The 288,358-nt window shown below is 39.6% G+C and overlaps 7 protein-coding genes and 1 non-coding gene across 12 annotated transcripts in view; 4 read left to right on the top strand and 4 right to left on the bottom strand.

Annotated features, from left to right (window-relative positions):
• LOC134213558 (cGMP-dependent protein kinase, isozyme 1) overlaps positions 1 to 105,013 on the top strand; it is a 123,661-nt gene extending 18,648 nt beyond the window's left edge. Inside the window, exons 2-12 of the mRNA XM_062692710.1 lie at positions 65,628 to 67,345; positions 84,798 to 85,040; positions 85,714 to 86,087; positions 86,205 to 86,485; positions 86,566 to 86,735; positions 97,113 to 97,215; positions 97,353 to 97,622; positions 97,701 to 98,152; positions 98,220 to 98,383; positions 104,339 to 104,524; positions 104,589 to 105,013. Coding sequence (XP_062548694.1) covers positions 65,939 to 67,345; positions 84,798 to 85,040; positions 85,714 to 86,087; positions 86,205 to 86,485; positions 86,566 to 86,735; positions 97,113 to 97,215; positions 97,353 to 97,622; positions 97,701 to 98,152; positions 98,220 to 98,383; positions 104,339 to 104,524; positions 104,589 to 104,751 — 3,813 coding nt within the window. The 5' untranslated portion in view covers positions 65,628 to 65,938 and the 3' untranslated portion in view covers positions 104,752 to 105,013. The remainder of the gene's footprint in view (positions 1 to 65,627; positions 67,346 to 84,797; positions 85,041 to 85,713; positions 86,088 to 86,204; positions 86,486 to 86,565; positions 86,736 to 97,112; positions 97,216 to 97,352; positions 97,623 to 97,700; positions 98,153 to 98,219; positions 98,384 to 104,338; positions 104,525 to 104,588) is intronic.
• LOC134210358 (uncharacterized) lies at positions 11,202 to 14,271 on the top strand. The gene is made up of 2 exons (XM_062686411.1): positions 11,202 to 12,012; positions 12,086 to 14,271. Exons 1-2 carry the CDS (start codon positions 11,202 to 11,204, stop codon positions 14,269 to 14,271), a joined length of 2,997 nt encoding a protein of 998 aa, XP_062542395.1.
• On the top strand, positions 14,304 to 16,632 carry LOC134210357 (uncharacterized). Its single transcript, XM_062686410.1, has 3 exons — positions 14,304 to 14,587; positions 14,635 to 15,365; positions 15,431 to 16,632. The coding sequence occupies exons 1-3, from the start codon at positions 14,304 to 14,306 to the stop codon at positions 16,630 to 16,632; spliced, it is 2,217 nt and encodes a 738-aa protein (XP_062542394.1).
• Positions 104,965 to 121,727, bottom strand: LOC134213559 (lysosomal alpha-mannosidase-like). Its single transcript, XM_062692711.1, has 3 exons — positions 121,363 to 121,727; positions 105,463 to 107,964; positions 104,965 to 105,406 (listed from the first exon to the last, which is right to left on the bottom strand). The coding sequence occupies exons 1-3, from the start codon at positions 121,519 to 121,521 to the stop codon at positions 105,035 to 105,037; spliced, it is 3,033 nt and encodes a 1,010-aa protein (XP_062548695.1). The 5' UTR covers positions 121,522 to 121,727; the 3' UTR covers positions 104,965 to 105,034.
• A 15,348-nt stretch (positions 121,728 to 137,075) lies between these two features.
• LOC134213555 (lysosomal alpha-mannosidase-like) lies at positions 137,076 to 187,729 on the bottom strand. Of its 4 annotated transcripts, none has more exons than XM_062692706.1 (6): positions 187,243 to 187,729; positions 140,706 to 140,808; positions 140,041 to 140,648; positions 139,454 to 139,587; positions 137,643 to 139,398; positions 137,076 to 137,585 (listed from the first exon to the last, which is right to left on the bottom strand). In XM_062692706.1, the coding sequence occupies exons 1-6, from the start codon at positions 187,429 to 187,431 to the stop codon at positions 137,145 to 137,147; spliced, it is 3,231 nt and encodes a 1,076-aa protein (XP_062548690.1). In that variant the 5' UTR covers positions 187,432 to 187,729; the 3' UTR covers positions 137,076 to 137,144. The 4 variants fall into 4 exon arrangements, with proteins under 4 accessions (XP_062548690.1, XP_062548689.1, XP_062548692.1 ...); XM_062692705.1 differs by lacking the exon at positions 139,454 to 139,587 and adding an exon at positions 139,846 to 139,979 and having other exon boundaries at positions 187,243 to 187,728; XM_062692708.1 differs by lacking the exon at positions 187,243 to 187,729 and adding an exon at positions 162,132 to 162,529.
• LOC134213557 (uncharacterized) lies at positions 149,700 to 154,787 on the bottom strand. 2 transcript variants are annotated; one of them, XR_009979481.1, is made up of 2 exons: positions 150,092 to 150,883; positions 149,700 to 150,025 (listed from the first exon to the last, which is right to left on the bottom strand). XR_009979481.1 is itself a non-coding variant. In XM_062692709.1 (2 exons), the coding sequence occupies exons 1-2, from the start codon at positions 153,993 to 153,995 to the stop codon at positions 149,841 to 149,843; spliced, it is 1,326 nt and encodes a 441-aa protein (XP_062548693.1). In that variant the 5' UTR covers positions 153,996 to 154,787; the 3' UTR covers positions 149,700 to 149,840. The 2 variants fall into 2 exon arrangements, 1 of the variants encoding a protein (XP_062548693.1); XM_062692709.1 differs by lacking the exon at positions 150,092 to 150,883 and adding an exon at positions 152,855 to 154,787.
• A 16,532-nt stretch (positions 187,730 to 204,261) lies between the features above and the next one.
• Positions 204,262 to 204,333, top strand: Trnap-agg (transfer RNA proline (anticodon AGG)). The gene has a single exon. It is a non-coding gene; the product is annotated as a tRNA-Pro (tRNA).
• Positions 204,334 to 211,165: 6,832 nt separating this feature from the next.
• On the bottom strand, positions 211,166 to 286,581 carry LOC134217937 (lachesin-like). Its single transcript, XM_062696784.1, has 8 exons — positions 285,868 to 286,581; positions 214,348 to 214,445; positions 214,052 to 214,259; positions 212,531 to 212,692; positions 212,255 to 212,383; positions 211,882 to 212,022; positions 211,658 to 211,816; positions 211,166 to 211,590 (listed from the first exon to the last, which is right to left on the bottom strand). Exons 1-8 carry the CDS (start codon positions 285,944 to 285,946, stop codon positions 211,391 to 211,393), a joined length of 1,176 nt encoding a protein of 391 aa, XP_062552768.1. The 5' UTR covers positions 285,947 to 286,581; the 3' UTR covers positions 211,166 to 211,390.
• Positions 286,582 to 288,358: the final 1,777 nt, after the last annotated feature.

Here is a 288,358-nt window from a genome sequence, read left to right as displayed (position 1 = left end):
TCATGCGGAATTTGTTGGAATTTCTGGGTTAGGTTGGAGAGGCAGAGGTCCGTCTTGGTTAACGAGCTGCCAATAGATAGGAGAAGGTAACTGATGGAATTTCTAATTGGATGAAGGAAACGAGCTCTATAGTTCATTTCCAATTCTAGCAGATTACTGTTAGAATACTCAAGTTGAAGGTATGGGAATAGTAATGGAAACGGTATGGAAGTCCATTTCCAGTTCTAGCGATTGCTAGAACATGAGAAATAAAGAGAAAGATACAAAGTAGGAGAATGGAACGGACCTGGGATTGATCCCACGACCTCCTGCGTATGAGGCAGAAGCAGTAGCCATATGACTACCAAGCTCGCAAAAGTTGGAATGTAAACCATTGAAGAAGAAAAAGTAAGCGTTAATAGAAAAATTGGTATAACATAAGGTATTGAAAAAGTTTTATGATTCAGTTCAGCGGCGCAGACAAAATTTTTGATAATACAAAGTATGGTTTACTTTAAAATTTGTTTCGAAATTCCGCGGAATTCCGTTAAATTTCGTGACAAGCTAGTTTTTTCTAGCGAATTTTTTGTGATTTTACGAAACGAAATCAAGAAATCAGATTTCGCCATGTTCAAATTCCACGAAATTCCGCGGAATTTCGTTTCGAACCACCTGAAACGAATTTTTTTGAAATACCGCATATGCTTAGCGAGTAAATATCAAGATGAGACAACAAAAGGGGGATTTGTTTTCAAATTTCTAGAGCAAAGCCTACTATTTTATCAGTTTTTCTTAAACAGGAGACAATCTTAAGCTAATTTCTGAAAGAAAATCAAAATCGTCCAAACTTACATGGGACTCTTATGTGAATACTGGCAGTATTATAGTCACCTTTACAACCTTGTGCTTCTTGAGTCTCACTGAGTACATACATTTTGTTATTAATACGGCAAAATTAGCCTATGTCTGTTCAAATATACAAAATATTTATAAGAAAGTTAGTTAAGGTTGCTTATTTTTTATGCATAATCTTTGGCCTGAACTAGCCAACACCGCAAACGTAATCAAAACAATTTCAAAGGGTGATTTTTTTACAGCACTTCGAATTTCAACTTTGAAAAAACCATTTCAACTTGCCCCAACTGTTTTTCACGCCAATAAATTGACCAATAAAAGTTTTTTTGTTTGCAGTGCGTTTGCATCTGCCGAGCCAGAACCTATTCACCAAGCATCTACAATACCTTTAACAAATTAGGCTTTTACTTCTGCAATGGCTTAGAATTTCCTGGAAACTGTAACTAGGTCTGCTTTTCAACTAGTGTTCTATTAGCATTTCCACAGTTATAACTAAAAGCTTAGCCTTAGCCAACAGTTAGCCTTGCAAGTAGAGGCATAGGATTGCCAATCCGGAGATAACGAGTTCCATTCTCGTTGTGGTCTAAAAAGTTTCCGGATGGGAAACATTCTCGACACCCTGTGCATAGTGTTTCCAGTTGTACCTGTTACATAAGATAGTGTTACTGAGCCTGGACTTCATCTCATAGATTCGATATTCATGTCACGAAAAACCAAACAATACAAATGAATTGGATTTGTTTATAATTTTTGTAATTTTTGGTTCCGTATTTATTTGTTTAGCAATGAGATGAATATATTTTCAGTGAGATGGAAAACGGGTGAGATGAAAGGGGAGAACAGTGCATAATGCACCCCGGGGCAAAATGGCCTAACTCATATAATCTTTTGTAGGACATTTATAAACGGATATTAACATTACAATTCAATATTAGTTATTCATTATTGCGCTGCAATGGGAAAAGTGAGCAAAATCTTTTCATTTTCATTTAAATTTAACGACCAGCGAATCTTTCACATCACCCGTAAGATTGTCGTTCAATCCATTAAGACAAAACAAACAACCATGCGTTCATCATTATTTTACATTCGGGCGTTTTGCACCAGGCCTAGTTTAAAACTTATTTTAAACGCGTTAGAAAGTCATAAAAAACTATGTTGTTTTGAATAAAATGGTTCAATTTTCTTGTTTATATACGTGGAAACATCGAAAAAGCTTAAGGTGTGCATTTTGAATTGATCTTCCCTACTCATGTAATGGCGAGCATATTTTTTGCTCTCGCTTTCGTACTTGTTCTGGGACCTATTGGGGTTCCTCAAGTGGCGCGACCCGATGAACCTACCACCGTGTGCACGCGGAACTTTGTTGTCTTCTGGTCTGGCGGTCAATTGCTCCGGCCGCTTTTGTTACATTCGGGAGATATCGACTGCCCGGCTTTGCTAGCTCAGCTCAATTTGTACGCTTCTCAGAAGCCAGAGGTACCTGAACCCACGAGGCACAGAATACCTACTACGTTTCGTCAAGGGATGCACAATCTTTTTCGCACCGCTGATCGTTTCCAGTTAGGTTTAGTTTTATTTATTGAGACATCATTTGTCAGTTAGATTATAAATGTTATATATAATTAAATAAATGAATGTTTTTTTATTGGGGATTATTGCCGACCGGATGTTTCAGATATTTATAAAATAGGGCTAGGTGGTACAATCCCCAATCAATGGGAGATTTGTACCTCGAAAACCGTATAATTGCCTATTCCATAATATCATTTCTGAAGAGTAATTTTCTATATGGAAACAGCACTTATGTGTTGGAAAAAAATTTAGATTCATGCTTGTAACGAGTTCAAATCCTTTATTTCAGATCTTCATGGTCGTAAATCAATCAATTGACACAATGACATAATGACAAGCTGATTCTTATTTTTAGAGGCACACTTTTTGTAAACAATTCAAAAGTGAGTATTAAAGTTTTTGTTTACCTTCTGTTTAGCTTTTGGTTAGCTGGTTTGCAACACAAAGGTCGGACCAGTCCTCTTCAGTCGAGACACATGTGGAATGGACACCGAATTAGTGTGGATGGCTGCCACTCACAACGCCGTTTTCCTTCACTTGGTTCAAAGAATTTTAGTGGCCACTACAGGCTGGCTTCGACACTGTAGAGCTGTGGACCCAAAAGCTACGTAGGAAACTTGTCATAATATGAGCTCGTACTATTCCATTTAATTTCACCACTTGGTTGTACCTTGGACGGATACGTACCTCAACAGTAAGGCCGTCTTCAGTGTCTCGTACTTGACTCGACTCAACAGTTCAGGAATTTCACTCCAAAAAGAAGGGGACACACTCACGCCTATTAGAATGAACGAAGCATTCCTGGTCTTTAAACCTGGGTGCTTTCCACTCATTATTCTTTATTTTTAGCCGAGTTTTCACAAGCGAATCACAAAATTGAAGTGTCCAAAAATGTAACATTTTTATAGATTTTTATTTCATGAAAAAGCGTTATAATATTGTAAAAAGTCTCTCCTTAAATTATGTTATGCCCAGTGTTTTAGATTGGCTGGGAAAAAACACAGAAGTGATCAAAGTCCCTACTTTCTTCAGCCAAAACGTTCATCAAGATGTCGACATCACAGGAAAAATATCGGAGGTCAAGTTTGACTATACACTGAAGACCAAAACCTCGACCAGCCCAGACCCACAATTCTTATACTGTAATAAGCCTGTTGTAAAATTTTCAGCTAATTCGGATATCGAAATGTTATCCGAATTAGCTGAAAATTTGACAACAGGCTTAACAACAATTTGACAACTTAACAGGAGGCTCAAGTCGATTCAGTGTTTTTAAATTATTTTCAATTTTGACAACAAATCTAACAAGAGATAAACGCCAAAAATCATCGCAACAACTTCTATACGGAAGCTTTTGGTGTGCTCTCATGTAATTAGGAGACAGAATCACTGTCTTGGACCAGAGGTCGCACAGACTGAAAACTAGCATGAGACAACGGACAGGACATTTATACAACACCCAGTAGAGCAGTGGAGAATTTTTCGCTTTACGAAAAGTTTTCTCCTTACCGGGCGGGAATCGAACCCACAATCCATATATTCAGTTTCTGATTTTTTAAGAATTTAACAGTAAATCGCACATTGGAAATTATATTACTCAAATGTCCAGAAAAAAAACAATATAATAGAACAAACAGTATAATAGAATAGCTTGACTTGCAATAAATTTTAGGGGATTTTAGGGGAAACTGTGTTTTTATGCACTTAAAAGTTCGAGATTCACTTTAACCTAAGCAGAACGTGAACGGAACAAATCGCAATGTTCACAAGACTTGTAGAGCAAAAGCTTCCGTGTAGAAGTTGTTGCCATGACTTTTAGACGTTTATATCTCTTGTTAGACTTTTTGAAAATTGAAAATAGCTGGAAAACACTAAATCGACATGAGTCACCTCAAAACATTATCAGAATTACCTGAATAATTTGACAGAAGGCTTATTTTACCATGAGAGTTTTGATTCTGGCTTGACCGGTTGAATTTTTTTTATCCTTTTTGAAAACATGTGGAGGCCTAGTGTATGATAGGCATAAAATTTCGAAGGATTGGTAGAAGCTTGACCCCAGAACTGGAGCAATGTGCCTTTCAGGATCAAATCGATTGCTGCTAAATTTTGGACCGAAGTAATTCTCCCGGCTTGTCTTTAGATTCGCCGCTATTTATTTTACTCCAGAACTTCACAGTGATATGACATGATATGGTAAAACTGCAAACAGAAAAAAATCAAGTTTGAAGATCTCATTTTATTTGATTGTTTTACTTTTGTCAACAGCTAAAGAACAAATACCCTAGTAGCATGAGTTGCGTGCCAAAGTTGTCTAAACCGTGCTGAAGCCAAAACTGTATTTTATGGCATACAAATTGATGTAGTTAATTTTAAATGTCTCAAAATGAGTATATAGGAAAGAATTGCAGTGAACCACATAACATATAGGCATCTTTGCCGTGGAATGTGGTCCTTCGATGATTTTGGAACGCTAGCGAACTTAGCGGTGGAAGTCAAGCTTTATTGAACAACGCACATAAGACAGAGCAGCATCGCATGCTTTGCTTTCTCTTTCTGTTGCCCTGGATATACGGGAGTGTCGTTCGTCGATTGTTGATACACAAAGAGCCTACTTTGAAATTTGCAGTTTGTTCTATGATGTCTATCTGTTTTGTGAGTGAACTCTCCGCAATTCGGCAATGAAGAGACACCGTATTAGAAAGGTAAATTTCAGAGGTTATAATTATTTAAAAAAAAAACGATCTGTGTAGCATGGTTTCATATCGAATTAGAGGACAAGCCTCCCGGATTCCAAATTAAAATTTACTCGCGTTTTCAAGGGCACACCACTTAATACGGATGCAACGCATAACTTCAGCTTTACAACACCGCGTTCAGCTCGGTCTCCCGGTGATTTTTTGACACCACGTGGTGCACAGTGCTGCAGCTGCATGAACCGTACACGGAAGAAAAAAAGTACCCAAAATTGAGTATTTTTAAACTTACTTTTGAGTTATTTTTTCTCTTCTCTTTCATCCACTCTTTCTTTTGTTGTCAAAAACAAAAGAGCCAAACAATCCAACGACGCCAGTTTAATACGGGAAGCCAATTTTGAGTTTTATTACCTGAGGTCGAAATTGAGTGAATTAAACTTACATTTGGGTAAATAAATTTTCCGTTGGGTACTTTTTTAACATGAGAGTAAAGGCAAACTACTTCGACCCTACTTACCTCCTACGACCCTCAACCCTCAATTTTGGCTTCCCGTACGGATGTTCGAGGTTGGGTGAATTAAACTCACTGTTGGGTAGTTTATTTCTTCCGTGTACACAGAAATCACCGGACAGAATGACATCCCTGCACCTGGCAACGGCTTACCAACATTTTGGTATGAACGTGGGTCCGTTTGGAGGCACGTGGTATATTTTAGTTAAGCGCCGGCAAAACGTTTGTCACCAATTGATTGGAACAACGATCTATAAGATTTTTAAAACATTTCCAATTGGTATATTTATTCAAAGTTAAGGATCGCCTTCTTTTATGTTTTTAATTCGTTTTTTGATAAAATAAAAGTAAAATTACCGGATAAACCATCGAAAAAAGTTTTTGGATTCTCTGACGATTCAAGAAGGCAAAGTCAGGGCTGTCAAACTGAGGACTCGATTTTTCCTAACTTCATTTCTATTATTCTGACACTTTTAGTTCTATAGGTCTAGTTTTATTATGTCCTTGGCAACTTTAAAAGATGACGGAATACCCAAAAGATGTTTTGCCTTGGGGGTCTTGTTCCCCAACCAACACTACTTTTTTATCACCTTTCATCAAACTGAGGTAACTGAGTCAATCGTTGATTGCATGTGATTGCGAGATTCGTACAATGGTTTTGAGTCACTTTATCAATGGGGTGCTATAGATAATACCAGTAAACAAATGAATTTCACAAACACAAACATTCCAAAATTAAAGCAACTAACATGCACCAAAGCTCGTTTTTTGGTAAACTCATAGCCTTTTTGTACAACCTTGTTGTTCAGAAAAGGCAATTGCAATGTGATATTTATCACCATTCGTTAGCACTCCATGACAGTATCAAACTGAAATACGACAATGTTCGAAGTCACGTGACATAATGAATGATGGAAAACCGTATCTGAACAGGCCCTACAATGAAATTAACATTGCGATAATTTCGCGTCATATTCGATCCGGTTAGCCACGCGCATTCAAACATATGTTCGCACATAGTTCGACGTTTTTTTGCGTTCTCGTATTGTTTACCTTCCCATTATCAATGACAACCGTGGATGGGAAATGCATCATGCATGCCAGTGGATCTCGGCTTCGCCAATATGCGAACCACATTTGATGAATGCATTTTATTCTTGCACAATTTGGCTCAAATTCTCTACTGCTTAATACTAAGGTTAGACTGCACAAATGCATTGAGATTGATTTTATGTATAGTGGAATAAATTGAAATTATTTTATTAGGAAACTGTTCATCGACTAATACGATACCAACAGAAAAATCTCTTTTATCCGAGCTGTTGGGCCACTGTTGATGCGCACTGATAGACGGAAAAGCCGGCTTGCAGTACATTCACTGACACATCAAACCATCACAATCATTCGGAAAATAAATTGGTCAAACAATATCTTTATCGTCTATATATTCATGTGAGTAAGGTCGCTACTTCACGTTCTTCTTCGAAGAGAGAAATGTGAAGAAACGATGAGCCTCGCTTATCGACTTCCAGGTTAAGATTAGCGTATCGAGGGTGATATGAGCGTTTTATGAGCTGCTGTTTATGCTGATAAATTGGTGGAAGTATCACCACGTGTGCGGAATTGAGAGTTAAAAAAATTGAAACTAGGTTAAAAATTTAGTCAGAATCGTCTGTGTGTAAACATTACTAATATCAAGAGCGAATTGATAACTTTAAGTCAATTACATATTCGTATATGAATAAACTAGATTTGCACAGTAGTATTTGAAGTATTAGTATTTGAACAGCTTACATTTGAATGATCAATTGTTTCTCGAATGGTGTTATTACTTTGATGGATTTCAATTTTGATCGCTGCTCCACTAACTGGTCAAACGAACACAGTCAACTCCGAGGATAAACAGCTCATACCCATAGATATGTACATTACTCAGCTGTTAAGTAGAAGCATATTCAGCCCTTGTTTAGAGCAGTGGCCTGGTGTTTGCACCGTGTTGTTGTTGAATCAGCTTTCCATACAATTCGTCACGTTATCACCGTGGAAGGAAAACACAGAATGAACGCAAACATTCGCGGATGATGCCGCTAATAAATATCCCTATCTAAAAGTGAGTAGCTTCTGGAAAATAGATGAAGGTAGAATATAATTTCGCTTTCATTAATATGCCGGCTCGAAAGTAACGATCTCGAGAGGGGAAGCAAGACAATATGTGTAGCGCCTGGCTTACGGAGATCAAAGTTCTCGAATAATAAACTTTCGGATTCTCGGGTGAAATACGCTAACGATCGCAGGTGTCTGCAACAGCTTCGGGAGCAGTGTGATGAGGAATAGAGTTTAGCACCAACATACCTATTCAATTAATGAAATTTTGTTTTGCTTTACATATTTTTGTTTTGTTTTGCGTTAAGTGCTTAATGATTCACCGCCTTCTTAACCTATTCAACAACGAATTAATAATAAAACATAAAGTGTAAAACCAAAAATATGCTGATTCAGTAAAACCATCATCAAGTTTTTCATTTTCTTTTATAGTACATACGTAGGGTTACTGTTCCGGTTATTCATCCCGTAGCTCCCTCATTCATTTTAACAAGAGTAGAGGATTGAAAAGCCATTTGATTCTTATTTTCGTATATTTTTTAAGAAGTGAGCAAGCATGTTAGCAAAAAGAATAAAAAACGGTGCTTTATTTCTTTGTTGTGAGATGATTTGAATTTGTTACTGCGAGTCGGATAATGGAACAGTAACCCTTCATCAATTCTGTTAGCAATAATTATACCACCCATGTTGCTATTTTTACAATCCCTTCTAAACAAATGTTAAATATAGGTAGACTAATAATGTGCCACCGCGCTTGACGAGTTCACTTCGTCTGGTAGAGTGTAGCGTGTTTGGTTTGGAAATATTTTTGACTTTCTCGAATAATTATCCGATCGCTCTGTCCGTCGTCTGTCGGACGCGTGTCGCGAAAATTGGACGTCAACCTGGTAAGCCGCAGATGGGCGGACATACGAATGACAACTCTAGGAAACGCACTATGGGCAAACTGTTGATCATAAAATTTCGATACCATGTAACATTTTTAAGCTTCATTTTCTTACTATTTTTTAGGTACAATTTGTTTTCATACCCCGACCACTGCTAATAAATCGATGTGTAAACTTTGTCAAGCCGATGCATTAGGAAGATTAATTTGATTTTAATTCGCGAATCGGACCAAAGCCTCAGTGTTTAGGAGAGAACAGAGAAAAACGCACCATTGCACCATTGGGGCAAAATGACCTATGACATAAAATAAATAGTGAAATCGTTTATACTACATTCATTAACACATATTACCATTACAATTCAATATTTGTTAAACTATCGAGCTGCAATGAAGCCCTTGAATATGCGAGTACACACTTTTAAATTTGGATTCCATAAGGATTGCTTTTTCGATGTATTCACCAATATCAACCAGAATACTGAACCAAATCAACGTAACGTTACTTAACAAAAACCCTTAATGCGTTGCGTTTCACAATGATCTCCTGGGCAAAACAACTTTTACATTTTGGAAATTACAATTCAATATTTTTGTTGAATTATCGAGCTGCAATGAAGAATTTGAGGAAACTCCTTTTATTTACACAGAAATTAAACAACTTGCGATTCTTTCACCTACCCCGTAAGATTTGCGTTCAATTCGCTAAGACAAACAAACAACCATGCGTTCACCATTAATTTCTCAAGCAATGTTGTTTTGCTCAGGAGATTCAGTATTCTGGTTGATATTGGTGAATACATCGAAAAAGCAATCCTTACGGAATCCAAATTTAAAAGTGTGTACTCGCATATTCAAGGGCATACCACTCAATACGGATGCAACGCACAACTGTCGTTTTGAATATTTCAGCTTTGCAGCGTCACAGCATGCGTGAAAAATAAAAAAGACAGTTGCGAGTACTTTTAATTTAGTATTCCGTAAGGATTGTTCGGGATGCATATTGGGCTTTTCTCCCCTGCATTTATATTTGATATTACTCAGAGAAACCGACTGCTAAGACCTCTTTGAACAGATCACGTTTAATGTTCCGCACCGAAGTTCCTGCAAAGAACGAAATACGGTAGAAAAACGGCACTGGGCCGGCTTCATCTCTTTCACACTGCACAGAAATAAGAAAACAACAAGGCCACCAACTTTCAAAATTGACAGTCACTGGGCTTCAAATTTTCTAACTTTCAGAAGAATGAAAGAGAAAGAGATTCGTTCGTGTAGTGCCCTGTAGCCCACTTTAATAAATCATCGAAGATATTTTTGGACGAGGATACAGACTATACAAAAATCTCATCATGGTCTCAAATGTCACATATGCAGTTTCCTAAGCAAACGGTTTATTTACTTTTTGCCAGTTTTGAGCTACAAAAACAATAAGCTTGATGGATTTTCTAGTGATTCTGACAAATTTTCCAGCCCAAATCGTGGAGGGACAGTAAAAAATCATAAGGGTTGTGTACAAGACACGACCGCCCGACGTAAACTACGTAAAACAGTTTGGTGAAATGAAGAATCTAGTGCCAGTGCAAGAATACATATTTGCAGCAGCTCTCTACAATACGCGCTCGTTATTCTGCTACGAACGGCAACGTAATTCTGCTACGACGTCGTACTTTGAACAAATTCGTCTCGCCTCAATCTTCCTATGTTTAAAATGGTGTCCATGAGAAGAATCGATTAATTCCCAATGTTATGAACCTAGAAACATGAAATGAATTTATACAAATTAAAATTGAATTATATTATATATATTACCTACCTTCTTACTTACCTTGAAACTTGTAATTAAACACACACATACAGACACTAAACTCCACTCGAATAATCCCAAAACCCACAAGGTACAAACAACAAGAAACAAAAACCCACATATCAGTTCAATAGAAGCTATCATCCACTAAAGTGCGCGTTCTCTAATCGAGTTTATACCTCAATCCGAAAAACCAGATTTTGTGGTCTTCCAGCAAGTCGGTCCGTCGTATTCAAGATCGTTTCTCGGTACCGCGACAGTGTCCGTGCGAGTGGATCCAGTGTCCGCAAATTCGTCGTCGAAAATCTCCCGTAACATTGGTGCCGAAACCCGGGAGTAAAGTTGCAGTGCAGTTAACCTCATCACCACGTGCTTCGGAAGGTTGCTGCATCGATTTGTCATCTCGTCGCGGTCAAGTGTTCGCAGTTCGGATCGGATTCTTCATTAGTAACCGTCCATACAGCAGCATCATCATCTCGTTCGTTCAGCAGCAGCATCATCTCGCCGTCGTCGTCATCGTCGCAGCCAAGCGGCAGAGAAAGTACCTACAGTGGATGTGAAGAATAGTGTCGTCGTGAGTAGCAACCCGGCGGCGAACAGTGCACAGCGGTACAGAAGGCGTAAAAATCGTACCCAAAATTCAAGCACTTTATCGGCAGGAGCGGTAGCAGATTTATTTCGTCGTCGTCGTCAACCCTTAGCGATCAACACCGTAAAGGGAGGTGAGAGTAAGGTTGTGGCAGGTAGCGGAAATATCAGGTACGTGATTAGGCTAATTGGTGAAGGTCCAGCATGACACCCAAGAAGAAGACGAGTAGTAAATTGACAAAATTAAAAATTTTGTATCGTCGACGAACGAATATTTTGGGCTCCGCCAACCTAATTAAATCGTTTAACGACACGTTCGACCCTGCTAATAGTGGTCAAGTGCCCATTCGCATTCAACGTCTTGATGCGCTATGGCGTGAATTCGAGGAAACTCAAGAAGAAATTGAGATCTTGGAGGAAGCAGAACAGGATTTTCTCCAAGAAAGAGAAGAGTTCCAAACCCTTTATTACGAGCTCAAAGCGTCGTTACAGGGTAAACTTCCTGTACAACCACCCGTACCTCCGCCACTTCCTTCTGCCCAACCATTGAATTCCTCCGTTCCTATTTCGTCAAGCGTTCGTTTGCCCGAAATTAAATTAAAAGAGTTCACGGGTAATCTCGAAGATTGGATTCCGTTTCGCGATCTGTTCGTCTCGCTTATACACTCGAGCGTGCAGCTAACTGCGGTGCAGAAAATGCATTATTTACGAGCTGTACTCCATGGCGATGCAGCTCGTATAATTTCTTCGCTAGAGATTTCTGCCAATAACTATCTCATTGCGTGGAATTTGTTGAAGGAACGATACGAAAACCCGAAATTGTTGGTAAAACGGCACCTGTCTGCCATACTCACAATTCCTGCGTTAAAAAAGGAGTCTGCACAGGGCCTTGCAGAACTTGCCGACGAGTTCGATCGCCATGTGCAACTGTTGGATAAGCTCGACGGCGCTGAGAACCACTGGAATTCATTCCTGGTCGAACGGTTGAGCCAATGCCTTGATCACATTACACTTCGTGAGTGGGAAACACACGTTTCTGAAGACGACGATTATCCGAAGTATCAAGAACTCCTCGAATTTATCCACAGAAGATCGCGAATCGCACAAACTCTTAAGCTCTCCCAATCGGCAAACGTCCAATCCGAGAATAAACACCCCAAATCACGGGCAATCACTTCTCACATCGCCTCTGGACAATGGGCCCAGGTGTATCAGCTGTAAGCAAGCACACTTCCTGTTCCAGTGTGAACAATTTCGAACGCTCTCTCCCCAACAACGGTTTGAAGTCGTGAAGAAGCATGGACTGTGCATCAATTGTTTGAAAGGAACACACCAAGCGAAGAACTGTTCCAGCGGGTCCTGTAAAAGCTGTGCGAAGAAACATCATTCGTTATTACATCTGCCTCCCCTCTCATCGGCCACTGGTTCACAACCAGTAACAACAACAAAGCCACCGGTGCTGAACAAACCCGTTGAAGCAAATAGTTCGCAATCGTGTCAAATGTCGCACTTCATTCCGAATCGTGTCGAAGGCTCGCCGTCGGAAGAGCCCGCGGTAGCCTTACCACCTGTCACACCATCGGTTCTCTCGCAGTCGTCGCGCGGTAGTTCTCTCCCAAATCATTCAGTGTCGTCGGTTGATTTCGTTGTAAACCCTCCATCCACTGCCTGTCAAAGTGCAGAAGTGATCACCCAAGCTCGGCAGTCAACAGTTATTCTGTCAACCGCAGTGATTAAAGTGAAAGACGTTGATAACAAATACATTCTCGCCAGAGCTCTGTTAGACAGCGGCTCACAGCCAAGCTTTATCTCTGAAGCTTTGTGCCAAAAGCTAAGACTGAAGCGGACAAGGTTAAACTCACCAGTTAGTGGAATCGGACAATCCGTAGTCAACGTTCGCTACTCTGTATCGTTAGCCATTTCTTCTCGTTTCGAAACATTCACTGCTCAATTGGACTGCCTGGTACTACCGAAGCTTACCGTTTCACTGCCTAGTCACCACATAGACGTCTCTCGCTGGAGAATCCCCCGGAATCTCCCTCTCGCTGATCCACAGTTCAACATCAGTCAAAGTGTGGACATTATCATCGGAGCATCACTGTTCTTTGAACTGCTCGAGCACGACAAAATCTCGCTCGCTGCTGGATACCCAACGCTGCAGAAAACAGTGCTGGGATACATCGTCTGTGGGACACTAGAGCAGCAAACGCCTGAAACCAGTGGACATCAAACCTGTCACATTTGTGTTGACGAAACACTCGATTCCCAACTCCAGCGGTTCTGGGAAATTGAAAACTTTGACGAAGGTAAAGCACTCACTCCAAATGAACAACATTGCGAAGAGCATTTCCAAGCCACCGTCGCCCGTGATGATACGGGCCGCTATATTGTCCGTCTGCCGCTCAAGGAAGAAAAGCTATCAATGCTTGGAGATTCGCATACTGCTGCCCTGCGGAGATTCCAACAAATGGAAAAAAGGTTTGCTAGCGATCAAGATCTTCGTCATAGCTACATGCAGTTCATGAGTGAATACGAGAGCTTGGGTCACATGGAAGAGGTATCCGTCGCGTCGCGTAGCCCACAGTTTTTTCTTCCCCACCATGCCATCCAGCGCCCAGAGAGTACGACTACCAAAACACGTGTGGTGTTCGACGGATCCTGCCGAGGGCCTGCCTCGATATCGTTGAACGATGCACTGTATATCGGACCCACAGTGCAACCAGCCCTCTTTTCTACCGTCGTAAACTTCCGTCTACCACGTTTCGCCATCACCGCTGATGCGGAGAAAATGTTCCGGCAAATATGGATCCACCCAGATGACCGGAAATACCAGCAGATCCTCTGGCGGGACAATCCATCCGATAATATTCGATCGTATCAACTGAAAACCGTTACGTACGGTTTGGCAAGCTCACCGTTCCACGCTGCTCGCGTGCTGAATCAACTAGCCATCGACGAAGGTCATCGTTTCCCACTAGCTGTTCCAGTCATTCTGAAAGGCACCTACGTGGACGACGTCATCTCAGGACACGACAATCACGACACTATGGTCGAAACATGTGAGCAGCTGATGGAGATCATGAAGTCTGCAGGGTTTGTTCTACGAAAGTGGGCCGCAAATTATAAAACGGTTCTCAGTAAAGTTCCCCAAGAGTTGTGGGAAACATCTTCAGAATTAGAGCTCGATCGTTCGCAAGCAATCAAAACACTGGGTCTGCTGTGGTTCCCCAACCGGATGTGTTCAAGTTCAAGGTCCCAGCACTTCCTGAACTAAATGTCGTAACCAAACGGATAGTAGTGTCCGAGATGTCTCAACTCTTTGATCCACTGGGACTCCTCGGACCAGTGATCGTAAACGCAAAAATGTTTATACAACACCTCTGGGCAGCTAACTTGTCGTGGGATTCTGAGATTGCGGACGAGTCAGCAACCTGGTGGAAGAAATACCGAACTGACATAAGGCAACTCCAAGCTCTGCAAGTTCCCAGAAGGGTTCTTTGGAACACTGAACGAAAATGCACGATCCATTGTTTCTGCGATGCCTCGCAAAAGGGATACGGTTGCTGCATCTACATGGTGTCACCAGATGAGTTAGGTCAACTACATTCCCATCTACTCACGTCAAAATCTCGAGTAGCACCTCTTCGAGGGTTATCTATTCCACGCTTGGAGCTTTGCGCAGCTCTCCTCGGAGTCAACTGGTCCACAGCCTCACAAGCAACCTCAACTTTGCAGTGCCAGTGATGTTTTGGACCGACTCAACTGTCGCACTACACTGGATCAAATCCAGATCGAATACATGGAAAGTATTTGTCTCAAACCGCATCGCAGAGGTTCAGCGCCTATCGAAAGGATCGCAATGGATGCACGTGCCGACCGACCTGAACCCTGCCGACCGCATCTCCCGAGGAATACTTGCCAGTCAGATCCTGCACGACAAGTTGTGGTGGCATGGTCCAGCGTACCTCACCTCCCCCGTCGAATTGTGGCCAAAGTGTGCGGTTTCGATGCCGACCAAGTCGGAATTACAAGAAGAGAAGCGCCCTTTGGTGTCCCTAAATTCGGTCGAAGAGAACGCAACTGTTTTCAATGAATTCTCAGAATTAGCAAAGCTAACAAGATTCGTCGCTTACTGTTTCCGATTTAGGAACAACTGCAAATTACCGAGAAATCAGCGTGTACTCACTGCCCTGGCGCCTAAGGAAGTGGAATGCGCGTTAAAATCACTGGTTCGCCTGGCTCAGCAACAAGAATTTCCAATGGAGGTTCAACAGTACACCCGTAATGCCACGGAAACTACTGGCAGAATTGCATCGAAATCGCCACTCAAGAATCTCAACATTTTCATGGACGAATTCGGACTTCTTCGTATTGACGGGCGACTAAAAACTTGAATGCACCATTCGATACCCGTCATCCAATGCTACTTCCAGCAAATCACAAGTTGAGCTGGCTGATTGTCCGGTCCATTCATCTCCAGACTCTCCATGGTGGACCTTCTCTGTTACTCGCCACAGTTCGACAACGATTTTGGCCACTCCGGCGTAGAGACTTGGCTCGTAAGGTTATACGCAAATGTGTCACGTGCTTTCGGTGCAATCCTACTCCAGCAAATCAGCTCATGGCACCTCTACCGTCGGTTCGCCTCAAGCCAGCTCGAGCCTTTACGTATGCAGGGATGGATTATTGTGGGCCGTTTTTCGTTCGTCCACTGATTGGGAGAGGTTCGTCGGTTAAAGTGTACGTCGCGTTATTCGTCTGCTTGGTGGTAAAGGCCGTGCACCTCGAGATTGTCGCTGATCTGTCGACCGCCGCGTGTATCAACGCCGTCAAACGCTTTATCGCCTGTCGCGGTCGGGTTCTCGAGATACATTGCGATAACGCAACCGCATTCGTCGGGGCGGATCGCGAGTTACGGAAGCTGCGGAAGGAATTCCAGCAGCAGTTCAAGTCCGCGGAATGGGGCGAGTACTGTGCAGGAAATGGCATCACGTTCCGATTCATCCCGGCACGTTCGCCACATTTTGGTGGCATCTGGGAGGCCGGAGTGAAATCTTTTAAGTACCACTTCCGCCGTATCATGGGACAAAAGGCTTTCTCAATGGATCAACTTCTCACGGTCGTAGCCCAGATCGAATCTGTCCTGAACTCTCGCCCTCTCGTCCCTCTTTCCGATTCTCCAGATGACCTAACAGCTCTGACACCAGGGCACTTTTTGATTGGGGAGCCTCTAGTCTCAATCCCCGAGCCAGACCTGCTTCATCTGTCCCCTAATCGCCTCACCCGTTTGCAGGACATGCAACGCTCAGTTCAAGATCTGTGGCGCTGCTGGTCTCGGGACTATGTAAGCCAGCTACATCAGCGTTGCAAGTGGAGACGCCCATCTGCGGACGTTCGAAAGGGTCAACTGGTGCTTTTGAAACTCGACAACTACCCCTCACTACAATGGCCTCTTGGACGCATCGTAGAAACCATAGCCGGGTCAGACGGCCGAGTCCGCGTTGTGGTGGTTAAAACGGGTGCTGGGGAATACAAGCGGGCAGTCACGGAGATTGCGGTGCTCCCAATCGATTCCGACAACGAAGAGAAGGATGGATCAGCATTATCGCCACCTGGCGACCCAGTAGTCGGTTGAAACGGACGGTTTCAACGGTGGCCGGCATGTTATGAACCTAGAAACATGAAATGAATTTATACAAATTAAAATTGAATTATATTATATATATTACCTACCTTCTTACTTACCTTGAAACTTGTAATTAAACACACACATACAGACACTAAACTCCACTCGAATAATCCCAAAACCCACAAGGTACAAACAACAAGAAACAAAAACCCACATATCAGTTCAATAGAAGCTATCATCCACTAAAGTGCGCGTTCTCTAATCGAGTTTATACCTCAATCCGAAAAACCAGATTTTGTGGTCTTCCAGCAAGTCGGTCCGTCGTATTCAAGATCGTTTCTCGGTACCGCGACAGTGTCCGTGCGAGTGGATCCAGTGTCCGCAAATTCGTCGTCGAAAATCTCCCGTAACAAATACATACTTCGAATCACTAACGACCACACGACCCACGCCATAGGCTGGAATAACAAAACTGAAGCCATCCATGCGAATACATATTTGTAGCATCTCCCTCCGACGCGCGCTCGTGATTCTGCTACGGACGCCAGGCAACTTTATGGCGTCTCCAAGCGGTTAATTAGAGATGTCGTAAAATCTCGATTAATTGATTAGTAACTTATCGATTACTCTCGATTCTTGACGATTATTGAATCGATTCATCGTTGAGTAGTAATCGAATCAAAATTAATCGATTATCTAACGATGAATCGAATAATTGAAGTAATCGACATCTAATAGTTGTCGTAAAATCCCGATTAATCGATTACTCTCGATTCTTGTCGATTATTGAATCGATTAATCGTTGGACAGTAATCGATTAAAAATTAATCGATTATCACAACAAATAATTGATTAATCGAAGTAATCGATTAATTTGCGACATCTCTACCGATGCTGGGACCGCTCTCCGCGATATTTCAAATGAAATGCCACGCGCGCGGAGGAAAGCAGTTTTCTTATAATCAATAAAGATGGCCCATTAGTCCCGCCTCTTTGTTGTCCGGTATGACTGCAAATATTGTGTACCCGTCACACACTCACTAAAGGGGCGTGGCTACAGGTTTAACTTTATTAATTACAAGAAAGCAGCTCTTCCGCGCGCGCGAGCCATTTTGTTCGAGATGTCGCGAAAAGCAGATCGTAGTCCCACCATCGGCTTCGGCGGAGCTGCTACCGGAAATTTCATTCTCATCGATGGTATGGTTCATGCGGTCGTTCGCGCTCAGATTAAATTTTCTTGTCTGAAGTACTAACGATTGGCTACCATCAGAGGAAGTCACAACTTGAGGCGAGATGAATTTTGTTCAAAGTAAAACTTAATTGCTTGGTGATGGCAGATTGTTTTCCATCGGTAGCAGAATCACAAGCGCGCGTTATAAAAAGACGCTGCCGAAAATTATTCGCGTGGATAACAGTAACAGTCAAGTGAAATTTCCCCTCTTTATTTCCATCCATGCGAATACATATTTACAGCTTCTCCTTCTGACGCGCGCTCGGACCGGCACTAATGCTATGATTCCGCTACCGATACCAAACAGTTATGCTTTGTTCTATGAAAAAAGTTCGTCTTATATCAACTTTCTTAATCACTTATCAATCACTGAATCATTGTTCAAAATTAAATCCACAGCAAGAAGAGTAGTTAAGTGCTAGACTATCATCATATAATTGAGCTCAGAATCACGTTAGAATATTTCACTGACAAGTTTTCTAGTTCCTGGCGGTTGCACTATAGACAAATTATTTCAACTTAACCTTCCTCCCAAACATAATGGTGGTTCTGAAAAGAACCGATTCATTCCCACTTATGTGCCTCACCAACAACAACTACTGGACTGCGCAACAGCCATCTGATGATTCAGCTCTACGCACGCCGTTAATTGCCAGATCCAAAAATGCTGCTTGTAACACGGATGTAAAGATGTACTGCTGCTGCCACGACCGCCACCAAATGACGCGCGCACGCGAAACACGGGGATTTCCATACACAGGAAAAACGAATCAGTGGATCAAAAGGCCCGTACCTTACTGCAATCTGATGTCCGTGTTGGGGATTTATGAACGGGATTGATTATTTCTGAATTTTTCACCCGATTTGGAAAGAAATAACATTTTCAATAGTTTGTTGTTGATAATGAAAAGTTTTAATACAATTAGCAAATTGGTGGAAAGTTTCCGAATCTATTAATAACAACATCTCGAAAATCCGACGAAAGATACAGTCGCCATTACTGTTTGAAATCTTACATGATTTCGTGACGGTCCCTAATTTGGAAATTTTCATTTTGCACCCTGTATCCGAGGCTTCCCCTTAGACGTAGTTAACGTCAAAATGCGCGAACAAAAAACACGTCCGTACGTGCTGCTGTCTCGAACTGGAATGGGCCACGCGCGCGGGAGAGAGCAGTTTTCTTAAAATCAATAAAGATGGCTCATTAGTCCCTCCTTTTTGTTGTCCGGTATGACTGCAAATATTGTGTAACCGTCAAACACTCACCAAAGGGGCGTGGCTACAGGTTCAACTTTATTGATTACAAGAAAGCAGCTCTTCCGCGCGCGCGAGCCATTTCGTTCGAGATGTCGCGGAGACCAGACCATGGTACCACCTTCGGCATCGGCGGAGCTCCTACCGGAAATTTTATTCCCGGCGATGAAATTTTCTTGCGTGTCTACGATGGTGTTTATTTCTGCAACGGTTGCGTCTGAAGTGTCATCAGTGAAGGCAGCACTCAAGACATAATTTGAGGCGAGACGAATTTTGATCAAAGTTCATATTAATCGCTTCGTGATGGCTGATAGTTTCCATCGGTGGCGTCAGGGACGCTACAAAAATTTATTCGCATGGATAGTATCAATACCAGTGAAATTTTCCCTCAAGATTATTATTTTAGTAGATAGACTGCTACTTGTTTCAGGTTTAATTTCCATCCATGCGAATACATTTTTACAGCTTCTCATTCTGACGCACGCTCTTCGTTCCCACCGATGGCGTAGGTAGCGCTCGTAACAGGATCGTTGCGACAGAGAATCCAACGATGGCAATCTGTTGCAGTGTAGCGGTAAAACCGTAGAGCCAGCATCTGCATTTGAGTGAAATACTCTTGTGATATTCTGACTATCGAATGGTTGCTGTTGTGTTGGTGATTAGGAATCCGCATGATTCGAAATCTGTCCTTTTCAGGGCATTAAATTTTTCATTGGAGGAATTTGGTTTGACTAAAAATTTAAATAAAATTCATAAGATTCAATCCATCATTCGACTTCTGCAGAGTAAGTGATTAAAAATCCATCGAAAGATAAAGACGCTATTAGCGTTTGAAATCTATCCTAATTTCGCGACGGTCTCGAATTTGGAAATTTCCGTTTTACATCCTGTATCTGAGTCTTCCCCTTACGTCAAAAAATTATTTCAACTTAACCTCCCTCCCAAACATAATGGTGGTCCTGAAAAGAACCGATTCATTTCCATTTATGTGCCTCATCAACAGCACGACGTTGATTGCCAGATTCAACGATGCTGTTGGGAACACGGATGTAAAGATGTATTGCTGTTTCCACGACCGCCACCACCACCTGACGAAAAATTTCATCCGCATCATCACTCATAAATCTCAATCAACGAGCCCTCCCGTGCGAACGAAATCGTCCGTTCTCCGTGACATGCAAAATGAAAATGACGCGCGCACGCGAAACGCGGGGCTTTTTATACACAGGGAAAACGAAGCAGTGGATCAAAAGGCCCGTACGTTACTGCAATCTGATGTCCGTGTTGGGGATTTATGAACGGAATTGAATTTTTCACCCGGTTTGGAAAGAAATGACTTTTTCAATAGTTTAACGTTGATAATCAATAGTATCAATAGAATTGGCAAATTGCTGGAGAGTTTCCGAATCGATTGATAAGCAAATGTCGAAAATCCATCGAAAGATAAAGACGCTATTACCGTTTGAAATCTTACATGATTTCGTGACGGTCCCCAATTTGGAAATTTTCATTTTGCACCCTGTATCCGAGGCTTCCCCTTAGACGTAGTTTACGTCAAAATTAACAATAGATGAAGCTCTCATAAAGAATTTCTTGAAATTGTTCCCTGGATAATTCTTCTAGAATCGTTGATCGACAGAAAACTACAATAAACGTTAAAAAAATATAAGATCTATAATTATTGAGGAACATAGAATAAGGGAGAATTATTGATTTACAATGTTGTGAAAACTCATATGTGAATATGTACATTGTGTGGAAAATATTGATTCGAAAAATGTATTGGAGGTAACCACTTTCCCTTCGATGGGACTCGAACCCATGAACCTAAAGTACGCTAGACTGGTGCTTTAACCAACTAAGCTACGAAGGACCTCCGTCGGCCTTCGCAACCTAGCGGCTACTGAACGAGCTCGAGATCTCCAAATTGGATGCATAGTCAAATCACTCGCAATCCATTTCTCAAGCCAACACTTCCATATGTGTGTAGTACACTTTTACATTAGAGGAGCGTGACTGCGTGATCAGTACAGTTGCTGATGAAGAATCTGTGTAGCCGCCAGACAATCTAAATACTCACGCTTCTATAATGTGAAAGTGTACTACACACATGTTGATTATGGAAGTGTTGGCTTGAGAAATGGATTGCGAGTGATTTGACTATGCGTCCAATTTGGGAATCTCGAGCACGTTCAGTAGTCGCTAGGTTGCGAAGGCCGACGGAGGTCCTTCGTTGCTTAGTTGGTTAAAGCACCAGTCTAGCGTACTGTAGGGTCATGGGCTCGAGTCCCGTCGAAGGGAAAGTGGTTACGTCCAATACATTTTCCGCTAGGTCGGGTGGTTTAATCTCCGGAAATAGGCAATTAACTTTGATTGAACTGAGAATTGTGGGTTGAATATTTTTGAGTTTTTACTAGAAAACACAGGAAAATCATGAATAAAATCCAAGAGTTTTATGTAGAGGAGGAGTTTCTCGAAACATTTGCGTAGAAAAGTATTATTGATTTTTAAAGTTGGCTTTTTAGTTTAGTTCTTTTATCTATTTTATTCTAGTGCGGTTCTTCCTTCGAAGAACATCATCGCTACTTAATGGTAGAGAATTAGCATTTGGGTTTTTAAAAGCGGCATAATTAAATTGAAGAAGTCTGATATATTTTTCAAATTTTTCCCTCGGGCCGCTTGAATCTGCCGGCATGGGCGGCGTCTTTCCAGAAATCATCGACATAGAAAGAGGAGTAGATGCTTATTCCACCCATGGTAAAATGAAAGCAATCCCTAAGGCGAGAATGGTACTGCGACATATTCTACAAAGTGGTGTATTGTTCGAGTGATTTTCATTCCGGAAGCAAGAAAGAAAGACAAAACATTAGTCAATTTTATTTTGACTAGCGCATTGCGAAAAACAGCAGTGGAGTGTAGGAAGCAAAAAACCGGGAACGTCAGAACAAATTACGATTTGTTTCGTGCGCTACGTAATAAATAATTGTACTGTAGTTTTATAGGATCCGAGTTCGATGAATTAAATTAAATTCACCTGCACTGGTGCTATGATTTATCCAATTGTGTTGGTAATTCCTCTGGAAGCATAGAAAATGCTAGACATAAATTTTATTGAAATGAGAGGAGACACGTAATTATATAACTAAAATAAATACTCCCCCTAAACAATTAGAAAATTCCCATAAGAAAATAGAAAATTGCCAATAAAGAAATCAGGGTATGAGCAATAAATAAATATAAAATTTCCACAAATAAAACAAAATTTCCATAAACAATTAAAAAATTTCCACAAAACAAAAATAAATAAGCACTTTTAAAAGCAAAAATTGCAATTATAAAAGAAGAATTTTCCATAAAAAAAATTAAATGTTCCACGAAAAAAAAATACAAAATTTCCATAAATAAATCAATATTAGCAATAAAAAATAACAAAATTTTCCACAAAATAAATATATTTTTTCCATAACAAAATAAATTTTTTTCACTAAATGATCATTAAAAAGCAATAAAAAATAAGAAAATTTCCATAAAGAAATATAAAAAAGCAATCAAACTGTGCTTTTTTTCCATAGATGACCCCTTCTTTAAAAGCGTTTAAAATTCATGTAAAATTTCATCAGCTTTATTGCTTTCTTGTATTTTTTAATGGAAATTTTCTTATTTTTTCATTGCTCTTTATTGATTATTTTGAGGAAAATTTTTATTTTTTTATGGAAAAAATATATTTATTTTGTGGAAAATTTTGTAATTGTTTATTGCTAATATTGATTTATTTATGGAAATTTTGTATTTTTTTCGAGGAACATTTTCATTTCTTTATGGAAAATTCTTCTTTTATAATTGCTATTTTTGCTTTTAAAAGTGCTTATTTATTTTTGTTTCGTGGAAAATTCTTAATAGTTTATGGAAATTTTGTTTTATTTGTGGAAATTTTATAATTATTTATTGCTCATACCCTGATTTTTTATTGGCAATTTCCTAATTGTTTATGGAAAATTTCTAATTTTAAATGGAAATTTTATTTAGCTGCCTAATTATATAGATAGCAATTTGTTATTGACAAAACCTATATTCCAACATATGTAGAATAGAGTGAATATTTTCGAAAATGGCATTTAAAACTCGAGTGCATGGCACTATTGACGTGCGATAGTGCAAAATTTTATAATATCTAACTTATGATGATAATGTAGGTGTTAGCCTATTTGGCCATATGTCGTGAGAAGTAAAAAGTGAGGAGTTAGTAGGGTAAACTGAGAAGTGAGAAGTGGTAAATCAAGTGAACAGTTAGAAATAAAAAATGAAATGTGAAAACTTCGCACAGTCCTCTTTTGATTTTCCGATTGAGAAGGAATACACACTTAAAGGCTAAATTTGATTTCGGTAATAGAAAATGACGAACTTGGTCGGTAAATTACTATATTACTGATATATCGTTAAAGTTTGCCATTTTATATTGTTTTTCTAAACTCTCGTTGCCGAAATTCGGCTAAGAACATTGATCACCGAAAGTCGGTAATCTATTTTGCGATCAGAATCGGCGAATTAATATATTTTCCAAGATTCGGAAAAGTGTGAAATGTCAAAATCGAAGTTGTCTTGAGAACGCAAAAAAAAAAGAAAAAGTAAATTCAACAACGTGTTTGCTTGCCGACAAATTGCATTCTGTGTAAGTTTTTGAATATTATCTATGCGATTGATGCATAGAATAATTTAATTTCTTTTGTAGTGAAATCGACATAATATATTTTAGCGGCTTTTTGCGATAATGAGTGTTATTCATCAAAGCAAAAGTAAAAGTATTGTGCATTGAAGTCTCTGGTTGTATGTGAGGTTACGAGCTCGGTGCTCTAGTGGCTACCGCTTCTGCTTTATAAGCAGGAGGTCGCGGGTTCAATTCCAGGCTCGTCCCTTTCCTACTTTGTATTTCTATCTTAGTTCTTTCTGTGTTTCACGTTCTACCAAAACGATTCCTACCGTTATAGGGGAAGGAGGGGCAATATGCCCTAGCTAAGCATAGACTGCTTTTATGCCTTAGCTATAACGATTTCCATGGGTGTTTCTACCTCACGCAACAGTTAAACAATATAGCTAGCTGATGCCATATTAAAATTTGAAAAATCTCAATCATATTGATAATATTCACATTTCAAAAAAATGGTGATATTTCGTTGCCGGAAAACTCATGCTTCTTATCTACTTACTTTTTTTTATCAAATATACGCAAATAACGTAGCAACCCACATTGTTTATCAATTAGTTGACCTGTCGTTAAGTGAAAGAGTTGAAAACTGTTTTGGATTTACTAAAAAATCGGTAAAATATCACTGAAATACTGAAATTTATTCTCTGCCTTGTACCAATAGTTGCGGTAGTGTTCCCATAGTTGCGAGTCCCGTATGAAAACAATGGGATTCGCAACTATAGGAACACGAATTAGAAAATATCGCAACTATTGGAACATTGCACCAATAATTGGAGGATTCATTTTAGGTAATAATGACAGGAGCTGCTGCCATCGGAATACTTTCTACTAAAAATGTAAAACAGGAGCTTTCGAATGCACAATTTAGGTAAGCGAAATAAATTATAGCTTCTGTGCATGCGAACAAACAGTGGTGGAACGTGCTTAGTTCCTCCACTATTGGGTCATTTACCCTACTTACTTGACACTCCGTGTTGCTCACTTCAAACACTTAATAGGAGAACAAATTTCAACTATTCGACCAAACGGCGTTCGGCCAAATTACTCTTTCGACCAAATGATCATAGGCGTAACTAGAGTCTCGGTCTAGGGGGGGGGCATGGCACCAGCTGGTGGGATGTAATTTTCAAAGGCGATTTAAAGCACTGTGCGCATGGATTGCAATAGAAATTGTTTGACTTAGTTTATCGCTCATTCGTCCTAGAACTAACATAAAAAAATCGCGAATAATACAATTGATTTCCAATGATGCTGTGATTGCTCCAAAACGCTGTGTCTGTGTCAACTTGACTTCTCCATGTTACTAAATGTGGATAAGTGTGTAATCTAAGATTCAAGAATCTTCTTCGAATTATCTATAAATGAAATTCGATATTAGTATATTTCTGAAAGTTTTCAAGCATTTCCATAATTACTTAATGCATAAAGATCTCGATTTTTTTGAAACTTGAAATTTTTGAAACTCTTTAGATGTGGAATAAATTCCACGAAATATTGTCATAATCAATAATGAATCCTAAAGTGTTTTTTATGAGTCATAAATTCCATGAGACTTCAGAAGCAACCAAATCGATCTGAATTGTGCTGCAAAAGAAATGTTTTCTGATACGAACTGGTTTCTAAATCTATTTTTTTTATCCTAAAAAATAAATTCTAACTAAAGCAGGCACAAAAGAGTTTTCCGATGATCCTTATGAAATCGCCAAAAAAATAAATGGAACAAGATCTTTTGAGGATTATAAAAATATTTCTTTAATGCTGTCTCTGTTGTGAGTGCAAAGGTTGCCTAAGTTTTATCCTAATACTTTCAATGGAATGCGTAGTTGATTTTTCTGTCATTCTAATAAAGATTCTTAAGTTTTATAATTTTATATCTTTCTGTGCCAGAATTATATAGCGAGAGCAAAAAGCTCCATAGGAATTTGACTACTATTTTGCGGCATACCTTGCGATTAACTCGAAGATTTTCGAAAGAATGGTCGTTCGAAATTTCATTGACCGGATTTGTGTACATGTGCTCATTTTGATGTAGTTGCTTCAGTCTTTTTTGAAGCGGATGGTAGTTTAATAGAACAGAAATATTTATATCTTAATACAATTATGTTTTTATGTTTCTGCGACCAGGATACTAGTCAAACAAATGCAGAACAAATTTATTATTTTAAGCTAGCAACTGAATTAGAAGCGGCATTTATTTTAGCTTAAAAATCGATAAAATGTTCCCGGGGGTCCAACTTAAATATGTCGATGCTTTGCTGAACAAATGGTCATAGATGTGATAACGCAACAAAAAATATGTTTATAGAATTCATAATCAAAATTAAGAAATATGTAGGAAATATGTAAATGAAATATAAACTGACTAAGTTGGAATTACTTTTCAAAATTTTCTGGGGGGGGCCACAAGTAGGTCTGGAGGGGGACAGCCCCCCCCCCGGCCCCCCCTTATTTACGCCAATGCAAATGATATTCAGCCAAATGACCCTAAACCGTGATGATGATGATCATGGTTCCAGCACATACCCTACTATGCAATGGTAATGAATCTTAGGTTTTCAAATTTTACAATTGATATCCCTATGAAAATGCTTTCAATAACTATATCATTTCGTTGAAGGACATTTCGTCAAATAACATTTTGTTGTGTGACATTACGTCGGATGAATATCTGGTCGAATGGACATTTAGTCGAAAATGTTTTTTTTGTTCATTAGAGACGTAGTACATTTGGTCGAATGACTTTTGGTCGAAAAGACACTACATCGAATGGAAATTTGATCGAATGGACATTAAAGCCAAAGCAGATTTTAGAATGAACCAACTTCGTACATTCAGTTGAATGACTTCTGATCGAAAGGACATTTGGTTGAATATTCATTTGGTTAAATAAGCATTTAGTCCAAAGCGGATTTTCGAATGAATGTTCTTAGCTTATTTGGTCAAATGACGTTCCTTCGAATGGATATTTGAAAAACAAAATTTGGTTCATGAAAATTAAAAACTAAATTATTTATTGCGGTACCACCTGGTCAAAATACATTTGGTCGAATTATGTTTCATCAAATGACAGTTGGTCGGAAAGACATTACGTCGAATCAACATTAGGTCATATGTGTGTGTGTGTGTGTGTGTGTGTGTGTGTGTGTGTGTGTGTGTGTGTGTGTGTGTGTGTGTGTGTGTGTGTGTGTGTGTGTGTGTGTGTGTGTGTGTGTTGTTGTTACGGTTGTTGATTGGCGTAATTTGATTCTCGCTTATTGATTTTGTTTGATCGCTGCTTAAATTTAGACGTTAAATGTCCAAATTTGTTCTCAGAAGACTCCAATAGTAACAGTGAATTGATATTTGATATCGTGTGCATCAATTGAATAAAGTAAAAATGAACTGCAAAATTTGCCGTCTCGACATAGCAATAGAACAGCCATAAGTTGTGTTGGACTGGACAAATACAAGATTGATGCAGTATTTCCACCAGCTAGAAATAGTTCCAGGTTGTGTGATGAGTTTTTTAAGAAATTTATTAAGTGGAGGGATACGCGCAAGCAAAAACCGTTATGCCCAAACCCCCCCCCCCCGTGGCTACGCCACTGGACTAAATAAAGGATTGTGAAACATCGAATTTTAATCAAAGCAAAAATCTACAATTTTCACATGCTCTTACTTTTTTGCATACCTGGGGAAAGAAGTCGTTCAATAATTACATATGGGGGGAGGGGATTCCCGTCTTTTTTTACTCTTCATATAAACAAAAAAAAATGCATAGTAAAAATCTTATAAGGGTTGAGGGGGGTCAGGATTATGAGATTCGGAGTTATGGTCAAAATACATTTTCTTACATTAAAAATTCTCACTCTTTTTTGGCACTTATCCTAGGCATTTGACACAGAATCCTGTCCCATTGTTTCCTATTGAAAATTGGCCAGATCGGACTATGGGCTCGGAAGTTATGACCAAAATACCATTTTTGATTTGCACGACATATCACTGCTAGGTGGATTAATCAGGGTTTTTTATTTTAGACTTGCTGCGTCGCATTAGGCCATGAGACTGCTAAATGCGTATGGGTAAGAACCTCTTAAGAGTAAAGCAGAGATGAAGAAATTGGCCCTTGGAGAAATGTATGTGATGCAATCGATACATGCATATTGATATTCGGTAGAGTTTTTGGCGAATCTCGGTTCAAACATATCCAAAACCTTTTTTTTTTTTACCAACGAATAAATCTGCTGCAGAGCGCAGCTTGGTTCTCCTAACAAACTATCAAAAATGACATTAAACCTCTTGTTGTTTGCGCCTCACCTGGAGGCGCTTGCTGTGATGCGGAATAAAGCGTATCCTTGTGCGATTGGTTTTTTGAGCGTCAAATACTAGAGTGGTTGACTGCTAGCGCCTCTTTATAAGGGAATCGCGCAAAATATTCATGCACGATGAATTGAATTGAAGTGTACCGTCTGTTTATCTGTGCTGATCGTTACTTAATTATTGAAAGTAGTGCCCTTGAAAACACGATTTAGAATAAAATTTGATCCCGAAAAGTTCGTCCTTAACGAAATGTTATTTGACCAAATGTCATTTGACTAAATGTCCCAAAGTCTAAAGACACTATATACAAAGACGCGAAATCTGATCCCTGAGCAAATAATTCGACAGGCAACCCTGAATGCGCAACACTGCTCATGTTGAATAAAGTTTTCAAATTGGTGTAAGTGATTTTCCTAATTTCAAAAAAATGATTAGTAACGCTTTTACCCACGCAAATCAGGTAGCAAATACAATATGAACAAGTTGAGAGTCATTTTCTACCATTTTTAGGGGTTCATTAGGCTACATTGATCCAACAATATTACAACAATAATTTAAACATGTTTATTTGCGGAAGTTAAATTAGCCCTTACCAAATGTTCTGCGTGATTTTTTGGAATGACAGGTCTTCTGCTCGATTGGAATAGCACTGACAGTGAATTTGGAATTCCAATTGGAACATTTCCCGTCTTTGTTTATATGTAGTGTCTTTACCAAAGTCGACTACGATAAAGCATTGGCAAAATAACATTGGCATCACTGGTTTTTGAGCTTGTGCCAAAAAATAGAATACAGAGCAATTCACCATCGGTACCAAATATGTTGTTATTTTTGGAGGTGTTTAATTTCTTTATTTATTTACGCTCTTTCAGTGGAATGTCTTCACCTGATATAAAACGAGTTCGATTCCATTTAATTCCACCACGTTCTCTAATCTTAAACGATGAACCGCTGAAAAGAGTTTCGGTCCCATATGATCAACACATCATCAGCCACGCCCTCGAGTATTTATTCTATAGCAGGAGCAACCAACTCAAGGCTTTATTGGGTTCAACGAAGGATAAAGAAGAAATATTGAATAAGGCAGGCGTTTCTAAAATAATTGAATAACAAATGTGGAAGCGTTGGTTTGGGAAATGGATTGTGAGCGCTTTGGGAATCCCAGGTCCATACAGCAGCCACTAACTTGCAAAGGCCGACGGAGGTCCTTCGTAGCTTAGTTGGTTAAAAGCACTAGTCTAGCGTATTGAGAGTCATGAGTCCCATCGAAGGAAAGTGGTTACATCCAATACATTTTTTAAATAAAAATCTCTCACATAATGTTAATGATAAATGAAGCAAATTTCATTGCTAACAAAAGAAATGAGAATATGATTTTGACTTTCTCGTATACTGAGTATACGCAAAGGATTTTTAATATATTAATATTGATATTATGTACTAAGTTTGTGGTAATATCTCTAATATACTCTAATTGCTCTAATAATAACACTAATAATCAAGAAAGAGCATAGGTACAAATGTATACCAGTTGAGCTTTGTTCATGTTTTAGGGTGAATATTCTTCATGTTTATTTTTCACTGTGGCGGAAAGATTGGATTGTCAGCAATTTCCAAACATAGATAGCGCATCACCAACACTGACTTGTATTTGAATGTACACAGGTTTTAAACACGCGAAAAAATGAATTGTTTTTAAAATTGATTATTTTTTGGCCACTCGGCTTGCCATTGTGGTCGCAGCTACGTTAGTTAAAATGTGCGCAAATACAGAATTCGCTGCGCGGAAGCTACGAAAGAAAGTAAAATGAGATCAGTTTTGTTGAATTCATTCATCCGAGCAAATGACCGTGGCGGCGCGGCGGCGTGCCGTGGAGGAGGAACTATAAATTACACCCTGACCGTTTCGTTTTGTTGAACTAAACAGACAAACATTAGTTTGTGGCAACAGTGATAGGAGTAGGTATACAGAGTAGGTAATTGGCCGTGGGGCTCGTTTCTTCTCTAAATGGGCACTAGTTTAGAATGATAATGCAACCCTGAGTGAGGTGGGTGGGAGCGATGATGCACCGCCAGTAGATTGGAGACTCGAGGAATTTACGTTGGTACGCCCGCTGAGAGCCAATTGAAGCAGACAAGTGTTTCCTTTCAACTTGGAGTGGACTTTGTGAGAGATTTTTGCATTGAAAATTATGTACGTGACCCTTCGTTAGTTATGGAGATACGTATGTTGAAAATAAGTAACCCCAGATAACATCCCTTGTGCGAATCTGAAAACAACTGATGAACAAGTGTTTTGAATAATATCAGCTTGACATGGCATTCTTCAACCCTTCTACATTTGAAAGTATAATTACCGTTGAATTTCCCTTTTCGATCGGTTACATCCTTTTATCAAACATTAATATTATTATAAATGTATTTTATGCCATCTCGAATTAGCAGCTTTTCAAACAAATACCACAAATCAAAAGTTGGCAATCTAATTATTCGTTTTTTTAAAGACATCTTTTCATGTCAGCATAAAAAATAAATAAATTAAATAAATAGTGATTTCGTGCAGTTGAACCGTATAGCTGACTTTATAGCATCGTATTCTCATTCACAAGGTTTCATTACAATCTGAATGAGTCTATAATCGTCATATTTGATTTACCGAAACGCTTCTATCAAAGTCAGGACTGATTTATGTATATTTATCTTCTAGGTAGCACTCCACGGCTATCGCACAAATGGACTTACCGAATACAGATTTGGTTGTCTACCGTTTTCGTATTTCGCAGAGGTGACATAATGAGATACGCATAATCGCTCACCCTGATATCACGCACTATCTGATTTGCATTGGCCATTGATAAGCACTGATCAGATGCTTTTGGCGTGACCAGGAAGCAGGCACCCAAACATTTCTAATCCACCAGAAAGTGTCAGATACTTGTTCAGTGTTGACTGTATTTTTTGTCTTGTACTCTAATGTTGTTGGATTCTATTGTGAATTAGTTATTATAAGCCGTTTTATCGGTTTTACTTAGAATCAGTGAAATATCTGTTTAACAACTGAAATTAAAAATACCAAACGAAAAAAAAATACTGCCCTATTGTTTACCGAGTTTGCCAGGCGCGTCAGTCTCTCAGACTGGATCCACTATCTTCGGCTAATTAATTCACTGAGTTGTTTTGCAAATTGGCCGGTTAGAGGCTATTTTTAGGTCTCCATTCAGACAAAGCTGAGAGTAATAACGCGAGATAAAAATTGTTTCTGTTTTTAAATCCAACATGTACCATCTTGATTGTGAGATTTATTTTTACACTTGTTTCGTAGGGGTTAACACACAGCGAACATTTTTTTTATATCACTTGACAATTAATTCCAAGAGTCAAAATACGTGGTGTTATAAATTGCGACAACGATGGTGATGGTTTTGAAATATGGAAATACGGTTATTCAAATAAAGAATTACCAATTGATCTACAGATGTGCTTGAATAAGCTTACATAACTCACAAACATAAAAGAAACTTGTTTGGTAATCACCAATCAAAGCACAAGGAAAAAATATTTCCCTTGAACTGAATAGCGAGGTGAAGGACGACTATCAGGTCACCGGCCGTCCATGCATCGCGCATCGGCCTCAAGGTTGATAAAATACCGCCGGTTTATGCGCGGGGCCAATGACAAACCATGTCACCACGTTCCTCCAAACAAACGAACGCGATATCAGCAGTTAGAGTTAATCCACCTGGATTGAAGCGCTGATGCGACCGGGGAGGCTTTATCTCTTCAAACCACCAACAACACGGAAGAAAACGCTAAGTTGGGGGCGCCACGCCGTGCTGCGGTCGCAAACGGACGGAACCAAATCGTTAATCAGTCATCATCGTCGTCGTCGTGCATCGGAAATTCAGCATTTTTGTTCCGATGCGATGAGAAACGGAAAAGAAATGGGAGGCTAAATTTGGCCCCATTGCATATTGATGTCGTTGTTCGCCGTTGCGCTCGGATCGCGCTACAATGGGCTGCGTGCCCACAAATTAGTTATAATTTTCAAGGCCACAATATTCATTTCAATGTTCTACTGAATGAAACCATAGAATAACAATTCTAGGATTTTTTGAAATGGACGTAATTTTAAATTTGAAACAAGTAATACTCTCTCGTCTCTCCATTCAGCATATTTTATTCAACTGACATGACTACCAGATACCTAGAATGGAATCTGTATTTTTTCTGTTGGGCACATTAACCAAAACATTAATAATAAAGGGTACAATCGGCGTTCCAAAAATTACAAATAAAATAAATTCGCTAATTTGAAAAATGTTCTTATAAATGTTTTGCTAAAGGACATATCTAAAATAAGCTTTAATTAAAATATGAGAGGTGAAAACCTAACTTAAACACTGATAAAATTTAAAGACTTCAACTAATTTCAAAGCAATAAATAAAGTAAAAAGATTCCACTGAAGTGTTGCAATTTGGAAAAGTACAAATGACAAAAAAAAAGATAACTGTTAATCTATAAGCTTTAGTTTATCGCTAATCATCCTTCAGTGAAGACATTTATTTAATCTTCGGATGACTGGCCCATTGTAATTGTATCTCCATGTTGAAGCTATGTAGAAAAGCTCTTCGTTTGGGCCGTGGTGATGGTGGCGGAATGTAGTCCCTCTTTTCCCTCCTTGTACCGCTCGTTTATTTGCGTTGTTATTTTTCGGTGGAAAATAAATTTTATTATACGAAAGTAACACACCGGCGAGTTCCGGAAGTGGCATGGATCAAACTGGGTTTTCTTCGGACGGAGCGTCCCAGTACTATCCGAACGTCGTAAATGGTTGGATCCGTGGCGAGGAGCCTTCCGCCATGGAAAAGGTGAACTACAAATAAGGCGATTTATTTATAGAATGTGTATGCGACTTGACATTTGAAGCTGTTCCAACTTTAACCGTATTTATTTTTCCGGCTGCTTCAGCAGTGTGGTCATGGGGAAGCTTTTATTACGTTTTGGTAACATGTACGTTCCTCCACTCAAATTTATATCTTCCGATTCACCAATGAGTTTTTTCAGCAAAGAAATGTCTTTTTTAAAAGCCGCATGATTTCAGAGGGCTGTAAGGCAAACGAACAAACAGGCAATTATATTTACCGAGTACTGAATGAGTTCTATACCATTTCTTATTTTGAAACTGAGGACATTTTGCGACTGAACAAACACAAACTTTGATCCAAGATATAATGAAACTTACAAACACAATGTAACATATTTTGTTTGCAATGCTGATTTTCGGTTCATAGAAAAATTTTTGATTTCTGTCGTCTAACTTCTGTCTTTATTTCTATTCGAGTACGAATAAATTTGTACATAATAAGGTACTAGTCGACCCGTTGTCCTACATCAGCGGTTCTCAACCTTTTTGTTGAGAGATACCCCTTCCAGCTTTTACATTCATTGGCTTCCGAGCCTCTTGAAAGGAGGCTTCCGAGCCTCTTGAAAGGAGGCTTTCGAGCCTCTTGAAAGGAGGCTTTCGAGCCTCTTGAAAGGAGGCTTTCGAGCCTCTTGAAAGGAGGCTTCCGAGCCTCTTGAAAGGAGGCTTCCGAGCCTCTTGAAAGGAGGCTTCCGAGCCTCCTGAAAGGAGGCTTCCGAACCTTTTGAAAGGAGGCTTCCGAGCCTCTTGAAAGGAGGCTTCCGAGCCTCTTGAAAGGGGGCTTCCGAACCTCTTGAAAGGAGGCTTCCGAGCCTCTTGAAAGGAGGCTTCCGAGCCTCTTGAAAGGAGGCTTCCGAGCCTCTTGAAAGGAGGCTTCCGAGCCTCTTGAAAGCCTCTTGAAAGGAGGCTTCCGAGCCTCTTGAAAGGAGGCTTCCGAGCCTCTTGAAAGGAGGCTTCCGAGCCTCTTGAAAGGAGGCTTTCGGGCCTCTTGAAGGAGGCTTGCGACCCTCTTGGAAGGAGGCTTCAGGCCTCTTGAAAGGAGGCTTCCGAGCCTCTTGAAAGGAGGCTTCCAGGCCTCCTAAATGGAGACTTCCAGGCCTCTTGAAAGGAGGCTTCCGAGCCTCTTGAAAGGAGGCTTCCGAGCCTCTTGAAAGGAGGCTTCTGGAGCCTCTTGAAAGGAGGCTTCTGAGCCTCTTGAAAGGAGGCTTCCGGGCCTCTTGAAAGGAGGCTTCCAGGCCTCTTGAAAGGAGGCTTCCTGAGCCTCTTGAAAGGAGGCTTCCAGGCCTCTTGAAAGGAGGCTTCCGAGCCTCTTGAAAGGAGGCTTCCGAGCCTCTTGAAAGGAGGCTTCCGAGCCTGGTAGAAGGCGGCTTCCGAGCCTCTTGAAAGGAGGCTTCCGAGCCTCTTGAAAGGAGGCTGCAGAGCCTCTTGAAAGGAGGCTTCTGTTCCTCCTGAAAGGAGGCTACCGGGCCTCTTGGATGAACGCTTCTGAGCCTCTTGAAAGGAGGCTTCCGAGCCTCTTGAAAGGAGGCTTCCGAGCCTCTTGAAAGGAGGCTTCCAGGCCTCTTGAAAGGAGGCTTCTGAGCCTCTTGAAAGGAGGCTTCCAGGCCTCTTGAAAGGAGGCTTCCTGAGCCTCTTGAAAGGAGGCTTCCGAGCCTCTTGAAGGAGGCTCTGAGCCTCTTGAAAGGAGGCTTCCTGGCCTCTTGAAAGGAGGCTTCCAGGCCTCTTGAAAGGAGGCTTCCAGGCCTCTTGAAGGAGGCTTCCTGAGCCTCTTGAAAGGAGGCTTCCGAGCCTCTTGAAAGGAGGCTTCCAGGCCTCTTGAAAGGAGGCTTGAGCCTCTTGAAAGGAGGCTTGAGCCTCTTGAAAGGAGGCCTGAGCCTCTTGAAAGGAGGCTTCTGAGCCTCTTGAAAGGAGGCTTCCGAGCCTCTTGAAAGGAGGCTTCCAGGCCTCTTGAAAGGAGGCTCTGAGCCTCTTGACCGGAGGGTTCCGGGCCCCTTGACAGGAGGCCTCTGAGCCTCTTGAAAGGAGGCTTCCGAGCCTCTTGAAAGGAGGCTTCCGAGCCTCTTGAAAGGAGGCTTCCGAGCCTCTTGAAAGGAGGCTTCCGAGCCTCTTGAAAGGAGGCTTCCAGGCCTCTTGAAAGGAGGCTTGAGCCTCTTGAAAGGAGGCTTCCGAGCCTCTTGAAAGGAGGCTTCCGAGCCTCTTGAAAGGAGGCTTGAGGCCTCTTGAAAGGAGGCTTCCGAGCCTCTTGAAAGGAGGCTTCCGAGCCTCTTGAAAGGAGGCTTCCGAGCCTCTTGAAAGGAGGCTTCCGAGCCTCTTGAAAGGAGGCTTCCGAGCCTCTTGAAAGGAGGCTTCCGAGCCTCTTGAAAAGAGGTTTCCGAGCCTCTTGAAAGGAGGCTTCCGGAGGCTTGAAAGGAGCCTCTTGAAAGGGGGCTTCCGAGCCTCTTGAAAGGAGGCTTCCGAGCCTCTTGAAAGGAGGCTTCCGAGCCTCTTGAAAGGAGGCTTCCGAGCCTCTTGAAAGGAGGCTGCTTCAGGCCTCTTGAAAGGAGGCTTCTGAGCCTCTTGAAAGGAGGCTTCCAGCCTCTTGAAAGGAGGCTTCCGGGCCTCTTGAAAGGAGGCTTCTGAGCCTCTTGAAAGGAGGCTTGAGCCTCTTGAAAGGAGGCTTCTGAGCCTCTTGAAAGGAGGCTTCTGAGGCCTCTTGAAAGGAGGCTTCTGAGCCTCTTGAAAGGAGGCTTCGAGCCTCTTGAAAGGAGGCTTCCAGGCCTCTTGAAAGGAGGCTTCCGAGCCTCTTGAAAGGAGGCTTCCGAGCCTCTTGAAAGGAGGCTCTGAGCCTCTTGAAAGGAGGCTTCCAGGCCTCTTGAAAGGAGGCTTCCGAGCCTCTTGAAAGGAGGCTCTGAGCCTCTTGAAAGGAGGCTTCTGAGCCTCTTGAAAGGAGGCTTCCAGGCCTCTTGAAAGGAGGCTTGAGCCTCTTGAAAGGAGGCCTGAGCCTCTTGAAAGGAGGCTTCCTGAGCCTCTTGAAAGGAGGCTTCCTGAGCCTCTTGAAAGGAGGCTTCCAGGCCTCTTGAAAGGAGGCCTGAGCCTCTTGAAAGGAGGCTCTGAGCCTCTTGAAGGAGGCTTCTGAGCCTCTTGAAAGGAGGCTTCTGAGCCTCTTGAAAGGAGGCTCTGAGCCTCTTGAAAGGAGGCTTCCGAGCCTCTTGAAAGGAGGCTTCCAGGCCTCTTGAAAGGAGGCTCTGAGCCTCTTGAAAGGAGGCTTCCGAGCCTCTTGAAAGGAGGCTTCTGAGCCTCTTGAAAGGAGGCTTCAGGCCTCTTGAAGGAGGCTTCTGAGCCTCTTGAAAGGAGGCTTGAGCCTCTTGAAAGGAGGCTTCAGGCCTCTTGAAAGGAGGCTTCCAGCCTCTTGAAAGGAGGCTTCCAGGCCTCTTGAAAGGAGGCTTCTGAGCCTTTTGAAAGGAGTCTACCAACCCTCTTTTGTGGAGGCTTCCGAGCCTCTTGAAAGGAGGCTTCCGGGCCTCTTGAAAGGAGGCTTCCGGATCTCTTGAAAGGAGGCTTCCGAGCCTCTTGAAAGGAGGCTTCCGAGCCTCTTGAAAGGAGGCTTCCGAGCCTCTTGAAAGGAGGCTTCCGAGCCTCTTGAAAGGAGGCTTCCGAGCCTCTTGAAAGGAGGCTTCCGAGCCTCTTGAAAGGAGGCTTCCGAGCCTCTTGAAAGGAGGCTTCCGAGCCTCTTGAAAGGAGGCTTCCGAGCCTCTTGAAAGGAGGCTTCCGAGCCTCTTGAAAGGAGGCTCCGAGCCTCTTGAAAGGAGGCTTCCGAGCCTCTTGAAAGGAGGCTTCCGAGCCTCTTGAAAGGAGGCTTCCGAGCCTCTTGAAAGGAGGCTTCCGAGCCTCTTGAAAGGAGGCTTCCGAGCCTCTTGAAAGGAGGCTTCCGAGCCTCTTGAAAGGAGGCTTCCGAGCCTCTTGAAAGGAGGCTTCCGAGCCTCTTGAAAGGAGGCTTCCAGGCCTCTTGAAAGGAGGCTTCGGAGCCTCTTGAAAGGAGGCTTCCTGAGCCTCTTGAAAGGAGGCTTGAGCCTCTTGAAAGGAGGCTTCCGAGGCCTCTTGAAGGAGGCTTCCGAGCCTCTTGAAAGGAGGCTTCTGAGCCTCTTGAAAGGAGGCTTGAGCCTCTTGAAAGGAGGCTTCCGAGCCTCTTGAAAGGAGGCTTCCGAGGCCTCTTGAAAGGAGGCTTCTGGGCCTCTTGAAAGGAGGCTTCCGAGCCTCTTGAAAGGAGGCTTCCGAGCCTCTTGAAAGGAGGCTTCTGAGCATGTTGAAGGGAGGCTTCCGGGTGTCTTGAAAGGAGGCTTCCGAGCCTCTTGAAAGGAGGCTTCCGAGCCTCTTGAAAGGAGGCTTCCGAGCCTCTTGAAAGGAGGCTTCCGAGCCTCTTGAAAGGAGGCTTCCGAGCCTCTTGAAAGGAGGCTTCCGAGCCTCTTGAAAGGAGGCTTCCGAGCCTCTTGAAAGGAGGCTGAGGCCTCTTGAAAGGAGGCTTCCTGAGCCTCTTGAAGGAGGCCCGAGCCTCTTGAAAGGAGGCTTCCGAGCCTCTTGAAAGGAGGCTTCCAAACCTCTTGAAAGGAGGCTTCCGAGCCTCTTGAAAGGAGGCTCCCGAGCCTCTTGAAAGGAGGCTTCCGAGCCTCTTGAAAGGAGGCTCCCGAGCCTCTTGAAGAGGATTCCAGGCCTCTTGAAAGGAGGCTTCTGAGCCTCTTGAAAGGAGGCTTGAGCCTCTTGAAAGGAGGCTTCCGAGCCTCTTGAAAGGAGGCTTCCGAGCCTCTTGAAAGGAGGCTTCCGAGCCTCTTGAAAGGAGGCTTCCGAGCCTCTTGAAAGGAGGCTTCCGAGCCTCTTGAAAGGAGGCTTCCTTGCCTCTTGAAAGGAGGCTTCCGAGCCTCTTGAAAGGAGGCTTCCGAGCCTCTTGAAAGGAGGCTTCCGAGCCTCTTGAAAGGAGGCTTCCGAGCCTCTTGAAAGGAGGCTTCCGAGCCTCTTGAAAGGAGGCTTCCGAGCCTCTTGAAAGGAGGCTTCCGAGCCTCTTGAAAGGAGGCTTCCGAGCCTCTTGAAAGGAGGCTTCCGAGCCTCTCGAAAGGAGGCTTCTGAGCCTCTTGAAAGGAGGATAATGCATTCTTTAAAAGAATGCGTCTGCCCGGTATAAGGCGAATGGAGGGTTAACGCTTTCTTTAAATGGATGCATCTGCCCGGTATAAGGCGAAAGGAGTTGATAATGCCTTCTTTAAGAGAACACGTCTGCCCGGTATAAAGCGAAGGGAGGGGTAATGCCTTCTTTAAATGGATGCATCTGCCCGGTATAAGGGGCAATGGAAATTTTGAAACCTACTTCTAAATATTCTGGGATGCCATCAAATGACCGCAAATAGACATAAATTGAAGAAAAAAGTAAAATCAATTCCCCTAAAGTGCAAATTCGACTTCTCTTATATGTTTTTCTCATTTTTATAATGCGCGAGAAAGGCATCACCAACGCTAGGTGGATTAATTTGGGTATTTTTCTTCTAACTTGTATTTTTTCAACCTTCTTTTGCGACTATCACCAGTCTAATGACAAGTCGTTCTCGTGACATTTGACCCAGGATCATTTTCCTTTTCCAATAATTAAAATGAATACAACAACGCGAAAAATCTCATTAAATTTGGGCGACACACTGACACCTGTTATAATGTTCTAACGAAAAGACGACCTATTTCGGTGACCTTCTTTACGGAAGTTATCAAGTGATCCGGAGAGTATTTAGATCAAAGTTTGAATGGACCAAAGCTTGGATTTTAAAATGTTGGACAATTTCCATTCTAATGGAAAAAGCTAATTTTGAGCTTCACCCTCCTAGCCTTTATAATTTTTGTCATACGTCCAAAGCAACGTGTTTTAATCAAAGGCAGCCCAGTACATTGGTACTGCCTGCGAGTAGCATTTCGCAGATTTCCAGATCGAATCACCGGCTGGGAGAATCCGAAACGGGATCGTTGCTTCAGATGATGTTTTGGTTGTCCCAAATGTTGCTCCAAGCTTGGCTTGGCGTTAGGCATTTATATCGCTCTATGCTGATCCTGCTTATGAGTTAGCTTGATAATGTCCCTACGAAGGACGGTTTGTGTTCCCACATCGGTATTGATTAGGCAAAAAGCTACAATAGGGGAGATGTTTGCCGACAGACTTGGTTATGTCAACACCGATGGCCTCAATGTCTTTCAGCTCGAATTTCGGGTCTTTTGAGTTTTTCCCAACATTGCTGCTAAGTGGATCGCATATCTGGGTCGCATTTCCAAGCGGGAATCTCTTACCTAGGAATTGGATCTTTTAGGGTATGTAATGTTTGTTGGGCATAGAACCTCTGCGTCCACTTTTGTGATACATAACTGTTCACTAGAGTGATTCAAATTTTGACTTTTTTGCTCCCCGATGCTTAAACGATTGCATTTGCTATTTAAATATACCTCCTAATTTTTTAGCTAATTTGGATGTAATTAGATTGTGCACTAGGGTGTCCCAAAATTGGACAAAGTCTGGGATTTTGGGGGCTCAACCTTCAAATGAAAGCTTAGGGTAAAACAAAAGAAAAATTGTTCTACGACAACTCTGGGAAATGACGTTTAGAGGTGGCCCCGACGCGTTTTATGAAAAAAGTGCCTTTTTTATAGGTAACATCGAAAATACCGGTATATCGGAAAGAAATTCGATGAAACCCATCCATTTTATATTTTTTACATTTAACTTAGGGTCTATACTTTATGGTAAAACTTTGATACCGCATGTTTTAGCTCTATATATTTTTCACTGATGCTTTAAATGCCCAAAAATGATGAATTTTTCTTAATATTTTTTTATTAATGCATCCAAAACGGGTATCCATCATAATGCTTTCGAAACTAGATATACATAGAAAGATAGGGAATTTTATAACGAATATTTTGCTAAAAATAGCAACCTCCTATCTCTATCCGTTTAAAAGTTATTCACGATTTACTGTAGCTTGGAAAAAGACTTTTTGAAATTTCGGATCATAATACCTGGATCATGTTTAAGTAAAGAAACGCCTACTTTTCCATACCAACCAAATGAGTGCTTTAATAACCAATATAGAATTCATATGAGTTGCATAAAATTGATTTTAATAGTTATTTGAGTGTTATAATGGAGATGGACCAGCAGTAACATGACTGACTACAAATTGTTCAGTTAGTCTGGGTGAGTACTCAAATAGATTGATGAATATGGTTTCAAAACTACCCATAGGTACCTAGGTTCAGTTTTCGTGTCATGGTTTGTCGAGCTGTGCAATGTTTCTCGATAACATGGAAATTAGCTGTTTTGTGACCATCTTGATTTTTTGCAAGAACGATCATGTGAAGCAAATCCAACTAGATCATTTTGATATCGATTTGTCATATTTTACGCCATATTGAAGCTCATTTTACGCCATTGCAAAAAATAGTGTGTGCAACTAATTGCAAAACTCGATTTTATCAGCACTCGTAGTATTTATCTCATTCGGCAAGCCTCGTTGGATAAACGTACAACCATGCTGATTAAATCATCTTTTTGCAACTAGTTACACAAATTACTATTATCATTATTATTTTATAATGCATATTGAAATATTTGGCATCTACCATCTACGGAATCTCTGGAAATAAGAACAATCTACACTAATTACGAACTATTTTGCCTACCAATACTGAATACAATGATAAATTGATTGCATCGATAAATCAGGACCAAAATGATCCAGCCGGATTAACTTCACATGATCGTGCTGGTTAAAAACTCAAGTTGGTCAGAAAACAATTAATTTCCATGTTATCGTGAAACATTGCACAGCTCACCAAACCATGAAACGATAGCTGAATCTACCTATGGGTAGTTTTGAAACCATATTCATCAATCTATTTGAGTACTCACCCAGACTAACTGAACAATTTGTAGTCAGTCATGTTACTGCTGGTCCATCGTTGGGTTTCCATTATAACACTCAAATAAGTATTAAAATCAATTTTATGCAACTCATATGAATGCTATATTGGTTATTAAAGCACTCATTTGGTTGGTATGGAAAAGTAGGCGTTTCTTTACTTAAACATGATCCAGGTATTATGATCCGAAATTTCAAAAAGTCTTTTTCCAAGCTACAGTAAATCGTGAATAACTTTTAAACGGATAGAGATAGGAGGTTGCTATTTTTAGCAAAATATTTGTTATGGAATTCCCATCTTTCTATGTATATCTGGTTTCGAAAGCATTATGATGGATACCCGTTTTGGATGCATTAATAAAAAATATTAAGAAAAATTCATCATTTTGGGCATTTAAAGCATCAGTGAAAATATATAGAGCTAAAACATGCGGTATCAAAGTTTTACCATAAAGTATAGACCCTAAGTTAAATGTAAAAAATATAAAATGGATGGGTGTCATCGAATTTCTTTCCGATATACCGGTATTTTCGATGTTACCTATAAAAAATGCACTTTTTTCATAAAACGCGTCGGGGCCACCCCTAAACGTTATTTCTCAGAGTTGTCGTAGAACAATTTTTCTTTTGTTATACCTTAAGCTTTCATTTGAAGGTTGAGCCCCCAAAATCCCAGACTTGGTCCAATTTTGGGACACCCTAGTGCACACGTCATTTGAAGTTTGTATGAAAATTACTATGGAAATCGCTATTGATGTAAAACATTCCGTGAGGTGGCTCATCCCAAGTAACAATTTTCATGCTTGTTAGATTTATTTAATTCTTATAGCGGATTTATGACAGCAGTCACCATGGCTAGTTGCTCAGATTTATTAGCGATCTTATTGCTATCAATAAACCTCTAATAAATCTATTCGAAAAGCTTCAAACGTCAAATGCCGACTGGTCTTGTTAGCAGCTCTACGGTTGTAACGAAGAGCATAATAAGTCTAATTTTCAAAGCTCGATCAAAGCCATAATTTTGGGTCGTAATGTGGTCAAATGAATAACCCCATAATAAGAATATTTACATTGCAAAGGGTTTATAACGGTGTTTAATAAGAGCAACATTTTTCTGATCGAAATCTATGATGGCCATATTGGAAATGGAGAACCATCCTCAAGTCAGTGAAATTTATCACTGGAATTTTTGATTAGACGGTGTTTTCGCCGCAAAAAGACACGTTTTTGGTAAAGGATATAAAAAACAAACATATCTGGGTGTAATATAAATTAGTTTAGCGAAGATTTACGTTATTGATATTATAATAATTTTAAATTCATTGCCCAAAACTATATTATTTTGCGGGCGCGTAGTGCTTAATCTCATTTTTGCACTAGCTTTCACCATGAAATCGAGCGCGCACCTCGTTTCCATGAAAGTACATTGGAGAAAAAACTTAAAAAAGTATTATTTTGTAGTCATCCTCATCATGATTTTCATCAACACTTTAGTTTGTTATTATTTGTTTGCAAGATTTTGTTTCTCTTTTTTCAAAGCAAATTTTTGACAGCTGCCGCAGCCAAATTCCCTTTTTTGCGGGCGGCTTGAAACGGATTTTTATATACTCTTATAAGAGGTTTATAGTGGTAATCTAGAGAGGGCCACTTGGACATATCTTACTCTTATAGTGGTCATCAGAAGGTAATCCTGTAGTAATGGGTTTTATTGTCAGTTCTTGTAATTCGATCTTGAAAACCATTTCTAGAGCAGAATAAAACTTGAAATGTTACTTGGGATGAACTATTTGAATATAATAAACGCGTCGACTTCATAGAACACTTCCTAAGCTGAAATACAGTTGTTGTTGCGAAGCGATCTGACGTTTGTAAGTAAAGTTATATAGAAAACAAAAATGCTCATTATTGATATTGATGTTATTCTTTTACGTGTTAAATTGAATTTCCCAGGATTCAGTGTTTCCTTAAAAACTTTTCTTGTAAGCATCAAATCGTTTCGCAACAAAGATGAGCTACTTCCTTGCTAAATTTTCTACGTAGCCGATGTATTCATACCTTTTTGAAGCTTAATGGGAAGCGTTGTGGAACGGTTTGCCCAAAAGTTACTGTTTTCATATCGAATTCCATACAAACTTCATATTGCGCGTGCTCACTCAAATTACAACCAAATTAGCTAAAAATTTAGGAAGATTGTTAAAATATGAAATGTAATCGTTTAAGCACAGGGGAGCGAAAAAGTCAAAATTTGAATCAGTCTACTGTTCACTATACGCATCTATCTAGCTTTAATATTTCATAGCAAAAGCCCTCCGCATTATTCCAATGTAACTTGAAATCTTCTCCAAAACAGCAAACTTTTGCCGGATTGATTTCCAGACACTTTTGTAACTCAAAAATTGTAATAATAATTGCGTTGGGAAAAAGATAACATTTATGCAATTGCTTCATGATTAGTTGCCGAATATTTCAATTTTACCTGCGTCATTGCTAATTATATTTTCAAAAACCCAATTATTAATATTTAAAATGCGGTTCAATCCTGCTGTTGATAGTCGCTGACTGTTAAGAGATAGCGGTAGTCAATTTCAGTCAATACACCCTTTGTCCAGTGCTGGGCTGTTATTATCATGCAAATAAGACATCTGATAAGCAATGAAGAGGAAGAAAGAAACCCTATTGAATACAATAATGCATCACAGATCACGAGTATATGCATCTTTGTTATTATTGCTAGCGCTTTGCACCCTCTTCGTCACTGCTTCTGCCTAGTTGGCAAGATAAGAAGTTCGTTTCAATTTATTCAAATTCATAGAGTGACAACAAAAGCATCTGGCAAGGTTACATTTTGCTTGACATATCTCACATCTCACCACTTGAAATAATTGTGCACACCCCATCTGAGACTCACCTTTGACTCGCAAATCTGCCGTAGAGTTGTACGTCCCACCGTTGTAGTTATCATGAGGCGAGTATCCACTTACAAACCCTTTACTACGACGTCATTTTCACTACCGCCACACAGTCACACAAAGTGGTCACTCCTAATACATATGATTGCTTTGTCACCCTACTAGACTAGGGATGTTCCATTGTTAGTCGAACTTTGCTCCTGAAGGTAGACTCAACCTCAGTACATTTGAAGATAAATTCTGAAAAGATAACAACTCTCGCCATTGGACAAAAATTCATTTTTTTTTCTCCTGCGCTAAGGCAGTAGAAGAGAATGCCTCGTCGCCGTAAAGTGAACGTCAAGAGACAGCCAAGAGCTAAATAGGGCCCGGTGCTAATCGAATTATTAAGCCGCAAATTGCCAATCAAAACATTCGACTGCGATATGTGCGATTTGTGCATTTATCGTCGTCATCAGCTTTCGGACTATAAATCCATTGTGCGAGATCGGCGAAACGCCCGCGGGCTCGGTTCGATAGCCGTCCGTCGCTCATCAACACGCTTTGTGGCCCATTCTGGAGTTTGTGGATCGGACCAATTTGAGGGCAGTTTCGAAGCGTATCGTCGACGACGGCGTTGCGTTTTCATAGCGATACATATTTGACTTGACGACTGCATGGTAAACGTTTGCTCTCGAATAAGTTGTGGTTCATTGCGGGGGAGATATTTGAGGTGATCGTGTTTTAGGTGAAATTTTGCGATTCTGTGTATTTGACACTTAGATCGTTGACAATGATGGCAAACTTCCAGTAAATGGTTCGAGGGTATAAATAATTTGACCAATGAAATGATTTTGTCAATAGAAGATCGTCATAAAATTTGTCAAAGTGGATGCATTATAGTGCTTTCCATTTAACATGGAATGCATATACTATTAAATAATTTTATTCTACAAAATGTTTGAGAATGGCCAACATCTCTTTTTAATGGCATTATATTTCAGCACATTTTTTTGCTTTTTTCAATTCAGCTAATAGATATAATTAAAAGCTTTCATCCAAGTATTAATTCATTTTAATTGTATGAGAAACAAATTGGAAAAAAAAACGCCAAAAGTTCTGAGCATCACTGTCCTAGTGTATTCAATCATGGTTTGAAATATTGAAATATTGTTTCACGGTAAACATTGATTTCTTTTGAAATATTGACAATACTACTGTGTCATGAAATTCGTGCTTTACGAGCTTTTTGAAATTGTATCACTGGGTGGGGAAATTTACGCAAATTCTGGACGTTTTAAATTCGCTCAATTTGCCTACTTAAATAGTATGAGCGAATGTTAAAATGAACTCTATCACGTCCATTATACCTGAATATGCCATTGCTACTGTTTTAGCTTCATTCACTGCCAATGTGATGGTTATTTTGACTGATTTCAACAAGTTCAAACCATGATTGGATACCCTAATTGGTATACAACATATGCAAAGCAAAACATTGAATCGGAACTTCTATAGTTAAAACCTAAACAAATGTCGAATTGGTGATGAGTACATTAGAAACATGTAACATAATAATTCTTGGAGGTCACAATTATCACTCATTTCGATTCCATGTGACTGTCGGATGGGACCGTTGTCAATAACATAATACCTCAAGAACAGCCGGGTACAAGCAAAACGACCTTCAGTGCTAATCCAAGAAATGCTGTCATATAATTCCATATACAGCCGTCCCTTGACCGTCTCTTTTATAGATGTGTGAATTTTCATCACCGGACTAAATTGTGGGTCTATTATTGTAAGTGCGATATTCAGAAGCACCGCAGTTGTAACGACTTCACAGCCTGGTGAACTTTAACATGTCTCCAAAATGTAGGAAAGCTGTAGGATGCGATCAAGTTGGGCTTTGTTTGGTACAAGCTTGCGATCACGGCAAATGAGGTGACATAGCTAGACCAACATTTTAGAAGGGCGTTACAGCCCAAATTTATACCTTCTGATTCTTCGTCTACATATATAGCTATATATGTGTAGACGAGGAATCAGACGGAATAAATATTGGGTGTTACCTACGTTAAGGCTGCCTTAAAGGCTACCTTACACCTCGGGAAAATTATCCGCTGGAATTTGGTCCCCGTGTATTTTAAAGGGGGCCGGGATTTTGATTTTCCGTGCCCAAATTCCGAAAACATCGCATATGCAAAAATACATGGAGAAAAAATCCGCGAACCAAATTCCCGAGGTGTGAGGCTACCTTTAACAGTTTTATCATTTTATCATTACTTCATACATAAATGATAAGTAGGCCGACAACAAATATATTTCGGTGTTACCGCCCGGGGTTATGATAATGGCAAATTGGCATTTAATCGCAGATTTATAAGATTGAACTACAGGTAAAAATGAAGTTGTCATACACTGCTCCGTAATAAGAATGCTTTTATTTTCCACAACAAGTTGGATTATCGAGAAATTGAACTGAAATTTGGTGGATTATTACCTTCAGAAACTATGTTGACTATCAACAGGGAATTCTGATCAAAATATCATTCGAAATCCTTTCAGTATCGCAACACCTTCAATCGGTTTCTGTTAAAAATCTCAAACATCCCAAACGGACTCTATTATAAATTTCAATCATATTCTAAAAAAAAATTCTGCCGCAAATCTCGACCAGAATTCTGTCCAGAATCGCAAATGGAATGTCTTGAAAATACCAAACGGATTCTGTTTAAAATTCTGATTGGGTTTTGTTCAGATTACCAAAAGAATTCTTAAGAATCTCAAACGTATTCTTTTTAGAATTCCAAACGGATTCTGTAAGAATTCCAGATGGGTTCTGTTTGGAATTTCGAACGAATTTTTCTCAGAATCTCGGATGCTGCTCATAATCCCAAAAGTGTTTTTTAAATGACTCCTCCGTTATTTGCTACGAAAAGTTTTAGTGAACTATAAACCTCGAGCATGAAAAACATAAGATCGAAATTAAAGAATCGGTTCCCTCATGATCATTTGGGAAAACAGCATAGAATATTTTATGCCAACTGAGCCGAAAAAATGCTATGGCAAAAAAAAAAATATATGACTAGGCTGCTATTGCAAAAACGGTACTATAGACTAAAAGCTAGCTACGGCGTTAAAATCTGTGGAATGAAATGTCTTTACAAGTGCATATTTTATTTGAAAAAAGAAAAAATAGAGCAATAAAACACAGGAATAAAACATTTGGTTCAAATATTCAATATTATGAAACAAACTGAAAAACAAATCTTGTAAAAATACTACGGCCCGCTTCAACAGCTCAAAACCTGTGCGGCCCTTGATAGTAGGCATGCTGGGGATCACTGGTCTAGATAGTTCTCAATTTAATGATCATTTAAAAAAAATACGATCTTTTGCACCATGGATCTCCAAGACTTTAATCTAAGTTTGAGTCAAACCGGTTAATACGTATACGTAATTATGTATAATTCTAAAGTGGATGAAAATTTTTAATAAAGAGGATGATCATCAGAACGCTGATTAAACACTTCGAATAACCTATGATATGAGACTGCTGTTGTTCTTTTTTATGCATGAGTTGGCAATGCAAAAACATGCAAAATGATAGAAAACCCCAGATTAATCCACCTAGCGGTAATGGCGCCTTTCTCGCGCAAAAAGGTAATAAATGTAGCCTTTACGCTTACACCTCGATGATGTACAAGAAAGGCAAAACTGTTACACCGTCTAATGTTATGATAGAAAATTTACACTAGTAGACGACAGATGGCGCTGCCAAAAGTTTCTCGAATTTCCTATGTTCGAATTTTGACTTTCGGACAATTTCATAGTACTATGAAACTGAACGAAGAGCATACTTACGCCTAAATGCGTGCAACACGAGCATCTGTATAGTACGATGAAACTCTTAATGGGAGCAAGCCACGGATAAACTTCAAAAATATTCGTAGATGCAAGGCATTTTTCATAACACATTATTGTTCTATGTGACTATGTCTCATCACTATTATAATATTATCTTTTTTATGCGATTCGCAATTGTTATGAAATTCAATAGTGATCAACAGCGTTTTAGTCTCTGTCGGATGCAACTTGTTGCAAGAAAATCGGTTAAGAGTTATTATGTGAAAAATTGGCTAATGTTTTTTATAGCATTTTGTGCACACACATACACACACACATACACACACACATACACACACACATACACACACACGGACAGACAGACATTTGTTCAGCTCGTCGAGCTGAATCGATTGGTATATAATACTATAGGTCTCCGGAACTCTTATCAAAAGTTTGTTTTCGGAGTGAAATGATAGCCTTTCGGTACAACTTTGTTGTACGAGAAAGGCAAAAATTGATCAATTTCCCTGAAGAGCTTTTTTGATTTTTTAAATATTTTATAATATACCAGAAAGGCATTATCACTGTTAGGTGGATTAATATGTTTTTTTTTCAAGAGGTACCATTCAGCTTTCTACGCCAGCCATAATGGCGGATGCTATATTTTTTTGGACAAGATCTGCTTCTCAACACTGAACTGAAACTTCCGTCTAAGTAAGCATCTATAATTATGTACCAATGACAGCAAAAGAATTGTTGTTTTTATGTCAACAAAAAAATCTGGATTCAAAAGTGTATGTAGTTTTCATTTATACTGTACCTTAATTTCACTTTTATAATAATTGTTGGATATGAGCCCATTAGACATACTTTAGAAATGGTTTCTGTTTTATCGCACTTAGCAAACATGGAAAAAGTTTTCAAATTCAAGTCATGAAATGCTATGAAATGTGAGCAGTCTCAGTGGGACGTAAATAAAATAAATTGGAAGCACCTTTTTGAATACTAAATTAAACTAACCATCCATCTTCTTCTTCTTATCGGCATTACATCCCAATACTGGGACAGAGTCGCCTCGCAGCTTAGTGTTCATTAAGCACTTCCACAGTTATTAACTGCGAGTTTTCTAAGCCAAGTTACCATTTTTGCAGTCATTTATCATGAGGCTAAACACGATATTACTTTTATGCCCAGGGAAGTCGAGATATTTTCCAATCCGAAAATTGCCTAGACCGTCATCGAGAATCGAACCCAGTCACCCTCAGCATGGCCTTGCTTTGTAGCCGCACGGCTAAGGAGGAGGGCCCCTAACTAACCATCCATGAGAACTTTAATTGAACTGTAACCAGTATTTGCTTTCTATTGAAGAAAGTGTGCTTAATGCAATGTTCTTGAGTTCATAATTGAGTTCCACATATGGGAAAAGCCAATTGCAATTGTTAAATTCACCCGATGACTATGAATAAGGTGTCCTCCCTCAAAAGATGGCAAAAATGTGCTCAGGAACCAAATTTACTTCATAATTTTTGATGCACTCATAACGCTTGAGTAGCGCTATATTTTTGTCCAAAGGTACATAGCTTCAAATATAACAGCTGAGGCTAGAGAATGAATTCTCTGCAAAATGTCACGTGTCATTCGACATAATGTAATTTGAATGACATTTCGCCTCACACAACTTAGATTACATATTTACAGCAATGTTTTGATAGACAAAATTGTAGGCACATTTAAGGGCTATAAGTTCGTCATACCTCATGAATTGATATCTAGCTTCCAGAAAAAAGTTCTGGGTAAATTATACAAATTAATGCCAATGACATTTTACAACACTGCCCCTATGAATGGGAATTCAAGCAAAGATGGGACTGATATGCGATCATAGGCAATACATTAGGTGGTGCTAGACATCAAAACTTGCAAGTAGACCTGTGCGCCGCTGCGCCACGCCGCCGCCGCCGACACTTATTAACGTACGCCGACGCCGGTCAAGGTGTCGGCGGCGCGCCATACGCCGGTTGGCTCCACGCCGCCGAATTTCATATTTCACGCCGATGTTTGACCAACACAAAAATCACATTATGCAGTGCGTTCGCATCTGCCAAACCAAGGCAACCTATCAAGCATTAATTAAATAGCTATTTTACCTTTAGCAGATTTGTTTACTTTTATCCCTGTCACTTTTACCCGCTTTGGCGTGTTAAATGTTAGGTCATCCAAAAACTTCTTGGCTACAGATCTATAAATCAATGAGCGTGGCGATGAACTTCTAATCTCATATGTAACTTCATGTGGAATAACCTCATTCTGGTCGCATTGGGTGGTTCATCATCTTTTTAAATGTTTGAATGTTACATATCCTAAGAGGGGGTCATATGCAAAGGGGTGTAAGTGAGAAAAACTTAGTTTTGAGAAAAATGGGTGCGAAGATTTTCAATATTTTTTCGTTTCATACTAATTGTATGGATGTTCAAGAAATTACCAATTTTCTGTGAATTTTCACATTTATTACGAACATCGTACAAACTATATTATATTGCCGCAAAGCTCTAGAACCAAGAAATTTTTTGCTATAGTCAGTTCAATTTTGACAAAAATGTCACTTTCAACACCCCTTTGCTTCTAACCCCCTCAATTGGTCCACTGCTTACAAACGCGGTTACAAATCAACACCATAATGAATGTTGGATTTGGATTCCCATTCTCATAGGATTTTTTTTACCTTCCCTGGGCATGGAGTATTATTGTGCTAGCCTCATAATATGTGAATGCAAAACTGATCTTTTGGCTTCTGGAGCTGGAGCACGATGGGGCACGTGACCCACCAAATTGAACATTTCCTTCACTCTTCCTTGTAATTGCTGAATTGTTCTGAAAAAAAAATATGTTTCGATTTATTTCGATAAACAATTTCCAAAGAAATTTCTTGGTTTTCAATGTAATCAAACAGACTAATAAATAGATTCGCAATCCTTTTTAAGCTTTCCGAAGAATGGCATCTTTGAGGGGCACGTTGAATCCATTACAACTGTGGGGAATTGTACCCATCTACATGAGTAGAAATTATTAAAAGTTTTCCAAAGGGGGAAGGAATTCTTGATGGAATGGTCAGAAAGAATCTTATAAGAATTTTTGAAGGAATTTCCAGAAGAATTCCTTAAGAAATTTCATAAGGTCCTAAGAAGTTCCGAAGCAATTCCTGAGGGGAATTTCTAACAAAAGCCTGGTTTCATTTGTGGAGATCTTTTTAAAGGACTTCCTGAAGAAATTCTGGATCGGATTCCTGACGGATTTTTCAAGGTATTTTAGAATGAGTTTCTTTGTGACTTACCAAATTAATTCCTGAATATTGTTCCTAGGGAATTATTTAAAGTATTTATGAAAAAAAAAAAAATCTGTAGAAATTTTCCAAGGAACTCGTGCAGTAAATTCCCAAAGAATTCTTGAGAATATCCGAATATCTCGATATTTTGGGAGTTTTTCTGGCTATGTAGTCTTATTCTAGAGCCAAAACTAAGTTTGTTTTACTACTTTCCGGACTTTCGAAGAAATTCCTGGAGAAATATAGGAATTTCGATGTAAATAAGAATAATAGCGGGGCCCTCCTTAGCCGTGCGGTAAGACGCGCAGCTACAAAGCAAGACCATGCTGAGGGTGGCTGGGTTCGATTCCCGGTGCCGGTCTAGGCAATTTTCGGATTGGAAATTGTCTCGACTTCCCTGGGCATAGAAGTATCATCGTGTTAGCCTCATGATATACGAATGCAAAAATGGTAACCTGGCTTAGAAACCTCGCAGTTAATAACTGTGGAAGTGCTTGATGAATACTAAGCTGTGAGGCGGCTCTGTCCCAGTGTGGTGATGTAATGCCAATAAGAAGAAGAAGAAGAAGAATAATAGCGGAAAATTCATTAAACATTTCTTCGTAAATTACTTTCAGAATTCTTTCGGATATTCCTTCAGAAATATATTTAATTTTCTTTATTCTTTATTATAGAGTTGTTGTGATACTTTCGACTGTTGTGCTCAATTTTGTTTGACTATTATCGGCTCTTTCAGTCATATAAAGCAGCTAAAACGTTGTTGCGTCTATTTTCCGACGTTTCGGTGTATATTTCGCCTTCTTCAGGGACTTAGAGGCTACTGTTTGTTGTATGTGTCTGTCCTGTATGACATAACGATAGATACGAAATCACTAGTGCGCGGGCGATAAATTCAGAGAAGCTTTTATCGAAAGTGTAGGTGGGATATAACTTTACCAACATCAAAAAACATTTCAGAAGCCACAGTGAAGTGCAAAAAAAAGAGACTTGTGAACTCTAGTTGAACGCCATTGTTAATTGACGACGTTATGTCATACAAATAGAGGTAGTAAACTATAGAGGACGGTTGTCGCTAAGGTTTCCTTTCTCGTTCCCAAACATGTTGGGTACATATCTGTCAAAACTTACTGATTTTTTCTTTGTTTAGCACCCTACTCACCCTATCCTCGCCAGCAAAAGATGTTTCGCCAGTGACGACAGCGACAGTCTTCCTGTTTATTAGCTCTACAGTGATCGTTCGCTAATTAGGGCACGACATCATCCTAACTAGCGAATGCCGTTCGCTAATCGGGGCGTTTTGACAAGCGTCAATGTTGTTTACTTTTTGCAATGAACAAAGAAAAATTCTTCGCGCCAGAAAATATCGATCCCGGGGGCACGGAAACAAGACGTCAACGCGTTTTTGACATCACATTCTGACGTTCAGCTGCGTTTTAATTGGGTTTCGCCCCAATTAGCGAACCCCCAACTAAAAAGCGCCCCAACTAGAAAAAAAAAACCAATTAGCGAACGTTCACTGTATTGTCATACAGGACACAAATATACACAATAAAACCTCTAAATCGCTGAAGAAAGTGGAATATACACAAAAATGTCGAAAAATAGACGTAACAACGTTTTAGCTGCTTTATAAGACAGAAAGAGCCGATAATATTCAAACAAAAATTATTATAGAGGTTTTCAGCCCTTGACTGGTTCACCTCTTTGAAATTCATTTGAAAATTCTGTTAGAAAATCTTTTCAAGTTCTCATTCGATAATTCCTTCAGGAATTGAATCGAAAATTCCCCCAGGAGGTATTTTTTTCCAAAAATTCTTAAAGGAATTATAAAAGAAATTTTCGAAGTTCTACCGGAATTTCTGGAAGAGTTGCTAAAGGAATTTCCGGAGGAATGCCCGAAGGAATTCCTATAGGAAATTCAGAAAGAATTCCTAGAGAAAGTTCTAAATAAATTCCAGAGGGAAATTTCGAAAGAATACCAAACATATTTTCTTAGAGTTTCCGAAGAAATTCTTTAAGGAATTACTGGAAGAATTTCAATTAGAAATTCCTAAAAGAAATTCTTGAAGGAATTGAAGAAAAACTAAATCAAATTCCGAAGGATTTCTCTAAAGGGATTTCCGGGTGTATTCCTAAAACAGTGTCCGTAAATATTCCGATGGAAATTCATGAAGGATTTCCTATGGGTATTTTCTAAAGAATTCTTGAAGGAACTCCCAAAGAAATTCCTAAAAAAGTTTTCGAATGAATTTCCGAAGAAATTCTTAAAAGACTCCGTAAAAGAATTTCCGAAGCAATCCCTAAAGTAATTTCCACGGAAATTCCTGAAGGAACTTTTGGAGAAATTTTGGAAAGAATTTCCAAAGCAATACCCAAATAAATGTTCAAGGGAAATCTTCAAGGGTTTCCCGAATTTCTTTTTCGAATTTTCTGAGAAATATTTTGAGGAATTTCCAAACGAATTTCTGGATTTATATCTGAAGTACTTTCCAGTGAACTTATGTAAACTTTTGCTGTGGAGATACAAGCTATAGATATTGTGTCGCCAGCACTAAATTGTATTCCGACTTCCAACGTTTTACTTCCGAACTTACTTCCGACATCATGAACGTTAGAACAAAATTTGAATTTGCTACCAAAACATTGTCGGAAGAGCGTTCGGAAGTGTGGAAATCGACTTCCGAACCTCAATTTGGTGCCAGCGACGTTGTCAGCGACAAAACAAGCTCGATTTTGTGACAGATAACACCGTGCAGTGCTGCATATTTATTTTATTTTTCCGTGTGAATCTCGTCGGAAGTGGGCCTTGCTGCCAGTTCAGCGTCATATAAACAGTTTTGGTCTAAATGCACAATATTAGCATGTTCAGTTGTTCACCCTATCAGTCTGTCTGTAGCTAGCAATTGTACAAAAACCCTAAACTTCAATAAAAGCATGATAGGCCTTGCTGCGTGATTTTTTTTTCAGCTTAAAATTTTTCACGCCGATTCACGCCGCCGCCGCCGAACATTGCTTACGGCGTGACGCCGCCGCCGCCGCCGGTTTAAAAATGGCCTTACGCCGCCGCCGTTCACAAATACTTCGGCGCACAGGTCTACCTGCAAGCACCGTGGCTTTCATTGCCTGAAATAATAAAACAATGATTTCTAGAAAACTATAACTAACTAAGGGTCAAAAACAGTTGGTACCTATAAGTATTTGTAAACCCATCATACTATGTGAATGTGGAAGTATTTTTGTATTACACAATGAAAATAATAGCAAAATACAAAAAGTAACAGTTTTGATGTAACTTTTCATGTTTGTTTGCTCAACATTCTGGAGCGACTCTGGCATACTGTCCGCAAAACTTGCATTGGAACACTCAGTTGGGCAACAAAATTACTTTTCTCAGTGGTTAATATGATATAAAATTGCTTCCATCTTCAAAAATGTAAAGATTTTCGAAAACATGTTTCACTGGCCAAAACGCCCCAGTGTATGCAGGACGATATGTCCTTACCAACTGGACACAAGCGCAGCGAGCTTGCAGCAGTTGCTTCCAAATTGTATGGAAAATATTGAAATGTAATTCACACCTGCCTATGTTGGTTTTTTAATGTCAAGCGCATAAGAATTTGTAGCCTTTTTATTATGGGAATGATAAAATACTAATGAAGGACAATTAAACGTCTTTGGTTGAGGTAAGGCGTATTGCCCAGGCACTTTTTAAAATTCATTTTTTCACGACTTTTCAAAAAAGCTTTATTACGTGTTAACTGAAATATTTTTATATGACTACCCACGGGCAATGCATTTGCGACTTCCTGGACTACCAAATAACACAAAGTTTGCATAAATTGCGTTGAAAAGTAAAAAGTTATCAAGGAGTTGCCTTAGGGGGGGCATATTATACCGTCTTACCCTATTTGAATAAATTTAGATGGTAATATCTGATTGATCTACATTTTTTTTCAATTTCTTGGTTTTAATCGGCTAATCGGTCCAGTTTTCAATAATAAACAATGAGACTAAATTCCCCATCAAATAGAACTTATTGCGCGAAAGTCGGCAACGCGTCATTCCAAAAAATTGCATTCAAATCCAAATAAACTTTATGTGTGGTCTCGAATTAGCAATTATTCGATTTATGTGTGGTTCTATATCGATTTTATTAGGGTGGAGCTATTGCAAAAATGTATAACGGCGACACATATATCTTATATAGATATTTTTGGCAGTGTATACGTATATATTTAGACGTGCCTAAAAAAAATTTTTCCAATCAATCTATCAATCTATATACATGAAAATGACTTTCTGTCTGTCTGAACCTTATAGACTCCGAAACTACTGAGCCGATCGGTGTGAAAATTTGTATGCTGAGGTTTTTGGGGCCGGGGAAGGTTCTTAAGATGGTTCCAGATCCCTCTCTCTCTGGAAAGGGGGGATCCTATTCGAGTGAAACATAAATTTCTGCATAAATTCGAGAAATAATCAGAAAATAAATCAATTTTAGGCAAAACGAAGTTCGTCGGGTCTGCTAGTCATGCATAAATATTAAAAAAAAAAACACATTAATCCACCTAGTAGTGATTGTGCCTCTCTCGTGCTTTATTAAACAACCAACACCACCAACAGGTAGTTCAAGCCTTCACCTGCTTATTGATTGTGTGCAATCAGATTCGTCAAATCGACGTTTGAATCTTTGTTTACGAAAGCAAATAAGTCGTTTTGAAAATTTGGTATTGACTTATACGCTTTGCATGGTCGATGTTCTGTAGCTTGATATTTTCTCGCACTAGATGAAATTCAATGTCCCTTGAATCTAGTATGCGGCATTATCTCCATAAGTGGATACCTTCCTTAATCGGTATTCTGTAAGTTGAAGAAACATTCCAATGCAACCGGCTTTTCCAGATGAATTTAATGAAATGGCCTGTCAACACTGAGAGCTATATTCTATGGACTACTCCGCCTGATCCGTGTTGAATTCAAAGACTGTACACACACATCGTTGGATTATTTAACCCGTTCAATCTATTTTTTTTTTCAAGCGCTATTACATAGTATATTTGATGTATTTCGTTTGTTCTCGTGGAGATATGACCAAAAACGAGTTGATGAATAATTTTTGAGGTGTTCTACGTCATCCAAACGGCTCATAAGTCCAACACTTGCACCAAAGCACTCGCTTTCCCGTTACTCATAGTTTTTATAAGTATTCAACGAAATCCATTAAATTACCAGAACGATCAGTATATAGTTTATACCCACTATATGGTGAACCGATCATAAGTTTGGGTTCACTCTCCGTATATGCAATTTAATTCAATTTTAGCCGAATATTGTCTGAAGTACAGCTATTGACGTTTTGTTTGGAAAATCAGTTTCTTCAATGTGTATTTTGCCTGAATTTAAACTGGAAAAAAGGGTGAACCCAAACTTTTGGCCGATGCAAACCATACACTAGAGTAAACATTTTGATTTTTTAAAATAAAACAAAACAAATTCTTCAATGCATATCAAAGATGATTAAAAATGGGTTCCGCTCCGCTTTTTATTTTGAAATTTTGTGGGCTCAATTTCGATAAAAATCAACATATAGGGTAATTCGCCGAATGTTGAACGACTTATTTATTCGCCTATTGTTGAACGCACGTGCATTTCATATGGGAGTTCAACAATAGGCGACAAAATAAGCCGAGACCCATAGTGTTATATACCAATCGACTTAGCTCGACGAATTGAGGTGATGTCTGTTTGTGTGTATGTATGTATGTGTGTGTGTGTATGTGTGTATGTGTACAAATTTTGTAGACACACTTTTTGGAACTTAGCATTAACCGATTTACTCGCAACAAGTCGCATTCGACGGGGAATGCGGTCCCATTGTTTGCTATTGAAAATTGGCCTGATCGGACATTGCATTTCGGAATTATTGAAAAATCATTGTTTTTTCCCAAGGGTCCCCTATGGTGGGAATGCATAGTAATTAATGCAAAAACATGCAAAATGATAGAAAATATGCGATCTATCCCCCTAAAGTGCTTTTTTGACCTTTCCTATGTGATTTTTTCAGTACATTTTACGATGCACGAGAAAGGCATCATCGCCGCTAGGTGGATTAATCTGGGTTTTTAATGTAATATTTTAGTACATACAAAGTTTAAAATTGTTAGTTTGAAATACCCACGATGCAAGATCTACTCATATTCTTTTAATTGAGCTAACAATACCCGAAATCGGATGTAAGACGGCAAAAATACGGCCAAAAACTTTTGCCTATATTTTTCGAGGGTGAACCCTAACCAGTCCAGGAATGTATATTAGCTTTGCCATCCAAACTGATGTTGACCTAAAATGTTATAATATAGCCTTCTCAGCACAGTTTTCGTTACTCAAAGTTTAGATTTGTATTCAAATATATCCATTACATCGCCTGGAAGATCAACAGTACGGTGGCTCAAATTAGTATGGGAAAAACTTTGTTCATTTTTTTTATGGGCCGCCCTCTTATTCGGTTCTATTTGATGCCCTGATGCTTTGGACAAAATTTCAGCCAAATCGGTCAACGTTTGGGCGGTGCTAAACTCGTTGGAAGTTTATATGGAAAAATGTATGCAGAAACATCCAAAAACAGTAAATTGAAGCTGGACTATACAACTTACGTTGAATAACTATGATACTTATTCAGATCTTGGAGAATTCAATACAGTATGTTATGCAGAAAACCGCGAGAAGATTAGAGCTTCCCCGGCTAAGTTATTAGCATTTCTCTGAAGTGGGGTTTGAGCAAAGTTCGTTTCTTTTACCTTTGAAAAGAAATAAATTCACCCCTACAACACTCCAGTAAAATGCTAATATCTTTGCGTAATAAACTCTAATCTTCTCGCGGTTTTCAGCATAACATTCTGTATTTTATTTTACAAGAACTGAATGGGTATCATGGTTCTTGATCGTAAATTGTGCCGTCCAACTGCAAATCACTGTTTTTGGATGTTTCTGCATACATTTTTCCATATAAACTTCCAACGAGTTTAGCACCGCCCAAACGTTGACCTATTTGGCTGAAATTTTGTCCAAAGCATCAGGGCATCAAATAGAACCGAATAAGAGGGCGGCCCATCAAAAAATTTTAAAAAGTGTTTTTTGAGCCTCCCTAATCAACAGACTATACTTTGTTCTATGCATTTAGAGGAACATTTTGAGACATCGAATTACAATCTGTGTTAATGTTTGCACATTGTTCATACATTTTTAATGGAGTTATGACTATACACGTAAAATATTTCTTCACCCTGTAGGACTGAATCCCTCGAATAATAAGTAACGGGATTTTATAACGCAAATCATATAAATTATAGTAAAACCAGTAGTCATTCCATTTCATTGCAAATTTTCGAACATTTTTCTAGTTTTAATCTTGGGTAAAATAGAACAAGGTTCCTGTTTTCACCACCAGTGTTCTATTCGAGTTCGGCGGATTTACAATTAAATGAAATATTTATGTTGCTGCTAAGGAAAGCGTCGTAATTGCATATTACATAGGTATTAATCCGTAGATAAAATAACGCATTCATACACAAAAACAATTGGCAGATATTTGAACTCGTGATTCATTCATGGTTAAAATATGCAGAAAATGGAGCTGAGCTGTATACCAAGTATATGTAGAACAGTTGCTTGGAAAATTAATATATCAGATGTATATTCAAAATGGCAGAATCAAACAATTCGACTCATTGCTGATTTTGCTCTAAGAGCATTTATAGATACTTTTTAAAAACACAGAGCTAAACATGTTTCAATATGGCTTGAAAAGCATTCACAATACTAAAAAAGTTGATAAGAAAATTATTTTGAACTTTTTAGTGGAATGTCTTCACTTGTCATAAGACGAGTTTATACAATCCCATTGAATTCCAATAGAGCGTTCCGTTAGAACACTGCAAGTACCAACCCCTGCAAAAAGCGTGGAATGGAAACGTTGCCCCGGTATATCTCAATTGTTTTTAGTCCAATTATCATGATTCTTTTATGTTACAATCTGTAGGATATCAGGATTTCGTTAGTGACTACAGATTGTAAATCTGTACATTGGCTGCTAAGAACCAGCCGGAATATCCCGTTCCACGTTTTTTGCAACACTTACAAGTCGCAATATGTTGCTTGCAAGTCGCAGCGCGCTGCTTGTATGAAAGCCGTTCGAACTGAACCATCAAATAGTTGATGCCAAATGAAAATTAACATTAGGTATGTTTCATCAATAGTTGGTTTTATCTGTGTTTCTGGATTTGAGCAGTTTGTGAAAGATGAGCAAGAAAAATGAATAATTTTCTTATACCGAGAAAATGGGATTAGAATTTGGATGATGTGTGCAGTTAAAAAATTATGGTTACTGGGGGAAACGAAGTTGGATCGCGGCGCAAGTGCGCTGGCCAGGCTGAAAACAGCAATGTGAACTGGTAAAGTAATGACGATATATCAATTTGGAATGGCATTCAGGAATTAAAAAAAAAATTTCTGCTACCTCTATAATAAAGGTATATATAAAAAAAAAAGAATTTAAAATTTTGGATTTATTTAGGGATTTATACTGAATTATCATCATTATGTGAAAATCAACAGATTGAAAGCCATTCGCTAGGGTATGAACAAGTATGAAGCGACAGAATGCGAATGGGTGGCATAGATACCATCTATTGGATAGCACACATAGGCTGTCGGCGGCGACGAATTTAGGAACTAGAGAACTTAGAAATTTAAGAAATTAGGAATCTAAAAACTTGTAAATTCACGATTTTAGAAATTTGGGAATTTTGCAATTTATGATATTAGGGATTCAGGAATTCATGAATATAGGAATTCATGAATCTGGGAATTAAGAAATTTGAGAGTTAAGGAATTCAGGAGTCCTCGTTTAATACCTTCTAGAGCTCTTCCAGAAACCCATAGTGGAGATCCTCCAGGATTACATTGAGGAGAATCCCATAGAAATTACTCCTGCAGTTCGTATATGAATTCTTCATGGAGTTCGACCAGGAATTCCTCTTGGATTTCCTGAAGGAGCTATACAAAGAGATTTTAGAGAGTTTCTACATAAATTCCTTTTGCAGTTCCTTCACTAATATCTCTTGAAATTCTTCCAAAAAGAATCCAAGAATTCCTTCTCGATCTCCACCAGAAATTCTTTCTGGAGTTTCTACGATAACTCCACTCAGATATTTTTGACACAAAATCATCCTCCAACTTGTCCAGTGATTCCTTCTTTGGTTCCATTAGAAATTTCTCGTCGAGACCCTTCAGGAATGTGCAGCTCTTCTAGATTCGGAGACGAGCCAGCCTAGGGCTGAAAGTCTCCTTAATAAAGACAAAAAAAACTTTTCTAGGAATTCATCCTGAAGTTCCACAAGCATATCCTTTTTGATTTACTCCTGAAATTGCTCTGAGGATTTTCCAAATTTAAAATATCACTGCCGAGTTATTCCAAGAATTCCTCTAAGAAGAATTTCTGGAGGAATTCCTGGTAGAATTCCTGAAGCAACTTCAAGAAAAAATCCTGAAAGAACTTAACAAGGAAACTCTGGAAAAGCTCCTGAAAAATCAAAGAAGAAATAATTGGAAGAATTACAGAAGGATCTACAGGGGTAATTTCTGGAGGAGCTCCAAGAAGAATTCATACATTTATTCTAAATATCCCCAGGAATTCATTCTGAACTCCCCCAGGAATTCATTCCGAATTATCACAGGAATTAATTCTGAATTCTCCCAAGAATTCATTCTGAATTCTCCCAGGAATTTATTTTGAATTCTCCCAGGAATTCATTCTGAATTCTCCCAGGAATTCATTCTGAATTCTCCCAGGAATTCATTCGAATTTTCTCAAGGAATTCATTCTAATTTCCTCCAGGAATTCATTCTGAACTTCCCCAGGAATTCATTTTGAATTCTCCCAGGAATTCATTTTGAATTCTCCCAGGAATTCATTCTGAATTCTCCCAAGAATTCATTCTCAATTCTCCCAAGAATTCATTCTGAATTCTCCCAGGAATTCATTCTGAATTATCCCAGGAATTCATTCTGAATTCTCCCAGGAATTCATTTTAAATTCCTCCAAGAATTCATTCAGAATTCCCTCAAAAATTCATGCTGGATTCCCCAAGGAATTTATTCTGAATTCCTCCAGGAATTCATTCTGAATACATCCAGAAATTCGATTCCTTCAGGAGTTCATCCTTCATCCTGCATTCTTCTTCAAAGAATTCATCCCGATTTCTTCAAGAAATTCATCTTCCAGGAATTCTTCTTAATTCCTCCAGGAATTTATTATGAACTCCTGCTGGAACTCATTCGGATTTCCCCCAGGAATTCATTCTCAATTTCAACAGGAATTAATTTTGCTTCCCGCCCGGAGTGCATTCTGAATTTTCCCAGGAGTTTATTCTGATTTGGATTTCCCCCAGGAACTCATTCTGATTTCTCCCGGGATTCTTTCCGAATTCCCCCGGGAATTCAATCAAAATTTCCCTAGGAACTCAGTCAGCATTCCCCCCAGAATTCAGAATTCCACCAGGATTTCATTCTGAATTCTTTCATTTCTCCTTGAGTTGCTTCAAGAATGCCTTGTTGACGTTTTTTCGGGAAATCGCACAGGAATTTCTCCAAAAAAAATTCTCGAAGCTCCACCAGAAATTTCTACTGGGATTCCTCCAGGATTCTCTCTTGAGCACACCAAGTAATTCCTCATGTGATCATCCAGGTGCTCTTCCAAAAATTACTTCTGGAATTTCTCCGGGATTTTTTTTAGGGATTCCTCCAAGCGTCCCCACGGAAATTCTTCCTCGTTTTCCTTCAGCAATTATTCTTGAAGTTCTTCCAGAAATTCTACCTGGTGTTTATCCAGGATATCTGTTTGGAGTTCTTACGGGAATTGTTCAAAAAATTCTTTTGAGCTCCTCCAGAAATTACTTCTTGAGTTTCTCCAGAAATTACTCATTGACGTCCCCCATGATTTTCCTCTGGATTTTTTTTCCAAATATTTCTTTTTTAATTTTCAGGAGCTGCTTAAGTTCCTTCAGGAATTCTTCTTAAAGTTTCTTTTCGGAGTTCCTCCAACAACTCATACCGGATTTGATCCAGTAATTCCTCGTGGAGCTCCTCATGGAGTTTCTTCAAAAGTGTATCTTTGAGTCTCGATAGAAACTTTTCTTGGATTTACTCCAGAAATTCTTCGAATAACTCACGCCTCTTGGAATTCAGAATTAATTCCTGGAGGAATTCAGGAAGATTTTTTTTTGGGAATTCAACACATATTTCTGGGGAGATGATTAAGTGGGGAAATTCAAAGTGAATTCCTGGAGGAACTCAGAATGAATTTCTGGAGAATTTCTGAATTTCTGGACGAACTCAGGACGAATTCCTGGATGAGATCTCCAGAAGTAATTTCTGAAGAAGCACAAAGTATAACTTTAGGAAATTCATCCTGAACTTCTTCCTGAAAATCCTCCAGTTGTTCTTCTTCAAATTTCTCTGAGAATTCCTCCTGGAACTGCTCTAGGAATTATTCTTAAACTTTCTTCAAATATTCTTACTGGAATTCCTGAAGAAACTTCTCATGGAAATTCTCCTGGATCTACTTTTGGAATTGCTGTAGGAATTTATATATTTTTCCAGGAATTCCTTCATGTGTTTATCTACGAGTTCCTGCGGTAATTACTTCAGAAATATCTCTCCTTTCAGAATTCTACTAGGTTTCAGGAGCATCACTGAAAAACCCTCCAGCATCTTCAATGGGAATCCTTCCAAAAATTCAACTGAAAACTCTCTAGGATCTTCATTGGAAGCCCTTCCTGTCTCAATAGAATAAATTCTCTATAATTTCAAAATGAACACCTCCAGATCATCAGAACTAATAATAAATTCCCAAGAATTCTAGAAGGAACCCCTCGGCCTTTAGCGGCTCCCAAAGTAAAGCCTTTAGCGTCTATCCACCAAGAGGTGCGGTTCATAAAGCGCCTGCCTGTTATTCAGTGGCTGATTCACACTCCACGTATCGAGCTAAGATTTGTAACGTAAAGTACCAAGCTCGCAAAAAACGTGGAACGGAAACTTTGAGCACCCAAATCTCAGCCGTTTTTTAACCAAATCTTTTGATTTTTTCCACAGAACAATCTGTGAGTTGTTAAAAATCGACTACTGAAGACAGAATACATTTTCAAGTAACGGGAAATGAAAACAAGCCGGATAGTTCCATTCCACGTTTTTTGCAGTCTGTTTGTGGTCATCCATGTTGCATGCGAGTCGTACCAAAGTAAGATCATGCTGGGGGTGGCTGGGTCGATTCCCGGTCCTATCTTGGAAGTTTTCTCGACTTCCCTGGGCATAAAAGTATCATCGAGTTAGCCTCATGATATATGAATGCAAAAATGATAACTTGGCTTAGAAAGATGGCAGTTAATAACTGTGGAAGTGCTGTTCGAACATCCAACAAGCAATCCAACATATCCAAACACGTTCTTAGAGCCTCTGAAGAAAATTTTAGAAAAGTAGGTAAATGCAAAAATGTATAATCTTCTTCTTTTCTATTTTCTTCTTTTCGTTTTCTATATAAAAAATAAGTTTACACTTCCTTTGAGGCAATATGTAACTCATGAATGGATGAACCGATTAGTTTGATTTATGCACGGTTCAATACGTTCTAGAATGGGCTGTGTTGTGTTTATATATAGAAAAAACATGAATTTTTATTTTTATTTTGAGTTGTGAAGAAATCCAAGACGATTATACATAAGTCGATTCTGAATTCGTTGCTGCAATATTTGACATTTACAAAGTAAAAGTGTCGATCCCGGGCAACGAAGGGTCTGATCTGCTAGTAAAGTATAAAGATGAAAAGTATAAATAGCTTGCAAATAGACCACATCACCTCACATTTTCCCTCAGGAGTTGCCACAATATATTATCCAATGGTTTTTTTCTGGAGGCATCATTTTACGAGCAGAACCAATCTTTATAATCAATGTCGTCGTTATCTTACGTTTAGTAACATCACAATACTATAGCTCTCGATTTCGAACAGCAAACTGCTATTACGCACATAATTTGTTGAAAGCTACCATATACCACAATTTGCACATAAATAATCAGTCTAATCAGAATTATCACAGTTTCTGAAGTAATTTTAGAAAATCCTCCACTAATATCAACATCTTACATGTAACTCTGAGTAAAGCCGCACCTCTTGAACCGCACCTCTTGGTGGACAGACGCTCGAGACGGATCTCCTCTCTCCATCTGATGTCAGAAAGATAACAGTGCTCAGGCTGCACTACCAGCTAGATACGCAACCCTTAGCTGGCGGTCTTGTCTCGGTTGACCCGTGAAAGATAGGAACTTGGGGACTAGGACTATATTGGACACTCTTTCCTTGATGCTAACCAACCATTTTGCAGTCAAATTTTTCATTCATTCGAATAATTTTCCCAAATTCAATAAATTCACTTCGAATTTCCTCTTCATTTGCTTTTAATTTTCCATGAAATATTCAATCGGAATTCTACCAGAAACTCCTTTGAAGTTTTCAGCTATGACACTCCGGGATTTATTCACAAAATTTTAATGGGAAATTATTCAGAAGTTTCGTGTATTTTTTTCGAATTTTTCCAAAACTTTTTGTTGTTGTAATTATTACTGAAATTCATAGAACCATCTCTGGAAACTATATGAAAGGATATTGTTTTGCAACGTTTCAGTTGTTCCATACTGTTAGTTCAATAATTTTTGACTATATCTAAGCGTTCTTGATTAGTACCAATGCGCAGAAAGCACCGTCAATGTCAAGATAAGTAAAACTCTCGCTGCCATTACCTAGGGCAAAATAGGTAGGACTAGATTAGCATTTTACGTGATGGAATATGATTTTGACATTAAAGTTAAACATGACGAGACAAGCCAAGTGTAATGCAGAAAAATATGTTATTCGACGAGAAGCACGTTCGTTTGATCGCTTATGGAATGACACAGTTTGGCATTCAACACTACTCTCGTAAAGGGTGTAGCTGCTTAAACTTGGACAAATACACTGATAAGTTGTCAAATAGGTTAGTTCAATTTATTTCTTTTTAAAGAATGCTGTTTTTCAAATGCTATGAAAACTCCAAGTACGAGACGCCTGCTAAATGATAACGCTTTGATAACGAGGTTTTGTTAAATCCTCGACACAGCCTAATTGTGGTTTGAAAATTAATGAAGTGTTTTCAAAAAAAATATCCATGCCCCATCAAATAAGTATTATTGAACATAAAATTCATTAAATTAAAAAATAGAAGTATTTAGTAGTTGGAGAAACCAACTCAATTTAATTACAAATTTTGAAATAATTCAATCGCAAACATGTGGGGTGTTAAGATTCAAGATTCAGACGCGACAAATCTAAATATAAATCCAAATGAAAACTCACAAAAGAAAATAATTATTCCATTTTAATGAAATGTAATACGATCATCTCTGCCAGTGATGAACATGCACTTGAAAGCGCTTACCATCCTACCATGTAATAAAATCTAAATTTCTTTATCAACAACGTTAACCCCTTTTATCCATTTTTCGTTCCTCTTTTATAGTAACCTATCCCATTCCAGTGGAGCTCCATGCCGAGACCTGCATCGCCATCTGGACTCAACAACACCGGTAAGGACAATCTAGATCAAAACATAATCGTCATCGTAGGATGGAAACAAGGACATAAAATCTCCACCCCCCCCCGAAAACGAAATAACAAAAGCAGGTCAGCGAGCTCCAGCCAAAGCTCAGCCAGAAGTTGATTCTAGCACGTACCCAAGTGCCAAGTGGGGAAACTCCTCAAAGGGCATTAGAAGTGGCGGCGGTCTGATTTACCCCACGACGACAGCACACAACACACGCCTGCCTCAGAATGGCGACGACGATTAAGAATGAAAATATACAAATAAGTGATAATGGTGGACCAAAGACGACGGTGGCCGCCGCCGCCGCAGCAGCAGCACTAATACATCCACTGGCACCGATGGCGACGGCAATGACGATGGCCACCGCTCCTCTCGAGGTGCGAGACGAGACGTCCCAAAACGAGAAATCAGTTCACACTCAGCCATCGCAGCCGTCGAAACGACAACCGGGATTACGCGCGTGGTTCCGCAAATCGAACACTTGTGGCAGTTTGTACGTGAAGTGTAGCTGCAATAACGGGCTCCCATCTGGGGAATCGCCGCACGCCGGTTCGGAAGGGGACGGAACGGCCAAGGGCATAGCAGAGGGCAGCCAACGGCACCACAGTCATCACCACAGTACTAGGCCCATTTCAACCTCGGAGAAGGACTTTAGGAAGATCAAGGTTTTGCACGCATTCGCGCATCCGGACACAACGACTGTGTTCACCGACAAAAATAAGTACGCCAGCAATTTAGGGGAATCGCCGACACGGGCCTTGATCACGTCTGCTTTATCCGGCGAATTTGAAATAGTTCACTCGACACATTCCAAGAGATTGTCTGCTCCAAATTTTAAAGCAGATTACGCATTTCATCCTGAATTTGTGCTCAATAAACTTACACCCAAACCGAACGGACTGATTCAGGTGGAGAAAACTCCCTCCATTAGCATTCCATCGCCGAGGAAGTCATTTCTCAAAAAGAGCTCCAAAAGCTATCCGGGATTGTCCCCATCTGACAGTAGCGTAGATTCGATCGGACGATCGTTGGCACACAACTATTCCGCATCTTCTAGTGTAGACGAAGTAACTGAAGAGGAAGAGCAAGGAGTGCACCAAAGTAGTGAAGAGTTTCCAAGTTCGCAGGACTCGTACATATCGTTCAGTGCAAAGCCAGAACCTCCAGGGAATTCATTCAGTAACAGCAATATCCAGGAGCTTTCGCTCAAATATGCAGCAATCAAGGCTGTCGAAGAACAGGATGTCCATGAGCAATCTTTGACGAAGCAAGCGGAAGAAATCGCGAGTGATAGTAACGGTCAGTTGAAAGATAGCATCAGCAGAAAGGATTCCGCCATCCAATGCTGCAGTGATAGTGCTTGTGATAGTGATAACTCTAGCAATAATACTTGCAACAGCTCCAGCAGCAGCCCGAAAAGTCCCCCCTCTCTGCTGCAGCAGTTCAGTCGGGCGTTTGTTTCCTCCGCCCCAGGATCCCCAATCGCATCGACACCGACACCGCCGCTAGACCGTTCCGCACAGGAGTTTTTCATCCAGTCCGGCATCCTCGGACCAATGGGCAATGGATCGTCGGTGCTCATGCGGAAGACCTCCAAGATCGTTCCGAACGTGGACGGTCCGGTTAAGGAGAGGGTAAGTTGGATTTTGCGGGGGTAAATCGAATGAATGAACGGGGCAGGAGGGACGATGACTACGGGCAAAATTTCCTTCGCGGAATCGGAAATATGTCAACCCAGTGCTAATTGACTTGTTCAATACTGATACAACGAATATCACTTCAAACCATTGTGCGTGTTATCGATTGTGGGGGTACGGCTTGATGTGGTTCTCAATTTATTATTCTGTATGTTTTATGTTTCAATGATTTCGTTCAATGGTAAGAACATGTAATTCGGGGTCAAGTTGGTTAGTGAGGTGTAGTTACTTACTTTAGAACCAATGGGACTCACGTCTGCAATAATATTTCCATTTCGATTGAATATGTTGGCAATGAATAATATGCTAACGATTCCCATTTCATTATTAACCAAATTAATCGAATTGGTCATGTACCCTGATACTGTTCCTATGCTTTGATACACAGTACAGTATTTATGTTTTGTTTGCTAATGAAATATGTCGGCTATCTGTGATCAAAAACAGAAAGGCCTCGTGAGAAGATTTTAAGCAATCCACTATTGACAAAGTAGTAGTAAAACGTCGTGTTGATATTCTGATGTTTATTCGCCAAAGAAAGTGTTATGTAAAACGTCCAGCATTTATCTTGTATCAGTGCCGAACCGTTCCCCTAGTAGTGGCACGGCATTACCAAGACTAGCGGGTTCCATTCCCGATCCGGAGGAGCAAACCAATCTGGTTGGACATTTTCTCGACTTCTCTGGCAATTAAGTGGCATTGTGCTTGCCACACGATTTCACATCTCATATAGGGTTACTGATCCTAGACGTCTTTCCATAGCTACGATATTCATCCCTCGAAAAACAAAGCAATGAAAAGGTAGGTTTTTTTTTGTTTCTTATTTTTGTGATTTTTTTTTTCACTAGTGAGCACGCGTGATTGGTGCAATATTTCTTTGTTTCTTTCGTGATGAGATGATGTTCAGTGATATGGAAAACGGAGCAGTTTCCAAATCAATTATCACTTATCACTTCTTTCTACTTATTCACTTTTTATAATTCATAACTAAATATATGTAATTTAAATCTCATTTGTCCCTTCTCTCATTCTAATCACTAACGTCTCATGTATCATTAATTTCTCAATTTTCTTCTTCCAGGCTTATAGCCGACTCTCAACTTTCATTGTTATTATTAGAAAGCTTTCAATACCAACCAAAAGTAACTTGTATTCAATTTAAAAAAAATGACAGAAGGCTTAGAAGATTTATTTGCCAAAAAAATTGATCATACGCCGAATCTGAGCTCAACGGGACATGTAGAGGGCTCATGATATAGGAATGCACAAAGGGTAACCTGGCTTAGACACCACGCACTTAATAACTCAAGACAAAATTTTCAAAACGACTTATCTGCTTTTGTAAACAAAGATTCAAACGACGATTCGACGAATCTGATAGCTCACCCACGCAAACCAACACCATCAATAGGTAGGGGAAGGATTCCGCTACCTGTTGATGGTGTTGGTTTGCGTGGGAGAGGTATCAGATTCGTCAAATTGTCGTTTGAATCTTTGCTTACAAAAGCAGATAAGTCGTTTTGAAAATTTTGTCTTGAACTGTGGATGTGCTTAATAAACTCTACACGGACAGATAAATCAACCCAAATTTTGAGTTCAATATACGCACTCATGAGAATATCACAGAGAAAATTTACCCAAATTTGGGTAGTTTTCCCTTTCTTCCCCATGATTGCTATCAAAATTAGAGCAAGATGCAAACACCTCACCGAGGTTGCTCAGCCCAATAACCCAAATTTGAGTAAATTCAATATTCTCTATTTTAGGTTGATTAGGGTCCGCTTTGGATAAATTCAACTCAGCTTTGGGTAAATTGTTTACATGGGATTAAAGGCAAACTATCTAGTGCCAGAAAAGTCATTTTACTCAAATTTGGGTTATTGGCCCAAACCACGGTTTTGAGCGCAAACAACCCATTTTTGGGTAGTTTCGGTTTTTAGTGTACACGGAAGAAAAAAAATACCCAAAATTGAGTATTTTTAAACTTACTTTTGAGTATTTTTTTCTCTTTTCTTTCATCCACTCTTTCTTTTGTTGTCAAAAACAAAAGAGCCAAACAATCCAACGACGCCAGTTCAATACGGGAAGCCAATGTTGAGTTTTATTACCTGAGGTCGAAATTGAGTGAATTAAACTTACATTTGGGTAAATAAATTTTCCGTTGGGTACTTTTTTAACATGTAAGTAAAGGCAAACTACTTCGACCCTACTTACTCAATTTTGGCTTCCCGTACGGATGTTCGAGGTCGGGTGAATTAAACTCACTATTGGGTAGTTTATTTCTTCCGTGTAGGCTACGAGGCCGCATTATCCCAGTTGGGGATGTAAGTTCAACAAGATGAAGAATAAGAAGAGGAAGAAAAGGGACATGCTTTAGGGATGCCTGTAACCGCTCAATGTTTCTAAACTCTAAAGTTTTTTTTGGATCTATTAATCTCTATAGAACACTTTCGGGATTTTTTTCATTGAATGTCAAAAAGTTAATTTCTTTCAACGTTTCATAAGTTCGAAATATGACCTTATAGTAAAGCTGAGTTTAATTAGACATGAATTAGCATCTCAGCGATAAATATTTTTAGAAATTTTTGCTAGTGAAATTTTCCTAAACATACTACATAGGAGAAATCGAAATCGATTTTTTCGTAGATAAATTTTCAGATAGGGTAACGGTACCAATAGTGGAGGTATTAGTAGATCCACAAAAGAAAATATTTTTTAAAAATTGATAATTATGGGGAATTTACTGCTTTATTATCTTAGTCAATAGATAAACTAATAAATTTGCTAAAAAAAATGAGATAGATGTCATTCAACATCAACAATTACCAAATATTGCTGGCACCACTATGGGTACACTGTTCCTTTAGTGGCAGTAAAAATTAATTTTGGTTCCTATAGTGGTGCTATCTATTGGTTTCTTATGAGACTCACCAGTATTGGTACAGTTGCACCACTATAGGTGCAAGGGAGTCAATTTTGTTAAGGAAAATCATTGTTTTCAATAGTTTTTCAAGCGAAATCTTAAGGTAAGTTGCATTTAACAGGATATTTAAAGCACGTCGCATCAACTGAAACCATCGTAAAGTCTATAAATATGATAAATCTCATTAAAACCCCACTACCTCCACTATTGGTGCTACCTCCACTAAGGGTACGGTTACCCTAATGGCCAAAATTTGATTAATTACTGAAAGCCAATAATATTTTAGGAATATTTTGTTATAAGTCAACCTTTGCGTTATGTAGGTTTTGAATATTGATTGACATTTTTACCATCTTCTGAAAATTTTATTAACTTTTCCGACAGGTACGGAGTTTGTTTTTAAGTGATTTCAAATATTAAAACTGTTGTAAAAACTACATTAGCCGATTCCTTAGCAATATTTGCATTTCATCGCTATGGATGCTTATTTTCGAATTATACTGATTTCTAGAACGCTGAATAGCTCCACAATTATTCAAGATTCCGTTGGAGTCTATTGCTCCCGGAAAAAGTAAAAAAAATAGCTTGTGTAACACCTTGAACTTCATGAACTCACAAAGCAAATATAGTTAAAATATTTTTAAGAATCGTGGGCCAGCTAGATTCAATCCGGTTACATCGGCCAAATTTCAGAGAACAAAGTGAAAGAGTCATGTACGAGACACTGAAGACGGCTTTACAGTTGAGATCGAAAAACGTATCTGCAAATATTAAAATGTGGTGGAATTAAATGGAATGGTATTAAACTTGTCTTGCCGGATAAAGACATCACACTTAAAAACTCAATTATTTCCTTAAATCTATGGATTGAAACTCAACAATGCTTTCTGCTACGGAGAAGGGCTGTTTAGCCGAAAGCCAAAGAATATACAATACATAATATACTATTTGGCCGAACAAACCATTAGTCCGAAAGTAATTTGGCCTAACAAATCATTAGGCCGAACGGGTCATACGGTCGAATTGGTCATTTGGCCGAATATGTTATTTGGCGAATATGCCATCTGACCAAAATAGAGCATGCAACATTTTTTGACTCAGAAGAAAAATTATAAACAATAGCAAGTAGATATAAATAGCGTATTTGTAAATAAAAAGTCAAGTAGTAACGGGTGACAACTAAAAAAATGGAATAACTTTAATACTTTTATTTCTGAACAATGTTTTCACAGGAATATGACTTTATGTGAATGAATCCTTAGAATTGTCACACACTCACTTGTTTCACTCCAACATTGCTCTCGACATGCCGTAGAAACAAGAAATACTGCGGCGTGCATTGTAAATTTTTCAAGCGAACAAAGATCATGGGAAAAGTACACGGTCGAACATTATAAGCGTGAAAATGTTTCGAAAACTGTCATAGCATTATTTGGTCTACTCAGCTCCATTGTATACAAAGGTGATTGTAGGCCAAAGCCACGAAGCAACTCATAAGCAGGATCAGAAACAGCATTCCGAAAATCGATGTGGTAGAACTAGGATGGTCTAACCGGTAGTACCGAAACCGGTATTACCGGTTAATTTTCAGTATCGAAAATACCGGTATTAGAGACGAAAAGTACCGGTATTTTCGGTATTTCGAATTTTTCTGTCAATATATAAAATTTTGAAACGTTTTCACCTACATAAATCAACTGCTAAACTGCCTGTAATCGCATATCTGTCCCATATAGATAGGAAATCCAACAAATATGGGATAAATATGCGATTACAGTAAGCTTCATTCTGTTAACCATCTGTCAAATTGCCAATGAAATTTTTCTTGTTTCCGTCGTTTTCCCGCAATATATGAAACTGTGAAAAAGGTATGTGCCGTAATAGTTTTCTTCTGGAGATAACCTGTGAAAAATAATTTGCTGCTAAAATATGTCCGTTCTGAATTCGGAAAACAAATTGTATTGGTGACTGACACCCAGACACGCTGGAATGGCATGTTATTCATGCTCAAATGGTTCTATTAGTTGAAGGGATCCGTTTAAAAAACTTCAGTGATGATGATTGTTTGACGGTAGGTGAAATAATTCAAGCCTTCGAACCTGTTCAATCTATTGACGAACTACACTGCCGTGAGTTCCGCACTCATATGAAGTCAACGTGGCGCTCCAAGTTATGGTGAATCAATTATCAAATCAAGCCGCCAACATCTTCGATGCTCTCAAAGAATGAATCCAAGGAAGACGATCAGAATACGCTGATCTTTTTCTTTTTTAAATAATCCGTAAAGCAATGAATGACCAGAAATGATATTGGCATTTTCTTCAAGACATCCTGAGATACTTTGATCTTGAAGCGTCTAATCATTACTGAATCCTGATGCGATCGTTGAAGCTGAGACAACGACCACACCTGACGATCGGTACGAAGAAGATACCTCTATGCTTAGCTTAGCTTAGCTTAGCTTAGATTGACTGTACATATCAATGGTTGCTACTCCGTGATTGATCAGAACTGGTGCAAATTGCACTACGATCCAAGTGAACAGTGGTTGGGATTTACCATCTATTCTCGAAGTGCACGTTTCAGCAGCTCGCAAATGTTGATCAATAACGGCGCCGGCCAAGTCCTTACAGTCAGTTGGGGAAGGGAGGGAATGTTAGTGTGTGGTTATTGTTGCTACTAGAGACCGAGAATACCTCTGCATCTCCACAATTACCACGGGAAGGAATTAGTGTTAGTTGGGTGGGGTTATCAGTAACATAGATCGGGATTCACCATGGAAAGTGATGTGATCCATGCAACTTCTACACAACAGTATAAGCATTTCCTAAATTTGTTCAATCATTCATTCTTCGCGAGAATAAACAATCAGTCGCTCAAAGTGAGCGATTGTTCATTTGGAATTCCGAATTAGGCGCCCGCGTCATCATTTCTTTAACGTAAGAAAAGTAAGAAAAAAACGGGATTGAAATTGAAAATAAAGTAATATTCACGGCTGTTCAACCACATTGATAGTAATCGGAAAGCCAATGTCATTCAGCAACACTTATTTTATCTCTATCTGAGGCTAAATAAGAATGTTAATTTACGTTTATTTTACATGTCGTTTATTTTGCATTACTTCCGCGCGCGTGTGTGTGTGCCGTGACCAGTATACCGTAATCAGGATCTCACTGGTATTAATCCTGATGTGCCGGTTGGCACTCGTGTTGGGCTTGTGCGCTTTGAGCGGCACACGTTCGCTTCCCAGTCAACATAAAATCGTACATGATGCAATACAAGATGCTAAATTGGAGACGATATACATACATATTGTATGGAGGAGTACCTCAATCGCCTCCACTTCAGCATCCTCCACGACACCATATACGTTCATATGTGGACTGGGTTTGATAGGGCCTGCTTATAGACACATGCAGCTTTTTGTAGAGGTTCAACAGAGCCCACTGTCAAACCCCACCACATCCTAGGCAGGCCCCCTAACTCGCAGTGGCCATGGGGAGGGGTCGTCAAGCCCTTGGACATAGTCCCTGCTGCCCCTGGTACGAAGAAGATACCTCTATGGATGATTTTCCTAGTTTATCGGATAAAGAACAACTTGAAGAGACTGCAACGGAGCAAAACACTTGCGTTGCAGGTGGCAACTACGTTGACGCCAGGATCCTTGCAAACAATCCATAAAGAATTCTCCTAATATGAATCTGAAGGAATTAAGGGCAAGACTTACTGGAAACTGATTTTTGACACTCTTAGAATCATTTGTCCAACTTCGATTGGACTAGAAAGGGCATTTTCAGCAGTTGGCAATATTGCCAAAAAAATCAGATGCGGATTAGGAAATGAATCGCTCATTACGTTATGTCTACTAGTTTCACTTTGATCAACTCAACAAGCAATGGTTTTAGCACAGAAAAACAGACATAACACTTGTGAAATTTTCATCGTTTACTGATTTACTGGTCAATTTAAATAATCATTAGTTGGCCAATCGAACACTCGTGGTGCGCTAATCGGATTTGCTCGAGTTTGAGGTTTGCTCAAAATCCCTTAAATTTCCAAGTTTTTCCAACAAAATATGTATAGCGCTATGTATGGATCTTCAATGAAGAGGAAAACAGAATTTCAGTGTAATTTTTTAAAGATAAAAGTACCAAAATATGAAAAGATTTGAAGTATGGAACATTGGGGCGAAACCAGCTCAATAACTGCATACTGAAGTGTCTCATGTCTATAAAACATCACTCACTGAATTTCTTGGAAATTTCACTTTGGAATAAGCCCTTAACCTTATCTGTGAGTCGCTCGTGAGAAAAGTTATCCTATTTTGTATAAAAAGTTACATTAAATGTATGACCCCTAAATCCCCTATAATTCAATATTTTTAATGAATTATATGATTATTTGTTATTTTCATTATATCATTGGAACATCAATTAAATTAACATTACTACATCATTTCCTTGCTCAGAATCATTGAGCTATATTATTTCATAGGGGAATTTGGGCAAAAAGGTAAGAAAAAAGAGTATCTCCCATCACCTCCTATCTATGGTCACATCAAGACTCATAACATATGACTATTCTTGTCTAGTTGTGCTATCGGGTATGGTTTGGAAATGTTTGGCATCGGTGCTATTCAAAAGTTTTTAAAAATCGTTTTTTACTCAATAAATAACCAAATAAAACATTTGTGAAACGATTTATTTCATTAATTTTTGTTCGGCAAACATTTGTCAATATCTGTTCAACACTTTGAGACCATAATATTAACACTTATCTGTAAATATTACTATTTTTTACAGAATACATGAAAATTGCACATAAAATGCATTTTGATGCTTATTTGACCCCAAGATTCCTTAAATTTCCAACTTTTACCAACAAAATATATTTAGTGCCCTTCTGTGGATCCACAGTGAAGAGATAAACACAATTTTAGAACAATGTCTTAAAGATAAAACGACAAATAGTTTGGAAACTCGCGATATATGGAGCATTAGGGCAAAACGAGCTCAATAACTTCATACAGAAGCGTTCTACGTCCATGAAACAGCACTCACTGAATTCTTTGCAAAATTCCCTTTCGAATAAGCTCTTGATCTCTTCTGTAAGTTGTTCGTGAAGAAAGTTATCATTTTTTTCCACCTTTGAAATCGGATTTCCCCATTGTGCAATGGTGCCTATTCATATTTCATGAACCGCCATCTTAGATATTTCAAAATGGCATCGGATATTGATTTTTCGGCTATCTTCGTAATTCCAGGGTTCCGTACGAAATGAAAATACTGTGTGATTTTTATTTTTAAACCCTTTATAAGCAAAATACCATAAGGCTACCAAAAAGCCGCTTGGTTTGGTTTAGTAGAACTCCGACCACATGATTTTCTTTAATGGGTAGTTTCATGATCATTTTACTTGTTTCTTGTCAAGCAAATTTTTGATCTCGGAAACTGATTTCGGAAGCTCAGTAAACTTATTTTACATATGATCTCAGCATAAGTAAATTTACGGCTGTAACCCTGCATATTCTGGTGCAAATCAGTCGATAAACGTTATTTTCAAAAAGAAAGGGGTAAACAAGTTTTTTCATGACATTCTCTTCGCGTTTAGTGATTATATTCATATGTATGACTTTCTTAGAGCTAAGTACTTACGTCGAAAGCTCTACGTCCGCTAACTGGAAGTCAGCTTTATCTAGATATGTAGTAGGTCAAGCAAAGATGAGTACTGCTAGGTTTACCATCAGCCTTTTCTCCTTATGATTAAATATTGATGTTTTCCAGTACCTTTCCTGCATTTACCATATTTTAACTGATAAATCATATTGAGTCAACACTTTTCCCAGATGCTTCCCAATATCAACCGGATCAATTTGGTTTCTTTGAACAGTTCGAAGTTGTTCAAAACAATCAGTTATCTTTTAATTAACTTTTATTTTTATTGAATTTCAATTAGTCTCATATACGAATGGCTTTCATTCATTGACCCATTTTTCTTCCAAACAAGCATTCTCAATTTGAGAGCCACTGCCCCCCGCCGCATCACTCACGGGATGTGCGAAGTACGCAGCACATGTCACTTGGACGGTGCGCGTCCGCCATCGTTGAAGCTGCGCCAGCGTGACACGTTCGTCGAGAGAGTCGTCGTGTGAAGGATTCGGTTGTTTTCCCGCACAAATTGACTCGAATTGAAACAAATTAGGACTGCCTCCAACAGCCTGGACCGATGAAGATATGGGATAGCTGTTGATGTTCGATGCTGCGAGTCGAAAGATCACGTCAACAATTACCCCGATGCTAAGTTGGATGCGTCACCGCGCTTGATTGTATTGCGTGAACGATATGCTGGGCTTTGTTATGGCTTTGCGACAAATGAAGTGATAAACATTCAGATCGTTTAATGTTTGGTGCTGAAGTAAACCGAATAACAAAATCGCTTCTGTTGTGTCCCATCCTCATAAAATGAAAGTCATTCAGCGGGAGGGGTGTGAAAACTAGTATTCTCTTGATCACGGCGGAAATCGTGGGAATCGTGATTCAGAAGATGTTTATTCTTATTAGCTTCATTAACGAGCAATACAGGACGGGGCTGGTTCGCTTTAAATTCAATAGAGGAACACCTCCATTTTCCATCCTTTGCTCCCCATGGTAATCATATTTCAAAACAAAAGTGTGAAGCATTAGATTTTTCGATTTTCTTTCACAAACATGCGTTGGAAAACAACAAAACATAATGGAAATTAAGTTTCAATTGGTTTAGGGCACACAGTTCTAAGATTCCATTAAATAGTTCAAAATGTCGTGAAAGTCCCTTTACATAGCTGTGCAATGTTCGATTTCTTTAACTTGAACTCTGTACAAAAAATTCAAGAATAGGTTATTATTCTACTGTCTTAAACGGTTATCTACTCTCTTAAACGAGTGTGGTACTACTTCATTTAATTCCACCACGTTGTAATCATTACAGATACGCATTTATGAACTGTGAGGCCGTCTTTAGTGTATCTGTTATCTTTTAATTATTTGTTGGCAGTCACGAAAAGTATTTTGTTGTTTTACATTCAGAAAGTTTCTAAAACATTTTTGAAAAATGTCATTTCTTGTCATTAGATTAATTTGTTGATAACTTTATCCAAGTAATTTTCAATTCTGAATTTTGAAGTCCTGTAACTTTTGGAGAATCGTATGTCTTTTTTCTAACATTGCTTTCATTGTTTCATTCATTTTGACCCAAGCACACCCAAGACAACGCTATAACTCTGTTAGGCAACGGGGTAAAAATCTGAAAAATTATTACCTTCGATAATTTTGAGGAAATAAGATTATCTGGGAAAATCAATTTCCATCGACCTCTAGGAGAGGCGCCACTCAACTCAATTTCCGTCAAAAGCGGGACTACTCAAAACTATGAAAAAAATCGAAAACATCCTACATAATCCACTTCATGGTTCAGGAAACCATTTCCTCTAGTACATTTTGGGTTCCGTTCAGTAAGGTTATATATTTGTTTAATTCATGATTTAATTACTTAAATTTAAGATGATTCCACCGAAGCATTTGTAGTACAATTATGGCCTAGCTAATAGAAGTGTTTCCTAATCCAATTTTCACAAAATGTGCCACATCATTCAGTGGCATAAAGTGAACTGTCCATGAGTCGATGTTCTATGACCCGATATCAATTTATGGAAGCAAATTATGCCATATTAGAAAAATATGTCCCTTCATACAGTTTTCCAAGCATTTTCTATTCTACATTCAAAACAGTTTAGCGAGCACAGGACCGTTTCTGTAGCACTTGGGAAAGACTTTCATTATTGTTTGTACACACAATTTCCCGGTAGTTACGAAAAAATGTGAAGCTCTAGGGAGAGGTTTTGGAATATTAACATAATTATTATATAATTCTCGCTTAACTTTTCAAAAGGACCTAACTAACATTTTTTTCATGAATTAATTTGAATAGCGCAATCAACAGAACAACATGAAAGCTTTTGATTGCAGTACTCTAATTAATTCATAAAAAAATGTTACTTTGGTCCTTTTGAAAAGTTTAGCGAGAATTATTGACCACTTATACGGTTGTTCCGGAACGCCCAGAGGCTTTCTGATGATCGCTCAATAGATGACAGACTAAACTTAAAACTCCCCCATAAAATTAGAAGTTTTCCTTATTATATAAATTGGGAAATTGTCAATAAAAAATCAGGGTATGAGCAATAAATAAATATAAAATTTAAACAAACAATGAAAACTTTCCTTTTACAATTGAGGGGCCAAACGCAAAGGGTGTTAGTGAGAGTTTTGAAAGAAACGAATATTTTTTCGCTTCGTACAAATTGTATGAAAGTTCAAAAAATTACTAACTTTCTGTGAATTTTACATTTTTCTAAACTACGTACAAACTACATCAAAATAAGTGATGAATTCTTCAAATGTTGAAAAATCACTTCAATGAAGATAAAAAAACTACATTAATATATTGCCGCAAAGCTGTTGCTGTTGTCAATTAAATATTGGCCAGAATGTCACTTGCACCCCTCTGCTTCTAACCTCTCAATTAAGAATTTTACACAGAATAAAAATAAATTATCACTTATAAAAGCAAAAATTGCAAAAGAAGAATTTCCCATAAAGCAATCAAAATGACTTACAGAAATAAATACAAAATTTCCATAATTAAATAATTTTTTCCAACAATTTTTCCAACAAAAAATTAAAAACTTTGCCCGAAAAAAATAATAAAGACCATAAAAGAAATATGAAAATTTCCATAAATAAATATGAAAAATCAATCAATCTGAGCAATTGTCCATAGATGACCCCTTCATGAAACCGTATAAAGTGACTGTGACTGTGGATATACAACAGTAGAGCACATGTGACGATTGGGCAAATCAGGCATCCAAATGATATTCAATTTGCAAAAAAGAGCTAACAGCGGGGGATGTTGGTACTCGGATTCTGATGACTTGCAAACGTGACATTTAAGTGGTCTTGTTGTGTAGGGGTTATCATGCCTATCTAGATAATAGAAGGTTGGGGGTTCGAGTCCCTCCAAAACACGTGGTTGTTTTTTTTCGCAAATTTCATTGTTTATGGTGTTAATGGAAAATTTATATTTTATATTTATGGCTCATACCCTGATTTCTTATTGGCAAATTCCTATTTTTTATGCAAATAGAACTGGATTCATCTGAGCATATACTCGTAAGCAATTTTATGTTTCATAGAACGAAACTCCAAATTTAGGTGCCTAATTGAGAAGCTCAAACAGTATCTCGTTAGTACTAGAGATGGGCGTTCAGATCCGGAACCGTTCAAATAATCCGGATCTTCAATGTGAGTGAATGATTCGTAGATCACTTTTTAAAAGACCCGGTTCACCAGATCAGTAAAATTCGTGAGATTTAAATAGGAATGACAAATTGAAAAGAAAATTGTAAGTACTTTTTACATGTTATATATCAGCGGTTCTCAACCTGGAGTACATGTACCCCTGGGGGTACCTTCGCTCGGACAAAAACTCGTAATGGCGGACGTATTACAATTCCAATCGAAACTCATTGATACAGTTTTGATAATTGTGTATTTTTATTTAAAAAAATTATATTGTACATAATATGCAATGCGATCAATAAATTCCAATTTAATTCTGCCTTCCACAACCAGTACAATGTATGAAAGGCTGCGGAGCAAAAGCTCGAACGTGCAAAACGTCGAATGAACAAAATGTTTTTTTTTTTTCACTAATGTACTAATGCACTAATGCTAATGGTTGCTTTGTTGCAAGAGGATTAGAAGCATCCTTCTACGCTTCTCGGAAGCCTTCTTCCAAGCAGCTTGGAGGCCTCCTTTCAAGAAGCTCGGAAGTCGCCTCCTTTCAAGAGGATCGTAAGCCTCCTTTTAAAAGGCTCGGAAGCCTCCTTTTCAGAGACTCGGAAGCCTCCTTTCAAGAGGTTCGGAAGCCATTTTTCAAGAGGCTCAGAAACATCCTTTCAAGTGGCTGAAAAGCCTCTTTCAAAGAAGCTCGGAAGCCTCCTCTCAAGAGGCTTGGAAGCCTATATTCAAGATGCTCGGAAGACTCCTTTCAAGAGGCTCAAAAGCCTTCTTTTCTAAAAGCTTAAAAGCCTCCTTTTATAGAGGCTCAAAAGCCTCCTTTCAAAATGCTCGGAGGCCTCCTTTCAAGAGGCTCGGAAGCCTCCTTTCAAGAGGCTCAAAAGCCTCCTTTCATGAGGCTCAAAAGCCTTTCAAAGGGTTCAAAAACCTCCTTCTAGGCTCGGAAGCCTTCTTTCAAGATCCTTTCATGAGGCTCGGAGACCTTCTTTCAAGAGGCTCGGAAGCCCCCTTTCAAGAAGCTCAGAAGCCTTCTTTCAAGAGGCTCGGAAGGCTCCTTTAGTGAGGCTCGGAAGCCTCTTTCCAAGAGGTTTGGAAGCCTCATTTCAAGAGGCTCGGAATTCTTAATTCAAGAGGCTTGGAAGCGTCCTTTTAAGATGCAAAGGAAGACTCTTTTTAAGTGGCTCGAAAACCGCCTTCAAGAGGCTCGGAAGCCTCTCTACAAGAGGCTCAAAAGCCTCTAATCAAGAGGCGCGGAAGCCTACTTTAAAGGGATTCAAAAGCTGAAAAGAGCTTCCTCCTTTCAAAGGGCTCGGAATTATTCTTTCAAGAGGATTGGAAGCCTAATTTCGAGAGGGGGTACCTCAATTAATGCAAAAGTTCGAAGGGGTACCTCCCAAGAAAAAGGTTGAGAACCGCTGTTATATAAGATTGTTAGCGAAAGAGGGAGGAAATATTGTATGATTGTGTCAAAAGAGTGAGCCTGAATAACAGCCGCTACGTCATTTCGCATTTTTCTCATGTTTAGTTCAAAAAAAAAAAAAGGATCCTTAAAGTGAATGACCCAGATCTGATCCGTTCAGCGAAGTTATCCGTATTGCCCACCTCTAGTTGGTACAGGTTCCACAAGGGCTAGACAGGTCAATTTGGATAAATCACCACATTTCGTTTGGTACCAAGAAATCGAAAATCGGTTGAAATTTCAGTTATTGGCATCGTGACCAATCTTGGGTCAAAATGGACTCCAATGCACAATGTGTAGCTTTTTTAATGAATAAGGAAGGTTAAAAAAATACTGTAACAGAATGACAAATTCTGTTACTATCTACTGGTTGGACTGTCACGCTTCCTTATTAAAAAAATAACATAAAACATTCAAATTAAAAAATAACATAAATAAAATAACAAAATAACATTAAACTGCCGTTTTGTCTTAAGGACACTCCTCACGGAATCCAAATTTAAAAGTGCTCGCGTTTTCAAGGGCAACTCGATACGGAAGTAACGCATAACTGTCATTTTTATTATTTCAGCTTTGCTGCGGCGCACTTCCATATTGAGTGGTGTGCCCTTGAAAACGTGAGTACTATTAATTTTGGATTTCGTGAGGAGTGTCCTTGAACTTCGAAAATGACTCATATGTGTAGAAGAGAATTTTAGAAATATGAACCAGGTTCGAGATCTGAGTCAAAAAGGTATAGACATAGTTTATTAAATTTTAAAAATCACTTAAGTCTTACCACCAGGGTTAGTAGAAATCACCTCATTCATTAGATAACGAACAACGATAAAAGAAAGGCAAAAACTGCTCCGAATCATAACAAGCCATGATAACAAATTTATCAAACTTGTATACAAGTGCGAAAAAACAGAATCGGATAGGCAGCCCCCACAGAGAAGCTTTATTCTCGCTCATTTGGTGTTGGTGACCGCACAGCAGTGTAGAACAAGTTGAAATGCATCATCAGAGCCAGTGCTCCCCGCATTTAGAGCTTTCTAAAAGAAATTTATCATGCAGTATAGCCTCCCAAATCAGTTCTTTAACAACATGACAACATGCGAAAAAAAAGTCTCTCACGATATGCTACATATCGTATAAATATTTGTGCAGAGATGATAAGTGAGATACTATTTCATTCTCTTTTGGATTCAACCCCTGTTTACCACCTTTATTCCACGCTTAGTCTTACCACCATCAATCTCGTGAACGGCCGCATGTATAGCAGGACCACGATCAAACTCGCAGTAATTCAATTATTTAAAAAAATAAATTTCAACAAATTGCAATTAAACTAGGGACACGGCAGGTATTTCCGCCCTTCGTCGTAGGGGCTAAAACCAACGAAAGCAACGTACATTTCCTAGAACTCCACTATAGCAGAAAGTTTCTCCTGAGCTTACGATTTGGTACGTATGAGCTTTACAAAAAAGCGTCTTTTTAATTGGTTTTCGAGACTATGACGAACAGACGAAAATACCTGCCGTGTCCCTACATAACAAAAAAGAACAAAACATGCCGAATCTCGTTACTATGACAGCGTGCAAAGCCCAACCACGATCCAATGCCCATGGTTTTGCCTAGATGGGAATGATTAATTTCCGAAATTTGTTAGTACTTATTTATACTTATTTTGATTTCTATAGGTACTTTTATTTATTTTTATACTTATTTAAGTATTTATACTTTTTTGATTTGCAAACGTTCCTTCCTTCTGCGCAATTCAAATGCTCATTGTACTTACAATTAAATATTAATTTGACTGGTATGACATTTGTAATATGTGATACTATTTTGTAATAATATCCTCATGCTAATCTATGATATATTTTGACCGGGATTACATGCGCTTCAATGTCAAGCTTCAAGCTAGTTGGCTTAGAAGATAACTCTTTGAAAAAGTTTTTTACAGAATTACACAGATTTTTTTCAAGATGATTAATAGGTAAGGTACAGTGGGGTAAGTGAAAAAAACGCAAGTATTTCACTGATGAAGCACAGAATTATTCAATTTCACTTCACAATCATATAAGGCCATTCAAATCAATGCGTTGAATAAGTGAAACATGAAATAATGAACCATTTCAACATGCGAGAGTAAAAGTTTATTAACCTTTCAAGTTTATCTTTTGCACAAGTTGTTTTGCGTGTCAATAAATACAAATATTTTTTTATGTTGATTTCCATAACACATTCAATTAGTGCATTGATAAGTTGGTTTTCTTTGTAGTTTTGAATTCCAGCCACAAAAATATTGATTTGAACACCAAAAATTTTGAAAAAAATATTTTATTGCTTTGCCTGTTTTTTACCATGGGTGGGGCAAGTGAAAATTTTCCGACACTGAATGCATTTCTCTATTTTTCTAAACACAAATAATTTCTATTAGGCGTATATAAACAAATGTTACCAATTCGAACTCATTCGAAGGCTTTTGGTCATTACAGTGATACGTACACCCAACCTGGGATGTTAGATTTTCTAACAATTCTGTATAAGAATCTACCAACACCTGTATAAGAATTGGGCATATGCGAAATTGTTAGATTCTTATACAAGTATTGTATAAGAATCTAACAATTTTGTAAGCTTTTCTAACAATTTTTGTTTGAGAGCTTACATTTTTTGCATAAGAATCTAACAATTTCGCATATGCCCAGTTCTTATACATATTTTGGTAGATTCTTATACAGTATTGTTAGAAAATCTAACAACCGCCGGTTAGGTGTAGTAATACTAAATCAGGAACCCAAAATGCAAAGCGTGTCAGTGTTTTAAATAATCCATGTTTGATAAATAATTCGTGAAAAAATGTTATTTATATAGCTTAAATACAAGAATCACTACTATTGCAAATATATCAACAATTATGATTTATTTAGTTGAAATTCATAAAATATATTATACTTTTACTTTTACTGAAATCATAAGTGGATTGTTAATGAAACACAATATGATTCCAGGTTTGATGAATATTTCAAAGATAATTTCTCTGCATTATCGCCAAGGTTCATTATCTTACTATAAACCTGAAATAGAAAGTAGTGTTAGACACAAATGGAGATGAGATATTAGATCTCAAAAAATTCAGGTAAAGAAAACATAAAAATATAAAAATCATTTAATGGAGGCACTCTAGTGCCCTTTGACTTTCATGAAGTGTCAAAAAGCACCACAACAGATCACAGTTATGCTCTATTCAGTATAATTATCATTTGCATGAAACATATGATCAGAAAATGTGATCTTATATTGAAAAATCCTCTTTTAAAATCATTTTTTCACTTACCCCACATGTGGGGCAAGTGAAAAATTGAAACCGATTTTTTTGTTTTCCAAATATTTTGTATCCTAAAAGTTTTTTTTAAAGATCTTGTTCGCAGGCATATAAAGATTGGATAGATGATTCGTTATGTCATAAATATGATCAAATTCAATATTATCTTCAACTTTTATGACTTCATGAACATGAAATATACGATTTCCTTTACCCACTTGCCCCACTGTACCTTATTGAGATTGGGAATGAAAATCAGAAACTTATTTAGCAAACATAAAGCTCATTACACCAAAAAATTCATTATTTTTTCCGCCCATGTCTGATATAATTCTTTATTTTAACATCGCTTACAGATTCGCAAAAACTCCAAACTGATGTTCGGTAAACGTACCAACCTACTGAGCAACGGCAATCGGCGCAAGTCCATTCCACCGGAAAACAACTGTGATAGCTTCCAGTCGTACGGAAGCACCCCCACGCTGGGCAATGATATCAAAAGCAAACCGCTCGAGGACGAAATCCTATACCTGCGGCAGCAGCTGAAAGTTCGCGACGAGGAGATCAGTAAACTCAAACGGGAGATCGATAAACTGAAGGTGAGAGACCCTTGCGGGTAGAAGTGAAGTAAGTCATATCAAATATGGTCAAATAGATTTTCAATTCTGACCTGCTAATTTAGTTCAAACTAATTTAGACATATTCGACATATGTAAGTGCCGTCGGGTTCGCATTTATCTCTCGAATCGGATCGGAGCTACTTTGGGCATTTGAAAACAAAAAAATATACCCTAAATATCAGTCAAACTACAATTATCATCATTAGATAGCTGGATGGCAACTTTCTGTTTCATTTTGTTATCGTCTTCGTTCAAACTTTTCAGCAAATCAAAAATCCATACTAGCCCCTGAAATCAAAAGAAGCCCCACCTGACGGTAACCGGAATTAACTAAAAGTTTCAGCCAGTTATTTCTTCCGGCTCGGAAAGCGAAGCTAATGTATGGCTATAGCTTCACATTTCTATCGATTACGACTTGATATTGATCAATTGCCACTTGTTTGAATTCATAACTGTTTACAATGTCGAACGTGGTATGGGGCATGCTCGCGGCTCATCAAGGCCCATCACCGGCATAACGGAGTGACGACGACATTCGTTGCGTGCCGGGAATGACAAATTTCAAGTCGGACGTTTTTGAGGTTTATGACAATTTTGCTCACATTGCTTTTGTTTCTCGATTTCTTCCTTCTTGGCGGCTGCGGCTCGACAGAGTGTACTCCAGCAGACGACCACGAGCAGCTTGGATCGATCACAGAATGTAGGAAACGACGGGGGAGAAGCAGATGGGGCTCCAACATCCAGCCCGAAGGTACAAACGGTTGAGGGTGACCTGCTGTCCAGTATACAGACAAACTACGTAATGGCCGGTCAGCAGTTGCCCATGTCCGAATTGTATGGCATCACCGGCAAAGGCTTCAAGCTGGCCCACTCAAATCAAGCCCCCGGATCCGTCGAAGGGTCCTTCCGACAGAATAAAGGCGCTACACTCATGGCAATGAAAAAGCAAGGCGTTTCAGGCGAAAGTTGTGAACTTATGAGCAGTCATTCGGATATCAAGATTCCCAAATACGAAAAAGATTATAGGTAAGTGCTTCGCTATAAGTAAGCAGCAATGCTGCTTCTTCCAACGATTATTTCCGCATTAATTGAAACCCATTCCACCCCACCAACGCGACGCGATAAATCATAAAATCGAAACAGTGCGAAGCAGCTCATCAAGGATGCCATTCTGGAGAACGACTTCTTCAAGAACATCGACTCGCTGCAGATTCGCGAAATCGTCGACTCGATGTACAGTCGTGAGTATCGCTCCGGGGAGTACGTGATTCACGAGGGACAGGCCGGATCGCATCTGTACGTGTCGGCCGCCGGGGAGTTCGAAGTGCTGAAGGACGGCAAGTTCCTCGGGTTGATGGGCCCTGGGAAGGCCTTCGGCGAGTTGGCCATTCTTTACAACTGCACCCGCACGGCATCGATTCGAGGTAAGGGCGTTTCGCTGCAGTTATGAAATGAAGTTGTCTATGATTTATGATGGATTTTTTTTTCTTTCATCCGTATGTAGTGTTAAGTGACTCGCGAGTGTGGGTGTTGGACCGACGTGTCTTTCAGCAGATAATGATGCGAACCGGGTTGCAAAGGATAGAGGAAAACGTGAACTTTTTGCGATCGGTGCCACTGCTGAAGAATTTGAGTAACGACGTACTTACAAAGATTGCCGATGTGTTGGAAGTGGTAAGTAGTGCCAAAGTGCTTATTAATGTTAATTGTTGTAGCGTACGACTGTTTTAGTAGAAAACTAAAATAATTTAGTATGTAACACGTGCATTTCGAAAATATGTGACCTTTCTGGATTTTTATGATCTCAGATTGATTCTCAGAATCTCAATAAATTTCTGTGACTACGCATAGTGAGTATTCTAAACAAATCTTGAAATATTCCAACTAGACAACTAACAGTAAGGTAAATAGGAACTTATCTGTTTCGATACAGGCCCAATTAAATTGAATAGCGATAACTAGTGCTTTATACTTGTGAGGACATTCCACTAAAAAACTTTAAACGAATTTGATCAACTACTTTGCGGCATACCAACGCTTCGGCATTAGTATTTGAATTTTCATAGATCGGATTTACGTGCAAATGCTCCTTGAGCTAATCATACATAGAGACAATTATTGCCCACTATTTCCATTTAATTTGTTGTAGAAAATACTATTCCAGCATATTTCAAATCCGATCGTAGCTGGGTGCTCAATCGTAAACAATCTAATTTTGAGTCTCGCGTTGAATCACGCGTTGCAGAAGAAATGCACAAATGAAGGACAAAATGCACAGAACAAGTTCGATACTTTGTCGAACAAATGGTTATAGAAGTCATATTCGGTCGTTTGGTCGCAATCCATCTGGCCGAAAGTCATTTGACCGAACGGGTCATCCGGCCGAATAGGTCATTTGGTCGAATAGGTCAATAGGAGATTTAGCCGAATATGTCATTTAGCTGAATAGGTCATTAGGCCGAATAGGACATTTGCTCGAATAGAACATATGGCCGAATAAGACATTTGACCGAGCAGGTTATTTGAAAAGTGAGACGTCTCACTAGTCTCACTACTTCTTACTGTAAAAAGTAAAAAGCGCGAAGGGAGGAGTGAGACGCATCACTTCGCACTTCTCATTTTTACCAGTGAGATGTGAGAAATGAGGAGTGAGAAGTGAATAGTGAGACGTCTCACTACTCACTTCTCACTCCTTATCTCTCACTTTTCTCAAGTCTCATTACCCACTTCGCGCTTTTCCCTTTTTACAGTGAAAAGTGAGAAGTAAGTAGTGAGTTGTCTCTCTTCGCACTACTCACTTTTCACAGTGAGAAGTATGAGATGAGGAGTGAGAAGTGAGACGTCTCACTTCTTACTTCTCACCTCTCATTTCTCACTTATCACTTCTCATTGCGTAAAGTGAGAAGAGCAAAATAAGAAGGAAGGTGCCTCTATTTTCACTCATCATTTCTTACTACTTATTTCTCACTGTTCACAATGAGAAAAAAGATGTGAGACGTCAAATGACACATTCGACCGAATGACCTTTTCAGCCAAATGACCTTTTCGGCCAAATCTCGCTTAACAATTGATTAGGGCCTACAATGAAAAGTAAACAAATTCAATTTTAACACCCTTCTATAGAATCCTCTAATAGCTACTAATGGTATAAAAGTGTTCCGCATCTTCAATTAAATTACTTAGAAAAAAATAAATTTACACAACTTGTTATTTACAAAATATGTGTTGGTTTACCCTAAAAAACGGCTAAGCTACTCTTTTTTTCTGTCTGGGATAAGCCTTCTCCAACTTCGGGCCGATAACCGGAATTTTTCTGAACCGTCATCGGCCCGAGTTCGGAAAGAGAGAAAATTTCCCATCCCGAAAAGCCTTATCCCGTGTTTACTTTCGAAAAATGCCATTCCGGAAAAAATGAAAATAGACTTAAAATTTTATTTTAACGATTTCGACACATTTTTGCATGTTTTAGATACAATTAAGGTTATGGATGGATAGATAGTGTTGATTATGTGCTTTTAGGAGTTTTTGCTGCTTAAAATATCATAAACCTGGGAAATAGGAACAGAAATTGTGCTGCATTTTTTTCGAACGGCATTTTCTCAATGTTTACGTTTTGGCTGTAGACCCTTCTCGAATGTTACGCGAATGTTGACCTTTTCGGCCAAATGGTCTGTTCGACCAAATGGCCTATTCGGCCAAACTACTTCCGGCCAAGTGGCCTTCGACCAAATAGCATTCGACCGAACGGTTTCCGCCAAACGTTCAGATTGGGATCGGTGTAAATCAGGAATGCTGTATCTGAACCTAATTCTTCTTATTGGCATTACGTCCCCTCACTGGGACAGAGCCGCCTCGCAGCTTAGTGTTCATTAAGCACTTCCACAGTTATTAACTGCGAGTTTTCAGGGACGGCGGCAATCGAACTATTAGCCTGCTTGACATTTCAAAAAGATATCACCAAGGATGTTATCGATCATTTAGTTATCTGCGTTCGATCATTTAGTAGTTTCTCAATAAACTCATTCCAGAGGTCGAATTTTAAAATGTGTTGTTTGGTAGACTTTTAGTGCGAAGGTTTTTCTACAACTCTCCTTAACAGGTCGATGTTCGATTTCCACTATTAAAGGAGTTACGGTGCTAGTTGCTATACTTATACTAAATGATAACAAAATACGCAATCATTTAGTTTAAGTTACTGCTACTAGCGCTATAGCTCCGTTATTAGTGAAATTCAAACAACGAACTGTTAGGCAGAGTTATAGATAAACCTTTGCACTAGAAGTCCACCATACAACACATTTTCAAATTTAGCATCTGGAATGAGTTATTGACAAACTACTAAATGATCGAAGGCAGATTACTAAATGATCGATAACATCCTTGGATATCACACTTTTTAACTTTGTGTACTGCACAGGCCAGTTTTAGTTATTTATTATCAGACTAAGGCCGGAGTGGCCTGTGCTGCACATAAAAGTCTTCTCCATTCAGCTCGATCCATGGCTGCACTTCGCCAACCACGCAGTCTGCGGAGGGTCCGCCAATCGTCCTCCACCTGATCGATCCACCTTGCCCGCTGTGCACCTCGCCTTCTTGTTCCCGTCGGATCGTTGTCGAGAACCATTTTCACCGGATTACTGTCCGACATTCTGGCTACGTGCCCGGCCCACCGCAGTCTTCCGATTTTCACGATGTCAACGATGGATGGTTCTCCCAACAGCTGATGCAACTCGTGGTTCATTCGCCTCCTCCACGTACCGTCCGCCATCTGCACCCCACCATAGATGGTACGCAACACTTTCCTTTCAAAAACTCCCAGTGCGCGTTGGACCTCCACGAGCATCGTCTAAGTCTCGTGTCCGTAGAGAACTACCGGTCTTATAAGCGTTTTGTAGATAGTCAGTTTGATACGGCGGCGAACTCTATTCGATCGGAGCGTCTTACGGAGTCCAAAGTAAGTACGATTTCTAGCCAATATGCGCCTCCGAATTTCTCTGCTGGTATCGTTATCGGCGGTCACCAGTGAGCCCAAGTACACGAATTCTTCAACCACCTCGATTTCGTCATCACCAATACAAACTCGCGGTGGGTGGCTTACATTGACCTCTCTTGAGCCTCTTCCTATCATGTACTTCGTCTTCGACGTGTTGATGACTAGTTCAATCCGTTTAGCTTCGCTTTTCAGTCTGATGTAGGCTTCCTCCATCCTCTGAAAGTTACGTGCCATGATATCAATGTCTGAGCATGAGCATGAGCATGATTGACCGCCCACGGTTGCTACTCCGTTATTGCCAGGCCAGCTGTAATTACACAGAGAACCAACAGATGATGTTTGGGACTAACATCATCTTCAATGTGTAAGAACTGAAGACCCAAAAATAAGCAATACCAGCGCCGGCCGTGTCCGAATGCAGGTCAATTGAGGAATAGGTAGGAAATTGTTGACGTGATACTCGCTTTGATAGAAGCCGACGAGTCATCTGCACTTCCACGAGAAATCACTGGGATGTTGGATATATGGGGTAGGAAGTGTGGCAAGGTTCGTTTTGGTAAATGTTCTGCCGTGTGTAGCGTGTACACGGTGCTCCCCTGACCGTTATTAACAAAAAAATTCTCCATCAAAACTAATACCCGGAGCTGAATTCTGGGGCTATACTGCATCTCTGGAAGAAATTTGAAAAAAATCGTAGGGCCCGTTTTGGAGTTAGGCTCTTTTTAAGACGTAACTGATATATATCGAATAAATTTACAGGATTCTGTTTCAACACGATCTAAATTTTCTAAGTTGTATCCCCATCTAAAATGATTATCGTATTTCGTTATTCTCTGGATTATTAGTGGTTTTAGGAACATGTGTTTTGCTCATAAATTAAAGCCACACGATCAAAAATTCGACCGAAACAAAATCGAAACAAAAGCAGAATTCTGTGTATAACATCTCATCAAATACATATTTCTCAACTTCCAAGGCATCATCAGCGATAAAAAAAAAGAATTCTATACAAAATTGTTGACTATGACGATAAGTAATATGAGATTTGTCTAAGAACATTTAAAAATAAGATTAGCTTCATCTTAACTAGCCAACTACATATGATTAACCCTTTTCATTTATGTTTGAATTAAATGGACAATATCAAATGCACACATATCTTTTTTTCGCAATAAATTTCAGCTCGCAAGAGATGGGTTTTATACAACTTCGGCGTATATATCGATATATACTCTTGTGCCATCCCTGCCCATGGCCGAATGTATTAAAAATCCTTTTATATGATACTTTGGGAAATGATATTTGGAGGTCTTCGGAAGATCCTAACTTTCCCAAGAGACAACGAACTTATCAATTGCGACATAGAATCCAGGTGAAGGTTCATATGAGGAGTTGCAAACATTTTGAAAATGCTTCAAAACCTTTAAACAAAAACCACAGATGTCATTCACATAGGGTAATTGTACCACTATTAATAACATTCTCCGATAACGCCGATAAGAAATGACATATTAGAAAAAAGTTTTAAGGCCCATTAAGGGCTACTTGTTTATATAAAAACACAATTGTACATAACATGTGACAAAAGTTATTCTATATAAAAGTTATTGATTTCAACTTGATACGTGTCATTTCCAATGCTCTCGTGCATGCTTACTGCTGAAAAAATTGCATTGCTGATTTGCACTTCAATTCTATGTTTTTGATTGATATTGGTATGGGTACATGCATTCAAGGAGCAGTAACCCATCTGTTCTTTACTAAAGCTTCATCCATACATACGTCAACAAACTTTCTCAAATCCGCATTATTTTACTAAATGTGCGCAGCATCGAGAAGATAGTGGTAAGCTCAGTGAAGCCGTTTTTATGCTTAAGATACCTTTGAGGTATCAGACATAACCCTACACCTTAAACCCATAAATCTGCCCAGTTCGTTTTAACACTGCTTTTATGTATCGTTAACGAACAAAGAGTGCTCACGTGGATTGAAAGAGGAGGACACTTCATCAATATCGAATCACTGTCCTTGGCGGGAATTACATGTATTTTTCGCAGCATGCCCGACTTTTTCAATTTTTATTAGTAGCTGAATATTTACAATAGTCCTGGAAACAATAGTTCGCTCTCAAGTTGTTCTCGGCTTCGCAATTAGTCATTATTCCTATTATCAGGTTTATAATCTTAAGGCCACCTATAATAATGTACTCGAATTGGTTCAATTTGACAAACTGTTCCATATAAATACGGTTCGAATTTTCCAGGTATAAAGTGTGGATACAAAGACAGTACTTGTAGCCGATTGTCGCCAGGTTTTGAAATTTTTTTCTTAATCTGGAATTATTGAAATCGATACCATTTTCAATAAACACATTTTCGTCAAGGATATGTCTACTGTTTTTAATACATTGAATCAAAGCTTGTATATCATAACTGGTATATCAGCAAACTACACCCGATTCTGTTTTTACACGACCGTGTAAAAAAATCCCATATAAAATTTTTGCAAAGTTGCTCCATTTTGCATGATTTGTCGAGAAATCATAAAACTTTTTTTACATGTAATTATGTTGTTATAAAATTATCGTTTTGACCGAGTTCTTGGACTGCAAAGCCGAATATAACAACATAATTACAGAATATTACAGTCGAACACTCATCTCCATATTTTTTTACATGGATTTTCAAATTTTTAACTGAAAACTTTTTTTACGCGGAACGCATCCTCCGTGTAAAAAAAGAATCGGGTGTACTTTTATTGCTGACGACTCAATGGAAGTTGACAAAAATGCAAAAAAATAACAAGGAAACGAAAAAAATCCAAAATGGGAATAATTGCATGAAAAATTTTGATTTTTAATGGATGATAGGAAAGAATGTTTAGAGAAAGCAAAGAATATGAATGTTTGTAATTTATTTATCCAGTAATGAACTTAACACAAACTTTATAAATAAAATACCTAATGTTTCATTCATTTAGTTGTTCAAATGATAGCTTTATTCGTATTAGGAACAGATGTTACACTATAAAAACAAACTGCCAACCTAATGTCATGAAGGGTGTTTTAAAATGTGTTTTCTATCTACTTATGTAATAAGATAAAAAGATTAAGATGTAATAATTAGATTTAAATCTCACAAAAATTAATCACGGTTCCACTTATCGTTTCGGCGCAACACCCTACTTAGGGAAGAGATCCATTAATTACGTAACGGAAAAATTGGCTATTTTTATCCTCCCTATGCCACACTTTTTATATGAAACATCTGAAACATTTGTATGGATCGTTACATTTCGCTCAACCCACCTCCCCCCTCGGAGCGTTACGTAATTTGTGAACGCTATCTTAGTTAGTTTTTTGCCACCTCGCAAATGTCAAATCTAAATTTGAAATACTATTTCTTAGTTAAAGAACATAAGATAAAATTAAATAAAGTTATACTCACCTTTCCTTTTTTCCAAGAAGTACTTACCACCCACAACATTGATTGACTGTCCAAATCCATACAATTACTGGCAAGTAAGTACCAAATGGTTGCGCGATAGGTTGACCCAACATGTTTCGAGAATCGGCTTCGAGAAAAGAAATAACTCTGTTGTGACCGGCTCCACGACCACCGCCGCTTCTCTTCCGCCGTCTTCATTTCCGCTGCATTCGTTATACTGCGGCCAGTACAGGTGCTGCTGTTGTTCTGCTTACTCACTTGTATCGAGGCTGCGTTCTTCCAAACTTTCATGATACTGTCTTCAAAGCCGTTCCTAGTATCCTTTAGGAGCGAAGAATCAACGGGTATTGAAAAACGATTCTTTACGTTAAACTGAATTAGAGTTTTTTTTTAAATCAGAAAAAATGACACAGGAAGGAATTTTTGAGTCAGATTTCTCTCGTGTGCTACTTCGATCCTCGTTACGTGCCATGATATCAATGTCGTCGGCGAAGCCAAATAACTGGACGGACTTCGTGAAAATCGTACCACTCGTGTCAATCCCTGCCCTTCGTATTACTCCCTCCAAAGCGATGTTGAATAGCAGACATGAAAGACTATCACCTTGCCGTAACCCTCTACGTTTTTCGAAGAGACTCGCGAATGCCACTGAAACTCGAACTACGCACATCACCCGATCCATCGTCGCCAAGATCAACCGTGTCAGTTTATCCGGAAATCCGTTTTCGTGCATTAGCTGCCATAACTGGTCCCGATCGATTGTATCATATGCGGCTTTGAAGTCGATAAATAGATGATGTGTGGGCACGTTGTATTCGCGGCATTTCTGTAATACCTGACGTATAGCGAACACCTGGTCTGTGGTAGAGCGTTCACCCATAAATCCCGCCTGGTACTGCCCCACGAACTCTCTTGCAATTGATGCTAATCGGCGGCATAAAATTTGGGAGGGTACCTTGTAGGCGGCGTTCAGCAATGTGATTGCGCGGTAGTTGCTACAATCCAGCTTATCGCCCCTTTTGTAGATGGGACACACGACACCTTCCATCCACTCCTGCGGCAGAACCTCATCCTCCCAAACCTTGGTAATCTCCCAGTGCAGCGCTCTAGCCGTGTTTAAACAGCTCTCCTGGTAGTTGGTCAACTCCAGGGGCTTTGTTGTTCTTCAGCTGGCCGATCTCCTCCTGGATTTCCTGGAGATTCGGAGCCGGAAGTCGCATGTCCTGCGCGCGTGCTCCTAGGTTCATTACCATACCGACACCGTTGTCTGTCATATCGCCATTCAGGTGCTCTTCGTAGTGCTGCCGCCACCTTTGGATCACCTCACGCTCGTTTGTAAGAAGGTTCCCATTTGTGTCCTTACACATATCGAGCTGTGGCACGTGGCCCTTACGTGATCGGTTCAACTTCTCATAGAACTTCCTCCGTCTCTTTACGGTCTCGATTTTCCTGCTGGCGCTTTTTCCTCCGGAAAATCGAGTTTTGTCTGTTCCGCGCCCGTTTGTATCGTGCCTCATTCGCCCTCGTGCGGTGTTGCAGCAATCTCGCCCATGCTGCATTCTTCTCCTCAACTAACTGCTCACATTCGCCGTCACACCAGTCGTTCCTCTGATCCGGAGCCACCGTGCCTAGTGCAGCGGTTGCGGTGCTTCCAATGGCGGATCGAATATCTCTCCAGTCATCTTCAAGATATGCTGCTCTTCCGTTGGGAGTGCCACTTCCAGCTGCTGCGCGTATTCTTGGGCTAGTCCACCGTCTTGTAGCCGCCCAATGTTTAGCCGCGGCGGACACCTCCGACGCGTGTTGATCCGTTACTTGATTAGGTGATTTCCATGTGGCCTTGTGGATATTCTTGCGGGGAAAGAAAGTGCTGCGGACTACCTTTCCGCGGGAGGCTGCAAAGTTTATGCATCGTTGGCCGTTGTCGTTCGATACGGTATGCAGACTATCCGGTCCGATGACCGGTCTATACATTTCCTCCCTTCCTACCTGAGCGTTCATGTCACCGATGACGATTTTGACGTCCCGCAGTGGGCATCCATCGTATGTCTGCTCCAGATACGCATAGAACGCTTCTTTCTCGTCGTCGGATCTCCCTTCGTGTGGGCAGTGCACGTTGATGATGCTATAGTTGAAGAAACGGCCTTTTATCCTCAGCTTGCACATCCTTGCGTTGATTGGCTGCCACCCAATCACGCGTTGGCGCAATTTTCCCGGTACTATGAAGCCGGTTCCCAGCTCGTTGGTGGTGCCACAGATTTGGTAGAAGGTAGCCGCTTGATGCCCGCTTTTCCACACTTTCTTTTTTATAGAGGTTTAACAGGGCCCACTGTCAAACCCCACCACATCCTAGGAAAGCCCTGGGGAGGGATCGTCAAGCCCTTGGACATAGTCCCTGCTGCCCCCAAGTTTTCAACATGGGCATCTGATAATCCATGCAGGAAAGGGACTTTTCAATAGCTTTCTTTTGTACTCCATAAGATGATGGAGGGAACTCTGCAAGTGTCGTTTTTAAAAGTGTCCGGTATTGGGAGGTGTCCGGCGCTGGGGGATCTTCCTTCTATACAATTTTTTCTATTAAATTGTTTCTTTATACCTGGCAAACATCTGCCGTAAAAACTTTGCGATTATATTTCTGAAATACAATCTGAATTACATATCTTCGTGAATTTTAGAAAGGTGCAGAGTATTCTTCTAGTGAACAAATGACTCTGTTACAAATTAGCCTTTCATTAATATAGATTCTATATTCATCGTTTTGGAAAAACATCAAAATTCATGTATTCATGTTCATATATGGATGAATCCAGATGGTTCCAAAACCGGCCCCTCCTCAAAGGCCCCTAGAATCTGCTATAAGGGTGTCAGTGGACACCATCATCCTGAAAATGTTTCTGTGATTATCGTCTCGCAAACCCATGAAGTTAGATACCTATATTCACATTATTCCGATCTGTTATCATTTCATCATGTTTCCGGAACCGTGAAATGGACATATTTCTGCGTATTTTTTTATGGATTCTCAATCTACAGCCAGCATTGGTCGGCATATTTGTATATGGAGAAAGCATGATGAGAGTAAACTTCACATAAAATGACAAGAAGCAGAAAAAATGCATTTTGAACATACCCTTGGGAACCCGGATGCCCAATGACCGATCTGCAATTTTGAATCGGAACAGAATACTAGAAGACTGTCCGCTTCTGATGGTCTCGGTTTTATTAAAACGGATTAGTTTACGCAAAGTAATGCTGATTTGGATTTCAACAAAGTTTTGCCTATCTCAACTTTTTTGTCTAACCCCTGTATAATATGTTAGAACATGTTAGTACTTATATGACGATTTGACCATCCTCCAGTAGTAGTTAAATATCTAATCTATACAAATGTATGTATATGTAAATTAGAACTTATGAATCAGGATGACAATAAGAAACTCTATCATGCCAAGCCAATTATCTTGGCGATCCAACCATTTTCAAACTGCTCCCCTTAAAACGTCGTTATCATCTATTGCGAAATGCACATTCTTTGTTACTGGATTAAAATACATGTACACATTAGATACCTATACCCATTCGTTAGAAAACTAATATTAATCTCAACCTCAGGAATTCTACCCAGCGGGAGCATACATAATCCGCCAGGGAGCTGCCGGTGATTCGTTCTTCCTCATCAGTCAGGGCACGGTAAAGGTGACTCAACGTCTGCCGGGTAATTATCCAACCAGTCAGCATCCATTCTTTCATCCCACTTTTCATTCCTCCATTACCCATTCGCCCACTCAGCACCCAAAGCGCTCAGTGTCATCGCCAATTAACCGCACCATCTGACTGTTGGTTGTTCCGCAGGAGGCTCCGTCGAGGAGGAGATACGCATCCTGGGCCGCGGGGAGTACTTCGGCGAGAAGGCCCTCATCAAGGAGGACAAACGGACGGCCAACATCATCGCGATGGCCCCGGGCGTCGAGTGCCTCACGCTGGACCGAGAGTCCTTCACCAAACACATCGGAGACCTGTGCGAGCTGCACGAGAAGGACTACGGCGACGAGCAGCGGGTGCTGGCATTCCGCAATCTGGAAAACAATAACCGACCGTCGTCCCTGGATACCGTCAAACCAGGTGGGGATGGAATGGATACAGATTTAGAACTTTTCAGCGTCAACTAACGGGGCACCACTAATGAGTTGCAATTTTCAGAACTGATGGATGTCGAATTGAGAGATCTGAACGTGGTTGGCACGCTCGGAGTGGGCGGATTCGGACGCGTGGAACTAGTCAAACTGGAGCGAAGCGGTGTGGTGCAGGTGTTCGCCCTTAAGTGCATGAAGAAAAAACACATCGTCGACACCAAACAGCAGGAGCACGTGTTTAGCGAGAGGAAAATTATGCTGGCTTGCCACAGTCCGTTCATTACGCGACTGTACCGGACCTACCGGGACGATAAATTCGTGTACATGCTGCTGGAGGCTTGTTTGGGGGGCGAGGTTTGGACGATCCTGCGGGACAGGTTGTACTTTGAGGACGCGACCGCCAAATTTATTGTGGGGTGTGTGCTGAAGGCGTTCGAGTTTTTGCACGCTCGGGGGATCGTGTATCGGGATCTGAAGCCGGAGAATTTGCTGCTGGATTCCAAAGGATATGTGAAGCTGGTAATTGCCGATGGTGGAATTAAATGGAACTGCTGGAAAGTTATATGGTTTTGATTTTTCGTTTCAGGTGGATTTCGGATTTGCCAAGTTTATTGGCTATAGTAGTAAGACATGGACGTTTTGTGGAACGCCAGAATACGTAGCACCGGAGATAGTGCTAAACAAAGGTCACGATCGCTCGGTGGACTATTGGGCGCTTGGAGTGCTCATACACGAACTGCTGACGGGAATGTAAGTAAATTATGTCGTTCGAATAGTGGCTTGCCAAGAAGTAACTGAGCTGAAGATACTGATTCAAAATCAATGGCACTTACATTGAATTTATAGTTCTTTACTAAACATTGGGCCTTAGTCCTGTGTTTATAATTTCTAAAAAGACTTTGTGTCACCCCTATACCTTTGCACGTAGGAATGTAACTTCATGATTTTTCAAAAAAAGCATTATGAATCACATTTCGAAGGCTTTTGATCGAACTGGCCATCTTTCTGGTGTTTCGAAAATGCCGTTTGGCATTTTGCCGAACGGGTTATACGGTGGACATTCGCCATATTCCCCCTACCCTCCTAAAAAGAAGTTATTCGGCCGAATGTCGTATTCCCAAAACGGTCGTTAGGCAGAAAGGATCAACTGGTCGAAAATGTCGTTTGGCCGAACCGGTGATTGGGTCGAAAAAATCGATTGGGAAATAGGTTATTTAGCTGAAATGCCGTGTGGCCGAAATTGACATTTGTCGAAATGTCGTTTTGCCGAACAGTAGTGAATGCGGAAAGGATGAAGTAGTTAATGATGCAAACCCCATTTGATTTTGGCAACAAGTTTGTCAAAATTAATTAGCATAGCATAACAAGAACCCTTGCACAAATCGAAAATGGAGTTGCAGAGATAAAAATATCCACGGTCATTGTTATAATTTTGCCATAATCTATAATTAGGAAGGTTCGATTTTCTCTAAACAACTGGCCACGTCCTTACAAGTGTTTATATTTATGTTGCCAGTCATGATTAGTCATAATACTTCACATGTAAGCGTTGTTTTCTGGATTTTATCTAGTTTTTTACGTGGATTATGAGATTTATGCGGCTTATAATCAATTTCAAAAATAAAACAAAAATTATATTGCCAAAATCAAATGGTTTTGTGGCCAAAAATGGAAGTTAACAAAATCAAATGACTTTGTTGCCGAATGTTGCCAAAATTTAATGTTACTAAAATCGATTGGGGTCTGTAGCAGAGAAGTGAGACAAATATGAAGCTAAAAATGAACCGTCACTGTGAATTGTGAGAAGTGCGAAGAAAGAAGTAAGAAAATAGAAGTGAGAAATGATAAATGAAGAATAAGAAGGTCGAAGTCTAATTTCTCACCCCATTTTCTCATTCCTTACTTTACACTTCTCACGTATCAATGTGAAAAGTGTGAAGTGCGAAGTGAAAACATTCGGTGATGGTGAAATACCGTTCGGCCGAGTGCCATTTTACCGAAGGAAGCGAAAGTTGTTTTGTCAAATATACTGCCTATGATCGCATATCAGTCCCATATTAATGTTCGTCGTTCGTCGTCGAGTTAGCACCTGTAACGATCATTTTCATCATAGTATTATCGAATGCAAATGATCCATAGGAATGTTTGTTCAGGAAAAGTCGAAAAAATTATCAAGCCAGTTTGTCCCAGCTGAAAAATGCATATGAGTGCCTTTTTCGTTGATAATGGGACTCATATGCGGTCATTTTCAAGATGGGACAAGTAGGCTCGATGTTTGTTCCTCATTTTCTCCATTTGAAGTTTTTTCATATGGAACTAATATGCGATCAGGCAGTATACCATTTGGCCGAACAGACCATTAGGCCGAGAGTCATTTGGCCGAAAGGGTCATATAGCCGAATAAAACATTTGGCCAAAAAGGTCATTTGGCCGCCCAAGTAGCACGAGCAACATCTTCTAAAAAGCATTTTGTTTCCATTCAGTTTCATTAAAGGCATTGACAAAACATCAAATCACAAGAAAGTTGCATGAAGATGTCAAACATAGTCGAATTCGGATCAATGCTTCCTTAAGGTCACTCCTGACGGAATCCAATTTTCAAAGTAGTCACGTTTTCAAGGGCACACCATTCGATTCGGAAGCAACGCACAACTGTCATTTTTAGTTTTTCAGCTTTGCTGCGTCGTAGCATGCGTGAAAAAATAAAAATGACAGTTGAGCGTTGCTTCGGTATTGAAAACGCGACTACTTTGAAAATTGGATTCCGTCAGGAGTGACCTTAACATTGCAATGCAACACGTGTTTGGTAGTTGGTATCAAACAAACAATGCTGCACTGCATGTTGCTGCATGGAACAAAAATGTCAAGTTGCATATTATGTACCACGTAACATTGATGCATTTCTCCAAATAAAATAATTAGTTTGAAAAGGAGTTCCAGAAAAGTTGAGAGAAGCTTCATGTTTGGTTGAGAATCGCTCAACGTTTGACAACCAGTGATGGGAAATGTCAAAAAATGTCATGGCATTGCTATTACTCTTTTCCTAATTACTTTTTTGAAAAGTAATTTAGAGTTAAGATTTTTTGATTAAAGGGTCCTAGACAGGGTTTCGACTTTTCGTTTCAATGAGACCAAAGCAAGCGTTTTTCGGGCCAAGGGAGAATCTTTTTTCTTTGTTTATGTTGAGGATCATCTTTCACCCATCAATCTTTCTCCAGAATTAGCCTGGGAAGATAAACGAAAATCTTGCCTATTAGATGAAAATCCTTTTTCGTTTCATCACTTTTACCTCTCACTCACTTTTCGCGAGAATTATCGCAGAACAATTATAAAATTGTATGGCCGCGCCGGGATTCGAACCCAAAATAGTAACAATAATAGCTGTGGGGATGCGCTTACTCTAGCCACACCACCACGGCATCTGTATGAAAGCGTTAAGTTATTTGGTCCACATAAGCTACTACCATTTGCATTTATGGTGCCACGAAAAGACTCGAATATGAATGAAAAAGAACAAACCAACGTTCGGCGGCAATCGAAGTGAGCGAAAAATGGTTATCACTCTCCAGGCTGTTTTTCTTTCCCGAAAAGCGATTTCTCCCCGAAAATTTGGCTGAGGGAGCATCCTGTGCTCCTGAGATTGAGTGAGCATTACGAACCCTGGTCCTAGAACTTTGTCGAACAGATCATTGTTCTAAATACAAAGTGTGAGTCGTGAGAGCGAAATTTGAAAATGTCACGGAATGTCATGACATTAATGTCATTTGACACTAATTCGGTTCTCACGCCGCCAATATGATATTTAGAGAATTAACCTGTTAGAAAAAGTTTTCGGGTCCTTTAAGGGCTACATGTTTATATGGAAAACATAATTTCAAATGACGTTCCATGACATCGAAATGACATTTCTCTTCACTGTTGACAACTCACAATTCATTCCGATGATGATGCAATCAAGTAACAGAAAACCCGAGTACCAAACTTTTGAATCGTATGGGTTTTATGCTTAGTAAACATGCAGTCCCTTCGAAGTGTTGAATGGTACTGTGGTAGAGTGAAGGACTGTCAATTACAAGATCCATAAATTGAATCCAGTTTTGTATTTTTTTAAATTTTTTATGCGGTAGTATTTTGCAACATTATTGCAATTTTATTGCATTCGAAGGATGTTTTCATTGGCTCCAACTCTTGCGCTTTTAAGATTGCAAGAGAGTTATATTTGATGGAACATAAGTAACGATTGCTTTTTCAGTTGCAGCACAGTGAATTGTTCCGTATTGAAACAAGTTACGCTGCTAGAGAGGCGTCTCTCATCTCACTTTCATCTTTTTACTTTACGAAGTGAGAAGTTATAAGTGCGAAATGAGTGGTGAGAAGTGCCTTGTCTCACTTCTCTCTGTGAAAAGTGAGTAGTGAGACGTCCAACTTCTCACTTCGCACTATTCACTTTCACAGTGAAAAGTGAGAGATGAGGAGTAAGAACTCAATAGTGAGACGTCTCATTATTCACTTCTCACTACTTATTTCTCACATCTCACTGTGAAAAGTGAGAAGTGAGAAATTAGGATTGGAAGTGAGACGTTTCACTGTGAAAAGTGAGTAATGAGACGTCTCACTTTTCACTACTTATTCCCCACTTCTCATTATGAAAAGTGAGTTGTGCGAAGTGAGAAGTGAGACATCTCACTATTCACTTCTTAGTTTTCACTTCTCACTGTAAAAAGTAAGAAATAAGAAGTGAAAAGTGAGACAACTCACTTCGCATTACTCATTCTTTATTATGAGAAGTGAGGAATAAATAGTGAAAAGTAAGACGTCTCACTTCTCACTTCCTACTGTGACAAGTGAGGAGTGCGAAGTAAGAAATAAGATGCCTCACTACTCAATTCTCATTTCTCACTTTTTGCAGTGAGAAGTGAAAAATGAGAAGTGAGTAGTGAGACGTCTTACTCGTCACTTCCCACCGTTTACTCTTCATAATGAGAAGTGGGAAATAAGTAGTGAAAAGTGAGACGTCTTACTTCTCACTACTTAATACCCACTTTTTATTGTGGAAAGTGAGTAGTGAATCGTATCACTTCTCACTCCGCTCTATTTACTTTAAGCAGTGAGAAGTGAGAAATGAGGAGTAAGAAGTAAGACGTCTTATTCTCACTCCTGATTTCTCACTTTTCATTGTGAATAGTGAGTTATCAGCAGTGAGGAAAGGGACATCTCATTACTCACTTCTCATTTTTCACTTTTTACAGTGATAACACGTCTCACTACTCACTCCGCGCTTCTCACTTTTTACAGTGAGAAGTGAGAATTGAGATGTCTCACTTCTCACTTCTCACTGTGATAAATGAGGAGTGAGTAGTAAGAAGTCTGTCCTATTCGGCCAAATGTCCTATTTGACGAAGTGTTCTATTCGGCTAAATATTCTATTCGGCCAAATGACTTTCAGCTAGATGGGTTTAAGCCTAATGGTTTGTTCGGCCTAGTTGCATTCGGCCAAATGGCTTTCGGCCGAATGGGTTTCGCCCAAATGACACTTCCCATTTCAAATGACCTGTTCGACCAAATGACCTATTCGGCCAAGTAACCAGTTCGGCCAAATGACCTGTTCGGCCAAATGACCTATTCAGCAAATGATCTGTTCGGCCAAATCTCCTATCCGACCAAATGACCTATTCGGCCAAATTATATATTCGACCTAATGATCTATTCGGGTGGATGACCCGTTCGGCCTAATGGTGTGTTCATTCTAGTGGCATTCGGCCGAATGGGTTCAGCCAATCGACCCTTCTCCTTTGACCCATTCGGTCAAATGGTACTTTCTGTCAAATGACCATTTTGGCATTTTCGGCTAAATCACCTATTCAACCAAACGACTTGTTTTGGCTGAACGATCGGTTTCGCCAATCGTGGGAAATGAGAAGTGAGACATCTCACTTCTCACTTCTTACTCTACAACTTGCACTACACACTGCTTCCTTTTCACAGCGAGAATTGAGAGGTGAGAGATGAGAAGTTGAAAATAAGACGTTCTGCCAAACGTCCATTGTGGTCAAACGACATTGTCGGCTTTTGGCCAAACGACCAAAACCATTTCAGGTAACGACATATTCAGTTTAATGACGTTTTCGACTAAACGACTTTTTCGGCCAAATGACCAGGTCGGCCGTATATCGTTTTCGTGCAAATGGCATTTTCGGCAAGTACGTTTTCGGCCTATTTACCGTTGCGGCCAAACGTCCAAATCGATCAAAAGGAATTTGGATTTTGATAAGAAAATTATTTTGAGCTTTTTAGTGGAATGTTTTCACCTGTCATAAGACGAGTTTAAACAATCCCAATCCCATCAAGTCGAGTCAAGTACAAGACACTGAAGACGGCCTTACTGTTGAGGTCGAAATACGTATCTGTCAGGATACAATTAAGTGGTGGAATTCAATGGGATTGTTTAAACTCGTCTTATGACAGGTGAATTTGGATTGATAACTCTCGGCCTAACATGTTACACGGCTAAGTGGTATTCGGCCAAATGGCTTCCGGTCAAACCGGATCTGGGACCAAACTCACCTCATCAGGCTTGATAATTATGCCCTCACCGATAAGGCACTCAACCAAATTTCAGACAGTACATAAACACACAAATTACAAACTCTGAAGGTTCTCTCGTCTTTTCCAAACTATTTTCATGCTATTCTACTTCCATTCCAGACCGCCCTTCGCTGCAGCCGACCCAATGAAAACGTACAACATCATCCTGAAGGGCATCGACATGGTGAACTTCCCGAAGCACATGTCCCGTGGGGCAGTCAGCCTGATCAAACGACTCTGCCGGGATATCCCCACGGAACGGTTGGGCTACCAGCGAGGTGGCATCCAGGATATTAAGAAGCACAAGTACGAATTGCCCATTCATCGCGAAAACACTTGGAAACGATAATTCTTGAACTTTATTTTCCAGATGGTTCCAAGGCTTCGACTGGGAAGGCCTCACCAATCAAACGCTCAAATCTCCACTGCAACCGAAACTCAAAGGTCCGCTGGACATGTCCAACTTCGACGTGTTTCCAGCGGACACCAGCGTGCCTCCGGACGAGGTATCCGGTTGGGACGAGGAGTTCTAATTGTATATATGATGAGCAATATAGGTGCAGTATAATGATGCTAATCAGATGCGTCAGAGTATCTTCAAATGATGAGCTTTACCCAAAAAACAAATCTAGATGATATGTTAGAAATTAGAGTCACCAGGTTGACTTGTAGGAACCTCAAGGCCTTAGATTATGTTAGGAGCTATGTATATTAAATTTCTCAAATTGTTTGTAGAGTCGCGCACGATTTATGTGTCCCTCTTAATAAAGTACTTGACTATTTTGATGAGCTTTATCTTACTGTGTTCATTTTATTTCACTTCTTATTCATTTGAATTACGAATGTACGAATTTCCATGGGTGTCAACTCAACCTCCATACTGTTCATTTTGTTTATTGTGTTCTTCCGGGTGACTTCTTCAGGAACCGGAACAGGATCCGCATAGAACTTCAGACGAGAACTGTCCTCTTTCCATTGATTTGCAGCCAGCGTCGTTTCTCGAACATCGACGATCTCGAATTCGGAAAACACAACTTCTAGATCCAATGTGACGGGAGCCGAATACAACGAGTCTTCGTTCTTTTCGAACAAGTGCTCGAAACGAACAAGGTAAGTCGCTGGTTGTTTCCAAGCCTCAAACGTTAGTAGGTTGACGTTTGCCGGAAGTGAGGCTATCATTGTCGAGTACTAAAAATAAAAATAAATGTAACTTCAATATTTCCTAACCAGTTTCGACAACTTACCATATTGACAAAGTTGGACTGCCATTGATCGAAAGACACATCAGTTGCATCGCTAACGAACAACCAAGGAGACAGCATAACGCGATTCTGCAGGACACGTTCCCGGACCTGGATAGGCGTAATCTGTGGAGCCTTTGATCCAATTAGCAAGTAGTGTTTGCCTCGTGCAATCAACCCGACTCCGTATGCCGTTTCGTTCAAGGCCTCTCCAACACCAAACGCATCATCTCGCAGTAGTCGACGGTGCACCATCAATTCAATGACTCCGTCCTCCATGCTGGTACCACCTTGAGCGCGATCATTCAATACGGCCATTCGCAGACTGTCATCCTCCAGAGCTATCTTCGTGGTCACTGGGTAGTAGTTGCCGGCAACAGGTTCCATTAGTTCCAAGTCCCACGTCTCGCGTTGGTTCCTCACCCTCCTCATCATCTCACGTCCATTGGAATCCGTCCAGAACACACCCTCCGACTGTATATCCGAATAGTATCGGGTGATGATTTCCTTGCCCTTGCCATCGTCGATCGGAATCGGACCCACCATCCATTCGAACTCTACCTGCATCTCGTTGTCGTACACACGGATCACCTGACTGATATACTCGTTGAACCGCTGGTGGACTTCCTGCACCTGATCGCCCTCGATGACGGTCAGTTCAACCGATTGGGCAGCATGCAGTCCAGTGCTGTTCGGTCGGAAAATGTATGCTCCGGATGATCGGTTCTCGAAAACTTCGTTGTTTCCGTAAGCACCCTCATAGTACAGGAAGTCCTGCTGTAACCGATGGGTGTCATCGCCGATCTTGATCGTACTGAGGAAACCGTTTTCGTCGAAATTGAGCGTGAGAAGGTTGTTTCCGATGCTTACTGTGTCCTTCTTAGTTTTTCTTTCCTGCGGTGGAACTGCGTCATATGTTTCTGTTACGTAATAGGATCGATAGCCCATCGGGGGAACATCATTAGCGAGGAAGACCAGCTCCTGCGTAGATAGTCCAGTTCGATAGAAAAGATCTGCGACTGGCGGTGGCATAGGAACCATTTGAGTTGGAATTTCAAAACCCTGGTGGTCTTTCACTACGTAGCTATTTCCTGTAACTGGCAGCCGCACGTACTTGTAGTTGGCCTGAGCAAGCGGATTGTACAATGTGACTACGAAGTTTTCTTTAGTTTCGGAAACCTCGCACTGACTGATGTTGAGCAAATTGCACGACTCGAACTTCAACTCGCTTTTGGACAGTGCCTGAAGAGCATCATTTGTGTTGATTTCACAGGCTTCGAAGGCTACATGGAGCATACGCGAGTAGTCATCGGTGACGTGTTGCTTCTCTGTTCCGGTAATAGCGTCGTGGTGCTGCATGACACCGATAGCTTCCCTGAGGGCAGTCAAATGTTTTTCCCCTTCGGCAGTGGGGTTGAGGGCTGTCAGTTGCTTACAAACTTGCAACAAGTGGTTTCCCTGGCGTTCCATACGCTTTGAAGTTGGACGAGATGTGAAATAACCCGTCCAGTACGAATGCGGATCGGAAGCGTACGGGAAGAAGTCGTCCGTCTTGGTTGGCCAAGTTAAGTTTTCATCGTGAACGGCTTTGAGGTAGCAAGTAGGAGTCGAGTATAGCAGGTTTACGTTCGAACCAGTTGATTGACGTTCGTTAGTGTACTTAATGAGTTTATCCATGTTTACGAAGTTCATATTGGCATCCATGTAATTAAAGTCGTCGCCCATAGTGATGATCAAGTTGTTTGATCGATATCTCGTGGCCATAGTGTTAATGAAGGTTAGGAAGTCATCAACCTTCTGCCTGACATTGTTTTCGGCACTGTATTTTCCATCTACAAATGGATCATCCCTACACAACACGTCGAAACAGAATCCTGGTGGAGCGCTGTAATGATTGTACAACACCGAAGTGAACACGTCACTATCCTCCAAATTGGCACTCGATTTCCACAGCATTTCCGCAGTTTGATCTTCCAATCGTTTGCTTTTATCCCGCCAATCCAGCCGAGCAAAGAACATTCCATCGAATCCCATCTGCGCGAAAATTGAAGCTTGTTCCCTGGAATGCCCGAATGGATCGATCTGCCACCCAGCCCTGGGTCTTCCGCATTCCCCGAAAGTGTCGTTCAACAGCCGCAACCCCCACGTGAACTGATCAATCAAACTCTGATAGTGGGAGGCAGCCTCATCGTTCATACTCCATGCCCCTCCGACGAATTCCAGTCGACCTTCCTGCACCAGTTGCTGGACCGCTTCCTGAATATCCGGCGTCTGTTCGTCCCACCACTTGAAGAAGAACGCCGACTCGACGTAGATGAACCTCCGTTCGGGATTCTTGCGCAAGGCTTCTACCACGGAGTCCAGAATGTACTGCACTCCGGCCAGCTGGTGGTTGGTGCTGCTACCGTAGTAGTACTGATCGACCGTTTTGAGCCAACCGACATCGTCGTGGCTGTGCGGCACCAGATGGACGTTGAGCATACCGTCGACCGGGGCTGGGCATGACTGTGGGGATTAGAAGACAATAAAATTAGAAAATTGTTGATTGATAAGATGACTAGCGGAAAATTGCTTAGATGAGTGTCATTTTTTTGAAGTGTGCCAATTCAGCTTTATCAGGTGGGTATATCAATTGAAGATGGTCACTGTCCTCACAATTGGAGTGCTTTTCAATTATGTTATATAATACTTGTTTGTAAGATAGTCCTGCTCTTCAAAGTGACAATAATATTATGACTCTTATCACTTCGGCTGAAATGCATCAAAAACAAAAATAACTGCTCGACTTTGGGTAAGGTCATTTGGAGGAATCGAGAGAAAGGGTTTTGGTATTCAATATTTGTGACATTATGCTCAATAGCGTCAAACCGAACTTTTTACCGCATTTATTAACTTCGAGGTTTGTATGTCATTGGGGCAGCAGGGACTATGTCCAAGGGCTTTACGATCCTTCCCCAGGCCATGTGCAAGTTATGGTGCCTGCCTAGGATGTGGTGGGGTTTGACAGCGGGCTCTGTTAAACTTCTATAAAAAGCTGTGTGTATTCGCCAAAGCTAGCGTGTGCCGCTCAAAGCGCACTAGCCCAAGACCCAAATCAGCTGAAGCCTTCACCTATGTGTTGATGGTGTTGGTTTGCGTGGGAGTGCTATCAGATTCGTCAAATCGACGTTTGAATCTTTGTTTATGAAAGCAGATAAGTCGTTTTGAAAATTTGGTATTGAAGTCATGGTGTTAGGTCGGACGCTAAACCAACCTGACACGACGGCCCTCCGACGAGACAGAAGGTTTGCGCAGGCGCAATACGCCGCCTTTGAAAAGAATTATTACGAACGACATAGAAGATAATACCACTCGATACAATCGGCAAAGACCTAGGCGACGAATAAAGGATCACGATTGGAAACTTGGAACATGGAACTGCAAGTCGCTAGGTTTCACAAGTTGGTACAGGATATTCTACGATGAGTTATATCTCCGCAACTTCATCGTCGTAGCGCTGCAAGAAATCTGCTGGACAGGACAGAAAGTGTGGAAAAGCGGGCATCGAGCGGCTACCTTCTACCAAAGCTGTGGCACCACCAACGATCTGGGAACCGACTTCATTACCGCGCTAATGACACACGAAAGTTCTGAGATAAGTTGAACCGTTCACGTAAGGGCCACGTGCCACAGCCTGATATGTGTAAGGACATAAACGGGAACCTTCTTACGAACGAGTGTGAGGTGATCCAAAGGTGGCGGCAGCACTACGAAGATCAATGTGGCAGACAACAATGGCGGTATGATACTGAACCTGGGAGCACACGCGGAGGACACACATATTCCAACTACCAGGAGAGCTGTATAAACACGGTGGTGAGGCACTGATTAGAGTGCTGTACTGGGTAACCAAGGTTTTGGAAGACCAGGTTTTGCCGCAGGAGTGGATGGAAGGTGTCGTGTCTCCAATCTACCAAACTGCACCGAAAGCCTTTTGTTCGACTTGTGGTACTCTGGAAGGGATAGGGTCATTTAGCCGAACAGACCATTAGGCCGAAAGTCATTTAGCCGAAAGGGTCATTTGACCGAAATGGCCATTTGGTCAAACGGGTCATTTGGCCGAGAGGGTCGCTTGGTCGAAAGAGTCGTTTGGCCGAAAGAGTCATTTGGTCGAAAGGGTCGCTTGGCCGAAAGGGTCGTTTGGGCGAAAGAGTCATCAGACGTCATCACTTCATTCTCATTCCTCATTTTTCACTTCTCACTGTAGAAGTGAGTAGTGTGAAGTGGATAGTGAGACGTCTCACTACTCATTTCGTGCTTCTCACTTTTCACAGCGAGAAGTGCGAAATGAGGAATTAGAATTGAGACGTCTCTCTTCTCACTCCTAATTTTTCACTTTTCAAATGACCAATTCGGTCAAATGTCCATTTGGCCAAATGTCTTATTCAACCAAATGTCCTATTTGGCCAAATGACTCTTTCGACCAAATGACCGTTTCGGCCAAACGAACCTTTCAGCCAAATGACTTTCGGCCTAATGGTATATTCGGTCAAGCAACTTTCGGCCTAGTGGCATTCGGCCGAACGGTATTCGACCAAACGACCCTTCCCCCTCGTTTTTATATAAAGATTTTACCGAATTATTTCATTGCTATTTCCGAATGATCTGTGTTTATCTCTCGACATGATGTCTTAGAAGTAAACAGATCTTGTTCCGTAGGACTGTATTAAATACTCGTCTAATTCATGCAATTTGATGCTGTTGCAAATTATCAACACATTGTGTGGAATTTAAAGCAATATGCACAGCTACGATAATTTCAATCAGATAAATATGGTTATCAAAACTTTTATCTATTCGGTTTTGGGTTGTAGGACAAATGGTCGAAGGTCAAAAGATCGAAGGTCCAAAGGTCGATTGGACAAAACGTTGAAAAGACAAAAGGTAGAAACAAAAAATCTGAGTCGAAAGTTTGAAGGGTTAAAAGGTCGAAAGGACAAAAGTTCGAAGGGACAAAAGGTCGAGAGGATAAAAGGTAGAAGGGTCAAAAGGACAAAGGGACAAAAGTTCGAAACAAAAAATCTTAGCCAAAGGGTCGAAGGACAAAAGGTCGAAAGGACAAAAGGTTGAAGGACAAAAGGTCGAAGATCAAAAGGTCGAAAGACAAAACGTCGAAGGGACAAAAGGTCGAAACAAAAAATCTGAGCCAAAAGGTAGAAGGTCGAAAGGACAAAATGTCGAAAGGTCAAAAGGTCGAAGATCAAAAGGTCGAAAGACAAAACGTCGACGAGACACAAGGTCGAAACAAAACATCTGAGTCAAAAGGTTGAAGGGTCAAAAGGTCGAAAAGACAAAAGTTCGAAAGGACAAAAGGTCGGATGGACAAAAGTTCGAAAGGACAAAAGGTTGAAAGTACAAAAGGTAGAAGGGTCAAAAGGACGAAGGGACAAAAGGTCGAAACAAAAATTCTGAGCCAAAAGGTCGAAGGGTAAAAGGTCGAAAGGATAAAATGTCGAAAGGTCAAAAGGTCGAAGGGTCAAAAGGTCGAAACAAAAAATCTGAGTCAGAAGGTCGAAGGGTCAAAAGGTCGAAAGGACAGGTCGAAGGGTCAAAAGGTTGAAACAAAAAATCTGAGCCAAAAGGTCGAAGGACAAAAGGTCGGAGGTCGAAAGGACAAAGGGTCGAAAGGTCAAAAGGTCGAAACAAAAAATTTGAGCCGAAAGGTCGAAGGACAAAAGGTCGAAGATCAAAAGGTCGAAAGGACAAAACGTCGAAAGGTCAAAAGGTCGAAGGGTTAAACGGTCGAAACAAAAAATCTGAGTCAAAAGGTCGAAGGACAAAAGGTCGGAGGACAAAAGACGGAAAGTAAAAACATCTAAGGACAAAACTGCCGCTAACCGCATGTCGAGCACATATTGATATGGACGCCATATACTGTTAGCGCCAGAAAAGGTCGAAAGTAAAAAGGTCAAAGGACAAAACGTCGAAAGTAAAAAGTTCGAAAGACAAAAGGTCGAAAGAACAAAACATAGAAATTGCGGTTGTTGGGCAAAAGGTCGAAGGTCGAAAAAATTAGGCAAAACGTCGAGTGTTAATCAACTATTCTTTTGCACATTTATGTTTTACCTGATAATATTTCATTGTTGTTTCCTTCTTTTGGTCATGAGCCGTTCTTTCGAGATTCGCATATTTATATTTATTTGTGATTCACCTGATTATATTCTATTGTTAAATTTTTCCATATTTTAATCAAAGGCTTATCTTTCGAGTTTCGCACATTAATATTTATTTGTTTTTAACCTTATTTGCATTGTTGATTCTTTTCTTTCTTCTATTTATATTGTTGCCTTTCTCGTACAACAAAGTTGTACCGAAAGGCTTTCATTTAACTCCGAAAACGAACTTTTGATAAGAGCTCCGGAGACCCACAGTGTTATATACCAATCGATTCAGCTCGACGAGCTGAACAAATGTCTGTCTGTCCGTGTGTGCGTATGTGTGTGTGTATGTGTGTGTGTGTGTGTGCACAAAATGCCATAAAAAACATTAGCCAATTTTTCTCATAGAAACTCTTAACCGATTTTCTTGCAACAAGTTGCATCCGACAGAGACTAAAACGCTGTTGATCACTTTTGAATTTCATAATAATTGCGATTTGCTAAAAATAGATAATATAAGAATAGTGATGAGACATAGTCACATAGAACAATAATGTGTTATAAAAATTGCCTTGCATCTATGAATATTTTTAAAGTTTATCCGTGGCTTGCTCTCATTAAGAGTTTCATCGTACTATCGTATGTGTTGCACGCATTTAGGCGTAAGTATGCTCTTCGTTCAGTTTCATAGTACTATGAAACTGTCCGAAAGTCAAAATTCGAACATAGGGAATTCGAGAAACTTTTGGTAGCGCCATCTGTCGTCTACTAGTGTAAATTTTCTATCATAACATTAGACGGTGTAACTGTTTTGCCTTTCTTGTACATCATCGAGGTGTGAGCGTAATGGCTACATTAATGAATTATTGGCAGTGGCTGATTTTCTACTCGCCGCTATCACATCCCGGCGCTATAGTATATGCGCAAAATAGCCAGCATGAGTTAACCTCCAGAAACTTGTATGGCGAAAGACATCTAACGCGGGTTTTCTCAAGATTAGGAACTTTTCATGAAAAACTATTTGGTACCGGTTATGAAGGATGGTATCCGCTACTACGCCTACCAAATATTTTTTCGATTAAGGTGCTTAATTTCGAGTAATCGAACCGTAGATGCCTTTCGCCATACTGATTTCAGAAAGTTAACTCCTTCTGTGCCGCTGTAAGCACGCTCAAAGCAGGCGATTCATTACCTTTTTGCGCGAGAAAGGCACCATCACCGCTAGGTGGATTAATCTGTTTTTTTTTTTTGAGTTTCGCATTTATTCGCATTATACTCATATGAAATACCAAAAACACTTGAAAACATTTCATTCTAGAATTTTCCTTATGATAAAACATAGGTATTCTTCAGAGGTGTATTGTCATATCAATATTTTTATCAAAGTATTTCTAGGCTTTATTAACTTTAATTGTAAATCCTGAAAATAGTTCTTCCCTCATATTTGTCAAAATGATAATTCAAAATATATCATTTTAGCTTAACATACCATTTTCTAATGACAGTAATTTTATTTTTATGTGCTCAAAAGATAATACGTTTTTGTTCACAAAATTTGTTTTTAGGTAACTATAAACGAATATACAGCCAATGAAACAATAAGTTAACCCCACGAAAAAAATCACAAAAAATCAAAGAAAATTCAGGTGGTATTTAAAAATCTGTGAAAGTAAGGGTTAACCGAGAAATTAATGAATTCCAACTGCGTAAAAAAAACTTGTTGTAATACATTTATTTTTATTATTAGAAACCGTTACGTTACGCTGTAAAGTTAGGAGGGGTATGGAATTGCCAAAATTTGCGTTAGGGAAGATCCCATAATTACTTAAAGCAAAAATTGGGCATTTAAAACCCACCCTCTTCCTATGTCTCACTTTTTGTAAGAAACATCTAAAAACTTTGTATTGATCGTCACACTTCGCCCAACCCCTCTCTCCTCTAAGCGTTACGTAATTTATGGATGCTACCTTACTTGATTTGTAATCGTTTGTGTTTCGTTTTGAAGTCAATTAGAAACCCTTTAACGCCCAACCATTTTAAAATGTTTAATTGTTCAGAGTTCAAAATTGATTTTTTGACCTGTTTTTCATTCAACCTTCTGTTATTTTTTCGACCCTCTTTTCCTTCGACTTTTTGTCATTTCGGCCTAGTCCTTTCAATTTTTTGATTTTCGACATTTTGACCTTCGACATTTGGTCCTTCCGACATTTATCCTTTCGACCTTTTGTTTTCGACCGTTTATCATTTCGACCTTTTGTCCTTTCGACCTTTTGTCGTTCAGCCTTTTGTCCTCTCGACATTTTGTCCTTTCGACCTTTTGTCCTTTCGACCTTTTGTCCTTCAACCTTTTGACCTTCGACCTTTTGATCTTCGACTTTTTGACACAGATTCCGCTTTTGAATAGAAACAATTCATCCATATATTCAAATATTCACATTTATGTATTTCAAAGGCTAAAACAATTATTTTGAGCTTTTTAGTGGAATGTCTTTACTTGTCATAAGACGAGCTTGTACAATCCCATTTATTTCCACCACTTAAAAGGCCTTCAAAGTCAATCAAATATGAATTGAATACGCTAGGCCTGACCTACTCAAAATTGCGCCTGATTCATTTACTTCAAAAATAGGACATCCTAAAAATTGAGTAAAATGTACTATTCAAACAAAACGATGATGTCATAAAAGTTAAGAATGATCTTTAATATTTTTTTCATATTACTTGTGAGAGGCAAGTTTACGTATCTATCTAATTTTTTTTTACAGCAGACCGATCTCTAGTTTTAGTACAATAATCATTTGAAGGAAGCATTTTATACTAGCCGTTCGATAACTTCAACATGTTTACGATTCAGCTTTACGTTTACGATTCAGCTTGCAAGGCTCTAAGTCACACTTTGACACCATTTTGAAATTCAGCAAAAACTGCAAAACTGTTGCAATTATCGAATTAAAGTATTGCAGTTTAATGACTTGCAGAACGAACGCACAGTGTTCAGTGTGCACAGTGCAGTGTTGGACAGCTTCTAGGGATTAGAAAACCATTCTCAATGTATATGCTTTGTAGTTTCATTAGCTTAAGACCATCAACGATGCCGGGCACGTCTTCTTGAATAAGGAGAGGAAAATCGGTCGACACTTATTACTATGATATACCGAGGAATCCTCTGAATCTCCGTTAACGCCACGGGAAAGTTGGTTATCCTTCCTAACTTGTTCGGGTTAATATGACCCGAATCACTCTTTTAAATTGTGATAACAACAATGTGAAGGTCTGAAACTTTTTAAATTTTCGTATGTCGTTGAAAACTATTTTCCTGAAAGTTGGCCTCCTTTGTACGACGCTCCTGAAGGGCTAAAAAATAGAACTTACATATTAACTTGGATTGGACTTAGGAATTTTTCGGCCAAATTCACATTTTTATATTCCCAAAATAATCGTCAGCTCATGAATTCTCGAAAAAGTTCAGTTAAATAAAATTCAAAAAAGTGACGAAAACTTTTTTATTTTGAAAGATAGTGGTTTGCTATCTCCAGATTTTTTTGTTTGTTTTTGTTGTCTCAACATATTAAACTGGAGAAGATCATGAAAATGTAGAAATTCATCTCAAAAGTTATGTTTAAGAACTGTTTTAAATGTGTCCTCCGTAAACGAATAATATCCAAAATCAACGGTTTAAAATGTATTCGATTTTGATCGTAAATTTGACTAAATCGATTATGGCACGTAACTTTGAGAAGATGGAGGAAGCCTACATCGGATTGAAGAGCGAAGCTAACCGGTTTGGACTAATCATCAACACGACGAAGACGAAGTGCATAATATGAAGAGGTTCAAGAGGAGATAAGCGTGAGCCACCCACCACGAGTTTATATCGGTGGTGGTCGATGAATTCGTGTACTTGCGCTCAGTGGTGACTGCCGAAAATGAAACCAGCAAAGAAATTCGGAGACCCATCATGGCTGGAAGCCGTACATACATTTGACTTCGCAAGACGCTAGTGATCGAATAATGTTCTCCGCCGTATCAAACTGACAATCTACAAAACGCTCATTAGACCGGTAGTCCTCTACGGACACGAAACCTGGACGATGCTCCTGGAGGACCAACACGCACTGGGAGTTTTCGAAAAGAAAGTGCAGATGGTGGACGGTACGTGGAGGAGGCGAATGAACCATGAGTTGCATCAATTGTTGGTAGAACCATCCATCATTTACAAAGCGATAGCCGGCAGACTGCGGTGGGCCGGACACATGGCCGGAATGTCGGATTGTAATCCGGTGAAAATGGTTCTCAACAACGATCCGACGGGCACAAGAAGGCGAGGTGCGCAGCGAGAAAGGTGGATTTGGGAGCCCTCCGTAGACTGCGTGGTTGGCGATGTGCAGCCATGGACCGAGCCGAATGGAAAAGACTCCGGCCTAAGTCTATACCCGGCCTGGCTCGGAGTTTCCAGTTTGATTCGCAGTTTTTTTACAATAGGAAAATGATAAAACTAATTGGTCAACAGGGTAATTGTATTTTGTTGTTGATACTTCATCATTTGACTTGACAAACAGACTTCATTGATTTTTAAAGAAGGGATTAAACCTAACATTGCCTTATTCCGGGCAAACGACTCTTTTTAAAGAAGGAACCACATCCACCATTGCCTTATTCCGGGAAAACGCCTATTCTCAAAGAAGGGATCAATCCCACCATCATCGCCTTACTTCGGGAAATGGCTATGGCAATTGCTTTATGCCAATGGCCCGCTCCCTTCAGAGGTGTATCATTTTGAAGGAAACGTCATATTCAGGGCAGTGTCATTTTTGAGGAATGTTACTTTTGGAAAAATATTATTGGCAAGTATGTTATGTCTTCGAGAAATTCGTGCTAAGCTGCCCAAGCAACACATGCAACATCATTTAATTAGAAAAATATTCAAAATGGTTTTAAATGAGTTTTATATCAGTTTGATTGTAACTACGAGTTACAAATTAGTAATAAAGATGTTCCCAATGTTTCACTTTTCAGTCTTATATTCAATGGTTTCAAAATACCTCATTAAAACACTTGGTTTCAGTCATACACAATTCCTACCGATTAATAACTCAAATAAAACCATAACAAAGTGTTTTGTTATTACTCAGTAATGTTGAAACCAATTTGCAACAGACGAATAAAACAAAACGTCAGAATGGTTGAAGGTTTAAATTCATGTTTTATGTACTTTTTTATGCACACTATTGATTTTAATTTAAACGCCACGATCCGAAGCACTACTGCTTCATCCAATTATTCACATGAGCAGTTCCGAAATTCTACAGCACATCACTATACGAAATTAGCAAACCCATATTTCCAGATGATATACGTCTTGATTATAGTGCTAGTTAAATGAAATTCGGAATGCTTTGTCCGTGTTCTCTGATTATCATCTCGTCAACAAGTACATTACATATATTCGCTTACCTTTTTTAAATTGTTTATTCGAAAACAATTATTCAAGTTGTACTGGATCAACAGTTTCCACCATCAATAAACAGAAATTATATTACAGCGCAAAATTTTCTAACTTTGATTTGATATTGTTACCGAAAAACTTATTTAATACCATGTAATCACAGCGAGCTATAATTCAGTTTTCTAAATCTGATACTTAATAGACTTATATAACACAAGAATTTAAAAACTGCAGACATGGATAGGGCTGCCATATTTCAATCAATCAAGAAATGTAAATAAATGAGAAAATACAGAAGTTTGAAACTGTAGTCACCCAATTCCTCATATCCCCAGTGTTCATCGGCTTTATCGGGCGATAAAAAATCAGTCATTAAAATCAAGGTCATAAAATTTAATTTTTAAAAAAGTTTTAATTTATTTAAGTTTGAAATGAACATGAATATGAACATTTTTCTAAATATAACCCAATTTGCAACAGATTCGGAGTGCTTTGCGAAAAAGACATTCGTTCAGAATGTATAGTAAGATCCCAACCCAAATTTCACGGGAATGGCGTATTCTTGATGGATTCTTGAGCTGCAACCAGCATTGTTCGGCTAATAAGTTATAGTAGCTGGGGAAAACATGAAACATGATGAAAGTAAACGCCACTTAAAATAACAAGCAGAATAAAAATGCGTTTTTAACATACTCTCGGAAAACCAGGAACATTTCCGGTGCCCGTAGACCGATCAAAGATTTAGAATGAGGACAGATGAAGAAGTATTTGCGTCCAATAGTTCCGGTTTTACCATAATCGGATAACTTTGCATATTTATGCTTATTTTAAATTCGACAATGTTTCACATAGTTAACCTTTTCGACTAACCCATGTATGTGAATTTACAATGTTATGAAAACTCATATGTGAATATGTACGTTATGTGGAAGATATTGATTTGGAAAATGTATTGGAGGTAACCACTTTCCCTTCGATGGGACTCGGACCCATGACCCTACAGTACGCTAGACTGGTGCTTTAACCAACTAAGCTACGAAGGACCTCCGTCGGCCTTCGCAACCTAGCGGCTACTGAACGAGTTCGAGATTCCCAAATTGGACGCATAGTCAAATCACTCGCAATCCATTTCTCAAGCCAATACTTCCACATGTGTATTGTACACGTCCACATTAGAGGAGCGTGAGTATTTAGAATGTCTGGCGGCTATACACATTCTTCATCAGCAACGGTACTGATCAAGTGAGGTTGTGTAAGCTATTTGCCAGTCGGTCGTCAAGCTCAGACCCGACCGCATTGCGTAGGAAAGAGCACGCAACTCAAGTTCAGTTCAATCAAAGGTAATTGCCTATTTCCCTATGCGCCTATGCGTCCAATTTGGGAATCTCGAACTCGTTCAGTAGCCGCTAGGTTGCGAAGGCCGACGGAGGTCCTTCGTAGCTTAGTTGGTTAAAGCACCAGTCTAGCGTACTGTAGGGTCATGGGTTCGAGTCCCGTCGAAGGGAAAGTGGTTACCTCCAATACATTTTCCAAATCAATATCTTCCACATAACGTACATATTCACATATGAGTTTTCATAACATTGTAAATTAACGTCCAAGCCGGGTGGTTTAATCCCCGGAAATAGGCAATTACCTTTGATTGAACCCATGTATGTGTTTTAATTATATTATTGAATTGTAGATTTATATCGTGCGACATAAATTATAATATCCTGCAATTCTCATACTGGATTGATTTTCCGAAAGCTTCTTCTGTAGAAATGTAGTCCCAACTCGTTGGAATGTTCTTTTGCATTTGGTAACCCTATACCTAAGATTGGTAAACCAATATGGCCATATATTGAACAACATTTTTTTCAATTTTCTAAGAATTATATTGCAGTTTATAGGAGGCGCTTGGAAAATAGAGATCTAAAATCTTCATGTTCACAATAAATTAAAGAGCGCACGACAAAATTTACAGATATGCTTACATATGACCGATATGATGATTGTAAACATTCATTAGCTTTTCTTCTTATCATAAACTAAGGCAGACATTACAAATGCACCTTTTATGCATCCTTATCTAACATATGATCTGTAAGGTTTCAAAGTTGTAACAGTCATGGCATCTACAGAAATGTATTTCATTTTTACAATCGTTTTAAATAAGTTATAAAAATGTCCCTGAAATATATCAAATGCAACTTGAAAGAGTTTTATATTGACTCCACCTCTTGCGCTTTTTTCGTTTTACATGAGTTATAAAGAAGTGATATTATCAAATACCAGGCATCCAAATTTGTCATAAATATATTTGGTAGACTTATTTATGATTAACCGTGTTGCTTGGGTGGTTAGAAGTTTACATGCAAAAATGTGTGCAGCAACATCCACAAACAATGCATAATACCGCGAAAAGATTAGTGTTTGCCCGGCGGTGTTAATGGCATTTCTCTTAAGGGGGGTTTGAGCAACTTTCGTTTCTTTTACTTTTGAAAAGAAATAAATTCACCCATTTAACACTCCAGTAAAATGCTAATATCTTTGCCTAATAAACTCTAATCTTCTCGCGGTTTTCAGCATACTATTCTGTTTTTAATTCTACAAGAATTGAATGAGTATCATAGTTCTTCATCGTAAATTGTGCCGTCTAACTACAAATAACTGTTTTTTTATGTTTCTGCATACATTTTCCCATATATACTTTCAACGAGTTAAGCACCGCCTAAACGTTAATTTGGCTGAAATTTTGTCCAGAGCATCAGGGCATCAAACAGAACTGAATAAGAGGGCGGCCAATCAAAAAAATGTTTTTTGAGCCACCTTACCAGACATCTTCCCCTTTTTCTCAATGACCGTACCACCCCGTCTATAATCATCTGCTTAAGTTAAAGAATATGAGTCCCAATGTTTGTGGAAATCGGTTGAGGGGTTCAGAAGTTTTACTAAATCGTTTGTATTCCCAATAACCCCAATAACCTCCCGCATTGCAAATGGGCCTCCTAAACTCTCTATAATTGTCTCCTTTTGGGTAGAGAATACACGATCCAAATTTGGTTAAAATCGTCGTCTCCTTTAGATAAAAAAAAAATTCGCCAAATTTGGTTGAATTCGGCCAAGGGGTTGATCTATAACTAACCAATACCCCAATAACAATAAGATAAATAATATATAAAATGTGTGCTTCAAATTTGGTTGAAATCGGTCAATGGTCAAACATACATACAAATATACATACAAACGTTTTATATAGATAAATTATCATTTCCACAGCAAAGCATTGGAAACTTTTCTATACCTGTCATTGCATGAAAATGTATTTTATGTAGCATCTACATGGATACTTTTTGCACAGGGATTTAAGAATGTTATCCATCCAAAAACATCCTTTATCGGACAGAGAATTGAATTCGCAATCTCAAGATTGGTAATCCTACTTTTTCGCTCACAAGCCTTACTGGAAACTTTGGTCTACCCGTAATGATATAGCCATGCAACACCTGCTTTTGACCACAGCTTCTAAGTGAGCAAAGAATGCATTGATTGATCAATCACTTCAGAGTCAACAGTCTATCAGGATATAAACATTATGGACATCATGCACTTCAAGCAACATGTTTTGATACCTAAGTTGATATCAGAGCACGGCTATAAAATTTATGTTTTTGGCTATAAAATCAGGGGCGCTCCTTAGCCGTGCGGTAAGACGCGCGGCTACAAAGCAAGACCATGCTGAGGGTGGCTGGGTTCGATTCCCGGTGCCGGTCTAGGCAATTTTCGGATTGGAAATTGTCTCGACATCCCTGGGCATAAAAGTATCATCGTGCTAGCCTCATGATATACGAATGCAAAAATGGTAACCTGGCTTAGAAACCTCGCAGTTAATAACTGGGAAGTGCTTAATGAACACTAAGCTGTGAGGCGGCTATATCCCAGTGTGGGGATGTAATGCCAATAAGAAGAAGCTATAAAATCAATTTCTTCTGGCTAACGATAAATTCGAGTCCAGAGAATAGCTATATGAAGATAAAAGCAAAGCAAGTTCTCCCAGTGGAATACTTGGACATAAAGAAGATGAACATGTTGCCGTCGAAAGACTGGTTTGTTATCTAAATAAAGCTATGATCAGGAATTATTCTTACAGGATATCTTCAAATGTCCATGCACCGAATGTGAAAAAAAACAATTTTTTCGAATTTACAAATTGATCTTCGAATCACATTGTTTGTATGAATTCTAGTTGTATGATCACAAAACTTCCGTTGACCACGACCATCATTTCTAATACTTCTGTCGAATTTGAAAAACAAATTAATAGCATCTAATTCTTACCTCATATCCACATTTAGCATCACGTTTAATTTCGTTGTACTTCCACTGATGGTGAGCATCCAGCACCAATCTACCGCCACGATGTCGTCGGCCTGGTCGGGCCGCTGCTCCCAATAATAAAAACGCTGCGGCAAACAGCGCCAAACGTAAACACCTCATCCCCTCCAAAGCCCTGGCTATCAGAACAACCGCTGGAACTTAGCCGTTCTAAAGTTCAAAGATCAGCAAAAAAATATGCGCCTTCAAGCGTGCAGAATCTTTCACTTTCTGAACCGTCAGCTTTTCCCAAGCTTTAATCGATAACACCTCTCTAGCGAACGGGGGGAATCCACTCGTGACGAGCCTTCGAACGAGACTGAACAATTTTACTACTGGCTCTTTGGGTGTTATACCTCCTCAGTACGGGACAATCGGCGGGCGCTCGTGGGTCGCAATATGGGAACGGGTGGACTTAAACGATGATGCATCCCGCCTTTCTCGAGAACGATACGATTGTTCCCTCAATTTCAGTCAATTGTTGTGATTCTCATAGATAACTGGCTTCGTTTGAAGCATATACCTACCAGCATCTAAGATCGCATCTGTTTACATTGATAAATGCAGTTCATCATTATGGATGTTTTCTCATTGTTATCTTATTTTTGAAAAAAAAAGCTTATTCATGTAACATTGATGTTTACTTTATTACCCTAAATATGATTGATTTTTCATAGGCTTTTGAAGAATACCTTAATTTGTCGAGCTGCTTCGACCCTCCGTGCCCTTATCAAGCAATCGGTTTAGGATTGAGCATGTAGCCTTTCGGTACACCTTGGCTGCGAGAGAAAGTCAAAACATATGATTACATTCAGACCAAAATGTACAAACAATGAAGCTGATCAAATTGCTGATACGAATGCTTTGCATGTGGTGCACCTAATTAAATTATAGACTGATATCGGAGACTGATTTCAGATTATGTAAGCGTAAAAAACAAATTGACAACCAGAATTGAATGGATTCTTTTCTTCGTCTTCACTCCTGGTCTAGGTCATTGAGCTTGATCGATCGCCCGTGGTACAACGCCAGGTCAGCTGTGATTGAATAGTGTGATGATTCCATTTTCCATTTCAAGTTTCACAAATTGATTTAATTTTAAACGAAAGTAAACAAATATTAATTTAGTCAATTCTGCCAGTTGTGTCCCAGCATGCTGACTATTGGAACATAAGAAATAAGCTCATTCGCTATATTTTTGATGGAATGGAAGATTTACAGCAGAGATTAACTCGTATTCTGCATACTTCTGACGGAAATGACAATATAAAACTTAAAATTTGCATATTTATTTCGTTCTTCTTAGATAATTCCTCAATCAAAAGAATCGGACAATTATGAAGATACTGCCCAGGTAACCAGTAAGCATTATGTAAAGCATTTAAGTGGCATTATATGCGCATTTGCTGCAAAACATTAAATGCTAATAAGCCCTATACTGCCGTGAATCGCATATCTATCCCATCTTTGCTGGGTTTCCTATGTATATGAGACAAATATGCGATACACGGCAGTATAGTCGCCTTTAATGCTATTTTAATGCATGTTTTGGCCCAATATATGGCTTCTTAAGTGCTCAATCCTACTTTATTGTTAAAGTAGAAATTTTGCTGAGTAGCATTTATTCAGCATCCGAAATGCTGAATAAATGCTTATTCTTAAAAACAAGAAAAAAAAATTTGAATGGCATTTTAATTTTTTTTTAACATAGAATTTTGTTTTTGTTGTTTCGTCATTGTATTTTCATATTTAAAATGCAACACATTTTTTTTACTTTCTTCGAATGGGATTCGAACTCATGCTCTTGCCATCCGACGTTGTAGTTGTCATCGCCCTTCAGCTAGCCAACAAGAGAGAGATGGCAATGGGATTAATTTAGCCCAACCTAAACATTACGCCCCTTCAGGAGCATTGAAACTTAATCTTATTCTCAGAATGCAACCATCACAAACGTCATACTCAGGTGCAATGAAACAGCCACAGTAGTGCTGCTTTAATGCATCCATCTAAAATAGTGCAATGGAACAATAAAATGTAGCTAAACTATGTAGTTAGTGACAGGGTTAGGCTAACGACAAGTACTCCTGTCAATGGTCGGAATGGACAAGAATGCTTCTCATGATTGCTTTGAAAATGCTAATTTAGAACAGCCAGGTTTTCGAAATGCTTATATACAGCATGGAGCATATGCAATGCAAATATAATGCTAATATAGTTCTAACTTTAATGCTTATTGGTTACCTGGGCGGAATTGTCGAGGAAGGTTTTTTTTTCTGAAGATCATTCCTGGTTCAACTGAAATTTAGGTCCGTGTTAACGACACGATCGCCTTTTTCTACCAAATTGTCTCACAGATTGAATAATTAAAACACTTTGCATTAGACAACAGACGAGACTTCTAAACAAACACACAGTTGACAAGATGAAAAATCTCCGCGTTACGCACACTTTTCTCATTGATAGGGCGGGTATTGTACCCACAATGTTTGTCACGCAAATGCGCATAAAAGACTGAATCCGCCATGTTGCTCCTGATACTTTGATTGATAAACTTAGGATATATTTCGCCCATGTTTGCACAGGTTAGAATTCCTTTTGCTTTCCCCTGCAAGCTAGCCCTTAAAAGCAAGCAACGAACAATCAGCAAAACAATCGATGAGGATCACAGCGGCGAGTAGGGACTAGCCGGCTCGGCTCGTGAAACTGCAAATCTCTCAACTTTCTCGGCGGCACACGCATAGTCGTCGATGTGCACAAAGACCGTGGATTAGGCATCGCAGCGCTGATACTACACATACGAGCTGGGCATAATTTTCGAACACTATAGTGATGGGAGAATGTGCAGGTTGAAGATCAGAGGCCGGTTCTTCAACTTTAGCAACTTTAGCCCATAGCCTAAACTCCGGATGTTTCGGACGTATTCTACGCGCAGCTGGAACGTAAGTACGATAGCTGCCCGAGAAACGACGTCAAAATCATTATAGGAGATTTGAACGCTCAGGTTGGCCAAGATGAGAAGTTTAGACCTTACAGTGGTGCAAAGGACCGACTCGAAAGATCTTCACCCTGAGGGATGTCCAGCTGTCGCTTTAATCTGCCTGGTTAGATTTCGGTTGACTTCTTTTATTTTTATATGGTCGGGGTTCAATTAAACCGCACCAAGCGTCTTTTTGACTGACTTGCGATTTGTTAAAAAATTATTTTGAGCTTTTTAGTGGAATGTCTTTACTCTTCATAAGACGAGTTTGTACAATCCCATTGAATTCCACCACTTAATTGTATCTTGACAGATACGTATTTCGACCTCAACAGTAAGGCGGTCTTCAGTGTCTCGTATTTGACTCGGAATTGAAACTTGAAACAGGAATTGTCCTCGCTAATAAGCGTTTACATTGTGCTAATATCGCGCAAGTATTGTCGAATAGTGCATTGTCCGCTAGAACTAGCGAAAATGTAAACGGTCATAAACGGTTATTAGCGATGATAGTTCTTGTTTACATTATGCTAATGTCACGATAGTATTGTCGGATAGTGCATTCTCGGGCAACGTTTGAGAGCAAATCGATAATTTGTTTTGTTGCTGTGAAATCACCTATATTGTGATAATCCCGGTTGAACGTTTTAACGGTTAAAATATTAAAATCGATACTTTGTAACCGGCCAAATGTGGCTACATTTGAATATTCACTCATATTTCTTTACTGTACATAATTTAGCTAGATTATTTGAATTTGAAACTAGAAAGGTATACATCGAAAACCCTATTATCCTTCCCAATCCCATTCAATCTCATGCTGAACATCGCTTGTGATTCTTCTTCTTCTTCTTCTTTTTCTTATTGGCATTACCCATTACATCTCCCACTGGGACATTACCACCTCGCAGCTTAGTGTTCATTCAGCACTTCCACAGTTATTAACTGCGAGGTTTCTAAGCCATGGTACCATTTTTGCATTGGTATATCATGAGGCTAACACGATGATACTTTTATGCCCAGGGAAATCGAGATGATTTCCAATCCGAAAATTGCATAGACCGGCATCGGGAATCGAACCCAGCCACCCTCAGCATGGTCCTGCTTTGTAGCTGTGTGTCTTACCGCTAGGCTAAGGGGGGCCTGCTTATAAACGGCCCCTAAAAAGACACAGTTGTTTACAACTGCCAGTGACGCCACGTCAGCCTTCGAAGGCGCGAAAACCCGTGTACAAAGCAAAGGACAGAAAGAAACGGAGGATAAAATACAGTTGTCGGTCCGACGACAGCTCTCTTGGAGGCGAACCAGCAAACCTATCACCTCGTGGGCACGTTTCCTAAAGTTTCACTATTTTTATTGTCTCACAGGGACAAACGAAGTTCGTTTTGGTGGCCGCAGTAAAAACCGCGTGTGTCTAAGTGTGCTCCGTGAAACGGGAGATCGGAGGTGTCACCAGATGCGTGCAGCAGAAGAAGTTATTGGAAAAAAAGGAAATTCGCCGGAGGGCAAGACCATTACTTAGCCCGGCCGAAAGTTGTTGGTGAGCGTGCTTGCCCGTGCCGAAAGTAGTCACCCATCGGAAAACGCGCGGCTTGTGATTGAGTGAACTGTTTTAACTCTGTTGCCGACGCCGGAAAAAGCCAGTTGCAGTGTCATCGGAGAGAGTTAGCTGCGATTCGACCCAAATCTCTCGCATCTCGAGTGCTATGAACCACGAATCATCGGATTCCAAGAAAACCCACAAACCAAAGCGCTGGGGTGTTCGAAGATTCGGCTGACCAACCAACCCATGATCCCATGAGGGAAGGTCTAAGCACTCTAACACGGCATCGTTACTGAGAAGTGGTCAACGGTATATGATCGATTCCAAAATTTCCCTTTCCTATGAAACGATATGATTCAATTCAGTAGGGTATCTAATCATGGTTTGAACCAAATGGCAGGTATCAGATGAGCCGTCAGAACAAAGTTCATTTATTTCATTATAGAGCCATGTTACAACTGCAAACTCTAGTTTATATTGAAGCTTAGTTCATTATCTTTCTAAAAACACATATTTATGCTTAGTTTCACTGAAAAAACTTAACATTTACATAACTTATATTCGTACTATGGTTTGAACTACACTGTTCATGGTTTGAACCTGGGAGCTGCGGACTTGATCGATTCTAATATTCAAGATATTTTGCTTGAGACCCGAAAATTTCCTCTCAGTGTTCAATGTACACGCTACGATTTTCTCACATCGAGTTATTATTATGTTTATCATTTAAAAAATAATTTCAAAGATTTCGTCGATTTTCTACATTGCATAAATTATTGTGTCGATCGTAAAATTAAATCATGCTGTTCACTTACTAAAACCTATCGATTTGAAATGGCACCAAATAATTGAGTTTTGTTAGGAATGAATTATAATTAGTATGAGCTGATTTACACGTGCACTCTCTCGGCTGCGCTCAGAATTCTCACAAACTCTCTCGATGCGATGGATACTTTATGACAGCTTGCTTTGGAGATTTTTTTACAATCGTTCCGACTCTATCCGCAGCTCCCAGGTTTGAACTAAATTCGTACCATGGTTTGAACTACTGGAAGCAGCTTCTAAATATAATACTAATTACATGCCTGGAACGCCTAGGAAACCTATAGAAAAGCAAATTTGTTTTAGTATTCATCTTCTCGCATGAGATTAGTAACTCGAAACATGTGAAAATCATCTAAATTATCGACACAAAAATTACGATTTTTTCACTTTGGAAATGTGAACAAAATGCTCCAGCTTGGCGCATGCAGCGCTCCTAGCGGACAGCAGTAGAACATGACTGCATTTACAAGTTCAAACCACGATACATTTTAGTAGTTTTATCAAACCATGATCAGATTTTACCTTGCATTAATGTTGCTAATTCAACTATTTAATACTGTTCCTCAATTGTACGGTGATGTCAATCGATTACAGATAAAAATGGCTTTCTTTTGATATATTGACATCACTCCTGTTTCATGAAATGCGTCCTTTAATTAGCTTTTTAAAGTTGTACCACTGGTGGGGGATTTTAGCGCAAATTCAGGACGTTTTTAAATCGCTCAATTTTTCTACTTAAACAATATCCACGAAAGTTTAAATTAACTCCATCACTTCCAGTATACCTAAATATGCCATTCATATTGTTTTAGGTTTGTTTCCTGCAAATAAGATGGTAATGTTGACTGTTTTCAAAATGGTTCAAACCATGATACGCTTTTCACTAGTTCAAACGACAAATGAATACCCTAATATTATTTAACTAGCGAAAGAAACCCAACTTTGCCCGGGTGTTGCAGATGTTACAATGAACTATTATTTGCAACACCGCACTTTAGATCAATTTTTTGCTTTTGTTTTGTTTTTCTCAACAGCTGACCCAAAATTGTGTTTCAATGATTTTTTATATTTCTCCGTTGAATTCATCAACTTTTGTATATACAAATCGTGCGAATCTTAAGACGAATCGATTAGGGAAAAATCTTACAAATCGGTCAACCCGTTCGCGAGTTAAATCGTCAGGAAGGAAATCTCAACTCATTATTATTAAATAGACTAGCGAAAGAAACCCAGCTTTGCCCGGATGTTGCAAATGTCACAGTGAACTATTTGCAGCACCGCATTCTAGATCAATTTTCGTGCGTTTATTTTGCTTTCCTCAACAGATGATCAAAAATTGTAATCTAATGATTTTTCACATTTTCCATTTAAATTGACCAACTTTTTATATAAGGTACACTGAGGGAAGTGGAAAGGGGGTAAGTGAAAAAATCGACTCGAAAAATTGGAATTGTACATACTTTACAGTTTTTACCACATCATAACATTATGCAAGAATATACTTTGATGCTCACACTAATACTATGTTGAAATTTGTATAATACATACACTAACACGATTAACGCTTGAACTGTAATTTTAGATTTCGCGAAAAGTTGGTTTTTGCATTCATAAAAGGTTCTCGGTTACTAAAAGTCACTAAAAGGGTCACATTCTCGCTTCCTCAGAGCTATTCGTTTGCACTTCCTCAGTGTTCTACCTCGTACCAGGACCACCTTCAGAAGGCTTCGAGTATTTAGTCTTTCAGTAGCGCCTCCGCTACTAGTTCGTGGCTCGGAAGTCCAACTTAAGGCACGGCGCCGGTTTCAATGCCATGGTCAGCCCATTCGGCTATGAATACCACACCGAGTTTCAATCCCTGACTCGGAAATCCGACACTGAGCAGTGCCTGTACGAACCCTTCGTGGTCTCAGAACCCGACTTTGAAAAATACACAATCGATCAATCCTTGAACGGGAACAGCTGCATCAACTTCATTTCCTTACGCCAACCAATCTCTCACTCCCTACAGTGCAAGGCATAATGGATGTTAGGCATAAAATGACCCAAAGAACAGCCTATGATATAAAAACGACAGAATTATGCCAAACGTCCGTTATGCCTAAAGTATATTATGCCTAACATCCGTTATGCATAACGTCCTTTGTGCCTAACGTCGCGGACCCGTTCGGAACAATGAGTGTTCCCATTCCGGAACTTGGAAAGGACCTGATTCTGAAGCAGAATGTGCGGATCGATTATAAGAAACAGCTGAATTTCCTTCTTATAGCTGACCTCCAGATACTGGAGTCCGCCGGTCAGAAGATAGACGCTGTCAACTTCTCCGTGTACAATAAGGTTTCTGGACCGGAGAAGTCGGTGAACGCGGTAGAAAATTCTGAGACTACCAAACCGAAAAAGGAGAAACAAGCGAGTAAGCAACGCTCGTCCCAGCTGGCGTCTCAATCCGGCCACTCCTTCTCGCATTCGAACCAGCATCAAAAAGTTCCCTATTTGGAGCTGCTGGTCCTCGTGGCCAACTCGGTCACACGCGACACTCGATCCCAAGTAACAATTGAGGTTGTATCAGAGCTTTATAGCGTTCTTCAAAACCTAATCTCAAAACCTTCCATGCAGTCCTCTCAGTTTCCACAACCTCCTGTAGATTTCTATAAAACCATGTTACAGACAGTTGGCCCAGTTTTATTGCAATCATTAAAACCTAATATGCGTTCAAGTTCAGAACCAACGGATTTATAATATACTTCAAGTCTCACATAAAACATGCAACATAAAACCTCCTCTAGACTTGGTGGTTTTGAGAACCACTATATAACCATGATACAACCACTTCATGACTATGATACAACAACAAATAAGCCGATAATGAAACAGTTGTCAACTCTCAGGTTGATTATTTGTTTATTGTTTGTACACTCAGGTTTTTTTTACACGGTTTGGTTTTGGTCGTTTAAGACCTTCAGGGTCAATGAAGCAATGAGTTAACCCCACCAAAAAATTCACAAAAAATCAAAGAAAATTCAGGGGGTATTTGAAAAGCTGTAAAAGTTCAGGTTAACCGAGAAATTAATGAATTCCAACCGCGTAAAAAAAACCTGGGTGTACTCGAAAAAAAATGCTTTTCTTCCTGCAACACATGGATTACATGTCAACAACAAAAATAAAAGAATTATTATCAGCCAGTTCAATAAAAGTTCATATCTGGCTTTGAGTGTTCTATGGATTTTTGAAGGCATGCCAGGGATTTTTCATGGTGAAACCATGATAAATAATCAATATTTTAACAATGCGCTTCGTTAATTTGTTATTATTTAGAATTTTTCAAGTTTAATTAATTGCCTTAGTTAATTACTTTAGAAATAATTTCAATGAATAACCACTTTGTTTGATCAAATAATCAAAGCATTGTTCCTAAAACTTATTAGGATGACCAATTTTACCGTTTAAAAGGTGAAACAGAAATTTGCATGATATTTCGATTATGAAACTCATTTTTTTTTTCATATCGGCGACATGTTTTCGAATAAAACTTTGATGCCTCTATATAACCATTACTCTTGACCTGGCCCTATCTGGGCATTTCAAACAATTAGAGGTCTTATCTTGGCCTTTCTCAAGACCATGTTACGACTAGCAAGTTTTATCTTGGTCAAACCTATAGCTTGGTAGTTTTATATATAATGACAACATGACAATGTAGACAGACATAAAAAAATCATAAACAAACTTTTTCAGCCCTCGGTATCGAATGCAAGTACTTTTAAAAGTAAGTATTTCAATTAAAAAGCATATAGTGGCAATTGTTAAGTGGTATATTTTGTACCATGAAAGTGTTTTACTCGTGTTGAATTGGCAAAACATGTATGGATAAAAAACATATTTTCATACCCCTCATGGGCAAATGCTGTTTGAACAGTTTTTTCAACGACTAAAATATATAAGGGAACTGCTCCTGAATTTCAACTCATGGCTCCGATGTTCATCCCATTGAAAGCAGAGCAATGGAAAGGTATTTGATTTGTGATTTTTTTTAGCAGGAGTTTGCATGTTGACAAAAGGAAGCGAAGAAATTGGTGCCGTATTTCTTTGCTTCCCGATAAGATGAATGTATTTTCAATTAGTGAGATGGAGATCGAAACAGTTCGCCTACATAATTCACGACATAGAAAAAAAAGCCAATGTTTTTTTTTTTCATTTTCGACTGAAACAGAAATGAAAAAAACTTCCGTGGGTTAAATTTGTGCTGAAAATTTAGTTTCTTTCCATAGTAGTAGTTTCAAGCTTCGTATTCCTATGCAGGTCTTCTTCAGGAGTAAAGATTATATGTGGGTTTTATGCAAGACTCTACGAAGCTTGGCAGCTTTTATAAGTCTTGATCAAAACCAACATATAACTTAACTGCTCTGCCTATGATCGCATATTTGTAACAATCGACAAAAGTAGGCATGGGAGAAATGGAACGATGAAGTTTGTGATATGCATAAGTATGCAAATCTCAATGATTTTCTAAAAAAACCCAAAAACTTCGCGAACACTTTATCCAGTTGGAATCCTTGGTAAAAACATTTCCATTACTTGGTATTTGAATGCAAATTAATTGCGAAAGTTGTTGTATACAGCACATGGCGTACCGACAATAAAGTTTTTCAGTGTTACGGATATGCGGTCACTTTGCTTAATGTTACAAAACAACTTGGTAGTTTTTTCGAGTTTTTTGGAACAAACTTTCTTGTTTTAGCTGGTCAGTTGGAAGAATTAGCAATTTGGAGATGATTCATAAGTTTATCTCAAAATCGACAAAAATGCAAATGTTACAAATATGCGATCATGGGCAGTGCTGGCTTTATGTCAGTTCCATTTTTTAGCTCTGAGGAGGAACACAGGAGCATTATAAAACCTAAAGAGTTGTGGTTTTATATTGGAATTCAAAACGTAGTTCTCAAGTACTCTTGCGGATCTAATTAAATGACAACTGAATAAAACCAAAATAAAACTTTAAACATTTCTATATGCCGTAATAAAACCTCTATAAAACTAGCATAAATCTTCGAAGCATTGAGATTGTTACTTGGGATGACATGATCGAGTCTCATCAGCATCTCTCCAGTCACCACTGCATTGCGGCAAGTTTGGGCATCGGATGGACCAATGCCGACTTCCGAAAGGAGTACTGTGCGAGGACTGTGGATTCCGAGGTTATCCGTCCAACAATTGTCCATTTGCGTAAAAAACGCCATCGTAGCGAGCCAAAACCGCCGGCCGCTGAACCAAAACTTCTAGGAGTGAAACCTCCCGCTTGTTTCGAGCCGACTTCGGATGAGCTGTACCAGGTATCTCCGGCTTCGTTCACCATTTCGTTTCCATTTCCCGATAATCGTCCGTATACTTCCGTACAAGTTTACGGTGTAAACTTTCGCGCTCTTCATGACAGCGGTAGTAATCTTACTCTGATCAATGACAGCGGTAATTTCCACTTCGGGATCCCGTCCGTCTACGCACAGCGAGCGAAGGAAGCGCTCAATGTCCGCGGACGAATTTATCCACCTTTTTCATGGAACGGTACGGTCAAGGTTGCTCCAACTCTGGTAGTTCTCAACCTGGCCATCAGCTGCATATGTGGCACGTATTTCTGGAATACCTTCAGTATCGAGCCAACAATCACTGATTGCGCCATGCTCAGAGGAGGAAATGAGCCACGAGCCACCACCGTCTCCGACTGTTCTGACTGCCACCGAGAAGCGAACCATAGAGCAGATCAATACGCTGTTTATAGCAGCCCGCCCCGGACGATTATCCATTACTCCGTTGGCGGAACACAAAATCGAACTTAGTGAAGAGTGGTGGAGAAAACCACCTGTTCGACGTCATGTGCCCTAAGACACAAGGTCTGGTGGGATGCTTACCCCTTGCCGCACCCTTGTCGAATCCTAGGCCAACTTCCGCGGGCGAAACACCTATCCACCGTGGACTTGTCGGAGGCCTTCCTACAAGTTCCGCTGGAGAAGTCTTCGATGAAGTATACGGCTTTCAGTGTGCAGGGCAAGGGGTTGTTCCAGTACACCCGGATGCCCTTTGATCTTGTCAACAGTCCTACTACGCTGGCAAAACCGATGGACCGAATTTTGTTCCACGGTGTACTGGAACCCTATGTCTTCGTCTACCTTGACGATATCGTCGTTGTAATAGAGACATTTGAGCATCACGTTCAGTTGCTGCGTGAAATTACGCATCGACTGATCAGAGCCAACCTTATGATAAACCTGGAGAAGTCTCAGTTCGGGGTGCCGGAGATTTCCTTCCTAGGATATCTCTTGAGCTCGGAAGGTTTGCGTGGAAATCCGGATAAGATCCGTCCGATCGTCGAGTACGAGAGACCGACCATGATCACCAAGCTCAGGAGATTCCTAGGAATGGCAAATTACTACCACCGGTTCATCCCGAACTTCAGCGAGACTTGCGGACCCCTGTAGGACCTCCTCAAGTTCAAATCCAAAGTCGCTGGTCTGATTCTGGAAAGCCGTCATCCAGACGGATGCCAGCGATGTCGCTGTTACGGGAGTGCTTACTCAGCTTACTGTTTACTGTAATTTCCTATTTATCCAGGAAGCTCACCACTCCTCAAAAGAATTACCAAGCTGCTGAGAAGGAAGGTCTAGCCGCCTTGCTCTCCATCGAAGCGCTTCGGGGGTACATCGAAGGTTACGACTTTACCTTAGTGACGGATGACGTTGACCCACATCTTAAAAACGAAGTGGTTGGGTCCCGGTGTAACCGGCGGAGCTTGGACTTTCAGCAGTTCGACATGACCGTAGTGCAACGGAAGGGCAAGCAAAATGTCGTTCCTGATGCATTATCGAGATGCATAGCATTAGTCCAAGATTCATCGACTTCTCTGTGGTACGCATCCTTAATGAATGAGGTCAGTAGCCGCCTTGACGACTTCGTCTTCTTCAAGGTTGAAGACGGCAGGCTTTACAAGTTCGTCACTTCCAGCAATGTACCTTTCGCCTCGCGATTCGAATGTTCTACCTGCAATGAGGTTAAGCCGTATTACGTCCAAACAACCCCGGAAATGGGGAAAATGCGCTGTGCGGTCCCGGCCGTGACAAATCATTTCGATGGATTTTGTTGGTCCATTGCCACGCAGTAGGAAGGAAAATCAGCACATTTTAGTGATTCACCCGATGAAAAAGCTGGATAGCTCAGCCATGTGTGTGATTTTGAAGAATCAGTGGTTCTACCGGAATTCTGTCCCTGAAACCATCATCACCGACAATGGCAGTACTTTCACTTCAAAGGACTTCAAAGAATTATTAGTCCATTTCAAAATACACAAATACACATACACTGGCTGAACTCCCGCTACCATTCGTAATCGAGTCCGGTCGAGCGCGTCCACCGGACAATAAACGCGGCCATACGCACTTATGTCTAGGAAGACCAGCTTGTATGGGATACGAAAGTGCCCGAAATTGAGCTTATGTTTAACACCAGTATCCACGCCTCGACCGGGTTCATTCCGTATTTTATTACCCACGGATAGAGATGTCGTAAAATCCCGATTAATCGATTAGTAACTAATCGATCACTTTCGATTCTTGTCGATTATTGAATCGATTAATCTTTGGATAGTAATCGATTCAAAATTAATCGATGATCACAAAAATGAATCGATTAATCGAAGTAATCAATTAATTTGCGACATCCTTATGATGTCGTAAAATCCTGATTAATCGATTAGTAACTAATCGATTACTCTAGATTCCTCTCGATTATTGAATCGATTATTCGTTGGGTAATAATCGAATCAAAATTAATCGATTATCACAACATTGAATCGATTAATCGAAGTAATCGATTAATTTGCGACATCTCTACCCACGGACAGAGATATCGGAGCAGCGGGGTCTATTTCGTCTATTTCGCCGCGGGGTTGGATTTTCCGTGGAAGAGAAAGTGGAAAGACTCAGACAGATGTTCACGAACATTCACGATGCCGTAAAAATCTCAAGACGTGTCCCGAAGCCGTTACAATCTGCGTAACCGTACGTTCTCCAAGTCCTTTGCGGTAGGACAGTTAGTCTACCGGAAGAACATGAAGCAGTTTTCGGCCGTCGAAAATTATAATGCCAAACTAGGCCGGCAATATCTACCCTGCCGGTGAAGGCTGAAATCGGCTCGCCCTCCTATGTGCTGGAGGACCTTAGCGGGAAAAACTTAGGAATCTAGCCAGCCGTTCACCTGAAACCAGGGTAGCTGCTATTTTGCTTTCTCTTCTCAACTAAATTCCCCTAGCAGAACTATTGAATATTCGGTAAAATTGCCCCTCACCGGAGAAAAACAAATAGAACAATAATATTAATGATTTGAGTGTATTACTTCTACGTAAAGTTAAACGATTTACAATGATATGGAAATGCTAATATCATCTTCCAAACTTAGACGTACATGTTCATGATAGAATCAGAGGCGAAAGTATAGAATTGATAGTTCCGTTAGAATACGGCAGGCACAAAGAAAGTTTTTATAGAAGTCGATTTGCAAGCGAGTGGAGGATTTATGATGGTATATATCGCACGACCGTTTTTCTGCCAAACTCCCGTATGAAGGGGAGGGAAGAATATCAGTGTGGAAGCTGATATATCTCTACTGGCAGAAGGAAGCTGGTTTGATTTGCTCATATGCTATTTTCTATCGACGAGTACTGTCTCTAAATTTCTAATATGACATCAGCATCTAGTCGAATAGGATTTTTATTGCGCAGTTCTGTTTTCTCCATGCGTCCGTCTCGTCACAACTTATTGAGCTGCCTCGGAGAGAACATAGCAGAGAAAGGCACTGCTGCTGTACCGTCGACCAACAACAGCTGATGATGGATGCCCCCACCAGGGTTAGTACACTAATTAATGACACAAATACACTCAAATCATTTTATTCACTAGCTGAGCATGGGTGAGAGTTAAGGTGAAGCGTTGTGACACTCAAATTTGTATGTAATTGTGCCATAAGAATCATCAACTGTGGATTTGTAGTGGTGGAAACTTCCAATACCAATTCAGTATGCATACATGTGGGATTATTTTTTTTAACATCCGACAACAGTAAACATTGCACGCATTCGCAAGAATTCAACCCAATTTAGGCGCAGTAATAATCAATACAGTCTAAGTATGGGATTCGCTGATGGAATTTGTTAGAAAAGCTGTTTATGCTGGCTGTTTATGTTTACATCCTCAACCGTTGTTGCCAGCTGCTCAAACGCACCAATAACAAGATCATTTTTTGCTCCGATTTTTCAATTTTTACAACGCACTTCAAAATAGACTCAATAAGATATTATTATTGTATCAATACCTAATGCGTTAGGAAAAGATTGATTAATTTTATCGATATTTTACATGATTCTGCTATGATTTCACAATAGTTCATATCGACATCACTGTCTGCTGCTGATCAATGATTGCTTGCATACGACGACGTGCCGAGTGTTGAAACCGGCGACGTCGTTGGCATGGTGCGTTACTGGGGGGAATTTTTTCACTTTGTTAACTTGCTTATATATCTTCCCTAAATTAGCGCTATGTGATAATATCCTTATATCGCCGCATAGATTGAACTTAGAACTAATTCAAGATTTACATTTTTAGTGAGAAGATGGTCAGGTATGTTGGCAATATAAGAATTAAATTTATCTGTGCATATCGGGGTGGGTGGGGTAGGTAATTATTTGACTGTGTTGGTAAGCCGCAAGGCAGCCATTCTGAATGACATGTCATGAAGCCTTAAGTGATCTGGTGGAAAAGAGTTCCTTTTATTAGAACAGACAAATCACTCCACCAGATCTAGTCAACTCGTAACCAAAAGAGAGCTGCAATAGCGTGAGCTCCTGACCAAGGCCTTTTTTTTCGTAGCCATACTTTTTAATTAAACGGTTTATGATCTGGTGGAAAAGAGCTCCTCTCATCCGAACGGACAAATCATTCCACCAAATCAGTTCACCGCTGAATTAAAAGAAAGCTACTTGGTGTAGAACCCATTATCCTTTCCAGTTGAGTAACCAGACTCTATTACGGAATGGTGTGGGATTTTATGAGAAAGAGTTACTCTCATAAGAACGGACAAAGTCGTTGATTTTTTGATCGCATACTACATCGGATAGATCATAAAGTCTTATCTCCCCTGGTCCATCTTACAGGGTAATCCGCAACGAGTATTGTTTTTGCATCAAAAGTGATGTCTTGTTGGATAGCGTTGTGTTCCTCATTTGTACATTGCGCAAGGTCTAAGTTGAAAACTAGGTATTGTCATCGTAAAAAGTAAAACAAAGCAAGCAACTATTCGCTTATTCTATATTTTGTGAATCAGTCGTTCCAAGATCGCTTCCTAGAGAGCTGCATCATCTCGTTATGGCCTAAACTCCAGCTGCATCACAAAGGTCCGGATCTGCATCGGACCAAGCACAATCTCGTATCCTTCGTTGCTTACATTCTTCAAGTTCTCAGAAGGCGACAGCTCGTCCTTCTTCGTCCGTGCTTCTCCGGTACTATTGAACGGATTAATGATATCCGCTCGTGTGACATGCTTCAAATAAGTCGGGTCTGCCTTGAACTGGAACCGTTTATTATCCTCCTTCCACTGATTGCCAGCGAGGGTAGTTTCTCGGATTTCTTCGATGCTGAAGGAGCGGAAGATGTCCTGAAGATTGAATCGAACCGGCTTGGAGTACGTAGGGTCTTCGCCCTTTTCCAGTAGGTGTTCGAAGCGAACCAGTAGACTGTTTTCCTTCCACGGTTCGAACGTCATCAGATTGACATTCAGCGGAAGGGATAATGATAGTGCTGAGTACTGAAATAGAATTAATTAAACTTTGCAATAATGACGATAGATTTAATAGGATCTCACGATATTGTTAAACCGCTTCTGCCAGTCCTCATACTTAAATTTGGACACGTCGCTGAAGAACACCCAATTCGGAAGTAAGACGTGGTTCTGTAAAAAGCGTTCCTTTGCTTGCATCGTGGGGCTGCTCGTGTCCTTCGATCCAAACATTACGAAGTGTTTGCCCCGAGCTACCAGCCCTCTACCGAAAGCCCGTTCGTCCAGAGCTTCCTCCACTCCGAACGCATCGTCATGCAGTAACCTTCTGTGAACCATCAACTCCAGAGAACCATCCTCCAGGCTGGATCCACCTTGTGCACGATCATTCAACACCGCCAGTCGTACTTTTTCATCTTCTAAAGCGATCTTCGCCGTCACCGGATAATAATTTCCAGCGACCGGTTCTTCCAAGTGCAACTCCCAAGTTTCTCGGTGATTCCGCTGCCGTTTGATCATTTCACGACCATTGGAATCTGTCCAGAATACCCCGTTGGACTGAGCTGCCGTGTAGAACCTTGAAACAATCTCCTTACCGACACGATCCTGTATCGGGATCGGACCAACCATCCATTCAAACTCCACGTGGCTCTCATCTGCGTAGACGCGAACCACCTGACTGACCCACTCGTTGAACACCTGATGCACCTCCTGAACCACATTTCCACGGTACACCTTCAGTTGAACAGTGTCGGTGAGAGCGGAATCCGATCCATTCGGTCGGAAGATGTAGGCACCGGAAGAACGATTTCTGAAAGCAACATTGTTTCCTAAAGCGGCTTCGTAATAAACGAAAGTCTGCCGCAATCGATGCGCAACACCATCCAAGGTGATGGTACTGAGAAAACCGTTCGAATCAAAACTGACATTGAGGTATTTGTTTCCGATTGTGATGTCTTCGGATTGCCACTGCGTGTGTGGTTGATCGGATTGTAGTTCTACTCTGGGGTGCGAAGGGTTATGCACGAAGTCTTCCACGGTTTCGATGATACGGGAAATGTAGTAGGACTTGTATCCGAGAGGAGGCAGCTCGTTTGCAAGAAAAACTAGTTCGTGACTTGCATTACTGAAGCGGTAGGAAAGGTCAAGTACGGGTTGGGGGACTGGAACCAATTGCGAAGGCGTCTCAACTCCACGATAGTCCTTCACAATGTACTTTTCGCCGGAAACTGGAAGTCGAACGTACTGATATCCGGAATGAGCAAGCGGATTGTACAACGTGACCATGAAGCTATCCTTCGATTCAGAAATTTCGCATAAACTGATATTCAGCAGGTGGCACGATGCAAACTCGAAAGTGAAGTTCTGTGTAGGGCCGTGAGCGTATCGTTTCTTCTTTTCCGCCGGGTCAGCAATTTGATTCAGAGCAACTTGAGTGTTCGCTCCGCAGGCCTCGATTGCCTCATGCAACATTCGGGAGTAATCATTTGCAACGTGCTGCTTCTCCGTGCCCGTGACGGCATCGTGATGCTGCATCACACCCATGGCCTCGCGAAGCACATTCAAATGCGGAGTGAAATGATTCTCCTTACTCGGAGCCAAGGCGGACAATTGTTTGCACACCTGAAGGAAGTGGTTTCCTACTCGTTCGAAACGCTTGACCGTGGGTCGAGAAGTGAAGTAACCGGTCCAGAATGCGTGCGGATCAGAGGCATATGGGAAGAAGTCATCGGTCTTGGTCGGCCACGTGATGTCAGCGTCGTGCAGGGCCTTCAGGTAGCAGGAAGGTGTAGAGTAAAAGACATTGACATTGGAACCGGTGGCCTGTTTGGCGTTCGTGTATCTGAAATGAAGCGTGGAGTTAGCAACCAGTTTTTAGCAAGCATGCAGAATTGTACTTTATGAGCTTATCTTGGTTCTTGAACCACATTTCAGCGTATTGATAGTGAAAGTCTTCACCCATCGTAAGTGCAATGTTTTTAGTGCGGTAAGACGAACTCATGTTATTTACAATGTTTATGAACAGGTCAACCTAAGTACATACGAGAAAGGCTTCAATTTTGTTTCACGGGCATATGCATCACACAAACAACATTATTGATTTAATCATAGATTTATAGCGGCCTTAATGCCATTTTAATGGCTACAAAAAAGCATAACTTCATCAATGTTGTTCCTTGTGTAGAAGAAACTGACCAATTTCTGGAGAAGACCAAACTCATAATTTAAGTAGACGTTATTTACGATGTGATTCGAAGAAACTTCCAGGAAAAAATGAAGGATTTTTTACCTTATCAGTTTATCCAAGTTTTTGAAGGAGACGTTAGCATCCATATAAGTGAAGTCCCCACCCATTGTCAAGATAACGTTGTTGGTCCTGTAGTGTTTGGCCTGAAGTTCTACATAATACAAGAACTTTTGTACCTTTAGATTCCAGAAATTGATCATTAGTTCTTGAAGTTTGTTTAACAAGTAACGACCTCACCTTAGTTTCCACGTTGTTCTCCGCACTGTAGGGGCTATCAATGAATGGTTCATCCGGACATAGAATATCAAAACAGAATCCCGGAGGGGGTTGATAAAGGTTGTACAATACTCCCGTAAACATGTCGGAATCCTCCAAATTTGCGCTCGATTTCCAGATCATTTCTGGATTTTTCTTAGCCAATCGCTCCTTTTTATCTTCATAATCCAACCTGCCGAAAAAGTAGCCATCAAATCCCATCTGAGCGAAAATCGAAGCCTGTTCCCGCGAATGACCAAATGGATCAATCTGCCACCCGATCCGAGGTCTTCCACACTCCCCGAAAGTATCGTTCAACCGCCTCAATCCCCACGTAAACTGATCGATGATGCTCTGGTAGTGCGTAGTGGCCTCGTCGTTCATACTCCACGCCCCTCCGATGAACTCCAGCCTTCCCTGATTGACCAGTTCCCGAACCTGGTCTTGCAATTCCGGCGTCTGCTCTGTCCACCACTTGAAAAAGAAAGCCGACTCCACGTAGATGAATCGCCTCGACGGATCTTTGAGCAGCGATTGGATCACCGAATCGAGAATGTACTGAACGCCTGCCTTCTGAATCGAAGTGCGACCTACGAAGAAATTGTTTTGTTCGCTTCTCACATTAATTAATCAATTAGAGTGCTTACTTCCGTAGTAGTACTGATCTAAGGTTTTGAGCCAGCCGACATCGTCGTGGGTGTGCGGCACCAGATGGACATTCAGCATATCTTTCTTGATCTCTGGGCATGACTGCAACGAAATAATGGCAAAGAGGAATTCAATGAGGGTTGTTTAAAGTCAAGAGAAGGTTCTCATCGTTCGTAACATTGAGCATGGAACATTTAACAAGTAGATCCATTATCTTCGAACGATTACTTTATTAAACACATTTTGTTTCAATACGTTCGCTTCTATTGAGGGTTGGCGACTGTTTGTAAACAGCCATCGGCAACGAAGCTGATAACTTACGCTGATTAAAGCAGATGTTCGAAGAATAGAGGCACCGCAAGAAATGCATAAAAGACATACATTATGCTGGTGTATGCAGTTTTAATAATGCCACGGACATCAAATGCGGGTTGGCCATGAACATTAAATAAGGCCAATTGGTTTGTTGTAGATAAAGTGCACATGTGATTGCGGCGTCAAGAAACAAATGGAAACGACATAACATCGTGTTTATTTTTTTAATCCGATTTAGACAAATATTTTTATTGGACCTTCATGAAAAATAGTTTGTTATTAAAAGGGTTCATTATGTGGCATTTAATTGTTTTGTTCGCCTCTCACATTAATTAATCAATTAGTTTACATTTTGTATATTTTTGTTACATATAATTCCTCTGAAAATCGTTCGAAAATCCTTCTCATGTAATTGTATAAGGAGGAATTTATCTAGAATCCTCCCACTATTTTTTTTTAGGAAATTCACGAGGAAATTGCTTGCAGATTTCTTTTCTTCTCTCCAAGATTTACTTCTAGATATTTCTTTCGGCTATTCTCTCTTCAGGAAGAATCCGGCATTTCCTTCAGGAATGCATTCGAGAGTTCCGTCAAGAATACATGTTACATTTCGCACTTCATTGCATAATACTCACCCCTAGCTATAAATCAACCAATTTACTGCCGCAAGTCGAGCACATCTGTATATGGGCCTCTATATACAGATGTGCTCGACTTTCGGTTAGCGGCAGTTTAGATGTGTAAGGAATAACAACAAAACCTCTTGTTTAGCGAGTGTGGAGGTTCTGTTGGCAAGGAGGCAATCGGCTTCAGACAAATCACCGAAATTGTGAGATATACATTTTTTCTAATTATGTAAATAATTATCAATAAATATATTATTTCAGCTTTTTAGCTAATGAATTAAAAATATGTAATTTATTTGCTGTAAGCATCGGTTCGAAGCCACCAGCCAATAGCTTCCGCAACAATACATACGGAATTTCTTCCCAAAATTGTATCAGAAGTTTCTTCAAAAATTTCTGACGGAAATCCTCCGATTTAGCTCCATAATTTCACTTGTAAATCTATAAGAAATTCCTTCGGAAATTCTTCTAGGAACTTCTCCGGGCATTCCTCTCGGAGCTCTTCCTTTAATTCCTACGGGATTACTTCCAGGAAATTTTCCGGAAATACCTCCAAACATTCAATAGCAAAATCATCTAGCATTCCAATCTGGAATTCTTTTGGCAATTACTTCAAAATATCCTTCTGTGGGGAATAAAGTGAGTCGGGAAAAAGGATTCGTATTTTTGGATTCACGATAAAAATAATGAAATAAACATAACTATTTTAAGGTGATTATAAAATGAAGCCCGTGGTGAATTTCAAATTCACCACACGTTTATCTACATACATTTCCAAAACCCCAAATCTGGCGTAATAGTTTTCGTACAGTGCCGAAACTCAAATTATGATTGTTCAGCATAACTAAGCAAACGATCTACCATTACTTCAGCCCCATACGCGTTATGGTTCTTTCATCTCGTGCTCTTGAAAAAAATATTGGAAAAGCACGTGGTTTACAAAATGGCCGATTTCTGGCTTCATTCTATAATCACCTTAAAATGACAATAATAAAAAAATTATAACGAATTTGAAATTGAACCGTAGTAGGCATTTGAAAGGCCAGTATTAAGGAGCTTATTAGAAGAAATTCGAAATTCAATCTTAGTAGGCTGGCAAGGAATTCTACATTGTTCGATCGAATGAAAATAAACGATGGTCATTCAGTGTTCATTTCTTGGAGCGTAAGCACGCTTTCCAATTTTAGGAGTTGAAGACAAATTTTCCGCTGATTGAAGAGCGAGGATTTGTAAGGTTACGACAATGACGCGGTCGTTGCTCCCTCCTAGGTAAGAAACTAGACTAGATGGATATGCAAAAAAAATGGCAAAAAAGTAAGGTAAGCCATAATATATGAGGCAAAAGAAAATGATAAGCCTCAGAGAAGCAAAATAGCAAAACAAATAGATAAGCTATAAATTTGACCATCAGAAGAGAATAGTAAGCCTCAAACAAGAAACGGAATGGCAAAAAATAAAGATAAGCCATTATAGGCAAAAGAGAAAGATAAGCCTCAGATGGAAAGACAAAATGGCAAAAAATAATGGTAAGCCATAGAGAAAAATGAAAATCTCATGACAATTTGGCAAAAAAAAAGGTAAGCCAAATCACTTCCTCGGTAAAAGACAGTGAGAAGTAATTCGAGATTTGGGCAATGTTGTGAAATTATCGAATTTGCAAAAACAAGTGGTATGAGGACGACGTTGAAAGAAGTAATGAGCATTCGAAAAATATTGGTCTTAGGTTTTACGTTTTGAGCAGCCTGACAAAGAAAAATAATCGTTCTATTACAAAGTAGGCGTGGATGGTCGCAACAAATTCAGATTACTGTTTGATGCGATTCTACAACTTACACGGTTGCGAATGTTAATGATCAACTTCAAGTGTATTCTCGTTGTTGGAAAAATGGATTAAAATAGTTCTGGTAGCGCTTATTTACATTATATACGTCAAGTTGTTCTCTAGGCGCTTGTTTACATTATATACTTCGGAATTAGTAGTTTTTATTCATGTACAATTTTCAAACCGTTTTATGGGGAGTGGTGGTACTGAGGTTAGAATGTTAACGAATATATATTGCAGGCAAATCTCTCAATTTTGGGTATAAAACAAGTTTTACTGTGCTTTTAATGTTTATTATGGCAACCATCTACAGACACGATCTAGAGTTAACCCTTGATGATTCGATTATGAAGGATTGGATATGAATAGGATTTGGATTTGGATTGGATTTGGATCGTATTTGGATTTGATTTGGATTGAATATGGATTCGATTTGGATCGGATTTGGATTGGTTTTGGATTGGATTCGGATTAGATTTGGATTGGATTTGGATCGGATTTGGATTGGATTCGGATTGGATTTGGGTTGGATTTGGATCGGATTTGAATTGGATTGGATTTGGATTGCATTCGGATTGGTTTGGATTGGTTTGGATCGGTTTGGATTGGTTTGGATTGAATTTGGATCGAATATGGATTGATTTTGGATCGGATTTGAATTGGTTTGGATTGGTTTGGATCGGTTTGGATTGGTTTGGATTAGATTTGGATTGGTTTGGATTGGTTTGGATTGGTTTGGATTGGTTTGGATTGGTTTGGATTGGTTTGGATTGGATTGAATTGGTTTGGATTGGTTTGGATTGGTTGGATTGAATTTGGTTTGGTTTGGATTGGTTTGGATTGGTTTGGATTAGATTTGGATTGGTTTGGATTGGTTTGGATTGGTTTGGATTGGTTTGGATTGGTTTGGATTGGGTTTGGATTGGTTTGGATTGGTTTGGATTGGTTTGGATTGGTTTGGATTAGATTTGGATTGGTTTGGATTGGTTTGGATTGGTTTGGATTGGATTGGTTTGGATTGGTTTAGATTGGTTTGGATTGGTTTGGATTGGATTGGTTTGGATTGGTTTGGATTGGTTTGGATCGATTTGGATTGGATTTGGATTGGTTTGGATTGGTTTGGATTGGTTTGGATTGGTTTGGATTGGTTTGGATTGGTTTGGTTGGTTTGGATTGGTTTGGATTGGTTTGGATTGGTTTGGATTGGTTTGGATTGGATTTGGATTGGTTTGGATTGGTTTGGATTGGTTTGGTTGGTTTGGATTGGTTTGGATTGGTTTGGATTGGTTTGGATTGGTTTGGATTGGTTTGGATTGGTTTGGATTGGTTTGGATTGGTTTGGATTGGTTTGGATTGGTTTGGATTGGTTTGGATTGATTTGGATTGGTTTGGATTGGTTTGGATTGGTTTGGATTGGTTTGGATTGGTTTGGATTGGTTTGGATTGGTTTGGATTGGTTTGGATTGGTTTGGATTGGTTTGGATTGGTTTGGATTGGTTTGGATTGGTTTGGATTGGTTTGGATTGGTTTGGATTGGTTTGGATTGGTTTGGATTGGTTTGGATTGAATTGGTTTGGATTGGTTTGGATTGGTTTGGATTGGTTTGGATTGGTTTGGATTGGTTTGAATTGGTTTGAATTGGTTTGGATTGGTTTGAATTGAATTTGGATTGGTTTAGATTGGTTTGGATAATATTTGGATTGGATTCGGATTGGATTTGTATTGGTTTTGGATAAGGATTGGATTTGGATTGGATTTGAATTGGTTTTAGATCGGATTGGATTTGGATTTTGATTGGATTGGATTGGATTTGGATTAGATTTGGATTTGGATTGGATTGGATTTGGATTAGATTTGGATTGGATAAATTCGTAGCTGTCATTAATATATAAATAACTGCGCCGGTATGAAATAAAGAATTCTTGTTTTCGTATTAACAACTCCAACTAATTTGCTTATCGGAAAAACAGTAATAGAGTAGAGACGGTGAATATTGTGGGGAATAAAGTGAGTCGGGAAAAAGGATTCGTATTTTGGATTCACGATAAAATAATGAAATAAACATAACTATTTTAAAATGACAATAATAAAAAATGATAACGTATTTGAAATTTAACCGTAGTAGGCATTTGAAATGCCAGCATACTAAGAATCTAATGAGAAGACATTTGAAATTCAATCTCAGTAGGCTGACAGGAATTCTATATTGTTCGATCGAATGAAAATAAACGATGGTCATTCAGTGTTCATTTCTTGGAGCGTAAGCACGCTTTCCAATTTTAGGAGTTGAAGACAAATTTTCCGCTGATTGAAGAGCGAGGATTTGTAAGGTTACGACACCTTCAAGAAATCCTCTAGAATTATCTTCATGAATTTCTCCTGGAATTCGTCCAAGTATTTCCCAGAAATTCTTACAGGTATTTTTCAGGAGTTTCTTCAGGTACTTCTCCAGGAATTCCTTCAGGAATTTCTCCGGGAGATTTTCCGCGGAAGTGTACTAGAATTCCTTCCGAACTTCACTCGAATTTACTCGGATATCTGCCAAGAGTTCTTCCAGAAATTTCTTCGGAACAATCCCAGAGATTTTCTTCAGCAATTAATCTGGGAATACTTTCAGGATTTCATCTGGGCATTTCTGCATTAATTCCTCCTGGTATTTTCCCGGGAATTCCTTCAGATATTTTTCGGAAATTCCTTCAGGAACTTCTCTAAGAATTATTTCAGGACTTCCATGTGGGAATTCCTCCGGACGTGCTTATGGGAGTTCCTCCGGGAGTTCTTCCAGGAGTTTTTCCAAGAAATTCTCCGGTAATACCTCCAGGAACTTTACAGGAATTCCTGGACGATATTTGGCAGTTTTGTTCTGTTCCGTTCCTCGTTCGCCCTCGTGCGGTATTGCAGCAATCTCGTCCATGCTGCATTCTTCTCTTCTACTAACTGCTCAAATTCGCCGTCATACCAGTCGTTTCTCTGATCCGGGGACACCGTGCCCAGTGCAGCGGTTGCGGTGCTACCAATGGCGGATCGAATATCTCTCCACCCATCTTCAAGAGACGCTGCGCCTAGCTGCTCTTCCGTTGGGAGTGCCACTTCCAGCTGCTGAACGTATTCTTGGGCTAGTCTACCGTCTTGTAGCCGCCCAATGTTAAGCCGCGGCGTCGGACTTCGACGCGTGTTGTACACCGTCCAGAGTTTTGAGCGCAGGCATACTGCAACGAGGTAGTGGTAGTGGTAGTGGTAGATTGGATTTGGATTGGATTTGGATTGGATTTGGATTGGATTGGATTTGGATTGGATTTGGATTGGATTTGGATTGGATTTGGATTGAATTTGGATTGGATTTGAATTGGATTTGAATTGGATTTGGATTGGATTTGAATTGGATTTGGATTGGATTTAGATTGGATTTGGATAATATTTGGATTGGATTTGGATTGGATTTGGATTGGATTTGGATTGGATTTGGATTGGATTTGGATTGGATTTGGATTGGATTTGGATAGGATTTGGATTGGATTTGGATTGGATTTGGATTAGATTTGGATTGGATTTGGATTGGATTTGGATTGGATTTGGATTGGATAAATTCGTAACTGTCATTAATATATAAATAACTGCGCTGGTATGGAATAAAGAATTCTTGTTTTCGTATTATCAACTCCAACTAATTTGCTTATCGGAAAAACAGTAATAGAGTAGAGACGGTGAATATTGTGGGGAATAAAGTGAGTCGGGAAAAAGGATTCGTATTTTTGGATTCACGATAAAAATAATGAAATAAACATAACTATTTTAAAATGACAATAATAAAAAAATGATAACGTATTTGAAATTTAACCGTAGTAGGCATTTGAAATGCCAGCATACTAAGAAGCTAATGAGAAGACATTTGAAATTCAATCTCAGTAGGCTGACAGGGAATTCTATATTGTTCGATCGAATGAAAATAAACGATGGTCATTCAGTGTTCATTTCTTGGAGCGTAAGCACGCTTTCCAATTTTAGGAGTTGAAGACAAATTTTCCGCTGATTGAAGAGCGAGGATTTGTAAGGTTACGACACCTTCAAGAAATCCTCTAGAATTATCTTCATGAATTTCTCCTGGAATTCGTCCAAGTATTTCCCCAGAAATTCTTACAGGTATTTTTTCGGGAGTTTCTTCAGGTACTTCTCCAGGAATTCCTTCAGGAATTTCTCCGGGAGATTTTCCGCGGAAGTGTACTAGAATTCCTTCCGAACTTCACTCGGAATTTACTCGGATATCTGCCAAGAGTTCTTCCAGAAATTTCTTCGGAACAATCCCCAGAGATTTTCTTCAGCAATTAATCTGGGAATACTTTCAGGATTTCATCTGGGAATTTCTGCATTAATTCCTCCTGGTATTTTTCTGGGAATTCCTTCAGATATTTTTTCGGAAATTCCTTTAGGAACTTCTCTAAGAATTATTTCAGGACTTTCATGTGGGAATTCCTCCGGACGTGCTTATGGGAGTTCCTCCGGGAGTTCTTCCAGGAGTTTTTTCCAAGAAATTCTCCGGTAATACCTCCAGGAACTTTACAGGGAATTCCTGGACGATATTTGGCAGTTTTGTTCTGTTCCGTACCTCGTTCGCCCTCGTGCGGTATTGCAGCAATCTCGTCCATGCTGCATTCTTCTCTTCTACTAACTGCTCACATTCGCCGTCATACCAGTCGTTTCTCTGATCCGGGGACACCGTGCCCAGTGCAGCGGTTGCGGTGCTACCAATGGCGGATCGAATATCTCTCCACCCATCTTCAAGAGACGCTGCGCCTAGCTGCTCTTCCGTTGGGAGTGCCACTTCCAGCTGCTGAACGTATTCTTGGGCTAGTCTACCGTCTTGTAGCCGCCCAATGTTAAGCCGCGGCGTCGGACTTCGACGCGTGTTGTACACCGTCGAGAGTTTTGAGCGCAGGCATACTGCAACGAGGTAGTGGTCGGATTCAATATTCGCACTGCGGTAAGTGCGGACTTTCGTTATGTCGGAGAAGAATTTACCGTCGATTAGCAAGTGGTCGATTTGGTTTACCGTTTCTTGGTTAGGTGATCTCCATGTGGCCTTGTGGATATTTTTGCGGGGAAAGAAGTTGCTTCGGACTACCATTCCGCGGGAGGCTGCGAAGTTTATGCATCGTTGGCCGTTGTCATTCGATACGGTGTGCAGACTATCTGGTCCGATGACCGGTCTATACATTTCCTCCCTTCCTACCTGCGCGTTCATGTCACCGATGACGATTTTGACGTAACGCATTGGGCATCCATCGTATGTCTGCTCCAGCTGTGCGTAGAACGCTTCTTTCTCGTCGTCGGGTCTCCCTTCGTGTGGGCAGTGCACGTTGATGATGCTATAGTTGAAGAAACGGCCTTTAATCCTCAGCTTGCACATCCTTGCGTTGATTGGCTGCCACCCAATCACGCGTTGGCGCATCTTACCCAGAACTATGAAGCCGGTTCCCAGCTCGTTGGTGGTGCCACAGCTTTGGTAGAAGGTAGCCGCTCGATGCCCGCTTTTCCACACTTTCTGTCCTGTCCAGCAAATCTCCTGCAGCGCCACGATGTCGAAGTTGCGGGGATATAATTCATCGTAGATCATCCTGTCGCAACCTACGAAACCTAGCGACTTGCAGTCCCATGTTCCAAGCTTGCAATCGTGATCCTTTATTCGTCGCCTAGGTCTTTGCCGATTATATCGAGTCGCATTATCTCTTATATTGTTCGTAATCATTGGTTTTTCAGGCGGCTTATTTGGCCTGCGCTTAGCTCCTGTCTCATCGGAGGGCCGTCGTGTCAGGGCTGTTTAGCGTCCCACCTAACACCAGGACTTGGGCTTGTGCGCTTTGAGCGGCACACGGTCGCTTTGGTGGGGCCTACTTGCGGATACATGCAGCTTTTTATAGGAATTTAACAGGGCCCACTGTCGAATCCCACCACATCCTAGGCAAGCCCCACAACTCGCAGATGGCCTGGGGAGGGATCGTCAAGCCCTTGGACATAGTCCGTGCTGCCCGTAAACCTTTATGCAACACATCATAAATTTATAAGTTATGGCTATTTATAGTAGTTTGTACTTCATGGGCCATATTTGGATTGATTAGAACCGGAATACTGTCCATGATCGCAAATTTGTAACATTTGCATTTTGGTTGATTTTCTAAATTGTTTCTCAATTCTCCCCACAAACTCAATCATTTTAAGCTTGTAGGAGAGAAAACACGTCTTGATCGCTTGGTAGTTTGGATAATAATGATTAGTTTATTGACAATCATATTTAGTCATAGATCTTCATATAGCAATGGCTACTGGGATCCTACATTCTCTCCCTTTTTTCATTACTTAATATTTATTATAATTATTTAGTTTGAATTTAATTTATATAGTTTATAATCATCTAAATGAGCTGGTTTCCGTTTTATTCTTCCAGTTGCTCTCTGCACTTCTGTTATTGGAGCTTCACTAGATCGTTTCCGATTTGCTGTCCGGTTCTTTTGTTGCTCCTTGTTTGATTGAGGTGTGGCTGTGATTTCGACATCTAGACCATCTGCAATAGATCGTATTAATAATATTTCTTTAAATTTAAAAGATATGATAGATTCAATTGAGATACCATTTTGGAGAAAATTCTGAGTCAGGGAGTTTTGATTAAGAAGAGGATTCTGACAAATTATTTTCTTCGCATGGTTGACATGCCTATTACAGACTACTCCGGTATCTTTATTCTGCAGATGCAATCTTGTTCCTTCTCTCTTTGTAACCAAATATTGTTGAGGATTGAATGTAGGTGTTAGTTTGTTCTTTTTGACTAAGTTTTTGACAACAACTGTGTCCCCAACATCAATGTTTGACATCTTAGCCCGTCGTTTCTTATTTGTGTAATTTCTTCCCTTTTCCTTGGCTAATCTATCATTTTCCATTGCTTGATTAACGTTTACTTTTCTCTGATTTCCTGGTATTTTGTCACGTATATTCCAGCCGAACATAAGTTCAGATGGTGAATAGTTCGTAATTGTGTGTGGTGTAGCACGATAGGCGTGTAAGAAATCTTGTAAGTCTGTTCTCCAGTTTCGACCCATTGTGACACTGATCCGAATTGTTTTGAGTAATGTGCGGTTTTGCCTTTCAACTAATCCATTTTGGAATGGGGCATATGGTACCGTGTGGTTTATGGTTATCCCGTTCAAGCGACAAAAATTTGAGAATTCTTCTGAAGAAAATGGCTGTCCATTGTCACAAACAAGGTTTTCAGGGTAACCGAATCTTGCAAAAACTTCACGCAGTTTAGTCACTGTATTCTTTGCTGTCATTGATGTGACGATTACTGTTTCAAGATATCTTGAAAAATAATCCGTGATTACTAGAAGATGCAGTCCGTCTATAACTTCAGTGAAATCAACTGCTACCTTTTCCCATGGCTTGTTAGGTACTTCTATCCTTGATATTGGTTCAGTGTTTGGCTCTGACACTAATACACATTCTGTACAGTCTTGAACAAAGCTATCTACCATTTGATCCATGCGAGTCCACCATACTTTTGATCTCAATCTTCGTTTCATAGATGATGCACCCAAGTGAGGGTTATGTGCAAGCTGTAAAATACGGTTCTGCAAAATCCTTGGTATCACGATTCTTTGGTCCTTCAGAAGTAAGCTACCGTCGCTAGTCAGACCATCACTTATCTTCCTATATCTATGTAAAGTCTTGGGCCATCGTCGCGGTGGAAATGGTAACCATTTAATTAGTTCTTGCAGTTCTATGTCCATTTTTGTGGCAGCGATTATGTCATCGACGGTTATTGAAATCGGGCACGAATCGGTAGCTACAGCTCTGATGATTCTCTCCGATTCCTCATCGAAACAATTTCCTCTGTCTGGAATGGATTGACACAACCGAGACAATGGATCGGCTATATTGTTTTTACCAGGACGATCAGTGGCGTAGCCAGAAAAATGGTCTGGGGGGGGTTTTCTGAACATTTTTTTTTTCGAAAAAAAAAATTTCTTCCAAAAATTTTGTCTCTGGGGGGGGTTTTGTACCCAAAACCACCCCCGTGGCTACGCCACTGAGGACGATACATGACTTTATAATCATAAGCCATCAACCGTAGTTTCCATCTTTCAATTCGTGGTGAAGGCTTTAATCTATCTCCAAAAATGGCAACCAATGGCTTATGGTCGGTGACCAACCAAAAATATTTTCCATATAGATAATAATGGAACTTTTCGCATGTCCATACGAGAGCTAGGGCTTCGCGTTCGGTTTGCGCATACTTTTGTTCAGTACTTGTTAAAGTTTTTGATGCAAAACAAATAATACGATATTCTCCAGATAATTTCTTTTGTACTAATACGGCACCAAGTCCAACTGGACTAGCATCTGCAATAATGTACGTATCGTCCTTTGGGTCATAGAAACCGAGTATGTCTTCGTTGAGTAGGATATTCTTTATCAGATCGAATTTTTCTTGGTGTATTGTTTCCCAAACAAATGGTGTGCCTTTACGTGTCAATAAATTAAGAGAGTATGTTATCGTGGCTAAGTTCGGAATATAGCGATGAACAAAGTTGATCAATCCCAAAAAACTTCGTAATTCTTCAGCTGATTTTGGTCTTTCCATTTTCTCAATTGCTTCTAATTTTGAACGTGAAACTGAAATACCTTAACCAGTAATGTGGTACCCTAGGAAATCAGTTTCTTCCACGCAGGTCTCTACTTTATCCGAATTTAACAAAATATTATATTGACGAAGACGTTCGTCAACTAGTTTAGTTCGAATACGCAATTCTTCCGTGCCTTTTGCAGGTATTGATATGTCGTCAATAAATATTATAAGCCATGGCATATCTGCGAATATCATGTCCATAACTTTTTGGAATAATTCTTGAGCTGCCGATAAACCAAACATCAACCGCTTATACCTCATTAATCCAATTAAAGAAATGAAAGTGGTGATATACCGACACTTTTTTTCAATAAATCTTGATGAAAAGCCTGTTTTATGTCAAGCTTTATAAATAATTGGTTTCTCCCGATTTTCCTTGACATGTTTCCAAGAATTGCTAAAGGATGCACTACACGAATCATAGCTTTGTTTGCCTCTCTGAAATCAATGATAATGCGAACTTCATTTGTGCTTTTACGCTTCACAAGTAGGGGTGAAACCCATTCGGAGGCTTCGCTAACCCGTTCAATAATATCCTGACTTTCTAGCTCTTTCAATTTGTTCAAAGTGAGCTCTTCAAGTGGAAATGGAATTCTACGCAAACTCTGACGGACTGGTGGAACCTTTTTATCAATTTTAATGCATACTTCAATTCCTAATCAGTTTAATAATTGTTTATTCAAGGATAATTACAATAAAGCTATTGCTTACCATTTATGCAAGGGAATGCACCATCATTGACTTCGAAGAGGAACTTCAACAATCCAAGTTCGACTGCTGTATTTCCGGAGAGAAGCGAGCACCTTCCATCACGGATTACGAAGAATTTAGTTCTTCGTGTCTTGCCATCGTACTTCACATCGGTTTCAACTTCTCCTAGCACTGTGAGCGGTTTGTTGGAGCCATAACTGTTGAAGGTTTTGCTGCTACCCTTTTTGATCGTATATGCTTCGAATCCAACGTTTTTCAGGATACGCCAATCCTCTTCACTCAGAATATCTTCATCGGCACCAGTGTCGATTACAAACGCCACAGGTACTCCTCCAACATCGATTTTAGCTGTTCGTTTACCGCCAAGATGGAATAGGTCGAAAACATCATCTTCATTATTTTCTGGGACAGTTTCATGTACTTCACGGACGAATCGTTTCTTCTTGGGGATTTCCGCGTTTTCGGTTGGCCTCGCCTTTTTCTTCTTTAGGAAACAACATCGTGCAAAGTGTCCAACTACTCCACAGCTTCGACATTTCTGCATCTTCGCTGGACAGGTCGGATCGCTTGATGAGTGTTGGTTGTCACATCGGGTGCATCTTGTACGAGCATGAAACTTTCTTCCGGTGTTGACTTTAAGAATGGATTCATTAATAGGATCAGTTTTGAGTTCAGCAGGTTCCATTTTTGATTTCGTTGCGGTATCCCAGGCAGCAAGTTGCAGATCAACAGACTCGTGTGTGCGCCCTAAGGTTAGCACCTGATCTAGCGTATAATCTTTTTCCAGAAATTTACGTCGAAGTTGTATATTTCTTGTTGTAGCAATCACCTGGTCTACTAGCATGTTATCAGTTTGGTCACCAAAATCACAGTAGGTCGCTTGTTTTTTCAGTCGAATAATAAAAGTGTCAAGTTTCTCGTTTGAGCCCGGTAGCATTTGACGAAACTTCTGCCTTTCATACGCTTTCGACATTCGTGGGACAAAATATTTGTCGAGCATTCGCGTCGCTATTTGATATCGATTTCCCAAAACATGGTCTTCATCAATTTGAATTTTTGTTATTATTTTGCGGACATCCGGACCACCGAACAACATCAAGGATTTGAATTTTTCTTCGTGGTCGTCGACATCCTTCCACATCAAATACGCATCGAAATGCTCTCGCCATTTCTCCCACCGTGATGCAGTCGAGCCTTCTGCATCTTCGACAAACGGCGGTATAAGATGGTTCACCTATTTTAGGAATGTTTTGGAATGTTAAATGCCACCGAGGATAGGAAACGGTAGACGTAAATTATTATCATTATGCAACGGAGCTACCCACACAAGTTATGTTTACGACTTTCGGGTTTTCCTCCTGCTCAACCTTTCTTGGTATCTTGCACAGAGTGTTACCATCGGTTTAGGAAGGGCTCATTGAAATAAGAGTATCAATAACTGACCTCTTCAACTTCAACGATCACAACCACTCTCCTACAACCATGGCCCGTGAGATTTTATCAATCTCGCATTTTATTCGAAACATTCAGTGAAGAGGTTTCACACTTGTACTCTGAGATTTCATTCATATTACAGTCTCATAGACTTGACCACTGGCTCCGGGTTCCCCAAAAAGAACATTATTTCTTAAAGAGTACTTCATCCCTAAGAGTAGTGTCAAAATTCAACGAGAAATCTTTCCTCAGAGTACCAAGTATCCTTTCCTCTCAGGAAAACTTTGTGGTCCGTTTTTTTTTCCGACAGCAAACATCATTTTGAATATCTACCATTGGCCAAGCCATCGCTCCGAAATAAATTTTCCAATTGATCTTCGTCGCCAAAATGTAGGAGAGAAAACACGTCTTGATCGCTTGGTAGTTTGGATAATAATGATTAGTTTATTGACAATCATATTTAGTCATAGATCTTCATATAGCAATGGCTACTGGGATCCTACAAAGCTTACCACAGATAAACAAGATAGTAAAACCTCACCTGTCATAAGTCGAGTCGACTAGTCGAGTCAAGTACGAGACACTGAAGACGGCCTTACTTTTGAGGTCGAAATACGTATCTGTCAAGATACAATTAAGTGGTGGAATTCAATGGGATTGTATAAACTCGTCTTATGACAGGTGAAAACATTCCACTAAAAAGCTCAAAATAATTTTCTTATCAAGATAGTAAAACCTATTTTAGTGTTGCATCCCACAAATGCAGTAAATTGAGCTTTCTAATCGATTCACAGGCTTTTTAGAAAATGAACACAAATGGGAGTGTTACAAATATGCGATCATGGGCAGTATACAGGCACACCCATCCAGTGAATGGCAGATTTTAATACAGTTCTGCAAAAGAACCTTACAGAAACTGTAAAACATTTGACATATGCATTTTCGGAAGATTTCAATACAACCGTTGTATTTAAATCTCGCATTTTTGGTTTATTTTTTGTACAGTATGTGTATAAAAATCTTACATTTCTTGTATTAAAACTTTTCAGAATTGTAGGGGAGACTGGGTAGACTTGATCCGCTTTTCTGATTTCTGATGTACCACAGGCAATAATAAATAAACATACGCGATTTCCACACAGACTCTCTAAGAAATATAGTATTTAACTTTACTGATGTATGACAGTCCTTAAATTATTGTTGTTATTAATACACAATCGATTTTTTGGAGTGCTGTCAAAAATCGACTTTTTGAATTTTCGGGGGAAATTCATCCCTCTCCAAGAACTTGCTTTGATAAAATTAGAAAGGTGCCCTCAGATTTTTAAAATATTTTTCCTTCAAAACACGCGCAATTTTCGAATTGCTGTGCGTATACATGAACGATTTTTGCCTTTCTCGTATACTAAGTATACGGTAAAGGCTATATGATCGCTCCAAAAACAAACTTTTTATAGAAGGCCCGGAGACCCATAGTGTTATATACCAATCGACTCAGTTCGACGAATTGAGGTGATGTCTGTGTGTGTGTGTGTGTGTGTGTGTGTGTGTGTGTGTGTGTGTGTGTGTGTGTGTGTGTGTGCGCAAAACTACTCAAAAAATGTCACTCATTTTTCGGACACTTATCCTCAACCGATTTGCTCGCAACAAGTTGCATTCGACGCAGAATCCTGTCCCATTGTTTCCTATTTGAAATTGGCCAGATCGGACTATGGGATCGGAAGTTATGGCCAAAATACAAATTCATACAAAAAAACCGCGTAAAAAATGTCACTCATTTTTCGGGCACTTATTCTCAACCGATTTGCTCGCAACAAGTTGCATTCGACGCAGAATCTTGTCCCATTGTTTCCTATTTGAAATTGGCCAGATTGAACTATGGGATCGAAAGTTATGGCCAAAATACAAATTCATACGAAAAAATCGCGTAAAAAATGTCACTCATTTTTTGGGCACTTATCCTCAACCGATTTGCTCGCAACAAGTTGCATTCGACGCAAAATCCTGTCCCATTATTTCCTATTGAAAATTGGTCAGGTCAGACTATGGGGTCGGAAGTTATGGCCAAAATACAAATTTATACGTAAAAATCGCGTAAAAAATGTCACTCATGTTTCGGGCACTTATCCTCAACCGATTTGCTCGCAACAAATTGCATTCGCAACAAGTTGCATTCGACGCAGAATCCTATCCCATTGTTTCCTATTGAAAATTGGCCAGGTCGGACTATGGGATCGGAAGTTATGGCCAAAATACAAATTTATACGTAAAAATCGCGTAAAAAATGTCACTCATTTTTCGGGCACTTATCCTCAACCGATTTGCTCGCAACAAATTGCATTCCACGCAGAATCCTTTCCCATTGTTTCCTATTGAAAATTGGGCAGGTAGGACTATGGGATTGGAAGTTATGGCCAAAATACAAATTTATACGTAAAAATCGCGTAAAAAATGTCACTCATGTTTCGGGCACTTATCCTCAACCGATTTGCTCGCAACAAGTTGCATTCGACGCAGAATCCTATCCCATTGTGTCCTATTGAAAATTGGGCAGGTAGGACTATGGGATTGGAAGTTATGGCCAAAATACAAATTTATACGTAAGAATCGCGTAAAAAATGTCACTCATTTTTCGGGCACTTATCCTCAACCGATTTGCTCGCAACAAATTGCATTCGACGCAGAATCCTTTCCCATTGTTTCCTATTGAAAATTGGCCAGGTCGAACTATGGGATTGGAAGTTATGGCCAAAATACAAATTTATACGTAAAAATCGCGTAAAAAATGTCACTCATGTTTCGGGCACTTATCCTCAACCGATTTGCTCGCAACAAATTGCATTCGCAACAATATGCATTCGACGCAGAATCCTATCCCATTGTTTCTTATTGAAAATTGGCCAGGTCGGACTATGGGATCGGAAGTTATGGCCAAAATACAAATTTATACGTAAAAATCGCGTAAAAAATGTCACTCATTTTTTGGGCACTTATCCTCAACCGATTTGCTCGCAACAAATTGCATTCCACGCAGAATCCTTTCCCATTGTTTCCTATCAAAAATTGGGCAGGTAGGACTATGGGATTGGAAGTTATGGCCAAAATACAAATTTATACGTAAAAATCGCGTAAAAAATGTCACTCATGTTTCGGGCACTTATCCTCAACCGATTTGCTCGCAACAAATTGCATTCGATGCAGAATCCTTTCCCATTGTTTCCTATCAAAAATTGACCAGGTCGGACTATGGGATCGGAAGTTATGGCCAAACCACCTTTTTTTAATAGAAAAATCAGAAAAGAAAAATGTCACTCATTTTCGGACACCTACCCTTGATCGATTTACACGCAACAAGTTGCATTCGACGCAGATTCCTGTCCCATTGCTTCCTATTGAAAATTGGCCATGTCGGACTATGGGATCGGAAGCTATGGCCGAAACACCATTTTTGCCTTTTGTTTACAAAGTATACAAAAAGGCTAAATGTTCGCTCCAAAACCAAACTTTTACAGAAGGCCTGGATATAACACTATGGGTTAGTGTTATATACCAATCGACTCAGCTCGATGAACTGAGATGATGTCTCTGTGTGTGTATGTATGTGTGTGCGCGCACTAAAAGTGCGAAAAGTTTAGCTCACTTTTTTGGTACTTATCCTCAACCTTTTTTTTTTTTTTGTTTCTTTATTAAAGTTATTTTTAAGATAGTACAAAGTTCATCACTGTTATCCTCAACCGATTTACTTGCAACAAATTCCATTCGACGCGGGATCCTGTCGTTTTGTTTACTATTGAAAATTTGGAAGATCGGACTATGGGCACAAAAATTATGGCCAATATGCTTTATGTTATAAAAAAGCGCGTAAAAAGTCTAGCTCATTTTTAATGCAATTACCCTCAATCGATTTACTCACAACAAATTGCATTGGACGCGGAATCCTATTCTATTATTTTCTATTGAAAATTGGCCAGCTTGGACCTTAGAAAATATGGCCAAAATACTTTTTGCCTTTCTTGTGCTACAAAGTTGTACCGAAAGGCTATTATTTCTCTCCGAAAACGAACCATCGGATGCTTCCACACTGATACACTTCCCTCCCTCTTCATACGGGAGTTTGGCAGAAGGACGGTCATGAGATTTATATCATAACAAATATTGCCCTCCGCTTCTTTTTGTGTAGTCAGAGCTTCAGTTTAACAAACATCCAAATGTGATATACTTAAAATATATAACTGGGTAAAATAAAACAGGGGTATGTACATCAAAAAGATTGGAAAAGGAAAAAAATTGTCGAAATTCTTATTAGCATATTGTAGATCAAGTTGAAAACCGAACCGAGATCTCGCGTTCTCAACTGGATCTACAATATCTTTGCTTGAAATAATCCGATTTTCAAGTTTTTCCGGCCTAGAAGTTTTTCTTTTTACTCTTAGCTACTAGCTCATCTACTTTCAAGCAAACACATTTTACGAAGGTCGAGAAAGGCACCATCACCGCTAGGTGGATTAATCTGGGTTTTTTTTATTGAATTCGACAGCACATGCAATTTTAAAATTTGAGGAGACTTGATCCCCTTTTTATGATATCTACGCAATAAATATTTTTTCCTGCCAAAACTTCATCACATCTGTCAAATCTACAAAAAATTAGAAGCCTGAAAACAGATTTTTTTTTTAAATTTTTTCGCCAAATTTTTGTATGGGTGACTAATGGGGGATCAAGTGTCCCCATATTGAGGCAATAACTTCAAATCCAAATATCCTAAAACTTTGATGGAATTTTGACATTTTCATCAGTACAGATCATTAAGCATATTTATGGCTTTGTGCTGTGAAAAAACGAAAGCATTCGGTCATTGTTATGAAAAGTAGTTCAAATTTTGCGTGGCCAATAAAAAAATCTTTGGGAAGGTCAAAACATACAAATCGCCCTGCAGAATAAATAAAGTTGTCAATCCAAAAAATAACTCACCACATAAAGGTCATTTGTTTAGAGGATCTATATTAAAAAATACGCTAGAACAAAACTACTTTAGTTCTCGATAAAACAGGGGGTGATCAAGTCTCCCCGGGGATCAAGTCTACCCACCTTCCCCTATATGTTGAACCAATTAGAATTATTGTACTGGAGAAAAATGTTACCCACAAAATGTAAAAGTATCATGTAATCCAAAAACTTTTGAAAACATGATGTTCATATTTTTTTTCTTTTTCAATAACTTCAAATTCTAATTGGAACTGGTAATTACATTATTGCAGTTATTCATTGAAAACTTTTCTATACCCACTAATTGCATGAATATGTATCTTTTGGAGCAATTACACTCCATACACAATCACGAGATTATTTTCCACATGGAAAAATCCTGGACTGGACCGAGAATCAAGCTCACCATCACCGGATTGGCGGTGTGACGGTATTGCTCGCAAGGCTAACTGGATACGGTGTTTGTCCATTTCCCAAAATTGACCCTTGAGCAAGTTCATCCGTCAACCAATCTCAATCTGTTCAAATATGCGTTGTGTCACATTGTAAACAATTCCAATCGGTTAAAATATGGTGCAGGAAGTACAAAACAATAATAAAATGCCACTACTTTTGAAATCATGAAGTTTGATATACCTCATAATAGAATTTGAGCGTTTTCCATAATTGACCCTTGAACCACAATCCTTGAGCAAATCCAATGCGCACGCCATGAGTCTGGCCAACAAATGATTATTTAAGGCTCAAATTACCGTCATCCAGTCATTGACGAGAAAGCACGCAAAAAAAACATAGAATGCCAGAACTTTCAAAATCATGAAGTTTGATATACCGCATGATGGTTTTTACTTATTGTAGCTAACACATTTTGAAAGACATTTCTGTGGTTAGGGTTTATCACGTGAGGCCTCTCGCAATGCCATTCATAAGAACTGCCTCGCGGCTCACCATCACAAACTTACAGCCACCCACCTTGTTAGCAGTGATATGATGATATAACCACGTTGTGGTAATTCAGGGAGGATATATAAGCAAGAAACCAAGTGAAAAAAGTAGAAGGTTGGTTCCGAGACACGACCGCCAATTGGACGTAGAATTACGTAAAATGTAGTGCATCCAATTTTGAAAATTTTTATATGTTTACTAAAGCTGATAACGACAACAAGACCGTAATTTTATTATTGTAAGAAAATTTCACCTGATAATTACTGACGCCAACATTAGTCATTCGATGATTGGTCGCTGAAACGCGATGGACGCCATTTTGCAGCGTTTCCAAACGACGAGTACCGACGGAAAATTTCTGCTATTGGCAAGCAATTATAATGTGCACTTTGAAAAATATTTGTCTCGGCTCATCCTTCTCTTGTGCAAAATGATGGTGCTGACAAGAATTGATTTGTTTTTAATAATGCGCCTTCCCAAGTAGCAACAAAACCGAAATCAAAATCTAGAGAAAGTTTCACTTCATTGATACTGACGGAAACGTCAACCACTTAAAGATTTGCCGCAGAAACGCGATAGACTCCATACTTGAGAATAAATTTTCGTAGCGCCTCCTTCCAACGAGCGCTTGCGCTGCTACCGACGCCAAGCGATTGTAATTTGCACTTTGAAGAAAATGTCTTGACCCTGGTATTGCACGGATGCACTGGCATCGCACGAACGAAAGGCGGAGCCAACGAGCCGACACCGAAGAATTCGACCGAGGAAGCAAGGCCTCAGTCTCAATTGATATCGGATAACGGCAAGTCGAGGTACAGTTTTCGCAACGACGACAGAACGACCAGAACGAAGCAACGAATAACGTCGAAAGCGATGTGCATCATGAACAGCTTCATGAACGACATCTTCGAGCGTATCGCGGGTGAGGCCTGGCGCACTACAACAAACGTCAAACGATCATCAGCCACGAGACTGAACTTCTTCAAACTTCGAGACTTCACTAGCTGCGAATTCACCCGTCTTACTTAATAAGATCTCTATTTAACATTGCTAGACAAATGACTGAGTTTTAAAAAGAATTTGAAGTGTCAAAATAATATTTTGGCTGCAGCTTCGAGGACCATGGCCCAATCTGAATAATTTTCAACCGATAACAATGGGACAGTATCGTCGAATGCAACTTGTGTCATGTAAATCGGTGAAGGATTAGTGACCAAAAAATGAGTGTTGGAGATGCATTTTTTGTATGAAAATTCTATTTTGGTCATAACTTCTGAGACCATAATCCGATCTGGCCTATTTTCGATAGGAAATAATGAGACAGGATTCTGCGTCGAATGCAACATGTTGCAAGTAGCGGCTGATGATAAGTGCCTAAAAATTATTGATACATACATACACACATGGTACATGGTCTTCGAGTCTTCTATAAAATGTTTGTTTTTGGAGCGAGCCTATAGCCTTTATGTATACTTAGTATACGAGAAAGGAAAAAGACAACTGCATTTTTCGCACTATAGTGAAAACTTATTTATTTCAAAATAAATCATTTCATCCACTTGAAAGAAAACTAATTATCATGGAGGGTAAAAAATGTTATAAGTTTATAATATCTAAAGTATATAAGTTTTAAAAATCTAAAATAAATCTTTCAATATCAAAAATTAGCAAAAATTAGGATCTTATCGACAAGTTGAGCAGAGTAAGAGACACTAAAGTAAGACTTACTATTATGGTTGAATGCTATAATTAGGAATTAAATGGTATGGTACTAAATGATGTTATATTTGAAGATATCACCTTATATCTTGTTGTTTTGGCTTTCTTCGTGCATGAATAATTAAATAAAACCTAGGCAAGTGACTGCAGTTTTTTATACCTACTTGAGAATCTACCCTCTCCCCATTCTTACCTTAAATCCGCACTTCTGACAATCACCGCGTTGATCCCTTGGATAGAACGCGTTCCCAGTGCGCCATTGCGGACTCGCCAAACCACTATCCACAAGGCAAACGATCACCATAACCACTGCAAGGATCACCAGCCTGGCTGAAACAATCATTGCTTATCGAATGATCGTTTTCACTTATAATCGTTCAAATAACCAACTCAGAACATTACATTCTGCAATCACTTCGAAAGTGCGTCGACCACAAATATTCCAGAAGTACGGTCACAAAATTGATGTATGAGGGATTAACAAAATGGAAATTAGTAGCAGAATCAGAATAGTATCACACAAAAATAACACAAAACTGATAAAGATTCTGAACCAAACGAAGAAAATAGAAATGAATTCCAAAGAGATCCGCGAAAGTAGAACCGTCATAAGCAAACAGTTACTGGCAACTGATTCGAGCAGACCCACCGGTGTGCTTTATTTTCAATCACGACGATTGCAGACAGCACTGTGTGCTTTCGCCTCTCTTGGCTTTCCATTGAGCCGTGATTTTCAGCAATTCAGCACGAACACAGGACAAGCCTCCCGGAATCCAAATTTAAATCTACGCACGTTTTCAAGTGCACATCACACAATACGGAAGAAACTGACATTTTTACACCATAATTCCAGCTTTGCTGCGTCGCAGCATGCCTGAAATAATTACAATGACAGTTGTGTGTTGTTTCCGTATTGAGTGGTTTGCCCTCGAAACGTTGGTGAATTAGGTTTTGCATTCTGGGAGGCTTGTCCCTAATGCTCGATAACGTTCAAGCGTAAATACTCCCGATCAACAATAAGACGGTGATTTGCTACCCGGTGCTTTAGATTTTTGTTTACAATTGCTTGAGCATGCTTGAGAATAATCACCGCAACGATTGATAAATTCACCTCTGGATCTATTTACTGGTGTTACATTGAAAAACATTTTCTAAAGAGGTAGGGGAACTGTACCGGTTTTGGCTATGTTCCTAATTTGGCCAATTTTGCGAATAATTCCAAAAATAAAGGAATTCGCGATGGTTTTATTAGTTCCAACAAAAGATATATCCCTCACGATTCAACGCTGCTTTCAGCTGATCGATTATTTTGGAAAAAATATGTATTTTCCAGGGTTGGCCAAATTAGGCACTAAGTTGGCCAAAACCGGTGCTCTTCCCCTACTTATCAACTAAAATCAACCTTTAACCGATCTTATTTTGAACGATTCCATCAAGTGCTGTTGATAAGATGTTCCCCATGATGAGGCGATCCAAAACAATATCGTAAACAATCATCACAATTTTCCAAAAGAAAATCAATACCAAATTTTCAAAACGACGTATCTGCTTTTGTAAACAAGGATTCAATTGTCGATTTGACGAATCTGATAGCACTCCCACGCAAATCAGCACCATCAACACGTAGGTAAAGGCTTCGGCTACCTGTTTAGAGTTTGAATCTTTGTTTACAAAAGCGGATAAGTCGTTTTGAAAATTTGGTATTGAAATATTTCTTCGATCATCAGCTTGAGATCGGCCTCAGCTACTGCTCATACTGTTAGTTCATTTTCTATAGTTTCCTTTCCAAATTGGTCACCACACCGATAACAGGCGCCGGCTGTACCTAATGCTTGTTATGATATTTTAGGGAGAAAAATGCGAACGGATGTAAGGTAAGTGACAAAAAAAAATCTAAATTTTGAGAAAAATGAGTGCGAAGTTTTTTTTCGTTCTATACAAATCGTATGAAAGTTGAAATATTTACAAATTTTTTTGCGAATTTTCAATTTTTTTTTGCAAATAACGTACAAACTATATCAAGATATTGCCGAATTGCTCTAAACCCAAAGCATTTTTCACTAACCCCCGCTAACCCCCACATTTAATTTGAATCATTTCGTTCAAAAGTACTTCAAGGCAGATCATCCGTGAGCCGGTGAGATTAAAGTTCACTCGGTTCTGTTGAACTCGCGTGAAAAATACGTAATCTGCCGTAATCTAAATACGTAAAAAATGTTGTCCACTATGACGAGGTCTTTTCCCTCTGGATTGTGATTACGTATTCGCGGATTTACCGAGTTCACTCCCAATTGAAATAGAAATTATCTTTACTCGTGCCATGTACATGTGCGCCTCAATTGAACTTGCCTTCCATTGATATGCAGAGAATGTATAAAATGCACACAATGTAGGAACAGCATATTCGTGCGAGAGAAGCGGGCGTAGGTATGATTGCGTTGTATGTAACGTTGATGATGGCGCTGAAGAATAGCGGATGAACTTAGTAGTGAAACAGTGCTATTGACCTTCCGGGACTCACACTGTTGTAAAAAGTGCAACACCTTCGAAAATAGCGCGCTTGTCGTCCACAAGAGCGGCGAGACTGCGTGAGCGTGCCGGGACCATGCGAGTCCCGGAAGGTTAATAGAGCTGCTTTCGGGTGCAAAAACATTTTTGTGTATAAGAAGATCTAAAGGATTTCGTTAAGCATGATTGGATCGCAGCAATCGACAGGCGCGGTTGGCTCCAATAGTTTTTCCTTTCACGAATTTTTCAATTTTCTCGAATTTAAAAAACAAATATTCTAGAGACACGCTTACAGTTCTTACAATAGTGATTTTTATGTGTGTAGTGCGATAGTGGACGGTATTTTAGGTAATTAAAATAAGCCTCCGTTCAGCTTGGCGCCGCCGGGCGGTCGTGGGTTTCGGGAGATTCTGTTAAGAAGAGGGACCGAATGGCGGGTCCCTAGTGAAAGAGTGTTTTAATTGAGGAATTACTACGAAGGAGGAATAGGTGACGGTATTTCTTTTTTTTACATGAGTGAGTTGTCGAAACAACTCTCCGAATACGGAGAGAAGATGAAAATCATGGCGAAACATTTGAACTTTTTTTTAAGAATTGGAAGTGTTTTTAAAGAAATGTAACAGACAAAGGAATAGAAGAAAATAGAAAAGTTGTGTTGGATGTGTGGGAGTATACGAAGACTGACGTCCAAATTCCAATCAATCATAGTTAATGAATATCTATGAGTGTGGATGGAAATAAATAATTGTAATTTGTTTTAACGAGGTAAGCGATTCACAATTAATTATATAATTCAAATGAAATGGAGGACAAATGATCTGAGCTGTAATAAATTAGCCATGGATGTAAAATCAAATAACAACAAAAAAGGAATAATCAAATAATCTGTAAAGTTTTTTGTTTAGAAATTTACATTACATCATTCCAAATAACGAGTACCTAACAATTATAAAAATTTATATATACTTGAAATTGATGATTAAAATTGTAGAAGTGACAAATATTGAACAGTGATGTAAAATTACGAAGATAAAGCGTTATTCTATGAAATTGGATTTAAAATAGCATTCAGATCTCAATAAAACACAAGTATAACAAAAGTGTGACACTTTTCACGCATTTTATGAAAAATGCTTCAAATATTGATCTTTTTTATAAGAGCATTAATATATATGAAATATGAATGATGTCAAATTCTTTACAGTTTTGCATAATTTAGCTGATACAATTTGAACTTGAAATTTCCAAGAAATTTATAAATTAAACGTATACAAAATACCAAAACATAATATAAAATAAAAAAATATATAAAAACATAACTTTGAAAATATCAATTTAAAATAAGTACACATTAATAGCTGAATAATGTCTACCCTATAACAAAAACACTATTCACAATGTCAAACACTATTAATTATTTAGCTAAACAATCTTCATAAAGATGGAGAAAAGGATATCCCTTGTAGAATTGTGATCATGGTGAGAAACTAAACACCAAATAGGTAAGTGATCAATCTAATTTCAACCATATGGATAACAATCTTCTTAATATTCTGTATGAACCAAGCACTAAATACGTACAGAGCATCGTTTGCTGACTATTGCCACGGATATTGTGGGAGTCCCAGATATCCGGTTCAAGCTTTAGTTGGCAGTGGTGGCTCTTCTTGACCTTCTACTCCCCGAGTAGTCAGTACGAATAAGGGCGTCTATGCGATGTTTTGCTGCACCTGTTACGAACCCCTAGTACATCCCAATCCCTAAACATGATGAGACTTCTTGCCTCTAAAGTTATCCTTTTTTTGGTACTAGCCTTCGTAACGATAAGGGCACCATTAAGAAGCATTAGATTTGATCAAATTATTCGTAGTACTACTTATTCAACGCCCCCGGATGGGTGAGGGATAGAGGATGACACACACACACACACACAAAAACATTTTTGTGTATAAGAAAATTATTTTGAGTTTTAGTGGAATGTCTTCACTTGTCATAAAACGAGTTCGGGCTTCTTCTTCTTCAATGACTCTACATTCCAATTGGAACTTGGCCTGCTTTCGAATGTATCTTGTGTGGCAAAGTACAATGTATACACTATGCCCAGGGAGTCGAGAATGTATCCAACCCGAAAACATCCTAGACCGGATCGAGAATCGAACTCGCCATCTCCGGATTGGCAATCCTACGCCTTTGCTCGCAAGGCTACTGGCTACCTCAACAGTAAGGTTGTAAGTCGAGACAAGTACGAGACACTGAAGACGGCCTTATTGTTGAGGTCAAAATACGTGTGGTGGAATGGGAAAATACGAACTTGTCTTATGACAAGTGAACATATTTATGTTGATTTCTGCAAGCTAGCACCTCTGGTATCAGTTCCTAATAAAGCAAGCTTGTAAACTTGATCTTGATAAATATCCGGAGGACCGTTTCTGGGGCATGTGGAGGTCACAGAAGTCTTTCGTTATTGGTTGCACTCATATTTTGCCAGAATAGATGGTCCCTAAAAAACTGCGAAGCTTCTGAATTAACTTTTACGGATGTTCCGGATCTTCCGGAGGGCCATTTCGGGAGCATCTGGGGGTCACCGAAGACTTTCACTCACAATGCGCCAGAATGAATGGTTACCAAAAAATCGCGAAGCTCTGGGATTGACTTTTGAAATTGGCCATTTTACGGATGTTCCGCATCTTCCGAAGGATCGTTTCTGGGACAATTGGAGGTCACAGAAGACTTTCACTATTGATTGCACCCACGATTCACCAGGATGGATTGCTACGAGAAAAAATCTCGAAGCTCTGTGATAAACTTTTGGAATTGGGCAGAGGTGGAGATATATCAGCTTCCACACTGATATTCTCCCCTCCCCCCGCAAACGGGAGTTTGACAGAAGGAAGGTCGTGCAATATATACCATCACAAATATTGCCCTCCGCTCGGTTTCAATCGAGTTCTATAAAAAAAAAATTCTTCATGCCTGCCGTTTCCTAACGGTACACACAATTCTATACTTTCGCCTCTAATTCTATCATGAACATGTACGTCTAAGTTTGGAAGATGATATTAGCATTTCCATATCAAAGCAATTTGATGTTTCATAACACGAAACTCTGAATTAGGTGCCAAATTGAGAAGCTCAAACAGTACCTCTTTAGTACAGGTTCCTCGGGGATTAGAGACGACATTTTGGATGAATCACCCCATGGACTTGTTCTAGGAACCTACAGCTTTCGTTTGATGCCTAAAAATCGAAAATTGGTTGAAATTTGAGTTTTTGTGATTGTGATGAAATCTTGGGTCCAATTGGACCCCAATGCACAATGTGTAACTTTTTTCTAATGCATTAGGAAAGTTAAAGAGAACACACATGAAGTTAGTATAAATATAACCTTTTATATCCTAGCATTTGTTCCTAATAGAAGCCCTTGGCGTTACATATGATGCCACATAATTGGTGATGAGAAGACCTGTGCGCCGATTGAAATGAATCAAAAGTGCGGCCCAATCGGGTTGTACACAAAGGTGACGTAGAGCTACGTCGCTATACGAAATGGATGGTATTTGTCATCTTCGTTTGTGACTCTTTATCGATTTGTCGGCTGAAAGTGAAATTTTCTGGCAAGATTCTTTCGTTTTGTCATTGGAAATGAAATCGGTCCACTATTTTATACGAAAGAAGGTTGATCTGAGATAAATTTTCTTCAAAGTGCAAAACTTAATTGTTTGGCGACGACAGAAAGTCGCCCTTCGATAGCAGAATCACAAGCGCACGTCGGAAGTAGTAAATTTGTTCGAATGGATGAAATCACTAACATCAACTGAGCTACCACGCTAAACGCCGGTGCCACCGAAACAGTCCATTTTTGCAATCAAACCTTTCTGTTCAAGAAATGCTGGTCCTAAGAAGAACCAATTTTCTTTCCCCAATGTGCCTTTTCAATAAATAACTGCAACCAAACGCTTGTCGAAACATTGCGTTGAAATTTAACTTCATGCTGCTATTGTCCGACGGCCAAGGATGTTATCGATCATTTAGTAATTTGCGTTCGATCATTTAGTAGTTTGTCAACAACTAATTCCAGAAGCTGAATTTCAAAATGTGTTGTATGGTGGACTTCTAGTACGAAGGTTTTTCTGCAACTCTGCCTAATGGTTCGTTGTAAGCATTCAACTAATAACGGAGCTATAGCACTAGTTGCAGTAACTTAAACTAAATGATTGGAATTTTGTTATCATTTAGTTTAAGTTACTGATACTATAGCTATAGCTCCGTTACTAGTGGAATTCAAACAACGAACCATTAGTCAAAGTTGTAGAAAAACCTTCGCACTAGAAGTCCACCATACAACACATTTTGAAATTCAGCTTCTGGAACTAGTTGTTGACAAACTGCTAAATGATCGAACGCAAAATACTAAATGATCGATAACATCCTTGCCGACGGCCACTGGATGACTTTTCGCTAAGACGCCACCATTTGGAATCGCGGGATCGCAGCAGACGCCATTTTTGTAATCGTAATTTTTGTAATTTGTACACGTTTTTCTTCACATAAAATGCAAGTTCGTTTAGGACGAATGATCTCTAGCACCGACACGGCCACCACAAAAGCGATGATCCGTGCTGCTGTGTCCGCTCCGCTTCGTCCGCTCTGCGTGAAATCTTGTTCGAACTGAGGATTAGATCCAAACCCTAAAGTTGCTTGATATGGATGCAAGTTGCTTGCGATGAATGTACGTGATTGGTTGAGTTACCAATTTATAAAGTTTTGACCAATTATCGATAATAAATAGTTTAAAAAAGCGTCGACTAATCATTGATCGAATGGCCTAAAAAAAGTTCAAATCCACCGAGAAACGGCTGAGATATTAACATCCAAAATCTATCATATTTTCGGGACGGTCTCCGATTTTTGCAATCGCAAAGTGTACCCGAATATAGAAAAGACAGACATATGTCCTACGTCAAAATCCAACCCGAAAAATTCCTATACCGGACCGGGAATCGAACTCAGTCACATTCAGCTGGGGCGGTGCGCTGCTATTTTTTGACCGCGCCGCCGGCAAATTTTAATTTGGTTTTGAGGGCTCATATCCGTCCCTCAATTTGATAGAAGAAAAATTCCGTTCAAACCCTCACACATTTGAAAAATTTCGGCTGCGCCGCTAAAAAAGAAGGACTGTACTTGTACATAGAACCTCTTTTTACGTCACTTGTTGGGAGCACGTAAAACGAAAATGATAAAAAAAAGTGTTCATATTAGTGGAACTGTCCCGCTCTCCATCTCACAGAACATCAGGGTTTGCAGAAATCGCTCTCAATAGATAATGAACAACGATAAAAGAGAGGCAAAAACCTCTTCGAATGAAGACAAGCCATGAGAACAAAAGCACAGAAAACCAGACGTAACACTAGAGAAATCATCATCGACCATGACTTCAACGATCAATTTGAATTTGATTGATTGCGCGTTTACAACTAGAAGCGCAATGGTCCTTCGAGTTTGACATTTCACTCTAGCGCCTTCTGGTGACAATGTCATACGAAACATTGTTTCGTGTAACATGGTCGCAAGATGGTGGTAGAGAAGTTGAGCGATGGATTTTTCATAAAAGTATTCAAGCTGTTACGTCTGTTTGTCTGTGACAAAAATATCGCACTTGTATACAAGTTGAAAAAAAAACTGATTTGGATAGGCGGCCCGCACCGAGGGGGTTTGATAAAACGCGTTGTTTTCGTTCATTTTATGTTGGGGACCATATTTTTTTCGCACACCTGTTGGACATACCTTCAACATGTGTTCCAACCCAAGAATTCCATGAAGTATAGGCCTTAAGATCTATACACGTAACGAAAGATCTATTAACTCCTTTTAGAAATGAAGCACTTGGTGATCATTTGAACCAAATTCTTTTTTAAATTTCCTTTTTCTGTCTAAAAATTTGATTTGAATGCATGTTCCATTCCAAGGAATCCAAGAATTGAAGTACAGACCTTAAAGTCAATACACGTAACAAAAAATCCTTTAGCTCCGTGTAGTTATGGAACATGTTCTTCGTAATCATTTGAACCAAATTTTATTTGAATTGACCTTTCTCTTCAAAAAATTTTTATTCGCTTAATCGATTCTTTAACTTATTTTACACTTACGTACCTGACCCCCAATTTCACGGAAAACTAAATTTTCAAAATGATGGTTCTCAGCAGCCTTGGATCGGAATTTGGTTCTGTTTTCTCCAATCGATCACAAAATTCCTATAATCCCAGTACTGTGCTAACCACCTGGTCCGTAAAAATGGCCACTGCCTGATCAAGCCGAAAACACGTCTTTCGACGTGTCAAGCTTCATGATTTTGCAAAACAAATTCATAGAAATGTGTTCTGAGGGTATTTGGACCATCTGATCCAAGGATGTTATCGATCATTTAGTAATTTGCGTTCGATCATTTAGTAGTTTGTGAATAACTCATTACAGAAGCTGAATTTCAAAATGTGTTGTATGGTGGACTTCTAGTGCGAAGTTTTTTCTACAACTCTGCCTAATGGATTGTTGTTAGAATTTCACTAATAACGAAGTTATAGCGCTAGTTGCAGTAGCTTTAACTAAATGATTGGAATTTTGTTATCATTTCGTCTAAGTTACTGATACTATGGCTATAACTCGGTTACTAATGGAATTCAAACAACGAACCATTTGGCAGAGTTGTAGAAAAACCTTCGCACTAGGAGTCCACCAAACAACACATTTTGAAATTCAGCTTCTGGAATGAGTTATTCACAAACTACTAAATGATCGAACGCAAATTACTAAATGATCGATAACATCCTTGATCTGATCATATACCGGGATGCCCTGGAATGCTGGTTTCCTGGTGGAAGTGGCCAGTTTTAGATCATTACTGAAACCTGGCTTGCGACGTATCAAACTTTATGATTTTTTAAAACAAGTCAATAGAAATTTGTTCGAAGGGATTTTGGTCATTCTGGTCACATTCCGGGGCGCCCTGGAATGTTGGTTTCCTGGGGGAAGTGGTCACATTTTTGATTCATACTGAAACCTGCCTTAAAGCGAATCAAACTTCATGATTTTCACTTGTCATAAGACGAGTTAATACAATCCCATTGAATTCCACCACTTAATTGTATCTTGACAGATACGTATTTTGACCTCAAATGTAAGGCCGTCTTCAGTGTCTCGTACTTGACTCGACTTGATGATTTCATGATTTTGCAAATCAAGTCTATATAATGTGTTCTGAGGGTATTTCGTCCATCTTGTCACATTCCGGGATGCCCTGGAATGCTGGCTCTCTGGGGGATCGAAAAGTGGCCACTTACTCCAGGGAACCAGCATTTCAGAGGTTTTCAGAATGTGACCAGTTGGACCAAATACTCTCATAAGAAATTTCTATTGACTTGGTTTGCAAAATCATAAAGTTTGATACGTTGCTAGCCAGGTTTCAGTAATTAGCATTAGCATTGAGCATTTCGCACAATTTCGTAGGTGGTACAAGCCAAGACATAAGGGCCCTCCTTTGCTTAGCGGTAATACACGCGGCTAAAAAGCAAGACCATGCTGAGGGTGGCTGGGTTCGATTCCTGGTGCCGGTCTAGGCAATTTTCGGCTCGGAAATTGCTTCGACTTCCCTGTGCATAAAAGTATCATCGCGTTAGCATCATGATAAACGAATGCAAAAATGGTACCTTGGCCTAGAAACCTCGCGGATAATAACTGTGGAAGTACTAAATGAACACTAAGCTGCGAGGTGGCAATGTCCCAATGGGGGTGTAATGCCAATAAGAAGAAGAAGAAGAAGAGAAAGAGGAGGAAGAAGAAGAAGAAGAAGAAGAAGAAGAAGAAGAAGACAAGACTAGAGTATGAGAGTAGCATCACTTTCATCCGTTACCACAGATATTGATTTGGGACTAATCACAATCTCTTAGATGAAAGCAATGCACTCTCCATTAGTCGAGATCTGTCTGTTTCAATATTGATCAAAATTTGGCCACTTTCCCCAGCGAACCAGCATTCCATGGTGTTCCGGAATGCGACCAGGCAGACCAAATACCCTCAGAACACATTTCGCTGAGCTTGTTTTACAAAATCATGAAGTTTGACATGTTCAAAGCAAGGTTTCGAAATTGATCAAAAAGTGGCCACTTCGCACTGGGAACCAGCATTCTAGGGTGTCCAAGAATATGACCAGATGAGCCAAATACTCTCAGAACACATTTTTTATGGACATGTTTTGCAAAATCATGAAGATTGACAAGTCGAAAGACGTGTTTCCGTGATCAAGCCGATCAGGCAGTGGCCATCCGGACCGGGAGTTCTCCCATCAATATCTCCGGAACCATGTCCATTTTCAAAACAATGACCAATGTCCCTGGAACTATAGGATTTTTTTTATCGATTGCAGAAAACAGAACCAAATTCCGATGCAAGACTGCTGAGAACCATTATTTTGAAAATTTAGTTTTCCGTGAAATGGGGGTCAGGAACATAAATGTTTCTCAAAGAATCCATTTTTTACTAGTTCGAAAAATTAAAACAAAAATCGAAGGGTGCTGTTTTTCATGTTTGGCCTTAATCAGTGCAATTCTTCAGGCTTGTGCACACATGCAGCACTTTTCCTTGTTTTGCTTTTGACTTTCATAATAGTTAGAGGCTTAAAAATTTTGAGTTGTTTGGAAAAGTTGATCTTAAATAAGTCAAAGAATCGACTGAAACAATAAAAACGACACGAAGTTTTTGACGGGAAGGGTCGATTGAATGCCTGTTCCAATATAAGTCACCCAAGATTTTTTAGAATTGGATTACAGGTCTTAAGGTCAATAAGCATAATGAAAGATCTATTTGCTCCTCTTAGAAATGAACATGCGGTTAGTGATCATCTTCTTCTTAGCAGCATTACATCCCTCACTGGGACATTACCGCTCGGCAGGTTAGTGTTCATTTAGAACTTTCACAGTTGTTTCCTACACCAAGTTACCATTTTTGCATTCGTATATCACGATGCTAACACGATGATACTTTCAAGGCCAGAGTAGTTGAGAAAATTAGATCGGAAATTCTAGACCAGATCGGAAATCGAACCCAGCCACCTTTTGCATGGTCTTGCTTTGGAGCCGCGTGCAGACCTTAAAGCCTAAATTCCAGAGAATTCTTGGATGAACTTAATTGGATTAAATTGTTGAACGCTCATCCAATTTAATTCTAGGGAACACAATCAGCATAAAAGATTAAAAAAAGCTGGCAGCTCTCAAAGAGGTAAAGGCCTATACTCGAGAGAATTCTTGTATGAACTGGGATGCAATAAATGTTGGAGGAATATCCATTTTTGTCTATGTCAGTAGGGCCGAGTCTTTTCTTATTATTCGTGAAAATTGGAGAACGATCCGTTGCTCGAAAGAAGCTTAAGAACCGAGAAGCTTCTGGCTCATTGTAGTTTAACGACGCGGGACACAACGTCGGACAGAAACATATACTCTTAGTTGTTTAATCAAACTCAATACCCTCTCTATGGTATGTTTTGACCCTTCCTTCGAAAGTGTCTATAATTTCACTTTGTATGCGTTACGCAGGCGTGTTATGTATTAATCTATCAATAAACCTCTTGAATTATGAAATAAAATGTATGGCAATTGAAACAAATTCACATTAATATTGAAAATATAATTACAACAAGTGATATGATATGAAAATGTGCTTATTTTTTGGATTTGTTTCAAAGAAACAATCGATTTTAATTGAGGAACAGATAGAAGCATGTACCACTATAAGACCTACTTTTTGACCCCGGAACCTAAAAGCTCGGGTTCGGAGGGAAACCGGCAGCAGACCCCAGACTGCTGGTCTAGAGCCAACGGCAGTCCGTGGGGTGGGTGCTCAAGACCTCTTTTGGATTCCGGGTCTCAGGGCGTACGGACGCGGGGGAGCTTTCGGATCACGGGAATCTAACTTACGCAAATTACTCACGGTCGGACTTGGTTTTATTGAGGCAATCGTAGCGGGGGCTTCGTTGGTGTCGGCAGTAATCCAATAAAGTGTGCGGCTGAGAAGAATACGGCCCGGATGCGATTGCGTCCTAGCGATCGTCGTATGGTGGAACAACTAGAAATCACGTGGACTAGCGGTAGCTTTGTCGGATCCGGTGGAAATCCACCGGACGATGGTTGGTTTGGTATAATCCCGTATCGGCGATCGTCGAATGATGCTGAGGGCCACGAGCATCGACAGCCGTATCAACGACGGTAATCAACGAAGGGTGGGGCACTGGAAAGCAAACCAGCGGCCTCAAGGGTGGAAGGTCGATCTTCACTGACGCTTGTTTCTCTTGTTGAAATCCAAATGGCGGCCGCGTCGATGATGAGATGGCTTGACAATCACGTAGACCAGCCGGGGCTCGCCGGCAACGGGCTTGAAAATCTCGGAATTCAGAGAATGGCGGTCCCGGGAGTGATTCCGGCGGGGAATCTTCGGTGGCTCCGTTTGATAAACCGACGCTGTTGAATATATCATCCGGAGGTACGGGGATGACCACGGAGTGGCTAACTCCGAATACACGGGCCACTATCAAAAACACTTGCACTGCAGATGTCCCGGGGCTTCGTCTTCAACGGTCCACTCGGGGCTCGGTTGGCCAAAACAGTCCTGAAATCTTCTGGTTCGAACTTGGGTGACAAAAACCCTCACTATCGCTTCACCAAATCGTCATAAAAAATGTGCTCCTTTGCGGACAGAAAAAAGCCAATCCTCCTTTGATGCTTTACAATTCGCAGGTTTACATCAACTGCCATACCAAGCGTTCACCAACACCTTCCCGCCCAAAACCGATAATCGCTTCTTTTCTCCTCCTCTTATATCCAGTTCAGTGGATCTCGTCACCCACTCAGCACCCAAATGATTTCATCGCACCTGGTGCGCGGGTGCGCCTCACGCACATATCGCCTGCCCCATGCGCGTCAATATAAAATGACCGTTAAAACTCGCGAATAAACTTTACAATTATTTACCCTATTTTCCCGCAATCATAATTCTAAATTATTTATTATTTGTTACCCGCCGGTAACATATCCCCCACTGGTCGGAGTTGAAGAAAGCGTGGAACAATTTTTTTCTTGGTTCAAATAATTCTATCTTTACGCTACTATGTTCAACAAAAAAAAAACGAAAACAAAACATCCTTGGAACGAAATCAGTGGCCACTAACAATAGACATGCATAACATCACTTACAATCTAATCGAGGAGCTGCCTACATTGGTTGTCTGCTACGACTGGATTGGATATACACAAAGAACCAGGCAACAGTTATCGGCCTCCTCAAAACAATTAACTTATCCGGAGCTCTCGCAGCGGAGCCCTAATTAATTCAAAAATAAACAAAACACATACTTTCCACAATATTATAAGACCGTTGAACACGACATTACTTTCTCGCACTGCGTCGACACGCGCCGGGGTATACTGCGGTACTGGTAGAGATCTCCAGCAGTGACCAGAGCGTGAGATAGATAATTTAATAAGAGCTCAGACTTCAGACGAACATCGCCGAAAAAGAGGCTGCATCACACGAAGGCAGTCTAAAATCACAGACAGTTGAACAGATCTCGCACAACGTGATCAGCTGGGCCGATCAATGTATACAAACATTTTTGATCGACCCTGTTTTTATGGTTGATAGCTATCATATTCCCGAGTGGTTTCACGACCAAGAAATCGGTTGGGGCAATCGGAATTAATCTCAATTTGTGTGGATCGAGGCCTCAGTTTGTCGATAACTGCCGATCGCACACGTTTGAATACGCGCGCAATTATTGTTAGATTTGTTTTTTTCGTAACGAACAAGGTTTGGACAGTGGGTATACAGTGAAAGCCTACTGCATCAACTACCATTGTACTACCCCGCGGAAAGCAATACAATGGGCTACAGCTGATACTCGGGCAAGAGATCTGTATGGTTTCCCTATGCAATTATTGAAAGTCAATAAAGGTTAAATAAAGCTTTGTTCCTTTCAGTTCGATGTATGGAGACAGATGTGACTCATTTTGGGCCTAGGCTGGCTTGAGCAAGTTTGCTGGCCATACACCTATGTTTCGCCCTTTTGAATCAGCCAGTTCGTACGATGACGACCCGTGTTTCGCGAGAACCGTGCAAGGTACGAATTGACTCCCTAACTTTGAGTTGTAAAATTCTTGCGAATTGGACAATTTAGTGTTTTTCTTGTAAACCGTTTGTCCGACTGAAAAAGGTTTAGCGGGTTGACGAGTTCGTAAATTATAGGTGTGAGCCGCCTCGGTATGGGCTTTCACCAGGTTTTTCTTCACCTGTGCGAAGAGCTTTGGCGTTTCTTCACGGATTCTAGCCAGCCGTGTCTCTACCGTTAATTCATCTTCGTTTTCAAACCTTCTATGTGTAGCCCCATCGAGTACTACTTCTTCACCTTTAGCAACTCGGAACGGACTGTATTGTGTCGAAGAATGAACTGTAGAATTGATTACCACTTCCACTTCGGCCAAACGAGTGTCCCAGTCTCGCTGGTTTTCCCTCGCATATGACCGAATGGAAGTGTTAATCGCTCGGTTCACCCGTTCGACAGGATTTGCCTGTGAATGGTATTTAGCTGTGTACCAGTGCTTAATGTTAAATCGGGTTAATAGGGTGTCAAATTCCTTTGACGTGAAAGTCGTTGCATTGTCCGACAATATAACCGCAGGAACGGAATTCCTGAAGAACCAGTGTCGAGTGAGCTCTGTGCATAGCGTCTTGGCACTTATTTTAGAAAATGGGTGCAACTGCACCCATTTGCTGAATAAGTCCATAGTTACTAGCACATATTGATTACCGGTTTTTGCACGCGGTAAGGGGCCGATGTAATCCAAAGCGATCACTTCCCACGGTCTTGATGGTACCCGCATGCTGCCCATGAGGGGTGTGGTTGCCGTGTTCGCAGGCTTAATTTCCTTGCACACCGAACAGTTTCGTATATAGGACCGAATATGGCTAACCATTTTCGGCCAGTAGTATTGTTGGCGTATCTTGGAAGTGGTTTTTTCTACTCCAATATGCATGAACTCATCATGGCATGACTTGAGGATCGAGTTTCGGGATTCGGGACTGGGAATCACTTTCCAATCATAGCGATGATCTGATAAATCATCGCTGAAAACATATTTCAGTAATTGTCCCTGACTAACGCGGAAGTCGGGATAGTCCTCTGGTTTGTTCTCGACGGCGATTCTCAAGTCATTATACCATGACGATGCGGTGTTTGTCGATACAGCCATCACACTACGGGACAGTGCATCAGGAACGACGTTTTCCCGGCCCCGCCTGTGCACTATTGTCATATCATACACCTGAAGTGAAAGACTCCAACGGCTAAGCCGTGAAGAAGTCTTCCATTTTGTTCGCATGATATACGTTAGCGCAGAGGAATCCGTTACCAGGACAAAGTGGCTGCCCTCTACGTACCCTCGGAAATGCTCTATTGACAGCAACGCCGCCAGGCCTTCTTTTTCTGTCGCGTGATAAGCCCGTTCTTGCGACGTGAGCTTTTTCGAAAAGTATTCGATCACTCGCTCTTGACCGTCGACCTTTTGGGTAAGCATACCGGCGATGGCATGATCGCTCGCGTCGGTATGGATTAGAAATTCCCGATCGAAATCGGGGCTTGACAAAATAGGAGCTGTAATCAGCTTTTCTTTAATAACCTGAAAGGCTTCTTCCGCTTCGGCGTTCCATCTCACAGTCTTCGTTTGAGATTTAAGAAGTTCCGTGAGAGGCGCTGTGGTTTTACTAAAATCGACGATAAATCGCCGATAATAGTTCGCCATACCAATGAAACGGCGAAGTTTTGTTACCGTTAACGGACGGTCGTATTCTACTACGGGCCTTATCTTTTCAGGGTCGATTCTCAGACCCTGAGAAGAAAGAATGTAGCCCAGAAAAGGGATCTCGCTCAGGCAGAAATGCGATTTTTCTAATTTGATTGAGAGGTTCGCTTCTCGTAATCGTCTCGCAACTTCCATGAGAAGCCGTGCGTGCTCCTCGAATGTCTCCGATACTATGACGATGTCGTCTAAGTATACGAAGACATTCGGTTCCAGTGCACCCTGGCCTAACACTCGGTTCATCAACCGAGACAGCGTTGCTGGACTGTTGATTAAACCGAATGGTAGGCGAGTGTACTGGAACATCCCCTTCCCTTGCACACTGAACGAACAGAATTTACGCGATTGCCGAGCCAACGGAATTTGTAAAAAGGCCTCAGTGAGGTCTATGGTTGAAAGGTAATTGGCTCGCGGTAGGCGTCCGAGAATTCGTCCAGGGTGCGGAAGGGGATAGGCGTCACGGACGGTCCTCTCATTTAACTTGCGAGCATCGAGACACAAACGTATCGCCCCCGACGCTTTTTTTATTGGTACAATATTCAACGACCAATCGGAGTTCGATTCCTCGATAATGCCTCGGTCGAGTAATCGATCGATCTCCGCAAATAAACTTTGCTGGATTTTTGGAGCAATCGGGTAGGGATACAACCTGATAGGCTTACTATTTTTACATTCTTCTTCAAGCACAATTTTGTGCTCACAGAGTGAAGTGGTCTCGAGGGTCTCAGCTTCCGCCACCTTAAACAACCTCTTGATTTCGGACAGCTTCTTTAACTGTGCCTCTGTTAAGATGTGCTCCGTTGGGACAAGACCGCATTCGATCTCCCCGCTCCCTTCTGAAATAGTAGCCAAGGATAGGTTTATTCGGAAAAGTTGCCAAAAATCCATCCCGCAAATGCAATCTTTTGTCAAGTTTGGGGCCACTAGAGTCCGTAAAACTCTTGTTTTGCCGTTAAAGGTGAACGGTATCATGACCTCCCCTAGAATTTCTAAGGGCGATCCATTAGCCGTTTGCAGTTCCACTTTGTGGAACGGCTCTCGGAGACAGACGTTCCTCAGTTTTCCAAAGATATGTGAACTGATAAACGATAAATTACTTCCGCAGTCGAGAAGCGCATTTACCGAAAGATCAAAAATTTTAAGTTTAGCGTGGGTCGGTTATCGGTCATTTGATTCAAGGTTATCTTGTGTATTTGGGGATATATCTCACCTTCATTCGTGGCGTCCAATCGACACGCGTATAAACGGTATAAATCGGGTAACCACGTGTTCGATGAGACTGCCCTTGGCGCATATGGAAGTCCCTGCGGCTTTAGGGATTCCCCTGCGAGTTTTTGCGCAGAATGGGCAGTTCTCCGTTGTGCAGCCGTTTACGGCCTCCCTTCTCCAGAATACTCTCCGTGGAACAGGGCATTTTGCCAGCTCATGTTCATCACCGCAATTGAAACACTCGAATTCACTTGGGGGTGTATATTCGGCCACCAGACGAGCCAGAAAACTGGATTTGCTACATCCCGGTTTCGGTTCTTTGGGCTGACTTTGGATATTTCCCCACTTTCCCGGCGAAATGGGTTTGGGTAGGGACTTGTTTTCCGTTCTACGGTTATTCTGAGGAGATTTAGGTTTCTTCTGCGTATGCTGATTCCTAGCCGAATCACTCTCGTTGTTCCGATTGTAGAATGTACGCGAGGATAAAGACGTCCCACCAGCGTTATTAATCGCACAAGTGTCTCGTTTAGGCGTACCAAATACTTTGGAGAAGGCTGAGAAGTCGGTGGCGTCGAGATCTTTCCCGATAGACATCAGTCCTTGGAGTGTGGTGATTCGTTTTCCTATCAAAGCTTTCCGACCATCATAGCGTAGATTTGTCTTCAAGACCTCTACTTTCTCAAGGTCAGACATTGGAATGCTCATGGCTTGGAAAAGCTTGCTCATTTGAAGATAATATTGTTGGAAGGACTCTCCTTTCTGTTGACGAGTCTGATAAATTTTCGTTCTGAGAACCGAATCCAGGTCAGGATGACGAAATTCTCTTTTCAATTCATCTTTGAGATGATGCCAATCTATCAGAGACTGTTGATTCCTTCGGGCGGTGTACCAACCTAGGGCTGGTCCATCGAGGAGATGGATGGCTGAATCAAATAAGTCGGCCACTGTGGCATGTTCCGAAATAGCCAACTGCTGGACATGGCTGAGGAACTCATTGAGTTCTAAACCATGATCAGTACCCGAATATTTCTTTATTTTCCACTGTGAGATGGGAGTCATCTTTCGTGGTGGAATCGTTGGTGGAGGGGCCGACGATGACAATGCTGCGGGAATGATAGGAGGGATCACTGGCGCAACTCTTGTTGGTATCGCACACGATTCGGTAGGGGGCATGGATGATGGCACACACTGAGCAAATTGAATACTTGAAGGGTGGATACGTGTGTTTGGAATTTTAGCTCCCATATCTAGCGGACTGAACGAAAAATTATCGATCTTCCGACAGTAGGAGTCATTTGAATTTGCCGTCGATGTGTTTTGACGGGGGTACGGCAGGCTACCTTGAACTGCATCAGTAGGTAAAACCCCACCCATGGGGTTCGCCGGTGAACTCCCGCTGATAGGAATTGGATCCAGTTCTTGTCGGTGCACCGCTGACGGAGCCACCAAAGTTGCACCAATTTCATTGAAATCAATCAAGGACCCGCCCCTTGGCTGGAGAGGGATAGTACCCGTCATTGGCCTTGTCGAGCGTGCCAGTTTGGGATCTATCAATGTTTTCGAAGAACCCACTTGGGTGGTTGGAATGTCCTCTACCAAAAAAGGGTTGGTCCTGTTCAGCGATAATCGGGGTGCCGGAGTAGGAGGTTTCCGAATTTCCTCCCTTAACCCATTCAACTGAGATGACATTGCCTTGAGGAGACTCCCAATATCTGTCATCGCTTTACTAAAATCATCTTTAGTGACAAAGTTCGACATATCCGGTTGCTTGGGAATAGTTCCAGTATACACCGGTCGCGAAGCGGTCGGCGCCGGTGTGTTGCTCCCTCCCGCCGCTTCTTCTCCCGGGTCATCTGACTCGGAACCAGATTCGGTGGTGAAGAACTGATCTTCAGTCCAGAAGTACTCTGAAAACAGTTCGAGTACTCTGTTAAAATCTTCATTGCCTTGAGTTTTGAACTCACCCACTGCGTGATTTTTGATCACCGCTAGTCGATGGCCCAGATGTAACAAGCGGGACTTACAAAAGGGTACCCGCGCTACAGGATTAGACTTCAAAACTATCTGTAGCTCAGCAAAAATTTTCTTGCATGCTTGTAAATCAATCTCTGGATCCATATCATAATGGATAATAAATTCATGTCCTTCTTTTTCTTCCTTCAGGATTTGTTTTAAACGACGGCGTCTTTTGCAACGCGACTCGTCATCTCCGATGACGATGTTGCGTAAAAACAATTCATAGTCGAGCTCCCCCGGCTCGAGGTGGTCAACGCGCATATTACGGTACAGTAACCCGAAATCAGGGCCAGACACCGATAAACGTGGCATTCTGGTGCGGATCATGTGAATAAATGTGGAAATTATTGGACGAATTTTGATTCAACAACCGAAAAAGAACATCTACATAGGCTTTTCAAGCGCCAACAAACTCAGAACAAATTTGATTGAAATTGATTCTTCCTGCACAATTGAAGCTGTCTTTGGTTATCCTTTCACCTTATAACACAACACCCAATCGGCCTCACCACGTGGTTCAAACTAACCACCGCGAATCTAATCAAGAGCCACTAATTTCGCACCAAAAATGTGACCAGTGTGGATAATTTACAGAAAAGTTTCAATTTATTGAAAACTCCCCCAACGTACAGAAGGAAAAGATATCCGGAGATATTTTTCCCCTCCTGAGAACCTTCTCAAAGTTTTTAGTTGGGCGCCAGGTATAAGACCTACTTTTTGACCCCGGAACCTAAAAGCTCGGGTTCGGAGGGAAACCGGCAGCAGACCCCAGACTGCTGGTCTAGAGCCAACGGCAGTCCGTGGGGTGGGTGCTCAAGACCTCTTTTGGATTCCGGGTCTCAGGGCGTACGGACGCGGGGGAGCTTTCGGATCACGGGAACCTAACTTACGCAAATTACTCACGGTCGGACTTGGTTTTATTGAGGCAATCGTAGCGGGGCTTCGTTGGTGTCGGCAGTATTCCAATAAAGTGTGCGGCTGAGAAGAATACGGCCCGGATGCGATCGCGTCCTAGCGATCGTCGTATGGTGGAACAACTGGAAATCACGTGGACTAGCGGTAGCTTTGTCGGATCCGGTGGAAATCCACCGGACGATGGTTGGTTTGGTATAATCCCGTATCGGCGATCGTCGAATGATGCTGAGGGCCACGAGCATCGACAGCCGTATCAACGACGGTAATCAACGAAGGGTGGGGCACTGGAAAGCAAACCAGCGGCCTCAAGGGTGGAAGGTCGATCTTCACTGACGCTTGTTTCTCTTGTTGAAATCCAAATGGCGGCCGCGTCGATGATGAGATGGCTTGACAATCACGTAGACCAGCCGGGGCTCGCCGGCAACGGGCTTGAAAATCTCGGAATTCAGAGAATGGCGGTCCCGGGAGTGATTCCGGCGGGGAATCTTCGGTGGCTCCGTTTGATAAACCGACGCTGTTGAATATATCATCCGGAGGTACGGGGATGACCACGGAGTGGCTAACTCCGAATACACGGGCCACTATCAAAAACACTTGCACTGCAGATGTCCCGGGGCTTCGTCTTCAACGGTCCACTCAGGGCTCAGTTGGCCAAAACAGTCCCGAAATCTTCTGGTTCGAACTTGGGTGACAAAAACCCTCACTATCGCTTCACCAAATCGTCATAAAAAATGTGCTCCTTTGCGGACAGAAAAAAGCCAATCCTCCTTTGATGCTTTACAATTCGCAGGTTTACATCAACTGCCATACCAAGCGTTCACCAACACCTTCCCGCCCAAAACCGATAATCGCTTCTTTTCTCCTCCTCTTATATCCAGTTCAGTGGATCTCGTCACCCACTCAGCACCCAAATGATTTCATCGCACCTGGTGCGCGGGTGCGCCTCACGCACATATCGCCTGCCCCATGCGCGTCAATATAAAATGACCGTTAAAACTCGCGAATAAACTTTACAATTATTTACCCTATTTTCCCGCAATCATAATTCTAAATTATTTATTATTTGTTACCCGCCGGTAACACCACAAAACCTTCTCAGAAAAGCAAAAACGTAAAAATTTGAAAAGATTTCAAAAATTTGTTTAGTGGAAGCTAGATAACAAATGTGAGCATGTTTTGAGATACTAATAGACCACATATATGCATGTATGTGTGCGTATGTGTGCAAATTCCAAAATTTACTACCATATAAATCTCGCTCATTTTTAAGGTATTAAACATCATTAGTTTTACAAAATTAGGCAGCCATAAGGCAAAATATATGTTATTATTGAACGCTATTGAGTTTCGTTCAGATCAATGACTGTTTAAGTTAGTTCTGGATTAATTAATATCAAGGTCTCTGGAAATTACGAGTATACATGCTGCCAGCGTTACGATAGTATCTAACCAACCATGTTACCACATGTTACAATAGCTATTCAATCCGACGAGCGCCTGATAGATAGTCAACCTGACGTACAGTGCGGAATCATTCGTTTTGTTGTCACTCATCCCATGGAATCCGCCTTTTGGTAGGCAATTAATTTGTCTTTTACACTTTCAATCGCCGTGGGAGGTTGAGTAGTTTTATCTCGTTTTAAATAGGGGTAATGACGGCTTTGGCATGTTTTGTTCTATTATTGGCAGGGTTTTTTTATGACTGATTATGCTCAAATTTGGCCCAAACATTCTTTGCATATCAAAGAATATTGTGGCCAAATTTCATAAAATTCGGTCGACAAAAACCCCCCTGCCAATAATAGAACAAAACCTGCCGTCTGTTCCCCTACTGGAGTCTGAAAATATTTCCTTTTAATTAAGGAAGGGTCGAAATCTCACTGTAGGTGGATTAATCTGTGGTTTTTTTTTTAAAGAAACCTGATTTTATTACTGATCACAGACATTTTGATGTAATGTGATGTAAGGTGCCATCAGATGGTGCAATACGGTGATCAACGTAGCATTTCTGGCAATGAAAATGAACATTAAACCATTTCATACAAAAGAACTAGAAATATTAGCAAACACCTTTTTACATAGCTGGTACCAAACCATAAAATCCACCTGATACCATTTTTAAGAAACCCTTCCTGGGAAATTTCTTTCCTCGGAAATCTGAAGAATCCATTTTTGAGAGCTCCGCCACCAGCGATGCTTTCTGCAGGAACTCTGGGGAACTACTCTTCCAAGCAGTGGCGTAGCCACGGGGGTGGTTTTGGGCATAACCCCCCCCCCCAGAGACAGCATTTTTAGAAGAAATTTTTTTTTCGAAAAAAAAAGTGTTCAGAAAACCCCCCCCAGACCAATTTTTTGGCTACACCACTAGTTCCAAGCATTCTGGAGAATTCCCACTCCCACTGGATTTTGAGGAATTGCTCCTTCAAGAATTGTGGAGACTTTTTCTTGAATTCTGAGCAAATCCTCTCCCAGGAATTCTGGGAAACTGAATGTCCAATCATTCTGGGTTCTTCCATCTCCATGAATTCTGGGGAATTCCTTCTTCAGGAATTCTAAGGATTTCAGAAGCTCGAGAAATTTCATCCTACAAGAATTCGTTCTACAAAAACTCTTCGGAATTATCATTCAAAAATGTTGGGGAATTACCCCTCCAAAAGGTCAGGGCATTTCCTCTTGCTGGAATTTTGAGAAATCCATTCTCCAAAGATTAAGAGGAATTCCTCCTTCAGGAATTTTTAAAAAAATAATTGCTTCCTCACGAATTATAAGGAAATCTTCTCCTATGAATAATAGGAAATTCCTTCGAAATGGCTTCTGAAAAGTTCCTTCTACAAGAATTGATTTAAAATTCCCATCTAAGAATTTTATTCTCTCAGATGCTCAATTCACTCCAAGAATTCCTTATTTAGGAGATTTAGGGATTTCCTTATCCAGAAGCTCTAAGCAATGAATAATCCGTGCCTTAGAATTTCTGGATGAAAAAGTCCTGTTAAGTTTGCTTCATCAGTTCTAATCTGATTTTTTTTGAAAGTTGTCGTGTCACAGATTAGTGTCCATTAAGCACTTTCACAGTTATTAATTGCGTGGTCTCCAGGGCGAGGTGAATTCTCCATTTTTGGATTCCTGTGTCATAAAACTAACACGATTATGCTCATAGGAAAGTACAAAAAAAAAACCTACGCCGTACCATGAATTGAATCCAGTCACATTCTGCATGGCCTTGCTTTGTAGCCGCCAGGCTAAGGAAGGCATAATTCAGAATTTTTGCTAGTATTCTCACTAGGAATTACACACCCTCCTGGGCGAACTATCGAAGAATTTTTGATGGAAAATATTTTTCTCATGGTATTCCTGAAGTGCATGAGAAATGCAAATATTTAAAGGAGGTATTCTTCATCATTCACCGACGAAATGCTTGAAGGATAATTTTGAATCGCACGGCTAAGAAAGGCCCTCAATAAGTAGCATGCTTCCCCAAAAATAAAACGAATCATCAGAGTTTCCAAAAAATTAAGGATGCAAGAAAAAAAATCAGTATTGCCTCAAATTCATCTTTATGCTCTAAAGATTTTTTCAGCCCGAATGATTACTAAGAATTATTGATAGTTGGGAAAGCGAAAAATTCGAATTTTTCAAGCAGATTTACTAAAAAAAATTGCAACCGCCTCGAAATTTGAAATCCTATAAATAGCCAGTCACTTTTAATTGATCTGATTGGTTTTATGTTCCCTGGCTGTTCAAATCAAGGTGAATACAAACAGGTGTAGCAGTATGCCAATTACATGATTCAGCCATCTTGGATTTTTATATGGGGCAGCCACCGAGTTTGTTTATGTTTTGCACTGAAAATGATTTTTTCACCCCCGCGCTAGTCTCTCCCATCTACTGTCGAAGTGAGTGAACCCTGATATAAGAACCCTGGTTCAAATATAGGTTATTATTAAGGTCACTCCTGACGGAATCCAATTTTCAAAGTACTCGCGTTTTCAAGGGCACACCTTTCGATACGGAAGCAACGCACAACTGTCATTTTTATTTTTTTACGCATGCTGCGACGCAGCAAAGCTGAAAAAATAAAAATGACAGTTGTGCGTTGCTTTCGAACCGAATGGTGTGCCCTTGAAAACGCGAGTACTTTGAAAATTGGATTCCATCAGGTGTGACCTTAAAGATTTGTATTGTTTACTCAAATGCAGCGGTGTATTGTTGACTCTAATGCAGAACATCAATGATCACTACTGGGAATAGTATGATTGACACAACTGCGTTTTGCACTGTTGTGATATAGTGCTGTGCATCTGGTTTTCTATTTCAAAAGAAATATTTTATCTCCTCGAAAGAAAACTAATAATCGTATAGAGAGTTAAACATGGTATAAGCCTCAACAAAAAAAATCTTTCTGTTAGACGAGTTAGTATTGTTCAATTAAATTCCACTAATGGATCTTGTAGACAAGTCGACCAGAGTAAGAGACATTAAAGTACTTAAATCTTACTGTTAAGGTTGAATGCTATAATTAGGTAGTTAACTTAAATGATTTGGTACTAAATGATCTTACATGTAAAGATATTACCTTGCTTTTTTGGCTTTCTTAGAATATTATGTTATAATAAAGAGTAAGATTTCAAAGGTAGGGTTCACTATCAGCCAAATCAATAAATAAAACCTAGGCAAGTAACGAAATCTGCAAAGCCACAAATCTTGTAAGCAATTGATTGCAGTTTTTATACCTGCTTGAGAGTCCACCGTCTCCCCCATCCTTACCTCATATCCACACTTCCCATCTGTGAATGCTTCCGAATACTCCTGATAATCGCCGCGTTGATCCCTTCGATAGAACCCGTTCCCATTGCGCCATCGCTGTTGCCTTCGCGGACTCGCCAAACCACTATCCACAAGGCAAGCGATCACCACAACCACCGCAAGGATCACCAGCCTGGCTGAAACGATCATTGCTTATCGAATGATCGTCTTCACTTATATTCTTGTAAATAACCAACTCAGAACATTGCACTCTGCAATCACACAAATATTCCAGAAGTATGGCCACAAAATTGATAATGATCAATGGGGGATTAACAGAATGGAAATTAGTAACACAATCAGAACAGTATCACACTAAAGTAGCACAAAATTGATAAAGATTACACTGAACCGGACGTAGAAGATAGAAATGGATTCCGAAGAAGACCCGCGAAAGTAGAACCGTCGGAAGCGAACAGTCACTGGCGACTGATTCGAGCAGACCCGGCCGGTGCGCTTTTTTCCATTCACGACGATCGCAGACAGCGCTGCGTGCTCTCGCCGCTCTTGGCTCTCCAATGAGCCGTGATTTTCAGCAATTCAGCACGAACGATTAATGCTCGATCGATAACGTTCAAGCGTGTTGTCGTTAAATTGCATGCGGTGCAAAGCAAATGGGAAGGTGATATGCTGCCCGGTGTTTTAGTTATTTGTTTACAATTGCTTGAGCATGCTTGAAAATAATCACCAATATTATTGGAAAATTCGCCCTATGATCTATTTACTGGTGTTACAACATTGGAAAACATCTTCAGAAGAGGTACTTCATTCTTATCAACTGTAATCAACCTTTAGCCTGTTTGCAAAGAAAAGGCTTCGATCGATCCCATTTTGAACGATTACTTCAAGTGCTGTTGACCGCACAGATAAGATGTTCCCCATGATGAGGCGATTTGAAAAAAATCGTAAACAATCATCACAATTTGCCAAGAGCAAATTTCCTTTCGGATGTGATTTGATCATCAGCTTGAGCTCGGCCTCAATCTCGGCTCATAACTATTATTGTTTGTCCATTTTCTCACGTTTCCTTTTCAAATTGGTCACCACACCGATAACAGGCGCTGGCTGTACCTAATGCTTGTTATGATATTTAATTTGTTTCATTTCACTTCTAGACCAACATTTGAAAAGGGCGTAACAGCCAAAATTTATTCCTTCTGATTCTTTGTCCACATATATGGCTTTATATGTAGACGAAGAATCAGAAGGAATAAATTTTGGCTGTTACGCCCTTTTCAAATGTTGGTCTAGACTTTCGTTCAAAAGCGCTTCGAGACAGATCATGCGTGCCGGTGAGATTCAAGTTCACTCGGTTCTGTTGAACTCGCGTGAAGAATACGTAATCCGCCGTGAGGTGAAGTGGAAAGTAAAAAAAATGTTGTCCACTATGGCGAGGTCTTTTCCCCCCTGGACTGTGATTACGTATTCGCGGATTTACCGAGCTCACTCCCAATTGAAATAGAAATTATCTTCACTCGTGCCATGTCCATGTGCGCCTCAATTTGCCTTCCATTGATATGCAGAGAATGTATAAAACGCACACAATGTAGGAACAGCACACTCGTACGAGAGAAGCGGGCGGGTCTTCGCGCTTTTGATCGCGTTGTTTGTAAAGTTGATGGAGATGATGAAGATGGGATGGGATAAAATTAGGAGCGAAACAATGCTGTTATTAAAATGCTTTTATTAAAACTGTTTTCGGATGCAACAACTTATTTATGTTGATTTCTGCAAGCTACTGTACCGGTGTCAGTTTGTTATAAAGAAACTTGTAAACTTGATTTTGATAAATTTCACGCTAATGAAGGAAACACACATGAAGTCAGTACTTTTTTTGCTCTTTATTCGTTAAACCCTAGCAGATGTACTGATCTAATAAGAGATTAACATTTTTAAATTATGTAATGTTTTTTCACCCTGATGATGCTAATTCGGTAACGGAAATTCGAAATATCCAATTTGGTATAATAGACAGATAAAAAATTTAAGGAATCGCAAACAAAAATTACATAAAAATTACAAACTAGATAATTCGAATGAAAATTTGGAAAAATATTTAGACATCTGCGATCAATTAAAACTAGCAATTGATGTAGCATTTGAAGAGTATAATACGAAAACAGAAAACGAAATAAAGTCATGCCCAAAGAACTTCTTCAATTACGTAAAATCAAAATTAAAATCAGACAATTTTCCCTCATCTATGTATCTAGATGAACGCGCCGGTAATTCCTCGGAAGACATCTGTAATCTCTTTGGAGATTTCTTCCAAGAAATATACACCACCTTTTCGGAACAAGATCGCGACCTTGAATTTTTTGCACCTGTCCCAGAATTTGCTGGGGATATTGGTGTTAATCAGATCATGGTAAACGATATTCTAAACGCTTTAAAAAACATAGATGCATCTAAAGGCTCTGGCCCTGACGGCATTCCACCGGTATTTTTGAAGAGTCTGGCTAAAGAGCTGACGGCACCTTTATTTTGGCTCTTCAGATTGTCACTGGAATCCGGAAGTTTTCCCAGGGTATGGAAAAGCTCTTACCTTGTGCCCATCTTCAAATCGGGCAAAAAATCGGACATTCGTAATTACCGTGGAATAGCCATTATCTCTTGCATTCCCAAACTTTTTAAATCTATTATTAATGAAAAATTATTTTCACAACTTAAAAACAGAATTACAAATAAACAGCACGGATTTTTTAAAGGTCGTTAAACCGCTACAAATTTAATAGAATTCATTGATTATACTCTTCATGCGATGGATAATGGTAACTACGTGGAAGCTCTGTACACTGACTTTAGCAAGGCGTTTGATCGCATTGACATTCCATTGTTACCCTTCAAATTGCAATAAATTGGAATTGAGCCAGGACTCCTTAGATGGCTTGAATCTTACCTCACAGACCGGCAACAAATAATTAAATTTAATAGAAAGAAATCCAATCCCATTCAAGTCACTTGAGCAGTTCCACAAGGCTCCCATCTTGGCCCTCTTTTATTTATATTGTATGTAAATGAAGTTTCCCTCATTCTCAAAAATATAAAGCTTTTAATTTATGCCGATGACATAAAGTTATTTGAGGAAATAAAAAATGAAGGCGACATTATCGTATTTCAGAATGAAATACAGATGTTTTATACATGGTGCAGAAAAAGCCTATTGCAAGTAAATGTAAAGAAATGCAACATCATATCATTCAGCAGAAAAAGAACAACACCAAATACACAAATTGTACTAGGAAACAAAACTGTAGAAAGATGTGAAAGAGTTAGGGATTTAGGAGTGATTTTAGATTCAAAACTAACTCTTGTTGATCACTATAACACAATCATTCACAAAGCTAATAATATGCTAGGCTTTATCAAGCGCTTCTGTTTCAATTTTCAGGATCCCTACACAATCAAAACACTATATATTTACGATCACTATATATGTACGATCCATACTGGAGTATTGTAGCATTGTATGGTCGCCTTACTTAACCTCACATGAAGAAAGAATAGAATCAGTACAAAAACAATTTCTACTATACGCTCTTCGTAAATTAGGTTGGACGTCATTTCCTCTTCCATCTTATGAATCACGTTGCATGCTTATAAACATACAAACATTGAAACAGCGTCGAGAGTTTGGAACGGTTTCATTTGTTAACGATATAGTATCTCAACGTGTTGACTCAACTGAAATTTTGTCGAAATTAAATTTTTACTTACCTTCTTGGCTACTTCGACATAGGACTTTATTTTTCACTAACCACCGCCGAACAAATTACGCCAAATTTGGACCTCTTAACCGAATGATGGCTGTTTATAATCAACACTGCGAAGCTATTGACTTAACAATGTCTCGGCATAACATTAAACAATATTTTCAAAACACGAACATAAGGAATTCAACAATTTAAATTCATAATTACAAACAACTTTAGCAAAAAAAAATATTTTTTTTAATGTTTTTTATTGTATTTCATAATCTACTACAGCATTACGAAAGAAAAAAAAACATGTATATGTATTTGTACTAGTCTTCGTCGGTTGACGAAATAAATAAATAGAAATTAGTAAATCACAAAAGACAATAATTTCAAAATCGTTAATAAGGCTGGCGCTGGATGCATTAGTTTACGTTTAGTTTGACAAAAAAATCATCCATGAAATTCTCCGAAAATTATCTTGAACAATTCTACAAGGAACTGTTCAGGAAATAAGATCAGGAATTGTATAATGCAAATTCCAAGAATTGCTTCGTTATATCCTCTAAAAACTCCTTAAAGAATTTTCGAAAGAAGTTCTCTAGGAAATTGTTCCTGAGATTTCACCACGAACTCCTCCGGAGATTGCCCCAGAAGTTCTTCCGGAATCCCTTTGGAGATTTCCCCAACATTCGATCCCGAAGTTAAGATTAAAAATCCTCTGGAGGTTTCTCTGAAAACTCCTTCAGGAATTTCTCCAAAACCTTGTCAAATTCCGGGTTCCCCGGTCGCATGAGACAAAATTTAATAAAACCAAAATCGACTTTCGTTGGTGTATTGGCCTGTCCTCGACAGCCAATCGATCAGGTTCGCGGCTTAGCACATCAAAGTTCTACGAACAAGTTAATCCCGGAAACACCCAGAAATGCCGAACTTTACAAAAAATGGCAATCATGATCCAAATTTATTATATTTAACTCCCTTTTAACCCCATTTACACTTAAATCTAAGATTCTACTTATCCGAATGTTGTTCCTAATCCTAGTGTGTTGGCGTGTGTGTCCGTGTGCCTAGTGTATCCGGTCCGCAGGGCATACCACAAAGCTTGCAACAGGACGACCAGGCTGCGCTTAACACACGCCGCCTTCCCGCCATCTCACATTACGTGCATGAATGCTAATAGGCCTATTATTTGGGATCGAAAGGGAATTTTACCAGTTTTGTCCAGATTCACTTTTGTTATCTATTGTTACAGGGCTCACCGATCTCAAATTATCTCCTCCTTCACTCCTCCATTAACATGATGGTTTTATGCCAGCGAATAATATCTGCATGCTATTCAAATGATTAATATTATTTCACTAACATACAAAGTGCATAGTCCTTTTTTACGAACCTTGCTGTTGTACTATTGGGCTCGCGCCGGCAATTCCCACAATCAGTAATTTGATCTCAATCTTAATCAGCACAGTGAACACTACGTGTTTAAGAAAAATCGACGATAGTAACACGGGTTGTCTGTAACGACTTTTTCACTGCTAACGTGAGACCAGTGGTTCTATCTCCGTTGGTACCTTTTTTATCTGCCGCAGCATCAAAGACGAAATCCACCACTAGAGAGCAGGTACGCTTTTCGGTTACTCTATCGCGAGAAAGAGTGATCTGGACTGGTCAATTTCAATAGATCGGCCTGTTAGTCGTTTTCGTCTCTTTCGAGTGCCCAGTAATCGGTTATGGAGAGTTAGAAATGTACTCTCTTAGGCCATCTAGTGTGCTCGGACTAGTATGCGCACACGATCAGTTGATGATTGGCGACAACTGATCATTTAAAGATGATATTGTATTGTTGTTCTGTTGTGAGTATACTGAAATACAAGTGCAGTAGCCACAACATTCGTTTTGGTCTGGGGGGCTAATAACCATTCCAAGGCAGCGTAACTAAACTCTGTCGTTAGCTGTGTTTGGAGTAGGTCACAACTTCTCCCAGATGACCCTCTGAAGGATCCATAAGGAATTCCTCCTAGTAGGAAGTTTAAAAACCGGCTTCGTTGAAGGCCTCTCGACGATGGACCAGATCTTTTTTGTAGGCAAATACTTCAAAAAGGCTGTGAATATCAGGTCTCAACGCACTACCTGTTTATCGATTTTAAGGACGCATACGAAAGTATAGATAGATCTATGTCAAATCATGCGCGAAAACAGATTTCCCGGGATGTTTTTTTCAACTGGTTTATTTAATAAAAGATCAGGCGCATTATACAAAATCTTCTCGGAGCCGATATTTCATTCATATTTTTACATAGTAAAACATAGAAAAAATCATTTATTTCTTACTTTTGCGAGAGCTTTTCATTGGGAGATGATGCTCCGTCTATCCAGATTTAGCAAATTGTGCCCGACGCTGGCTCGCCACTAACTTCCGAGTTTGTGCCTCCATCGCAGTGTTGAATTCGGTTACCAACTGTTTAGCATTTGGTATACCACATGTACGATAAATAGCCTCGTCATCGATTCTCGCATGTTGTTGTTCCGGTGTCTGATTTTCCTGGTCCAGCGTTCCTCTCGAGTATTTCTTCTTTCACGAATTGAATAATTTCATAAACTATTGGATCCGGCTTCTGGTGTTGGTCTATGTTTCTAACTATTCCCGCATATGATTTCTGCTGACTCTGATTCAATCTTTCTGGACAGGAATTCTTCCGGTGTCCTTCCGATTGACACACAAAGCACTTGTTTTTTAGTCCATCATAGAAAACCTTTCCTTTCCTGTTGCATACCTCAATCGATGACGGAATATCATCTTCAAGGTCAATATATACACCTCTGACGGCCGTATACAAGTGATTGAGACCCAAGCATGCAGAGAACTTTTCACGCATGATTCGATCCACTTTTTCATATTTTCCAAATACCGAGACAGTTCTTTGTCAGTGCTTTCCGGATGGAGATCAAACACCCGGACATAGTGTACATTTTGGCCTGCAACCGTCATACACACTTCAATCGATTTTCCGTCACCGTATACGAACTTTTTGGTTGGCGCGTTTTTGACCATTGACTCCGTCATTGCCTCCTTCGTTTTGTACTGTATACAAATACTTCGGTTCTCCGTCATTTTATACACTGTTTCGACGTATGCAACATCACCATCCAATTGTTCGACAAAATTTCCAATTTCGCTCCACGAAGGGTGCGGAAAATTGGCAGGAAAGCAAAATTGCACGGTACAGGCCGGACTCGATTATCCGGAGTGTTGAAAAAAAATTTCACTCCGGATAATCGAGCCATTTTTTGTTGTTGCTATAAATTTAACTTTTGCTCAAATAATCTTTATTTTGGTTAGGTATATAACATCTAAAAAAATATCCCGCTGGTCCGTTCATGGATTCTGACTCTCGTTAGAGGTCAGCGCCGATCCGAAAATCGTCGGCGGCAACGTTTGTCATAATTTTCGTTGGCGATAACTTGGCGATTTTTTTATTTCGTCTGTAACGTAAAGTTTTTTTTTCAGGATATTTTAAGACATTAACGGGAGAAACCTTTTAATTTCCCCGGAAAAATCTAATGAGCTGTCCCAGGAGATTCTTCCAAGTTTTTCGAATTTTCAACAGGAATTGCGCTAAAGTTTTCACGGGAATTTCTTTGAAATTTTCACGGGCAATTGCTTAGGAGTTAGCCTATGCCACCAGGCATGCATGCTTCGAATTTAACAGAAATTCCTTGTGATTTTTCTAATAATTCACAAAAACTGTTTTCAACGAAATTTCAACTGGATTTTTTACAAAATTTCTTTGGATTTCTACGTGAAATTCCTTATGTTGTCTATTAGTAATTTTTCGGAAATTCTACGAGAACATTTTCAAAGGACGTAGGGTCATTTAGTTGAAAGTCATTTGACCGAATACCACACGGCCGAATAATACGTTAAGTCGAAAGCTATCTAGCCGAATTCCATTTGTCCGATACGGTTATTATGTGGAAAATGGTTTGGCGGTACGACCAAATTAGTCATTTTGGCGAAAAATTCGTATGCCTTAACAGGTCGTTTGATCGAATAGGCCTTGCCATCGAAAATTCCATTTGACCGAACGGTAGTTTAGCAGGAAGGGCAATTTGGCCGAAAACGTTATTCTATTAATTTCGACTCTAGTTCAATGATTCTGAGATGGCTTTTCAGTCTTGACAAAATCAAAAGACTGTTATTTAATCTTGTCCAAGATTAAATAACAGTGTTTTGATTTTGTCAAGACTGAAAAGCGAAAACGTTATTCGGCTGATCGGATTATACGGCGAAAAACGTCGACCCGTTCAGCCAAACGTCACTTTCGAGCATTTCGCCATGTCGGAGCAAACGTCTTTTTCGGCCAAATTATCAGTTTGTCCGTATGATCTTCACCCGTACGTCACAAACCGTTTTCGACCTTATGTCACCTCGTCCGGCCAAAGAGCATTTTCGGTCGAACGATTTTTTTTCGGCAGCTCGGGCAAACAACACCATATGTTCATTTCGGCCAATTGGCCCTTTTCTACCAAACGACCATCTAGGCCTTTTTGGCTAAATAACCTATTCGATTAAACGACTTTTCAGTAAAATGACCTTTTCGGCCGAACGACATTATCGGCCATATGTCTATTTCGGCCATATAATTTTATGCCAGTCGAATTTCGGATTAATGACATATTCAGCCAAACAACAAACGGCCCTTTCCCGTCAAAACATTTGAATTCAACGTGAAATTCTGTGGATTTCAACAGGAAATCCATGAAAATTTACGCAGGTAATTCTTCGAGATTCCCAAAGGAAATTCTTTATAATTTACCCGGGAAATTTCTGGAATTTGCATTGTTAGAGGCGTCAATCGTCTAAGCGTATTTGCAAGCCATGGAGTGTGAGTTTGATTCCCGCCTTAGTAAGAAAAAAACATTTCGTGTTCACTAGGTGCTGTGTGAATGTCCTGTCCGTTGTCTAAAGCTAAGTGTTAAGTATTCAGCCTGTGTGAGCTCTGGTCAAAGAAGGTGAAAAGCTTTTTCGATTTTTGAACGAAGGAATTTTTAAGAAAAATAGCCTTTTCACGAGAAATCCTCTGGAGCTTCATAGGGATTGCCATAAACTGTCGGCGGCGATGACGCACACCTTTAACCACAGTGTCGTCCTCCGGAAAATCATGAGGATCCCAAAAAATGAAAACTTCTAAATTGTATCTCTAAGCACCAAGATTTTTCGGATGGATTTGTTTTTGTATTATGAGTAAGCACTTAATGTTTACATGCTTTGGCTTTCCGAAAATTCCGGCACATCCGTGAAATGTATAAAAAAATATATGAATTTCATTGCATAGCACCATTTGACATTCTAACAACGGAATTTATTTCATTTGATTTATTCGAACTAAGGCCTCTGCAGTACATAAAATTCGTCTACATTCAGCTCGGTCAGTATTTGCTCGTCGCCAACTTTGTAGTCCACGGAGGGATCTCAAATCGAACCACCTTGCTCTCTGCGCATCTCGCCTTCTTGTCCCCTGCGGATCCCTATCAGGAACCATTTTCACCGGGTTATTGTCCGACGAGTGATTCTTTAGCAAATGAAAATATTTATCTCATAATTAAGGGAAGATCCATTAATTACGTAACGCAAATAATGGCTAACCAAAGAATACTGCACTGTATGTTGCCTATACGAAACAAAATCATTAAGTTGCACATTTTTTACCATGTAACTTCAATGCGTTTTTCAAAACTCAATTGTTTGTTTAAATTAAGTTACAAATAAGTTAAGTGTATCATTATGTTTGACCTAGCATTGTTCAACGTTTTGAGAATTCACAATTTATTCCTATGATGGTACAATCAAGTAACAGGAAACCCGAGTAACAAAACTTCATAATCGTTTGGTTTTTATCGTAATTCAACATGCACTCCCTTCGATTAGTTTAATGGTACTGCGGTAGAGTGAAGGACTGTCAATCACAGGATCCATAAATCGAATCGAGTCTAATATTTTTCTTTTGTTTTATACATTATTAATGTGTATCCAGTCTAATATTTTTATTTTATTGTTTTGCGCTGTATTATTTTGTAATATTATTGCAATTTTACTGCAATCGAAGGATGTTTCCGTATGATCCACCCCTTGCGCTTTTTAGATCGCAAGAGAGTTATATTTGATGGCACACACACAGGAAAATCGTTTTGTTTTTAACTAAGCATAATTTTTGATATATGAAATGTATTGTGACTAGCATTGTAAAAGTTTATACTGGTTTTAGTTTTTGCCATTAAAATGTCAAAAGATGTAAAATATGCTCATTACGGCTCTCAGGTGTTGTACATAGTTTTCATCGAGCGGTCGTGTCCTAACCCCCGACCTTATCTTCCATGATGCGCTTTTTCAATCACTGGAGACACGATTGAAAGTTAGTTTGACGAACAAACGATTTGTCCCCTCCCAACTATACGCCATATAAACACCAATCAATCCATTATTTTGTAATTTGTGAATATCCATCAGGAAATTTTAGTGTAACTGTATTTTTTGGGCTGTAAACGTTACCTAATTGTTTAACCATTGCAAAAAGAAACACTGAACCTATACAATAATTTTAATTTTTAAACATTGTTTAGTAATTTTTTTTAAATTTTTTTGCCGAATTTCGTGATTCAACAAATTAATTACATTTGAAGTCACTAAATAACGTCATCAAAAAATTGTTATCATGCTGAATGCCATATTGTACGATTTATAAATCTACTCTTCCGCTTAATTTTGGCCGCAACGAAAAATAAGCGCCAGATGTCGCCTAAGAAAGCCATACCTCCATAAAAAAAGCTGCTTCGATATTTTTGAAAATTTGATCGCCACGTGGTGGATTCTGGCGGGAATGCTTTGATAGTACGAGTTTTTTGTACCGCGGATAAATTTTACACATCTATGAGAGCATTGGAAAATGATCACGAAAGTTGTCATTTTGTTGCAAAGCACAATATCGATTTTGAGGGAAAAACTTTTCAAAACATAACAAATTTATAACAAAAAAACAGTATGCCTTAACGATTTAAATTCATTTTTTGGTATTGAACATCCATTCAAAGAGCAGATGAGAATGAAATACCTTACCGCTATAATCCTGATGCCATCAATATAGATAAAATGTTGAATATGTTACCTTCATGGGAATACCCAACTATGCCACCGCTCATCAGTTTGATTAGTGCTTGGGAATGAGATCCTGATAAATCGTATATACCGCAATCGTCGCCATTGAGGTGAACTTATATTTATCTTAAAACGTCAGATAACTCACACAGTTAGCTCCAATAAATTAGCGAGGGTGTTAAATTTTAGGTTTTTTATACAAGTTTTTGTAGGAAATCCCAAAAACTCTGAAAATTGACGTGGAGTTTCTTCAAAAACCTCACCTCCCTCAGATATCCTTTTGGAAGTTCAACTGAAAAAATATCTTCTATTTTTCATTGAAATTTTTCTATGGATTTCTTCAAAAACTGGATAAGAAATTACTTCCAAATTTTTTTTCAGAAATTCTTCCAACTTTTTTTACGGCAATTCATCTAGAAATTCCACTGGGTAAGTGAGAGTGTGTACAGTTATACAACAAGACCACACATCGACATGGATGAAATGGACCGCTCTGGAGTGGGATGACGCTAACGAGATTGGCGGAAGACTAGTTCTTCCCAACGAACAATTCAAGCCGCATAAGCTGGTTTTTCAGCTGACGAAGACGATTTTTGGCTGTACAAGCACTTTACACATTTCCGATATTTGTTAGGTTGAGTGCCAGCCGTCAGACGGTGCAATTGAAACTCTCCTCCTTAGTAAGTGATCCTGTTTTTGATAAAGTTAAGCGACACTTTCCTGGACAATAGAGTCCCAGCCGGTTATCTACAGAGATCGACGCCATCTAGCCGCTTCAATTATTATTTATGTCTGACTCGTGCTGCTCGGTAAGTACACCTCGATCGTAAGCGGCCAATCATTGACCATACGGAACATCCGTCGAACGACGCGGCAGCAGACTAAATTTATTTACCTCATCGGCTGATCATCGGCGGTTATTCCGCGACAGCCAAACACACGCTGCCCATCAGCGGCCATACGGAACAATTCGCCGTTTGTTCTGATAGTAGAAGCTGGACAACAGACGCCCTCGTGACGTTAAAAGCCCTTCCTTCCGGAAGCTTTTCTTTTCAGGTGATCCGTTCCACGACGCATATTTCGCAGAGGCCCTGCTGTTTGTCTATGTGCCGCCCGCACCGACGCGACAGAGCAACCACATTCACCCACAACCCCCTCAACCTGTGTAATCGAACGTGAGTATAAAAATTGCATAGAAACTAACTCCTAAATCTGCTTTAACAAGGTCCGAAAACCTACCCACTTTTCTCTAAAAACGACCCTAGAACTCGAGAACCAAAAGAGTCCACCTCGTTGGCTGCTGTTGGCCAGATATATTCGGTGGCGTGGACAATTGGTATAGGTGTTTGAAGGGTATAGAGAAAAAAAGTCGACTATCCATCTTCAGAAACTGCCATGTGTCATCATAAAAAAATTGACGGAATGTTGTTACTTGTCATAAGACGAGTTTGTACAGCTCCATTTAATTCCACTACTTTATAATAGTAGTGGAACTAAATGGAATTGTCCAAACTAGACAAGTAAATACATTCCACTGAAAGCTTAACATAATTTTCGCATCGGAATGTTGTTGTTGAAGTTTGTAATTTAAAAAATATTATCTTTTTTTTCGATTGACTGAGGGCCACCAAATTTCAATTTTTTTCAACACCATCTTTTTCTGTTTTTTACCTTCTTCGTACACCAAGGTGTAACGAAAAGGCTATATAATATATATAATATATAATATATAGTATATATTCACTTCACTTCCAAGACGATTTTGTGATAAAAGGTCCGGAGACTCATAGTGTTATATACCAATCGACTCAGCTCGACGAATTGAGATGATGTCTGTCTGTGTGTATGTATGAGCGTGTGTGTATGTATGTGCGCAAAATAAAACTCACTCATATTTTAGGCACTTATCTTGATACGCATTCGACGTGGAATCCTGTCCCATTGTTTCCTATTGAAAATTGGCCAGATCGGAGTATGGGATCAAAAGTTATGGCCAAAATACGATTTATATACAAAAAAACACGCTAAGAAATTTTCACTTATTTTTTTAGTATATCTAATGTACGAGAAAGGCACAAATACCGCTAGGTGGATCAATCAGGGTTTTATTTTCCTAATATAATATGTAGACTCATATGATTATGTCGTTTTCCCGAGATAATCATACATTTCTTTTCCATTGGACGCATATTCGAGCATTTCACTTTGCCTTTTCATCATGTTTTACGAGGAGAAAAAATTAATCCTATCGATGTGGATTACTGACGGGAAGTGAAAAACTGTGACAGCATCCAAATCAAAGCATAAAGCGCATGATCGGTCAATACCTATGGCCCTCCTCCATCTCACGGAGATGTCTATCATTTGCTGATTGATTGACCAAAAGGGCAACCCTTCTCTGCGCATAACCGACGCAAACCGGAGATTTGTCATGATGAAGTAGAACTAACCGCGGCGCACCATCAACGGCGGTACGTTCGCTTCTCCAGAGTTGGAATTGCAGCAATGAGAAAGTTCAGTTCTCACTTTCTTGTGAACCATAAGCGCTGCGTGGTGCTGCGTCGCGACTTTGCCCAATAAATTCGTGTCTGATTTGAGCCGGTGGTGGTCCGTGTAGGCAATTTCTCAGCAGCCAGCAGAGCCCAGCAGCTCACCGTCATCGTCTGTCGTAGGTCTGGTCTCGGTCCTCTTATAGGAGCTCTGTTCGCGGTGCACGTGTTTGATAGCTAATTAGTTTGGTCACGTTTTTTTTCTCTTTGCCTCCGGCGAAGTGCAGGGCTTCTACAGGTTTCGACGTCTGTGAAAAATAGGAAATATCACTTTTACTCTACTTGGTAGGGCCCTTCACCGAGCCAGCATGAAGCATGGAAGAAATTGAACCCTATACATGGGCTGTCGTCATCGTTGGTTCATGCGGCCATAAGTCCAATCCAATCGCGGATAAGGTCAGTGTTTCCCAGCTGATGCCTCCGGTTTGAAGGTGAGTGTTGTAAACCAAGCCCCTTTTCTTCGCACCATGCGGTTCCAGAAAACGAGCATTGTTTTTCGTTAAGCTCTACAACCGGCCACAGCGGATGGTGGATTTGATTCGCACGCTCTTTCTTTGCCAACGTCGTCGTCACATCGTTCCGCACATTAATCAATTCGTTTCCAATTTCATCGTCAATTAATTGTGTATATCTTGCACCTTACCGCAAAGTTTTTTTTTGCCTAGTGATTGTTTGATTTGGCGCTCAAACATCAAAATTAAAATATTAATTTTACTCATTTTTAGTTGATCTTTTCTCTTTTGACAATTTTCAGATGTCGATGTTCAAAGCATTACAGTTAAGATGAATAGGTGTTGCAGTATGTTCGTCCAACAGGAAATAAAAAGGAAAAACATTATGACAATTCGGTAGGGGAACGTTTCGGCACTTCATCCCATAGCTCCTATTTCCGTCCAATCAAAAACAAAGCAATGAAAAGGAATTTGATTTGTTTCATATTTTTGATATTTTTTTCACCAGTGAGCACGCGTGTTAGCAAAAAGAAGCAACGAGATTGGTGCTGTATTTCTGTGTTTTGCGATGAGATGAATATATGTTCAGTGAGATGGAAAACGGATCAGTTCCCCTATTTGATAGAATCCATTTTCTATTTATTGTTAAATTTAAAATTGATCAACATCGACTTATGAGTTGAATGGACTTGACATATTGATGACTAAATCTATTATTCCCTGAAAAAAAAAACATTTTTTTTTCTTTATTTTTAGGAGGCAATTGGAAATTTGTAACAATTACTGTTACAATTAAAAGGAATAGTACAAACTCGTCTTACGACAAGTGACAAAACAATTACTCGTTTTATTCAGTGGACCAGATAGAATGTAGTCTATATCATTTGAATGTAGCGCAGATATTCCATTCTAGAGACTAGAAGATTTTCATAAATATTTGTGGCAATTCCTGAATTGCTTCCGTACATTGGAGAGCATCGCAAATACTTTTTTTTTAATTGATCCATGCAAGAGCCATGTGGGAGCAGTACCAATCCAAAGGTTTGCCAAAGTGTGAAATGGAGCTTTTACTGAATGAGTATTTTTTTTAACCATAAACCATGGTCAAATGTATAGATGAATCCAAGTAAAAATAAGAAGAAGACACACGACGGTGTTAACTTTGACAGATCCTACAGCACAGCATATGAAGATCATTCTAAAATGCTTATAATAAATTCTAGACAAATTGTAATTAAAATCTGATTGATGTATGGTACGGAAAAAGTTCTGAACTGTATAATTAATACATTTTTACAATGATATGGAAATGCTAATTTCATCTTCCAAACTAAGACGTACATGTTCATGATAGAATTAGAGGCGAAAGTATTCATGACTGCCGTATCCTAACGGAACTATCAATTCTATACTTTCGCCTCTAATTCGATTATGAACATTAGAGTGATTCAAATTTTGACTTTTTTGCTCCCCTATGCTTAAACGATGGCATTTGCCATTTTAATAATCGTCCTAAATTTTTAGCTAATTTGGATGTAATTTGACTGAGCACAAGCAGTTTGAAGCTTGTATGAAAATTACTATGAAAACAGTAACTTTTGTGAAAAACCGTTCCCCATCATTGCCCATTAAGCTCTAAAAATGTATGAATACGTTAGCAACATAGGAAATTTAACAAGGGAAAATATCGTCGTTGTTGCTAAACGATTTGATGCTGGCAACAAAAGTTATTAGGAAAATACTGAATTGTGGGAAATTTAATTTAACACGTAGAAGAATAACATCAATATCAATAATGAGCATTTCTGTTTTCTTTATAATTTTGCTCACAAAAGTCAGATTGCTTCGCAATAACAACTGACTTTCAGCTTAGGATCTACTGTATGATGGCGATGCGTTTAATATATTCAAATAGATTCTGGACTGCTCCACGAAACGATCATTTACATAAGTGGCAATTCTCATAGTAATTTTCATATAACCTTCAAACGGCACGTGCACAACCAAATTACATCCAAATCAGCTAAAAATTTGGGAGGACTATTAAAACAGCAAAAACAATCGTTTAAGCACAGGGGAGCGAAAAAGTAAAAATTTGAATCACTCTAATGAACATGTACGTCTTAGTTTGGAAGATGATATTAGCATTTCCATATCATTGTAAATCGTTTAACTTCACGTAGAAGTAACACACACAAAATCATTAATTTAAATACATTTTTGTAAAATATGCAAAAAAATGAGATAAGCTTCTAAATATATAATTCAGAACTTTTTCCGTATCGTACTTCAATCAGATTTTAATTACAATTTGTCTAGAATTTATTATAAGCATTTTAAAATTATCTTCCTATGCTGTGCTGTAGGATCTTTCAAAGTTAACACCGTTGTGTGTCTTCTTCTTATTTTTACTTGGATTAGTCTATAAGACTAAAGCTAATACCTATTGGTTCATTTATCTATTTCACTCCCTACAATCACCTTTCTTGTATCTATCTACACTATCTGGCTGGCACACTATCGAATAAAAATAAAAATACATAAATCAGTAGAATATTATGGAGCCTAGTGTTTCCTATAAAAAGCTTGCAAGAAAAAAAGAGGAAAAAATAATCACGCAGCAAAATTTGTTAAATAAAGTATCAGTGATGAACTTAATGTGCGAATATGTGGAATAAGCCGCAGAAAAACTAGTTTGTTGTTAGAAACGATATTTTATTATTGATCATTATAACACCACACACATCGCTTCCGTCCAAGCCTGTTCGCACGGTTCCCACTCCACATACAACGGACAGCTTTATGGCAAACAAGGAGGTGCTATAATATGAAAGCCCGCTTTCTGTATATTGGGGAAGCTTCCAGCAGAGTAATAACGCTTTTGGTATCGGTGCTCGCCTATAGGTGGCCACTCGAAGAAAGTGATAGGGTAGTAGAAGCAAGCTTACCGGACCACAACGAATGTTATGTAATAAACTAGCTAATTATGTTCGTGTAGCTTGTGTGTAGGATGGTTGTGAAATATCAATTAAATACAATTATGAATTTTGTTCAATAAAAAAAAAGCAAACGATAGAATTTTTGTTAATAAGATTTATGTTTTGCTCTTGGCAGTGCAAATTTTAAGGGGCTCGTTGGTCTAGGGGTATGATTTTCGCTTAGGGTGCGAGAGGTCCCGGGTTCAAATCCCGGACGAGCCCGCCGTATGTTTTTTTTAGAATGCTGAGAATCAAAAGCAAAAAGTCCCATATTCATGCGAACGCGACTACGCGGGAATGTCAAACATTTAAAAAATAATATAAATTGATGTGCGATTTTATGATAGCCTTAAAAATATCGAATGAATTTCTTGAAAAACAATTCATTAAATTTTTTGTTTTTTTTTTTGCAAATACATTTTTGTCCGTCCGTCCTGTTATGGGGGAAGTATGGGGTCAAACTATATATTTATTATAGAGTACGGGACGACTACAAATACTTTGATCGAAATACATTCAGGGGAACTGTTCCGTTTTCCATCTCACTGAACATGTATTCATCTCATAGCTAAACAAAAAAATACAGCACCAATCTCGTCGCTTCTTTTTGCTAACAAGCGTGTTCACTGGTGAAAAAAATCATAAAAATAAGAAACAAACCAAATTCCTTTTCATTGCTTTGTTTTTGATGGGATGGAAATTGGAGCTATGGGATGAAGTGCCGAACCGTTCCCCTACATTAGTGTAGGTAGAGCCTGCCTCTTTTTATTGTTTTTGCACCTCTTTTTACGCTACCCCTTTCGACGCTCCGCTTTTTACGTTCAAAATTCTAAATAATGCTCCCTCTTTTTACTCCTTCAAATTCGAAATAATGCGTATACGAGCGTAAAAAAAGTTTCAAGCTCTTATATGAGGCAAATTTGGATTAGTTTCGGAGGTCGTTTTTTAGACGAGCTAAGATCTTTGGATGTTCTAGGAACAAAATGTATGCTTGCATGCAAAATGATATTACTTGTTGTGACCCTTTCTTAGTAGTAGTAGTAGTTCTTGGTTTACAAACTCCATTCATATCAATTATACGATGTAGTTTATGCCTTGTGTATGCAAAATGTGAACAAATTTGGACGAGACAACTTCAAGCCGAAATCTTTTGAAACAAACATCGATGAGTGACGCAATCGTGCCTAGGGTGGGTGTACCGTACCAATTGTCGTCATACATGAGAACAACTATAAAAAAATAAGTAAAAGGCATGTGGGTGGACTTTATATATCAAGCGAAAGGTTTTACTTCCTGCTTCTTAGAACAGCTGTGAAAACTACAATAAAATTTGTTATTATCCTGAAAATTGATTGATCCATAATAGGAACGCATGCACCAGTTGTGGCACTATTCTTAATTTTGGTTCCTTTTTTGGCAAATCCCACTGTTTTCTTATGGGACTGGCCAAATAGGGACCACTAGTGCGACAAGTGGTGCAAAGGACGTCAAAAATTAAGCAAAATCAAATTTAACAATTATGATTTGCTTGTTTTGGAGTAAATCAAAGGTGTTATCGTATCATATGAATATGCTTTATGAACTTGGTTTGCGGTGATTTGATTGGCCATTTGGCATATAAAGCACTAGGGCGTACATCTACAACTGGTACATCTAGCCTATATCGCAAAGCGCATGTACCACATAAAAAATAGGCTGATAGACTCTTGTACTCTTGTACTCTTGTACTAATTTCATACGATGTTTATGGATGTTTTGGATGATCATTAGCGTATGCCATGAATGCATTCTATTCTATGCACCACAAAGGGCATGTACAACTTTTAAAACAGACCGATAGTGCTTTGATTACGCATATGGATCATAGGGCCTTATTCCAGGGTTTTCTTGCGTGACCATGAACATTTGCGATAGACGCATTCTATTCTACGTACCACAAAGGTCATGAACCACTTTTGAAAAGAACCGAAAGATCTCTGGTTACGCGTGTAGATCTTAAGGCCTTACCCCAGGTATTTCTTGGATGGCCATGAATTTATACCATGGAGGTTCTCGAAAAAACTTTAAATACTCAGAAGCTCATTGTGCGTCATCATGGATCTGCAGCACTTGTTAATACGCCGGAAATGCTTTGTGATGCGCTGGTAGATCTGAGATTCTAACTCCATGGGGCTCTTGGATGACTCAGAATACTTGAAAGTAGGGCAGATTTGTATTCGTTTATCTACATGGACCATATCCGTTGTTAATTCACTTGAAATTCTTGTTGTTTAGTTGCTAGACCTTTAATACTATTTCAAGCCTTCTTGGCGCATCAAGAACATCTTACCCCTTAAGGCCCAATTTTTTCTAAGCGGTATTACCCAGTAAATTTGATATGTTCCATTTGTTTTAGTGGTTAATAATGGAGAAATGACAAAACAAGTTGAAACATTTTTTTTTGGAAGAACTGGATCATCCTGTCCTTTAACCAGAACTTGCGATCTACAGTTACCATGCGGGCCTTCCATATTTTTTTTATTTATTATCAGACTAAGGCCGGAGTGGCCTGTGCTGCACATAAAAGTCTTCTCCATTCAGTTCGGTCCATGGCTGCACTTCGCCAACCACGCAGTCTGCGGAGCGTCCGCAAATCGTTCTCCACCTGATCGATCCACCTTGCCCGCTGTGCACCTCGCCTTCTTGTTCCCGTCGGATCGTTGTCGAGAACCATTGTCACCGGATTACTGTCCGACATTCTGGCTACGTGCCCGGCCCACCGCAGTCTTCCGATTTTCGCGGTGTGAACGAAGGATGGTTCTCCCAACAGCTGATGCAACTCGTGGTTCATTCGCCTCCTCCACGTACCGTCCGCCATCTGCACCCCACCATAGATGGTACGCAACACTTTCCTTTCAAAAACGCCCAGTGCGCGTTGGTCCTCCACGAGCATCGTCCAGGTCTCGTGTCCGTAGAGAACTACCGGTCTTATAAGCGTTTTGTAGATAGTCAGTTTGGTACGGCGGCGAACTCTATTCGATCGGAGCGTCTTACGGAGTCCAAAGTACGTACGATTTCCAGCCACTATGTGCCTCCGAATTTCTCTGCTGGTATCGTTATCGGCGGTCACCAGTGAGCCCAAGTACACGAATTCGTCAACCACCTCGATTTCGTCACCACCGATAGAAACTCGTGGTGGGTGGCTTATATTGACCTCTCTTGAGCCTCTTCCTATCATGTACTTCGTCTCCGACGTGTTGATGACTAGTCCAATCCGTTTAGCTTCGCTTTTCAGTCTGATGTAGGCTTCCTCCATCCTCTCAAAGTTACGTGCCATGATATCAATGTCGTCAGCGAAACCAAATAACTGGACGGACTTTGTGAAAATCGTACCACTCGTGTCAATCCCTGCCCTTCGTATTACTCCCTCCAAAACGATGTTGAATAGCAGACACGAACTCTCTTGCAATTGGTGTTAGTCGGCGGCATAAAATTTGGGAGAATACCTTGTAAGCGGCGTTCAATGTGATTGCGCGTTAGTTGCTACAATCCAGCTTATCGCCCTTTTTGTAGATGGGACACACGACACCTCCCATCCACTCCAAACCTTGGTAATCACCCAGTGCAGCGCTCGAGCTAGTGCTTCACCACCGTGTTTAAACAGCTCTCCTGGTAGTTGGTCAACTCCAGGGGCTTTGTTGTTTTTCAGCCGGTCGATCTCCTCCTGGATTTCCTGGAGATTCGGAGCCGGAAGTCGCATGTCCTGCGCGCGTGCTCCTAGGTTCATTACCATACCGCCACCGTTGTCTGCCATATCGCCATTCAGGTGCTCTTCCTAGTGCTGCCGCCACCTTTGGATCACCTCACGCTCGTTTGTAAGAAAGTTCCCGTTTATGTCCTTACACATATCGGGCTGTGGCACGTGGCCCTTACGTGAACGGTTCAACTTCTCATAGAACTTTCGTGCGTTATTAGCGCGGTACTGTTCCTCCGTCTCTTCACGGTCTCGAAAAGCTGGCGCTTTTTCCTCCGGAAAATCGAATTTTGTCAGTTCCGCGCCTGTTTATATCGTGCCTCGTTCGCTCTCGTGCGGTGTTGCAGCAATATCGCCCATGCTGCATTCTTTTCTTCTACTAACTGCTCACATTCGCCGTCATATCAGTCGTTTCTCTGATCCGGGGGCACCGTGCCAAGTGCAGCGGTTGCGGTGCTTCCAATGGCGGATCGAATATCTCTCCAGCCGTCTTCAAGAGACGCTGCGCCTAGCTGCTCTTTCGTTGGGCGTGCCACTTCCAGCTGCTGCGCGTATTATTGGGCTAGCCTTCCGTCTTGTAGCCGCCCAATGTTAAGTCGCGGCGTCCGACTTCGACTCGTGTTGTACACCGTCGAGAGTTTTAAGCGCAGGCATACTGACACGAGGTAGTGGTCGGATTCAATATTCGCACTGCGTTAAGTGCGGACGTTCGTGATATCGGAGAAGAATTTACCGTCGATTAGAACGTGGTCGATTTGGTTTTCCGTTTCTTGGTTAGGTGATCTCCATTTTTGGATAACTTTATGGATACGTTTAAATCAAAATCTTATTTTGTAACAGTACAATCCACTGCCAATATACCTAATATTTTCTTTTTTCAAACTTCACCGTGTTCATGACGTTCTAGGTTGTCGTAGGGCTTTGACCGCCCATGCCTGATATTTTTCACTGATAGGGGAGTTAATTTCAAGCAATTTTGCTGAAAATAGTGTTCTCTTTTATCCATCGTGCGATTTTATACATCCATTTTTTCGTTGGGGTCATATAGTATGACCCCGTGAGCTAGCTCAGAATTTCAAATAACGCTCCCTCTTTTAACGCCCAAAATCCGAAATAAAGCAACCTCTTTTTACGCTGTGATTCAATTCACGCTCCCCCTTTTGAGCGCAAAAAGAGGTTTTGCAGTAACCCAATTTTGGGTGGAACATTAAAAAGTGTATTATAGTTCTGGAATCTGTGTCAAAAGGTCAAAGCATAAAAGGTCGAAAGGACAAAAGGTCGAAGAGACAAAATGTCGAAAGGACAAGAGGTCAATGAGACAAAAGGTCGAAAATACAAAAGGTCGAAAATATAAAAGGTCGAAAGGACGAAATGTCGAAGGTCAAAAGGTCAAAAGGATAAAAGGTCGAAGGAACAAAAGGTCGAAAGTACAAAAGGTCAAAAGAACAGAAGGTCGAAAGGACGAAAGGTCGAAGGCCAAAAGGTCGAAGGACAAAAGGTTGAAAGGACAAAAGATCGAAAGAACAAAAGGTTGCAGGAAGAGAAGGCCGAAGGAAAAGACAAAAGCTGAAGGAAAAGAATCAAAAAAATATCTGGGTCAAAAGGTCGAAAGGACGAAAGATAGAAGGAACAAGAGGTCGACAGAAAAAAAAGCGAATAGACAGATATTGGAGGTTTCGTTCCATTGATCACAGGCTGTTCTTATGAGTTAATTCAAACACCCAAATTTTTGTTTTTCCTTAAAATCACTATTTTGCCTTCTTAAACCGATCTGAACATATTTTAGGCTGAAAAAATAATTTCGCGATTTCATCAATTTTACCTTTTTAGAATTTTATTTTTCTACCTTAGCAGCACAAATAAGGCCAACTTGGTTGCTACAACTTATATGTAGCAGATTTCAGTAGTATATGGGTTACGGAAACCTCTATACTACAAGTGTGCTGCTCGAGTAGTTTAGAATTAATTCCTAACCAGTTTTGAATAAGCATTGATCTTTATATTATTGATCGACTTCAAAAACTTTTTGAAATCTGAACAATGAAAAATTACAAAAAAAAAATATCAAAGTACCCCGTCTAAAGGTGCTGTTGAGCGTTAGAGGATAACTAGTTGACTTCATAAAATGAAACAACAATAAAGGTTCGTTCACAAATTTGGGCTATTCTATATCACTCCCTGCTTTACAGCGTAACGTAACGGTTTCTTATAATAGAAATAAATTTATAATAGGTATTCATTTATATTTACTTCAAGTAAAATTTTACTCCCGTTCAAATGTATCGTCTTTTGAACACATATATATAAAATTATTATCATTAGAAGATGGTATACGAGGCCAAACATTTAATATTTCGAATGATCATTTTGATGGAAATGATTGAAGAACTAGTTTCAGGAATTAAAGTTTATGTAAATGAAAATATTCAAGATATCAATTTGAAGTATATACCTAAGAAAAATACCCTATGTTTAAACAAAGGGAAAACTGCAGAATGAAGTATTAACATTTCAATAAAACTATGCGAAACTCAAAATAAAGCCCTATGATTAAAAGAAGGAAAAATTCAACAAGGAAATATAATCAGGTGAAACACAAATAAATATAAATGTACGAAATTCTAAGGAAAAGCCTATGATTAAAATTGGAAAAATCTACAATAAAATATTATCAGATGAAGCCCAAATAAACATAAATGTGCAAAAGAATGATTGGTTAACACTCGACGTTTTGCCTACTTTTTTGTAATTTCAACCTCTTATCCCATCTAACTTTTTGACCTTAGACCTTTTGACCTTATTTCTTGTGATTTTCGACCTTTTGATTTTCAAATCTTTTCACTTTCGACCTTTTGTCCTGCAACCGTTAGTTCTATCTCTTGTTTTTTCTACCTCTCGTCTCGTCCTTTCAAACTTTTGACCCTCCGACCTTTTGTCCTTTCGACCTTTTGACTTTTGACCTTTTGTCCTTCGATCTCTTGACCCTTCGACCTTTTGTCCTTTCGAGATTTGAGATTTTATATTTCGACCTTTTGTCCCTTTGACCCTTCGAACTTTTGTCCTTTTGACCTTCGACATTTTGTCCTTCGACTTTTTGACTTTCGACCTTTTGTCGTACAACCATAGTTCTGGGCTTTTGTTTTTTTTTCTATTGCTCGTAGGATAACAATAACTTCACTATCTAATTGATTGTGTAATTGGAATAACCGATAGCCATCTAAATGTTCAGATCGTATACGCGAATAAGTATAAAAAAGGCACTGGAGTTGGCTAATTATTGGAAATTGTGTCGGATAAATTGCAAGCACGTTTGTTCACAGGTTTTCCTAAATTTATTTACATATCAACGTAAATCATCTTTAGCAATAAGCATTATCATGACTAGCCTCTCAAATGAAGTAATTTAACAATTTCATCAGAATTATATTGGTTTCGAGATAACTATGTGCACTGTTTCGATTTTTGGTATCGTTCACTAGCATATATCAAGTCGTATATTTTTTTGTATATAACTCACAGGCCATTCATTCCGTGGTGCACTTTCCATCAGGAATTTAACACGCTAAGAACCACCGGTAAAATCAGTCCTACTTGTAGTTGTATCACGGAAGCCGCCGCGGAGCTCTCCACTCGCAGAATCAACTCTCGGAACTTGTTCTGCCGGCTGACGGTGGTCCCCGTGACGCTGTTTGCATGCTTTTCATCCAGAATAATCGTCGGAGGTTCATCTTGGATTGTTATTTTACCTGTTCAAGTGGAGAAGATCAAAAATGTATTACTTCCTAATTTTGAGGCTCAACGCTAGCAAAGTACTTATTCTTTTTTGAATTTTGACCATCTCTTCGACGATGCCTTGGGAATTTTTGGCCACACATTTGTAGTACCCAAAGTCGCTGTGCTTCTGCAGGTGGATCACCATTTGCATCCTTACACTGTAACTGCTGTCGGAGAATTGTTTCTCCTCTATCATACCTGGTGATAAAAAGGAATTATTTATTGACTTATTTACGAGCATAGAGTGTTCCACTCGGCCAAACCTGGATAATGAATGATGTCTCCTTTTCCTCTTATCCAGTAGGTAATTGGATCTGGATGTGCTTCCACATAACACTCCAATGAAACGCTTTGGCCCAATTCGGCAGTGAACTGTCGGCTGGGTACTTTTACAATCGGGGCAACTTTGTTTTGTAAAAATATATAACAAAGCTTTGATAAGTATTTTTCAAACAAACCATTTGAAATAATATTAATATAGTTCTAATATGCAGCCTTTATAAAAAGGTATAACAATATTTTGTTTAAGATTTCAATCTACTTTATAATATTTACATTTTGGTTGAACTAAAATTAGAAATGTACTCAAAAAAAAAAAACAAGAAAAAATCCCTTTCCTTATCACATAGTACTTACAATCGACCGTCACCATGATTCGCTTGCTCATGCTTGGCCGGACACCATTTGAAGCCACGCAATGGTACTCGCCGGCATTATGGCGTTGAATGTTGAAGATATTCAAAACAGACCCGTCGTTGCTGATAGCTGCGGAAAAGGGTGACAAAATGACCAGAAAAATCAGCTTTATCGCTAATAAATTCGTCGTCGTTGGCTTCCCCAAACGATTGCCCATTAACGGTTGGGTACGAGTCACTTGGCAGAAGGGGGGAAAGTGTATTAGAATAAACTTACTTCCTGAGTGGTCCACAATGCTGAGTGTTCCTTCGCTGCCGATCCGTTTCCATACTATGGTCGGTTCCGGTACGCCAGTTGCAACGCAGGACAACGTAAGATTGGAGCCTTCTGCAACAGTCATGTCCTGACTAGTTTGCTGATCAAGTATGTCCGGCGGAACTTCGAATAGGAAAAAGGGAAATAAGGATCAATTGATAAATCATCAGTCATAAATGTGTATCTTAGCATCAAACGATGCTGTCTGGTGTCTACAAAAACATTCGAATCATTCGCTCCCACATTCAGTGCCAGACAAGTATCAAATTCAAATTACGTGCGACATTTATTCCAAGTCACCCAAAATAGCTTCTCCAGACCAAACGGAAACCAACTGAGGGCACTAATGGTTTATTTACGTCTCTAACCTTTTTAGGTGTTTTCGCATTCTAAGCAGCTGCTACGTTAGTATCACACTAATTCCGAACACAAGGAGCAAATTAAGGAGGTCGGCAAATGCCAAGCCAAATTTCATTCCCCTTCCTGTAACCTACGTAGCAGTAATTGTCAGGGAAATGGGGGTAGGAATGGAGTTAGCCACGCTGTCGCTGATAGTGCGGGTAACCATGGCTGTGGTTACTACGGCGGAAATTTCAGAAGGCAAACCGGTCGGTACACTGTCAATTTCTTACGATTGATTTCTCCCCGGTATCAGATTTGATGAATTTCGTCAGATTGACAAAAAGTAAGTGTTCACCTGTGACGTGTAAGTGTTCTCAGTATAGCACTGCCCATGTTCGCATATTTGTAACACTCGCATTTCTGTTCATTTTGTAGAAAATCTGTGAACCGTTCAGAAAGCAATTTACTGCATCTAATCCCACAACAGTAAAATTGGCTTTGCTATCTTGCTTATCTGTAGTAAGCTGGAAATGATTGAGTTTGTGGGAAGGATTGACAAACAATTCGCAAAATCAACCAAAATGCCTATGTTACAAATATGCAATCAGGGGCAGAGCATTAGTTTTGTATGAACATTTTGGTGTTTGCATATCTGCCAAGAAATCTAATCAGTTTAAGCAAATCGTGTACCGATTAATCCGCCGTCGCTCACGGTGAAGACCTAAAACTACAAATGTAAATGGTTATGATTAAAATTTTAACACCACCCACACGTTCGGCTAGCACTACTTAGGTGCCACTAATTCCCCGTGGGGCAACCCTCCAGCAAGCGTCTCCGCGAAACATCGTCACCGCTCAACCAATCGTCGGTTCTCTTATGAACCGTAATGTGGCATTAGAGCTGTCGGTTTGGTTATCCACCGTACAAATTCCCGCCGTCCCGCAGCAGTTAGAGGTAAATTATTATCCTATCTGCAGGCACGCGAGTCAGTGATTAAAGGAATTTGTGTAATAATATGCCTCCACTCCGAGGCTGTCCGCTCTGATTCCAAGACTGGGCCAATTCCCGGGGCCATCTACAGCCGGAGTGCGGACGTATTTACTGCCAAAGGTGACAAAAGAGCCCACCCCATCACTCACCCACAACGTTCAGGTATCCCATTTGGCTCTTCATCGGGTCGGTGTTGATCTGGCACATGTACCAACCCTTGTCGGATTCTTTGATGTCCTTGATGCGCAAATGCCAGATGCGCTGCTCGGTATGGGTCACGGAGACCCGCTCGCTTTTGGTGATGACCAGCGTATCGATGGTCAGGATCGTCTGGGTGTCCACTCGGAGCCACGCGACCTGTTCGCAGGAGTCAAAAGGAAGTGAATCTTAATCGCATGTGGGTTATTGCGTCGAAGTCGAACAATTTAATCGTGCGGAAAATTACCTTATACTTGTGTAGGTCTTGGACCTTGCAGGTCATCACACCCTCACGACCGACCGGCACCGTTACATTGGAAACGGGTGCACTGAACTTCGGATCGACTGCAACAGCAGTGATTGTTGTTATGTATGGAAAAGAGAATGAACCAAATGAAAATAATTACTCAAAAAATGAAGCACACATTTTGTATACAGTTTTTTCTTATCATCTTGTTCTAATATATCTTTAAAAATAAATTGGTTTGTGTTCTTATTCGTTTGATTTGAAAGGGGTTGGATGGATTTTCATCATTCCTTCTGCTAGCTGTTCGTTACAATCTTTGATATATTTATATCATATTTTCTCATAAAAAAGATTTTATTTTGTGTGAAAATAAAGAAAAACTACAATTGAGATTTATATTTTAATTCCGTATGACAGTCAACAATTATTGCTCATATTAGATATATTCAATCCACTTGTTTAAAGCGAATTAATTTCCTTCGAACGATCACTGGTACTTGGTGAGCACCCCCTTCCAACCCTTTATAAAATAACTATTCGTTCAGTTATGGAATATGGGCCATATGCGATAAGACACTTTTTCCTAACGAAACGAAACGAAATTTAAAATGTTTGTGTTGATTCGAAACGAAACGAAACGAAATATATATTTATTTTCGAGATTTCGAAACGATACGAAATCAACGTCCATTTAATTCGAAATTTTTCGAAACGAAACGAAATTTTATTTTTTTTTTTCCGCGGAATTTTCATTGAACTGATTTTACATTATGTACGCAATTTTGATTTCATTTCAAATAACTGCTTTGCGACCAATTGAATTATAGTAACAGAAGAAGCAGTCTGTGATAAATCGCTGTGTTCCCGTTTACCATTGGCGATAAAGTAATACCCCAGCATTTGTACCGCTTCCAAAGGAATTGATCGTGGAGTGGGTGCTCCCGAATCTGATCAATTTTATATCAGTTCAGCTTTACATCAGTAAGTGTGTATATAAAAATATAGGAATTGTGTTTTTTTCTAATTTAAATTCTATTAAACCTTATTTAACCTTATTTCATTTAAGACTTATGTGATTATGCATACTTCATATTTATTTATCAGCGTGGTTTTCTGGTATTGAGCAAAATCAAAACCAGAATATAAGAATATGGTCTGCGCAGATTGAGAATTGTTAATAACATACATTTGCTCGCTAGACGAATCCTCTGCTCATTTTTAAAATGCACAAAAATATGTCTTTCAGATTGCATTTCAGAAATGTGATCGCAAAGTTTTTACGGCAGCAGTTGCCAGGAATGAAGAAATATTTTTTTCTTTTTTTATACAAAAAGTTGTACTAAAATGCTACCAGGTGGGCTTCGAGGCCGTGCGGTTAGCGACGTCAATCGTCTAGACGCATGGGCTATGGTGTGTGGGTTATATTCCCGCCCCGTTAAGGAGGAAACTTTTCGTGATCGAAAAATTCTCTATCGGTCCACTGGGTGTTATATGTCCTGTCCGTTGTCTAGGTGTTTAAGTGTTCAGTCTGTACGACCTCTGGTCAAAGACGGTGTTCCTGTCTTTTTTCTTCCAAATTCAACCTGTTTTAGAGGCTCGGAAACCCTTCAATTGAGTACGAAACAGCTGCTCGAACAGTATGAGCCGGTTACGCCCTTACAGTCAATGCAGTATTAGGAGAGGAGAATTAGTTTGATACTCATTATTATAAGATTGAAAGGTGCTTAGTCATGCGCTTAAATCTGGTTTGAGGCATAAGAGGTGAAGAAGTTGGGCTTAGTAAAAAGGAGGCGCCCTAAAAATACTTCACAAAGGCCTCGGGAATCCACGCCACGACTTTGCCTCTTTGACAAAGTTGTACTGACCTGATTCATATCTGATTACATTTACACTCTGACCCTGACGTATTAAATATTGAGTCGGTTCACTTTTGAAAATAATGGGATAGAATCAGAGGCGCCAACTAATTTTAAGGGGGGGGGGGGTGGAGGTGGTGCGCCATGGAGGTATGATATTCAATTCGGGAAATGAAACAATCACAGCAATAGATTTTTAAAAACCGTAGGCCCTGCTTACATTTTTTTTTATTCTCTGGCTATTAACCACTTTATCCACATTTCAATACCAAATTTTCAAAACGACTTATCTACTTTTGTAAACAAAGATAGCACTCCCACGAAGGCGAAGACTTCGGGTACCTGTTCATGGTGTTGGTTTGCATGGGAGTGCTGTCAGATTCGTCAAATCGACGTTTGAATCTTTGTTTACAAAAGCAGATAAGCCATTTTAAAAATTTGGTATTGATTTATTCACCATGTCCTTGTAGAAGTGCAGTAGAGATATGGATTTCAGTCGCTGTTGTCCCATACTGGATCTCCTATAGGTTTCCAACGTACGGAACCCATAAAACGATCGCTCAGCAGCAGATATCGGAATGGTGATAAATAGATTTACATACTTGACAAATTTTCTCAGAAGATCTATCCAATGTGGTTGTCCACTACATCTGTGACGCTTTCAGCAGATATGGTACCTTCTATCAACGACTGCAGAAACATATTTCGTTGCACCGTCAATCGCTTCGCGTCACCAGACAAAGTTGTGTAAAATTCAACTGAACCAGAATAGTTCGCCATGACAGACGACGTCGACACATATTTTACTGAGAAAAGCGGTACTAGATTGGTAGTATCATTTGATTCGAGAGCCTCAAACAGAATCTGCGTGCGTGCGTACAAATTCACCCCCTCGCAGTAATGTTATGGAAGAAAGCTGTCTATTTCACATAATTCATGACTAGTCCGAGGTCACTTTTGCTTACAATAAACTCCACCTGTTTGTATTATCAATAGGATAAAGGATCCATAAGCAAACTTCCGGATTCATGGTAACCAGCGCGTATTTAGTTTTTGTCATAAGATAAGCAACATTTTGAAACAATCTCACCACTGTAATCCATATCCGGAGACCAGAAACTTGGAAACATGGTGCTTATATTAGCTGGAAGAAGCTTCGAATGAACATCTGAGGACGAATTCAATACGGTTGCCACTATCGTGATTATAACTATGCTTTTTCGAAACCTAATTGTTTATTTTGAATTGAAACAATACCGCACTAGCACCACTTTAACGCGTAAAACACTTTGAAGAACGTAACACATCCAGTAGATACTTTCATATTAAAAAAAATATTCGAGAAAAATAAACTGTGACAGGAAGTTATGCTACGTTTCGGCTATGCAGTCTCGGTAATCAAACGATAATTTTGATTTAATCCCAACGATTCGACCACTTTTCGGGTCTTCTTCAGGGGAACTGTAATTATGTTTTAGTATTAGGCTGGATATTTCAAAATTTTAATATCCAGCCTAATACTAAAACATAATTACAGTTCTCTTGAAGAAGACCTGAAAAGTTGTTGAATCGTTAGAAATAAATCAAAATTATCGTTCGATTACCGAGACTGCATAGTTGAAACGTAGCATAATTACCCTGATCAGTCGAACTCCTATCATAAATGTGACCGGAAGTTTTAAACGCTTCCGTTCACGAGCACAGCCTACTCTTCCATTCGAGAGCCTGAAACAGAATCTGAGACAAAATTGTTCCCTGAGAGCCTGTTTTGGAGAATCCCTGAAAAAAAAGATTATATCCTTTGCCATGGCTAAAGACAGGAGCAGTCTTGATGGTGTCTTGTGCTTGTGTCTTGTGTCAATATAAATAAAATAGTCTGGTATCTATTTGAATAAAAGATATTTTAGTTACTAGATAAAGATTGTCGCTTCGGTTCCCTTTGTTCTGCTGTCCGAAACATGTGTGGTACATACCTGTCAAATCGTATGGATTTTCCTTCTTTGACATTTAGCTCCCCTATCCTCGCCAGCAAAAGATGTTCCGGACAGCGACGACAGCGACAATCTTTATCTAGTAACTAAAATATCTTTTATTTGAATAGACCATTGCAATAATATGAAAATTTATGGATAATCTTCAAAAACTGGACTTATGAAGGCAAAATATATGGGGGGGGCGAAATGATACTTTGCCCCCTTAGATAATTTCTGAGGGGGCAAAAAATGCCCCCCCCCCCAAAGTTGGCGCCTATGTATAGAATAGTAATAGATATTTTTCGTTTTCTGTTGGACATTTCAAACAAAACACCGAAGACGTTTCACAGAAAAAAATAATGAAAAATAAACAGCGCGTAAAACTTGACATTTCCTTCAGGGAAGTTCGAGGTGTTTTGGGAGATCGTGATGTAGTCTATATGCAGGCCATTTATAGTTTTCTCCGTGCTTCTGATATCAAAATCTAATAGTTTGTTTTTTTTCTTTCTTCAAAGTTTTTTTTTGTGCTTAGTCTCTGCTTTCTGTTCCATAGAGCACCATAGCTCTTGCCATCCGGAAGATGCTCCCAGTCGAACCATTCCTCGAGCACGACGACACGCCACATCGTCCCTGACGCCAAATACCCGGATGAGAAGCTGAAATTCCCTGATCCAAAATCCTTAGCCCCGTCCATCCTTAAACATTGTAAACTAACCTCGAGTCACCACGAGTACGCTGGCTTCTACCCCTCTCTTACTAACTGAAAAAATAAATGATATTGATTGTATATATCGCAAAGAACCATGGCTCCGTAAAGTGTTATACACGCCTGAGTCTACCAAATAAACGAACTTGGAAAAAAAAACTTGACATGCGAAAATTTACGCTATTCTACTCTGAAATGGTCCTCTTCCTAACAAGATTGCGTACAACTTGTATACAATATTGACGATTCACGTCAAATATTGTATACATTTAAGCTATATCCCGTGAGAAATTACGCTAACATTGGCGTTCCATTTATGTGCATGATTTTCAGCGTAAATTTCAGTGGATTTTTCTATCTGTATAGAAGAAAACTGAATACGTATTTGTTGACTCAGAATGGAATTTTGTAATAGGCGTTAATAGAAAAATTTGTATAACATTAAGTTAAGTTAATTTGTATAACATAACATTAAGGCTAAGGAGGGCCGTGCGGTAATTTTACATTTTACATTAGTTTGCAATAATATATGCTAGTCATTTATGGATTATGAAATAAATTCCATCATTTATTGGATTCTATTGTTATGTGGTGTGGACACATAAAATAGCGGATTGTGAGATTTTATCTACATAAACCATTTCTTCATTTTCATGTGTTGTTCTTTGATGAAGAAGATTGAATGCAGTGTTGGAGAACAGACGCTCATTAAGATTTGCACTTTCGGATAGGAACAACCCCCCCCCCCCTTCCTTGCAGCATACGACCATAGTTTCCACCGGGGTTGGTTACCCGATCTTCCCTAAGGTTGCTCGTATCCCGATCAGCACCACGAGGAGGTAGGGATATGAGTTGCTGGGTAAGAGGCCAAGGATCGCGAGATGGGGTTTTTTTTATTCCTACAGGTACGCGAAGTACCAATGGTAAGCTTTACAGAGGATTTGCCGTGCCAGCGTTTTACCCAGCATTTTCCGTGGCATTTCTTATAATGTTTGATACTTTCTTTGTTTTCTCTTTTATTTTTCATTTCAGGTTACTGACCTCATAGACCCCCTTCGTTTTTCGTCCTGGTGTGGCTTGGCTCTGATATGGATATCTCCCGGATGAGCCGTTTCGTATTTATATTATATTTTATTTATTTGTTACGATTTTTGAAAAGATGAAGAGTATTTGTGCCTTTTTGAGAGAATTCTAAATGAATTCACTCAAAAGGGGTTTTCCCTCTTCTAAATTTTGTTTTAAAATAAATAAACATAACATAAAACATAACATAGGCCAAATGTGTCATTTGGCCGAAGGCAGGAAGTGTCATTTAGCCGAACAGGTCATTCAGTCGTAAAAGTCGTTTGTTCGAAATGGTTGTTAGCTTGGCTTTAGCTTTAGCTTTGACTGACTACACATATCTATGGTTGCTACTCCGTGATTGACCAGAATCAGTGAAATTGCTCAAAGAATCAACTGAATGGTTGACTGGGATTGTTCAAGCATTCTCAGGGTGCAAGTTTCAGTGACTCTAAAATTCAAATGATCAATAACGGCGCCGGCCACGTCCTTGTAGTCAGTTAGGAAGAAGTAAGGAATATTAGTAGGTGGTTTTTGTTATTTGAAGACCGTGTTTACCTCTGCGTCTTTACAGAAACCACAGGAAGGATTATCAGTTAATTGGTAGGCATCGCTGGATCTGGATTCACTCTGATAAGCGATACGACCATGCCATTTTTTATACATAGTGATTTTACCTAGCCATGAATCGGGCGCGAAAAGTAGTACAAACTAACTACCGGCCTACCGGGCGCGCAATGCAGAACACAATATTTCGGCCGATCGCGCTATTGTTCTGCTGTTCGAAACAAGAGAAATCACGCACTGAACTGATTTTTATTACCGGCCGCGCAAAGCCGAACACAATATTTCGGCCGAACGCGCCATCGTTCTGCTGTTCGAAACAAGAGAAATCTCGCACTGAACTCTCGTTTGTTCGAAATGGTTGTTTAGTAGAAAGGGCCATTGGGCAGTACGGGTAATATTTTTATATAGTATAAACAAGAGTTACATACATTGATTATCCGTATCGACCTGAGTGAAGGAAAAAAAATCAAACTGCTGCCATTTCGTAATTTTATGTCGTATTTCTTCTTATGGTCTTATGGAAATATCTCCATCTTGAGCGATGTCCAGCTATCGCTTTAACCTGTTGCCAGCTCAGATTTCGGTCGACTTCTTTTATTTCTTTATTGAGGCTTCGCCGCCATGAGTCTCTGAGTTTGCCTCTGCTGCGATGTCCCGCTGGGTTTCAGTCTAATGCTTTTTTTTAAGATTTCGTTTCCGACCCTACGTAGAGTGTGGCCGACCCAGCCTCACTTCCGATCCTGAATTTCTGTTGCTATCGGCCTCTGGTGACAACGACGATGGAGCTCGTTGTTTGAGAACCAGTTGTGAGGCCACCAGGCCCAAATTATACACCGCAGGCATCTGTTGATGAACACCTGCAGCCGTTGAGTGTTCTCCACTGATACACACCATGTTTCGCTAGCGTATAACAGCACAGATTTTACGTTCGAGTTGAAATTTCTTTTTTTTTTGTGCGTTCACTTGTCTGTGTTTTTCAAGTTATCTCTTAAACTCGCATAGGCAGCCCTTGCTTTCTCTCTTGGTATCGCCGTCTGACGCCATTTGGCTTCCAAGATATTGAAGGCTTTCAACATTATCCACTTATTGCCTGGCTACTGTGAAACTAGAAGAAACACAGTGACCGTTTACATCCAACGATTTGGCGCTCGGCAAATACGATGGGCTTACTCTGCATATCAGAGCGCCGTTGAGCGTGGAATGCAACGTCATCAGCCAATTCAAAGTCGTTTAGGTGCTCCATGGTTATAGACTGTCATAGCAGCCCGCGGTGTTGTACACGGTCAATTGCACCTACCAGAATCTCATCGATTACAATGAGGAACAGTAACGGTGATAGAATACATTCTTGCCTCACACCAGCTACGACTCGGATAGAGTCGGACAAGACCCCACTGTGCAGCACTCTACACGAGAAGGCCTCGTACTGTGCTTCGATGAGGCCGATGATTTTGTCAGGAACCCCTTCCCTAGCAGCACAAAAGTTTTAAATAGGTTATTGCAACTAATATATGACCAGATTTAGTCACAATCAAGGTGCTGCAACCATTTTTGCCTGACTTGTGCTGCTCGGGTTGCGTCTCAGGACGCCCCACAAATTCTCGTGATTGAGACGATCGAAAGCTTTTTCGCAGTCAATGAATACCATGTAAAGGGACTCTTGGAATTCGTTGACCTGCTCCAGAATGTAACGGAGCGTGACAATATGGGTCTTCCGGCCTGCTGCCGCCGGAGAGTCGCATCTTTTTGTTTGCCCTTCATTTGAGTGATTTTTTATTAATATAATAAGTTCATCACTAGGAGAGTCGCATCGATCTTTTCCTGAATCCAGGATAACTTTGCCTATAGCTTTGAGAACGGTACACAGCAACATAATGCCTCGCCAGTTATCGCATACAGTCAGGTCACCCTTCACTAAGATATCTTGCATCCAGTTGACCGGGAAAGTTGCGGTGTCCTAGATATTACGAAATAAACGATGCAGTACTTGAGCGGATGTCATGGGGTCAGCTTTGAGCATCTCGGCTGCTATGTGATCAACCCCTGGGGCTTTAGTCGATTTCATACTTTGGATGGCTGTTTGAATCTCTAGCAGTGATGGAGCTTCGGTATTGACGCGTGTTATACGTCGGATCCTAGGCAGATCATGCCGAGGTGGTAGTGGCCTGGCTGGTACTTGAAAAAGTTGTTCGTAGTGCTCGAACCAACGTTTTAGCTGATCAGTTGAGTCGGTAAATAACTGATCATTCGCGTCCTTCATAAGCATCGTTGCTTTCATCTTCGCCCCGCTTAAGCGTCGTGAGATATCGTAGAGGAGAGAGTCCGCTCACGCTCGCTTGACCCGTCGACATGAGCGTGGTCATCGATATGATCAGACGATATCGGCACTACGTTTATTCCGTACATCAAGAAGGCTCCGTTTCCATGATATAAAATAAATCTAAATATTAGTAGAACATCTTGCGTAAAAAAATCATTGAAGATCTTCTGAACAAAATGGGGGAAAAAGTTCAGAAGAGACTTATCTAGAAGAACGCGGAAAAATTTCTTAAGAGTTTTTTTCAATTAATCAATTAATTTTGATGAATACCGATAGGAATAAAAATCCGAGATCAAATCCCGAGCAGGGAAAAATAACTTTTTGTGTGTCTTTATCAACGAGATGTTCGATCCTAGGCCGGCTCATCGCGTAAGAAAGAAAATAACTCTATAATACCTATTTCTGTTTCTGATACCGTAAAGTGTTATTAATTTGGTACGCATAAAGAAACATCCACAAATTACGTGACGCTTAAGGGGGGGGTCCTTCATACAAAAAGTGTGTTATATGGGGGAGGGGGTTAGAAAATGGTAAATTTTTACGTAACGTGCCCTAAGAGGTAACACACAAAAAATATCAAAAAATATTAGGCTGAATCTTGGGCTGAATACTTTATGCATAACATACTCTGTTATTACAATGCCAAACGCATAACAAATTATTATTCAACCTTCTAAGACGAGTTTAGTACTCTCAATTTAATTTCACTACAAATGTAGTGGAATTAAATGAAGAGTACTAAACTCGTCTTAGACAGTTGAATACATTCCACTAAAAGTGCTTAAAATATTTTTTCTCAAATTATTATTGCCTAAAGTATTCTGCATGTTATTTTTTAGTATTTTATCTCTCATGCACACCGAGTTCACACCAACTGCTGTAAACACTTCTGCTCGGGACCTGAATTCTTTTGAATCTGAATTTTCGGGATCAGAATTCTTTTTGATAATGTTGTATTATTGGGAAGAGCATTAAAAAAAGCTGATTGCAGAATAAGTTCTGATCATTTTTATCACGAATCTGAAACGCTGGGCATATATGACCCATCCGTCCCGGAAGAGTTAAGACAATAATGTAGATATGATCAGTGACGGGAAATGTCATATCGATGTCATGGGACTAATTTGTTAATAACTTTTTTTTACAGAAATTTACAATCGTATGTTTTATATGAATATAAAACCTTCAAAGGATACTAAAACTTTTTCTAATAGGTCATTGCTCTAAAACTTAAATTGGCGCCGTGAGAGCCGAATTAGTGTCAAATGACATTAATGTCATGACATTCCGTGACATTTTTTTAAATTCGTTATCGTGCCTCATACTGTGTATTTAGAACAATGACCTGTTTGGCAAACTTGTAGGATCCTTTGAGCATTACATGTTAATAAAAAAATCCGAATTGTACATAACTTTTGAAAAAAGTTATTAGCAAATTAGTAATAGCAACCCCATGACATTTTTTTGACATTTCCCATCACTGGATATGATCCCTACTTTCAAATGATGCATTTGCTCGGCAGGAACAGGGGATGTATATGATTTGTTTTTTTGGGGATGTATATGAGCGGAGAGCAGAGTCTGCTTAGCAAACCATGGCGTCGGATAGCGATCCAAGCGACAATGGCTGCCACGTCGATAGTGATTGGGCACATGGAAAATAAATTGATTCTTTTCAGGGCCACCATTATATTGCTAGAAAGTTAAATTGCGTTGATTTTCCCGAAATGCAACCGTTTGTGGCTGTGGCGAATTCTTGTAAAATATTTATTCGCTCAGTAAAATATTTCCTCAAGATTTTTACTTTGGATTTATTGCTATGAAAGATTCAAAATGTGCATTATTTACCCGAGATGAATTTTCTTCGTAGTGCGCGGGTTGTGTCAGTAGTGCTGTAAATCTAGGAACTTTTTTTAAATGGGCGCACTTGATTCTAATCTTGATTTTTGGAATGGTGACTGTGCTCATAACTTAAATTATTTTGCTGAACTTATGTGTCTAACAGAAAGAATAGATTCCAGTATATCGTTGAAGCTTAACGAAATATGCTGAATTGAGAGATTTCTCGCTTAACTTTTCAAAAGGACCTAAGTAACGTTTTTTTCATGAATTAATTTGAATACAGCAATCAATAGCTTTCATTTTGTTCTGTTGATTGCGCTATTCAAATTAATTCATGAAAAAAATGTTACTTAGGCCCTTTTGAAAAGTTAAGCGAGATTTCAAGATCAAATACAGTTACGCATATTTGAAAAAAGTTTCGTGAAATCATCAATTTGGCTGTCGTCGGTGAAAAGTGGAATTTCCATGTGGCATCCATGTGAATAAATTTTTGCAGCGTCTCTCTCTGATATGCATACGGAATTTTGCTACCGACGACAACTATCTGCCGACGCCAAGCCAACCGATTTATTTCCAATAATGTGCATTTCAATCACAAACAGCAACTTGATTGCTACTGACGTCAACATTACCCACTCGATGTATTGCAACGGAAATGTTTAAGACCAGGGTTTACAGAAATCGCTCTTAGGCTTTGGTCCGATTCGTGAATTTAGATCAAATTAAACTTAAAAATGACAGTCCAATAATCTTCAAATGACCCTGCTCGCAGAGCAAGATTACTTTTGACAGATGTTGAATATTTTCTGATAGATATTTTGTTATATAATAATAGATAACGAACAAGGATAAAAGAGAGGCAAAACCTCTTCAAATCATAATGGAACGTGATATTGTTGGTCGAATAAATTGATTGTTCGTGCCGCTGTTGGTAAAACTTGATGGATGTTTGAGCAAACGAGAGGTGGAGTCAATGTTCGTCAAACTGCTTGACTGGTGTGTACGTAGCATAACAAGTCATCGAAACAAGTTTCTCGAACGTGTATACAAGTGCGAATAAACCGATTCTAGGCAGCCCCCACCGGGAGGCTGTTATAAAACGCTTCGTTCTTGCTCATTCTATGTTGGGGGCCATATTTTTTCACATAGCTGTGTGAAACAAGTTGTAATGCATCACAGAACTGGTGCCCCCCGTAATTGAGGCTTTTTAAAAGAAATTTCTTTTTAAGTATACTACCGTTATACGCATAACTGTCCCATGTACATAGGAAATCCCAACACACATGGGCAAATATGCGTATGACGGCAGTATAGCCCCCCGAATCAGTCCAAATCTATCGAGATTCTAAACAGAGATGATAAGTGAGAGATTTTTCCATTCTCCTTTGGATTTAAGGTTCCCCCAAATACACGCGACGCGACAGCCGCGACACGATTCTATCGCTTGGCGACAGCGATTCTGTCGCCGTTGGTATGGAAGCGTAAATAGAACATTGCCTGCAGCGACCCAACGATAGAATCGCGACGACTAGTTGTCGCCGTCGCGGCGATGAAATCGCTTAGGTCTGGGGGAGCCTTTAATCCCTGGTAAAGACGCCAGTCATGTGAATACATTTTTGCAGCGTCTCTTTTCGACGCGTGCTTGTGACTCTGCTACAGCAGGATTTTTTGTCGATTCTGGGGCCGCTCTCTGCTCTCCGCTCTCCGTGACATCTAGAACAAAAAGGGAGGAGCTACAGGCTTCATTTTCTCTAATGGAACGTACACACGGTCAAGCAATTTGACCAACATTGACTCCACCTCTCGTTTATTCAAACATCCATCAAGTTTTACCAACAGCGACACGAACAGTCAATTTATTCGACCAACAATATCACACACGAACGACAGAAGCACCAACTTGAGCACCAATCATCAAAAAATATATGGGGGTTTGTGCAACTTCACTACAAATGCTCAAACATGTTCGGCGAACTTTTTGACTCCACCCCCGACAACTCAAACCAAAATCAAACCGTTTTAATTTTTTCCAACCGAGAAGCCAACTGTCAAATGGTTGTTCGAACAACTTCACACACGTTCAAATAAAGCAGCAGCTGAAGCGTTTTCTTGGGGGCGGAGTCAATGTTCGTCAAACTGCTTGACTGGTGTGTACGTAGCATAAGGCTACTAGAGACCCCTGTTATGTTTTCTTCTTCTTATTGGCATTACATCCCCACAATGGGACAGAGCCGCCTCACAGCTTAGTGTTCATTAAGCACTTCCACAGTTATTAACTGCGAGGTTTCTAAGCCAAGTCACCATTTTGCATTCGTATATCATGAGGCTAACACGATGATACCTTTTATGCCCAGGGAAGTCGAGACAATTACCAATCCTAAAATTGCCTAGACCGGCACCGGGAATCGAACCCAGCCACCCTCAGCATGGTCTTGCTTTGTAGAAGCGCATCTTACCGCACGGATTAGAAGGGCCCCCATCGAGAAAGTAGGTACGTTTATTTTATACGTACTAGGTACGTTTAGGTAACGTACTAGGTAAGTTGGTACGTTTCGAGTATTTGATATATAATTTTTTTTCGGGATTTCAACGAAAACGGAACACAATAATCTCCATTATCAAACTTTCGGCATAGTAGAGGAATTCAATTGAGCGCCCCACATATGGTCGAAACCAATCGATTTATCTAAGTAGTATTTTTTTTACATTACAGTCAGTTTTCACAAATCCAACTTGCCATTTTCTTCCAGAACATTAAACACCCTTCTAAAGTCAGAAAACTTCCGACCAATCACCCATAAGTAATTTTACCTTCTCAAGACAAACTTGTTGACGGTTGGCTAGCAACTAGCTAATCATCACACGCCCAACCACTACTACTCGTCGCGTCGTCGTTCCGAATATGCACCTGTTCAAAGTTTATTGGAGAAAATTGGTAAATGGCAATAATTCCCTACGAATCATCAGCTTATTGCTGCTTCAGCAGTACCAGCTGAAACTTCTGTGATCTTTACAAAGCCACAAAGGTACCGATTCCTCTGCCACCGCCAGCCAACCACCAATCAAGGAGCGACAAACACCAATCATCCAACCAGCTCAGCGACCAAAAGTCAGGCAGTCAGTCCGACGTCGGCAACGACGATGGCATAGAGGAAGCTTATATCAATCAACTTCTGCCGGTATTGCACTTATGAATTGCCACATCACCGAACCGACCGACAGACCGCGGCTCGCTTTGCGGTCATAAAGTTGTTCATTTGATAATAACTGCGCTACATCCCCGGGGGTAATCCGGGAGGAAAGGCTCCACGGAGTGAAAGGTAAACACACACATTCAACGGTTTTGGTTGCAAGAAGTAGTTCAGCTATAATTACGGTTTGCCACTGCTTCCGGTTTGAGGCCCTCGGGGCGTTTTACTGCTTGGAAAGGCGGTGCAGCGGGTGTTTTTGTTTGGTGTTTGGGTGGAAGAAGCGGTGAGGGGTAATCGTTGTGTGCATTCGGGGGTTGGACTCTGGAAATTGAGAAGAACCGTAAAAACGGCTGCAGTTGGATTATAATGCAAATAACTAATCAAACAAACGGTTCGTGGTATGTGGTATGGAGAATTATTGCTTAATAGGTTGTAGTATTCAATAAAACTTATTACTGAACGTGCTTGCAAGAGAATACCACATGTGGAAATAACGAGACATTTGACTCTAAGGTAAATCAAGGGAGATTCAGGTTTTTAACAATATTTCATCCTAGATGGTTATAGCACATACAAATATTCTCACGAAGAAGTATTTTATTTCAATAAATTTAATTAAAAAATCAATAAAACTTCGCCACATCTATATTGTGGAGACACAAAGCCTGTAGCAGGAAAAAAAATGTATTTTGAACATCTGCAGAAAAAGTGCATTGACTTACTGATAAAATATGACGAAGACACCATTGCGCTAAATAAACTTGATAAAGCTTGATAATAAAGAAATAAAAAAAAAAACTTGATAATTTTGCAAATCAAGTACACTGGTGTACATTTCGGCGATTTTCAGGCCACCCTCCGGGTGCTTCCAGGGCCTGGTTCCCTTGGGTAAGCAGCCAATTTTTGTTAAATCTTGGAACCCATCTTGCAACATGTCTAACTTCAAGATTTTGGATTGGATTTGGATTGGATTTGGATTGGATTTGGATTGGATTTGGATTGGATTTGGATTGGATTTGGATTGGATTTGGATTGGATTTGGATTGGATTTGGATTGGATTTGGATTGCATTTGGACTGCATTTGGATTACATTTGGATTACATTTGGATTGCATTTGGATTGGATTTGGATTGGATTTCGATTGGATTTGGATTGGATTTGGATTGGATTTGGATTGGATTTGGATTGGATTTGGATTGGATTTGGATTGGATTTGGATTTGGATTGGATTTGGATTGGATTTGGATTGGATTGGATTTAGATTGGATTTGGATTGGATTTGGATTGGATTTGGATTGGATTTGGATTGGATTTGGATTGGATTTGGATTGGTTTGAGTGAATTCGGATTGGTTTGGATTGGTTTGGATTGGATTTGGATTGGTTCGGATTGGTTGGATTGATTTGGATTGGATTTGGATTGGATTTGGATTGGATTTGGATTGGATTTGGATTGGATTTGGATTGGATTTGGATTGGATTTGGATTGGATTTGGATTGGATTTGGATTGGATTTGGATTGGATTGGATTTGGACTGCATTTGGATTACATTTGGATTACATTTGGATTGCATTTGGATTGGATTTGGATTGGATTTTGATTGGATTTGGATTGGATTTGGATTGGATTTGGATTGGATTTGGATTGGATTTGGATTGGATTTGGATTGGATTTGGATTGGATTTGGATTGGATTTGGATTGCATTTGGACTGCATTTGGATTACATTTGGATTACATTTGGATTGCATTTGGATTGGATTTGGATTGGATTTCGATTGGATTTGGATTGGATTTGGACTGGATTTGGATTTGGATTGCATTTGGATTGGATTTGGATTGGATTTGGATTGGATTTGGATTGGATTTTGATTGGATTTGGATTGGATTGGATTTAGATTGGATTTGGATTGGATTTGGATTGGATTTGGATTGGATTGGATTGGTTTGGTTGGTTTGGATTGGTTTGGATTGGTTTGGATTGGTTTGGATTGGTTTGGTTGGTTTGGTTGGTTTGGTTGGTTTGGATTGGTTTGGATTGGTTTGGTTGGTTTGGATTGGTTTGGATTGGTTTGGTTGGTTTGGTTGGTTTGGATTGGTTTGGATTGGTTTGGTTGGTTTGGATTGGTTTGGATTGGTTTGGATTGGTTTGGATTGGTTTGGATTGGTTTGGATTGGTTTGGATTGGTTTGGATTGGTTTGGATTGGTTTGGATTGGTTTGGATTGGTTTGGATTGGTTTGGATTGGTTTGGATTGGTTTGGATTGGTTTGGATTGGTTTGGTTGGTTTGGATTGGTTTGGATTGGTTTGGATTGGTTTGATTGGTTTGGATTGGTTTGGATTGGTTTGGATTGGTTTGGATTGGTTTGGATTGGTTTGATTGGTTTGGATTGGTTTGGATTGGTTGGATTGGTTGGTTGGATTGGTTTGGATTGGTTTGGATTGGTTTGGATTGGTTTGGATTGGTTTGGATTGGTTTGGTTGGTTTGGATTGGTTTGGATTGGTTTGGATTGGTTTGATTGGTTTGGTTGGATTGGATTGGTTTGATTGGTTTGGATTGGTTTGGATTGGTTTGGATTGGATTTGGATTGGTTTGGATTGGTTTGGTTGGTTTGATTGGTTTGGATTCGATTTGGATCTGACTGGATTTGACCGATCTGGGTTGGATTTGACTGGATTTGACTGGATTTGATTGATTTGGACTGGATTTGGATTGATTTGACTGGATCTGGACTGATCTGGACTGGATTTGACTGACCTGACGATCTGGATTTGACTGATCTGACTGGATCTGACCGACTGGATTGACTTGGACTGATCGATTGGATTTGACTGATCTGACTGGACCTGACTTGATCTGGATTGGATTTGGACTGATCTGGATCTGGATCGACCTGATCGATTGGATCTGGATTGGTTTGGTTGGTTTGGATTGGTTTGGATTGGTTTGGATTGGTTTGGATTGGTTTGGATTGGTTTGATTGGTTTGGATTGGTTGGATTGGTTTGGATTGGTTTGGATTGGTTGGATTGGTTGATTGGTTTGGATTGGTTTGGATTGGTTTGGATTGGTTTGGATTGGTTTGGATTGGTTTGGATTGGTTTGGTTGGTTTGGATTGGTTTGGATTGGTTTGGATTGGTTTGGATTGGATTTGATTGGTTTGGATTGGTTTGGATTGGTTTGGATTGGTTTGGATTGGTTTGGATTGGTTTGGATTGGTTTGGATTGGTTTGGATTGGTTTGATTGGTTTGGATTGGATTTGATTGGTTTGGATTGGTTTGGATTGGTTTGGATTGGTTTGGATTGGTTTGGATTGGTTTGGATTGGTTTGGATTGGTTTGGATTGGTTTGGATTGGTTTGGATTGGTTTGGATTGGTTTGGACTGGATTTGGATTGGTTTGGATTGGATTTGGATTGGATTTGGATTGGATTTGGATTGGATTTGGATTGGATTTGGATTGGATTTGGATTGGATTTGGATTGGATTTGGATTGGATTTGGATTGGATTTGGATTGGATTTGGATTGGATTTGGATTGGGTTAAAATTTTTGTTTCCACTTTTCTTGTATACTAAGCATAAGGTTTTAGAAGCATTCAAGAAGTAGGATTTTTCACTCACTCCGGCGACAACTGGTCTATCGACCATCGTTTTTTTTGTGGGCTTCGTGGCCGTGCGGTTAGCGACGTCAATCGTCTAGACGCATGGGCTATGAAACGTGGGTTCGATTCCCGCCCCGGTAAGGAGGAAACTTTCCGTGATCGAAAAATTCTCCACCGGTCCACTGGGTGCTATGTGTTCTGTCCGTTGTCTAGGTGTTAAGTGTTCAGTCTGTACGACCTCTGGTCGAAGACGGTGTTCCTGTCTATATTTTGTCCAGATATATTCCATTGCGATAAATTCCGGCAAGTGATAGTGGAAAACTGTTTTCCTTCTTCCCATGTCTCGCGAAAATGAAATGCTGCTTACTTTGCCTCTCAAAATTGATTTAATCTGACGATGCCCCACGATAAGTAGAAGGTTTTTTACTTTCAATCAGTTCATATGGTGGCGCTTTAAACATTTCAGAATTGTTTTGGTTTTTTATCCCGTTGCGGTCCTCTATTTTTGTGAATATGCTTGTTAAATTTATCTAAAGAGGATTTATCTGAGAACGAAAATTTGGTGGAGTAAAATGGAGCTTCTATAACCCGAAAAACAAAAACTCATTCACACATAACATTCCCAGACTGAAGAAGGTTAGACAATTTTCACAGCGAAGGACCATGGAACTGGACCATGACTGGTGCCATATTACATTGCTTCTGGTTTACTAATATTAAGCGACAACCATCGTTTCATGCCTTCAAATATGATATCATAATTCTACTATGCTTTGATATGATGACTCAATCCCTCAACTCTAATGTGGAACATGAGTAACGCCGCTGTTAACAAATCACAATTATTGCTTTTGAATATTCATACAGATTTTCCCCGATTTGATAAGCCTCCTCAAGTAAGTCTGAACTGCTTTAGGGGTTGCTCCTTTCCACAGTGATTATTATGACTCGGGATGGGGAGATGATTAGGAATCATGTCCCACTTGTTCCTAACGGTCTGCTGAATCGGTACCAGGTTTTTATTTCCTGTATCAACTTACTTCATAGGCAATGTAAGCTGAACCCCCCAGAGCCAGTTGTAGTTCCACGTTGAAATAGCTGCACACCAACATGGTAACAAATTGCTCTTTCCTTACTAGCGAAAAGACAGTAGAAACACCTTTCCCTGGCCTTATTTTTTTTCTCGCAGATGCGTCAGAAAATCGTCCTGGTTAAATGTCAGTGGATAACATTTCGACTGAGGAAATGATTTTTAATGACGACAAGGAAAACCTTTCATAGAACTGAGGGGAAATTGTTTACTCTTTTAAAAGCTTTTAATTTGAATGATTTGTGTTGGTGCTGGCGGTGAGACACGTTTTTTTTTATATCCTCAATCACTAGTTTATTGTGGTTCCTTTTTACAACCTTTTAGCGAGAAATCGATCTGAGCCTGTTGCCTACTTTTTTAACCTTGGCATTTCCATCAAATGAAGATACTCAAATGTTCCGATGTTTTCCATTCGCTTAAGCAACGTTCGACGAAAGGGTTTTACAGCCACTAACTTAAACTCTGTTAATATCAGGCCAATTAATCATAAGCCAAAGCCGTCGCTGGGGAAATTTATGGCTCGGATCATGTAGTTTCGACGGCCTATAATCTTGATTTCATTGCCTCACATTTCCATTTTCGGACTGTCGCCATCTCCAGGAAAACATCATATCCGATCGGAACTGGGCCCCTCCGGGCCGCGATGCAATGAGCGACATGAAAGAGCTTATGCTAAACGAATAACAACAAACGACTAAACAAAATCCAAATTTACCACTTCAATTAACGCTAATAATCCGGAAGTGCTTTATGGCTTTATTTCGTCTCGTTTCTCGCCAGAAAAATTCCCCTTCTCGGTCCTCGAGAATCAAATTTTGTCCAAACACAATTCACTGCCGCATGCCGAAGTACTCTTTCACGACGAAAGATTGAACTGCCTCTTGCCAAACTTGCCAGGATACCAATTTCATTAGATCGCCGGTAAACATATGCGAGTTGATTTTTTTTTCTTCATATTTTCATATGGCTGAAGACTCTTGCTTTCGCTACGGGCCATCTCACAATCGGAGGAACCGTTTCGCTTCGTTTCGTGCACTTCCATCTTTATATGTAAATGGTACTAAATTGGTCGTTATTTGATGGGCGCACGCAAACATGTAGCGGATTCTTATTTTGCCTGGAAATCTGCGTAGTCCCTCAACTAACTTTGTTAAAATTTTCCATATGAATTCGGGCTATCTCGAAATATCGATGTTTTTTACGAATTAGTCACTTTAGAAATATATTACTAATTGTTAATTGAAATATTAATTAAAGTGGCTTTCAATATGATTCAGTAACAAGTTTTTCGCACATAAAAAGCACTCCAAATTCGTGAGCATTCTATCTGAAAAACGTAACTGGTGCTGCACATTGTCGCAAATTGATGCTTGGGATTAGTACCTTTTCTTATACAGTAGCAATTATATACCTGGCCACGTCCTTGCAATCACCGAAGGAAGGGAAGGAATATTAGTTCAACTGTTATCATAGAGCTGATTGGGATTTATATAAAACGTATATCGATAGGAATTTTGATGTTGATATTCCTCTCGATACCAAAAGTGATATTGATAATGCTCTCGTATCTTTGACAAATTTAATTGTCGAAGCCAGAGGCATTGCAATTCCGAAATGTGAAATTAAATTCAACTCCATTATTATTGACGACGATCTTCAGCTACTGATCCGTCTTAAAAATGTGAGGCGAAGGCAATATCAAAGAACTCGCGATCCCGCGTTGAAAGTTATTTGGCGAGATTTGCAAAATGAAATTAAAAAACGTTTCGCTATTCTGAGAAATACCAACTTTGAGAATAATGTCTCGAAGTTGGATCCCAGTTCGAAACCCTTTTGGAAATTAACAAAAATTCTTAAAAAACCTCAAAAGCCAATTCCAGCGCTTAAAGAGGAAAATAAAATTTTATTAACAAACGGCGAAAAGGCTCAAAAACTTGCTCAGCAGTTCGAGAGTGCCCATAATTTTAGTCTAGGTCTCACTAGTCCAATTGAGGATCAGGTTACACGGAGCTTCGAAGACATTCTCAATCAAGAGAATGTTTTTGACCCTTCGTTGGGAACCAATTTGGATGAAGTGAGATCTATTACTAGGAAATTTAAAAATATGAAAGCCCCGGGTGATGATGGTATTTTCTACATACTTATCAAAAAACTTCCTGAGAGCTCTTTATCCTTCTTGGTTAATTTATTTAACAAATGTTTTCAATTGGCATACTTTCCAGATAAATGGAAAAACGCCAAAGTTGTTCCAATTTTGAAGCCGGACAAAAATCCAGCTGAGGCTTCTAGTTATCGCCCAATCAGCTTGCTTTCTTCAATAAGCAAACTGTTTGAAAAGATTATTTTAAATAGAATGATGGTTCATATTAATGACAATTCTATTTTTGCTGATGAGCAATTTGGTTTTCGCCATGGGCATTCAACCACTCATCAGTTATTAAGAGTTACGAACTTAATTCGGCTCAACAAATCTGAAGGATATTCGACTGGAGTTGCTCTTCTTGATATAGAGAAAGCATTTGACAGTGTTTGGCATGAAGGTTTGATTGTAAAATTGATGAATTTTAATTTTCCTCTGTACATCATTAAACTGATCCAAAATTATTTATCAGATCGCTCACTGCAGGTAAACTATCAGAATACTAAATCTGATAGATTACCTGTAAGGGCTGGTGTCCCCCAAGGCAGCATACTGGGGCCCATATTGTATAACATTTTTACTTCTGACTTACCTGATTTACCACCAGGGTGTCAAAAATCTTTGTTTGCAGATGACACGGGCCTTTCAGCCAAAGGCGAAGCCTGCGTGTCATTTGTAGTAGATTGCAAAAAAGTTTGGATATTTTCTCCACTTACTTGCAAAAATGGAAAATTTCCCCGCATGCTTCCAAAACTCAGCTTATAATTTTCCCACATAAGCCGAGAGCTTCTTATTTGAAACCTTCTAGCAGACATATTGTCACTATGAATGGGGTTCCAATTAATTGGTCTAGCGAAGCTAAATATTTAGGACTTCTGCTAGATCAAAAATTAACTTTTAAAAATCACATTGAAGGCCTTCAAGCCAAATGTAACAAATATATTAAGTGCCTATATCCACTTATAAACAGAAAATCAAAACTTTGTCTTAAGAACAAACTTTTGATTTACAAACAAATTTTTAGACCTGCCATGTTGTATGCTGTGCCAATATGGACTAGTTGCTGCAATACCAGAAAGAAGGCACTTCAGAGGATCCAAAATAAAATTCTGAAAATAATTCTGAAGTTGCCTCCGTCGTATAGTACCAATGAACTTCATAGAATTTCTAATATTGAGACATTGCAACAAATGTCCAACAAAATAATTTCCAATTTTAGACAAAAATCGTTGCAATCTTCTATTGCAACGATTAACTCCTTGTACCCTTAGTATAAAATAGGTTAAGTTTAGTTTAAGTTGAAAACATTGTAATTCCTACATGGTTCAATTCAACCAGAGGAAAAAATTCTAACTGCCAGAGGCAATTGAAATGTATTAATAATAACTAAAAGCGTAACATAGCAAATAAGGATGATAGTGTTAAGAAAACACGGAACACCTAGTCTAAGAGATGAATGCATGTATTAGATAATTAGCAAATAAAATTAGTTAAAAAAAAAAAAAAAAAAAAAAAAAAAATTAGTTCAACTGTTCAACATCTACTAGTAAAGATTTCTGTATTAGTGGGTAATATAGAGCGTTTGTCAATCTTTATATCAATAGGGTAAGTGCACCGGTTTTGGCCACCTTAGTGCTTAAAAATGCCAACCCTGAAAAATGAATATTTTTCAAAAATTATCCATCAGTTTCAACAGCGAAGAAGTTTAAGTTAGCTCCTGTTACAGCTAATAAAACTCCTACAAATTCCTTTATTTTCGGAGTTATGCGAGAAAATATATATAGAAAAATATGAGACAAACTTTTGGGTACTTAGCATCATCAGATTTGCCAAGTTGGAATAGACGTAGAATCCAGTCCCATTGTTTGCTGTTGAAAATTGACCGATGGGCCATGGCGTTCCAGAGCTATGGACAAAACATTGTTTTTGGCCAAGGAAATTTTTACAAAATCGATTTTAACCGCAAATAGATATGAAATGATGGAAGTAGTGGAATCCATCCCCCTAAAGTGTAATTGTAAGGCTTTATATGCGCTCCAGAAACGAACTTTTTATAAGAGGCCCGAGTTGCATTTAGTAGTGAGATGCAAATAAATATTTTTAATATCAAGAATATCAGATTTATGAGCATTCCACGGTCATTGCTGCGGAATCATCATTAAATCATCTCTGCAGTAAACTCACCGCAAGTGTAAACGCGACGGTGAACATGAACGTGGAGCTGTGATGATTCCAAAAATACAAGGCAGGTAGATTGATCTTGATTGGGAGCTCAGATCGACCGAGAGTTTTTACTGTTATTCCTGAAGCGGATTCGGGGTGGGCTTCTACTTTGTTTGTCGCCCATTTCAATTCTGTTGTCGAAAATAAACTAACTCAGAAATTTGTCAGAAATCAGTTGTGTCACTTTTCTATTATTTGGTCATATTATTTTCTATTTTCTCAAAGATGGATGAAATATATATTTGGAAATATTAAAGGTATAATTTAATTTCTTTCATATTTAATCGTTACAAGATACGAATATTACCAATGAATTAAATTTTAATTACAATTAAATATAGACTGTTTTAAAATTGCTTCTTTGTGATGATTTTTCCAAAGTTTTCCAGTTCTGTAATTATTGTAGTCCTCGTATAAAGATGAAAAGAACATATGAATCATTTGTAAAATCAGTCCGTATTCTTTCATTATTGGATTCTCGAACAAATTGATGTTTCGGGAACAGTAGGTTGTTGACCCAAGGTTCCTTATCCACCGCGATGGGACTGCCTAGGCTAGTGCGCTTTGAGCGGCACACGGTCGCTTTGATAGGGCCTGCTTGGGGACACATGCAGCTTTTTATAGAAGTTCAACAGAGCCCACTGTCGAACTCTTCCACATCCTAGGCTGACCCCACAGGACGGCCCCTCTCACTCTAGCTGATGTCTCACTATTCATCTTCTTCTTCTTATTGGTATAACATCCCAACACTGGGACAGAGCCGCCTCGCAGCTTAGTGTACATTAAGCACTCCCACAGTTATTAACTACGAGGTTTCTAAGCCAAGTTACCATTTCTGCATTCGCATATCATGAGGCTAACACGATGATACTTTTATGCCCAGGGAAGTCGAGACAATTTCCAATCCGAAAATTGCCTAGCCCGGCACCGGGAATCAAACCCAGTCACCCTCAACATGGTCTTGCTTTGAGCCGCGCGTCTTACCGCACGGCTAAGGAGGGCCCTCATACCATTCATACTCACTTCAAATTCCTCGGTCCTCAGTTTTAACTTCTCAGTACTCATTTGTTTCTTCTCTCTTTTTACTTTTCACCACTCACTCCTCACTTTTCACCTCTTACTTCCAGTTGCTCCCTACGCACTTCTTACTTCTCTTTTATCAATTCGCACTTCTTTCTTCTTACTTCTCACAGCTTACTTTGCATTTCTAACTTTCTTCTTCTCACTTTTCACTTCTCACTTCTCGCTTCGAATTTCTCATTTAACAGTTTTCACAACTCTTTTTTCACTTCCCATTTCTTTTTTATCACTGCTCACTACTCATTTCTCACTTAACACTTCTTACTATTATTATTATTTTACTATTATTACACTTCTTACTACTCACCTCTCAATTATCAATTCTCACTTCTCACTTATTACCTATTACATTAGGGAAGAAAGAAGGAGAAATAAGGGAAAAGTTGAAGAATAAGGCAAAGAAAGCTCACTTAGCAATTCCTCTTTTTAATTCTCTCTTCTCATCTCTTATTTTTCACTTCGTGGATCGCACACCTGCAGTCAAGTCTCTACACATTTTTTTTCGCCGGTATCTAAGCTTCAGTCAATTCCCGAGGTAGAACTGACCGCAGCACACGCGATCAGCACGTGGAGGATTGGATGAGCGCTAGAGGCCTGCAGCTCGCTCAACATAAGACGGAGGTGGTTATCGTCAACACCCGCAAGTCGGTTCAACATGCAGTTATTCACGTGGGTGAAGTCACGATCGCATCAAAGCGAAGTTTAAAGCTCCTTGGGGTCGTAACATATCGAGCTGGGTGGAGAGACCCCATGGGGAAGTTCACTTCCATCTGACACAATTCCTGTCAGGCCTCCACAGGTTTGGGCACGCGGAGAGCCCCGGCTGCCCTGACTGCCCAGGTGTTGACGAAACTGCAGAGCACATACTGTTCGTATGTCCTCGTTTCGACGACGAAAGAAGAGCTATGCTAGACGTTTGCTGTCGGGACACAACCCCCGATACTCTTATCCAGAGGATGTGTCAAGCGGTGGAGAAGTGGAACGCAGTTTCGACTGCAACCACTCAGATTGCCTGCAGTTTGCAGAGAATCTGACGCGCCGAGCAGCAGTCGACAAGCATGACTAACTTGTGATTGGTTAGATAGAGCGAAAACAGGCTGAGCGCGGGGAAGTGAATAAGAGATTTGCACATGTCGAGGTAAGAGTGTCGCAGCGGGTGGCAACCGCAGTCGCCACCACGAGGCATGGCAGAAGAGTGACCGCATAGTTGTTAGTATGGACTGCATATGCCGAGGTAGGAGGGTCGTAGCGTAGAAATGTTGGTACCTATCGCTATCGATACCTCGAGGCATGGCAGAGGTGAGTAGAGTGAGCATCCAAGTCAGACTCGCGTGGCATATCAGAAGTGAGAGCCTAAGTAAGTCCCACATGTGTCAGAGCGTGTGTCAGGAGGAGTGGCAGGGTGTGCTAGAGCGTGAATCAGGTGGTAGGGTGATCAGCCAAGTTAGACTCACATGGTATGTCAGTGGTGAGCATCCAAGTAAGACTCATATGGTGCGTCAGAATGAGTGTCAGGGTGTGTCAGAGGGTGTGCTAGAGATAGGACCCAAGTAAGACTCATACGACATACGGGATGAGTGCGTGAATGAGCGAGTACATTAAGTAATGCCTATCCCCCCGAAGTAATGCTGGGAGGCAGTTCCTGGTGGAACCGGGGTATTAGTAGAGAGGGTAACTCAAGTAACCTTCTGTTGCTTGGGTGGGCTTAGTGGGTCCGGCGGGCTGGCCTTCTGCCTTCCGCGCCAACTTCACTCCCTGAGTGATAATTTCAGGTGTCTGTATACAGATTTGCCTTCATCCCTACGGCCTGCAGAATTCATCGAAGATGACACCAAGGCCAACAGTGTGGTTGAAAGATCGTAACTTGCCGATTATCCCTTTCGATTACAGAAAATGGTTGAAGCGGATGGCTGTCTGGATATGTCCAGAAAAGCCTTACACCCTCTCTATTGCAAATCTCTCTCTCATAGTTTGGATTCACCGTTTGGAATTAGTAAATGAATTTTATCGTAACTCATACATTTTTAACCCGTTTTTGACTCATGAACGTGCATATGAAGTATAATAAGTCTGAATTTATTGCATGGTTTGCAATGCAACACTGGTATTATACATATTTGCGAAAATTCAATTGGAAGCTAAATTAGAGTTATTTATTCATACATTTGGGGAAAAATTTCACTATATTGTGGAATATTAATTTATAATTAGCTAAAAAAAACTTCACATGGCATATTTGAACAGTGAGTGAATCTGATTGGCTTCCATGTGCTTCCAGGAGACTTCAAATCATACTTAAAACGGCTGAGAAATAGTGGAAATACTATGTTTGGGGGGTAAACCCAAACTTATGGCCAATAGACTATAGTCTGTCCATATACATTGTGCGATCTTTGATATACATGCAAGTGTAAAGAGTGTGTCGTCTTTCTAAACAACGAGTTTTTGCATGAACTGTGGGTTCTACGAAGGTAAACTACTGTTATCGCATTCTTCAAAGCCGTTGGCATATTGAGATCATCAAAGATACGTCTAAAAAAGTGCCGAAAATAGAAAATCGAACGTTAAATTCCCTTGATTTTTTGATACCATATTTCGCATTATCGAAACAATGGAGTGCGGTAAATGTTGCTCTACCATCGACGCCAAACGTGAATCGTTCGTTGTGTACGAAGGAGACTGCAGCAAGTGCTACCACACAGGTTGTGTTGGATTTTCAGAGCAACACACGGATCAACAATATTCTTTGGATGTGCCTAAACCACTTCTATAAAATGTGTACAACTGCTTCATCGGATTTCAAATTAGTGATATTGTGAATGCACTGTCCGTGACATCGAATTCCACCATGGAATCTTCAACGCCAATCTCATCCACAAAACTTCTTGATGGCACTAGCCCTAAACGCGAAATAGAATACCATCGTGAGAAGAATTGTCCGTCTGCTGACCGTGGCGTGGGAAGGAGTGTTTTTCATTGTTTTTGACCAATATCGATAGTCTAGCAACTCAACATGAAATTGACTTGCTGGTTCGAGAATCGGTTGGAATTGGAAACGATGAAGAAATTATTATTTTCAAGTTAGTTCCAAAGTGGAAAAATATTAAACTACTTGATTATGCTTCCTTTAAAATCATTTCAAGTTCTGGTTGGAAATTTGTAGCTTTGAGTTTGACTGATCGCAATTTAGTAGTGAAATTTAATGGAAAAAAATCTTTTCCTGTACGTGCCACCTCTGTAGTTTCACAGGGCTCGCACCTAGGTCCTCTACTATTCATTATATTTATTAACGACTTATCCTACATTATAAAAAACATTAAATTTTTGATGTATGTTGACGATATTAAACTATATTTAGAAATTAAAAATACATGACCTAACAAAAGCCTACTACAACTTAATGTGAAAAAATGTTACTCAATTGCTTTCAGTAGAAAAAGAAATAATCAAAATATCGTTATTACTCTAGATAACCACAACATAGAAAAGTGTGATAGAATTAGGGATTTAGGAATAATCTTGGACTCAAAACTTACTTTTGTTGACCATTACAACACTATTATAAATAGAGCTAATAGTATGCTTGGATTCATTAAACGATTTTGTTATAACTTCCGTGATCCATATACAATAAAAACGTTATACATTGCTTATGTCAGGTCAATTTTAGAATATGGCAGCATTGTTTGGTCTCCATTTTCAATTACACATTTTAACCGGATTGAGTCAGTCCAGAAACAATTTTTATTATATGCACTTCGAAAGCTAAGTTGGACTAATTGTCCTTTACCACAATACGAAGCTCGTTGTATGCTTCTTAATATCCAAACTTTAGGTAATAGGCGTGAGTATGCAATGACATTATTTATAAATAATTTAGTTACACAAAAAATCGATTCCAATGAACTATTAACAAAAATAAATTTTTACACCTCATCGCGGCAGTTACGTCAACGACAAATATTTTTAACAGATTATCATCGAACAAATTACGCAAAGTATTGTCCCTTGAACCAAATGATGGCTATATACAATAAACATTGAGATGCTATTGACTTTAGTATGTCCAAATCAAAATTAAGACAGTATTTTTGTAATCGTCGACAGTAGAAACATCTAATTGTACAATTACTTATAAAACACAATATTGTAATCTATAACTAAAACATGTAGTTTAGTATTATATGCTCTCAATGTAACAATACGGTCTACAAGCTTGATTGACGACAAATGAATAAATAAATAGGTTTCTGCATCGGACAAGTGTAATCAAGAGTTTGCTTGACCTATTGCGTTTCTCCAACTGGAATCGACTACTAAGGACAGTTGCATATGTGTTTCGGGCAGTAGCAATCTTCAAGAATCAACGAACTACGAGCGAACACAACAGAGTACTGCAGAAAAAAGAATTGCGAAGGCAGAGGCAGCGATTATACGCCAAAGTCAGGCTGAAGCATTTCCAGATGAAGTCGCTTTATTGAGCAGTAGCGCTGAGAAGCAAATTGTGTCCAAGTCCAGCCTAATATACACATTGACGCCGTTCTTAGACGACGAAGGTGTCATACGGATCGGCAGCCGCACAGAGAAAGCATCTGACCTCGCTTATGATGCAAAGTATCCCGTGATCCTTCCTAAAAACCACACTGGTACTACACTTCTGGTAAATAACTTTCATCGAAAATATCTCCACGCCAATGGAGAAACGGTACACAATGAAATTCTCCAGCGGTACTATATACCCGGCCTTCGAACAGTAATTCGCAGAGTCACGTGTGAGTGTCAGCTGTGTGAAAGCAGTTCCTCGTCCTCCGATAATGGCGCGGCTTCCAAGCGCTCGGCTTACGCCATTCATCCGGTCATATACTTTCCTGGGAGTTGATTATTTCGGACCACTGGAAGTTAATTTAGGAAGAGGAGTAGCTAAGAGGTGGGTGGCCCTATTTACGTGCCTCTCTATTAGGGCAGTACATTTAGAAGTCGTGCATAGCCTCTCTACGGTATCCTGCGTGATGGCATTCCGTAGATTTGTAGCACGAAGAGGCGCGCCAGTAGAAGTATATTCCGACGATGCTACGAACTTTGTTGGTGCGAGCCGTCAACTGATTGGAGAAATACGAGGGATCAATAAAGATTGTGCAGTCACCTTCACGAATGCGCATACTACATGGAGATTCAATGTGCCTGCGGCACCGCATATGGGAGGCCCGTGGGAACGAATGGTTAGATCCGTGAAAACTGGGATGAAAGCTATAACGGAATCAACGCGACATCCAATCCGAGAATATCTTCCAATGCTGAGTCGCCGAACAAAGTGGTTTGACACTGTTAAACAAATACAGCTGTGCGATACACTGGTGGAAATAAGTATAAAGACAAGCACGGTTTCCATACAAAATGACCATATTGGGAAGTCAATATCTCGATTCGTAGCGATTCAATTGAGCCGATTTTTTGCCAACAAGCCTAAAATTACTTGAATTTTTATTCAATGATAGTTACATTTATGCATATATTCTGGCTATACGCGTTTCTGTTGGAAATAAGTATAAAGACAGTTCCGTTGTATGGAGCTCCATATAAAAAAGTGGTGTCTTTATAATTATTTCCAGATTTTGAGGTCAAAATCAACAGAGATGTATACAATTTACTCAAAGATCGAAAGTTCAAGTTAAAAACAGGTGCCTAGTAAAATTTCAGCCAAATCGAATCGCTGCGAATCGAGATATCGATCCTCAATCATGATGAAAATGTATGAAAATCATGCTTGTCTTTATACTTATTTCCGGCGGTATATTGTAATTATCATGGATGAGAAGGTAAAGAGTTCGTGGATGAAAGGTCGCGTCCTAGACGTAGTTAGAGGTAGAGGAGGTCATGTGAGAAGTGCTAAGGTGCAGACAACCAAGGGCGTGTTTTTGAGACCGGCAGTGAAGATAGCGATTTTAGATGTTGAACCCAAAGACAGTGGAATTTCAGTAGACTACGCTAAGGCAGTTGTTGTTACCGCGTCCACTGTGCAGCAGTTTCACAAAGACAATGAGTGACTAACTGACCGATCCATCGCGTCTTAACTGACGACCAACAGCACTAATCGGTGCCAACGCACACAGTCGTACGAATAGGAGTCGTGTAGATGATAGATTTGGATAGGAACAATAAGGTTTCAATTGAGTAAATAAACTATTCTACAGGTACACAAAGTAAGTTGGAATTATATCTTATGGGTGCGATATATATACTAGAGTGGGGCGTCATGGTCAATTTTTCAAATCAACGGTTTTTCGAAGCCATTCTGGGTCTGGGTTCTACTACTAGAGGATTCAGTTCATCGTAAACCAAGTGGCACATTACGTTAAAGTTTAACCCAAAGGATGCCGAAAAACTTTGCTAAAGAAGGCACGTTTCTGGAACGTCCACGATAAAAGTTATAACGCTTCGAAGATTGAGTGTACAAACCATATGCAAAAAATCATTTATTCTGCCAGCACTGCCGAACTACGTGGAGCAATAATTTAACTGAGTGTTATTTCAAAATTATTGATTTTATAGGACTTTGGAGATAATGGGAGATATTCGGAATGATTTCACAAAGTAAAAAAATCGACTAGAAGGAAAATGGGGTTTGTCCTCTGACAATTACAGGATGTTCGATAGTGCTGTCAGAAACATTAATTTCTTGCATATGGTTTAAACAATCAATTTTCGAAAAGTAATAACATTTTTTGTAGACCTTCCATCTGCGTACCTTCTTCGGCAAAGTCTTTCGGTATCTTCCATGCTATACGCTAACGTGTTGAGTCACGTGATTGATGATAAATTGAAGCCGCTATGAGCAAATATGTTAAATAGTACGTTTTCCCATACGAATCTCCATGTAAATTTAAAACGTGATGAGACATGCGAGGTAGCAACCAATCGAGCCCATACTTTGCACAGTTGATTGGGGTCCCAAAACAATTCCGAAAAACCTTGATCTCACTTGATCGGACGATAGCAGCGACGGAACACGACACCATGGATACATCGTGAAGCATCTAGACAGCTGACGCAGCACGGACAGCAACGACGACCACCGGACTTCGAACCCCGATCACCTGATCTGGACCACATAACAAATTGCTGAATAGGATTTTCAGGGTCTAGATAGGTTTCGTTTTGCCGTTTTGCTTATTTTGGAATAGCAGAGTGATCATAAAACCACCCGGAAGTCAAAATTACGATAGAAGGCTCTGTACTCTAAGCATATTTGTATTTGATAATAGTACACAAGGGAACAACAGGACCTAGATTTTCCTTGAAAAGGTGCCTACATGTAGCATGAAGCAAAACCATCGTACTTGTACACGTGAGGCTTTTTTTTACTGTATTTCAATGCTTCAGAACATCCATAAATTACGTGACATTTGCAGGAGTAATGTTTTAAAGATATGTTACACATGGTACATAATTATGCATGCTACTACAAAAAGCGACGATTGGCAGTGGTTGATAGATCGCTACATTTTTACGTGACGTATTTTATGGATTTCCCCTATAGATTTTATGGGAATGAAAAGCTTTGAAATTTAAAAATATTTTCCTTTCAAAATTCCTTATGAATTTCATTTGAATAAAACTTCTTATTTTAGAATTCCACCTAGATTTGTTTCCGATACCTTTCTAGGAATTCCTCCGAAAATTTCTCCAGGAGATTCATTAGAAAATCCATTAAGAATTTATCCAAAAAAATCATCTGAGGTCTCCCTCTTCAGGGCATACCATTGGAAATTTTCTAGGAATACTCCCTCAAGAATTTCTTCTAAAATTCTTCCTAAAAAAGAAACTTTCCGGAGCAGATCTTGAAGGAATTCTCTGCACAATAGCTTGAGGAATTTCTGTAGGGATTTCGAAACGAATTCCTGGGAAATTCATGAAGATAATTTCTGGGGAACTTATAAAGGGATTTATGTAAAGATTCTTGAAGTAATTTCTGAGGAGTTAAAAAAAATATACAGGAATTTCTGTAAGAAAATTTAGATGAGTTTCTAGAAGAATTTCCGAGGTTATTGTTTTAAGATATTGCTGGTCATTCCTGGAAAAAATTCTCGGAAAACCATGAAGGGATTTTTGTATGATTTTTTGTAGACATTTTAGAGGAGAAAATTGAGAAGAAATTTTGAGAATTCCGGCTGGTTCTTCCGGGAGAATTCCTTCAATAATTTGGTTGTTACCGGTGGGTAACATTGTGTGTATTAAAAATCGTAATTTTGGGAATTCAGGGTAATAAATGTTAAGGACAATCCTTTCGGCATCCGAATTTAAAAGTACTCGCGTTTTCAAGGGCACCCCGACTAGAACAGCATAACAAAATTTGAACAAAATTTTAACATATTGTGATATTTATAACTTATTTCGATACAGTTTTGTTCTCAGTAGCCTTTATCTTTCAAATGTTGTAACAGGATTATATCATAATATGATTTGAAAAATGCTCAACACCGAATTGCCCAACAGTAGGCAATTAAAATAGATGTAGCAAAGTCTCCCAGTCATAGATATCACAACGCTGATATAATTTGAAAAGGTTGCCTTATTTGTAATGTTGTTAATTTCATGTTCTCGAAAAATATTCTTGTTCAGACAAAAAAAAAATGATTGTTGATCACAATCTGGAGACCTATCACGACCTGTAAAAAGTCCAACTGCACAGAAACAATATATTTTGTATCTGATTCTGTTATAAATTTCTAACAAAATATGTTATTTTTATGATAAAATTGTAACAAAATTAGATAGTTTTTTGTTTCCAGTAGTGTAGTTTTTGATAGAAATTTAGATATTTTAACAACATCCTGCACCATGTTTCTAACAAATTTTGTTATAAAAATTTAGTATAACATAATAACATAGGATGATATAATTTTGATATGACCTTCTAGTCGGGACACCATCCAATACGGAAGCAATGCACAACTGTCATTTTTATTATTTCACGCATGCTGCGATGCTTTGCAACGAGTACTTTTAAATTTGGATTCCGTGAGAATTTCCCTCAAGTTAAATATTGCGCAGGCGCAGCAAATCGAACAGCAAAATTGGGTGGGTGAGTGAGCAGATCTAAAACGGAATGGGAAAAGAAAACGTTGGGCTTCAAGGCGGGAAGGGACTAGCCTTTGAAGAGTAGAAGGGTAGTAGAGTTTTGAAAGCCAAACTTCTAAGCCACAAGCTATTCGAGACCTTAAGTTTTCCGTTTCAACCTAGACCGTTTATTTGATTTGTTTCATTCCGAGTCCTTCGGCCTAAGCTAGAGCCGAAAGAATGAGACGCTGATTCTGTCCCGACGAGCTACGAGAACCCACCCAACACTTTTAGAAGCCGTAGCAATCTGGGTCGGTTAGAAGCCTAATAGAAGCGACCACCGGACACTTACCGTTGTCGCCATCCGACATTCACCACCCTTGCGTTCATCGTCATCTGATATTCGCCGCCACCGTTCCCGTCTAAACGCCATCTTTCAAGCCGGCTACACGACAGCTTCTGAGCCGACTCCTCGCCATCTTTGAAGCCTTCTTCCAGGTGATCATTGGCTACATCATTACCATTTCCGATACCTGCTCATATCTCATCGAAGCTACAGGCCGCAACCTCCACCCTATCGGGATCCAGCATAAATTCAAAGGAAATTTGTGGAAGACCTCGAAGTAATTAACGAAGAGAGCTTGGTGGTGGTATCGAAACTACACCATCTAGAACACCCTCTTTATAAACATCTAGATTGTAGATTAAGGGTGACTGGGGGCCTTCTGTGTGTGGGTGTTCGGTAATAAAAATATTCATTCGTACTTGAACTCTAAACGAGGCTTCACGTGTTTTTGCTGATACTCACAAATCCGAGAATTTCGGGGATACTACAGGTGAAATTTCTGCGGTAACTTTAGAGAGAATGCCAGGAGTTTACTTGGATATTTCTGAATGATTTTCTAGTGGAAGTTCTGGGAAAGGAGACGTGGATTTTTCTTTTTTTTTTGCAACAATTTAAGATGAAATTTAAAAAGATTTTGAAAGGATTCACGGAGAAATTTCTGAAGTAATTTCTAAGAGTCCTAGTCGAATTCTTGGAGGAACTTCCGAAAAAATTCCTGGAGGAGCTTCTGGAAGAATTTCCGGAGGAACTTCTGAACGAACTTCCGAAGGAATTCCTGGAGGAACTGGCGGAGGAATTCCTGAAGGAATTTTTGGAGAGATTCCTGGAGAACTTTTGGAGGAACTTGTGGAGGAAGGCCTGGAGGAAATTGCGGAGGAAGACCTGAAGGAATTATGTTTCTCAATAAACATTTTGTCACCGACAAGTGGATAGATTGGAACTAAACATACTGTAAACTGAATCAATCAATTAAACATCTATTAAACACTATTACCATTATGGATTTAATTTACACCTCGGGAGAATATTCTCTGGTCTATGAGGTGAATCAATACATGGGGACGGGTTCTAGAACTGGAACTAACTTTCTTAATAGATAAAATAATTCATAAACATAATGATTGTTCAATAGCTATCTACTTAAGCTATTCTGTTTTCTAAGAAAATCATCTATACATTCAACCATACAATTTCAATAATTGCTGATAATATTTTTAGAGAATGTTATTAGCGGTTTCAGGTGTTCCTTGAATTGTGTGCTACGTAATTTTATCAAACATTTATGACATCCTGATTTTTTAAATCCTGCAACTAAATTCGTTATAAGCTCACGATGGCCTTGATCAAAACATATTAAAATTTTAATTAAAATCTTGCAGAAAACCGAACGAAAAAAAAATTGTTTTTGTGTACGTACTATCGAGGTAAAATGTACGTACAATCGAGGGTACGTACTATCGAGGTATGCCTGTACTAAATTGAATAAAACAGAGTTAGTCTTGTCTTAACCTTTTTAAAAACGGTATTTCATTGAGAAAGCCCATAACTGGCGCAGTCGTGCGGATTTTTTTTCTAAGTCCTTAATTCCGGTAATTACCATCTACGAACGGATATCGTAGATTTGCGTGTTAAGTGCTGGGAAAAATCCGTGAGCCTTAAATCCCAATAGAACTGTTCGTGAGTGACTAGTGTTTTTCGGCATTCGTGAGTGCAAATCACTGATTAGTGTTAACAACCAGGACGAACCGCAGCAGAGCTACAACCCTCGGATCAATTATCAGGACAGAATCGAAGGAATATCTATTCTATGGTAAGTGATCTATTTTCCTAATACTATCTGTCTTTAAAATCTTTTCTATTCTATCTGTAATCAATCTTCCCTTTAAATTAACCCTACCATTAAGAAGTGAAGTAAAGTGAAATAATTTCCATTATCGTAATTAAGCGATTTATATTGTAACATCATTCATATATTAACTATGGCAACGGGCACAAGACAGCAACGCCTTAATGCTATTGAGGAAGAGGGACAATCCTCTTTGGGAGCATTAAGCGGTGGCTCGGGAACAAATATCAGCGAACATATCGCATTTTTAGAGCAGGAAATGGCCCGCATCTCCACTCAACTTAACGCGCTGAGTGTTAACGCAAGAGCACTCAGTCCCGCGAGAAATATGTTGGCTGAGGAGGAGGTGCTTAAAAGGCTCCAAACACCAGCCAGCCTAAGAGATTTGGTGCCGTTTGAAGGCAACCCTCTTAAACTACATCAATTTTTGAAGGCCGTAGATCGGATTATGCCGATCATAAAGAAAGTAGAAAATACACCCACTTTTGACGCATGGCTCCAAGCCATTCGCGCAAAAATTGTCGGAGAAGCCGACACAATATTAGAAATGTATGGCACAGAACTGGGATGGGATGATATTAAAAACAACTTAATTTCTCACTATAGCGATAAGAGAGATGAGGTCTCGCTCACCCGTGACCTATTCAAATAATCACAACTCGGTAGCGTTCAAGATTTCTACGAAAACGTAACGCACCTAATATCACTCCTCGCTAATCAGCTAATGATAAACGAGAGAGATGCACACGTGAAAGCGGCAAAACAGAAATATTACCAGGACATTGGCCTGAAAGTATTTGTTGCCGGTTTACGTGCCCCACTGGGACCCATCATAAGGGCACAACAGCCCAAAAATGTCAAAGATGCTATGAGGTATTGCCTAGAGGAGAGTAATTATTCGTACGTGCAAAGTATGCCGAAAACACAAACAAATATTCCACCACACACCTGTGCAATACCAAAAACTTTCAATCAGCAGCAGAAATTTAAATGCAGCAACAGTTAAAAGGAAGGAAAAGGAGTTAAGTGAGAAATAGAGAAGTATACAGAAATGTAAGGTGAAATATTATGAAAACAAATATATATATATATACCCTCGTGGCCCGAGGCGTTTTGGGAGATCGTGATGTTGTCTATATGCAGGCCATTTATGGTTTTCTTTGTTCTTCTGACATCAAAATCTAATATTTTGTTTTTTTTTCTCTCCCTCTTCAAAGTTTTTTTTAAGTCTCTGCCTTTCTGTTCCGTAGAGCTCTGGCCATCAGGAAGATGCTCTCAGTCGAACCACTCCTCGAGCACGACGACACGCCACATCGTCCCTGACGCCAAATGCCCGGATGAGAAGCTGAAATTTCCTGATCCCAAATCCTAAGCCCCGTCCATCCTTAAACATTGTAAACTAACCTCGAGTCACCACGAGTACGCTGGCTTCTATCCCTCTCTTACTAACTGTACAATAAAATGATATTGATTGTATATATCACAAAGAACCATGGCTCCGTAAAGTGTTATACACGCCTGAGCCTACCAAATAAACGAACTTAAAAAAAAACAACTATAAAACTAATAGTAGATATATTTCAGCTTAGAAGCTGTACAGTAATGCAACTTCTGGACTGTGTCACTCATACTACACGAAATTCCTAACAATGGCCAACTGGCATAAAATTTAGAGAATTTGAACGTGGACTTCGAATTTTCAAAACAGAGTAAATAGGTAATTGAATTGTTTAGTTAGAAGCATATTGTAATATTACTAACGATGGATTTATGGATTTTCTGTTTAAAATGTAGTATGATAGAATTCTTGTAAGTAGATGAAATGTGACACACTGATAATCAAATTTCTGTTTTATTTCTGTTCCATAAATTAGTTCCAATATGTATTTCTGTTGAAATAACGTAATTTATCTATAAACTTGTATCTGCATTATTTTATTGTCATAGAACATATTTATCAGTCTATACTGTAGTTATACTGAAGTTGTGAACAAGATGAACATTAGTGTTAAGAAATTCAATAAGACCAGCACAGATCAGTTGAATGTAAATACATAATAGAGAATAAAGAATATATAGCTTTCCAAGCATTCTGAAAATTGTCATTGAAAGTGTATAGATTCACGGTCCTCTTCCAACACTTGCTTCGAAATTGTGTCGGCTCATTTTTGTGTACAAATGAGCAGCTTTGGTCCAAATTTTAGCATTATTTCTAATAAGAATGTGTTCTGTCAAACATCTTAAGCTCAAGATCTACTCATTATCTTTTGAATGAGCCGTGAAGATCACAAATCGGACATAAGCCTTAAAAAATGTGTGCATATATTTTGTAGTATTTTTAAAAGGTGAACCCAAACTTGTGACCCGGAGGGTTACTTTGAACAAGTTAAATTGATTTGGAAACAAAAAGCCTGCGATTACTGAAACTTTGGAGTACGAACTCTTTCTCTGTTTGAATTTTAATTTGTATGCAAGACTTTTTTGCTTGCATATGTTACTTTCTTTGAAGAATCTGTTCAAAAGGATATAGAAATATTTTACTAACTGCAACATAAAACTTCAATTCTTTACTCGGGTATCCTTGAGCATATGAATGAACCTTTCTCGCTAATCGGAAAAGACTGGCATCGTGTGAATATTCGATGGTACCCTTACAGACTTCACGAGTCTAAAACTCAAACCTTCCAGTTCTATACCCTGTTTCGAAGGTAAACGTTATTATACGGTAGTCGATGGCGGTTCTTTTCGCCGTTCAACCATCACATCACATCCATCCAGCGAAGGAGTACGTAATTGAGACACGATATATGAACCGAACCGGCTCGGTTGGCCACTTCCGCCGCGTCGTCGGCCCTGCCCAGGCAGCTCCGCATACGAGAACGGAGAAGTAGCACCTCTGTCTGGACGCATTGATTAACGGCGGGAAGGTATTATTATTTCTAAATTAGACTTGATTATGGGAATTTGCAATTGATTTTTCTTCGTTCCGAAAGTTGGCTGAAATCTGTGGACTCATGGCTTACGACATACATACGGGGCCTTGTTTGCGGTGCAAATTCAAATATTGACGTGTTACGGCCTGGGCAATGCACTGGTTCTAGTGTTGATTACCAGGCAGGGAAAAGGTCAGCCAATGACCGCTTGCTGCCTGGTCTATCAAGTCAGGCCAATTTACTTTGATCGATTCTCTACCCTTTCGTGGAGCGCAAGCTCTTGCAACTTCAATCGATATAATTTCACTAAAGGAAATTCATACACTCCGGACTATTGTTTACCGAGGCAAGGTTGCTGCTGTGATCTCGACATACTTGAGAACATCCATCCATATCGCATCAACTAGCATCCCAGTGGAGCGTGTTTCGAACGAAGGTGTTTATGTAATAAATTATGACTGCGACTTGTAAGCCAGGGAGCTTCGGCGTACAGATCTAAACCTTTCACCTCGATGTAAGGCTTCAAACTACTTCCTCCTAGTGGAAAGCCATACATTTGCACTTCTCTGCAGCTGCAAGGTACGCAACACCGAACGTGGCAATCAGTCAAAGTTGTTTCTCCGTAATTCTGGCCCCGATAAAAGCTTTCAAGTCAAATGGCTTCGCCATCTTACATGCGTCTTACGAGCGAGCAAGTAGACCGACTTAAAGTTTCCTTTCGAAAAGTTGTTGCACATCATAATTTCAATAGCAGGTAGCACAGATTAGAGTTGTGAGACGATGTATTCATAATGTTTAAAATTTAATGATTGGGCAGAGAATGCTGAAAGCTGAGTACTTAAAAGATTATTGTTTGAAATTCGTTCGATTGAATGCATATCTAAAAAGTATGACAGTAGCTTAGATCAGAAGTCTAATTCCCATCATAGGCAGAATATTCTACGAAAACTATTAGTTTTGTATTTGAAACATTATAAAAAAAAACTTAGGAAGTTGTGGAAGTTTGTAACGAGCTGCATTAAAGGAATGTCTTATTTATTCTATCTCAATTTCGAAAGATGTGCGTATTTCATCCTCACCCTGGAAATGAGCTAAATTTTAACGATGAGGAACTTGCAATTGAGGTTGAAATACGTGATAAAATGTGCATCAATGTTTATTTTGACGAAGCGGCTCGAAGATCTAGTTTCGAATCTGTTTCACCTCATCGCCCCAGTAGTGGTCGTTGATCTGACGTCGAAGTTTGCTAATTAAAATTAATTCTTAACACCACCAGTAATAGCAGCAGCAGGTGCTGGAGAGCTGTACGCTTCATGGTCTGCGGTGCGGTGATTTCCTGGCCGTCCGCTTGCAAAAGGAAGCGGAATAGTTTATCAAATTAATCGTTTCTTACAGGTGCCGCGTACTCAGGAGGAGCCCATTATGCATTGCGGACGTTCGATAGTTTTTCGGCAATTATGTTCGAGGCTTCCCGGTGCGGCACCAGCGTAATTCGTCACCGCAGAAATTACCCGAGGTGAGCTTGGTAATGTGGTTCGTTTTTTCTTATGCCGGTTTTCGGTTCAAGTCGAAGCTGGTTTGGCCGGTGGTGAAATGTGAGGTCAGGTGAAGCACTCGAACAACCAGGGTGCTAAATCTGTGCCAGTCATGCAACAACGGTATTTACACACAAATTAAAACAAAACGAACATAACGAATTTGTGCAAACAAACAAATGGAAATGGATGAAGAGTATCATCATCACCCAGCCGAAGCTGACAGCAACGAAGAAAAGGAAGGATTACCATGCGAATTGTGTCCATTAGTAATTTATTATTATAATTCGATGGTAGGCTTTTGAAAGTTTTTTTGTGACATGACTTCTGCTGTCCGACTAAAATAGTTTGGAAGTGTCTATGGTAATGATGATTGGCAGAATTAAATTTTGAGACGTGTACAAGCAATTGGTGTAATATTATTGTCAACCTCAATATGAACGAGTATCATAATTATGTGAGCATCCAGTGGCGTACACGGTAACCGCAAAATACCCAATAATTAGTACAAAATACGCATTTCGGTGACTAACTGGGACTACCCAATAAATGGGTAAAACTCTTTTACTCAATAATGCGCATTCAAGCTCTATGTCAAAAATTGCGTACTTTTAATCCCTTCATGAAATATGGTCAGGAGTGAAATTTACGCATTTTTGGTAAACAAATATTGGCTTGGCTCAGCGAAAATGCTATTTTTTTTCAGACCGACTATTTCCGACGTAAAAGGAAACAAAACAAGTTTATATTAAATGTTTTATTAAACAATAGTTAAAATAAGTATTTGTGATTTTTTCAAATTGAGTTGTAACAACCTCGGTAACAACGTTGTCTTCGAATTCCAAATCTTTGTCTTCCGGATGTGAAGGATTTATCAAGGTCCGATCGTGGCTGCAGTTTTGGCAAGTGTATTAAACGCTTGGAGCACGTAGGAATGATTCACAGCCGGTACTCCGTAAGGAACCGGAATCCTCATTTATGTTAAGCTGTGAAACTGCTTGATACGGACTTTCAATTAATGCACATAACCTGGAATGTAAATTGAACAGCCGGTACCAGGACACATAAAACCTATTAATGTTTCGGTAATCTATCAAAAACAAGGGACATTTTATATTCAAAATAATAATTCTTACCCGAAAGCTAAAGAATTCTCAAATTTTTCCTTATTTAAATTTTTTTGTAACACAAATGCAAAATGGCGAGCACACGAATAGAAAACGGTTGATACTTTTTTTTACGCATTTTTAGGTTGATGGCAAACTTATGAAAATGCATATTTTCTACTCCCTATTGCGAAGTAAAAATAAGCCATTTTGTGACGTATACAGTATAAACCTGAAATTGCGTAAAATATACTTTTAAAAATAGTATTTTGCGGTTACCGTGTAGCCAAAAAATTGGTCTGGGGGGGGTTTTCCGAACATTTTTTTTTCGAAAAAAAAAATTCTTCTAAGAATGTTGTCTTTAGGGGGGGGGTTTATGTCCAAAACCACCCCCGTGGCTACGCCACTGTGAGCATCATGTACAATGGTGAACAGTGTCAAAAGTGATGATCATTTGGCATGACGGAGGTTTGGTATAATTTTGACGTAGAACTACGTCTGTCTTGCTCGGTTTCTCACTTCTTTCTTCCTTTTCGTGCCATGTACCAATTGCTAAAAAGAGTGGCCTTTGTGGAACAAACAACCTCGTCAACATGCAGTCAATGTGGTGGTATGGCTATAGTGACCACATCCCATTGCCATTTTTGTTGATGTTTTAAGCTCGAATCCCGATGCGGTCATATTTTTTTTGTAATTGCTTACCGAAAATTTTCGCAAAAAGTGAAACAGGCGTACAAGTGATGAAACGAAAAAAAAAAGAAATTCATCAAGTTGACACGATTTTCGTTTATCTTCTAGGTGCGCTCTGGAGAAAAGAGGGGTGGGAGAAAGATGTTTTTCACTACAAACTCCGAGAACAGATTCTCCACCGACCCGAAAATCGCTTGATTTCGTCTAATCGAAACGAAAAGTATGAACCCTGATAGGGTAACGGAACCAATAGTGGAGGTATTAGTAGACCCACAAAAGAAAATAATTTTTAAAAATCGATATTTATGGAAAATTTGCAGGTTTAATATCTTAGCCAGAAGATAAACTAATAAATTTGCTAGCAAAAATGAGATTGGTCTTGTTTGACATAAAAAATCTAGAAAATATTGCTTGCACCACTAATGGGTACACTGTTCCTTTAGTGATGGTAAAAATTAATTTTGGTTTACTTAGTGGTACTATCCATTGATTTCTTATGAGACACGCCACTATTGGTACAGTTTGCACCACTATAGGTGCAAAAGAATCAATTTTATTAAGGAAATCATTGTTTTTAATAGTTTTTCAAGCAATTTTTTAGGATAAGTTGCATTTAACAGGATCATTAAAGCACGATGCATCAAATGAAACCATCATAAAGCGTATAATTATGAAAAATCTCATTAAAACTCCACTACCTCCACTAAGGGTACAGCGATGCTGGGTCATTAGACCGAAGGCCGTTAGGCCGAAGGCCATTAGGCCGAATGGTCATTAGGCCGAAGGGTCATTAGGCCGAAGGGTCATTAGGCCGAATGGCCGTTAGGCCGAATGAGAACTAGGAGTGAGAAGTGAGTAGTGCGCAATGAGGAAGAAGTAGAAAGGAAAAAGGAAAAAGGAGGAAGAAGTAAGAAGGGAGAAGGAAAAAGGAAGAAGCAAGAAAGAAGAAGGAAGAAGAAAGAAGGAAAAATGAAGAATGAAAAAGGAGGAAGGAGGAAGGAAGAAGGAAGAAGGAAGAAGGAAGAAGGAAGAAGGAAGAAGGAAGAAAGAAGAAGAAAGAAGAAAGAAGGAAGAAGGAAGATGGAAGAAGGAAGGAAGGAAGGAAGTAAGAAGAAAGAAAAGGGAAGAAGTAAAAAGGAAAAAGGAAGCAAAAAGAAGGAAGGAGGAATGAGGAAAAAGGAATATGGAAGAAGGGAGAAGGAAGAAGGAAGAGGGAAGAAGGAAGAAAGAAGAAAGAAGAAGAAATAAGGAAAAAGTAAGGAAGAAGCATGAGGGAAGGAGGAAGAAGGAATATGGAAGAAGGAAGAAGGAAGAAGGAAGAAGGAAGAAAGAAGAAGGAAGAAAGAAGAAAGAAGAAAGAAGAAGGAAAAAGGAAGCAGGAAGAAGGAAGAAAGAATGAGGGATAAGGAAGAAGGAATACGGAAGAAGGAAGAAGGAAGAAGGAAAAAGGAAGAAGGAAGATAGAAGAAGGAAGAAGGAAGAAGAAGAAAGAAGGAAGAAGAAGAAAGAAAGAAAAAAGAAGAAGGGAAACGGAAAAAGGAAGAAGGAAGAAGAAAGGACGAAGAAGAAGGAAGAAGAAAGAAAAAAGAAGAAAGAAGGAAGAAGCAAGAAGAAAGAAGGAAGAAGGAAGAAAGAAGAAGGAAGAAAGAATAAGGAAGAGGAAAGAAGGAAGAAGGAAGAAAGAAGAAAACGGAAGAAAGAAAAAAGAATAAAAAAGGAGGAAGAAAGAAAGCAGAAAGGGAAAAGGGAAGAAGAAAGAAGGAAGAAGGAAAAAAGAAGAAGGAAGAAGGAAAAAGGAAGGAAAAATAAAGAAGAAGGAATAAGGAAGAAGGAGGAAAGAAGAAGGAAGAAAGAAGAAGGAACAAGGAAGAGGGAAGAAGGAAAAAAGAAGAAAGAAGAAGGAAAAGGGAAATAAGAAGAAAGAAGAAGGAAGAAGGAAGAAGACAGAAGAAAGACAAAAGAAGGAAGAAGGAAGAAGGAAGAAAACGGAAGAAGAAAGAATAAAAAAGGAGGAAGAAAGAAGGTAGAAAGGGAAAAGAGAAGAAGAAAGAAGGAAGAAGGAAAAAAAGAAGAAAAAAGGAAGAAGAAATAAGGAATAAGGAAGAAGGAATAAGGAAGAAAGAGGAAAGAAGAAGGAAGAAAGAAGAAGGAAGAAAGAAGAAGGAAGAAAGAAGAAGGAAGAAAGAAGAAGGAAGAAAGAAGAAGGAAGAAAGAAGAAGGAAGATGCAAGAAGGGAGATGGCCTGACACCGGGTACAGCTACCCTAATGATATTTACTATTGAAAACCTACTAACAGTTTAACCATCGGTTTCGGTGAATCAGTCAATCGCGTAAGTGCATCGCAAGCTTCTTATTCCATAGCACTGCATTCCAACTGGAGCTAGGCTTGCTTTTAGACTTAGTAACTGAGTGGCATTTCTTTAGTTATTAATTGAAAGCTTTATATGCCCGCCATTGCATTAGTATGTATTGTTACCAGCGGTAACATTTAATTATCATACTTAATTAACTAAAGCGTAAAGTTCTTTTGCTTTTTCAAACGGTGAATTTAAATTTTTAGGGTGGGTGATCGAAACGCAAACCAGGCGAGTGAGCAACCTCCACCCGTGTGATTGAAGGATAGGAGGGAGAATCAAACGCGCGCTTGTGAAGAATGAGTACCCAAGCTAGAAGAGAGACAAGCAAACCCAGGGCGATTGATGGGGAGTCTGTCTTGTGGTTTAATGATTGAAAGTAGTGCTTGTGATTTCAAGAGTGATTTTTGGCGTGCCTTTCCATCCGCGACGCTAGCAACCGGGTCATTTGACTGCCACGTTATCGCAGCTATCTGGTTGTGATTTTCCACACCAGCGTTTTTGTATCCGGCCGCCCTTAGTGGGTAAACCGGAGCGCTACCCCGGTTACATTTCCCCTGTTCGCCCACATTGACACTCCTGTCGGTTGTCGGCCGCCATTGCTGCTACGACCGCATCATCATTTAAACACACGTCGGCTTGATCCTCGCCCGGTCTCCCACCGGCGGTTCAGGACTCGTGGCCCGCTAGATCACCGTCAATCCACCCGCAGGCTACACCACCGCTAAGGACCCGTCAGCTACATTTGATTCCCGCCAAGGCACCCGTCGGCTGCATTATCGTCCGACGACCAGTCGGTCATAGTGTCGACCAAGAACCGGCTGCCGATCACACCGTTCCGTCACTTGGTGGCCGCTTAACCACCCCGTTGGCTGCATCACTGTCTGGCAAAGCGTTGGGCACATCATCGCCCGGTGGCGGCTTTATCACCCGCTAGCCGCATCGCCACTTAGCCACTTAGCCATCCGCTCGACGGCCACCTCGATCACCCGTTGGCCGCATTACAGAACAGCTTCCCGGCGGCTACATTCCGCAAGGAGGAGGCTTCCGAGCCTCTTGAAAGGAGCCTCTTGAAAGGAGGCTTCCGAGCCTCTTGAAAGGAGGCTTCCGAGCCTCTTGAAAGGAGGCTTCCGAGCCTCTTGAAAGGAAGCTTCCAGGCCTCTTGAAAGGAGGCTTCCAGGCCTCTTGAAAGGAGGCTTCCAGGCCTCTTGAAAGGAGGCTTCCAGGCCTCTTGAAAGGAGGCTTCCGAGCTTCTTGAAAGGAGGCTTCCAGGCCTCTTGAAAGGAAGCTTCAGGCCTCTTGAAGGAAGCTTCCAGGCCTCTTGAAAGGAAGCTTCCCGGCCCCTTGAAAGGAGGATTCCAGGGCTCTTGGAAGGAGGGTTCCAGGCCCCTTGGAAGGGGGGTTCCGAGCCTCTTGAAGGAGGCTTGAGCCTCTTGAAAGGAGGCTTCCAGGCCTCTTGAAGGAGGCTTCTGAGCCTCTTGAAAGGAGGCTTCCAGGCCTCTTGAAAGGAGGCTTCCAGGCCTCTTGAAAGGAGGCTTCCAGGCCTCTTGAAGGAGGCCTGAGCCTCTTGAAGGAGGCTTCCAGCCTCTTGAAAGGAGGCTTCCAGGCCTCTTGAAAGGAGGCTTCCAGGCCTCTTGAAGGAGGCTTCTGAGCCTCTTGAAGGAGGCTTCCAGGCCTCTTGAAAGGAGGCTTGAGCCTCTTGAAGGAGGCTTGAGCCTCTTGAAGGAGGCTTCCAGGCCTCTTGAAAGGAGGCTTCCAGGCCTCTTGAAAGGAGGCTTCCGAGCCTCTTGAAAGGAGGCTTCCGGAGCCTCTTGAAAGGAGGCTTGAGCCTCTTGAAAGGAGGCTTCGCGCCTCTTGAAGGAGGCTTGAGGCCTCTTGAAAGGAGGCTTGAGCCTCTTGAAAGGAGGCTTCCTGAGCCTCTTGAAAGGAGGCTCTGAGCCTCTTGAAAGGAGGCTTCCGGGCCTCTTGAAAGGAGGCTTCTGAGCCTCTTGAAAGGAGGCCTGAGCCTCTTGAAGGAGGCTTCCAGGCCTCTTGAAGGAGGCTTCCAGGCCTCTTGAAAGGAGGCTCTGAGCCTCTTGAAGGAGGCTTCCAGGCCTCTTGAAAGGAGGCTTCCTGAGCCTCTTGAAGGAGGCTTCCGGGCCTTTGAAAGGAGGCTTCCAGGCCTCTTGAAGGAGGCTTCCAGGCCTCTTGAAAGGAGGCTTCCGGGCCTCTTGAAAGGAGGCTTGAGCCTCTTGAAAGGAGGCTTCCAGGCCTCTTGAAAGGAGGCTTCCAGCCTCTTGAAGGAGGCTTCGGCGCCTCTTGAAAGGAGGCTGCCCGGCCTCTTGAAGGAGGCTTCCGAGCCTCTTGAAAGGAGGCTTCCGAGCCTCTTGAAAGGAGGCTTCCGAGCCTCTTGAAAGGAGGCTTCCGAGCCTCTTGAAAGGAGGCTTCCGAGCCTCTTGAAAGGAGGCTTCCGAGCCTCTTGAAAGGAGGCTTCCGAAAGCATCGAAGCCTCTTGAAAGGCTTACGAGCAGCATGGAAGGATGATGCCTTCGACACGCGTCACGCAAGGAAAAATGAAAGCTTCCGAATCTTTAATCTTAAGATTTTAGTTCAGTAGCAGATTTTCAATATATTGTTAAACATTTTCTTAGATCAGGTAGATCGCATTTGAAGTTGCACTCCCCAACAACCCCAAAGAGCTTCAAACTCCGCTTTGATGCGATCGCGACTTCACCCACGTGAATCACTGCATGTTGGACCGACTGGCGGTTATTAACGATAAACACCTCGCTTCTCTGCCCGGCATCGGATCTTAACACCAGGAGGGAACTTTAGCTTCAGAACCCCGTCATACATAACGTTCCATAGTACCGGGCCCAGTATTGAACCTTGCGGAACTCCTGCGGTAATAGGTACGCTTCTCTGCCCGGCATCGGCCTCGTATAATAGTACACGGTTCTGGGAATAGTTTTCCAAAATCCGGTACAGGCCCACCGGCAGGCTAAGCCGGTGTAACGAGAATTGAATACCTCGCCGTTGGATCGCTACACGCAAAAAAAAATCGTTCCCGAATTCATGAACCAGCAAAAATACACCGTGATTCAATTCACGGATTCGGGAACACTAGTCACGTTTTCCAGAACGTTCCAGAAAACGTGACTGTATTCCTGAATCCGTTACTGTTGTTCCCGAAAAAATACACCGTGAACTCGTTAGTTCACGAATTCATGAACGCTTTTTTTTGCGTGTATCTCGGCGGTCTAAACCAGCGTTTTACTAGCGTCCAATGAAACACTTTACGGCGGTCCGCTCTTTCATCCTCGATGCGGGCACGTTGCATCCTTCGTCTACCCTTGAGGCAGGTTGATCGAAGGGCCGCAATCTCGGGCATTGGCGTAACTAATGAAAATTTCTAGGGGGGCTAACTTTTTCTATTTTTACAGTCATAACACAGAAAGTTAATCATTTTGGCATGGCTCAACTGATGTGTTCGCAAGTTGGCCTACCTACTACGACTTAAACATTTCAAATGATTTTCATCGACGCTTATCCCTGACGTAGAAAATCTACTAAATTCGTAGGATTCCCAAAAACCTTCATTCCTTGGTTCAGAGAAACATAGGTGCTGCGTTCGTCGTAAATGTAATGAAAGCTCGACATTGATCTTTGAAGGCCTTATTTATCTGCTTCGTGCCTGGAATGCATTATATATTAAGAATGGGATAAATTGGCTAGTTAAATCCTTCGGCTTAAAATTCAGTGACCTGACAGTTCCTATAAGCTTTCAAACGATGATCCGACCACAACAAACTAAACTTACTTTCCTGTTAGTATAAATTCCATTTCAAAAATTCAAGTTTACATCCTAATACAACTTAGTAGTCGATATTTTCGATTTAGTTTACAAATTTAGCAAATTATTAACGTTCTCAAATTATAAAATTCTCATTCCGATGAATAAAACATCACTTTTTTTAAAATAACCTTTTAAAACAGTTTAATTATAAAAAAGCAAACAGATTGGGCAATAACTAGAAGGAAAAAAATAACAAAAATTTTCAAATTAACTTTCTGAGAAAATCCTTGCACAGGTTGTCACCCAACTTCGATTGTTTCAAGCCTACTGAGATTTTTTCACTGATTATATTGCTGCGGTGAAAATATGAGCTTAGAAAAAGCAAAATAATTCAATGGAGTTTTTGAAATCCTTTCGAAAAAATCCAATTTCGGTCTTATTTAATTTTTAGTAACCTCCCCTCGAAATCTAAGAGTTTTACCGATTTTTTTCCAACCTCAGAAAGCCTAGCTTGATTATTGAAAATTCAAAAATTTCGGGGAATGGTAGCAAAATCCCTAGAACACTTCACAGTCGTAATTCGCTGTTTGGGATTTCAATACTTCAGTTGGGTCCCTTTTTAATTGGGCTATGAAGTTATAAAAAAAGATAAACTAGCAGCACTGCATCGGTTTGATAGGTATTCCGGTCAATTATTATCTTGCGTAATTGTAAACGATTTGAATACACAACAAGGGAAAAATGAAGTTAGTTAAAAATAATTGTGTTTCCGCAACTAGTATTCCGTTACCATATATACGTTCGATCAGGTGAACATTATACCATTTCGATAACCTATTGTATAAAGTACTTTATTATGCAGAACATTAATTCGGTTGGTTTTCCAAGAAGTCAAAACCATTAACTGAATAAATTTTGGAACTGTGGGGTAAAAGTGCGCAAGAACGGGTGGGGCAAGAGCACGCATGTGAACCTTTAAGTTTTGATGTCAAACTCGTATCTTCGGCCGAAATAAGGCTACTTCCAAACCTTAAGGATCCGCAACAAAGAAAAAAGGGACAAAAATCAAAAATTATCACAAGTTCTCATTTAAAGGATAAGTTGAAGTAATTTGGTGTTAGAAAGGACTTAGCGAACAAAGAACTGAAGCGAAATAATGATATTGTATTGTGGCTGCCGTCGAATCCTACTGGAGTAGTCGCCTCATTAATCGATGGAGTAGTCGATCATTAATCCCATGGTTATCTTTGCATGCCTTACGGCATGCAGAGAGGCCATACAAGGGTTGACACTTAAGTGTTCAGAGTCAGATCAGCGCAAGTCAGGAAAGGGCATCTGAGCCTACTCCCACCCTGCAGGCAAAGCTTGGTGGCAGGATTGGACAGCGTGCAACAAGGCCCGCCATGGTTTTAGGGGACGGGAGACAGCCTAGCCATTAGCCCACTCGCCGTTTCGAGTCAGTGTCACCCGGCTGACGAGAGTGGAATGTCAGACTGCTAGCCCTCGCTTTCACAATATTACGATATCCAAGACAAGGTCCGTTAACCGGCGGCCAGAATGCCATAGTCAGGATCTCGCTGGCATTGATCCTGATGTTCCAATTGGCACTTCTTGGGCTCCTGTGCGCTTTGAGCTTTGAGCTTCCAAGCCCCCACACGTCCTAGGCAGACCCTCTAACACGCAGAGGCCGTGGGGGAGCGGCCGTTAAGCCCTTGGACATAGTCCCTGCTGCCCCCAAAATTCGTAACACTTAAAACTGATGAGTGGTTGAATGCCCATAACGGAAACCGAACTGCTCATTAGCAAAAATGGAATTCTCATTCCAATGAATAAAACATCACTTTTTTCAAAATAACCTTGTCAAATAGTTTAATTATAAAAAAGCAAACAGATTGGGCAATAACTAGAAGCATCAGCTGGATTTTTTCTTTATAAGAATATAAGAAGAAACTTTGATAAGTAATAACAAAAACAAAAAAAGTACAACGCTAAACAGTTTAGAATCCGATGATAATACAGCTTACCATTTATCTGTTAAACAACTGTAGAATGCAAAAGTGCAGTTGCAGTGGGTTAACTTATTTGAGCAGAATGTTGCATTTCTTACTCCCAGACTAACTGCAGCGAAAAGAAAGTTCATCATTCTGAAACAGAACAGAGCTATGCAACCTAGACCGATTGAAAACGTACAACAGCATGGCCAAGAAAGCAGTCTCGGCGGTATTCCAGTGCTCCTTTATCGAGTAAGAATCTCAAGAACATAAACCGTACTCGCTCGGTTCAGCTGATATGCATGCATGCGGTTCGCTAGGCAAAAACTTTCCTTCCCCATCGGAACGGTAATTAATTGAATCATTAAACAATTATTCCAGATGTAAGGGCTGAGTTCCGCACTTCATTATTAGCATTGCTGGATATTATACACACGATGATAGCTGGGTCTAGAAATGGAACGAAGGTGGATTTACTCACGTTGTGCAACATCACTCAGCCCCAGCATCAGAAAGTGAAGATTGCGGTTTACATAGAATGAATCGCTCTCGGTGGTTAATCGAACATGATTAGCTTGTTTGCGTAGTGGTTTCCAGTGCTGATGGAAAATGTATTTGAATTGCTGGGAGTGGAATTGTTACAAGATCCGATTAGTATGTAAACAAGATTTTGACGCTAAGAAAATATGTAGTTTCTTTGAATCATGTCGTAGGCAGTAAAACAGCATACAAGTGACGAAGAACAGCATGTTGTTTATGACTCTAGCATTATGCTAGACTAGTCTACATATAGTTTACTCAACCTTTTTCGTAAGATGTCGAATTTGAGCCCCAATATCAGTAAGCTCGTTTATATTAATTTTTTAACGAATTTCAAATTTTCTAGTGAAAGGCTACACTCCTGTTGTACAAGGGAAAAAAATTGTAGACGAGCATAGCCACAAAAAATATATGTGGTATTGTGCCGATTCATGTACTCCCCCTTTCTTCCAAATTTGACCCTGGCGTCAGATGTACGAGACAGATGTCAAGACTATGGACAGGACAGGTGTGTTTAAATATGATATGACTCATCCAATATACGGCTATGGCTTAGCAAATCACAGTCCATTCGTCCGAGGAATAGTTTATAATCTCATCTTGAATAAACGTTCCCACTAACTTGGAAGCAACGAGCCGCTATCCGGCAAATCTCTCCAGGTTCTCCAATAATACTGGAGAGCGCGCGCGCCTCAAGTATCGCTTGCAACCAACCAAACAACATTAACAGTCACGCAACACAGAGTGGCTACAATCATGGGTTTGCTGTCTACATAATTCACAAGTAATAGTAGTACATTTATATGTTTGGAAAAGAATGGAAGTTGTTCCATTTTTTTTCATGAACTGAATTGAATCTGAAAAGTTTGGGTTGGTTTTGGGATTCCGTTTCCATGATAGTTTTCATAGATGAGAAATCAGAGCCACTGTTACTATTTTCTGTGTATTCTATCGATTTTTATAAAAAAAAAAAACCGAAAAAAATACACGTAGAAGAAGAAATACGGATCAGTTGTTTCATTTATATATATTAGGGTGGTTCAAAAAACCGATTTTGCTCCACAGTGCTCATCTGATTCTTTACCATGTTCTGAGTGTCCTCTGAATATTTGAGCTCATTTGGATTAAAACTGATTTAGCACAAACCGTTTCAAGTTTGCATGCAAATTAGTATGGGGAAATTTATTTTTTCATTATACTCTTAATGACGTTTCCCTATTAGGTGCAGGTTAAAAGAAAACCTACATAGCTAAAAGGAATACTCAACAGCCTTCACCCAACGAAAACCGCGTGTTGATTAATCGCCCCAATAATTAGTAATCGATTTTAAGACAGGTTGCGAATCTTTAGTCATGATCGTCAAACTTCTTTGAGGGCATCACTGGAATGTGCAGTGCAACATAGTAGCCTGAATTTGTGTGTGCTATCTTTCGCACCACGAGCACCAATGTTGCCTGTTGAGGAGTTATGCAATTAGCTCCAGAAAATTACGGTTCAGATTAAATTCGATTACTAATTATTGGAACGATTAATTAAGATGCAGTTTTCACTGGGTGAAAACTCTTGAGTACTCCTTTCAGCCATATACGTTTTCTTTTAATCTGCGCTTAATGGGGAAGCATCATTATCGGTATAATGAAAAAATAAATTTCCTCATACTAATTTGCATGCAAACTTAAAGCGGCTTGTGCTAAATCAGTTTTATTCCAAATGAGCTCAAATTTTCAGAGGACACTCAGAACATGGTAAAGAATCAGATGAGTGCTGTGGAGCAAAATCAATTTTTTGAACCACCCTAATATATATACTCTACTAGTTGACCCGGCAGACGTTGTCCTGCATAGTAGGCGAAAATGCGCGTTGTGAACTGCCCATGCAAAATGCCCATACTATCCTTAATTTTAGCTTTTCACGATTTATTCAACCTTACTCGTACTTTTTACATTAGGAAATACTATATAAACCCGTCGGAAACTATAACGAATGATTCTGCTAAAGAAATGAAAAAAATCCATCCAGCCTTTTTCGAGTTATGCGGATACGAACACAGACCGTTTGATTTTTATATATAAGATAGAAGCGGTAAAAGGCTGAAAAATTTACGGATTCAATTTTGTTTTATTTTCAGCAACTAGGCTAATAGGTTCAGATGTACCAGATGTACCAGTCGTGGCTATAGCTCTAGTCACACTAGTGCTTTATATGTGAAATGGTCATTCAGATCACCACAAAACAAGTTCAGATCGATACAGCATATTCATGTGATATGATAACAATTTTGATCTCCTCCAAAACAAGCAAAGCATAATTGTGATAATTGATTTTGCTGAATTTTTGGAGAAGCCGCGTTTGGTGGACGTGTTTTTGCGTCATGAAAAGTTTTCTTCCGTTTTAAGAGTTTTTTTACACGCGGTATTTTATGTGAATCGGCTGATGACTTTTTATTTTTCAATAATAGTGGGAGTCACATTCCCGTTCGTTTTCTTCTGATTTCGTGCGTAACTTTCCTAACTGACTAGTGAAAACATTCCAACCTTGTAGTGTTCCGTGCCGTTTTTCGCTTCAAGCAGTGATTTGAAGTTGAATAAAGAAATAAGGGACCGTATAGGACGTTGAAATACAAGTCTTGTAAGTTCGTTCCTTTTGTACAATTTGACAAACATTTGAGTTCTATGGAAGTAATATCCGTATTACATGGATTACATGTAGGAATAGTTTGATAATTTTTCAACTACTTTCACAAGGAATAATTTTATAACAATATAGCACCATCTTCTTCAATCCTTTTAGAGGAACTGCCCCGATCTCCATCTCACTGAACATATATATATATATATATAGGATTGGATTGAAGAAGATGGTGCTATATTGTTATAAAATTATTCCTTGTGAAAGTAGTTGAAAAATTATCAAACTATTCCTACATGATATATATATATATATATATATATATATATATATATATATATATATATATATATATATATATATATATATATATATATATATATATATATATATATATATATATATATTTATATATATATATATATATATATATATATATATATATATATATATATATATATATATATATATATATATATATATATATCGCAAAGCAGGGAAATGTGACACAAGTTTCGTCGCTTCTTTATGTCAACATGCGTGCTCACTGCGGAGAGGGATCGCGGGAATGAGAAATAAATCAAAATACCATTTCCATTCTATACCATTCCATCCATAGGAGCCATGAGTTGAAATCCAGGAGCAGTTCTCCTACATAAGCTCCTTGGCAATTGCTGTATCCAGATTTTAGATATTCGAAAGCTCTGTCCTTTCATTCTGTCAGGTATATATATTTCCGGTAATAACTCAACTTAATTAAAAGTTACAACAGTGATTGTTGCTTCTGGTGCAAGCTGCAGCTATCCTTTATCGTCCGAACCACAAAATCAAAGGTAAACGGTTGAAATTCATTGCATTCATGAGAAGAAATTATTCATGAGGAGCGGCAACTAGAATTCAATAAAAATTTTGTTCTCTAGTGCGGAACCGTAACAGTGGATCTTGGGGCCTAAACGTGCGCGCATTTTAAAAGGATAAGTTGGGACAAGTTTCCAAATTTTCACCATCATTTTATCCTCCTACCTATCAATTTGTAGCTTTTATATCCTTAAACTTGTCATTAGATTCCTCTTCTTTGAATTTCTTTGTGTTTTGCGTATTTAGTAACTGGCTTCACCATGACCAAATTTAAATTATGTGAAAGGGAAAACTACACAAATACAGGGCAGTGAAAGCAACAATCAATATGAAACTAACGAATTTTTCGTGGTTCCAGTTTCGTAAGCTATGAACGATCTTCGGTACCCAGCAATGAACGCGTCACTTCATTACGTAATCTATTGATGACCCACTCAGAATCATATTTAGTACTGTTGCCATAGCAGCATATTTGTAGGTTGTTTAAGTCTTCAAACAAAAATAATCGAGGCACGAGACGTGAGTAGCAAATCGAAAGCACCGATTATCCATAGGAAAAAGCCACAAAGGACCACTCGAGTGAAACAAGGCTTGTTAGGAACAAAATCGTAAGATGATGAGCTAATCATTTATAATTTCGGAATACAGATGTAACGTATGGGAGAAGGAATCCGAGAAACGAAGGATTATCGTTCAGCTACCGGAAGATTTTCGTATATCTCCGAAAAGTAACGAGCCAATTAAATGCCGACTGGAAAAGCCTCCACCATAAGAGTGAGTTGATTACAAATAATATCTATCCAACAAAATCTCATGCAAACTGTTCGTTTTTGTTTTAGGATTATTTTCCGTTGCTGATTTCCACCCAAAACATTCGGCACTTTGTACCGCCTGGATTGAGTCATGTAGGCAGAGGCGGTTTAAGGTGCGATCGATGGGTGTTCAAAGGTGCCATTCTGGTAGAAGTCCATTCGGACATATTACATGAATGGGAGCAAACCCGTGCCGTGCGACCAAGGTGGTCCAGCACACGATCAAAGTGTTGACCTAATGCGTCTGTAATATAGGCAAGCATGTGGAGCCCATCCATGACTATATTAGGCAATTGCAGTGGTCAAAGTGAATGACATATCTCTCGTCTTGATAACGGTTACATCAAGTTCCGAAATTAGAAGAGTACTTCTACAGGTTCAAGAATAATGCAGGCTTCACTTTACTTGCCCTGCGAAGAACTAATGCAACGCAACTATCAAAATGTGCAATACTAGAGGTTGTGTGCGGATCTGTGTTCTCCGCTGTGTTCCACTTTCCAACCTTTTTTTTTTTTGCTGTTTCCTTCCGATTTACGTATCAGTTCATATAATTTTCTTTGCTTACACAGTTCGTTTGCCTCAGCATACATATTTGCCGATGTCGAACGGAGGAGACTGATATCCTCCATTTGAGATTAGTATTTCGGTTTCTGAATCTGAAAATAAATATAATTATTGTAGATGAGGAAAATCAAAATTGCCATATTCCTGCAACATCCATGAACCATAGGAAAATAATAAACAATAAGTCAGGATGATAACCTTGACAACAGTAGTAAATTAGAACATTTCAAATTTATTTTGAAGCGTTGCTTTATATCACTGGGTACCGAAATCTTAGTACATGGAACCATAAAATGAGCACTAATTTGTTCTGACACCAACATCTTGATTATTATATCTATGGTGAAAGGGAGTTTGTATCTTATTTTGGTGATTTTTTTTCAGCAGTGAGCAACATGCGGCAGGGAGAGGCGACGAGATTGGTGCTGTATTTCTTTGTTTTGCGATGAGATGAATGTATGTTCAGTGAGATTGAAAACAAAACAGTTCCCCTATAATCAATATTATTATTCACTTGCAATGAGAAGGAGACACTCTGGTCACTCTTCAAATGCTGAATGAGTAGTAGACGTTAAAATGTATAGGTAAATATTATTTTCCTTATAATTTTTATTTACATAATCCACATGAAAATCCAACTCTTTTTCCTACGCAATACTATTCATATCTAGATATTTCTTTATAGTTTATATTTGAAAATCTACTGAAAATCTATTTGTTTTATTTAAATCGTTGAACTCATATATATCCTCGCGTAAAAGAAAGTATGTCAACTGAACCTTAAATAAATTTAAATGAACAATCGTTCCTTTTGAACAGTAGATTATTTATACACGCAATGGATGAACAATGAAAGAGTTTTGAAGAAACAGTAGTAAATATGATTCAGTTCAAATGAAGAATCACTCACTTTGAGCGATTGATTGTTTATTCTAGCGATGGATAAACGATTAAGAACTAACAAAGTTCTCTAGCAAATGTAGTTTTACAAATCGTTCACTAAAATCATCCCTAAAAAACCTACCCAATTACATCGAGCCCTTCGCGTTCAAGAAATAAGTCTGAACTCGAATGAACAATTGCTTGCTTTGAGCGATTGATTGTTTGTCCTCGCAATGGATGAACAATTAAACTTCTATTCTAAATGATAAGTTAAGGAAATGCTAATACTTTTGAATATAAAAATATCTGTAAAATAGAAGATGCATAGGTCACATCACTTTCCACGGTGAATCCCGATCTATGTGTCTTATTATCCTACCCAATTAACATAACTTCCTTCCCGTGGTTGTTGTGGAGATGCAGAGGTATTCTCGGTCTCTAGTAGCAACAATAACCACACACTAACATTCCCTCCCTTTCCCAACTGACTGTAAGGACTTGACCGGCGCACGTGCACTTCGAGAATAGATGGTAAACCCCAACCACTATTCACGTGGATCCAACACGTAAAAAAATAACCTTATATGTTATGGCAAAAAACCATTCGAAAATACTTATACTCTTCATTATGCCACCTAATGAATGATCCCATATCAAAATGCTAATAACATTCATAAGCTAATGAAAAGTATAAGTTTCGGAATGTATGTGACTAATGCGATGTATACGTTTTTTCTTATACATATCATTAAGCGCCTGCTTTGGCAAAAAAGTATTAGAAATATTAATAATAAATAACATTAATTTTATTTACGTGAAGTGCAATTTGCACCAGCTCTGATCAATCACGGAGTAGCAACCATTGATATGTACAGTCAGTCTAAGCTAAGCTAATTGATTTTGCTTAACTTTTGACGTCCTTTGCACCACCCGGGCAGAAGCCAAGAACATAAGCCATAACAAAACATGATATGGACTTGATTGACATAAGAGATAAAAGAACAGGCAACAATATCAAAAAATTGATAGATATTTTTCGACTGGATGGGCTGTACTGTTCGGAGGATGGCTTTCTCAGTCTGAAGTATCAAAACGATGGTTTAGTTACTTGCCCGACGTTTCGGCCGATGGGTTGTGGCCTTTTTCAAGGGTCGTATAGTCTATCGTCTATCGTAAATTATTGTAAACCACGTTCGATCAGTGGTAGATAGGGTGATTTTCATGCTTGCTATCTGTAAATTTTTGAAAAAATGGTTTAAAAACTGGGTTTGTTTGTTAACATACAACAACTGTAATTAATTCGAATTAATGTATGAATGAATTTCCGTTGGAAATTCGAATGAATCTCGGTTGGAAATTCGAATGAATTTCCGTTATTCTGTTGGAAATTCGGATGAATTTCCGTTGGAAATTCGGATGAATTTCCGTTGGAATTTCGGATGAATTTCCGTTGGAATTTCGAATGAATTTCCGTTGGATATTCGAATGAATTTCCTTTGGAAATTCGAATGAATTTCCATTGGAAATTCGAATAAATTTCCGTTGGTAACTCGAATTAATGTATTTCCATTGGAAATTCGAATGATATTCCGTTGGAAAGTCGAATGAATTTCCGTTGGAAATTCGAATGAATTTCCGTTGGAAATTCGAATGAATTTCCGTTGGAAATTCGAATGAATTTCCGTTGGAAATTCGAATGAATTTCCGTTGGAAATTCGAATGAATTTCCGTTGGAAATTCGAATGAATCTCCGTTGGAAATTCGGTTGAATTCCCGTGTGAAATTCGAATAAATTTCCGTTGGAAGTTCGAATGAATTTCCGTTGGAAATTCGAATGAATTTCCGTTGTAAATAAGAATGAATTTTCGTTGGAAATTCGGATGAATTTCCGTTGGAAATTCGGATGAATTTCCGTTGGAATTTCGGATGAATAATTAAGTAATTCGAATTAATGTATGAATGAATTTCCGTTGGAAATTCGAATGAATCTCTGTTGGAAATTCGAATGAATCTCCGTTGGAAATTCGAATGAATTTCCGTTGGAAATTTGAATGAATTTCCATTGGAAATTCGAATAAATTTCCGTTGGTAATTCGAATTAATGTATTTCCGTTGGAAATTCGAATGAATTTTCGTTGAAATTTCGAATGAATTTCCGTTGGAAATTCGAATGAATTTCCGTTGGAAATTCGAATGAATTTCCGTTGGAAATTCGAATGAATTTCCGTTGGAAATTCGAATAAACTTCCGTTGGAAATTCGAATAAACTTCCGTTGGAAATTCGAATAAATTTCCGTTGCAAATTCGAATAAATTTCCGTTGGAAATTCGAATGAATTTCCGTTGGAATTTCGAATGAATTTCCGTTGGAAATTCGAATGAATTTCCGTTGGAAATTCGAATGAATTTCCGTTGGAAATTCGAATGAATTTCCGTTGGAAATTCGAATGAATTTCCGTTGGAAATTCGAATGAATTTCCGTTGGAAATTCGAATGAATTTCCGTTGGAAATTCGAATGAATTTCCTTTGGAAATTCGAATGAATTTCCTTTGGAAATTCGAATGAATTTCCGTTGGAAATTCGAATGAATTTCCGTTGGAAATTCGAATGAATTTCCGTTGGAAATTCGGTTGAATTCCCGTGTGAAATTCGAATGAATTTCCGTTGGAAATTCGAATGAATTTCCGTTGGAAATTCGAATGAATTTCCGTTGGAAATTCGGATGAATTTTCGTTGAAAGTTCGAATGAATTTCCGTTTGAAGTTCGAATGAATTTCCGTTGGAAATGTGAATGAATTTCCGTTGGAAATGTGAATGAATTTCCGTTTACCCGTAATGCTGGGTAGACACCTTTACGTGGTGTGTTACGGGGTAAGATCTACCACGGTTACATTGCCAGCTACAGGCAAATTCTGACCCAACGAATACCTTCCTCATTATCCAACTCCGTGGTACTTATGAGGGTGTCGCTAAGTCGGTGGCCTCTCGTTAAATAAGTACTACATCAACACTTCCTTCCTCTCCCTAGTTACGGTGAAGATGGGCGTGGCCAGGAGTAGTAATCCTCATGCTTTTGTTATTTTTGTTTAAGACTGGAATCAAGGACCACTCCTCTTCTTGATTTCTGATAGCATTCTAGATAAGGATCTCAAAAGTAAAACATGAGTATCACTAGTGTCCAATCTACGAATTACACCGTAACAATGCTAATGCTAATGCTAATGCTAATGTGAATGAATTTCCGTTGGAAATTCGGATGAATTTCCGTTGGAAATTCGGATGAATTTCCGTTGGAAATTCGGATGAATTTCCGTTGAAAATTCGAATGGATTTCCGTTGGAACTTCCAATGAATTTCCGTTGGAAATTTTAATGAATTTCCGTTGGAAATTTGAATGAATTTCCGTTGGAAATTCGAATGAATTTTCTGTTCCTTCGTGTTTTTGTCCGCTTCCCTATGAAGAAAAAGTTATTTGTAGTTAAGTATTTTTCCTCAACTAACTCAATGCGATAGAAGATTATGGTGGTGAATGATTTACTCTAAAATATTTCTATTTCTTTCACGGAAAATGAGAATTAAGGTCACTCCTGACGGAATCCAAGATTAAAAGTGCTCGCGTTTTCGGGGGCACACCGCTCGATTCAGAGGCGGCGCACAACTGTCATTTTTGTTGATTTCGCTTTGCTGCGTCGCAGCATGCGTGAAATAATAAAAATGACAGTTGTGCGTTGCTTTCGTATCGAGTGGTGTGCCTCCGAAAACGCGAGCACTTTTATTCTTGGATTCCGTCAGGAGTGACCTTAAGCCCATCAATTTTGAAATTTCCACAGCTCTCGAATTTTATCACAAGGTTTTTTCTGCATGTTCCGTTTTGCAAGCACGTTTGTCACATTTTTACACCGAAATGATCTGGTCAGCCTATTCAAACCCCAAAATGGCATCAACGTGCTAGGCAAGCTCTCGACCAAAAATCTTCGAATAACGGAACGAGAAACGAACTTGTCAATTGCGGATTGACACAGAAGGATAGCTGAACACCAAAACTTGCATAATGCAAACAGCAACATGGTGAACCTTTCTGTCGGTTTTTGAATACGATGTGTGGTATTTGCTCCTTGTAGACCTAGTCCAGCTAGTATGATCTAGCGACAGCACATATGATCAAACTTTAACGGATGCAAACCTAAATATTTTATTTAAAAAAAAATAAATATCAAAATAGGTTATTGAAAGAAAACGATAATTTTTTTTCCGTAACGCATAATTCCACTATTGGTGAATGAATTAAAAAATATTTGAATTTCGTATTGTCAATGTAGTTAATTATCGGATGGAAATTGAACCACTGTGCAAGCCTTCGCTCTGGAACGCTTGTTGCTTTGTATCCCGATAAAACATCCCTCCTTCCAAGATGCACCGGTTAACAATGTACACATCCAGAAGGTATTAATGTGTAATATCTTGAATAAAAGCCACATAGCGAAAGCGCCGTAGCCTGTATCTGGAACAAACATGCAGCTTGTGCGTTCAGGACAACAAGATCTATGTTGTCCTTATCCTCCCTTTGGGGGGTGCTGGGTGGCTGCATCACTTAGCCACGGGCAACGATGGCAGCATACCGTCGACGGAGTGGGAACGGATGAACGCTGGTAAGGAGTTAATCTTACCCTACAAAGGGAAGCGAAAAGCCACGCTCAAGTAACAACATGCGACGGCAGTCAAGTGTTATAAACTTTGGTGTTGGCTCTTTTTCTATGATACGGCGTGTGGGTGTGCGCATCTTGGAATTAGTGGTGTAATTATATAATTAGTTTTATTCACTTGTTTAATTAAAATCTGGTTTCTGGCATCGAGCCCGGGAGCTGATCTGGCTTAGTTGGCTATTGATTCGTTTAGTGGCTTGGTATGTTGTTAGGTCTTGTGCTGTTTTCGTAAAAGGAAATCACCGTGAAAGTGGATTAAACTTCCCCGTGTTGCTACTTAAAAATTCATGAAACGCCTAATTTGTATTAGAAATAGTGTCACCCAGGATTATTATTTCATGTACAAAAGCATCAGATACAAAAAAAAAGGCTTTTATGCACAGTTTCACAAAATACATCGCATTTTTCGTAATTCAATGGATTTTCTTTGTCTTTTACAACGAAAAGATATCCAAAATTTTCCGTATAGGGTAACCGTACCCTTAGTGGAGGTAGCACCAATAGTGAAGGTAGTGGGGTTTTAATGAGACTTATCATGTTTATACACTTTACGATGGTTTCAGTTGATGCGTCGTGTTTTAAATATCCTGTTAAATGCAACTTATCTTAAGATTTCGCTTGAAAAACCATTGAAAACAATGATTTTCCTTAACAAAATAGACTCCCTTGCACCTATAGTGGTGCAACTGTACCAATAGTGGCGAGTATTATAAGAAACCAATGGATAGCACCACTATGGGAACCAAAATTAATTTTTACCGCCACTAAAGGAACAGTGTACCCATAGTGGTGCAAGCAATATTTGGTAATTGTTGATGTTAAATGACATCTATCTCATTTTTGTTAGCAAATTTATTAGTTTATCTATTAGCTAAGTTTTTTTTTTTTTTTTTTTTTTTGTGTCTTTATTAAAGTATTAGCTAAGTTATTAAAGCTGTTAATTTCCCATTATTATCAATTTTTAAAAAATATTTTCTTTTGTGGATCTTCTACTACCTCCACTATTGGTACCGTTACCCTATGTTGATTTACGATGAGATTCCGAGTACCCTTCAATAAACTACAGGAAAATTTTGTTACAATTCAAGAAATATCTCGTATCTACCCTAACGCTCTCTTGCCTCGAATAAAATTATTAATTCCCAAAGTGACATTTTCGATTATTTGTTTATCGAGTAACCTTCCAACGAAGCAAAACTTCAAGAGGGCAACACGCATTTTGCTCAGACTAGCACAAGAGTTTACACATATTGTGTGCATGCTTATCAGTGCTGGCAAACAATATCTTTCCGTGCTCTCTTGTGAACGCAAGAAAAAAACCTTAGCCTTTCCGCAGATGCGAGCCTCGCCGGAATCGGAAGCGGCAAACGAACCTTTGCAGAAATGACAAAATTCCCATCTTAAATAAACACAATCCCTTCGGAATGATAAACAATTGTGCGAGCGGTTTATGTTTGAAGAACGAATCTTTGCTATCTGCATGGGGGAGGGCTGCTCTCATATCACAATCGATTCCAAATTCCAACCCGTGGTTGGCATCTCGAGGAAAAGCACAGTTTTGCTCCAAAACTACGAATCATACTGTTTATCACTGAGACGCTTACATTTATGATTTTGATATCTAATCTGTTCCAACGGACTTAATTTGAATTTCCCGAAGGTGCTTCCCGTCATTATTTCATTAATTGTTACAATTCACAACGCAGAAAGCAAATCTGCTATCAACTCTTTCCTCACAATGCTACTCTCGCGAATAGCCTTTTAACCCCTATCAAAAGCAAATCCTTCCCCTGGGTTAACATGATAAGACAAAACTTTACAGACATCCGGAGCCATCCTCCAGAACCGGGAAAACAAAGACACTTCCTTATTATTATTATTTCCGAGCGCCGTCAACGCCATCACCGTCCGCAGAAAAGGTCAAAAATCTTTTTGTCTACTTTTAACACCCCCCGTGGAATCTATTGTTTCACGGATTATGATGGCCTTGAAGAAGTGGTCCAAGAACAAACGTCCGATTCAGAACAACAACCCACCGAATGGTGGTTTATCAACCCTTTGAGCCAAACTCCAGCAGCAGTCGAAAGAACGCGAAAGAACAAACCAAGAAGTGGCAAGCAAAATCTCACACCGAAAGCTAACGATGCAATCTGATATAAGACTGAATGAGTGTGAAATTAGAGAAAAATTATAAGCATAAAGAAATGCTCAACCAGGAAAAGGTCACGGAAAGCTACTGCCTGGAAAGGTACTGGCAAAAGCAGTTGTTAATTTCCTTATCGGATGCCACCATCTTGAAGAGGAAAAGGCGTTGAATTGTGAATGTTGTGTTTCGCTCCCGGACTACACGCAGTCAGCAATTGACCTTTCACGTGAAAGAATTAAATGTCACAATGGAAGTATCTCAGTCCCTGAGTTTTTTTAAACCAATGCTCTCTAAAATATCAATTCACTTTGCGACTACGATTCTGTCGCTGTTAGTACGGAAGCGTAAATGAAACTTTGCATGTAGCGCCCCAGCCATATATGGCTTCTATAGAATCGCGGTGACTAGTTCACGCTTAAAACCGTCAGGGTTTGGGGAGCCTTTATTTATAGAGCATTTATTTTCATTTAACATAAGCGGAAGAAGGAAGAATGAAAAGAAGAAGGAATAATGAATCTGAATAAAAAATAAGAAAGAAAAAAGAAGGAAGAAGGAAGTAAGAAGAAAGAAAAAGGAAGAAAAAAACAAGAAGGAAGGCAGAAAAAGGAAGAAGCAAGAATAAAGAAGGAAGTATGAAGATGGAAAAAGAGAGAAGGAAAATAAAAATAAAGATGAAAGATGGAAAAAGGAAGAAAAAGAGAAAAAAGAAGAAAAAACCCAGATTAATCCACCTAGCGGTGATGGCGCCTTTCTCGCGCAAAAAGGTAATAAATGTAGCTTTTACGCTTACACCTCGATGATGTACAAGAAAGGCAAAACAGTTAAACCGTCTAATGTTATGATAGAAAATTTACACTAATAGACGACAGATGGCGCTGCCAAAAGTTTCTCGAATTTCCTATGTTCGAATTTTGACTTTCGGACAAATTCATAGTACTATGAAACTGAACGAAGAGCATACTTACGCCTAAATGCCTGCAACACGAGCATCTTTACAGTACGATGAAACTCTTAATGGGAGCAAGCCACGGATAAACTTTAAAAATATTCATAGATGCAAGGCATTTTTCATAACACATTATTGTTCTATGTGACTATGTCTCATTACTATTTTAATATTATCTATTTTTTGCAATTTGCATTTATTATGAAATTCAATAGTGATCAACAACGTTTTAGCCTCTGTCGGATGCAACTTGTTGCAAGATAATCGGTTAAGAGTTTCTATGTGAAAATTTGGCTAATGTTTTTTATGGCATTTTGTGCACACACACACGCACACACATACACACACACACGCACACACGGACAGACAGACATTTGTTCAGCTCATCGAGCTGAGTCGAATGGTATATAACACTATGGCTCTCCGGGACTTCTATCAAAAGTTCGAATTTGGAGTGAAATGATAGCCTTTCGGTACAACTTAGTTGTACGAGAAAGGCAAAAAGAAAAAGGAAAAAAGGAAGAATGAAGAAGGAAGACAATCACGCGAAGAAGGAAGAATAAGAAATAATGAATAAAAAACTCGTCTTTTTCAATTGGAAGAATAAGAAATAATGAATAAATAACTCGTCTTTTTCAATTGAATTCCACTAAAAAGTTCCAAATAACTTTCTAATCATGACAGTTCCTTATAATTTTTGAGGATTTTTTCGTGAAGTTTGCTTAATGCTCAACACAAATCCAAACTTCAAAAACAAGCAAAAGCAAACTGTGTAATAAGCGACCCCAGCATAATCACGGCTTTGGGTACAATTCGTTTTTGCTATGTCGAAGTATCTTATGGCCAATTTGGCCATCTTATGGGCAACACACTTATCAATGCCTTGATAGAACAGAATTTTTCAAACCCGTTGTTTTGCTTAGAAAATTGTACTCCGATAAAGCAGACCATTAACGTGGAAAATAACGTGATCGTTACCGTTAAATCAACGGAGAGCGTTACCGTTACCGTTGATAAACGTTCAATAGAAATTTACGGAAAAATCGTTAATCGTTGATATTAACGTCAACGAATTAACGAAACGGCGTTAATCGTTGAATAACGTTAACAACCCTGATCAAACCTTCTAAAATAACGCTAAACATAAAAATTTTGAGCATTTTTGATCAATTTTAAATTTTGTACAAAGTTTACCACACAAAGATCTGATAGGGTAAATCACTACTTGGGCCTATGGACCCGGTTCCCGGCTCACTGCACAGAAAACTAATGATTTATACTGTTTGAAAGCCGTAGGTTCATGATTGATAATTTTTAAAAAGTCTCCCATTTATTTTTCACAATACTCAATATTTTTCAACCACTTGTTTTACTCCTAATTGATCCAATTGTAGAAAACAAAAATTTATATTTCAAAATTTCGCTCTCCGATGCCACACCACTGAGCCGAAGTGATTCTTTCCACTTTTACAAAACGGTATCATCAAATAAACACCTACCTGAAAATCGTCACAGTGATCGATACAACCATTGCTTGAAGCTGTTAATCACCACACCATAATTCTAAACACACGCGCTTCAATTCTTCCTAATTTTTCGTTTCACTAGAACTTATTTAAACACATTAGAATACATTTTAAAATGTATCCTCAAACCGAACAAAAAATCACCTCGGCCCAAAAAATTCTTGCCGAACCGTGCTGCCAAAATGCCAGGAGTATGAAAATGATCCTTCATTGTTAGTAGGAAAACTGTTGACGCTATCATATTATTTATTATTCTCTCAATTTCAAAAGGTGAAAAAAATATTGTTTTTAAGTATTTGGAAGAAATTTGGATGAGTAAATATATCTTCTCAACCAAATAAAAATGATTATGAATAATACCATCTGGCATCTTGTTGTCGTGGAACGTGCATATTTTTGTTTACGTCGCATTTTCTACCGTCCCGAGAGAGAAAGAGAGTAATAAGTTGAGAGATTGAGCAAAATTTTGCTTAGGCCGGAAACTGGTTTGGAAGTGGGCCGGAAATTAAATCGCTATAACTGCAATTAGTGCTGCATCTCGTTAATTAAAATCAAATAAAAGCTTTTTTGAACGATATTTAGCACGGATAGCTATTTTTTAATCAGAAGTGAACCTCAATGCAGTATTATACAGCCCACAAAATTCAGGAAAAGTTGCTTCCTGTTATAAATATCAATTAAATAATGCAGTCGTATGCAAGTTAGGCCGGGAATGGGGTGAGAAACCCTATTACATGCCGTTAAAAGCCTTTTCAATAGCTTCCTTTTGTACTTGATGAAGGAGGGGCAAAGGAAGGGCCCTCCTTAGCCTAGCGGTAAGATGCGCGGCTATAAAGCAAGACCATGCTAAGGGGGTGGCTGGGTTCGATTCCCGGTGCCGGTCGAGATAATTTTCGGCTTGAAAATTATCTCGACTTCCCTGGGCACACAAGTATCATCGTGTTAGCCTAGCCTCATTGTATACGAATGCAAAAATGGTAATTTGGCTTAGAAACCTCGCGGTTGACAGTTGTGGAAGTGTTAAATGAACACTAAGCAGCGAGGCGGCAATGTCCCAGTGGAGGGATGTAATGCCAATAAGAAGAAGAAGAAGAAGAAGAAGAAGAAAAAGAAGAAGAAGAAGAAGATGATGAAGGAGTGACCTCTGCAAGTGTTCAAACTGCTCGTACTCAGTTAAATTACAACCAATTCAGTTAAAAATTTAGGAGGTTCATCAAAACAGCAAATGTTATCGTTCAAGCATGGAGCGACAAAGTCAAAATTTCAATCACTCTGATGGCCGATTTCTTCACCTCCGCTTACTGCTTAAACCAGGTTTAAGCATTTGGGTAAGCAAAGAGTTAAGCGGAGGTGAAGAAAAAAGCATTAAGCAAATTAATTATCTGTTTTACGTAGTTTACGTCGTGCTGTCGTATCTTGTATATAACCCTTCAGATTTTTATCTTTATTAGCGAGGCTGGCTCACCTCGATTTCCAATTATGTCATCGGAGCACAAGCACATATTTTATTCATGAAGAAGACATGATCTAGGTTCTCCAAATTGCCCTATGTACCCAGCACAGGTATGCACCCAATCACGTTTTCCAAGCACATTTTTTTGTACATGAAATGCGATATTCTAGGCCCTCCAAATTGACCTGGAGTGGAGACAAATAGTCCTCAGTCCTCTAGCCCGCGTCTTCAGAGCCCATGCACATGTTTTGTACATGAAGATGCGATGTTCTAAGTCCTCCAAATTGTCTTAGTGGTTGACAAAACGTATCAAGCGTAAATAGGATCTTGTCAAGACCACCATAATAAACGATACTTTATTTGTAATTTTCTTCGCAGCGAAAATTATTAGCAATGATTTCGTCGGTTGCGGACGAAACGACCGTCGTGATGTGATGGCGTCTGTAGCCATTCAGTAATAGATAGTGAAATTTTCTTGCAAGTTTCTGATAATCGTTTGGTTGTTGTTAGTGGTTTTAAAAGGCATTAAACCGTAAATCGTTTCCTGTCAGAACCACCAAATTTAATAGAAGAAAGTTGATTCAAGTTGATTAATTTTCTTCAAATCGACAAAAAAAAACTCAATAACGATAATTGAAGAGCAAAAATGTATTAAAAAAAGTACGCATTCCCACACAACCGATCGAGCCCATATTTTGCACAGTTGATTGAGGACCAGAAACGATCAAGAAAAACCTTGATCTTACTTGAATGGATGAAGTTTGCGTTTTTCCACACAACTGCGCCGTCTACTATATGTTCGATCTGTAGTATTTAAACATTGAACTATAAAACTACCTTGTCACTAAAGACTGTAAAGCTGAAAAGTAAAAAGTTAAACATATGTTTGTTTGAATTGAGTTGTTGAGCTGCCACTTATTTGATTTTTACTTGTCATATAACTGATGAAGATTGATTTGTGCTTTACTGTATGGACAAGATCGCATTTTTTAATTGTGCATCCGTTTGTCGAAAGAACCAAGCACAAGGTTACAGCGTGTCTTTAATGACACGGATCATGTAACAAACTTATGTAGCGAACACAATAATGGGGCCGTCCAGAAACCACGTGGTCATATATGGGGGGAGGGGGGGGGGGGTTTGGAAAATGACCACGATAGGCCACATGGGGGGGGGGGGGGTGTTGCTCTCGAACCACGTGGTTTTTTTTACACGAAAAACTTTTGGTGAATATCAATAGCTGTGTAAAAAATACAAATTATTGAAATTCAATGATTTAATCATTAAACGCAAAGCGCATCTAAGGGCCGATGCCTACGTAGCGTCTTTTCAACTCAGCATTAAAAAGACGTAGGTGTGCATCGAGAAAAATCGATAACGCAGCGTCGGTCGCAACGCCGATGCATATTTGCATTATTAGACCATCTTAGTCTAAGATCCTATATCCATACACAAATAAACGAAAAAACAGGTTGCCATTTAGTCTTAATTTCCATAAAAAAAAATTAGAAAGGAAAAAAGGAAAAATATATTTAAAAAAATCCGCCGCGGATGGTTTTTTGCTGCTAAAATTTTGAAAAATGTTCATGTTTTTACAATAATCCAAGAAAAAATCTTAAGAAGAAAAATTCAAAAGAATTTCTTGTGGATATTCAGGAAAAATCAAGTAAAGAAATTTCCTGTAAAAACTTTGACATTACTTCATAAAATCCTGATAAAGAGCTGGCATTCAGAATTTTTTTTGAACAATTCCCTCTGAAAAATTTTGCTTGGAAATTTTGCTACAAATTGATAATGAAAAAAAAAAGCAAAACATCTCTAGTGTAAATTCTGAAAAAATTTCCTTGAAACTCCGAAAAAAATTCCATGTGCATTCTGTCTGAAAATTAAAAACAGTCCCGTGGGAAATACATATAATTTTCGGTGGAAAAACATTCTAATGAATTTCTTCGACAAGTTCTTCCGAATCTTCACCAGAAATTCTTCTTCATTTACAAAAGAAGTTTTTCAAACAATTTAAGGAGTACACTTCAAAATGTTCAGTCTCCAGTGAGCTTTGCGAGGATTGCCAATCCGGTGAAAACGAGTTCGATTCTCGTTCCTGTCTAGGATGTTTTCGGGTGGGGAACATTCTCGACACCCTAGGTAATAGTGTATCCATCGTACTTGTTACACAAGATATATAATCGTGAATTTCGCAATGAAATTTTTTCGGAATACTTTTTTACGCTCTTTGTGAGTTCTATCACATTTTTTTAAATTTTCCTAGTATTTTTTTATTCGAGGAATAAATTAGAATTTCCACGGAAGAGTCTATGGATTATCTTCAAAAAAATTCTTTGGATTTTCAAAGAATAAATCTTTAGAATTCTCAAGGTTCATGTTTTTTTTAATTTGCACCAGAAATCATTTCAAAATTCCATCTGGAATTCATTCTTCTTCGGGATGTCATTTTGATTTCTTTGTAGGTTCAGCTAAACATTGCTTTAAATCTTTACCATGCAAAGATGCACAAGAAATGATTTAGAAAATTTAAGGAATTTTCACATCAGAAAATCTTTAAAATTTTGATTTAATTTTTTAAGGAATTCCTACTGGAAATGCTTCAAAAGTACATTTTTTTCGTTACTTCCACTTGTAAAAACATCAGATTTTCCTCGGGAAATTCATTATCTGTGTTTCAGATGAACTTTTTTCGATTTTCTACTGGAAAATCTTAGGAATTTCCATCGGAAATATTTTGGCATATTCCGAATAATTTCTTTTGGAAATCAAAAAAAAATTGCTTAAAATTTCTAAGAATTTCTTTTGGAAAACGAAAAAAAAATCCATTGGAAATTTAGAAGAATTTCCTTTGAAGATTCATTAAAGTTGCCCAGGATTTTGAAAAAAATCTTTAAGAGATTCTCTAAAAAAGTAAGCTGGAATTTTTTTCTTATTTAAACTGGAAATTCTTCGGAATTTGATGTTTATTGGAATTTTCATCGTAAATATGCATTTCGGATCCTTCTACGGATTCTTCTAGTTCTTCAAAACTTCTACCGAACATTTTTCGGAACTCTTCCACAGAATTTCGGAAAAAATGTCGGCGAAGTTCTAAAGATTTCCCGGGGAGACTCCGAAGAATTTCTTATCAATATTCCGAAGGGTTTCCCTTGCAACTCTAGAATAATTATTCTTGAAAATTAAGAAGATCTTGGAATTTAAAATTAATCCATGCAATAAATGTAGGCAACAATTTAGGCTTAAGAAGCCTAGTTTTTATGATATTGAATAATTAATGATCGAAAAAATTAATCATGCACCTCAATGTTCTAAATGCACAAAATTCTAGTTGTGCGCATGAAAAAGGTTATGACATAGAGAAGCTTGCATATGATATATAGAAAATGCTGCGATATGAAAAAAAGTGGCAGTGTTCCAGAAAAAAAACACTTCAATTCATAAAACAATCTAGGTTAAAAAATAGTGTTACAGTTACGATTGAAATTGAATTCCAAAACAAATATCAACCCTTTCAGGAATGATGGGTCATATATGCCCAGCATTTTAGATTGTCTATAAAATCACAAAAGAGAGCTACACAGCAAATAGTTTTGAAAATTCAACGACGTGTAAAATTGAAGCTAATCCCATCAAACGAATTAACATTCGTTATTCAATCAAATTTGACTGAATTTTACAAGCAAGCACAGTTTACATTTATTTCGATTTAAATGAACAGTGAGATCGATTGAATGTTACGTTTATTTGCATGCTCCAAATATGTGCATGAAAATACATTTAAAATCACAACATATTTTTATCTGTGTAGGCCACCATTTTCTTCAGGAAAATTGTTCATCTAGATATTGGCTTTACAGAAAAAATAAGGGAGCTCAAATTTGACTGACCATGATATCAGATATCCGAAACCTTGGGAAGATTTCGATTCTAAGAGCATGTAAATAAAGTTTAAATGTTTGAATCATTCTGAACAGATGGGTGGTCAGATAAGATGGCTCATCCTGAACGTTAAGCCAGTGATTAATATTCAGGAATACGAGACTTCAAAATGCTCTCAAGTTCAGCCCACGAATCTACCAGATCAATCAAGACATTTGCAATGTTCTCATCATCGGTATATACTCAATCCGATGAAATAAGCATATGACCCTAATTTCCATTAACATGAGATCCAAGAGACAAGGTACCCGAAATTATTATTCATAAGTTGGTTAATTAGATAAATCGAATGATCCGAACTCCAAAATAATAATTGGTCTATAATACATTCATTCCTCTATGAGTCGCTTATGAAAGCGAGGTCAAGGTTATGAGGTCAATCGAGCAATCAGAACCATTTTCCAGATCGAATGAGTGACGTAGGTGTATTTTCCTATACATTTTGGCTGAAATCCCCATACAAACTTCAAATCAAATGCGCCAGCTTATGCAACAAGCGATTGAGCTGAAATTTTCAGAGATTGATTTTCTCACCCAAAGACACAATTCTGGGGGGTGCACCGTGGAATTCGACAACATTTTTTTCTCCCCATAGTAATCTGGGCCAGTCTAATCAACACGCAATGCTTACTGGAGAATAATGTGATCTTCATTATATTCGTAGAAAGGTAGAATATGGCGAAAAAGGGGGAAGAACGATGATATACGAAAATTCATATGAAATGAGAAAAAAAAACCTTTTAATATCGAACAACATTTTCTAGCAGTCGCTCTAATTAAAACACCTAACTGGTAAATGTTTGATTTTCTAACAATTTTGTATAAGAACCTACCATAACCTATATTAGAACTGATCATATGTGAAAATGCTAGATTCTTGGAACCACGAAAATGTTAAACTGGCTACATGTGATATAAAATCCTAGGACCAGTACTAATTGAACATAATTATACCGTATCTAGCCGTCCATCCTAACTCTAAAAGCTTTATTGGTCATTCTAAGTGGTTAGAAGTTTCTTCTCATATTAACACCAGCATTCACACTATTCCTAAGAATGCAAATGTAAATTACATGCAGACTAGAAATGAATTAAAAGGTATCTTGCCCTTTACGACATCCAAAACATAAACATCAAACCGTTAAACCCGTATGAAACCTGCCTCAACAACCTGTTTCATCGTAATTAAGCAGTATCATTAACAACCAAAGAGAGAGGAGCAACTCACTTCCGGATATATCCTTCTGTACACAAGTGGCCACAAACTCGAGCAGCAATATTGACACAACTCGCACCACGTGGGCCATTTCGGATCCTTTTCACCCCTGGGGTGTTCACGTGTGTAATGCTGATGATTCGTTGGCTCAAGACGCAGCAATTAAACCAGTCAGTGCCGGCTTCCACTACTTGCACCTCTCTGTTCCTGCTCGGTGTTCCGTTGTCGAAATTTTGCGCGCGACACACGCCGTTTAATTATTTCTTTTAATTACACCTTTATCCTCGGCTGACCGCGGCTCCGTTTTCGTCCAAATAGTAGTCGTCAACGTTTCTGGCACACCAGCTGGCGGTCGTCATCATTGCCATTACCATCGGCTCAACACCATTGCAACTGGTCACTGCTGCTGACCCATCATTTAGGGCAGGGTCAGGTTAAAATCCACTCTTCATAGTCCAATTCAGCACTCGGCCGGATAATTGTCGACAGCATTGACCGTCAACATTATCCCTCGCTCATCAGCATACTTAATTGAAATCACTTCAAATGTGGACTGCCGCGCGCTGCACAACAATCGTCGAACTGACCCAGGAGAGCACGAGCGAACGACCAACGACCGACGGTCGACAGATGTCAAAGCACAACAACCCTTCCTCTAATAATTGCCAGTTTATATGTAGTTCTCGGAATCAGCCCAAAATTTGGACTCAGCTGCAACCGCGAACTCCGAACCGCACCAGGTGTAAATATTAACTGACTCCAATTCTCCGGCGGCAAGTCAATTTGAAGCAAATTTCCCAGCCCGGCAACGACAACGACGAGGAGCGCGCTCCACTACAGTTAGATGGCTCGAAGGATTTCTGCTACAGTTGGTGCCAGTCAGTCAGTGCCTTGAAGAAAATCTGACAGCATTCCGCTAGACGACTGAACCGGCAGTGGGCCTGCACGCTGTGTGAAGAGCAAGTTGGTGGCAACCGGGTTGGATGCTCTCGTCGTCATCCACGTGTCGAAGTCACTACCGGCTTCGACGATGGGAACGCGGGTGGGTTTGTGAGAGACTCAGAAGGTCGCGCGGAAAGGGGGAAAATTATCCTTTTTATTTCGGTACAAGCGGCAGCTGTTTGGCGTCGTTATCGTGTTGGTGTTTCGTTGGAGCGCAGTGCGGGTTGAATGAATCGTGATAACACTTTTTATTGATGAGAATCACGATGCAGTGCTTGAAACTTTTAGAATCATTTGTTTGAGAAACTGCATATAATCCATTTTACACAATTTCGAGAAAATAACAAAAAAATGTTTTTGAGCAAATTGGCACCGATTCTTTCGATTTCTTCGATACAGATCAATAGTTTTTGCGAAAAGACAACAAAATACTCAATTTATCGTTCAAGCTCATGTGTAGCAGTCGTCAATTACTCACAAATCGTAGACATATTCCTCAAATAATATTAGAAGTTGATGGTAGTCTAAAAAAGCACATGTAAATACACCTGAACAACAAATTGTGTATAAGAAAAATCTGTATGAAAACATGGAGTACTCAAATCTACTAGATTCTTATTTCATTTTTCAATTTTTTCAATTAAGTTTTCCACAGTCGCCTCGCCAAGAGTTATTTCGTATATGACTTTAAAATGATGAATATTTTAATACAATTATTATAATTTAACTAGTTATATGTGCCAATGTAAATGTCCAGTGCTGTCACTGAATGCAGATCGATATGTCTACTGTAATCACTTTCTTCATAAGGTTACTGCATGGATTTTGGTTTCCATTAATCAAATGTTCTGTCAGACATTAGTGCTTGCACATCAAGAAAAATCAGAAGGGTTATATACAAGATACGACCGCCCGACGTAAACTACGTAAAACAGATCATAAGATAATTATTATGGTTAGAGCCTAGAGTGATTGAAATTTTGACTTTTGCGCACCCTTGTGCTTGAACGATAACATTTGCTGTTTTGGTGAACCTCCTAAATTTTCAACTGAATTGAAAAAAAGTTTCGGCAGGTGGTGAGTCGGCGCCACCAGGTGTTCAAAATTGTGGTGTGGTAATTAACTTCATTCGCGAGTGCTTATTTTTCCGTTTCATATGAGCCAATCAAAAAAACTTGTGTAACAGCGAATTTGTCGATTTAGAATGATGCACCGATGCAAAATTTAGTGTATTCTTGTTAAGAAAATTCACCAAACATAATTTTCGACTTCTATATTTAATGACACTCCTCGAGTATGCCTTAACTTGTTCAATCTATTATGCGCTCAATCCGGTAAATGTCAGTCTTGAATATTACTTTCTTTCACTCAGTTTGTACATTAGTACGCATGTTCGCGGTGATGTGACGTTCATGATGCACTACGTGTCTAGTTACATGTTTGAATCTCGCTCATTACAAAAACATATACAGATATCAATATTTCCCTAACAATTTCAATTAGAAACAAAAAGGGGGGAGGGATTTAAATATTTAACTTTCTTTCTCGTTTCAGAGAGCGA

The sequence above is a fragment of the Armigeres subalbatus genome, chromosome 2 (assembly GCF_024139115.2).
Source record: "Armigeres subalbatus isolate Guangzhou_Male chromosome 2, GZ_Asu_2, whole genome shotgun sequence".
In the NCBI taxonomy this organism is placed as follows: Eukaryota; Metazoa; Arthropoda; class Insecta; order Diptera; family Culicidae; genus Armigeres; species Armigeres subalbatus.
Note: the sequence above shows the minus strand (reverse complement) of the source record. Positions and strands in the feature narration are given on the sequence as shown.

What these genes read in the sequence shown, in the direction of transcription:
- LOC134210358 (XM_062686411.1), top strand. Translation starts at nt 11,202, where the DNA reads ATGACACCCAAGAAGAAGACGAGTAGTAAATTGACAAAATTAAAAATT. An exon ending in CCTTGATCACATTACACTTC is followed by an intron (nt 12,013 to 12,085) that starts GTGAGTGGGAAA and finishes ATTTATCCACAG; the next exon opens with AAGATCGCGAATCGCACAAA.
- LOC134210357 (XM_062686410.1), top strand. Translation starts at nt 14,304, where the DNA reads ATGTCTCAACTCTTTGATCCACTGGGACTCCTCGGACCAGTGATCGTA. An exon ending in TACATGGTGTCACCAGATGA is followed by an intron (nt 14,588 to 14,634) that starts GTTAGGTCAACT and finishes AATCTCGAGTAG; the next exon opens with CACCTCTTCGAGGGTTATCT. An exon ending in GGACGAATTCGGACTTCTTC is followed by an intron (nt 15,366 to 15,430) that starts GTATTGACGGGC and finishes TGCTACTTCCAG; the next exon opens with CAAATCACAAGTTGAGCTGG.
- LOC134213559 (XM_062692711.1), bottom strand. Translation starts at nt 121,521, where the DNA reads ATGAGGTGTTTACGTTTGGCGCTGTTTGCCGCAGCGTTTTTATTATTG. An exon ending in ATGCTAAATGTGGATATGAG is followed by an intron (nt 107,965 to 121,362) that starts GTAAGAATTAGA and finishes TAATCCCCACAG; the next exon opens with TCATGCCCAGCCCCGGTCGA. An exon ending in AGTCCAACTTTGTCAATATG is followed by an intron (nt 105,407 to 105,462) that starts GTAAGTTGTCGA and finishes TTTTATTTTTAG; the next exon opens with TACTCGACAATGATAGCCTC.
- LOC134217937 (XM_062696784.1), bottom strand. Translation starts at nt 285,946, where the DNA reads ATGGCCCACGTGGTGCGAGTTGTGTCAATATTGCTGCTCGAGTTTGTG. An exon ending in GGGATACCTGAACGTTGTGG is followed by an intron (nt 212,693 to 214,051) that starts GTGAGTGATGGG and finishes TCCTATTCGAAG; the next exon opens with TTCCGCCGGACATACTTGAT. An exon ending in CATTGTGGACCACTCAGGAA is followed by an intron (nt 212,384 to 212,530) that starts GTAAGTTTATTC and finishes CCTTTTCCGCAG; the next exon opens with CTATCAGCAACGACGGGTCT.
- LOC134213557 (XM_062692709.1), bottom strand. Translation starts at nt 153,995, where the DNA reads ATGTGGAAGGATGTCGACGACCACGAAGAAAAATTCAAATCCTTGATG. An exon ending in TGCATTCCCTTGCATAAATG is followed by an intron (nt 150,026 to 152,854) that starts GTAAGCAATAGC and finishes GATCTATTGCAG; the next exon opens with ATGGTCTAGATGTCGAAATC.
- LOC134213555 (XM_062692706.1), bottom strand. Translation starts at nt 187,431, where the DNA reads ATGATCGTTTCAGCCAGGCTGGTGATCCTTGCGGTGGTTGTGGTGATC. An exon ending in ATGGGAAGTGTGGATATGAG is followed by an intron (nt 140,809 to 187,242) that starts GTAAGGATGGGG and finishes ATTTCGTTGCAG; the next exon opens with TCATGCCCAGAGATCAAGAA. An exon ending in AGAAGCGGTTTAACAATATC is followed by an intron (nt 137,586 to 137,642) that starts GTGAGATCCTAT and finishes ATTCTATTTCAG; the next exon opens with TACTCAGCACTATCATTATC.